Raw genomic sequence first — 286,537 nt, 5'->3', positions numbered from 1 at the left:
CTGGGAACAGGGAGGCGTGTGTCTGGGACGCCGTCCCGGGGCCCTGGGCGTAGGGGCAGGAGTGGGGTGGTGCCACCATCCTGAGGCCCCCCAGCCCTGGGGCACAGGGGAGCCGGGACCCAGGCCCACACCTGGAGCCCCCAGAGCCATCGCTACCCTCTCTGGCTTTTGGCCTCCAGGCCCAGGCTCTGCACTGGCTGAGTCCCCACCACGTGTTAGCTCTGTGCCAGGGGCTGCACGTCCCTCCCCTAGTCCTTACCGGTCACCGAGGGCTTTCACGGGGGAGGGAGATGTGCTCAGAGAGGTCCAGCCACCTGCCTAAGGGCACGTGGTGGCCACAGTGGCGGGCTGCCTGAGGGCCTACGTTCCCGACAGCATCCTCGGGATGGGGGGTGGGGAGGCTGGCGGCAGTAGCTAAGGACATGCCGGCCACTCCTCTCTGCAGGTACTTGCTCACGTGGGCACCCTCTCTGCTCGCCGAGGTCTGACTCCCTTGGCCTCCCCGGCCTGCAGAAAGCACCGTCAGGCTCTTCAGCTAGCCTCCACCCCAACCCGTGGTTCCCTGGCGCCTGCCCGGACACCCATCTCAGTGGGCACAATGCTGGGGCCGGGCCAGGCACGGGACAGGAACCCAGCAGGGCCGTATGGCTTTAGGACGGGAAGGGTCATCATCCACTGAACCTGAGTGTCAACTTTTGCTGGTGGGGAAACTGAGGCCCAGAGAGAGGGAGGGCTTGACTAGGCCCAGGATGGGCCGGACACAAAGTTGGAGTGGGATCAGAGCCAGAATCCAGGGGTTCCCATCACCGGTCCCACGTCTGTGGCACTGAGTCCCAGGGGGAACAGCAGGGACAGAGGCCAGGTGGGGTCTCCCAAGTCCCTCCACCCCCGTCTCCCCGAGTTTCCCACAGGAAAGGAGAGAAGGAACGGCACCATTGTGCCTGCGTGACTGGTGATGGGCGGGTGTGAGGCTTGGCCGGGCCCCAGCGGGGGCAGGGAGGGGAGGCCGTGGGCACACCCTGTCTCCTGCTGCCTCCCGGGCACTCGCCGGGGACCCAGCCTCGGAGGTGAGCGCCGCAGAGCCTCGTGGGGCGGCCAGTCTTGTTATGACCCCCACTGTCATTTTGTGTGCGCCCCCCGCGGCCCCCACTCTTCCGGGAGACTGGCCTCTGAATGAACAGACCTTTGGGAGGCGGGCGTGTCACTTCCGCTGGTCCACTGGGGGCCAGGACCCCGATGGAACGATCTGACGGAAGGTGGGGAGAATGCTTACATAATCCAGGGGAGGCCATCTTGCTGTCCCGTGACCTACGCCTTCAGGCCAAGCAGAGGTAACAAGGCCCGAGGGAGTCGTGTCACAAACACGCCCAGGGCCGGCCCGTGTGCCCAGCCGCTGGTCCTGTGGCAGCTCACCCGTGGGTCCTCGGGTAGGACGCAGGGTGTTCGGGCCAGGCTGCCCAGCTCCTTCCAGGTCCCTGCCTATCTGGCTGTGTGTCACTGGGCAGCTCACTCAACCTCTCTGTGCCGTGCTGGGTGATGACAGTGCTCGCCTCACAAGGCGCACAGAAGACGCTGCGGCGCCTGGCGCAAGAGAAACACTGAACGGATCTTAGGTAGCGCTGTTGATGTGATGGATCAAGGCCAGGGATTTGGAGGGGAACCAGAGGTGGCCCTGCCCTTGGGGTCTCCAAGTCTAGAGGCAGAAACTTGGCTGATGTCACCCTCCGGGCAGCCTGGGGCAGGAGAGAGTGACTCATTCCCTGGGACATGGGGCTTGGTAAGGAGGGTGGGGAGGGACCCACCTGGCCCTGAAGAGGTGTGCTGTATCACAGGCAGGGGGGCTGGGGTCAGGGGTGCAGGAGGCGGGGGGGGGGTGCAGGGCGCGGTCTGTGCTAGGCAGGCAGGTTCTAGAAGGTCTGAGTTTGTGCCGTGAGTGGCCCTAGAGCCAGTAGCTGGAAAAGCCATGCATTCGTCCCCGTGGCAATGGCCACGAGGCCCCTGTGCGGAAGGCTGAGGTGAGCGCTGTCTCCACGGGGCCTGGGCAGAGCGGAGGTGCCTGGCCCCCATCACCCCTGTGTCCTGGAGTCTCCGTCTCGGGGCCAGGCTGGGGCTCTTGGAGGGGGGCAGGGGCTGCGTGAGGCCTGCATGAGGCCCTGCACAGCTGGATGCAATTAGGAAAGCTGAGACGTTATTGTTTTGGGGTTAAATCGAAACTAATCTCCCCAAGGTGACGGCCAGACACCTCAAGGGTGCGTTCTCACGATGTAGCCCCTTGGGCTCCGGAAGCGGGGTCCCTGGGTTCCAGGGATGCGTGGAAAGAGGACGGCGAGGGCGCTGCTGCCCCGCAGGCCTGGTCCAGCCGGAACAGGGTGGCGTGGGCTCCTCCCACCCCACCCCGTAAATCCCAGCTCCGCCCACCTCCCACTGAGCCCGCCCCCTCCCACCCCGGCCCAGCTGCCCTATTGGCCCAGCCGTGCCCCGCCTCCGCTGGCTCGCCGCGCACCTTTCCCCTCCACCTCCATTCGTTCACCACCTGGGCGGGTTTTCTTAAACTTCCAGGTGGCCCAGTCCTGGCTCCCCACCCTTGGGGAGACCTCACTGCACCCCTCAAGGCATCCCCACCCTGCAGCCCAATTCCCATGGCTTTTGACACCCACTACCTTGTTTGTCCCACGACACTGGGGGGCATTTCAGTGAGATGGAGACATCGAGGCCAGGGAGCGGAAGGGACGTCGTCCAGAAGGTCCCGGGGTGAAAGCAGCAAAGCCAGGTCTGGGAGGCCGGGTCTCAACTCCCTCCCCCTGACCACCAGACAGAGGGTGTGGGACCCAGGAGCTGGGAAACGGGGGCGGGGGGCTGCCGCCATCTCCACCGAGGGACACAGCCCCACTCTTGGCCTCCAGTGGCCTCCGGCGCGGGGCAGCCAGGCTGCAAGGGGCTTGGAAACACGACCGCGGCTGTTTATTCAGCTGTCTGTGTTGGCGTCGGCTCCGCCTCTGGGGCCTGGTCTTTCTGGAGTTAAAACACCCATCCCTGTCCCCACCCCCGGGCAGTGACCTGCTCAGAGCAAGAGTTCTCTGCAGGAGGCTGGTGGGGAAAGCCATGGAGTGGAGGCCCGGGCCTCGCCCCGAGCCGCGTGGAGACGGTGGGACCCAGGGACCACCCTCTCTGAGCAGGAGCGCACATCTTCTCTTCCCAAGGTTTCTGTCGGGCAAGGGCCCTGTGAAAGGAAGCGGAGAGCGCCCTGGGTTTGGGTCATTTGCGGAGCATTTCATGAAGGGACACGGCCGTGTGCAGAGCTGGGGACACGCTGCCGGGGATGGGCCGTTCTCCGGGGCTGGTGGCAGAGGGTCGAGGGCGGGCTTGGGCCCCAAGCCTGGAGCCGGCCTTTGGTAGAGGCCCCCGTCCTCCTGTCAGGGCCTCCTACTGGCTGAGCCCAAGTGGACGTCAGCGCTCAGGAAGCCTGTGCACGCGTCCCTCCGTCCAGGTCAGCCTCCGGGCGGCTGGAGCTGGCAGAGAGCGGGTCTGCAGATGCAAAGGGAAAGGGGCGGCAAAGCCCCCCAAGAAAGGAGACTGCGGCTATAGAAAGCTCCTCGTCAGGTGTAGGGGTGGGAGCAGCCACCGTACTTTCTTGCTACAGAAACGCAGAGAAACACAGCCTGGAGCCAAACAAAACGACGGAACTCTGTGGCCTTTCTTTAGACCCTTACTGATGCCGCCGTCCAGGGGCGGCATCTAACTTCCCTCCCCCTGGGTTTGGATGGGCCCGTGACGGCCTGGTTGAGTAGAAGGTGTGGAAGGGCGCTGGGTGGGTTCGGGGGCTGGGCTGTGGCAGCTGGCACCTCCACCTGGCCTTCTCGGGCACTGGCTCTTAGGAACCCAGCGGGGTGAGGCGCAGCCACGTTGAGGGGTCACAGCTGACAGCCGGTACTGCCCGACGTGTGAGCGAGGCTCCTGCAGTGATTCCAGACCCCGGACCCTGAGCCACCTCCGGCGAGGCCCCCGACCTGGTGCAGCAGAGGTGAGGCGTTCCCGCTGCGCGCGGTTCAAATTCTGGACCCAGGGAGTCCGTGAGGGTAATAAAACGGCTGCGACAAGCCTCTGTCTCTAGGGCTGATCTGTTAGCAGCTAACGCAGCAACGGGGACAAACATCACGACACAGCTTGGCCCCGGCCTCTCTGTGCAGTCTCTCTGGAGAGTGTCGAACCACCACCTTCTCTCTCTTTACTCCGAATGACACCTCCCGACCTTCGTGGGCTGGTCCCCTGCTGGTCTGCAGAGAGGCAGGGAGAGGGCCATGGCCTGGGCAGTGGCTGGGGAAGGGGGAGGACAGAGGTGGCAGTGCCCAGGAGTCAGGCAGAGGCAAGTCCTGCAGCACAGACCCAGCATCCAGAGGCACCTGGCTGGGAGGTCGGGGTGAACGGGACATGCCCGGGGTTCAGTGTTGCCATCACAGGGTCACGGGGTCAGTCAAGGAGGAGAGAGCACACCAGGCTGTGGAGTGAAATCACTGCACAAAGCTCAGGGATTGCAGCCCGAGGACACACAGACCCACCGGATCATGAAGACCGCTTGCATCTTCCCTTCGTCTCCTGATTTGTGCAGTGGGCGGAGTGACAGGCACCTGGGCTGGGCCGTTGTCAGGTGGAATCGAGCAGCAGGATGGGCGTGTGCTGAGGGCCGGGCAGGTGGCGACCCCGTGCCCGGCAGCCCGACTTGGGTTGAGACCTGACACCTTCCGACCCTAACCGCAGAGGAATCACTTGTGGAAACCGCCACTTTCCCTTTTTGCCTTGGCTGCTGGGAAGATTCGAACAAAAGCTGGGAGCTCACCTCTGGCTCCACTTAGACCTACCTTCTTGCCCTTGCTTTCCCTTCATCTTTTACCTCTACTTTTCATCCCACGTCCTGTGACATCTTGGTGGCACCCCCAGATCCCTTCTGGGCGAGGTGACCCCTGACTCCTTCCTTCAGGCTCCTCGGCCCCGACCCCCGAATGACATGGAATTCTGCCCTCGGGAAAGATGCCAGCGGGGCACGGGGCGCTCACACCCTCAGCTTGGGCTCAAATCCTTGCTCCTGGTCTCACGGCCGTGTCAAGGCCGCCCCTCCACCCGCACCTCTGCTTCCTCGGGGTCAGGGCCTCTTGTGAGGCTGCAGGATGGATGGACCGGCACCTGGCACACGTGGCAGCTGCCAGCGTCACTTTCTCCTCCTGTTTTGATTCTTGGCTGATCTCCTTCAGCCTGGACCCCAGGCTCCTGGGTACAGGAGGCAGGAAGTACTCCCCACTCCCCACCCCTGAGCTGTCCCCTGTCTTCGGAGAGAATGCCCTGCAGATGGCATCCCACGCCTCTGTCCCAAGGAACTCAGTCTAGCCAAGAGGCGGGGGTGATGGAGAAAGTTCCGGGGCTGTGAGAGCCTGGCGTTGGGGGTGTGGTGGCAGAGGGCTATCTGGAGAGGCTGCCTGGAGGAGGGGGCCTCACAGGTGAGAGCTGAAGCTGAATAGGGTCAATCAAGAGAAGGTGGTATAGGGGAGAGCAGGTGGGAAGGAGGCCGTGAGGAGCGGGTAGGACAGTGGGTCCCTTCTGAAGCCAAGGAGTTGAGACGGTCGTTTGAAGCTGGCCCTGTGAATTTGTGTTGACGGGGCTCTGGGGCCTGCGTCAGCAGAGGCAGGGCTCCCGGGTGCCTGGGGAGGAGGGAGCAGGTGGGAGGCTTGGAGGGCAATGAGGAGCCATGGAAGGTTATGGGAGGAGCACGTGCCAGGCTCTCAGATGCTCACTCAGAGCACAGTTCTGACCTGATCATTCAGTCGGACCTGAAGACTTCTCTGACAAATGAGCCTGGCCCTACTTGCCTGGTGGGGGTGTGTTTCTCCCCAGCTTTGGCACTCCAACCCCCCCAGACCCTGCCAGGCAGCGGCAGAGAGAAGGGAGGTCTCTCAGGGAAGGATAACGGGTTCTGTCCAGCTTTTGACACTAAAATAGACTTTGAAAAGCATGGCTGAGACCACATTTTTGAAAGGAAAACAACAAAAGGAGCTTCTAGAAGCCGGAGCCCCAGCCAACATGAGTTCACGTCCCAAACAATGGCCCTGGGGAGATGACGAGCCAGTGACCCTGACCAGGCACGGCGGCGGGCCTCCAGTGGGGTTGGACCTAAAGGGCTTGCAGACCCTCAGGACAGGGCCGGGCTGGGCTCTGGGGGTTTGGCGAGGCTGGCCTGTGCCCGCTGCCCTGGGATCGCAGCGGGTGGGGCCATATGCTGTCCCGGCTTTGGTGAAGGTGAGGTGGGGCGGTCCTGCAGTGGCCACGAGAGCAGGTCCACTCTTCCAGATGCCCCAAGAGGGACGTGCAGTGATCGAGACATGGGTGGCCCAGGGGGACCTGGCTGGAAGGAGGGCCCTGGAGGCTGCCTGCCTGGACAGAGGGTGTCCGAGGCTGGGCGCTGCTGACGGTGACGTTGAAGGAGAGAGATGCCACTGGAGAAAGAGGACTCTGAGTGGACTCAGGTTACCCTGTCGACCAAGATCACGGGTCTGCCGGAGCCGGAGCACTAGATACAAATTCAACCATGAACAAGTGGATTCCATTTTGCCCGCTGGACGTAGCCATCTATCCTCAAGGATGCTCCGTGAGGCGGGGTGTCTCGGCGCCTGAAACCCCAGCCCAGGGTGGGCGCCACGGGGTCCAGGGGACGCTATGGCTTCCCAGGTTAGACTTCTGCCTGGAGTCTAAGGTCCAGTTCCCTTGGGGCCAGAGACTGAAGCCTCTGAGGCTATAGGGGCTTGGTGGGAACCGAAGAGCAGGATTACTTTCCTTTGGGGGAGGAGGCTGTGGCCTGGAGTCGTTTCACTTGTAAATTAGGTCTTGGCTTTTCTCCCCTCTGGCTTTCTCCCCTTTGCCTCGGCTCAGAGGTGACCATCTGCAGCACCGCCGATAATGGGGTGGCCACCCCCCAGCTGGGTGACTAGATGGTCTCGGGGAGAGTTGGGGGGGATGCAGGGACAGGGAGGGGGCCCCAGGCTGGGAGGCCGTGCTGGAGGCAGGGCCCCCCGCCCGCCAGCCACGTCCAGCCTCCTCCCTTTAGTTGGAGGCGGCCCTGGGTGGGAGCCGGGGTGGGTTGCCCTCCCCCAGCCCCGCTCTCCAGGCCAGTGAGCAGAGGCTGATGGGGGCCAGGGCGGCCTCTGCGCAGACGCGGAGCCGGGTTCACAGTCCCCAAGCCCCCGCCTGCCCTGGGCAGGAGCCGCTTCCGGCCGCAGGGCGGACAATGCACTGGCCGGGGGAGGGGTGGCCCCGGGCCAGACCCCCCCCCACCCTGTCCCTGCCACACAGGAAGCTGGAACTCAGAAGACAGCGTGTCCTGGAGTGAACCCTCCACCAGGCGCTGGGATTCAGGGCGCCACATTCCCAGAGGAGGTGCCTCCAGTTGAATCCCATTGATTCCTTTCAGCCTGAAAATGACAAGGGGCCCTGGGACCCTGCCTCGGGGGTGAGCTGGGGGGACTTTAGAAAATCTCAGCCTCACATCTGCGCCTCTCTCGCAGCCTTGCCCTTGGGCTGTGCTGAGCTGCTTTGACCGCAGGGCCTTTATGCTGGCTGTGAGTTCACCTACAGGTCCCTTCAAGGCCGCCTCCCCTTGGTCTCAGCTGCCGGGGCCTCCCGTGGGCTATGCCCCTCTCCCTCCTGTCGGGGCGTTCCTGTGCCAGCCGCCCCTCTACGGCCACCCCACCCACACAGGCTCAGAGCCACCCCACCCATGCAGGCTCAGAGCCACCCCACCCACGCAGGCTTAGAGCCCTGCTGTGGGACTGTGTGGGTCCTCCCCGCCCACCCCTCCAGGCATCCCCTCCCTGCAGGCGCAGCTCTCGTGTCCCCCAGCCCCTGTGCACTTCCTTTAGAGCACACACCACACCCAGTGGGCTCATCTGCTGCTCTCTATCCGGCCCAGAGGCTGGGGCGAGGGTCCTGGCAGCTGGAGGCTGGGTACTCCAGCCAACGATCCCCTCTGTCTATGATCCCCTCCCTCTGCAACCCCAGGGCTTGCTCTAGGAGACAGGACACGGCCCCGCCTCCAGGCCTGTGGACCAGGAGGCCAGCCCCCTGAACCGGATGCAAGGAGCTGAGAGCAAAAGTCTCAAGAGCGGAACCGCCCTTCCCTGAGCCCTGCTCACTGGGGAGACCGTCCCACCCTCCCCGCCCCCTGGCCGGGGACCAGCTCCCTCCCAGGCCTCGGGGCCTGCCCGGTGGCTGCCGTGCTCACCGCCCTCAGCCCTCACCCAGGACCCCAGCCACACAGCCTCCTTTAGGCTGAGAGTCACCCCAGGGTCTCGCATGCCCCGTCCCCTGCGCCGGCAGCGTTGCCGGCCGACCCCTCAGCCTCACTCGGCCAGCGATGCTGCCTCAGGAAGTCCTCCGGGATCTGCCCGCCGAGCTCTCTGGTGTCCGAGCCCTTCCCAGCGCTGAGAAGGGAGGTTTGTGCAGCTCCAACTGGGTCTTATATTTCCTGCCAGACTTGGCTCCATTTTTTTTTTCAAGGGGAAGGAGTTAAATTTTTGCTTATTTCTGTACCCCCCAAAACTTTTGGCACAAAACCTGGTACATAGTAGGCCTCAAAAAGATCCCTGTTGGTTGACATATAGCTGAGTGAGTGAGCTGTGATGACAGCACAGACCTCAGAGGGTGAGGGTGTGTGTCTGTGTGTGTCTCTGTGAGTACTTGTGTGTCTGGGTGTGTGTCTGCGTGTGTGCGAGTGTGTGTGTCTGTGCGTGTGGGCGTGTCCGCGTGTCAGTCTGCGTGTGTGTGTGTGTCTCCGTGAGTGCGTGTCTGTGTGCGTGCGTGTGCACGTCTGCGTGTGTGTGGTCCACCTCGGCCTGGAGCACACTAGACTCCACACTTGCCCTGCCGGTCAGCTCACCTTGTCCCTCTGGACGCTTCCTGGAAGTGCGGATTCCTCCCCAACCCGCTGCCTCTGTGGCCGCCCTTGACGCCAGGGGTGTCGGTTGGCTTTAGGGTGTCTCCCTCCTGACCCTGAGCTCCTGAGGGAAGAGCACAGGCTGTTATACAGCCATAAAAGTGCATGAAGCCCCATGAATGAGATACCCCTTCACATCACTAGGGGGCTAAAAATAACAACAACAATAAAACAGGAGGGAGATAACAAGGAGGAGAAACGGGAACACGCCTGGGGAGGGTAGCCAGGGCCATCGCTGTGGACAACAGTTTGGTGGTTCCTCGAAAATGAGACATCGTAAATGACCCGATAATCCCAGTCCTGGGTGTGTCCCAGGGACCTGAGGGCTGGGCCTCCCTCGGACGCCCGCACGCAGCACCGGTCACGGCGGCCAGACCGTGGGAACACGCCGGTGCCCACCAGCAATGAATGGCCGCACAGAACGCAATCCATCCTTCCCACGCTCACCCAGACCCTCGGCCGCGCTGGCCTCTGCTGTGTCCCATTCAGGGTCCTCGGCCCCCCAAGAGGGCAATTCTGGGGCCTTATGGAGCCCCTCAGCCCCACGGGGACCCTACATTCAAATGCTTTTCCCACCACTTCTCGCGGCCGTCTCGGCCTCAGTCTCCCCGCCTGGGGGGTGGTTGTGCCGGAGCCCTTTCCAGACCCTCAAATGTCCTCCTCGCGGCCCCCCAGGCAGCACCGCCAGGGAGGGGGCTGCAGGGGTCACAGCTCTGGGGTGCCTGTCCCCCCAGCGCCCTTCCTTAAGCACTGCCAGCTCCACGGGCCCATCTTTTCCCGGCTGCAAAGCGCCCTCTGGTGGGAACACGGGGGTGTTGTCGGGGACTCTGGAGGAAAAGCCAGAACTGGGCGGACCCCCAAGGTCAAGGGCGGGAGGCCAGGGGCTGTCTGGGGACAAAGAGCTGTCCACGTGAGTCCTGGGGGACGAGGGCGGGAAGCACACTGGGCGGGATGGGGGAGGGGACAGCGACCTCCGACTTCGCAGGAGCCAGTGTTGTTAACTGTCCCCTTGTTGCAGATGAGGCCCCGCTTCCTCCCACCCGCCTCTGCCCCCAGGCCGGGGCCGCCCTTTCAGGCCGGGCACGCTGGGGTCGCAGGCTCGGGCAGCCCTCCGTGCATAGGGGGTGCCAGGCCTCCCAACCCCCTGCCTGGCCCAGCGGCCGTCACCCAGCCCTGATCCTGACTCTACCCGTGGAGGACAGCAAAGAGGGCCCGGCAGCCCAGAGCTGAGGGGTGGATCTGGGAAGGCTGATACTGAGATTTACTGTAAGAAATCTATGTTTGGTCTTTGTCGCGTCCCCGCTTCTGGCACGGAGCTCTTAAAACTTTTGGAATTTCCTGAGTGCAGAGAGTGAGCAAGGTGTCTTTTGTTATATTGATGAGGCGACTCCCAGAAAGCACCAAAGAGTGGGGGCTGGTCACCCGAAGAACCAACCAGATGATTAAAGGGTTGGAGCTTTGAGTCCCGTCTCCCCATCCCCCACCTCGGGGGAGGGGAGAGAGGCTGGAGCTTGACTCGATCGCCGATGGCCGAGAACTTAATCGATCGTGCCAAAGTAATAAAGCCGCCATAGAAACTCAGAGAGGACGGGCTTCTGAGAGCTTCTGGGTTGACCAAGCCACGGAGGTGCTGGGCGGGTGGCGAGGCTGAGGAGGGCGCAGAAGCTCTGTGCCTCTCGCCATACCTCGCGCCGCGCGTCTCTTCCTACTGGGTGTTCCTGAGTTTTATCCTTTTATGATAAACCAGTAATCTAGTCAATGAAATGTTTCTCTGAGTCCTGGGAGCCGCACTAGCAAATTAATCCAACCTGAGGAGGGGGTTGTCGGAACCTCCAATTTATAACCGGCAGGTCAGAAGCACAGGTGACAGCCTGCACTTACAGCTGGCCTCTGAAGGGTGGGAAGCAGTCTTGTGGGACTGAGCCCTTAACCCGGGGGCTCTGACACCATCTGTGGGTAGATAGTGTCAGAACTGAGTTGAACTGTGGGACCCCCAGCCTGTGTCTGAGTAACTGAGACACCTAATACCCCACCATGGAAAACTGAGGCTGAAGCGGGCAGGTCTTGTCCAGCAACTGTAACACGTAAGGGCAAATCCAGGTTCACAACTGGACCCAGTGGGGGGAGAAGACACTTCCCCTCTTCTTAGTCTCTAAAATACCACCGTCACCTCCACCATCGTCACCATCACCATCACCACCTCCACCTCCACCTGCCAAAGAAGGCTTCTCAGCGGTCGCCACTGGGCAGCCCACAGCAGTCACGGCCCAGGCACCACTCTGGACTTGACAAGTGCGGTGGATATAGACAAATCGTCATCCCAGATCTGCCCAGAGGCTTCTCCTGGGGAAACAGAGACAGACAGCACAGCGGGATCCAGCTTGAGATGGGAGAGCCAAGGAAGGGGCTGTGGGGGGCCAAGGGGAGGGAGCATCTAAAGGCTACCTGGGACAACCAGGAGGGCTCCCTGGAGGAGGTGCCAGCCCCTTCACGGGCTGAAGAGGAGTTTCAGGAGTCTTCTGGTGAAGGTCGGGGGCAGGAGATCTAGGCAGTGTGCTTAAAATAGAGCATGAGGGGTCCCTGAGGACCATCTGTGTGGCTGGAGGGGGTGGTGGGAGCTGGGGCTGGGGGCTCAGTGCAAGTGGGTTTGCCGAGGGTGGGTTGCAGGACTGTGCTCCTGGGAACCTCAGGGAGGTGCCTGCAGGGTCTGTCGGGTGCAGGCAGGCATTGTCACCCCATTTTACAGATCAGAACCCTGAAGCTTCTGAAAGGAAGCCACGCGCCCAGCACTGGAGTGGAGCCAAGGCCTTTGGTCCCCACGCTCCACCGAGCAGGCTCGTTCTTGCTCGTCTCTGTGCCTTCACTCAGGCTGGTCCCTCGCCCCAGAAGATTCTTTCTTGGACTGTCTGCCCGCTCATCTTTCAAGGCTCGGCAGGGACTCCGTGCTTCCACTGCAGGGGGCACGGGCTCGATCCCTGGTCGGGGAACTAAGATGGAGGGCAGAGCCACCTGATTTCTTTCTGGACCCCCGGGCTCTGGACAGCATGGCCTGCCCGTGCAACACAGCTGGTGGCCCCCTTTCTCCTGCTGCTGTCACCAGCGCCTGTGAACGTGCCTCTGGCCCAAATGAGTGAGGACGCCGTGTCCAGAGAGTCTGGAAACTCACCCACGGTCTCCCTGCTAGGATGGAACAGCTCGCGCCCCCATCTCTGGCCTCCTCCACACGTGCCTGGGGCACAGGCAACGGGGCGGGGGGATGATGGGAGCTTCAGGGCCTCATAAAGTCTGGGCTCTCAGAAGCTCGACCCGAAAAGCCCCTTTCCCTGGCCAGAGAAAGATGCGTCTGCCAGGTGGACCCCATCAACCACAGCATTGCAGGAATTTATTTGCTGTAATAACCCAGCGGCCCACAGGGCCCCAGCTGTCCTCATGGGCAGGACCGAAGATCCAGTATAATTCAACTACAGGCCCACCCAGCGTCCGCTGTGAGCTTTCAGTACTTTTCTCTCCTGGGTCAGGCTCTAGTTCCTCCCGGCGCGGCTGTGAGAGAAGACCACATTCAGACACCTGAACTGGCCAGGAAATCAGTGAGACGTGTGTGTTTGAGGCATGTCCGTTCGCATCACGCTGATACCCGCGCCCTAAAATCTTTCCCATGTTTTCTCCAGTTTCTGGGGAGAATGTCCTAAAAGTCCCAGCCCCCCAGGAAGAAATCAGGTAGCTCTGCCCTCCAGGGGAGATGCTACACAAACAGACAGGAGCCTAGGGAGCCATGGGAGCCCCAAGGAAGCCAGCCTCAGATGGAGATGTTCAGGGAAGGCTTCCTGGAGGAGGGCAGCCATTGCTGAGCGCTGAAGGATGAGCCAGGCAGACAGTCCAAGAAACAGCCTTCCAAGCAGAAGGACCAGCACCAGAGAAGGTGAGGAGAGGACTTCCCTGGTGGTCTAGTGGTTAAGACTCTGCACTTGTACTGCAGGGGGCACGGGTTTGATAACTGGTCAGGGAACTAAGATCCCGCCTGCCCTGTGGCGCGGCCAAAAAAATTGAGAAAAAAACCCGAAAAGCACACACAGAGAAGACGTGGAGGTGTACAGAGGGGAGGAGGAGGGAGACTGAGAGTGGTCCCCAAGCCCAGGTGCTTTGGCATCCGTTTAACGTCCACTGCCCACCTGGCAGGGAGGGCAGAGGTACTCGGAGCGCTAAGGTGGCTCGAGAGGCTCGAAAATCGTGGGAAGGGAAATGCAGTGAGATGCAGGAGCTGCCGTCCCCCGTGTTCTGGGTGGTGGTACGACAGCAGGACCCACTTTCCCAGAGGCCGGGCTCTGTCCTGGGCCCTGGCCTGGATCTGCCCTGTCCCTCCACAGGGGTCCCAGCTGCCCACCTGGAGGAGGAGGATGTGGGCAGGTCTGCCATCCCCATGTGCCCACCTGCTCCCTCTCCTGGGCACAGTTCCTCCAAAGAGGAGGGGTCACGGAGCAGAGCAGTTTCCACGTTAGAAGCACCCTGGAGATGTCCTAGTGTTTGCAATCAGTGCCGTTCCCAGGCAAGAAGCCTTCTGTTTACGGGGGCACTTAGCATGTGCCGGGCGCCACACAGGATGACAAGCGAGGAGGCAGCGAGCGTTTCATGGATGGGGAAACTGAGGCTCGGGGTCACAGAGCCTGGCGCCCGCAGCCTCCATCTGTCCCCTACCCCCCCCCCCACTTTCTGCTTGCTCACCATGAACCTAGGAGCCAGCTGTGAGGGGCCCCTCCGAGGACCCCCCCACCCCCACTGCGCCAGGGTGGGGTGGGGCGAGCGGGTTGGGAGGTGACCCGGCTGGGGGGGCAACGTGGCAGGTGCTGAGGAGAGAAGCAGGGCTTGGCAGGCCGAGGCGGGCCCATCACCCCTTGCATTTGTTCATTCACCCAGCCACTCATTCATTCATGCACCATTATGGGGACACCACCGGTGATAAGGGGTCGCAGGGCATCCATGCTGGGCAAGGCCTCAGCATTGGTGACAACCTCTCGTTTCACAGCTGAGCAAAATGAGGGCCGGAGCTTTTCAGATCCCAAGGCGTTTTCTGGGGCAGGACTGGAGACCGCTCCGACGCCCGGGGTGCTGCCTCTGGTGGCCTGTGTGCATCTCAGGCCGAGGAGAGGGGCCTCCATGGAGGCTGGATCTGTGTGCCCACCTCCCCAGGGCCCTGCATAGCAGGATGGCTGCAGGCAAGGAAGTCCATGTGGCCAGGCCAGGGACCCCAGCCCCAGGGCTCGATGCTGGCCCTGCCGGCTGCAGCTACGGGAGCGGGGGCAGTGCAAGAAGCCCCGGGCACCCCTTACCATGGGAGCTCGGAGTACTGGGTGCTGGGGCAGTGCACTCGGGCTCCAATCGTTGCTTGGCCACTGGGTGGCCCTGGCGGTCCTTTCCCTCCCTGAGTCTCAGGCTTCCCACCCTTAAAGCGAGGGGCTCCATCCAAATACTTCGGCCATGAGTCAAAGTCTTTGTTGTTCATGAGTCACATGGGGTGCGGGGTAAGAATGCAGGTTCCCAGGCATCGTTGCGGTCAGTGGTTGGCCCTGGTGCCCTGGCTCTTGGTGCCCGAGACAAAGAACAGACACCTCATTGCTTTTAGGAGATCAACCTGGCAAATAGGATTATGGCTATAGATGCAATTACATTTCAGACAGTTAATCCAGCTTCTTAAGGATGAGCCTCTGGTTCAGAAATGAGCTTCCCCCTCTCCCAAATGATTGGCCAGTCATTCTCTGAGAGGCTGGGAAAGTGAGTGACTCAGCCCTGTTTTCTAAAGAATACACTTGGCTTAAGAGGCATGAAAAATGCATGACTTAAATGCAGTGGCAAAGTGACGACCAGGAGACATGAAAGTGTTTAGACAATGAGGCCTCGCCTGCCCCTCCCGGCCCTGTGTCAGCGGCTTTGTCCAGATCAGCCCGGGGTGGGTCTGACTCACCCCTCTTCTCATGAACAGGGGTGACTGGGGGTGGGGAGGTGGGGGTGTCCACTTGCTCCTTTATTCCCTCAGCACAGACCTTCTGGATCTGGCTGCAGGCTGGGGTCCAGCTGAGTCCTGAGAGAGGAATGTCTGCACCATTGGTTGCCCACAGGCTGGGTGGATCCAGGAAGGGGACATCTGAGTAGCTCATGGGGTGGGGAGAAGTTGGTGATGGTGTGCTCCAATATCCATCTCCCCATCTGCCTTAGTAACAGAGCTCCAATTTTACCTGGGCCACTAGGCTGAAAGATTACATTTCCCACCTCCCTTGCAGTTAGGTGTGACCATGTGACCAAGTTCTGGCCAATGAGAAGTAAGAGGGAGTGTCCAGGAACGGGAAGAGGCATGCCCTCCTTTGTCTCTTTTTCCATCCCGCAACCTGGAAAGCAGATGTGATGGCAGAGCTCAAGCAGCCATCTTGGAGTCTGAGGTGAAGGAACACATGCTCAGGAAGGCAGAGCAATGAGCTGGCAGGACCCTGAGTCCATGATGACATGTATGGCCTTTATACCAGCCTTAGTTTGCCTACATCTGGACTTCTTTTATGGGAAAGAAAAAACACACATTTATCTTGTTTAAGCACTGCAGTTTTGATTTTGGCTGTAATAGGCAGTCAAACCTAATCAGAACTGGTATAGTGGGGAAGAGCTCGTGAAGAAGAGAGAACAACATGAAAACCAGAGGACTGATCAGGCTGTAGGACTTCCTGGTGCTTTGAGTGGCTCACATAGGATCAGCGGATGACTGGTCAGGTCAGGTCTCCTGCACTAAGCTAAGGGGCTCGGGCTGCACCCTCTAGACCAAAGGCCTAGAAGGGTCCATAGTAATCTGATAAGTAGCATGGGAGCAGGTCAGGCAATGGGTACGGAGAGGACCTCGGTGGGGACCGGAGTGTCAGGGGGTGTGAGGGACTGCCGTTTGGGCGCTGGCCCCGGACAGCAGCCCAGCCCACGACCAGGGTTCCCTGCCCCTTGTAGCTGAGTGTGGCCAGAGACAGGCCAGCATCAGTGGAATGTGGGCAGAGAGGGAATGCAGATGCTGTGTCACTGGCTTAAAAGGAAATTGCTTATTTGGACTTTTCTGCCAGGCGGGAGCTCAAATGTGCCCATGCCCATTTGAGCCTGGCTGACTCAGCCATGCCCTGGGGATGGACAGAGCCGGCCATCCGAGCAACACGGTGGACAGAACCTGCATTGTCCATACCCCCAAGTCCATACCTTGTAGCTTAGACCCCCGCTTCTCATTAGAATGTCTGGAAACACTTTGGGTTGTCACAACGGGGTAGGAGTGCTATAAGCTTCTAGTGGGTGGAGGCCAGGGATGCTGCTAAACGTTCTACAGTGCCCAGCACAGCAAACCCCCCGCCAGCCTCGAATGTCCATTGTGCCACCATTGAGAAACCCCAGCTTACTCAGGCACCCGAGTGCAGAGTGTTTGGTCATTGCCTGGGACAAGGTCCAAGGTCTTGGTCTGGCTTTCGGTGCCCTTTCTGGCCTGACCCAGCCTAAGGGCTCAGGAGGTCAATGGTCAGAGTCAGGCCGTAAATAGTCGTGGAGAGGAGAGGGAAAGGAATTCCAGGTGGGGAACAGCGTGGAAAAGGCACAGAGTTAGGATCAAACTGTGGACCATAGACTCTTTCCTGGACTCCAGGCTGAATGGCTTTAGGGGCACAAGTCAAGAGGCCAGAATATGAAGGGTTTAAAAAGCTGGCCTTGGGGAGAGAGCAACGGAGAGATGGTGAAGCCTGTCATGCTAAGGAAGCAGCCTCTGGTCCAAGTTTTCTAGGAGTTTCTGTTTGCTAGATGCTTGTTTTTTCAAACCAGGAAGGAGTCTTCGATTTTTCTCAATGCCTCTTTGGCATCCTTGGAGATGAGCCTGTGGCCTTTCTTCTTTGACTTACAGATGGAACATGCTATAGTAATTTTCCAATATTGGATCACCCTCAAGTCCCTGAGCAGGGCCTCTCTATGCCTCAGTTTCCTCCTCTGTAAAGGCTGCAGTGAAGAGTAAATGAGGGCTTCCCTGGTGGTGCAGTGGTTAAGAATCAGCCTGCCAATGCAGGGGACAGGGGTTCGAGCCCTGGTCCGGGAAGATCCCACATGCCTCAGAGCAACTAAGCCCGTGTGCTACAACTACTGAGCCTGAGCTCTAGAGCCTGCGAGCCACAACTACTGAGCCCGCATGCCACAACTACTGAAGCCTGCGTGCCTAGAGCCTGTGCTCCGCAACAAGAGAAGCCACCGCCATGAGAAGCCCGCGCACCACAACAAAGAGTAGCCCCCGCTCTCCCGCGGGCAGCAACAAAGACCCAATGCAGCCAAAAAAACAAAGAAATAAATAAATTTACTAAAAAAAAAAAAAAAAAAAAAAGTAAATGAGTTAATGACAGAGGCTGTGCTATATAAGTGTTTGTTAAACACAGAGCTTTAAGTGTGCGGTGGACACTGGTTATTTTTCCTGCCCAGCATTTATTCCCTTCTTCCATTTTTCTCATGGAGCCACTGCTGCTCTTTCCTGTCTATGTAATCAGGATGGCAAAGACCGCAACCGGGGCTCCAAAATCCTAGGCCGGTTCTTCCCTCCCCCCACACAGTGGCTAAAGGATAGTCATGTGACCCAAGCCAGGCCTGTCAAAGGCAATGACAGTCAATCTTGGAATTTTGTTGGAACCTGGGAGAGAGAAGCTCTCTTTTTCTGTGGTTGTCAACCTGCAAGGCGGAACCCTGGAGCAGTGAGGGGCCACTGCATGGAGACGGCCTGGCTGGGAATAAGGGTAATTTCTAGGTAAGCACAATTGACAGAGAGACAAAAACCACGGGTAATTTTGTTTGAGCCCTGGCTCCAGCTATGCCTGAAGTCACACTGCCTGCCCTTAGGCTCTTCAGTTATGTGAATCAATAGTTTCCCATTTTTATTGCTTACAGCTTGGCTTCTGTCATTTGCAATGGAAAAAGTCCTGACTAATACAGGGGTCAGCAAGCTATGGCAGGGGGCCAAATCCCCAAGCTAAGAATGGATGTTATATTTTTAAAGAGTTGTAAAGAAATTAATAAAATCAAAGAAGACTATGTGATAGAGACTGCATGTGGCCTGGTAAAGCCTAAAATATTTACTATCTGGCCCTTTTCAGAAAAAGTTTGCTGAATCCTGAACTAATACATTACTTATAAAAATTCTTAATCTCAAAACTTGGTTCACGTATTTTCATCTTTCTTTTTAGTGATGAAAGCAATGCATTTGCCTCTGAGTATGGCTTTGACTGCCTTCTGCAAGTTGTGGCATGTAATACAATGGAGGTTATTTTCCCAGCTGTCTGCTCCCACCCAAGTACTGATATGGGGAATGACATGGGGACTTTTCTTTCCATACTCATTGTCCATCACTGCCCCCACCCTCTGACCTGTGGGGCTTCTGAGTATTCTGAGGAGAAGGTGTTTGCGCAGGGAAAGTTGGATAGGGAGTGAAAAGTCCTGGGCCCTAGGCAGACACCCTTCCACTAGAAAATTCATGGATTATGTCCTGGCAGCTGCTGATGGAAGGTTCTTACTCCACAGCAATGAGAAAAAGAGCTGCTCAAGCTAGGGTCACCCACTTGGCCATTAGGGATGCTGTCTACCACACCTCCCTTCCTTCTCAGGCCCTCCTCACCTACCTCGCTTCCTCTGGGTTTTTCCCCATCAGTACCTTCCTTCCTCACGGCCTCCTGTCCTCTTGCCACACTGTGTCCCCCCATTGGACTGGGGCTCCCAGCAGCAGGAAGTGAACAGTTAACCCTCTACACACTCCACTCCACGAGGCCCAGGCTCTGCCTCCCTAGATGCTGAGACATGCTGAGCTCTGAGCCCGATGGGCCTGGGTTCGCATCCCAGCTTGACCAACTGTGTGACTTTGGCCAAGCACTTCTTTCTCTACCTCAGTGTCCTCATCTGTGCAATGAGTCTAGTAGCACCATTTCACTAGGCTGTGCGAAGCCCAGTAGATGAGCACTTGCTGCTTATCTAGACAGCGCCCAACACACGTTCAGGGTCTCCTCAGTAGGTCTTGCTGGGGTTCAGGAAACACTTAACAGTGAAGCCAACAAAAGATGCAAGAATGAGGCAGGAGAAAGTGTGCGAGAATGGCGTGTGGTTGATGTGGGAGATGGTGTTTGAGCCCAAACTCAAGGTTCAAAGGAGTTGATGTCAGGTCCATGCTCTCCACAGCTTACAGCGCTGCAGTCACGACTGTAGCTGCCTCCTGGAAAATCTTTTATGCCATAATTGGCTATTGAGCCCTCACGATATGCCAGGTTCTCTCTTATCTTGGGAATAGAGCAGGAACCAAAGCAGATGTAGAGATGGTCCCCATGGAGCTTATAGGCTGGTGGTACCCAAGAAACAAATAATGACATTTTGTCCCCATGGTCACAAAGGGAACCGCAATGTTATGATAGAGAACACTAGTGAGTATGCTTGGGGGGGACGAATGTGAGTGACCCTCTGATGTAGGACATTTATGCTGAGGCCACATAGAACCAGAGGAAAAGCACTGACTGTGCCAGAAGGGGCAGCATGTGCAAAGCCCCTGGGGCAGAACTAGCTTGATGTGTTAAGTAACAGAAGGAAAGACAAGGGAGAGGAGGATAAGGGTGCTCACGTGTGTGATGAGGTTGAGGGGGCAGGTAGGGGCCAGAAGATGCCAGGCTGAGCCTGCACTCACTGAGCGCCTGCCATGTGCCGGGCACCGTCCAAGCACCTCCACATGGGTTAACTCATACAAGCGTCAGAAACCCACGGGGTGTACGTGCTACTGTTGTCCCCATGTAGCGATGAGGAAACCCAGGTTGCAGAGCTTGAGAGCTTTGCCTGAGGTCACCCAGGGAAGAGTGGCTGAGGTCACTGAACCCCACTGAGCCTAACGGTGGCCTAAGACTCATCCGGGGTCCCCAGGGCACCCTGACTCTGGAGACTTCTGCTCCTGGGCATTGGCAGGTCGCCATAGTCACTGAATACCAGAACCCCATTCCCAGCAGAGCTACGCCCTCTACTTCCGCCCAGTGGTTCCCCCACCCAAACAGATGTGGGACCCCCCTGTTCAGGACGACGGGAGCTGCAATTCCATTTGGGAGGGGGGACAGGGCTGGGTGTAGGGGTAACTCTGTCAGTTGACCTCAGAGCCCTGGAATCAGCCCTGGGGAGTAGGAACCTCAGGCCTGCTGCCTGCCTCTGTGTGTGCGCGCGTTTGCACATGTGCGTGTGCGTGTGCGTGTGTGTGTGCCCCTGCACATATGCATGCGCACACACACGGGAAGGGGATTCGTAGAGCTCTTCCACCCCAGATTTCCCCTAACTTTGGAACCATTCAGGGACCCCCTCGGAGACGGACCCGGCGGGGAGCGACTCGCTGGGGGTCTCGCGGGCGGTCCTCAGACCTGGCCCAGCGGTACCTGCTCCGCCGACATTTCTCCCGCGGCCGGCAGGGGGCAGCACGACGCTGCGCCGCTGTCCCCAGTGTCCGGAGAGGTGCGGCTCTGCATCCTGTTCTCCCGGGGAAACTGAGGCACGGAGCGGCACGCTGAGTGAGCGGACTAACGTCAGCGTCCCACCCGCTAGCCGTTAACCCTCTCCTCTCCTGCACCCACTACACCGGGCCGGCTGGTTCGGGAGCCTGCCGGGCCTCGAACCGGGAGCGGATTGCGGGGGGTGGTCCGCGAGGCGCGAGGTCGGGGGCGGTCGCCGAGGCCCCGGGACGGGAGGAAGCAGCCGCTGCGGGCCTTCTACTTAAGTCCCGCCACACCCCTCAGCTCCCGAGGATCCGCCTCATTAGCGGAGGCGGAGACTGAGGCTGGTGGCGCTGGGGGGCAGGTGGCCCCCGGAGCCTGTGCCAGGTGGGGCACCCCGTCCGCCTCGCAGTCCCCGGCCCCGGCGCGGCCCCGGCGGCCCGAGACGCTCCCCTCCCGCCCGGGTCTTGGCGCGCCCGCAGCCTCGCGGCCTCCGCGTCGCCGCCAGGTGGCAGCATCGGCTTGCGCTCCCCAGCCCGCCCGGCTCCAGCCGGCAGCCTCCCGTTTCCCGGGCTCAGCTTCCCGTTCCGTGAAATGGGGTGACATCTGGGGCTCTGGGACGCAGGGGACACTTGGGGGTGAGGCTGCTCTTGTCGTTTCACTTCTGTCCGTGCCTCAGTTTCCCTGCCTGCGCTTATCTCCAGCGTGCCTTTCATCTGTGAACGCTCCCTGTCTGCCCCGCTCTGCACCGCTGCCCCCCGCCAAACCTGGCATCCAGGGGCCGAGGAATGGCCCGAGCCCGGGTCGTGGCAAAGGTTCGGGGGATTTGGAAGGATTAAGAGGGGATCAGGAACAGGGGGTCGAGAGGGACGGTGGGGCGCGGGGGGGCAGGCAGACTCTGAGGTAAAGCCCCCGCGGGGGCTTGGCTAGGTGGGACCAAGGGTGGCTGGAAGCAACACCCCTCCCCCACCTCTGGCGCTCTTTCCCCAGCAAGTCTCGGATCTCGGCTGGTCCTCAGGGACTAAGTGCTTCCCAGTTCCATCCACTCGCCCAAGAGGTGTCCAGGTCCCTAGACAGTCGGAGCGGGACAGGAGCCTGGCCAGGACAGCGCTTAGGCAGAGGGTCACCGGCCTGCCCTCTCGGGACAGACAGGGCTTCGGCCAGCAGCAGGGTCTGCCCGCCCGGGTGCCCACTGCCCGGGACGGAACCAAGTCAGACCACTCCCGTACGCGAGGCACCTCGCGCTCTGGCCACCGAACGTGACTCCTGAGCCTGGCACTGCAGAGGAGGTGGTGCGGACTGAGGGGGCCGGGGGCGGTGGGGAGGGCCGTCAGGGGGTCCTTGGGGTGGGAGCCTGCCACACAGCCAGGGAAGCCCCCGTAACCTCCTCCTATCCCTCGTCGTCATGGTGCTGAGCCAAACAGCTTCTGTAGGAGGTCGTCCGAGCCACCGCCCTGCATCTGTCTCTCCCTTCCCTGTCCCTGCTTTGAGTAAGCGCCACTGGCAGCGGTAGTGACAGGTGTGGGGGATCCCTGGGCGCTGGAGGAGGGTCTGATCGAGGCCTGCGTGCGGCCTTGGCAGAGGTGTCTGGGCTAAGGGTGTGGCCCTGGTGGACCCCGTGTGGATAATTGCTGGGAGTAGGGTAAGCGTGCCCAGAACGGCGACGGGGGCGGGTGGGTGGTCTCTCCCTCCCCCGCTAGAAACTGGAAGCCGAGTGGCTACCACAGCCTGAATCGGCCATTCCCCCCGGCCCCCCACCCTTGCGGGCGCAGGGGAGCAACCGGCCCCTCCGCAGGTGTCCCTTCGGTGCCGCACCCTCCCCCGCGCGCCCCCCCTCCCCGCGCACCCAACCCCCTTCCTCCCTCCCAGTCCCGGCCGGGCGATCGGAAGAGAGCCGGCCTGGGGAGGGGGTTCCGGGGGATAGATGCGTTTGTGTGTCACGGGGGAGGGAGGAGAAAAGGGAGGGGAGAGCCCGCGAGCGAGGGCGAGAGAGCGCGCGGCGAGCGAGGAGGGCGGGCGGGAGGCGGATCCTCCTACCTGGGGCGCGCTCGCACGCTCGCAGCTCGCTTGCCGGGGCCGCGAGTCACCTGCGGAGGCCGACAAGTGCGGACACATTGGCCGCCGCAGCCCTCGGCGAGGCGCGCACGGCCCCAGGCGCCTGCGCCCAGTGGAGGCAGCGCCCGCCCGCCGCGCTCGGGCCTCGGCCCCGCCGGCCCTCGTGGGGCCCCGCGGTCACACAGTCCGGCTCCGAAGTTGCGGCCCCCGGCCCAGGTCACTCCCCCAGGCGCACGCGGCGGCGGCGGCCCGGGCTCACCATGGTGGCAGCGCGCTCCGAGTGCCCGCGCGTCGCCGGCCGCCGGAGCCGCAACGCCGGCTGAGAGCTGTCCACCGAAGCCCCCACCTCCTGCCCGTTCCTCGCCCGGCCCGCGCGTCCCCTCCGCCCGCCGCTGTCTATGGCGCAGCCCCCCTCCCTGGATCATGCACAGAAACTTTCGCAAGTGGATTTTCTACGTGTTTCTCTGCTTTGGCGTTCTCTACGTGAAGCTCGGGTGAGTAGCCCCGTGGTCGCGGCCGGTGCCCGGGATCGGAGCAGCCAGAAGGAGCCGCTTCCAGGGTGTCCCCCAGAGGACGTGGGGACCGGAAGGGGGCACGGGCAGCTCTCGGGGATCCGGGGCCGGCCTGCGCGTTGGACGCCGCCCCCCCCCCCCACCGGCCCTGCAGAGACGCAGCCAAGCCCTTTGAGCTGCGGGTATGCCCGAGGGGCGCCCAGCCCAGGGTTGGAGGAGGGAGAGGAGGACGCGCGGGCGGCCAGGCTCGCTGGTAGCGGCGAGCGTGCCCGGCGCGTACTTTCACCTGTTTGGGCTCCAGGCCCCGGGGGTGGGACGCGCCTTCCCTCCCCCGGGCTGCGCTGGGCGCCGAGCCCGGGCCGAGCGCTCGCCGCCTGGAGGGCGCGCCGGGGCGGGGGGCGGGGGGCTTCGGGCGGCCGAGGGCTCCGGGCGGCCGGGCGGGGGGGCGCGCACCCCGGCAGCGGGTGCGCCGGCCTGGGCACCCGCCACGGCCCTTCGTCTCTATCCATCACCCGGACGTGTTGAAATCACCTTGACAACTCGTCCGGCTGGCTCGGGAGGGGCCGCGCGGGCGGCCCGGCCGCCTCGGGCTCGGTCCGGGCCCCGCGCCCCCGCCCGCCCGGGCCCCCTCTCGCCGCGCTCCCCCTCGCGCGGCCCGGCGGGCGGGCGGGCGGGCTCCCGGCGGGCCGCTCTCGCTGCTTTGCTGCAGTAGCTGCTCCGAGTCGTATTTCCACATTCCTGAACCCAGCCGAGTCCTTACCTGTTGAGCTGCGATCTCCTTTAGACAGACTCTGTCTCGGCCTCGCTCGAAGCGGGGGTGGGCGGGCAGTGTGACCACGAGGGGGGGCGTCCGCCAAGCCCGGGGGGCCCGCGGCTCCGCACCCCGACGCGCTCTGCTCGCCTACTGTGCGCTGCCAAGGGCGGGGAAGGCGGGCCTGGTCCCGGCCGCGGGCGAAGCCGCCGAACAGCCCCGAGGGAGGGCCGGCGCCGGTGCCGCAGGCCGAGCCGCGGCCTCCCAGGCTGAGAGGTAGAAGCAGACCCGAGGGTAATTTCATCCGTTGCCTCTCCATCCATCGCCTCCTCCGCCATTTTACAGATGGAGAAACTGAGGCCCAGGGCCGGCAGGGACTGAGGCCGGCGGCCGCACAGGCAGGGCTGGAGGCTCCCTGTCCTAGCCTCCGCTCTGCAGGCTCGGGCGGGCATGTCTGCGGCTGCCGGTGGCACTGTTCATTGTGGGTCTGTTGTAGGCTGTGTCCCTGGGTGTGTTTTTATGGGAGGTAAGGGTGCAGTGTGTTGAGTCTGGGGAGGGGGGAGGGAGGCACTGCTTTCCGGACCCTCCGGGAGCCCCTGCAGTTACCCCCCCCCCGTCCCCCTGATGTAATAGGCAACCCCTAATGAGGCTTGCCTTGTGCTGCCTGGTCCTCAGCACCGAGGCCTCATTGCCTTCTCGCAACCGTGGAGGTGAGTGCTTTTCCTGTTCCCGCTTTAAGGACTAGGAAGCGATGGAACAAGGGACGTCAAGTCACTGTCCACAAGAGTAAGCGGCCGAGCTGGCACGTCCACCTCTGACTGCTCTTCCTACCACCAGCTCCTCAACGGGAGTCGTCTGAAAGCACCCCTTCCCCGGGCTGCAGGAAGAACGCTGTGGACCCATCCCCACCTCCCCAGCCCGGGACTGTGGAAGGAGCTGAAGGCAGTGCCCGGCCTGGGCTCCCAGGACTGGGGCCAGGGCTCGAGGCTGATGCGCCCTTGGGCAGGTCCCCCCTCGCCCATCCTTCCTGAGGCTCCTCGATCCCCTCTGTAAATGGGACCGCAGCTCTGGCCATTCTGAACGGGATGGCGGCCAGCGTCTGAGTAGAGAGAACCCAGTGAGGGAGACCCAGCCCGTGTACCCATGCACCTGTGCCAGCCTCTCTGGGAGCTCATGAGACAGCGAACCAGAGCTCGCTGAGCCTCTCTGTCCTCTGCCCCATCAAGGAGCCCTGGAGGGGGGGACTCCTCCCCCCGGCGTAGCCCCCTAAAACATATATATATTCTCCCACTCCTAGGGGGAGAGAAGATGTGGCCTCCAAACGCCCCTGTGGAACTACAGCCAGGAAAGCCAGAGAGTCATCCTGAGACCTGCCAAAGGGAGGGAAGGGGAGGGGAGGGGAGGGGACTCAGCCCCTGTCACCACCACATTGGGGGTGCCCGTACTGGAGTGAAGGGGCCTGCTTTCTTTGCAAGCCATCTTGGCTACACAAGGTGGGAAGGAGGGGCAGCTGGGCCAGATGTGACGTAAGGGGTTAAATGACTTGGAAGCCCAGTGCATAAGGACAAGGCTTAGGGATCCATCCTCTCCCTCACTCCTCACTGGGTGGCTTTGGGTGAGCTCCTTAACTTCCCAGCCCACCTTCCCTCGTCTGAAAAATGGGGTAAGAGTAGCACCTCCTTCACTGGGTGCTGGGAAGGTTAGTCCTGAGGGCCTTTGATCTGGGGGTGGAGGGCGTCCCAATAAAGTCGACCTTTTCTTATTGGTAATGATATCACAGCCTCTGCGGCACCTGGGGACTCCTCCAGATAGGGTATTCCAGGGCCATGACGAATCCCAGGAGATGGGATTTTAGGATCATAAAAGTTCCAAGGAAATATCTTGAGATTGTATGTATTGGGGGACTATTCTGTGATCACAGCCCCCTCCCCCTGCCCATAACCCCATGATGATGAATGTTCAGGAGCAGCTTCCCTCACCCCCACCTCTACACGTGCAGCCACCATACACACATGCCCCTCAGCCCGGGTGCCAGTGCAGATGTGCAGCCTCTGGAGGAGCCCCTGGGCCGGCAGGAACAGAGAACTCAGCCCTTGAGACCCTCTTGCGGATTCGGGGCTTCAAGAGCACATGCACCTTGGATCGGGGCAGTTTCAAAACACATGGCTTTGAGGAGGCACAGTTCCTCACTTTGGAACTGAGCAGCCTCCAAGCTGCAGCCCTGGAGGAGGCCGAGCCGGGGCCGGGAGGAACCCTCTGGAGTCTGGGTACCCTCTGCCCACTGGAACTGGGGTCATGAAGCCCCAGGATGAGCCTTGCACCATGAGTGTCTCCTGCTCTTGGGGTTCAGGAGAGGCAGAAGGGCCCAGAGGGGTGAAGGTAGGGGAGGCGGCCCCCTCCTCCTGGATGCTGGGGACAAGTCTCCATGCCAGGTCTAGAAGCCAGGAAATCCACTCCCTCTGGGGCCACTGGCCATATTGCACAGACCTCTCCTGTCTTGTCACCTTCCCTTTTTAGCCGGCCTAAGCCGCCAAAGTTGAGCAGCTGGGGGGCGGCTGAGGCAGTGAGAAGTTCTGGCTTTGAGGTCAAGGAAAGGGTGGCCCGCTAGAGGCCTGACGGCGCCGGTAGACCTGGCTGCTGCGCACAGAGCGTGAGGGCCGGAGGGTGCGCGAGGGCCGGAGGGCATGCGAGCGCGCGGGTAAGCGCGGAGATACTCCTGCTTAAGGGATCTACACTGCATCTAGGGAGACATTCCTATGTAGCCTGGCTTGGCAGACAATAGGAAGTGGGACTCAAAACCTTGTGCTTTGGGCTTTAAAAGAATCACTGGAAGGAGGATAGTTCAGAAAAGTGTGTTCTTGTGGGTGTGCTCCGCCCCGCACCTATCCCAGCCAACCCCTCAGAGGAGAGTAGAAGAAGTGAGGTGGGGGAAGCCAGAGTTGGGGGCCTCTACGCACTTGTTGGGGGGTCTCCAACAAGTGCACAGCCTCTCCAAAGTGACTCAGAGGCAGGACCCTGCAGAGACGCCGCCGGCGCGCTGGTGCACTGCCGAGCCCTACCACGCTGGACCTGGTTGGCCATGGCAGTGAGTGCATGCGACCCACAGCCAGTCTCACCAAACCCAGGGGCGCACGCAGGCAGAGGCGCAGCGAACACAGTGCATTTGGGCGCACACACCTGCGCGCGCACAGACGCGCCCACTCTCCCGCAGTCACGCGCAGGCACACGCAGGCACGTGCACGCACACAGGAGCACACATCGCCGAGCACAACACCCAGGAGAAGCGCACGCCCCCGCGCGGTTATCCCGCGGTGCCTCCCCCCAGGTGCGCCCTCCAGAGCGGGCCAGAGCGGTGTGGCTGGCTGAAGTTGGTGGTTGGGGGGATTGTCCGAGCCAAGGCGGTTTGGGCAAGCGCTGGAGGCGGCTCCCGCCGCACGCTTCGGTCAGCCTCCCCTTTAAAAAACCCGCCCGCGGAGGAGGCGGATGTAGGGGTGGCCCGTCCAATGGCAGCCGCGCGCCTCAGGAGACTTGAAGACGTGAGCCAGAGCGAGCGACAGAGCTGGTTCCGACCGATCGACGGGCGGAGGGCCGGACGGCGGCCGAGGCGCACTCGCTGCCCACTGCCCGCTCGCCTCCCGGCACTCCAGCCCCAGCGCCCGCCGCAGCCCCAGCCCCCAGCGAGATGCGCGGCCCTGGAGGCGGGGCACGGGCGACCACTGCGCCGGGGCCCGCGCGCTCGGGTCCCTAGCGCCGCGTTCCGCCGCCCTGCCTTGGGAGGGCCGCGGAGACCCCGGCCCCAGCTGGCCCACGCGCTCTGCCCGCGGGGCCTGCGCAGCCCCGCCAGCAGCGCCGGCCCGTCATGCTCCTGCTGTCGCCGCGCAGCGCGCTCCTCTCCGTCTATTGCCCGCAGATCTTTCTCATCCTGTCCAGCGGCAGCTACCTGTGAGTGCCGCGGGTCACACGCGGGGTGGGCGGGTGGGCGCCCCCTCCCTGGGCTCCAGCCCTGGAACTGGGCGAGCAGGGAACGCGGCAGTGAGGTCCCTGGGCGGGGCGCCCGGTGCCCGGCGCGCGCGCGGGAGCGGGGGTACTATGGGTCTTCCAGCCGGCCTAAGCCGCCAAAGTTGAGCAGCTGGGGGGCGGCTGAGGCAGTGAGAAGTTCTGGCTTTGAGGTCAAGGAAAGGGTGGCCCGCTAGAGGCCTGACGGCGCCGGTAGACCTGGCTGCTGCGCACAGAGCGCGAGGGCCGGAGGGCGCGCGGGTGGCGCGGAGACACCCTGCGCCTCCCAGCCGAATCCTGGACCAACGGGATCCCCCTCCCTGTATAAACACACGCGGCCCGCACGGCCGTGCCACACTCGAGAGAGCCGGACGCACACATCCGCTCCCCCGCGTACACACTGGCACACACGTGCACGCCGCGTCCCACCAGACAGCACGCGAGCTGTCCTCCGAGGCTGCCGTGGTTTCGCGCGGCTTCCCGCCGCGCCGAGCGGCCCGACCCTCGCCGCGGCCGACTCCTCGTCCGGGGCGCGGGGGCCGCGCCGTGAGCGCGTGCGGCCGGCCAGGGCAGCGCGAGGAGCGTGGGGCGCGGGTGCGTCGGGCCGGGCAGCACCCGCCGGGCTCCGAGAAGCTCCCGGCAGGGCCCGTCCGGGCCCAGGGAGCCGAGGGGCGCGTCGGCGCAGCGGTGGCTTCGCCGGATTCCTAATGGGACGCATATGCTCTGGCCTCCGATTTAAAAAGACGTTTGATTTATGGAACCGCCGTTTGGGGGAATTTAAGCTGGATGCTACTGATTAAACCTCAGAGCCAGTTCTCCCCCCCTTCTCTCCTCCCCTCCCCCTCCCCCTCCTTTACACGCGGGCCACGTCCGGGGTCGCCTAACGCGGCCAGAGGGGGCAGCCGCTGCCTTCCCGCTCCCTGCGACACCCCCTCCCCCGCGCGGCCGCAGTCCTAATAAATCGCCGCGCCCCCGCCCCCTTTTAATAGAGACGCAGCCAATTTCTCCTCCAGCTCCTAGGAAATTACTATCCTACCAGTTTTCCTTCTATAAATAGTCGCGCATCTTGAAACAAAAGTTCGCAACCGCAGCCAGATGCTGCGAGGCCCGCGGTTTCCCGGGCTGTGGGACATAATTACAAGGTCCGGGCGCAGAGAGCGCTCCAGGCCCGGCGGGCAGCCCCGGCTGCGGAGGCATCGCCTGGAGTTGGGGTGAGGGGGGGCAGGCCGCCCAGGGCAGGGCTCGGAGCCGGGTGGGGAACGCCTGATCATCGGGGACTCAGGCTAGGAAAGTGCCAGGCCAGAAAGTCCTGCTGTGGCGTCCCTCCTGGGATCTGGATCGACTCAGGAGGTCTCGAAATCTCAAGCCTCTGGTTCTCAGAGGTTGGAGGTGGAGATCCAGAAGTCTCCCCCTCCCCAGAATCCCCAGCATGTCAATCTTAAGCCTTGCTAGGGAATCGGTAGCTACTCTGCTTAAGAAATCACTTTTGGAGCCAGCTGGCTGAGGTCTGGCGTTAACGGGGAGGTGTCCAGGGGTGGGAAACCAGGAGTCCTCCCCGGGTGGTTTGGAGTAAGAATCTGGGATGAGGAGGTGGGCTCGGGGCGCAGGAGCTGGTGAGAGTGGGATGCCAGGGCAGCAGCTGAGGGGCTCTGGGGCAGGTGGTGGCCAGTACACCTCCACAGACCCTAAGTTTTCCTTTGGGGGTTGGCACCCCAAATACAGGCCTGCCGTGACTACCATCTGTGCCCACAGAGGCTCTCTCCTCGAGTGTGCACTGCCAGCTTTGTTGGCAGAAATTCTCCTAAGGCAACAGCTTTCCCGAACGTTCCTGGACCAGTGCTGGGGTCTGGAGTGGGTGTGTGTGTGTGTGGGGGGGGGGAGGGCCGTAAGGCAGACTCTGCCCCCTGCCCTGCCTTCAGCAACCCCTGCCCCAGTGTCAGTCCAGCCTGACCTTCGGCCCCGGGGGGAAGAAAGCGCTGATGCCGGCCTTTCCTGAGCAGAAACTAACTCCAGCATTCCCGAGAGGGAGCAAGGGAGGCGCCGGCGTCTCTGGGGTTCCCCCCACTGTTGGTGGGCGTAGGGCTGACTAGGGTGAGGGTTAGGGATGTAAGATGCCACGGGTGGAAGCAGGTCCTCAGTGATGCAAATGACTGTGACTGTGGAGAGAAGACCTTGTGGACCGTCTATGAGCCGAGGCCTGAATGCAGGTGAGGCAGCCTCGCAAAGTGCTTCTGTCACAGTTGGGGGTCAGTGGTAAAGCCCATCTCCGTAGCCTTCTCAGAATGCTCCCAAAGGTTGGCCCTGGGCACCTGAGGATGTCAGGGGCAGGAGGGGGCCCTGGGCAGAGGCTTCTTTCTGCTCCAGAGAACTTTCCAGAAGGCATCCATTGCTGGGATCACAAACACTGGCGGACAATTGATCCTGCCCCTTTCATCTGGGCTGCTCTCCCGGCTCCGCATCCCGGGCTGTGGTCCGTGCACAGCGAATCCCAGATGCATGCCTGGGCCGCTGCCACTGATCTGGTCGGACGGGTGTGCTGGCCTGGAAGAGCCCCGAGCCCCTGCCGGACTCCGAGCTTGGCCCGGCTGGCCATCCGAGGCAGCTCCGGCCAGCGCCGCTCTCCACTGTGGTCAGAGCCGGCGCTCTCAGGGCCGGCGAGGGTCAACAAGGGCCTAAGGGAGGGCAGGTGGGGGCCTGCAGGCCGAGGGGAGGGGCTGAGGTGCCGGGTCTGGGGGCCAGGCTAAGGCCTCGTGCCAGGACAAGGCTGACCTACTGTCCTGGGCAGGTCCCTTCCGCTTTCGGCCTCCCTCTCCCAGATGTGGGGTTGGCTGCAGTGACCCCCCCAGGTCTTCCGGTACGAGTTTCTCATGGTGGCCGCCGCTCTGGGTAGCAGAGTGAGTCATGGTGACGGGGCGGTTACTCACCGACCACCTGGCCGTGGGGGTGAGGGCGCTGGCCACTGCCCTGCCAAGGCTGGGCCTCTTCCCGGCTCTGCCGCTGTGGCTTCGTTGGTGGTGCCGACCGCAGTTCCAGAAGCCCTGTGGACATGACCCTGGAAGGGGGCTGCTGAATCAGGCCCACTCCCATGGTATCGCAGCCTACGTGGGGGCAGAATAGGGCCACCGGCTCAGGCGGGGACAGGTTGCCCTGGGGAGGAGCTGCTCCTAGCCTAGGAGACTGTGCGTGTCCCGGTACGGGAGGAACTCTGCTGTGTGGCCTTGAGCAGGTCCATGGGCCTCTCTGGGCCTCAGTATGCTTGTCGTTGGTCACTTGGAAATGAAGATCCTTCCAGCACAGGCTCAGGTCAGGCCCATACGCCTCTGGGATTCAAAAGCACGTGTGGCTCTGTGGAGGGGTGTGCACACGGGTGAGCCAAGCTGGGGAACCTGACAAAATCTCAACCCCCAAGGGACCCCCCCCCGCCCAGCTCAAGATATACGAATAGAACTGCTCCGATCACAGAGAACTTCGAGACATCATTGACGTGTGAGTGAGGCCACTAGTTAAAGGGGGAAGTGGTGCATTTGGGACATGACTCCTTCGACCTTCTGTGTGTGGGGCGGGAGGGGAAGGTGGGTCCCCCCATGCTTCCTCCCAGGGCTGCGTTAGGCCCCGCAGCTACGTATTGCGGCCCGCAGGAGAAGGGCCCATTTTCTAACCGGGTTTCCCTTTGGTCCTTGTGAAGCCAAGGGGCCTGATGGTGAGGCAGACACCAGGTTCACATCACCGTTCCTCCTCTTACCGCCTGGGTGCGTCCCGTAACCTCAGCTGCGTCCTCCGTACAGTGGGGGCCATGGGAACAGTAACCTAGAGGGGGTGTGAGACTTCAACAAGCAAATGCTGAGATGAGCTCTGCTGGTTGCCTGGTATACAGTAAGTGCTCAGAAGACGGGGTCGTTCTCAGCTATTAGGAGCAGGGAGGCTGGCCACCTGTGACAGAGGGACGCCCTGTGTCGGTGCTTGTTCAGTAGAGAGAGATGAACTCTCTAGGGGATCTCGGAGGGCTTCCCGGAGGAGGTGACACTTAGACAGGGTTTTGAAGGATGGCTAGGAGTTGCCCAGAGTAAACAGGAGCACAACAGAGACTCTTAGAAGAAGGAACAATACTCACCGGTAAACACATCCACCCAGGGTTCCTCTCCACGGAGCCTCTTGGCATCTTGTTGAGGTGGGCAGACAAGAATGTCAGGGTCCAGGAGAGAGGCCCTTTCCTGAGGTCACCTCTGGGTAACAGCCCTCCCGGCTCTGGTCCAATAGCGAGAGGAGTCCTGGGATCTCTGGGGCCTCCGGGGTGGTACAGGCAGCTGTTGGAGGTGCCCTGGAGCGGGTAGGTCACCACGAAGGGGGGTGATTTTTGATTTTTGACGCCCTGACTGCACGTCGTTTCATTGGGCTTCTCTGGGGACACCATGGACACAGGTCTGGCAAGTTGCACTCCTTGCCTCTGCCCTCCCCACACACTCGTGTCCCCCGGAGCCTCATGCCAGCCTTGGGGAGCAGGGGGCCAGGGCTGCTCAGCCTGCGGGGAGCCCAGAACTGGGCTGGGGACCTGGACCAATGCCATGGTCCGACTGCCCTGGAAGGACCCTGTGGGTGGTGGCAGGCGAGGGGGTGAGGTGGGGTGGAGGTCTTGGGTGTCGGGGTGCGGGCCCTCTGTCAGCTCAGGATTTGGGGTACCCAGAACAGGCCCCTCCATGTGGCCTGTGGCCAGCCCCCTAACCTCCTGGGGCCTCGCTCCTCCTGGGGCTGATGGAGGGGCTTCAGCCGGCTCCCTGAGGCCTCCATGTTGCATGGTCCTGGGTCCAGCTCAGACACAGCTCACCTCCCCCCCCCGCCCCAACTCCCCCAGCAAGGGGACAGGAGGCCGGCGCCCTCCCTTGTCAGATGAAACCCCGGCCCAGGGCTCCCTGAGCCTGATGAAAGGGTCATTGTGTGGTGCGGGCCGCCGGCTGGCCAAGGACAAAACCACCATTTGTCCTCCTCCCCCTGGCTCAGGGCAGGGGCCTCCCCTCGGGCCAGCCGGCGGGGTGGGGGTGGGCACAGGTGCACTCCTCTTCCCTTTCTCCGTCCTCCTGGTCTCCATCACAGAGCGGCCCCGCTTGCCCAGGCCCCCTCCCGGTCCTGCTTCCCTCCCAGGGCATCCTTATCCTCTGGGCCAGCCCCTCTATTGGCAGGGAGGCAGTGAGCTCTCCAGCCCTGGAGGCATCCAAGCAGATGCAGGAGTGAGGGCTCGGGATGATGGGGAAAGGCCTTGCCTGGAAGGAAGCCAGAACTCCTGGTCCTCTGGGCAAGGCGGCCATGTGGTGTGGCTGGCCTGCTCCATGGGCGGGGACGCTGAGGCCCTGGGCAGGTCATCACACAGCCGCAGCAGCACACAGAGCAGGGCTTGGACCCCTGCCCACTGATGCCTCTCCCAGTTTCGGACCGGAGCAGGTGGCCCCTGAGGCACTGGGGGTGCCCGAAGGGCTCGATCTGAGGCTGTGAGTAGAAGACGCTAAAATTCTGCAGCCCCCAGGTAGACGCTGTGGCCGCAGACCCTAAAGCCTGCCGGCTGCCTGGAGCGGGACTGAGGGGGTACTGCACCGTGCCCAGCAAGCAGCTCCCTGGCATCAGCTGTGGTCTGGAAGAGCCCGAGTCAGCAGCCCCTGGCGGTCCCACCCCAGTGACACCCGTGGGCCTCCATCCCTTTCTGGAGCCACCACCCGCCCCCCATGGCCATCCCTGCTCCCGACCTTTCTCCACGTGCCTCCCAGGCCAGAGGTCTTCCTTGTGCTAGAAAGCCCTGGTGCCATGTCCAGCTGGAGCTATGAAGGAGCAGGCCCCTGGCAGGAGCCTTTGGAAGGGTTGGTGGGGGCTGGGTTCACCCTCCCCGTGGCATGTGGCAGTGCTGGCAGGGTGCCAAGGGCCAGGGTGTCGAGGGATCCGGAGCCGAGACTTAGGCCCTCGCTGTCCCAAAAGCTGCAAAACCCTTTCGCATAGGAATTCCAGAGCATACTACCTGTCCCCTGGGCCCCTGCCTGGGGACACGGGGCTTTGCATGCCGCGTCTGTGGGACCAGTTCTCCCCGGAAAGGCTTCCTCTCGTGGGGTGGATGTGTGCAGACATCTGGGGCCTGCTGTGAACCTGCTCCCTCCCAGGCTGCCTGCAAAGGGGAGCTGGGCAAGGGCCTCCCACTCGGGAGGGGCACCGAATAACCCTCTAGGTCATGTGCTCGACAGGGCTGAGCCCAGACTCGAGCCTGGATCTGCCTGACGCTTGGGTCTGTGCTGCCTCTCACGGCGTCTCCTGCTGATGCAGGTTTCCTGCCTTCAGCAAACTCCTCTGCCTTCTAATTCGCTGCCTGTCACCTCCCATGGGCGGAGAAACCAACTAACCCAGCCGGTTAGAACTGTCCGTTGACCAGGAGTCATGAGGCTCCGAGGGAGGACTTTCTCAAGCTCAGGGGCTGCCTCCACATTTGGATTTGGGGCCAGAGGGACAGCTTTCCTGGTAGGTGCAGGGGAGCCGAGAAGCCCTCAGATTCCTGTGCTGGGTCCCTCCCTGCCACGGGCCCTGACCTTTCTCCTCTGAGACCGGCTTGAGCAGAGAGGAGGTGGCCCCAGCTGGCCAGCTTGTGACCTCTGCCGGGTCAGCATGTGTATGGTGCCTTGTGCCATGGACTTGAGCCGACCTTGTGGGCAACCCTCCCCTCTTCTGGACCTCAGTTTCTTCACCCGGGTGATGGGCCTGTGTGCTCAGGGGCCCCCCTCTCCCCTCCTGCCCTCCCGCCCGTCCTCCCCAGCAGTCCGAGCTTGCTCTCCACACCAGCAGCACCCACTGCAGCCCCTGTGCCAGGGGAACGAGCCTGGCCATGTGTGCAGCTGTAGTTGGGAAGCCCCCTTCCTTCCCCACGATTATGCAAAGCCCTGTGGTACCCACGGCAGGAACACTAGTCCATGTGCAGTGAGGGTAGACCGGGGAAAACCGCTCACAGAAGGTGACCCCTGAACTGGGCCCTAAAGAATGTGCCGGAGAGAAGGAGGATGGCGTTGCTGGCGGGCGGGAGGACGGGGATGGTGGGGTGGGGGCTGGGGGGGAGGGGGAGGGGTGGCAGCTGGTTAGAGTGGGGTGGGTAGTCGAAGGTGGGGTGGGTAGTAGAAGGTGAGGTCGGAGTGCGGGCAGGGCAGCTGCCCCAGGCCTGGGGCGCTGCAGGACAGGGATCAGCAGCTTCATCCAGAGCTAAGGAAAAGCCCTGGGCTCAGGGTGGACGACAGGGGAGAGGGGAGGAGGCTGGTCCCTCCGGCCTCAGACGCAGGGGATGCTGAGGGGAGGGGGCAGATTTCCCCGGCAGCGGGATCTGCAGGGCTGATGGGAGGCCGAGTGTGGGAGGGGAGCCCTGTCAGCACCCCGGCTAGGAGAGGCCAGGCCTGCGGTTGTGGGATTGACCGCCGCCCCCTCCCCCAGCGCCCAGCACAGCATTGGGCTCTCAGTTGGTTCCCAGTAAACACATGTTGGATGGTCAGATGGCTGCTTGTGTGTCTGGGGCTCAGCGAGGCCCACTGACCTGGTCAGGGCCCCAGCCCAGTGGTGGCAGAGGCCTCCAGGTCCCAGGTGTGTTGGCACAGGTGGACCCGGGGTGGTCTGGGTGCCTGGATGAATGCCAGCCTCCCCAGAATCCCGTCTTTCCAGGGTGACTGGCTGGGAGTGCTGGGAATTTCCAGGTGCTGCTGTCCTGCCCCCTCCAGCAGCAGCCAGATCCATCACCTTGCTGTCCCCATCTTCCCGGGCCTGTCCTGTGTCCTCTGTGCCCCGTCTGCCTGGGTTGGGCCCTGCAGCAGGCTAAAGTGCCGGCTTGGTGGCCCCAATGGACCAAGCCCCTGGCAGTGCCCTGGCGGCGGCGTCACCCCTCATGGTGGCACTGCCCTGTCGGTGGAGCATGGTTGGTGTCCAGCATGCCCAGGTTCCCAGGCTGACCCTCCTGAGCCTCAGGTCCATGAGATAGGCTGGGGTGCCAGGCGCCGGGCCGTCGGGGTGCTCAAGGAGTGTGCACGGGCTGAGGGGGCGGGAGCCCAGGGCTGGCCGTGAGGCTGGTGCCGTGGCGCTCCGGGCAGGGAATCAGCAGCCTCGGGCTCTGGCCACTCACCCTGTCCCCGGTAGTTCGGAGCACACAGGGACTCTGGGTTCATCACCCAGGGCACGGGGGACCCTGGAGACACTGGCCTGGAAATGCCACATCGGGGCTGTGTGGTCAGGCAGGGCTGCACTCCAGGCCGCAGCTCCTTGAGCTGTGTAGGGAGTGGAATCTTCCCCCCGCCCCCCGGGCCCTTCTCCTTTATTTCCTTTTGCGCAGCTCCGGGAGTGAGGCAGGGTCCGAGCGCCCATGACTCCATGGCCCAGAGAAGTCCTCGATGTCTAGCTTCTGCCTGAGGGGTGGGCATCGGAGGGGAGCCTCTGGCTGACCCCCTGGACCGCATGCCTGTCTCCCATCCTGTCCCAGAGAGGAGTGGAGAGCAAGGGTTTGCAGTCAAGTTGAGTGTAACCCGGAGCCCACCCCGACCTTCCTTCTGCGGTGGGTCGGGACTCCTGGGGGGGGTTGGGGGGAGGGGGAAAAGGGGAGGAAGCGGGGGGGCGCAGGAGGATGGCAGGGCAGCCGAGGGATGCTGAGGAGGCAGACAGGGCCTGGGGGAGGAGCCAGAGGTGGGAAGAAAGGCTGCAGAGCCCTGTCCTCCTCTTGGCTCTGATACCGACTCCCTGCCAGGTGGCCGGGGACGAGGTTCCGCCCCTCTCCTTTAACCGGGGGCTGGCAGTGGAAGGCAAGGGTGGTGCTCAGGACCCTGGCCCCCCCCCTGGCTCAAGCCCTGGGGCCCCCTGAGCTCGGGGAGGTGTCCTAGCCCCAGGAGGCGCTCACCGATCGTTCAGGTCATCACAGCAGGCTGAAGGGTGTGTGTGGAGCAGGATCCTTCTGGGGAGGGTGGGCACCCATCCCCAGCGGCATCCAAGCTGAGGCACTTGGCTGGGGAGGCCCTGGTGGCCCAGGAATTCTTGGAGGGAGCAGCCCAGAGCAGTGGGCTGCTTAAAAAGAGAGGTGGGTGGGGCGGGCACTGTGCCGGGGGGTTCTGGCCCAGAGGGGGTCTCCGGCTTCGGTGAGGGCAGAGGCCAGGGCTGTGGAATGGGGGAGAGCCTGGAGGGGGCTGGGCTCGCTCACGCTCACACTAAGCTCTGAGGTGCCGAGTGGCCCAGGCAGGGTCCCACCCGCATCGGTTCCTGGGAGAGGGACCCTCCAGGATGCCTGCCTGAGGCTTCGTGCCGGGGCAGGGACTCAGCCCTGCGGTCTGCACAGAGGGGATGGCTCGCGGCCCACTGTCCACAGGGGCTTGGCCCCCAGACCCGCTGTTCAGTCCATGTCTGGGGTGGTCGGGAAGGCCGAAGTGCTGGCCAAGCCACTAGGCGCCGAGACTCCCAGCCTGGCCGTGGGCCAGTGGGGCCTGCCAGCTTCCTCCCACCTGTTCCGCCCGCCTGTCCACCCATCCGTCTGTCTGTCCTGAGGTTTCAGACTGGCATCCTGGTCATCCAGGCCCGCAGGCGCCCCCGCGTCCGACAGATCTGCGGAATCGGGGCCGAGGCCGAGGCCGAGGCCAGGGGTCTCTTCCCTGCTCGGGCCTCAGTTCACTGTGGGACCTCAGGTGCTCTGGCACCTCTGGGTGTTAGTATCCCCACCTGTACCTGAAGCGAGGCGAAAGGTCGGGGGTAAGGCCTAGGGAAGGTCTAGGGCACAGCAGAGGATGCAGGAAGTGTGGCCGTGGCCTGGCCAGGAGGGTATTGCTGAATCTCAGCCCCTAAAGGCCTCCTCAGGAGGCTGGCCTAGATGTAACCATGCTGGGCAGGAGGAAGGGAGAACAGAGGAGAGACCTGGGTGGGCTTCCTGGAGGAGGGGGTCCCAAGCTGGGCCTTGAATTCTGCCTGGCTGCTGGAGGGGGGCAGGGTGGCCCTGGCGGGGGAATTGATGGTCCAGTGTGGTCGGAACTCAGGAGTGTCATGATGGGCCTCAATGCCCAGCAGAGGTCTGGAAGTTTCTGAGGTCAGAGGTCAACGTCCTGAAGTTTAGGGTCACAATGACTAGGTGAGGTTGCGACTTCACAGATTTGGCAGATGGGGGCGTGGATGGTGGTGGCCGCAGCCCTGCCCAAGACCCCCTGCCTGCCACCCGCTTTCCCCTAGGCTGCCTGGTTTCTCACCAGGGTGGGGTCCCAGGATGCCAGGCCAGGAATGCCAGCTATGTGGGGAGGGCGGGCTGGCAGCCGCCCGCCGGGGGCGCGAGGGAGCAGGCGGGCGCTCTGCTCTCTTCCCCGGGGACGCTGCGGGCAGCGAGCTGAGCAGAGCAGTGGCCTGGAAAGATTGCAGCAGGCAGACCCGGGCGCAGGGAGCCAGCCCGCAGGAGGCCCTGCCCACGAGCATTGGACGGATGGGTAAACTGAGGCTCCCAGAGGCCAGTGAGAGTCAGTGGCTGAGCGGAATTCAAACACAGGACCCCAACCCAGAGAACCTTCTTTAGGACACAGCTGCAGGTACCAAGATCGCCACTTCAGCCCCTCACTCCGCAGATGGGAAACTGAGGCCAGGGCGGGCAGGGGGGCCAGCTGGGCCCCTTCCTGCCTCCAGGCCTCTCTCCAGGCTGCTTGGGACACCCTCCTCCCTGCCCAGCAGCACGGAGCTCCCTGCTGGGTGTCCTCTTGAAGGCTTAGTTTCCTCATCTGTAAAGGGGGCTGGCAAGGCCCACCCTGAAGAGACCCCATGGGGATGAAGTAGGACAGGGTGGGGGACACTGCTCAGGAAGGGTGGTCTTTTTGTTTTGTTGGATTTTTTTTTTTTTTCCACAAGGGTGTTGTTTTGTCTTGTCACCCCCATAGGTGCAGGCCCTGTGACTGGGCAGGTTAGGTGACAGGTCAGATGGTCAGGCAGGCTGCGATCACGCCTGCCCTCTGCACGTGCTCCACTGCCCTGCACCGCCTCCGGCCACGTCCCAGGGGGTTCAGGTACCTCCTGACCCAGTAGAGGGAGAAGCCATTTGCCAACAGAGGATTGATTGTGTCCGATTTTCAGATGAGAAAACTGAGTCTCAGAACAGCCTTGGAGTGGCCTTCCTGAGGTCTGGGGATGTCCCCAAGCCCCATGCTTCCCCCAAGCTGGCCTAGAACCCCGGCTGAGGAAGGAGATGAGCAGATTCAAGGCAGATCAGAGCAGGGGCAGGTGGCCTGCGTGCCACTGGGCCCTTGCACTGGCTGCACCAGCCTCCAGCCTTCTGTTCCATTCTATCCTGACCCGTCTGACAGGGGAAGGCTGTCAGGACCCTGTGGCGCCAGCTCTGGGACTGTGATGGCGGCCCAGGGGGTCTGCAGTGTGACCCCAGACTTGGAAGACGTTCTTGTCTCCATTTGACAAGCAGGAGTACTGAGGCCAGCATGCACCCCTGCCCTCCACTCTGCCCACGGGGCCCTGCTGGGCTCCAGAGCCGGTGAAGAGCCTCTTCCAGGCCATCTGTGGCTGTAAAGTTCTGGGCCAACTTCTGCCCACCTGAGGGAGAGGCTGGCAGGGACGCAGCCCTTGGGTGGGCGTGGGGGCCAGGTGCCGCCCTCCCAGGTATTTGCTGAGTTACTTCCTGGACAAGTGGACCCCGGCTAGCCTCCCTGGCTGATCGCAGATAATTAGAACATTCTTCAAATATTTTGCTGGAGGATGCCTGAGGAGGAAGAACTACAAAGCACCCGGGCCAGGAGCGTGGGCTGGAGGAGCCCTGGGCAGCTGGGCAGCCGGGGCCAGGCCAGGGATGGGGGCCTGGAGGGAGGCTGGGGTTCTGGCCACCTCAGCCCGCCTGTCCCCACCTCCCTGGGGGTGGAGGTGCTTACGTCCAAGGCCAGCTCGGAGCCTGGCTGGGTGCTGGGCAATGTTGGGGGTCCCCCAGCTGGCGGGTGGTGGCCAGACCCTGCCCCAAATGGCATCAGGAGAAGCCTGAGGGGGTCAAGCACAGAGTCCTGGCTCCTTGGGGGTCCGGCAGGTGGGAAGGCCTCTCAGAGGAGGGTCTCTGCGGCGGTGAGATCAGCAGGTCTGGGAAGAGGACCTGGAGGGTGAAGATGCAGAGGCAGAAAGCCGAGGGTTGGAGGGTAAGAGTGAGTGGTAGGGGCGTGCCTGGGGCCAGCCTCATGACTGACAGCACCCAGGGCCAATGAGAGGCAGCCCAGGGCCTGGCCGGGAGGCCTGGCTCAGGCCCTGAAGCCAGGTCTGCTGGTGCCTGGGCAGGGCTGGAGGGCAGACTGGGGGTGGGGTGGGCCTCCCCAGAGGGCAGAGAGAGCCGTGGGCTGCCGGCGGAAGCCCTCTCTCATCACTGCTCACCTTCCCAAAGGTGGTACAAGCTTCCTCCCCAGGAGGACAGCGGGATGTCCCCCAGCGACCCCCTCCTGGCTCCCGGGGCTCCGGGAGGGGTCTGGGGTATTGAGGCCCGGTGGGCTCGGTCATGAGGTCTGGGTTCCGGGAAGTACTTAGATCCTATCTATCCCATGGAGTGCTGCCCCAGTCCTGGCCTCGGAAACATGCCCAGGATTCTGTGGTTGGTTGGGGGCAGGGGCTGCTCCAACCCAGAGCCCTGGGGAAGGGTGGGCTGCATTAGAGCTGGTGTTCTGTCCAGTGAGAGGGTGCTGAGTGGGAGGGAGCTGGGGGTCCATGCTGCGGTAGGCCGTTCACCCTCTGCGGGGGCATCTCTATCCTGGGCTGTGGTTTGTGGGGTCGCTTGTAGGGGAATTTGTAGGAGAAACGATGCGGAAGTGGAGGTGCCTGGCTCCTGCGGCCACATCCGTGGCCATCGTTTGAAGGCCCCGTGGACAGATCAGATGGCGTGAGGCTTCCTCTGGGCCCGAGAGGCTGTTCTGTCACATGGACCCAGGCTGGCAATGACGCCGCTTCTCTCTGGCTCTTTAAGTAGGAAGACAGACAGAAGCCAGCGGATCAGTGCCCTGTCGAGGGCACTTGGAGGTGGCTTCACCCCCACAATCCTGGCACGCTGCCCACATCCTGGGACTCGAAGTGCTGGGCCCTCCTCCGGAGGCTGACATCTTCTCAACAATGTGTAAAGTGGGAATAAAATCTGCTCTTTATCGACCTGTAACCGTCAAAGAGAAAGTGGGGTGCACCTGGGTCCCCCGCCCCGCTGAGAACGTGCCAGCCGCAGCGTCCTGCCCTCCGTGCGAGTGGGGTCGTTGTCCCTGGGAGGCCCCGGCGCTGTGTGCGAGCTGTCCTCACGAGTGCCACTGGCTGATGCGTCCGTGCGTCACCCATTCGGCAGCTCCACGTGACCACTGAGGCCCAGCTGGGCCTGGCGCGGGCCAGGCAGGCCGCACGGCGGGGAATGAGATGGGCCACCACCCTGGAGCAGGACGCGGCCTGCGTGGGGGGGGGGCCTGGCACAGGTTCGGGGGCCTCCTTCAGCAGCCCCCCTGGGAGGTTCCCCCCAGTGAGGCTGGGCCCCAGTGCAGCCTCCTGCCCCCAGGGACCGACGGGGGAGGATGGTTCTCCAGGTGGACAGGTGACCCCTCCAACTGTCTTTGAGGGTCAGGGAGGGGGTGAGGAGACACTGACCGGTCTGGGGCCAGGATGTATGGGTCCTGGTCCTGGCTTCCTCCCTCCCTCCCTCCCTGAGCTACTCGGCAGGCGGCTGGACCTTCTGGACCTTTCAGTCCTTATTCTGAGGAATAATAATAATTATTATCACAATATTTGCCCCCCGTCCCGCCACTGAGGGGACCCCTGAGCCCAGAGTCCAGCACACAGTAGGTGCTCACGCCACCTTGAGGCCAACAGCATGAGGGGTTTAGGTTAGACTCCTAGCTGCCGGGGCAGGTTTAGAGGGCGTTAGCTCCTGAACGAAGCAGGGGTGTCCTACACAGAGACAGGGAAGGACAGGATGGCTCTAGTCCCGAGCATCGGTGAGACACTGGCTCCCCCACTTGACCTCTCTTGGGTCCTCGGGGTCCCTGCTGTTGTTTCCCAAGGAAGAGCCCTAAGGCTGGGCCGTGGCAGGACTGGGGCTTGGCCTAGACAGGGGTCTTAGCTGGGCAGCACTGGGAGGAGGCTGCCCGTCAGGATATGGCCCCACTGGTGGGCCCAGCTCCTCTGGGCAGAGGACAGCTAGCAGGCGGGCAGCTCTGACCCCTGGCCCCGAATGCTGCCCGGGGGCAGGCTAAGAGCAGGAGGGCACCGCCTGGTACAGTCCCACGGTCCTCAGGGTCTCCCGTGCCCACGCTTCTTATTGCCCCGGGAACTGCTGAGGCAGCCTGCCTCTCTATTCAGGGTTCCCAGAGGATCAGGGACCAGTGGGGACAGGCTGGCAACATCTGTGGACAGAGTCCAGGCGGAGGCAGAGGGCAGCAGGCAGGCAGGGGGCAGCCCTCAGCAGAGCCAGGCTGGGGATGCCCTTTGATCCCCGGGCCTCTGAGCCTGGGTTTGGGCTGTGCTCTGGCCTAACCCAGCTCTGCCTGCAGGGGGCGGGGGCCCAGCCCCAGCAGCCCCCAGGAGCATGTGCTGCAGGAGGGGTTAGCGCTCCTCAAGGCCGGGCACGCAAAGCATATCCAGGAATGATTTTTTTTTTTTTTTGGCGGTACGCGGGCCTCTCACTGTTGCGGCCTCTCCCGTTGCGGAGCACAGGCTCCGGACGCGCAGGCTCAGCGGCCACGGCTCACGGGCGCAGCCGCCCCGCGGCACGTGGGATCCTCCCAGACCGGGGCACGAACCCGCGTCCCCTGCATCGGCAGGCGGACTCTCGACCGCTGCGCCACCAGCGAAGCCCCAGGAATGATTTTTAATGTTCACATTTTATTTCTTAATTGTGCTTTCTTTATTTTGGTAAAAAAACTTGGAGTTTGTGCTCTTGCCTTGTTCTGCTAGCCCTGTAAACTTCCGTATGGCAACAGTTTACTTTTTTGTCGAGGTATAACTTACACGAAGTGCAGAAATCTCTAGTGGGCATTTTGATGCCTTTTCCCCTACATGGGCGCCTGTGTAACCCCTGCCCAGCTCGAGAGAGACAGAACATTCGCGCCCCCAGCAGAGCAGGCTCCCCCCGGCCCCTCCCCATCAGCGCCTCCCACCTCAGGGTGACTCTCTTCTGACTTCTGCCTGGCCTGGGGCTTCTTACACGTGGTAGCATCGGCATTCTCCCGTCTTTCACTCCACGTGCTGTCTGGGGGAGTCATCCGTGTAAGCGGTTTGCATCTGGCTGGGCGAAGGTACTGCAGCTTATCTGTCCTTCTCCCGGTGATGGACACCCGGGTTGCTGTTCCCAGTCTGAACTGGAGACCCGTGTTCATGTCCTTTGGCAGATGTAAGTGCTTCCTTTTCTTGGGTGTATAGACCCTAGTGTGAAATTGCTGGGTCAGAGGGAAGAGCTGGTCCAGGAATGAACCCCTTGGTGGCTGATAGGAGCACCCACTGGCTTCAGAGTTGCCGGTTTAAGCATAGGTCCCCCTGAGAGAAACAGCCCCCCCACAAGGGAGCTGGATGCTGGGGGCTCAATGAATGAGGGCCAGTAATGGGGCTCCAGTCTCAGGCTGTGAGGGTTAGTTAATAATGGCCAGGGCTTCCCTGGTGGCGCAGTGGTTGAGAGTCCACCTGCCGATGCAGGGGACGCGGGTTCGTGCCCCGGTCCGGGAGGATCCCACGTGCCGTGGAGCGGCTGGGCCCGTGAGCCGTGGCCGCTGAGCCTGCACGTCCGGAGCCTGTGCTCCGCGACGGGAGAGGCCGCAACGGTGAGAGGCCCGCGTCCCACAAAAAAAAAAAAAATAATAATAATAATGGCCAACGTCTATGACCTCTCACCACAGGCCAGCTACGAAGTGCCATGTACTTCGACTCAAGTACCCCTCCCGGCAGCTCGGTGATGTATCACGGTTATTATTACTCCCACTTTACAGATGTGGAAACTGAGGCACAGAGAGGCCAAGAAACTTGCCTGAGGTCTCAGAGCTAGGAAAAGGCAGAGCCAGGGTTCCAAACAAGCTGGCCCGCACCAGCGTTCATGTTCCTAACCCCTCCCCACAGAGCTGCCAGGTGGGCATCCTGGTACCCAGCTAATGATACGGCAAAGGCCCCCACCCGCCCTTGACCACTGCTCTGTCCATCTGTCACCTGGCAGTGGTCACCTGCCCCCCAGCCCCACTGGAACCCCCTCGTCCTTGGGGCAGCCCCGTCCACTTGGACCGCTCTGGCAGAAGAAAGATCTACTTATTGTTTAGTGGCAGCCCCCTCCTTGCACAATGCCGGGCTCCACCCCAGCACCCAATGGTCTGAGATCAGAGAGCCCTGCCCACAGCCCCCGGGGATGGGGACGAGGTGGAGACTTCTTGTCGGCGGGGCCTGAAACCCTCCTCCTCTGAGCTCCCTTCAGGAGACTGGCCCAGGCCAGGAGTGAGGAAAGTTCCAGACTTTCAGCTTTGCCCACTCCCCCTGGCATCTTGCCTGTGTCCCGAGGCCCCTCCCTGAATAACGCGGGGAGATGAGCCCAGAGCAGAATTTTCCATGGAAAAAGTCAGCAACTGAAACACGAGCGGCCCGCCCGGCTTCTCTGTGCTCAGGGCCCTGCCAGCCTCTCCTGGGGCACCTGGGTGGGCAGCTGAGGGCGGGCAGCCTCCCAGAGGGTGAGAGCCGGGCCCACCCGGCGGGGCACCTTGCTGAGAGTGCCCACAGCATGTCCTCACCCCAAACTGCAGTTACCCCAGAATTCTGCCCGCGCCCGCCTTCCTGTCTCCTGCAGGGCATCAGTCCTGTAGCGACCGTGTACCTTTACCCCTTTCCCACTCTGACGGTTTCCTGACGCGCCGCTCACACCTGCAGCCCCCTCCCCTCCGGGTGGAAGGAACGGTGCGGGCAGGTCTTCAGGTGTAGTGAGGCCAGGTCCTGGGGCGAGGCGGGCCAGGCCTGTTCAGGGAGGCCAGCGGTCAGACTGTGGGAGAGGGGGTGGATGGGGCACCGGACCGGTTGCCAGAGCTCAACCACTGGCACCGGCAGCTGTCCAGAAACCTGCACGAATTAACGAGTGACTTGGAGGATTTTAAACGCGGGGAGGACGTCAGCTGTGTTTTGAGAACGAAGAGCGGGTGTGGTTTCCCACTCCAGGTCGTCTTCTATATGATGGTCCTACTGTGTGCTGTGCTGTGAGCCACCGTGCCGTCTCCACCTGAGTTCTGGAAGCAGAGACCTGGCTGTGTGGCCTTGGGCAGGCCCCTTAGCCTCTCTGGGCGCCAGTCCGCACTCCTGTAACATGGGGATGGCAAGGCTCATCTTGCAAAGAGAGGATTGAGACACAGCGGAGGCCTGTGTTACCCAAGGAGGGCGCCCAGAATGGGAATATTTAGTATCCTTAGGGGAAAAAAATCTCCACATTCTAAGGGAGACAATGTTGAAATCATTTCTGAATTACCAACCATATCTGGCTATTTTTGCTCCTGGTGTACAGGGCGACTGTCTGAAGCTTTTGTTTTGCCTCTAATCCACACACTGACATCTGGAGGTTGGCTGGGGGCTCCCATCCCCCTGCTGCATCAGCCCCAGTCTCCTGGGAGAAGCATACAGGGTACCAGCCGGGCAAGGCCCCTCTGGTCCCCTTCCACAGATCCCACCTATGGCCGGCCGTGTGGAAGTCCTGTGTACGGAGAGCACTTTTTAAAAATTAACTAATTAATTTTATTTTTGGCTGCGTTGGGTCTTTGTTGCTTCGCTCGGGCTTCTTCTAGTTGCGGCGAGCCGGGGCTGCTCTTGGTTGCGGTGCGCGGGCTTCTCGTTGCTGTGGCTTCTCTTGTTGCGGAGCACGGGCTCTAGGCGCTCGGGCTCCAGTAGCTGTGGCGCACGGGCTTAGTTGCTCCGCGGCATGTGGGATCTTCCCGGACTAGGGCTCGAACCCGTGTCCCCTGCATCGGCAGGAGGATTCGTAACCACTGCGCCACCCGGGAAGCCCAGAGGGCATTTTTAAAAATTGTGTTCAAAGTTCATTGAACATAAAATTTGCCACTTCACTTTCACCGTGTTAAAGTGTACAATCCCGTGGCATTTCATACATCCACAATGTTGTGTGACCGTCACCTCTATCTAGTTCCGTAACTTTTCCATCACCCCAGGTGGAAATTCCACACCTGGGAAGCAGGGACTTCTCATTGCCCCTCCCCCAGCCCCTGGCCTACCCTGCTTCTGTCTCTGTGGATCTACCTTTGCTGGACATTTCCTAGAAAAGGAATCATACAATATGTGGCCTTTTGTGTCTGGCTTCTTTCACTGAGTATAACGTCTTTGAGGTTCATCCATGTAGCATGTGTCTGTACTCCATTCCTTTTTTATGGCCAAACAATATTCCATTGTCTGGGTAGACCACATTCTGTTTACCCATTCATCCAGTGATGGACATTTGGGTTATTTCCTCCTTTTGGCTATCGTGACTAGCGCTGCTATGAACATTTGCGTACAGGTTTGTTTGTTTGTTTGTTTGTTTGTTTGTTTCAGGTTTTTGTTTGAGCGCCTGCCTTCATTCTTTTGAACATACACCTAGGAGTGGAATTGCTGGGTTCTGTGGTCATTCCTTTTTGAGGAACTTCCCAGCTGCTGTCTACAGCGGCTGCACCATTTTACATTCTCTCCGGCAATGCAGAAGGGTCCCAGTTTTCCCGCATCCTCGCCAATGCGTGCTATTTTCTGTTGTTTTGAGCAGAGCCATCTTGGTGGGTGTGAGGTATTTCCTCTCTGTGGTTCTGATTTGCATTACCCTAATGATGATGGATGTTTAGAATCTTTTCCCGTGCTTGTTGGCCATTTGTCTCTCCTTGGAGAAAGGTTTAAGTCCTTCACTCATTTTTTTTTTTTTTTTTTGCAGTACGCGGGCCTCTCACTGCTGTGGCCTCTCCCGTCGCGGAGCACAGGCTCCGGACGCGCAGGCTCAGCGGCCATGGCTCACGGGCCCAGCCACCCCGCGGTACGTGGGATCCTCCCGGACCGGGGCACGAACCCGCGTCCCCTGCATTGGCAGGCGGACTCTCAACCACTGCGCCACCAGGGAAGCCCCCCTTCACCCATTTTTTACATGTGGTTGTCTTCTTGTTATTGACTTGCAGGGGCTCTTTCTGACATAATCCCTGAGTATCCTTTCATTCGTTCATTCATTCATCCACACTCCACACTCATGGTCGGCTACATGGGGCAGTCCCCGAGGCTCCAGGGCCAGACCTGGCACTGCTCTCCACGTGTTGGCGGGCTGGTGGGGGAGCCAGGGGTGGAAACAACGACCATGAGACCAGGGGTGAGGTTGGTACTCAAGGGACAAGTGTCCACAATGCATGTCCTTGGTGCCCGGGGAGGAGGGGTTTGAGCCCAGTGGGGCTTTGCGCTCGGGCCTGGAAGGGCAGGAGAGTTTGAGAGGCAGAGGAAAGGGAGGGAGAGCAGCGTGCCAGGCAGAGGGCCGTGCCCAAGCAGGGGTGGCACGGTCGTCAGAGGCCAGATCCTAGGAGGCCTCCGATTCTGATCAAAGGAACCCAGGGGGCTGTAGGTGGGCTCTCAGGGACACCATCAGGGTGGGGTGGGGGGAGGTAGGTGCTCGGGGTGGCCTGCCTGGAGGAGGGAGACCAGGGCTGCAGTGATCTGTTTCTGCCCCCAGGCGCATCCAGTTAGACCCCGTTTGTCTGAACTTCTGCCCCCAGGAGCAGGGGTTCTTACCCTGGGCAGCAGGGCCGTGGCGGCCCAGAGCCTGCTGGAGGAATCTGGGGATGGGGAATGTGCTTTGAGCATCCAGGCTCCGACCCGACCCAAGGCCTGGAGGCTGGTGCCCGGCAGGGTTCCCGTCCATCTCATTTCCCCGGGTTGGTTTTCTGGGCATCTACAATTACTTTGGGCTGAATTCCCCAGATTCCAGCCCGCTCCCCGCCCCGCCTGCCCAGATGCTCTTCCTCCACGCCAGCCTCAGGCGTTTCTGCCCACCGTGCCCGTGGGAGACCCAGGGGGGTCTTGGCCAGATTAGTGGGTGGGGCTGGCGGGCCACGGGGATTGAGTGTCGCTGGGCCGGCCTGGTCGCAGCACGTGCTGTGGGCTCAGGCCACACGGGGACTTTCCCAGCTGGCTGTGGGGGCTCGGCTGCCCTGGAAAAACATTGACTCGTTTCTCTCAAGAAAGGGGCTGACAGGCTGTGGGTAGAAGGAGGGAACTCGCCGTGCTAGGAGGCCAGGGCCTGCGCAGAGGCTTTGGGGAGCCCCTCGTGGCCTCCCCGCTCCCACCTTTTGCCCCCCGGTCTGTTGTTTGGAAGCCAGACTCTGTCTTGACACCCAGCTGTTGCTGTGGGTCTGCGGAACCCAGCCCGCCTCCTTTCGGCTTGCTGTCCCTTCCCTGGGTGCTTAAAACCAGACAGTTGATGCAGCTTCTGTGGGAAGCAGCCTGCCGGTTCCTCAGAAAGCAAAACCAACTACCTCGTGACCCAGCAATTCCACTCCTAGGTACATGCCCCAAAGAATGGAAAATAGGGACTCAAAGAAAACTTGTGTGCACGTGTTCAGAGCAGCGTTATTCACAACAGCCAAAAGGTGGAAACAACCCAAATGTCCATCAGTGAGGAAGGGATAAACAGAACGTGATCTTGCCATGCAATGGAATATTACTTGGCCATGAAAAAGAAGGAAGCTCGTGATTCATTGAGGATGAACTTTGAGGAGGTTATACTAAGTGAAAGAAGCCGGGCACAAAAGGTCACATGGATGATTCCATCCGTATGAAATGTCCAGAGCCAGCAAATCCACAGGCGTGGAAAGCAGATGAGTGGCTGCCAGGGGCCAGGGGAGTGACTGCTAAGGGGTAGGGGGTTGCCTTCTGGGGTGGTGGCAGTGCCTTGGAACTGGATAGAGGTGGTGGTTGACCAACATTGGGAATGCACTCGATGCCACAGAACTTTAAAACGGTGAACTCTCTGCAATGTGAATTTCACCTCCTTAAACAAATAAACAATCACACCCAGCCGAGCAAGTGCCCCCAGTTCCTGCAGGGTGCTGGGAGATTAATTACAAGGCGCCCTCGGGGGACCACTCTGAGGATACAATGTTGCAATAAAGCACCCTGCCGAGTCCCGCACACAGTAGGTGCTCAACTCACATCACCTCCTGTTTCCTCCTCTGAGCCCACCCAGCCTTCCAGAAACAATAACAACAGTCATCCCCACGCGTGCGGCCTTTCTCCCCTCGGAGAGGGGGAGAAAGGTGTTTTATAGCCCACGTCATGGGTGTGAAGACTGGGTCTCAGAGAGGCAGAGTGTCTCCCCAAGGCCACACACGGGCCGTGGCTGCAGTCGGGACCTGGTGGGCTTGGCTCCCGGCCTGCCCGGCCTACTCAGCAGCCTGCCTGGTCCAGGCACCCTGGGGTGGAGGGAGCCGGGGGTCTACAAGTGACGGGAAAGCCTTTTTTCGGTTGTCCGGGAGTTGGGGTTGGGGTCTGCTGCTTGGGGGCAGCTGTGGACAGTCCCAAGTTGGCGGCTGTCAAATCCGCGGAGGGTCTGTGTGTCTGATTCTGAGGCACGGAGGGGCGTGGCTCTCGTATTCCGCGGGACTGTTGATCCGCGGAACTTGTGATCCTGTGGTTCCCGCGATCCCGCTCCTGCAGGTTCGAGGCTGAGCGGGCACGGGTGTGCGTGCCTTTTCAAGCTGGAAGCCTGTGTGCAGGTCAGTGGCACGTGGCCCCTGAGGGCAGGGCTCTGTGTGCTTCGTCCCCTGGCGGGCAGAGCTTGGCGCGAGGTGGGCTCCTGGGACACGCCCGCTGGTCGAGGGACTGAGTGGGGGGAGCTGCAGGCGCGGGGTGGCGGGAGCCTGCCAGGGTGTCTCACGTCCTCGGCGTCCTCTCCCCCCTGCAGGGCGCTGTCATCCGTCGTGGCCCTGGGAGCCAACATCATCTGCAACAAGATCCCTGGCTTGGCCCCGCGGCAGCGCGCCATCTGCCAGAGCCGGCCCGATGCCATCATCGTGATTGGGGAGGGGGCGCAGATGGGCATCAACGAGTGCCAATACCAGTTCCGCTTCGGACGCTGGAACTGCTCCGCCCTCGGCGAGAAGACTGTCTTCGGGCAAGAGCTCCGAGTAGGTAAGGGCACCTCTGGGCTCGCGGGGACCCCGCCTTCGGGGCTTTGGGTGCCTGGGGGCCAGGCCACCCGCCCACCCACTGCAGGCCAGGCCAGGCGGCCCACGCTCGCTTCTCTACACCCGCTGGCTGATTTCTTTGCTGTAACAGCGCTTCTCTGGGTCTGGCCTGCTGGAGGCCCAGGACACCAGGGGGACCCGGACCCGGACCTGGCCTGGCCCTCTGGGACACTGCCGCGTCTGGAACGAGGGAGGTGTCGACAGGAGCCCGCCGTGTGAATGGACGAGGGCCCTTGCTCTGGCTTGTCAGGCTGGGGGACACCGTCCCGTGTGGCCGTGAGCGGGCAGGCCGGTGGCGCGGCGGTTAGAGGCACGCCGTGCTGATGCGTAGCAGCTGGGTGGCCCTAGGCACGAGGCTTTGTCTCTCCATGTCTCTGCGTCTGTGTCTGGAAATGGAGTAACAGTAGTGGTTCCTGCAGGGGGTGGTCGGGGGGCTTGATGCAAAAGGTGCCCGGCCCACGGGAAGCGCTGTATGATTGTAGCTGAGATTCCGAGAGTGGAAGGGACTCTGGCCAGAGGGAACAGCAGGGCGCAGCCGTGTGACAGGTGGGGGCGGCGAAGAGTCCGGCTGGAGGGAGGGCAGGGTTGGGGGGTCGTGCAGGGCGAGTTGGGACCGGGGAGAGGGGTGGCCTCCCATTCCGTGGGCCGTGGCACATCCAGATTTCTGCGGGCCGAGCCCCGCTGCGCTTTGCACAGTCCCTGGGCCGCATGCCCCGCTCCCTGTCCTCGCAACCCCGGGGGAGGCACCCGTGTGCCCATTTTACAGGGAAGGAGACTGAGGAGTGAAAGGGAGAAGTGGCACGTGCGGAGCCTGACCTGATTTGGAGCCACTGCGTGACCTTGGGCCTGGCCCTCGGGGCTTCGGGGCCTCAGTTTCCTCGTTTGTAACCTGAGCTCTGAGCGAGCAGGCCCTTTTCTGGGTCCCCAGCACCTCTCCCAGTGCCTGTGTGCAGTAGCTACTTAATAAACAGCTCTTGAACGAGTGAGGGTGGGGGTGGTGAGACGACCCGCCCCAACCCCAGGCCATCGTGAGGGACAGAGGGCAGAGAGTGATGAGGGGACACAGTGCCGGGCACGCAGGGCTGCCCTGTTATCCCAGACCCCAACCTGCGGGCACAGGAGAACCTCCAGACGTGTGATTACAACAGGTCCTTCTGTTCCCAGAGGGCCAAGGAGCCTAGGCCTTTCCAGCGGAGTCACAGCTGGCGGGACTGAGGCCAGAGCTGAGCTCTGCAGGGCTTGGGACGCCTGCGTGGAGCTGGGGGAGGCACAGGGGCAAGCCCCCAGGGGCTCCCTTGCGGTGAGCAGCCTGTGGGTGGCACCTGGCACGGAGGGTGGCACCGCCCCCTCCCGAGGGCCCCGCCACCCAGGCGCGGCTTCCTCCCTCCAGGTGCCAGAGGAGAGGGTGGGACTGCCTGCCCCGTCCCCCGCAGTTGGGAGGGCATGGGCACCGGTGCCCACTTCATGCCAGGTGCCCACCTGCCTGCCTGGCACTCCCCGCCCCCTTCCCCCGCCCCCCCCAGGACCCTGGGCTCCGAGGCAGCTGTGACCATCCCCACTGCACAGCTGAGGACACTGAGGCCAGGGGAGTTGTGCTGTGGCCACACGGGCCAGCTGGCTTCAGATCCCCTTTCTGGTATAGCCACCCCCCCCCCGCCTCCCTGTGCAAAGGGGGATGGGCAGGGGCACGGTCCTGCGGCCTGAGGACAGGTGGGGACTTGCCCTTCATTTAGGACCTCAAGACACAGGTGGTGAGGGAGACCTGGCCACTCGGATCCTCTCCTCAGTGTCAGGCCCCAGGCGGGGAGTTCGCCAACAGTACGAGTAGTAAATGCCGGGCTCCTAGGCACCCTCCGAAGCCCAGAGGAGTGGCGTTGGCCCCCCTGCCAGCGACCGGCCCCCGCCTAGGGAACCCACATCACTTTCCCTGAGAGCAGCCCCTGGTGCTGTAAGGATCTCGGCTCGCAGCTGTTCCTTCTTGGAGTCTGGCCCTCTGCCCACAGAGAGGGGTGCCTACAGCCAAGGACGGGCTGGTGCAGAGGGTATAAAGTCCCCTTGTGCAGGTGGGGCTGCTCTGTGACATTCTTCACGCCCTGAGCTCCCCTCGGGATCAGGCATCTCAGGCTCTGCTTCGAGGGAGCCCACCTAGGACACCCCCCCCCCCCACCTTTCACAAGCATTTCAGAGGCAGAGCTTTTGGCAGAGATGTCCACACCACTGTCCCCGTCCCTCATTTACTCACTCCAGTCCCCCCTGTCCCGGCCATTAGTGACCTTGGTGTGGCCGACGGACCCTCTTCCTTGGCTGGACCCCGGCTCACCTGGGCTTCCTCTAGCCTCTGCTGGCGCCTTCCCAGCCCCACCCCAATCAGCTCTCCCCCGGCGTCAAGACCAGCACGGCGGCCCCCTGTGGACCACTCGGTGCGGCTGACCCCTGGGAGCCTCTGGTCCACACGCTCAGCATCCTTTGCTGCTGAAATCTCCATCCTCAGCCTCCCCTGCTGGCCTGACCACCCGGTCGTCCAGCAGAAACCTGGGGTCGTCCCCTCTGTCCGTGCCCCCGCTCTGCCCCGTGGCCACTGCGGGCCTGCCTCTCTGGCCCTCCTCTGCCTCCTTCCCCGCCCCGCCCATGCCATGTCACTCCCTCCCTCCAAAGCCCACGCTAGCTCCCTATTGCCCAGGATAAAGTTAGCTTCCCAGCTTGGAGTCTGAGTAGCCCCTGCCTCCCTCCATCCCTTCTCGAAACTAGAGCTTTAGCCGTCGCTGACTTCCTTCTCTTCCCCGAGCCTGCTGGGCCCCTTCCCTCCTCTGGGACTTTGCCCCTGCAGCTTCTCACCCCCGGAGGCCCGTCCCCTCTGCCTGCTTATTCACATCTGATTTCCCCGCTGGCCCGGCAACGCCTTTTTTCACCCCTCCTGGCTCTTCCTCACCCACAGCGGGGCTGAAGCCGCACCCTGGTGCTTCGTCCTCCCGGGTCTGTCAGCCCCCCGGACCCGCTCAGCACCTGCCTGAGGCTCGCTCTGGTCTCTGCCCCCGGTGGGTGGGCTTCCTAACACCCAGACTGTCTCCCGACCAGCCGGAAGCCCTCCCTGGCCCCTCGCCGCCCTCCGAGGAAGGCCCAGCTCTCAGCCCGGAGGGCCCTGGCTGCAGGCTGAGCTGGGCTGAGCCCCGCGGGCAGCAGGAGGCCCTCTGCGTGCTGTCATGGTGGTCTGAGCAGGCCCCTTGCTCCGCCCAGGCCTCAGCTCCTGGGACTCACAAGCAGGAAGTGGGGCTGAGCGGTGAGGCCAGCCCGTGTAGGAGGCATGCAGGTGCCCCGGGCACGGGATCGGAGCCGGGCCATGGGCTGGCAGGCAGCCACTCGAGCGGTGCCAATTAATGATTGGCCCTGAGAGGGGGGATGGCCTGGGTGGGTGGGACAGGCCCCCTTCAGGCCCTGCCTGTGACCTTGGGCCACACCTGAATCTTGAGAGCTGAAGGCAAACCCTTTAAAGGCGCAAATCAGTCCTGTGCAAAGTTCCAACTCCTTGCTGTTGCTTGTATGCTTCCAGGGATGGGGAGCTTACTACTCCACATAAGATAGACCTTTCTTGTGATGACCCTGTGCTGGCTTTGCCCTGGGGCCCTCTGGGTGCCGGTTGCTGTGCTTCCTCTGGGGAGTTGAGGCCCGCCCTAATCCTCCCTCCACCCGACGCGGTCTCCCCTCACGCCTGGCGGCCTCCACCCTCTGGCCACCCGAGCCCACCCAAGCCTATTTCCTCCCCTACAGAGCGAGGCTGGGCCACCCTGGCCCCTCCTACCCGTGTCTCGCGTTACCTGGAAATGAGCTTGTGGGGGTGGGGGGTGCGTGACTGAGTCCCCGACTTGGCTGTCTTCTCCCATGGGGTGCGGGAGGAGGACGGGAAAAACATGAGAGTCACGGGTGAGCCTCGTGTTCCAGGGACACCCGTTAGGAGCTCAGGGCCCCCAGGGATCCCGAGCAAGGCAGGGCCTTTCTAACAGGCGCCATAACGGAGTGAGGACCGCCGTCGAGGGCTTCCTTGACGGGGTGACGTGTCCGTTGAGACCCGAGGGAGGATCAGAGTGACCCAGACCAGCCGGAAGGTGGGAGCAGGTGGAGGGAACAGCACATGCCAAAGCCCAGAGGCCAGAGAGCGGGTGGTACTTTCCGGGAGCCGTGGGAGCGTCCGGAGCAAAAACGGGAAGGTGGGGAGACCGGAGGCGGCAGGAGGGGTCGCGGCTGGAGGGCTGTGGGCTGAGGTGGGAGCGCCGTGGGGGCCCGGAAGGCACGGATGGGTCTGAGCAGAGAGGGGCTTCTGCCGCCCACTGCCCCGTCTCTGCCCGAGCCCAGCCCCTTGGGACCCGCTGGCACGGGGCGTGGGGGCTGCAGCTGCGCGCACTCGGGGCCCCGCCCGCCCCGAGCCGCCATGGAACACTGAGTCCCGCCCATCACGTGCTGCTCGGACATGACCGGGCATAGGGGCCACCCCTAATCCTGCCTCACGTGGCGCCCGTTTGCTTTGTGGGTGAGATTTGCGCTGGGAGCAAGCCCCGAGCCTCCTGGCTGCCTGCAGCAGGGGCTCGGCCAAGGCCACCAGTTTCTGGACAATCTGAGGGAACAGAGCGACGTACCTGTGAGTGTCTGAAGGGCGGGGGTCCGGGGGCTTCCCAGTCGGCCACCGGCCGGGGCCTTGGAGGAGAAAGGGCAGCTCCCAGGCCCTGTGCGCCTACCGCACGCCCGGCCCCCTGCCCGGGGCTCGCAGGCCAGGCTCAGGGAGGTCCGACGTGAGTCCCCAGGAGGGACGAAGGCTGCACCGTCCACTCTGGGGGCACAGGCCACCGCGGGCGGGACAGCACTGCAATGTGGTGCGTGCGGACTGCGGCGTGGCCTTGAGTGTCAGACACGTGACAGATTTCAAAGACTTGGGGAGGAAAGAAGCAAGTAAGATAGCTCTTTAAGGATCTTTTTCCATTAAGATGTAGAAATGGTAATATTCGGATATATTGGCTAAATAAAATATGTTACCAAACTTAAGTTCACCTAATCATCTTCACTTTCCTGTATGTGGCAACCAGAGAAGTTAAAATGACCTGCGTGGCCTGTGTGAGACTTCTGTTGGTGGCACTGCCCTCAGAGGGGTCAGGAGTTGCCTGGAGTCACCTGGTCAGGGGCAGAGCAGACATTTGAACCCAGGTCCGACTGTCTTCTCCCAGGACGCCGTCCTCCAGCTCGGCTGAGGGCAGAGGGTCACTGACCATCTGCTTCCGGGGCAGTGCAGGGGCGTGAGGGTGGCTCCCTTTGGCAGCCCCTCTAGCTGCTCGGCACTGGTGCCTTCTGTCTGTCAGGCCAGGGGCAGGGCGCTGGCAGTGGAGTGAAGGCCACCCAGCCCTGCCCTCGGAGCCTTGCACCCAGGATGCCCTGGGTGAGCCGACGGGGCTGGACTGGGAGGCCTGCCCGGGCTCCGGCCTTGCACCGGGCACGTCCTCTCGGCCCACAGGCCCCACAGCTCTGAGGGACACACAGCTTCGTCCTGTTGGTCCTGGTCACTCCCTACCCCCAGCCCCATCCCGGGGGCCCAGCCTGAGGCAGCAGAACAGACGTTGTCCAGGCTCGAGGCGCGGGGTCCAGGCGGCCAGGACACTAGGAAGAATTGGGGCCTCGAATGTCAGAATCAGAAAGACTTTCCTGGAGGCAGGGCTCCCCAAGCCCACTCCTGGTTCAGGGTGTGAGGAGCCTTGGTCGCTCCAGGGGGCCCTGGCTCTGGCCCCCTGCACCGGAAGCAGGGGTTCCTGAGACGACCAGGCTCTGGACCTGCAGCTGGGGGCTGAGGCTGGGCGGTGGTTGGTCCCTCCACATGACTCCTCTCGGTCCGCCTGGAACTCATCCAGGATGGGGATTTTCCACCGTCCCTGGCAGGGCCCGGACAGACAGGACAGGCTGTGGGGGGCGGATGGGGTCTGGGAGGGGAGAGGGCGCTGCCGCGGTCCCACCTTGTGACCCTGGGCACGGCCTCCCATTCTCCAGGCCCCCCCCCCGTCTACCCACCCACACCAGGGCTGAGGCTGGGGCCCCGATGCCACCAGGACTTGGGGGGCGCCCCTCCTCAGAATAGGGGCAGGAAGGCCCTCTGCTTCCTTGGCACGCACATCTGCCCAGGGCTCCACGGACAAGGGCCGCCGGGCTCCAGGACGCCAGGCTCTGGTCCACCGAGCAAGACACAGATCCCAGGTGGGCGGGCCTCCACCCCCAGCCTCCAAGGGCAAGGCCTGGCCCAGACCTCAGTCCGTCTCCACCTGTGGGAGCCTCTGTGGGAGCACCATTCGTCCCAAGGCCGCTGCGGCCGGGCCCCTCGCACAAACATCACTCGCTCCTGGGTCCCCTGTCTGCACAGCACAGATGCGGAGACTGAGGCCCACGGAAGCCTGTCTTGGCCAAGGTCACGCGCCGGTGAGAACTAGAGATCTGCACCCACGGTTCAACCCTGTGCCCCGGCGGGGGTCCGGGTACCGGCTGGTGGGGACAGGGGGCAGCTGCAGGGGGGCGGGGAAGGGGCTCTGGATCCGTCACGCCCCCCCCCCCACAGGCAGCGGCTGATTCTGCTGCAGACCCGACCGAGGAGGGGGGGGTCTGAGGCAGGCTGCCCGGGGCTGACCTCCCTAAGTAGAGAGGCCGCGGAAGAGGCCTTGCCGGCCTCCCCAGAGCCACGGGGCAGGGGTGGAAGCTCCTGGAAGGCCAGCGCAGCTGGGGACGCAGACCCCCCGGGCCCTGGCTGCCCCTCGCCGCGTGGCCCTGGGCCAGGCCCCCCGGGCCCGGCCGGAGCACGACCCCCCGGGAGGGCCCCGCTGGGTCAGAACAAAGGCCGCGGGCGCGGGCGTGCCGGCGTGTTCGGACCTGGCACGACTGTTTCCAGTGCTGTGTTTATGACAATGGCAGGGAAGGAGGAGCTCAGCGTGGAGACACTGACTCAGCCGGGGACGAGCCGAGCCGGGGCGGCGGCTGGGACGGGGCCGGAGGGAGCCGGGGGGACAGAGGACGCAGGCAGAGAGGCCGAAACTGAGAGGGAAGGACAGACGGAAACCTGCAGCGAGAGGGCCACAGGGAGGGCCACACACACACACACACACACACACACACAGGCACGCGCACGTGCACACATGTGGCGCCGGCGCAGGCCTTCGCCCAGGCCTAGGGTCCAGGCCGCTCTGAGATGGGTGATAAAAGCAGCTCCCGCGCCCTGAGCACTTCTTCACCCACGCGGCGCTGGACCCCGCGAGGTGGCTGACGTTATCACCTCCCTTTGGCAGGTACGGAAACAGGCAACGGGGCTGCAAGGCAGCCTCTCCAGCAGGCACTCAGCAGAGCGTGGACCGCACCCCGGTGGTGGGCCAGGCCAGGCCCCCACACCGCCAGAATCCTAGGCCAGGATGGCGGGGGGCCTGGTGGGGCGGGGCCTCTGGGCTTCTGACCCTTCAAGTGCACAAATGGGGATTTGGGGCCCGGTGGGCCTCGAGGCAGCTCTGGGCTCCCCTGCCTCCCCGCTCCCCCGGCCTCTCCACCTCGCCCCGTGTGTGCTGGGATGCAGCTCGGGCGGTCAAGGCTGGGACACGGGCACTGCACTGCCCCACTGGGGGACCCCAGGAGCTGCTGGTGTGGCCTAGGGTGTCTCCTGGCCTCCCTGGCCTCCATCTCTCCACCTGTAAGCTGTGGGCAGGTGGAGGTATTCTCCCACCCCTTCTAAGCTCCTGGGAGCCTGAGGGCTGAATGGGGTGGTGGTGGTGGGGGAATCAGAGGAGCGGGGGAGCTCACCAGCTGGCAGCGTCCCACGGGCCGGGCCAAGGACTCGGGAGGCCCACCCTGTCCCATGTCCAATGTCGGTCACAGCAGCACCCTCTAGGGGCTTTTCATGTTTGTAGAATAAAATCTAATGTCGTCCCCATGGGCTCCCAAAGTCACCATGGAGTGGCTGTCTCTCCTGCATCAAACCACACACGCATGGCTCATTCCCTCCCCGTGACCTAGCATTGCGGTTCCCTCTGCCTGGACACTGTTCCCTGCACCTTTGCACGGCTCATTCCTCTTGTCATTTAGGACTCGCCTTCGGCACCTTGAGAGGGGCCTGCACTGGTCATCCTCCACCCAAGTCCCTCCCTACCGCCACCCGTCCTGCTGTCCCCTCCGTGGTTCTGACCGAGGCCCTCTGCCTGCACTCCTGTGAACCCCCTCCCGAGTCCACCAGTCCCCTGGGCTCTGATGTGTTAGTCTTGTCCTGCTGTGTGCTTGGCCGTGGGCTTGGGGATGGGTAGGGGCTGAGGGTCTCATCCCTAGGGCCCTTGGGCTGGCCAGGAGGGCAGGCCATGCTTGGTGCTGGGGTGGTAGCAGAGGAGGGAGGGAGGGAAGGGTGAGAGATGGAGTAGGGTGCCCGGGCGTGACACGTGCAAGCCTGGGTCTCAGGCCCGGTCAGTGAGGGGGGAGACAGACTGTATGGTTTCCCTGTTCTCGTGGGTGCCGGGGGAGCGGTCTGAGCACGGACTCTGGGGTCCTGGGTCCGATCCCAGCTCTGTGGTCAGCCTGCAGTGAGACCTTGGGCCAGTCACCCGCCTCCTTTGAGCCAAGCGTCCTCACTGTGAGGTGGGGCCCCTGTGAGGGTTTAAGTCGAGTAGGACAGGTTGTATGCAATATTCCCTAAAACCATCAGATGCTGTATGTTTTTATAACAGCTTTATTGAGCTATAAATCATATACAGTACAATTCAAGCATTTTGTTTTGTTTTGTTTTGTTTTGTTTTGTTGTTTTGCAATTCAAGCATTTAAAGTGTACTATTCACTGGTTTTAGTCATAGGTTGTGCAACCATCAGCACATAGTCAATTTTAGAACATTTTCATCACTCCAGAAAGAAGCCCTTAGCGATCATCCTCCAATCCCCCTCGCCCTTGGCGACACTCATCTGCTTTCTATCTCTGTGGATTTACCTGTTCTGGACGTTTCATGTCGGCGGAATCACACACCATGTGGCTTTTGTGTCTGGCTTCTCTCACTGTGCATCGTGTTTTCAAGGTTCATCCATGTCGTAGCCTGTGTCAGTACTTCGTTCCTTTATATGGCTGAATAGTGTTTCGTTGTGTGGAGAGACCACGATTTCTTTACCCCTTCCTCCGCTGATGGACATTTGGGTTGTTCCCTCCTTCTGGCTGTCGTGAATCACGCCGCTATGAGTTCGCAGACAAGTTGTCGTGTGGACACGTGTTCATTTCTCTTGGGTGCGTAGCTAGGAGAGGAATTGCTGGGTTAAATATTAATAGTAACTCTGTATTTAACATTTTGAGGAACCTCCAAATGGTTTCCACAGCGGCTGCACCATTTTCCATTCCCGCCAGCAGTGCACGAAGGTTCTGATTTCTCCACGTCCTCGTCAGCACTTGTTAGTGTCTCTCTTTTTATTTTAACCATCTAGTGGGTGTGAAGTGCTGTCTCATTGTGGCTTTGATCTGCATTTCCTTGATGGCTAATGACATTGAGCATCTTTTTTTGTGCTTAACGGACAGTTTTATACCTTCTTTGGAGAAATGTCTCTTCGGACCCTTTGCCCATTTTAAACTGGGTTGTTTGCCTTTTTATGACTGAATTGTAGAAAATGCTGTGTTTTTTCAAAGAGGGGCAAGTACAGGTTGGCAGAGAGGCAGAGTTTGACAGATCTGAGCTGTGTTGGCCACGAGCACAGGAACACACACAGGAGCACACACTTGCTTACACTTATAGGAACTGCATTTGTGCAACCGTAAGTCCAGGCATATGCCCAGGGACACGGGCACGGGGACACAAGCAGAGGTACACACGCGTGGACGCCTAAACCTGTGTGCACCCACGGAGAGCCCATGTGTGGTGTGTCCCACACGTGTGGGCAAGAAGCTCAGGTCAGCGACCCTCTGTGTGCTGCGGCCAGGCCCGCCCTCCCGGGACCACGTATGGGTCCTCTGGCATGGTGACTTGGCCATCTCAGAGCAGTTATCCTTATTTTGCAAAGTGGGGACATCGAGACATAGAAAGGCCCCTTCATTGGTCCAAGGTCACCCAACTGGCCAATTTTAGGGTCTGGACTTGAACTCGAGGTCTCAGACGCTGAGCCCCTTCTCTGGGGCTTTGACCTCACCTTAGTCATTCCGGAATGTCAGGTCTGGGCTCCCCCACTTCCTGAGCCACTGTGCGACCTTGGGCGGCATGCTGCCCCTCTCTGGGCCTCCGACTCCTTGTAGAGTAGCACTGGGTGGTCCCCGAGGCCCTCCCAGCCTCTAGGTTCCGGATCCCCAGCTCCCCTTCTCAGAGGGGTCCAGGTGTCTTTCTCACCTTGCCGCCCCAGGCCTGCAGTGAATCAGCTCATTACGAGCTCAGTTAGGGCTTTCTGTGGCTTTCTAAAGATAGTGTGCCGGGCCCCTAGGGATGCTGGGAAGTGGCAGGTGGCTTTGAGGGGACACTGAGGAGGGTGTATGTGCCTGGGGCCTGGGGAGGGCGGGCACAGCCCCCAGCTCTGCCCTGGGAGGGTGAGGGGACCTCTGTTCTGCCCAGGCCCCCGCATGACCCAGGAGCCACATTTGTCCCCTCCAGTAACTGCTCACAAAGATCTGCCTGGTCCCCGGCGTCCTCTCCGGGGTCAGGGTGAGGGGACAGCTGGGTGCGCTAGGCCCTACTGACCCAGGAAGACCCTCTTTCCCTGGGAGTCAGGTCTGGCAGGCACGGAGCGGGGCAGTGGGGGGTGGTTAAGTTTGAATACCCAAGAGCAAAGCGAGAGCAGAGCTGGATGGCCCCTGAGTGGCCAGCGCCTCGGTTTACCCATGGGGCAGTGGTCTCTGAGGGCCTGGCTGTTCTGGATTCATCCAGAATAGGTGTGGAGGGGGCAGCTTGGCAGGCGGACTGGGAGGAGGCTGTGGACAGCACAGAGGCCTGGGCCTGTCCTGGGAGCCCTGCACTGTACCTGGGCTTCCCTGGCCCGCTCAGTCTTCGGTGATGCTGAGGGCGATGCCCATGTGTCCTGTTTGCTCTTAGGCCTGCTCCTGGGGCCAAAGGGCGAATGGGGACACAGGCTCAGAGAGGGTTTGTGACTTGCCTGGGGCCGCACAGCACGTGTGAGGATGCAAGTCCAAGGCTTTCTTGCCTGCTCCTCCCCGAGTCTCCCCGTACCTCCCTTTCCGCTCTCCCGAAACCTCGGGCCGGGGGCCCCGCATGGCTAAGGGAGCCCACCTTGACCTGTCAGGTGCCAGACGCAGACTGCAGGACCCTGTTGCTGGCTCTGGTGTCTGAGGGTACAGATGCACGCTGGGGTGGCTCTGGATCCCAAGAGGGGCCCGCGGGCCCCCCAAGTCCGAAGCGCACCCCCAGGACAGCTGCTGGCCCCAAACAGACCAGCCTCGCCGCCTTCACCCAACTCCTCACCCTCATCGCCAGACGGATCTGGAGCAGCCGCTGTGCTCAGGTGGCCATTACTGCTGCTGCCTGGGGCAAATCACTTCCCGCCTTGGAGGCTCAGCGTTCCCACCTGCGAGAGGGGTCCCATCAGGAGGATCGATTCCGTGCGTGGTCGTGGAGATAAAAGGAGGTGATGATGTAGTGCGTCCAGCCCCAGCCCTGCTCACGTGAAGACTCAGGGAGTAATGCTGCAGGGTGGGCGTACCTGGAAGGATCAGACACGGATCCTACCCACCACCCCTGCAGCCCGCGGGCACCTGGCAGGAGCCCAGAGGAGGGCCCTCACCCAGTGGGGCTTCCGGGAGCAGGGGGCCTCCCAGCTGCGCCCAGAGCCTGGGTGAGCTGCAGACACAGGGGCACGCGGGCAGGGTTCCCAGCAAAGAGGGGGCCAGCGTCCCCCAGGGCAGGCAGCAGGGAACCAGGCTGCTCCTATTCCAGAACAGTGGTGTGGACCAGCTGTTGGACTTGGCCAAGTGGGGCTTGATGGCGCGGTGGGTGGGACGGCTGGGGTCAGGCTTCCAGGGCTTGAGGGCATCCCTGAGGCTTGGGGAGCCATCGTTGTTCGCTGGCCAAGGCACAGGGATTCAAGGGGCTTCTTTCTAAGTCTACGTACTGGCTCCTTCTCACCCTGGAGGACGTGCAGGCGACACGCCAGGGATTCCAAGCCGGCCCCTGTGGTGATCTGGGGAGGGGCCCGTCTCCTCCCTCCATGTCAGGCACAGTGTGACCTGGGGCAGGTGACGAAGCCCTCTGAGTCTGCATCCAGGTCTGCGACATGGGGCCACGGGGCTGTCGTGAGCATTAAATAAGACGCATGTGCAGAATGTGGGCGCGTGGGAACCCCTCCATCCAGGACCCCACCCCATCCTCCTCGGTTCTCCCTAGACTACAGCTCTCTCAGTGCTCGCCTCCCCCTTGTCTCCATGGTGAGATGAGAGGGTTTGGCTCATTAAAAGCAAATAAAAAAGGAATTAGTGGGAGCAGCAGCCCGGTGAGTAACTGATGAGTAACTGGGTCTGAGCTGAGCAGGGCAGAAACCAGGCGGGAGCAGGAAGCCTGGGTGGGAGGGTTCTGTGAAATGCCCTCCAAACACACAGGCCTGGCCTGGGTGCCTGCTGGTCTGCTCGGGGGGGCTTTAGGATGGAGGACGTGGGAGTCCCCCATCTGGCTGCTGATGGGGAGGGAGAGCGTTTGGGGAAGAAGAGGGTCACGGGCAGGGCTTCCGAGGGCACGCCACACCGTGCTCGCTTAGGCAGGGCTTGGTTGTGGCACTTTTAATGCCGTTGGCCTGGCCTCTTGGTGTGATTACACAACTGGTGGAGATTTCTAACCCCTTGCTGGGCGCCTAGCTTGTGACACGCCCACTCTGAGGCTAGCTCTACCTCCCCAGAGCTCCCAGCCAGCGCTCCCCTGCCGCTAGCGCCCCGCGGCCACCGTGCACCTGGGGTCCACAGATGGTCTGGTCCAAGTGCAGCATCTCCTCTGCAAGGGGGCTGTGCACACCTCTTCTCCTGCCTCCTCCTGCCCAAGGTCACTGAGCTGCACAGGGGCCACGCTGGGGGCAGGATAGCCTCCGGGGACCTGCGCCCCAGGCCCCGAGCCCCTCCGTCTGCCTCGCTGGGCTTTGATTCCACTGCCTGGGTTCGAGTCCTGCTTCAGCCCCTGACACCTAGTCTCATAACTTCCGTGTGCCTCAGCGCCCTCCCCTGTGAGATGGGGATAAGGATGAAACCTGCCTTGCAAGATTGTCGGGACGGTTCGATGAGAACACGTGTTAAGGGTTAGAAGGGTGCCGGTGCCGTGACAGCAGGTGAGTGATGGCGTGAGGAGGAGAGAAGCGCAGCTCTGCTGACCCACGGTCTAAACAGTTCCAGGACCCCACCCCTCGTGTAGCCAGAGTGAGCTCCAAGGTCCAAATCCTACAGCGTCTTGCCCCAGCACCTGCACAGAAAGTGCCCTCTGCTTCATGGGACATCACTGGCCACCCACAAGCTGGCTCCCTGGGACCTCGGCCACCTCTTTTCTTTTTTTTTTTTTTTTTTGCCACCTCTTTTCTTATTGCTCTTGATCTCAGACTCGCACCAGCAACTGAAAGCCGTTTCGCACCTCTGCATGCACCTCTGCTGCTCTGTGTGCACCAGGAGTGCACACCTACCACCTACGCACCACACAACTATACACTCACACGCTCACATACTCAGACACCATGTACTCAGTCACACACATCACGTACACACACTCTCACGCACTCACGGGGAGTTAACTCATACTTCTTGGTAAGATTTATTTTAAGATGTCACCTCCTGCAGGAAGCCTTCCCTGACTCCACGCCCCGACCCCCCTTAGAGAGGCAGGTCAGGGCATTCTTGGAGGTTCCATGGTTCCCTGTACCCCTCCTCGCAGAGCACTGTGGTCCCCTCCTCTCCTGGAATCCCCCCCACGAGTTCACCGCTGCTCCCCCCTCCATGCACAAGCTTGTCGCAGGCCCTGCCGGGCTCGGGTGACACCAAACCAACAGCGAGGAGTTCAGTAACCCACTTCGCACCACCCTCTCCCTGTCCCTGTGTCTGTCTCGTGCTTCCGGCTGGTGGCCTGGACGGTGCAGGGACCAGGGCCCCTCGGAGATCCTCCAGGAGCCACTCACTGTGCCGAGAGAGGCTTCTTACAGAGCGGTGGCAGCAGAGCTGTCCCCACGCGGGAGGTGGGAGGTGTGGGCAGGAAGGGCCCACCCGGGAGGAGGGGGTGGGTGTCCGGCAAGGGCCTGGCAGGGCAGTGCCACCCGGTGCCCTTTGCAGACCCTGATCTTTCTGGGGAGGAAAGGATGCCCGACACCACCTTCCCATCAGCTCTTCTCAGAGGATGGAAGTTTCCAGGAAGCTATGGCCCCCTCCGAGACAGCAGAGGCCAACCAAAGCCTCCTCTGCCCTGGGCCCCTGAGATCAGAAGGTCTCACCCTGGTCCTCATCCTGAATGGGAGAAACCCTGGGAACAGGGACCCCAGATAAGTGAGCCCCCCAGGGAACAGGGACCCCACCGAGGGTGAGACCCCCAGGGTAGAGGAACTCACTGAGGATGGAGACCACCCCGGGGACAGGGACCCCACCAAGGGTGGGCCCCCCCCACCCTGGGGACAGGGACCTCCCTGAGGGTAAGCCCCCAGGGGAACAGGGACCCCATCTAGGTGAGCCCCCCTCAGCTGGTTGGTGGGTGAGGAGGTGGACCCCAGAGCACATAGCGCCCAGCACAGGGCTGGGCATACAGTTGGTGCTCAATGGATGTTTATGGAATGGGCCTAACTTGACCCTCCACCCTCTCTCAGTCTGGGGGGATGACGCCACAGCCCCCAACAACAGGGAGAGCACCAAGCACACAGAGGGGAACGCTGGCGCCCGCGGGGCACAAACACAGGGCCTGTGCAAGGATGGGGTCCTGGGTTTCCAGTGGCCACACCCCGCTATTGCTGAGGGCAGTGCGATTCCTGCCCAGCAGAGCTTGGCTTTGGTCCAGTCGACGTCACTGAGCTCGGTACCCATAGTGGCAGGTGCTGGGGACCACACAGACCCGGCCGTGGCCCGCAGGGAGCCTCTATGCTTGTGGGCAAGGTGAGAGGGGCTCAAGAGCTGGGGCCAGGATGGCGATGCACAGGCTGGGGGTTGTGGAAAATAAAGAAGGAGAGCTGGACCCGCTCAACTGAGGGGGCTTTGACCCGTGTGGAGCTGGCAAGTCCCAGTGGTAGGGCTAACCAGGTGGACAGTGTCTAGAGCAATGAGAGCGTCACACCTGCCACTGAGGGAAATCAGGCAGCCAGGGCTCCCTTCTGGCTGGTGGTCTGGGAAGGCTACCTGGAGGAGGAGGCATTGGAACTGGTCTTGGAAACTTGTTAAAATTTGGGCATGAAGGGGAAGGAAATTACACCGAAAAGACCAGGAGCCCTCCAGGAGCATGTGAGCAGCACCGGATTTGAGTTGTTCTGGCTGGCGGATGGGGAGAGGGGGCTGGGGGGTCCAGCTGGACATGGACTTCAGGTTTGAACGGCAGGCCTTCCCTTCTCAACTCAGGCAGAGGAGAGGGAGGGAAAGTGTGTGTGTGTGTGTGTGTGTGTGTGTGTGTGTATGTGTGTGTGTGTGTGTGTCGGGGGTGGGGTGGGGGGGTGCGGAGCTGCACTTTGCACCTGCCTGGAGGGTGGCTGGCGGGTGAGGGAGCTCAGGAGGACCGGCACCCGAGTGTGGCAGTTCAGAAGCCCCTGAAGCAGGCAGGGGTGTTGGGGGAGAAGGGAGATTCAGGAGGCCAGGGCCTGGTGATGGGGTGACAGTGGGTGGTTAGAGAGAGAGAGAGACAGACAGACAGACAGACGGCAACGAAGGGCCCTGGCGCCGCTCTGAGCTGGGGCGATTCTGTCTGGCTCCTGGCTGGTGGGGAGGGTGCCCCCCAAAGGGACCAGCACAAGTGGCTGGTTCATGAAGAGCAGCGCGGGAGGCTGACAGAGGCACAGACCCCAAACATCCCCTCCCAGGCCCCCCCTCCCTCTGCTGTCTCCCAGGAGGAAATTGGGCGCCTCCAGCCCAGGCTTTCGGGACAGGAAGAGAAGTGTCTTACATGCTGGTGGCAGGGCCGTGGCAGGCATCCAGTGCCCACTGTATACCGTCCTCACCACAGCCCTGAAAGGTGGGTTCTATCGGTCCCACTTTGCTGAGTGAGAAGCTCGGAGAGGCTAAGGGCTGAGCCCAGGGTCACACAGCCGGCCGGCAGCAGGACCAGGGCCCAGCACTGGGTCCCCTGAGCCCACCGGGCCGGGACCTGCGGGGCTTCACCGTCCGCACCCGTCCCCTCCCCGCAGGGAGCCGTGAGGCCGCCTTCACATACGCCATCACCGCAGCCGGCGTGGCTCACGCCGTCACCGCCGCCTGCAGCCAGGGCAACCTGAGCAACTGCGGGTGCGACCGCGAGAAGCAGGGCTACTACAACCAGGCCGAGGGCTGGAAGTGGGGCGGCTGCTCCGCCGACGTGCGCTACGGCATCGACTTCTCCCGGCGCTTCGTGGACGCCCGCGAGATCAAGAAAAACGCGAGGCGCCTCATGAACCTGCACAACAACGAGGCGGGCAGGAAGGTAGGGCGGGCACTGGGCGGGGCGGCGCGGGGAGGGGCGGGGCGAGCAGCGGGCGCGGCGGCGCGGCGGCGCGGCGGCGCGGGGCGGGCAGGCCTGGGTCTGGTGTGACACAGGCACGGTGTGGACCTCTCTGAGCTTTGGGCTCCTCTCCTAGCGGAGGGAGTTGGTGAACTGAGCCCTGAAAGTGCGGGGTGGGTAGTGCTGAGCACAAGCCGTCACTTCCATCCGTCCCAGCGGCCCGAAGAGGTGGGCCTTACTGTTCCCATGACAGAGGTTTGAAAACTGAGGCTGAGAGTGAAGTGATGTCCGCGGCCCCCAGCTGGTGGGCGGGAGGGGTGAGACAGGGATCCTGTTTGCACACAAGGTGGGAGCCGGGCCTGGCCTGGGACCCAAGGGTGAGGGGAGGCCCCTGGGCCACAGGCCATGTCCCTGCCCAGCTCCTAGAGGGGTCATGTCAATATACCGGGAAAGGCTTCCCGGAGGAGGCGGCCTCTGGCTCTAATTGCTGTGAGAGACTGGAGGAAGGGGTGTTCCCAGGAAGCAGGAACGGAAGGGCGGAAACTGAGCTGGGGGCTCTTGGGCAGCCAGCTTCATGCGTGGCGCGGGACGCAGAGTGGTGGGTGATAATAACCGCGGACATTCAAGCCTGGTCGCACTGGGGAAGAAGTCAGGGTGAGTCCGGCCCCGCCCCTGGGAGATGAGGGCCCCAGATACTGGGCTGGGAGGAGCGGCCGCCATGGCGGCAAGATGGCCCGAGATAGGGTAGCCAGCCAAGTGGAACGCCTCTGGGTCTGGCTCTCCAGCCCGGGGGGCTGCACCCAGGGCGCCAGGGCCTGAGGGGCTCTGCAGGCTAGGGACGACTTGCCTTTCCAGGCAGAGTTGAAGATGCCCTCTGCCCCAGGGCCCAGAGCTGAGCTCATTCACTCTCGCTGCCCCTTCTGTGTGCCAGGCGCTATGCTGGGTGCAGGGACAGGGAGGAGTGAGACATAGCCTTGGCCGTGGGAGCTCCCACAGCTCCAACTGCGTCCACATGAGGGGAGCAGGGGCTGCACCCAGAAACAGTGAGAGCCCAGGGACCTGAGGGAGGGGTAGCAGTAGCTTCTGAGAGGCAGTGGTGCCCACGTGAGGCCTTGAAGGACGTACCGGAGCTGAGAAGGGCAGAGGCAGAAGGAGCTGGCACTTGTGGGGTGTGGGAGTGGGGGAGGGGTGTGGGCGTGGGGGGGAGGGGTGTGGGCGTGGGGGGGAGGGGTGTGGGAGTGGGGGAGGGGTGTGGGCGTGGGGGGGAGGGATGTGGGAGTGGGGGAGGGGTGGTGACACAGGGCCTGAGAAGTAAGCAGGGACCGGCCCAGAATGGGCCTTGAACGCCAGGCCCAGGGTTTGACTTCATCCTGTGGATGCGGGGGTTGCCATGCAGCAGGTGGTTATTAAATTATTGTCAGATGAACAGATGAATGAAGAAATGAGTGGCAGCCTTTGTCTCCAAGGAGCTCACAGACAGCACGTCGGCCCCATTCTCTAGGCACAGGCAAACAGTGATCTGGGTCCGGGGGGGCAGAGGAAGGAGAGATTCACTTACACGGAGGCACCAGGAGGGCTCCCTGGAGGAGGAGGTGTGTCTGAACTCTCAACTGAACCAGCCCCCCCACCCCCCGCTTTGAGCCTCTGCAGTGGCTTAGGTCTTGAGCAGGGGCTTTCGTACACTCCTGGGAGGACGGTTTCACTGTCCCCATTTTACACATGGGGACCCGGTGGCAGCAGGGGGTGGGCGGGAGGGGGTCCTGCCAATTGACGGGTGATGAAAAGGCATCAGGGAGATGGAGGCTAGCAGGATTGGGCCCCTGGGAGAGAGGAGGCGTGACAACAAGGAGGCTGGTGCAGGGGCCTGGGCCTGTCCGGGGGGTGAGGATGGAGGCGGCTGAGCATGTTGGGGGTTTTGGAGTCGGGTGAAGCCATGAACTGAGGCGAAGGAGATCGTCAGGGGCGGGGAGAGCAGACGGGCAGTGCGAGGGCCCGTCAGGGTCAGGGCCGCCCCGGGAAAGGCCTCTGAAGTGGTCAGCAGCCGGGATTCTCCTGCCAGCGCCGTCTCCAGCTGTCTGTGAGGCCCTGGCTGGCCCGGTCCTTCTGCTGACTCAGTCTTCCCGACCGCACAGTGGGTGCAATGCACCTTGTGCCCCTCCCCCACTGCCTCTCCAACAACCTATCGACCCTGTGGGGCTGTGCGGCGTGTGTGTGGTCTGAGCCCTTGGAAGAGGCCAACGGTGGTGGCCACACAGCGTCCCCGGGGGCTGATCACGGCGGTAGAGGTGGGGTGGGGGTGGCTTTTGAGGCTTCCTAGAGAACTGAGTCCAGACCTTCACGGGTCATCCCAGTGCTGGGGCACCCTGGCCCCATTATAGAGCGGCCAGGCCCACCCCCCCCCCCCGGCCCCTCAGGGCCACGGAGTTCCGCAAGTCACGTGGAGAAGAAGCTGATGACGCCACAGCGAAGTCCCCCAAACTGCGTGGCTTAGAGCAAGAGAAGTTTATTCTCTCATAGAGGCAGAGGGCCTAAATCAAGGTGTCGGCAGGGCCGAGCCCCCACCAAGGCTCCAGGGAAAGACCCTCCCTGCCTCTTCTAGCTCTTGTGGCCGCAGGCGCTCCTTGACTTGTGGCCACATCATCCAGTCTCGGCCTCTGTCTTCACGTGGCCCCTCCTCTGTGTCTGTGTCCCCTCCTCTTCTGTCTCCTATAAGGACGTGTGTCCTTGGACTTAGGGCCCACCCTGAATCAGGATGATCTCATCTCGTGTCTTACTTACATCTGCAAAGTTCCTCTCTCCTAATAAGGTCACCTTCTGAGGTTCTGAGTGGACATGAATTTGGGGGGGACACTCCTTGTAGCCCACCCCAGACCGGCACATGGCCCGCCGCCTCCCTGGTAGGCCAGGGCTGGGCAAGCTGAGTGTGGAGACCTGCTCAACTCCGGGCTCCCTCGGGACTGCGGTCCATCAGCCCTGTGACTCCCCCTGACTTGACAGTAACCAGCACTGTCCCAGAGTGTGGGCCACCCCTTATTCTGTAAGGAATCCCGCTCAGCCCTTTTCTGGAGCTCCCCCATCCAGCCCCTCCACTACCTAGGGTGCTGGGGCAGGGGTGAGGCCCGGGGGAGGGGCCCTGCTCAGCCGCCGGCTCCTCCAGGCAGGGTGGGTCTCTCTGCACCCTCGCAGGTGGTCTCCTGGGGCAGCAGGACTGGCGCCACCGTCCCTGTCGCTCTTATCGTGAGGGCACCGGAGACTGAAACAGCACATTCTTGAATCCTGTGATCACTTCCCAGGAGAGGCTCAGGCCCATGGGACCCAGCCAAGCGAGGCTTCAGCCCCTCGCTCTGCAAACAGCTGCCCGAGCGGCTTCACCTGCTGACCGCCACGCAGGACCTGAACGTGGAGGGAAGGGGCTCGGGCAGATGGCAGAGCGAGGTGGGGGGCAGCTGCTCAGCAGCCAGGGTGGGCACACCGATGGACTTAAGCCTGGACCGCCTGGCCCGCGCAAATGCCGGCCTGCACACTCCTGCCGGGTCTCTGGCCATCACCACCGGTCTGAGGAGGCACCTCCTGGGCCAGCAGCCTGGGGTGGGGTGAACTGCTTCCCGGGCTGGGGGCTCTGAGAGGGCTGTGAATCTGGTCAGCTCCTGGCCCGGGGGCATCACGGCAGGCAGTGTGGCCAGGGCAGGGGAAGCTTCCCAGCCTCGAAGGGGCGATTAATGGAGGGAGGGGCTTTTGGGGGAAAGGGATGGTACAAGCAAAGATGAACATGGGGTGGGGTTGAAGGAGGGAAGGGAGAGGTCTGACTGGGGTGAAGGGGAGACGGGGGAGGGGCAGGGGGCAGAGAAGAGGTCCAGATAGATGTACTTTTCCGGGGTGGAGGCCCCACCCTTCACCCAGACCCCCAGGCCCCCGGACCCGACTTCTGGCCAGTGCCTTCCACCCAAACACCCCGCGGCACAGTCACCAAGCCCTGCAGTTCCAGGTCTGAATACTCCCCAAACCTGGCCCCTTCCCCTCCTCTGGATATTGGGGCCCGCCGCACCTCGGCCCTCCCGTGGTGGAGCATGACCCTTCCCTCTGCCTCCTCCTCCCTTTTCCCCAGCTTCTCCTGTCTCCACCCCGGGACACCATCCACACAGGAGCAGAGAGCCTCACCTCGCAAACTCCAGGCCACCAGCTTCCCATCACGTTCATCTGGGCCGAATCTTCCCTTCCTTGCTTGCTCTGTACCCCTCCTGGCTCACCCCTCCTCTTTGTCTGATGAGCTCCTACTCCTCCATCAACACCCAGTACAGGCACCACCTACTCCAGGAAGCCCCCTACTAGGCAGCCTTCCCCTCTCACAGCCCCTGCACTTTGCTGCTTTGTGTGTCCGTCTCCTCCTGTTTCCCACCCGGACTGTAGGCTCCGGGGTTCCTCGCCTTGGTCCGGGGCCCCGTGTGGTCAGGGCTGGGAAAGTGAGCGGGCAGTAGCCAACACCGTGGATGTTTCTCTCTTTTACTTGTTCATTCATTCATTCATTCATTCACTGAGAGTCAGGGCTGGGGTTCTGGACCAGGGGGCAGAGGGTGGCCAAGACCCTGTAGGGCTGGGCTGTCACCGTGAGGCCAGCGGGAGCCCGGACAGCTGACAAATGGCCCTTGTGCAGTCGTGGGGCGGCAGCTAATGATTCCCCATCTTTAATCAGGCCTGGCTGGCAGGGCCTTTTCGATCCGGGTAAATGAGTGCCTGGGGTCAGGGCTGGCTCTGGGAATTGGCTTTCCAGGGCCAAGGAGGGAGGCCCAAGGAAAACACGGCTGCACCCATCGCGGGCCCTCGGGGAGCGGGAGAGAAAGAACAACACTGGTCGGAGGGCGGCTTCCCGGCGGACGGCACGCCCGGGCCTCACTGATCCATGCACTCACCTCCCGCCCGCCCCCACTCTGTCCTTCAGCAAAGGTGTACAGAGCTCCGCGTGCGTGCCAGGCTTTCACTGAACAGCCACTTATTAAGCGCCGACTGCGTGCCAGGGCCTCCACCAGGCGCGAGGCTGCGTAGTGGAAGAGACAGGGGTGGGGGATCCACACTGATTGAGCACCTGCTGTTGCTGGACCTGGTACCAATGAGAGGTGCCCCCTCCAGCCTGGATGGGTGCGTGCGCCAACTTCTCCACCTCTGCCCCTCTGTGACTGGCGGGGGGTCCCACGGCCCCCTGAGCCTCAGTCTCCTCATCAGTGCATTGACCTGCAGCTCCCGCGAGAATTTAGTGAAACACGTTTGATAAGTGTGCGCCACGCTCTGCCGAGTTCTGAATATCCTCACTGGACCCTCCCAAGGCCCTGTGCGGTAGGGACCTATGGTCAGTAGCCCCATTTAATGGATGAGGAGACGGAGGCTCTGGGAGGAGGAAACACTGAACCGTGTGGTCACACGGCGGGAGGTGGGGAGCCGGGTCCGGGTCTGGAGGAGGCCGGGGCGGGAGGGAGCGGGGAGGCCCCGACCCTGCACCCACACTGAGCCTGCCCCGCGGCCCGCAGGTCCTGGAGGAGCGCATGAAGCTGGAGTGCAAGTGCCACGGCGTGTCGGGCTCGTGCACCACCAAGACGTGCTGGACCACGCTGCCCAAGTTCCGCGAGGTGGGCCACCTGCTCAAGGAGAAGTACAACGTGGCCGTGCAGGTGGAGGTGGTGCGGGCCAGCCGCCTGCGGCAGCCCACCTTCCTGCGCATCAAGCAGCTGCGCAGCTACCAGAAGCCCATGGAGACGGACCTGGTGTACATCGAGAAGTCGCCCAACTACTGCGAGGAGGACGCGGCGACGGGCAGCGTGGGTACCCAGGGCCGCCTGTGCAACCGCACCTCGCCCGGCGCCGACGGCTGCGACACCATGTGCTGCGGCCGCGGCTACAACACCCACCAGTACACCAAGGTCTGGCAGTGCAACTGCAAATTCCACTGGTGCTGCTTCGTCAAGTGCAACACGTGCAGCGAGCGCACCGAGGTCTTCACCTGCAAGTGAGCGGCTCCTCCCCGCCCCGCGGCCCCGCCCCCCCGCCCCGCGGCCCCGCCCCGCGGCGTTTCGCACTTCTGCTCCCGGGCCCGCGGGCAGAGGTGGGTGGGTGGGTGCAGAAGGTGGGAGCTCCGCGGGCGGGCGCGGCGGAGCTCCCCGGGGGCCCGTCACCCTCTCCCTGCCCCCCAGGGGCTCCCCCCTGCCATTCCTGTCCCCTCCCGTGGCAGAACAGTGCCCATCACCTGGCCCAGAAGGCGAGGCCAATGGCACGCGTGTCCCCGAGGGGCCCAGTGAATTTCTTTTCTTTTCTCCGGGAGAGTGAACCCCAAGGACACCCACATACCCCGGAAAGCAAAGCGACAAGACTCTGAGTGTCCTCCCCCAGCCTGGTGGTATGGACGCGGAAAGACTGTCCCAGGCCGCCTCAGTCACTGGGCTCCAGGGCGGTTCGGGCAAATGCTGACAAAAATTATTTATGTTTTCTTAGTATCAGAAGAGGATTTTAGCACTAAGGCATAGCCGGCCCTAACTCCATACTCTGTGTTAGCTCATCCCCTTGCTGCCCTCTGCTTCCTCTTCTGGCCCCTGGGTACCCTCCGGAGCGTCCCTGTGTGTGGCCCTGTCCCTGGGGAGGTGGCGGTGCGTGTGGTCCCCATGTGAGCTGGGCAGGGGCTTGGTGGCTGACGTGGCCAAGACGGCCTCTGAGGAGAGCCACGGACAGGGACCTCTGGCCCTTTCTTTCCTTCTTTTGAAAATCAGCTCTAGCAAATCGAAGCGTCACCCATGTCAGGTTCCAGGAGTGCTGCATCCCCTCCCTAATGCTGTTGCCCTCCCAGCCCCCCACCAGCCTGACACCCCCTAGTTTACAGAGCCCCCTCCCACCCTGGAACCAGCCGGAGCCCCAGGACAGCGCCGTGCCGGGGCAAGCTGGTGGGAAGGGGGGTAGTTCAGGGGTGTTTGCCTTATTTGACAGATGGGGACACTGCGGCCCAGAATGGCTCAAGCACTGGCCGGAGACCCCAAGGCCGTGAGTGGAGGCCCCCGCCTTGGCTCAGGCCTCCTGACCCTGAAGCACGTGTTCTGGGGACGCCCGGGGTGAGGGGCATTCCCCCACGCCTTGACAGTCTGGCCGCGCTCTCCCCCTGCTGCCAGCCTCACCGGGGCCCACGCCCGCCTCGAGGTGCCTTTGAGAGTTTCTCCTGTGGTCTTCTTGCCCAGTCCTGGGCCTTTCGCCCCGGCCCCGATGCTGAGAAAACTCGGATAGGGCGTTGCTCCGCTGGGTTCCCACCTGCTGTGCCAGCAGATGCCTGCCCTCCAGACGCTCCCCCGCGGTCCTCATACCACGCAGACCCTCCCTTGAGGTCCGAATCACCCCGGAACCTGGCAGACGGGAATGGAAAGGGGTCCTGCTCGGTTTTAAACTGTGTGCGGGGTAGGGAGAGATTGGGGGCCGGGGACTTGGCACTGGACGTGTCCTCTGACAATATTCCCACCCGCCTAGGGGAAACTGAGGAACAGCTTGTCCGGGCCCAGAAAGGCTGGTGTGCGCCTGCTTCTGGCGCACCACTGCCCGTGCACCTGTCCCCGCTCTGAATTTAGGGTGTTTTCTCGCAGAAACCCGTGGAAATGTGTCTTCAGGCTACTGACCAGCCACGTGGGCCGGACATTAGCCTGGGGTGAGTGACCCTGGGCCCTGGCCCTGGCGTCCACCCCGCCTGCCCCGATGATGCCAGGACGCTCCACCAACAGCGGCTGTCCTGGGAGCTTCCGGGCCACTGTGAATGCCCCCCAGTCCCCGTCCCCCCCGATCCCGGCTCCCAGGACACCCCCGAGTCCACAGGCCTAGCGTCTTCTGCCAAGGAACCTGATTAACTTATATTGTTATATAGCGTCGAAATGTCTATAGTGTCTTTTAAATTATTGTGACCTACACTGGGTACTGGGGGGCAGGGGGGATGGCCGCGCTGTCCCCGAGCCAGGCTCCTCCTTCTGCTTGAAACAGACCCTTGGACCCTTGGGGCCCCTGGTGCCACCAAGTCACGCGCACTGTCCCTCGGCTACGAGGTGCCGCCGCCGAGACCCCGCCGTCCCCTAACCGTCTGTCAGCAGCAGCCCTTCCCTTGGGTGGGTGTGGGGGGGTCAGCGTGGCCCAGGCAGGGACGGTGGTGGCCGAGGCGCTGCGTGTGTGTGTCCGCGGCGCCCTCACTTCAGGAGAGCTGCTGGGGTTCTGATGGGCTGTGTCTGGCCAGCTCCCCGAGAGGGGAGCGCTCGGCTCCAATAAAGCTGGAATCAGAGAAGTGAGTGTGCTGAGTCTCTGCAGCTCTGCTGGGCGGACGCCAGAGCTGCCCACCGAGGATGAGGACGAGCCCAGCCCCGCCGCCCCTCAGCCCGCGTGCGCCCGCCCTTCTGGCTTCCTCGCCCCTCTGTGTGGGCTGGGCTGGCGCTGTGCGAGGGGAGGGGCTTGTCACGCCGAACCCTCCAGGAACCTTTAGCCTGTCCCCGTCTGGCCAGGGCCCCTGGTGGGAGCTGGACGCAGACTCCGAGGCCTCCCTAGACAGCCTGGGTCAGGCCGCAGGGACGGGAGGGCCGTGGCCCGGTGCCCAGCCGACTCGGGCTGGGGGGCTGGGTGCTGCTCTCGGGACAAGTGGGAGCCCGAGGGTGGGTGACCCGCAGCCAGGAGGCCCTGGGCCCATCCGACACCCTCTGTGCCTCCTTCCCCTTCGGACCCCAGCAGGGGTCTGTCCCCAGGGTCCCTGCGGGTCGGTCCAGTTGTACACGGTGGGTTTTGACTCCAGTGCCCGCCTGGGGCGCTCCTTGCCCTCTCCAGGTGTGGGCAGGCAGTCCAAGGTCCCTGGGAGCTCGGCGGCCCCTGGCTGGCCACCAGGCCTGGCTGCTTCTCCCCAGAGGCCCGGCCTCCGCCCGCCCGCGGTACCTCACCGTGTGAGCTGATGAATGGCATTCCTGCTGCGGGCCGGAAGGCATGCGGTGGGGCCGGTTTGGCCACTGCCCGCTGTCCCGGCAGCCTGGCATCAGGCAGAACCGCTGATCAAACAGCCCCCGTCTGCCTGGGTACCCACAGAGCCTGGCCCCAGACCCAGATCCCTGCGGAGGGGCCACCAGGTGGGCTTTGGGAGGAGGACGCGCCCCTCCAGGGGTAGGCAAGAGAGAGCCCTGGATCTGGAGTCCAAGTCCTGTCCCTCCCGCCCCCCCAGCCCGGGGTACGGCAGCCTGTGGTGTGCACCCTCCCCCCCAGAAGGCCTCAGTTTCCCCATGTGGCAGCCGGAGGTGGCCGGGGCCAGGACTCGGGGGTCAACAGGCTTTGTGGGGCCCGAGCCAGGCCTGGGCCGGGGGGTTGGGGGGCGGTTGGCAGGAGGCCCCTCCTCCCCACGAGACGGTAAGCAAATCCGCGGTGGCGGCTGCAGCGGAACGCCGGGGTCCGGCTACTCCCACAGGGCCAGGAATGAGGAAAGATCTCCGAGAATGCCACGGCCCCGGTGCCCAGACTGTACTTATTTCTTGGCTACGGTTCAACCCCAGCCCCGGCCTCCCAGGGCCGCCCAGCACATCCTCCAAGGGGCCCTGCCCGAGTCTTCGAGGCCACGCTGCCTGGCCCAGCCCGGGGCCCCCCGGACCCGCAGCCCCAGGCTCCACCTCGGAGGCTCTACTGTTTCAGAAGTATTTCCCCAGGCGGCCCTGCACCCCCAGCACGGTGACCTATTGCCCCCAGGGTGACACCTGCGCCCCCGTGGCTCCGGCCCCGGGCATGCCAGGTGCCATCCTGCCTCTGAATTTGCCCGGGATGCACCTTCCCCGGGCTTGCCTTCCCTTCTGTGCCGGAGAGAGCGCAGAATCACCGAGGCAGGAGCGATCGTGTGGGCTTCGCCGAGTAGGATTTGGGGACGCTATAGCAGGGGGAGCCTGGAGTTTTGAGCGCAAGTCTCCATCACCCATTCATTTATTCATTCACTTGTTCATTCACTCATTCAGGCTTGCCGGAGGCCAGGCCCTGGTCTGGCCCCGGGAGGAGGGGTGGTTCAAGCCTGGCCTTGACCTCCAGGGGCTCCAGGTCTTCGTTCCACCCCTGCCTTAAGCAGGCAGCCCATTCTGGGGGTGCAACGGTGGACTGACGCAGCCCGGGAGACGGAAAGCGCTTTGGACTGGCTCTCCCACACCTCTGAGCCTCAATGTCCCACTCTGTAGGATGCACACAGAGGAGCGAGCCAGCTCTGTGCAGCCAGGCTGGGGTTCCCTCTTCCTCTGTCTGGAGGACACTCCTGCCCACACTTTGCTCTCAGGCCGAGCTTTTGCACTGAGCTCTCTCACGCTGTTCCCCCTACAGGCTGTCCACTCAGCTGCTGTCTAGTGGCCAGAGCTCACACGGGGCCCTGTGGCCACGGTGGGCAAGGCTGTCTCCTTGCTGTGGCCTTTGAAGTCCTTGCCGACCCTCTGTCTCATCTCCTACAGCCCGAGGCCCCCCGCACAAAGCCCCCGGCCCTGCCAGCAAGCTTCCCCTCCCCAGAGCTGCCCCCGGCCCCTGCCCAGCCTTTGCTCGAGCCGTGCCTCCTGCGAGGGATGCTCTTTCTTCCACCATCCGTTGCCCGCACCCTCTTCGCTGTAACGCCCCCCCTCCCCCAACAGGCTCGCTGGGGCTTCTGTCCTCCCTCCCCTTCCATCTCGGCTCCTGTCCTCATGGGCAGAGGTCTCACTGCGGGGACCACCCCCCTCCCCCCGCAGGCTGAGGGCCCTTGGAGGTGAGCAGGCCTGTGGAGTACTGAATAGCGCCCTCCACCACGCCGGCCGCTGGGTCTGGTCCACGGTTACCCATGACCTTCGCGACGCCCCTCTCCCAGATAGGTCAGTGCTAGCTCTATTTCATAGATAGGAAAACTGAGGCACAGAGAACACAGTGTTCTGTCCGAGGTCGTCCAGCTGGTGAGAGGCAGAACCGAGATTTGAACTCGGGTGTCTTCTGGCATCTTCCTTCCACCCAATTCATATGCCAACTCCCACGAGGGGAGACTGAGGCCCCGGGGCCTTGTGCAAGGCCTCACAGAGGTGCGTGGGAAGAGAAGCGCTGAGGCAGGTCTCAGGCAGGAGACGACAGCAGCTCGCTCTCCACCGCGCACAGATCAGGGAAGACAGGGCTAAAACGCAGCAGGCAGGACCTGGGTTAGACACCTGAGTGAACTTCATAACTCCTAGAGCTGGGAGGTGGGAGGGGTCAGGAGGGCCGGTTGTGGGCCTGGTGAAGGGAAAAGGGGCGAGTGACCTTGGTTGGGTGGGCCTGGGGCGGCAGAGCTGTGGTCTCGGGGGCCTGAGGGGCCCAGGAGGGGGACGAGAGGTGAGTGGGGACTGAAGCTGCTGACACCCAGGCAAAGGGGAGGTCGTGAGGCCCCCTGAGCAGAGCACGTCCCCCGGGAGGCATGGCGCTGGGGCAGGGCCCCCGGGGGCCAGGGGGTTCAGCTGAACATGACCTTGGACCTCACCTGCTGCCGTCCCTGCCCTGCCCTCCTCTTGGTCGGAGCCTGAGCCCACCTTCCTTCTCTGACGCCCCCGCCTGCTCATCAGGTCCTTGGTCTTGTAGGACCTGGGGACTCAGCTGCGTGACCTGGGCGTCCCAGGACTCTTGGGGATCAGAACTTGTGGGTCTCAGAGCGCCCAGGGAGTCGCAGGCCTGGCACCCACAGCAGTGCCCAGCAGTGGTCTGGGAGGTGGGCAGGTGGTCCACCAAATGCACTGGGGAAGGGGGTTCAGGGCCCACCTGCAGCCTCCCCTGGGCAGGCACTGCTCCTAGGGCGCCAGGGGTGAGCAGAGCCCGGCCCAGAGCCGCCTGGCCAGCCCCCCTGGCTGACCTGTCCTCTTGTGGGCTGCATGCGTCTCTGAGCACAGCTAGAATCCTGCAGCCTCGCAAGGAAGCAGCCCAGATGCAGGCAGTGTAGGCCCAGGATCAGGAGGCCTCTTACTCCCCCTGCAGGCGGAGGCCAGTGGCTGGCAGGGCAGCCAGGGCTGAGACGCCCTCCAGGTGCTGGACACAGGTGGCCTCGCTCGCCCCCCGTGGGTGGCCAGCCCACACACCCTGAGGCCCAGCGGTGGCCTCTAGGACTCCGCTCCTTCCACACTAGCCCAGTGTGGGGTCTCGCTGGTAGCGCTGGGCAGGGCTCCCGTGGAGGCCCCTCCAGGGGTCTGCAGCTCGGGAGGCTGCCTGCCTGAGCTGCCGGAGCCGGGCCGCAGCTGGGGCCACTCTGCTACTCCACGGGGTACCGCGTCACCTCAGCCCCAGGGTGGGCTGGGGGGCTTTGCCCAAGTCCCTCCCCTGGTTTCTGGCTCAAACCCTCACTTCTGGTTCCCGAGCCCCCCTTTTTCCACCAGGCAGGACGGGACGGTGCATCCACCCCTCCCCACATTCCTTTGTCCCCTCATCCATCACGGCTCATCTCCTCGGGCCGGAGCTTGGCTGGGCACGGCGGGGTCCCAGAAAGGAGTCTGAAACGACGTCCTCCCTTAAAAGCCCCAGGCCAGGATGGGGGACAGAGGATGAACAACAGGTGCTTTCAGTGCCCCGCCCGCCCCCCACCCCACCCCCGCCCCCACCCCGGCAGAGGGAGGAGGGGCTGGGAGTGCAGAGGGGCAGGGTACCGACCTGGGGCCGGGTGGGGGGGCGGGACGCGGGGCTGTCGGCAAAGCTTCCGGGAGGAGCGGCCTCTAGGCTGAGGCCTCACAGGAAAGGGAGGGGTCGGGAGGCAGGCAGGAGGAAAAGAGATGCTTCAGGGTCAGCAACAGAGGTGAGTGAGGGCCTAGGGTGGGACCCGGAGCATGGAGTGTACGGGGGCTGGGCAGTGGGGAGAGTGGAGCTTGGAGAGCTGCCCCACCACTGATAAGGTTCCGGAAGTTTCTGGAAGGACAGAAGGGAACGTTGCCCTTGAGTCTCATGGTTTCCAGCATCTGGCAGGAACTCTCACTCCTCCTTGCCCCGGGGCCAGTGTGGTCCCCCGCCTTCTGGGCAAAGCCAGCTGGCTTCCCTGACACCCAGGCTGCAATCTACAGCGCCCCCATTCCATAAAGAAGTCTCTCAAACAAGAGTCATCGGGCTGGGCGCTGGGGACCTTCCCGAAGCCACTCTGCCCGCCTCCCCGCCTTGGCTGGGCCTGGAGGCCAGGCTGTCCGTTGCCTTCTTTGGCTGTGGCTGTTCATCAGATCCAGGAGGGGCCCAGCTGCTCGAGTCCCCCTTGCCTCCCGCTTTGAGCTACCACGGCTGAGGCCAGGACTTTGAGCTTCTCCTTGTCAGCCAGAGTGGGGAGGGGGCACCCTGCCCGCTGAGGAAGTGGGGATGGCCTTGTGGATGGGTCCTGACACAGAAGGGGCGACTAACGCTGGCTTCCCCTCCTGGGTTCCCGGGGAAGGAGGATCGATTACATCTCAACGGCAAACACTCTAGGAGAGGGAGGGCGGCTGGTGGCAACAGAGCTGAGTCACCATGGCTGTCTCCAGGAGCTGGGGGCGTGCACGTGGCCGGGGGCGGGCCCTCAGCAGCCCCTCTCTAGTGGAAAGGGCCTGCCAGCGCCGCTCACTGAGGAGACTTTGGGGCAAGCCTAGGAGGTCTGGTGGGGGGCAGGCCTCAGGCCACATTAGGAGGAATTTCTCACCGCCTGAGCTACTGGAAGCAAGGAGTTCCCTGTCACTGCAGGAATTCAAGCACGGTTTGATCTCCACATGATGGAGAGGGAGGTGTGCAGCCTCCACGGTGTTCTGACTTCATTGATTCTCAGATGCTGAGACTTTCTGTCTAGGGTTCCAGGAGTCTCGGTGCTGTGGCTGGAAGAGGTCACAGGTCTGGGCCGGGGCCCGGGCGGGGTGCGGATGGATGGTGGCGGGCTCTGGGAAGGCTGCCTTGCCCGGGTCCTCTTCTCCTGTGCCTCACCTGAAGTTTCCTCTGGAGGCAAGAAGCGCTTCGTTTCACCCTTATTCATTTGCTTGACAAATATTATTGTGCCTCTCTTGTGTGTCGGGCACTGGCGATGCAGCAGAAGTCCTGCCCGTGGGGAGCTGAGAGTCTGCAGGGGGCACAAGACAGCGAGCACCTATTAGCCATGTAGTAAACGTCATACACCATAAAGGGCTCTTTGTAGAAGAAGGTAATCAGGGCTTAGGAAAAGCCAAGGCCGGTTATATAAGATGGGTGGGTGGTCAGAGCTCGTCACACGGAGGAGCTACTGCTTGACGGAGACAAGGAGGGAAGACGTAGAAGACGTCCCAGGCCGAGGGAGCAGCCAGGCCAGAGGCCGGGAGGAGAGGGAACGGTTGGCGGACTGGGGGAGCTGAGCACCCAGGTGCCCCTCCGCAGGGAGCAGGGACTCGCCCCAGGGCCTGCAGGCCTGCCTCCTGCTCAGAGGGCCTGGCCCCTCTTCACCCCGGTGGCCTGCGGATGGAGGGGGCGGCTGGCTGGGCCGGGGAGCAGGCTGACAGCAGGGGCTCTGGGTCTGATCCTTTCCTGTCTTTGTGACCTCGGCCAGCCGTGCCTCAGTTTCCCCTCTGTGAGACAGGACGAGAATGCCCGTCCAGGGGCTGTGAGGAGGGTCCAGCCAAGCACTCAGAAGAAGTCATCGGCCTTTCCCTCCTCCTCCTCCTCACCATCCGGTCCCACTGAGGGACAGAGGGCAGACGTGCCCCCCAGGCCGGCCGCCAAGCAAAGACACTGGCAAGCCCCTCTGCAGCCCGCCCTGCTCAGTGCCCCCTGCCCCCTGGGCAGGCTCGTGGGCGGGGTGGGGGGCTGTGGAGTAGACGGCCCCTCCCACCCTCCCCTGGGGAAAGCAGGGCCGTCTCCCTGGGGACCTCTGCCTGTGCAGAGAGGCCCTGCCAGCCCCGGCCAGCCCTGACCGGGTGGGCACCACAGGCTCTGGGGGCATGCCAAGAGCCCTGCCCCGGTGCGCCCTCGGCTCTTTGTCGTTTACGGATTTCCCTCGTGCCCGTGGTCTACCGCAGCCTCAGGGCCTGGGGGCCCCGGGTCCCGACCTCTCCCCGGTCCTCGGGGTCTCCCTCAGCCGGTGCCCTTCCCCCTCACCGGTTCCTTCCTGGGGGGCTTCTCACCCTTTGCTGGCCCCCGACTGGGCTGGGACTCAGGGGCCCAGGGGCCCGTCCCGTCCCCTCGCGGGTTCTCAGGGCCACAAGGCCGTCTGTGGTTCTGAATCACTGCGTCCCAGGCCAGGGTGGCCGTCGACCGCTTGAGCCCCTGCAGAGGCCCCCGCAGGTGGCACCCAGCTGTACCCGGGAGCGCAGCGCAGCCGGGCACCGCGGCCCACGGAGTGAACACGGCACCTGGCGGCAGCCCCCTTGCGCCGTCTGCAGCCCCCGCTTGGGCCCTTCTCTGGGGCCCCTTCTCCCTCTGGCTGATACTCCCCGTCCCCTGGTGGCTCCTGGTCACCCTTCAGCTGGGACGTGGCTTCTGCCAGGACACCCCGCCTGTGCCACCCCTGCCCCGGCTGTGTCAGCGTTGTGTCTCTTTCCTTGTCAGTCGGGGGGCGTATTATCGTCACCACCGGGTGAAGGCGGGGCCGGGACGGCATCCAAGCCCCTCCTGGCTGCCCCCCACCCCGATGTGGGCCCTGGCCTGGCCGGCCCGGCGCTGGCAGGCCTCCTGCAGGGCTGTGATGGCCCCCTTGACCCCATGATCGTCTTCCGACACCTTCGGGCTCCTGTCCCCGGCAGTTAAGTCACCACTTGGCACGAGAGCGCCAGGCCAGGCCCCACCGGCGGGCGGGGCAGGAATCCCTGCAGGGACACGAGATGCGCCTATTTTTAGCCTGGAGAAGAAAACTAAACCCCAACACACACAACATGCAACACAAATATTTGTTCTTATTCTTAAAAGGGCTCGGGTGGCGGGCTTGGGGCCTGCAGCACACGCTTGGCTGCGCCGCGCTGGCTCAGGGGAAGGCTGGCCTGTCCCCGCACGCCCTCCTGCGGCCCCCGCCCCGTGCTCCGGAGCCGCCCGGGGCCCCACCCGCCAGCGCTGTCCCCAGGCACCGGGCCCCCTCCCCTCAGCAGCACGGAAACCCCGGCCTCCCGCCAAGTGTCCCCCTGCTCCGGACGCCCAGTTGCTCTAGGACCGGCCTCCATCAGCCGCGGGGAGAGGCAGACGTGCCCTATTTGGGGGTGCCCCTCGGGCTGCCCCTGGTGGCCCCTGCGCTGCGTCCCGGCCGTGGGGAAGACACCCCGAGGCGCTCCCCGCGCAGGGGAGACACGGGAGCGCTTCCGCTGCAGTGAGCGGGGATGCGGCCCGGGCTCCCCTTCCCTGGGCGCCGAGGAGGAGGCCGGGCGCTCTTCCTACGGCCGCTCTGACCAACCTCCACAGCTGGGCGGCTTGACTTCCGAGGCCAGAAGTCCGAAGTCGAGGTGTGGGCAGGGCCGCCTCCCCGGGAGGTTCTCGGGGAGAACTCTTCCAGCCCCTGGTGGCCGCCGGCAGCCTTGGCTTGTGGCCGCGTCGCGCCAGCCTTCAAGGCCAGCATCTTCCCGCCTCTCTCTGCCCCGTCTTCCCGCTCCCCTGTGTGTGTCAGAGCCCCCCACGCCCTCTCGGGACACTTGTGATCGCGTTCAGGGCCCACGGATAATCCAGGATAATCTCCCATCTCAAGATCCCGACCTTAATCACGTGGACCACGTAAGGCAACGCGTACAAGCGCGGCGTGAGGACCCGGATGCTTGAGGCCACTCTTCAGCCCTCTACAGACAGCCTGGGCTGGCGGACTCCCCAGACCCCGCCCGCCGGAGGCAGCTCCTTCTAAGCAGAGGGCAGAGTTGGTGGGGAGTCCACACGGCAGAGGGCAGCTGTTACTGCCCGATCGGGTTTGCGGGAGAAACGCAGAGCTCCTGGCTGCATCCCAGCCCGCTGGGCCTGCTGGCTGGCTGCGCTGTGAGGGCCTCTCTGGGGTGGAGCGGGCCTGGGCTGGCCTCGGCTCACACTTGCGGGCCGCGGGCCTGCGAAGAAGCACGTGCCCCGGGCTGGTCGGGGTCACACGGTCCACGCCTCCGAGGGCTCTCCCTCGCGAGGACCACGTTGGTGAGGAGTGAGCGTCCAATAAACGGCGGCCCCTGATACTCTCCTGACGCTGCTCCGTCCCCACCCAGCCCCTCCTGCCCAGGACCGTCTGGTTCCCCTCAACTTGGCCGGGCTCTGCCCACCACCCCTGGTATCCCTCCTGGCCCCCGATCTGCCGGTGGGGCAGATGAGGTGCCTTCTGCCTGGAACTGTCCCCACAAGACCTCCGTGTGGCTGTCCTCCTGCTCTGGGTCTCAGCTTGGTGGCCACCAGCTCAGAGAGACCCTCCCAGGCTCCGTACTGCAGAAGCCACGTCTCTGTCTGCCCCGTCCCCGGAGCTGGCTCTCACCGAGCTTGTCCCCCAGACTTCTGGTTGGTTCCACTGGCATGTACAACCGTTGCTGGCTTGTCACCAGCGAGGCCCGGTGACAGGGCCCAGGGCAAAGCAGGAATACAGCAATGTTTTGTGGACCCAGTCAATGGGTGGAGATTTTCCAGACATTGGTTCAATGAGAAAATGCCGTAAATACCAGAAAACAACAATACATAAAAACAAAACCAAACTGTTTAGCAATGCTAAGCAGACCCGTCCAGCAGCCCCAGGAACAGAGAAGCTCCGGGCCCGAGGTCCTCAGGGGGAGCTTTCGCTCAGGGAGTGCATCTGCTCTATGCCAAGGCCGCCCTGAGAACAGAGGGCTAAGTGCCAGATCCAGGGCCACTCTCAGCTGGAGGAACCATGCTGGGGCCCTAAGCCCATTCTCAGAGCCCAGGAGATCTTTCCAGAGAAGAACGAGAGGCTGGACATCTTTGCGTCGTGTCCTGGAGCCAAGCACACCGTAGGGCTCAGTGATGACTCTCGAACCAAATCAAGCAGAAGGTTGAGGGGAGGCCCTGCCATCCCCGTGCACACAGCCAGGCGGAGGTCCAAGGAGCATTCTCGGTGCTTTAAATCCGAAACCCTCTCGCCCCTCACAGCCAGTGTGTGTGCAGGGAGAAGGGCCTGGGGCCTCAATCGGCGGCGTGGCCGGCCTCGGCGGCGGCCGCAGAGCCAGCAGTCCTTTCCCGCTCAGACCTTGTTTCCAGGTGGGGGGGCCGCGAGGGGCAGGGGCCACTGGGGCGTGTTCCCTGTGGCCCCGGGCGCAGAGCTGGGGTCCAGGCTCTGCTCGGGGCAAGGCTCCGGGCCCTGCGCCCCGCCCCTGCAGAGCAGCTGGGCCGCGACCGCTTTTACAAGCTGGGGTTCCACCGAAGGCTTAGTTTAACAAAAGGTCTCTGCTACTAAAAATCTCTGACAACCACGGAGGACGTGCTGCCCCGCAGTTTCACGGAAGGTGCGCAAGGCTTGGAGAGGGACGCCCCCTGCCCTGGGCCAGAGAGGCCGCGCTGGTCCCCCGGCCCCCGCCTGCCAACCCAGGGGCTCCCCTCGGACAAAGGCTCCCTGAAACTGGGCTCTCAGCTTCTGCAAACTGGGGCTGGCCTGGGACAGAGCAGCCCAGCACCGGTCCCGTCACCCCCGACTCAGCCGGGGACACAAAGTCCCGGCAGAAAGCCAAAGTCGAGGTTCTGTGCTCGAATGTCCCTGAGTGAAAGTGTCACATGAAAGACAAGTTCCAGAAATGCTCTGAGAGCTTTTAGGCATGCTAATTAGCCATGGAGGTCGTGGGTCAGAGCGGGTACAAGGACGCCTTGTTACCGGGTACCGGCTGGCTTACCTAGGGTTACGGTGGGAGACCCGCGTGCCATTTCCCGGGAGGTCTGGCTGTTGCCGTCCACTGCTGGCTGTCGCCCCATGGAGAGGGGAGGTCCCGACAGAGCCAGGCCCCCTGTGCCCCGTGGACAGGCGGGGCCCTCACTGCTGATTGATCTCGTGAGGCAACGGTGCAGCCCACCTGCCCGTACCACCACCGCCCTAGGCCTCCTGGTTGGAAGTGAGAAAGGCTTGGTCCTGCCGGATGGAGCTGCCCAGCAAAGAGACCAGACAAGGAGCCAGGGCCCAGAGGGAAGCATCTGGTGGGAAGCAGGGCTGTGTGACTCAGAGGACCACCCCCCAGCTTCCTAAGGCCAAGTTCAACTTTCCAGATCTGGCTGGCGGAGATGGGGGAGGGACTTCCGGAGCCCAGGGTGAGGGCAGGAAAGCCCAGGTGGGCATGTTGGTGCCCTCCGGGAGCACGCAGAGCTCCGGGAGGCCAGCGAGGGCTGGGTCCAGAGTGTGCAGGGCTTGACTGCCGAGCCTGGACCTCCCCAAAAGCACGGTCCCCCCCCCCGGCATGGCCCGGTGACGCCTGGGGTCAGATCCGATGGACGCTCTCAGGCCCCTGGCCCTGGCCACTCCCGGCTGAACGCTTTGTCAGGAAGGTCCCTCCTCCGTGGCTGCACAGCCAGCACCTGCCCCAGCCCCCCCAAGGTAGCGGGGGGAAGAATGCACCATGGGATGGGTGAACAGGAGGACGAGTGAGTGAATGAATGAAGGAGAACGTGAGGCGTCAACGGGGGACGGAATGAATGAACATGTGAACGGAAGCACTCTCCCCACAGAGCAGCCCCCGAGCGGGGCAGAGGAGCCCCTCGCCACGCCCAAGTAGTACCGTGCGGGGGGCCAGAGAGGGGTTGGCCCGGGCCCCCGGCCTCAGCGCCTCGACGGCCGCCGGGTCTTTGAACGCCCCAGTGGCTCCCCGGGCTCCCACAGGACACGAACGTGGCCGGAGTGGCCCGCTCTCAAGCCCACGGTACCGCAGGCCCCCCCTTCCCCGGTGCCACGGCTCCCCCGGCCCCGCCGGTTTGCTTTCCCTTTCCCAGGGTGACCCTCCAATCCTCTCTGCTGGGTAAACTCCTGCACATCCCTTAAGAGCGGTTCCCGAGTCACCTCCTCCGGGAAGCCCCAGGTGCCGCACAGACAAGGGCAGGAGCAGGGGCCCCCAGGGGCCGAGCCACAGCCGACTCGTCCAGCGGCTGTGAGGGGCTGTGCCGTCCTCCTGTCGGCACCCAGGGGCTCGCGGCGCCATGGGCCCGGAGCAGAGTCGAGGGGAGAGAGGCTCCTGCGCGCAGTGCTCCGCAGGGCAGGCGGGCTGAGGCCTCCGACTGCCTGCTGGTGGCCGCCGTGGGGGTGGCATCAGCAGAACGGGGGAGGCGGGGGGGGGGGCGGGAGGCTGTCTGGTCTCCACGGCCCGCGCTCTCCTCCCTGAGCCGTGAACACTCTCTGACCCTTCCGGGTGTCCAGTAGTGCTGGGGAGGGGGTGTGGGACGGCTCCCGGGCTGGACCCGACCCCTGCTCTACACCCATCAGGGAGCGGCCCTGTTGTCCCGGGCCGGGGAACGTCCCTGGGTCCCCTCTGTGGGACAGTCGCCGCCGCATCACAGCCACGACCCCACGCCTGTGAGCTGCCGGGGCTCCCGCCTTTCACCGGGGACGCCTTGGAGCTTGGAGGGGCCCGAGAGCCAGCGCCGGTGGGCCTCAGCACAGGAGCTCCCCTCCGGGGCCCCAGCATCCTCGCCTGTGATAATCCCACGCCCTGGGAAGATGCCCCAGACCCTCTGCTGGGACCCAGGAGGGGCACCCCTGGGGTTTTCACCGGTTGCCCCACCCTTGGGGTAATTGAGAAAGCGGCTTCCTTTTAATTAAAGCTCTGGGAAGGGCCTGAGCTCCCCAGGAAAGGAAAAGTGGAGATGCGGAATAATTAGCCAGACAAAAGGCAAATCCTCTTAGCATCTCCCCGGGCGATCGCAGGTTAATTGGCTGATGTTCCTGCCGCCCGCCCGCCAGGCCAGACAGACACCCGGCTTTCCCCAGCCTCCCGCCGCCGCCGCCGCCGCTGCTCGCTGACCCCGAGGCCACACCTGCCCTGCTGTCCAGCGTGGGAACCCAGCGGGGACTCCAGTTGCCCTCTGATCCTCCCTGCCCCGCCAGGCCCTCTGCTCGGCCCCCGGCGCCCCACCCCCCGTCACCCCCCAGGGCCTGGGCGAGCCTTCGGAGCAGCCCTGGCTGGTCTCTCTGGAGCTCCTGCCCCCGGGACAAGCGACCCCACGCTGCCCCAAAGGCACGCTTTCCTGCGGCCACGTTCCGGCCACGGCACCCCTCTGAACCTTTGCCCAGGACCCACGCCTCTGCCTGGGAAGCGTACACCGGCCCACCCCCCAGGACCCCCGACCCCGGGATGCCTCCTCCTGCAGGGGCAGGGCTGGTCCAGCCTCTCCTGAGACCAGCCTCTAGGCGGGGAGTCGCCGCGTGGCCCTCGCAGCAGGTAGCCTCGCTGGCTCCAAAGCCCGGCCCTCCACCCGGGCCCTGTCCTAATCTGTCCCCAGGCAGGGCTGGGGTTCCCCCCAAGGACTCAGGGCCAGCGCAGGCCCGGCACACAGCAGGCACTTAAGGATGGCCGGGTGCCTGGCAAAGCTTGATGCAGGTCGGGATAAGGAGGGAGCTGGCTTGGAGAAACTGGGGAGTTGTCAGTGGACGAGAAGGAGGGAAGGGGAGAGGATGGGAGGGAAAGAAGGAGGGAGGGAGGGGGCCTCGGAGCCTGGGGACCTGACCATGGCACCTTGAGGACTGGCCAAGGCCCACCGGGAGGCCCATTCCATGTCCACCTTCGTTAAAAGCCATCCTGAAATGACCATTTTCCTGTCCTGCTACGGCGAGGCCTTTCGCTGGCTGCGGCCTCCGGTGGGATCGCAGAGCCACAGGCACCGTTGCCATCGTCCACAACCTCGGACGGAGCCAGAGCGCAGCGCCTGCCTCTGGTTCAGGCGGCGAGGCCACCGAGGCGGGGGCTGGGGGGCTGGGGGGCGGGGGATGCGGGGGCCGAGGGTCACGAGCAGAGCCCTGGAAGAGCAGGGGCTGCAGTGGGAGGGGCCCGGGGCGAGTGCGGGCTGCAGAGAGGGCCGGGCCTGGCCTGAGGTCACGGCAGGGCTCCTCGGGGCCGCCCCGGGGCCCCTGCCCGTCGCCCGCACCTGGGTGGACGGTGACTCAGCCCCTCGGCTCGGTCTGAGGCCGCGGGCCACGGCGGGGTTTCCAGTTGTGCAGAAAGGCAGACGGCTGTTTATTTTCCTTGCAGGGAAGGGGGGCGGCGGGGGCGGCAGGAGCCGGCCCCGCCTGTTCTCACACTGGCGCAGGCTCCCCAGGAAGGGGGCCCCGGGGACAGGCCGCCGGGGGCTTGCGGGGCTGGGGGCCTCCCTGCCGCACTGCCGGGGCGGCCGGCCAAAGCCAATTCCACAGGCCAGTTCCTGGAGAGGGATGCTGGGGTTTCCGAGGTCGGGAAGGACCTGGCAAAACTCGATTCATGATGTCACCCGCCCAGCCCCAGCCCTGGCCCGGGCCCCGGCCCGGCCACCGCCTTTCGAGGACGAGGGGCACCCCGGGGTCTGCGCAGAGCCGCTGCGGTGGGGTGCCCGGGGAGGGCTCAGGTGCCTATCCCAGAGCGGCCCCGGCCCGCCCCTGCCCCTCGACGCCCAGATCCTGACCGCTGGAGCCACCCAGCTGGGGAGCCCCTGGGAGGTGGGGACCGAGTCCCCTGTCCCCGGGCCCGGCCTCAGTGGCATCGAGTGGGTGTTTCCCGAACAAAGAGAACATCCTTCCAAGAGGCAGTGATTCACCCATCCTGGGAGGCCCTCCCAGGGACGGCTGACCTCCTGCCGGCAGCCCCGGAGCTCGGGCCCCAGGGGACACAGGGCCCCGGGGGGACGTAGACCCCTGCCCGGCCCAGGGCCCGAGCCTCCCAAGTCGAGGACCCCCCCCCCCCACGGTGGGCAGAGGATGGACAACAGCTACCGTCTTCCTTCTCCTTTTCTGGGATTTCCCGTTTTCTGCCGCAAGCACTATTTTTTCTGGAACTTTTTAATGACGTATAACCCACAGGAAAGTGGACACAGAAGTGTACAGCTCGACGAATTTTCACAAACCAAACCCTGCACGTAAGCGGCACCAGATCAGAAACAGAACGTGGCCGGTTCCCAGAGGCCCCGGAGCCCCTCCTGGCTGTGGTCCCACCCGGGCCGCCTTTTGCACTTCCCTCCGGCTTTATCCCTCACAGGGATGGTCACACGGCCTGTCCCCTCGGCTGTCTGGATTCCGTGCTCGGCGGCTCTGTGTTTGTGATGGAAAATGACCATGGCGGGGCGGGATATGTGAGTTATAGCTGCATCAGGGGTAATCACAACGCGAAGTGTACGTTATCGAAACTTCACACTGTGTATCTTAAATAGTACACTTTTAGGGTAAGTGGTATCTCAGTGAAGCTGGAAACAAAAGAATGCATCAACAAACAGAAATGGTGTTTACGAGTTTCACCCACACTCTTGTGTGTGGTTGTAACTCATGTAATGCCCCCCCCTTTTTTAAAAAATAGACTTTTTTCTTAGAGCAGTTTTGGTTTGCAAAACAACCGAGGACAAAGTACAGAGTTCCCATATACCCCACTCCCCACGCCCCTACACTTTCCCCTATCATTAACATCTCCCATTCGTGTGGTGCCTTTACTATCATTGATGAGCCAGTATTGATACATTATTATTCATAAAGTCCATAGTTTACTTTAGGGCTCACTCAGTGTTATACATTCTATAGGTTTTGACAAATGTATAATGACATGGGTCCACCAGTACAGTATCATAGGGAGTGTTTTCACTGCCCTAAAAACCCTCTGTGCTCCCCTAGTCATCCTACCTCTTCCTGCCCCCAATCCTTGGCAACCACTGGTCTTCCTGTCTCCATAGTTTTGCCTCTTTCAGAATGTCCTGGAGTTGGAATCGTACATTATGTAGCCTTTTTAGATTGTCTTCTTTAACTCCGCGATATGCATTTAAGTTTCTTGCATATATTTTCATGGCTTGATAGCTCATTTCTTTTTAGCACTGAATAACATTCCGGGGCTTCCCCGGTGGCGCAGTGGTTGGGAGTCCGCCTGCCGATGCAGGGGACGCGGGTTCGTGCCCCGGTCCGGGAGGATCCCACGTGCCGCGGAGCGGCTGGGCCCGTGAGCCGTGGCCGCTGAGCCTGCGCGTCCGGGGCCTGTGCTCCGCAACGGGAGAGGCCACAACAGTGAGAGGCCCGCGTACAGCAAAAAAATAATAATAATAATAAAATAATAACATTCCGTTGTCTGGATGGACCACAGTTTGTTTATCCGTTCACATGCTAAAGGACATCTTGGTTGCCTCCACATTTGGGCAGTTATGAGTAAAGCTGCTGGAGACATCCAGGTGCAGGTTTTTATGTAGACACATTTTCTACTTCTCTGGGCAAATACCAAGGAGAGTGGATGCTGGAACATATGGTAAAAGTATGTTTCATTTTGTAAGAAACTGCCAAGCTGTCTTCCAAAGTGGCTGCACCGTCCTGCGTTCCCACCTGCCCTGAGCAAGAGTTCCGGTTGCTCCACATCCTCGCCAGCACTTGGTGTTGTCGGTCATCTGGATTTTGGCCCTTCTAATAGGTGTGTATTGGTGTCTCACTGTTATTTTAATTTGCATTTCCCTGATTATATATGATGATGAGCATCTTTTCATATGCTTATTTATCATCTTTGGTGGGGGTATCTTTTCAGAAGTTTTGTCCATTTAAAAAGTTGAGCTGTTTGCTTTCTTCTCATTGAGTTTTAAGAGTTCTTCATATATTTAGGATACCAGGCCTTTATCAGATGTGTTTTGCAAATATTTTCTCCCAGGCTGTGGCTCGTCTTCTTCTCTTAACATTGTTTCTCACAGAGCAGGAGTGTTTAATTTTAATGAAGTCCGGCTAATGGATTATGTCCTTCAGGGATCACATCTTTGGTTTGATGTCTAAAACGTCATTGCCATTATCAAGATCACCTAGGGTCCCTCCCGTGTTATTTTCTAGGAGTCTTATAGTTTTACACTTTACATTGAGGCCTATGATTTTGAGTTGCTTTTTGTGAAGGTTGTAAGGTCGGTGTCTAGGTTCTCTTTTTGCATGTGGCTGTCCAGTAGTTCCAGCACCATTTGCTGAAAAGACTTTTCTTTGCTCCGTTGCGTCGCCTGTGCTCCTTTATCGAAGGTCAGCTGAGTATATTTATGCAGGTCTACTTCTGGGCTCGCTGTTCTGTTCCACTGATCTATTTGTCTGGTCTTTCATTGACACCACACGCTGTCTTGATTATTGTAGCTTTACAGCCTTGTGTACTGTGCATTACTGTAGCTTTCTGGTAAGTCTTGTGTAATGAATACTCTTTTTAATTAAGAAAATCGGCCAGGGCTTCCGTGGTGGCACAGCGGTCGAGAGTCCGCCTGCCGATGCAGGGGACACGGGTTCGTGCCCCGGTCCGGGAGGATCCCACACGCCGCAGAGCGGCTGGGCCCGTGAGCCGTGGCCGCTGCGCCTGCGCGTCCGGAGCCTGTGCTCCGCAACGGGAGAGGCCACAACAGCGAGAAGCCCGCGTACCGCAAAAAAAAAAAGAAAGAAAGAAAATGGGCCAATATTATTTTTAAGAGATGCCGCGGTAGGAATGGCTCTGCCTGCAGCTGGCCCACTGCTCCGCTCCCCCCCTGGTACCTGGCAGTGACTTCCAGGCCCCTGTGGGCCCCTGGGTGGCAGGTCAGGGGGGGAGGGGGACCCCCTCTTCATCTCCCCAATGTTGGTGAGTCTGGTTTTGTTTCTCAGGCTTGTGGTGAGTGTGTGTACATGGGGGGAGTGGGGAGAGGGGAATTCCTTGATGTGGTTTGAACATTAAGCGTTTCATCAGCCAGACCGGGCCTCGTGGCAGCCGAGGTGGACATCTCCCACTGCTGGCTTCCTGTGGCCACTCTGGAGAGGAGACCCAATCCATGCTATGGCAGTCTCGGTGGGGTGGGGGGCTGAGGAGGGGAGTCGAGTCCCTGTGGCACCTTGGGCAGGCCGCTCCTTCTCTGAGCCTCCATTTCCTCACCGGCAAATTGGGTCCCAGCCCTGCCCAGAGGGGGGGTGAGGCCAGGTCAGTCAGTGGGCGGAAAGCCCTTTGCCACCTGTAGAGCGCCAGGCAGACCTGTGGATGCTAAGGTCAGCTGGAGCGTGAGCGCGGGCCAGGCAGCCCACGGAGGTGGCGGAGATGGGCCGGGAGGAGAGCTTTCGGGCGCCTCTGTACTAGTTCACCGCTGGCGCCCTGTCCCCTGAGGGACGAGGGATGTAACTTGCCAGGCACTCAGGGTGCAGGAGGTAACGGGGGTCCCTGACCCCGGTTCTTCCTGCCTCCCGGCCCCGGCTTTCTCCCAGGCCGGGCCGTCGACCTGGTGAACAGCTGGTGTTGAGCAGACTGAAACATCCAGAAAGGCTGGTGCTTCGTGAAAGAAATAAGATTGGAGAAGGAGGAAGGGGTGCATCCTGACACCCCCGGAACTCGAGGCCTGGGAGTTGAGGCTCTGTTCTTTGGTCAGTGGGGAGCCATGGAAGGTTCCTGGGCTTGGAGGAACTAGCGGTTGGAGGGAGATCGCCCTGGTGGGCCCTTCTCGATCTCCGCAACGTATAAGCCCCTCTCAGGTTATCTGTGCCCTCGACTAAGAGACAGCCCATCCGAGGCTGCAGCGAGGCTTCGCCAAGCCAAGGACACGAGGCCCCCGGTGGGTGCCGGCTACGCGGTAGGTGGCTGCTCTCCAGCACTAGGTGTGCTCCTGGGTGGGGGCCACCGGGCTCCCCGTGACTGTGGACAGCTCCTCGTCTTACAGACCTGGAGACGAGCCCAGGCCAGCCCAGGGCGGAGCCCCTTCCCCACTCAGGGCGGGAGAGCACGCAGCAGGCCTGGCAGAATCACTTGTTACGTCCAGTGAGTCCACCCAGGCTCCCCAGGAGGACGTTAGAAACTGCCCAAACCAGTCACAGGTGTGGGTTTACCGGCCAGCAGCTGCTCCTTCATTTTCTACCAGAAGCTGCACCTTCCGTGCCTCTGAGGCCAGGCGGCCAGGCACAGCCCCTCGGTGGTCTGCTCAGACACGGGCCTCCTTCTGCCAGAGCCCCGGCCTCCCTTCCTGTCCTTCCTCCAGTCTCCCAGCCCCACCCTCCAGCAGCCCCCTCTGACCTCAGACTCCACCTGAGTCCTCGGCTCCCTCCTCTGCCAGGCTGACTCCCGCTCACCTTCTGAGACAAAGCGCCAGCTCCTCCCCTCCTCCAGGAAGCCCTCCCTGCTTCCTCTCTGGCAGGGCCCTGATGAGGGACACCCAGGGGCCCAGGGAGCCCTTCCTGAAGGTCAGGAGGGCTTCCTGGAGGAGGTGATAATGGAGCAGAGGTTTAAGTCAAGAGGAGACGAAAGGGAGTTACTGACGAAGGACTGTCAGGTGGGCCTAACACTGGCCACTCACATCTCTATGGAAACGGGTAGGGTAGCGTAGTGGTCGAGAAAGTGAGTTCTGGGGCCCCTGCTGTGACCGTGACCCCTCTGTGCTTTGCAAGAGGACAGTAAGCCATGGCCGCGCTGGGCTGTGGGACTGAACAGTCCACACATGGAAAGCAGTGGGATCGGGCCCGGCAGCAAACACTGGGAACATGGTGCCCAGGGGTCATCAAGTCACAGAAGCTCCCGACGGGAGGTTATTGAGCTCCATGACCGGGGGCTGCGAGACCCCAGGTACCTGTTCTGGGGAGACGCCAGGAAGAGACCCAGACAGTCCAGCCCTAGATGAAGCCTCCAAGCCCCTCAGGCCCGGGCACTGCCCCAGGGGGTGGGACAGAGACCCCGGGGGGAGGGATAGAGATCCCTGGGGAGGGACAGAGAGCCCAGGAGTGTGTCAGAGATCCCAGGGGAGGGACAGAGGTCACCAGCATCCCATGGAGCAAGCAGGACGAGGGACTGTCCAGGCCCAGGGAGGGGCGGAGGGGCCAGCTAACGGCAGGGTGGGAAGTGGGGCTGGGCCCCTGGGCAGGCCAAAGTTGGGGAACAAATAATTTCCTCGTCCGAACAAGGACACATTCTGAAAGGATGGGAGACACTAAAGATCATTTCAATGATCAGTTGTTTGAACCAACAAAATCGTTTTATGATAATGATGGTTCTATAAAACAGTTATATTCAAAAAAATTTTTTTAACAATTACTTCTGAAATAATTTAAATAAATTGTATCAGTGTACATTAAGGCCAATTAAAAAAATAAGCCTCTCCCAAATATTATTAAAAAAAATTACACATGTAGAATGTCGATTCTTGGTCACACTCACATCTTTGAGCTCCATCTGTTTGTTCCTGGAATTTCTTGCCACAGTGCATTTTAAAAAATATGGTCTTATTATTTGTAAGGTTGATTTCCATCAATTTTCCAATCATCTTCAAAGCTGCTTATGATGTGAATGTATTGGTACCTTTGCTCAATGCTTCCCTGAAGGTCACAATGTTTTAGTTGAGAAGATTCTGTGTCTGCGGGGCTGGGGGACCTGGTAAGCTCAGAAGAAATTCTATAAACAAAGGAAGTTCTAAATTCTCATCTTTTTGCATTGAAATGTGTAAACATTTCGACCCAAACGTTCTCACAGACGCTGCCTTTTGGCCTCCATTCGGGGTGCAAATATCCAAGAGCTAAAGACAAACCGTAAGAGACAATTCATGTCAAATAAGTTGTCTACTACTTAGGATTCTTTTCAATGATTCTTCAAATTCAGATGCTGCAGCACTGTGGGTCAGCCCATTTCAATCCAGACTATAAATGTACCCAATTAGGGAGACTGGGATTGACACATATACACTGATATGTATAAAGTAGATAACCAATAAGAACCTGCCGTCTAAAAAATAAATAAAATTAAATTAAAAAAAAATGTACCCAGTTAACAATAGGAACCCCATCCCCAGATGCTTCTCACATGTCAAGCTGCGCCAACGGGCAACTGTACAATTAGAGAAGGAAGCCTCGTCACCTTTTGCTTTCTCACCGGCGAATGGGATCGACTCAGAGCCGCCTCCAGTCAGGGGCACGGGGCTGGGATTTAGAGAGGGCTGGGGAAACTGAGGCTCAGAGCCAGAGAGGGCCTGGGGTCTGGCCGCACCTGTCTCCTGGGGTGACGGCAAGGACACGGCCAGGATCGCTGCCCGTGAGGAAGGGGGCCGGCCAGCAGGGCTCTGCCAGGAAGCAGTGGCTCCCTGGCGATGTCCCACCTCCTAAGCCACTCCTCCCACAGCCTGGCCTGCCGTCGTGGCTCCGCACCCACGGCTCCGCGCTCTGGCTGGTGTTTCCCGCGCCCGTCCGTGGTCCAGCCCTCGTGCCCCTCGGGGTTCCACACACCACACTTCGGGACTCACTGGCCAATGACCACGTTCTTCACCGTCGCAGCGAGAGCACCGAGAGGAGCCGGAGGCCTGGCCCAGCAGAGGGAGCCGGGCCCACGGGACAGCTTCCGGGCTTCTCACCCGTGGAGGGTCCCTGCCCCCCTGTTGGGCCTCCAGCTGCTCCCTTCCCCCTGCCTCAGTTTCCCCACTTGTACAATGAGGCCACTGACCCTTCATGCCGTCGGGAGCTGCTTCCCTGGGGCCTTGGAAGGGACAGGGTCCCGGAACGGTCTGCTGAGCCCGGGCGCTGCTCGCACAGCTTCAGCCCCAGTCTTGCTCCCTGCAGCCCCCAAGTCGCAGCTGCCCAGGGCCAGGCCTGGACGGGGAGGCCCTGGAGGGGGTGGGAGAACCCACCCCCACGTTGCTTAGAGAGGCTGCTCCCGGCACAGGCAGCTGTGCCAATAGGCAGAAGCCTCCCCAGAGGGCCACTGCGTGCAGAGGGGCCCCCAGAGGGCCAGCCGGGGCTCTCTCGGGAGGCTGCTTTGAGTGACTGAGGGTCACTGGGTCCAGGCCTTGGGGCCCCGGGTCAGCCCTTCCCTCCTCTGGGCCTCAGTCTCTCCATCCAGAAACATCGAGATGGCCACACGGGTACAGTGACAAGGTTTCCAGGTGCCCAGGGTCCAGGGTGTGGCTGAGGAGGTGGAGGGGTCTGTGCCCATTTCACAGATGGGGAAACCGTGGTCAAGAGAGCGAGGGAGGGCCCTGGGGCCAGAGCAGGCCTGGAGGCCCTCAGGGGTCCAAAGCGCCCCCACTGGGACAGGCACACACTGCCCACCCCCGTCGGCTACGTGGCCGGCCTGCCGGTGCTGGGGACACAGCCGCGAGCAGGACAGACCACCGAGCGGGTGCCGCCTGGACCCACCCCTCCATCGCAGCCACGGGAAGGAACCACAGAGGCACGGAGCCTCTGAGGAGGTGTGCTCGGGGGCCCGCAGGGTAGAGGAGGCTGGAGGGACGGGTGGCCATTCTAGCACAAGGGGGGCCGTGTGGAGGTCGTGAGCATCGCCTGCTGGCAGGGGCCTGAGGGGCCTGAGAGGAAGCAAGGAGCGGGGTCGGCCGTGGCCCCCTGGAGAGGGAGGGCAGAGGCTGGGGCCAGCTGGTGGGGTGTGAGGGTGGCAGCGCTTACTTCTGGACACCTCTGGAAGGTGGAGCCCAGAGGATATGCTGACGGATGGACTGCAGGGCGAGAGAAAGAGGTGGCAGGGAGGTCCGAGGTTTTGGTCTGAGCCTTGGAAAGAAGGGGGGCTGGGCTCAGAGCAGGGGGTGGAGGAGTTCAGGGATGACAGCCTCACTGGAGAAACACACGAGGTCTTGGGCTGACGGGCGGACTTGGGTCTGGCGGGACCGCGGGGGAGGGCGTGCAGGATGCAACCCTCGGGGGCTGGAGCCGTCTTCCGTTTCCCCTCCGGCAGCCTGACCACTGCACGGGTCCCAGCGCCTCCCCTCTGCTCCCGTGGGCCCAAGCCCCGCACTCTCATGCTGTCTGCTGGGCCCAGAGAGCCCTGAGGGCCGGGGAGGCACGACTGGGCTCCCGAGACTCAGCCCTGCTGTTTGCAGAGCTGAGGCCGGGGAGGTGGGAGGGCACGGCTGGCCCGGAGCCCGACCGTGGCCGCGGGGGGGGGCGGGCACCCACCCCTGCCCTGCCGACCCCTGTCTGGGCTGGGAGGTGCTCAGCCCGTTTTGCCAGGTGGGGGATCGGAGCTGGCAGCGGCGGTCACGCGCCCCGGGCCTCGGGGCCAGCGCTGGGATTTGGACGGGGGGTGTCGGAGGCCGAAGCTGCTGTTTTTCCAGGGCTCGCGCCTGCCTCTGGGGCCTGTGGGAATTTTCTCTCCGGAGAGCCCTGAAAGGCCAGAGGGGACGGGGTGCCGAGTCCAGCTGATGGAGGCGAAAGGGCCACATGCTTTTTGTGGTTGAATTATCCAAACACTGAATCCCTCTATCCGCCCGGGCGGCTGTGAACCGGCCGGCTTTGTCCAGCCTGAGAACAGCGGGGCGCGCGGGGCCAGACAAAGGCGGGCGCTGATGCGGCCTTTTCCATGGTCCGGCAGAGAAAGAAAGGCCTGGTGGACAAAGCCCGGCAGAGCCGACGGGGCGGGGGCGGGGGTCAGGCTTTAGTCACGGTGGGGCTGGCGGGAGGGGAGAGGGGCGCCCGCCAGAGCTTCCCACCAGCGGGCCCCGCCGAGAGTGGGCAGATGAGAAGATCACGGCAGGAGCCGACCTGCCAGCGGCCCTCTCCATCCCGGGGATGGGAGGCCCCCCCCAGAGGAGGCCTGACAGGGACCCCAGGAGAACCCCCAGCCCCCCAGGTCGCCACTGCCATCAGCGCCCCCCCAGTCTGGGCCCAGGGCCTGGCCGTGCATCCTGGACAGACTAGGGCTGGTCTCACCACACCTGGCTGGGCACCCCCCCCCACTCCACAGCCAGCGGCCCCTCGGAGGAGGCCAGCCAGCGATGCGCCCACACTGACTTCGGAGAAAGAGCGCTGGGGCGGTGGGGCAGGGTGGGTGACGGCGGCAGGGGCCAGGCACACGGAGCTGGGCTGAGGGCCCCCTCGGGGACCCAGCTCTGCTCCAGGTACGGGTGTCCGAGCAGTGACCACAGGCTGAACGCCAGGCCTGCGGGGCTTAGAGGGAGGCCTGAGCCGCAGGGAAGGGCCGGGGGGACGGGGCGCCCCAAAGAAGAGGAGACCCAGCGGGGAGCATGGGCAGAGCCAGCTCGGGCCCCTCTGGCCTCGGCCTCCCGGGGTCTGTCTGAGGCTCCAAGGCCGCGGCCTGGGCCCACAGCGAGCAGCCAGGCCCCGCGTCTGTGCCCAAGGCCCCGACGGACGGCAGGAAGCAGCAGGGCAGGGACGCTGCTTCGCCCCTCAGGCTGGGGAAGGAGGAGCGACAGGGACACAGTGAGGAGGGGGTTCTGGAAGGTGCGGGAGCTCGGCAAGCACTGAGGTCACAGCAAGGGGCACACGGCTGCATTTTACAGCTCCCTCGAGGCTGCCTTGCGAGGGAGCGGGAGCGGGGAGGCCGCCGCGGACCGTTCAGGACCGCGTGGAGTCGAGGTGAGGGCTGGCGGTGGTGGCGGGTAGCCAGGGTCCCCTGGGGGAGCACCGGAGCCAGTGGGGCCTGGGGCCAGCAGGGGGAAGTCCCGCTCTAGGGGCGTCCGGACGCCAGAAGAGCAAGCCCTGGAAACACGGGCCTGACCCGCCAGGCGTGGGACGGCGCCTCCACGCACCTCGGTTACATCGTTGAATCCTCAGGACGGCCCGGAGGGTGCTGTCTCGTTTACAGCCATGGCAGCCAAGGCTCGGGGGACCGGGGGCGCCAGGGCCAGCCTGAGGACCTCAGGGGCCTCTCCTCACCATGCCGGCGGCTGCCTCGACTAACCCAAGCCCCAGCCGACCTCAAGAGCCTCGTGCGCTCCCGCGGGGGTGCTTGCACGGCCCCCGCAGGTGTCCGGCTCACCCCTACACCGAGCCCACCCGGGGCCCCGGGGGCACCCCGGACACCCGCGCGCGGCCCTCCGGGACGACTCGCGGGCCTGGCCAGGCTCGCCGTCACCCTCTCCCAGGGGGAGCAGGGCCCCTAGGCCGGGAGGTGGAGCCCCCAGCCTCGCCCCCGGCGCACTGCCCTCTGAGGCCCGTGCCAGCTCCCATCTGGGTCCCATCAGCTCGGCCAAGAGCGTGTGACGTCCGTAGCAGGAGGAAAAACAGCCGCAGGGGCCCGGCCTGCTGCCGACGGGCCTGGCTTCCCCCCAGCTGGGAGGGCGCATTGCTGGTGAGGAAGCAACGCGGCTGATCCATCCCCCATCAGGTGGTGCCGGGGAGGCCGCCCCGGCCGCCACCCGGCCCTGGCCGCCAGGCTCCGGCCACGGCCTTCCGCCAGGATGTGACTAAAGGCCTGACCGAGGTCTGCGGGCCGCGGGGAGGGCAGCAGCAGAGCCCGGCGGGCGCTCAGAGGGTCGGGAGCGGCTGTGTGCGTGTGTGCATGTGCGTGTGCGTGCGTGCGCGCGCGTGCTTGCGTGCGTGTGCGTGCGTGCGTGTGCGTGCGTGTGTGCGTGCGTGCGTGTGCTTGCGTGCGTGTGCGTGCGTGTGTGTGGCTCTGCCCTCAGGTCCTGGCACCAGGAGAAGGGGGCCCCACCGAGACCCTGGCGGCCCACATCAGACCGCCAGGGGTTCAGGTCCCTCTGCCTCTGCAGAGTTTCTGCCTCGGCCGGCAACTGAGCCTCCCGTCTGGGCCTCCGCTTTCCCAGCTGGAACGTGACAGCGGTGCTTCTCACTCCACAGGCCTGTTGTGAATGGCAGGGAAAGAGGTCATTTCTCCAAACCCCCAGAGTAGCCCTCGGTCTGAAGCAGGTGCTCAGTAAGTGGTCACGTGCCCTCTGAAGAGTCCAGAACCTTCAGGGACTTGGCCAAGGGTATCAGTGAGACCTTCTATGAGGAGGCAGGGAGGAGGCCTCGGCATGCATCATGGCCTCCTTACAGCCTCTGGATATCCCACCGGACTCAGCAAACCTTTCCCAAAGTCCTACGACAGACGAGGCTTTGGGTCCAGGGTCAAGGGCTAAGGATCCCAAGATGATTAGAACCTGGTGCTTGCTCTTGAAGTCTGACGGGGCGCCAGCACCTGCTTCACGGGACTGGGGTGCAGTCAAGGGGGGCTTCATGGAGGAGGGAGCATTTGAGCTAAATGTATAGAATGTGCACACACTGGCCAGTCTGATGAAGAGAGGGAGGAGCAAGCCCGAGAGGGAGCAGCGCGGGCAAAGGCCTGGGAGACAGGCTGCACGTCGCGTCCACATGTGGGATTGAGTGACGTGTGGGGAGGAAGCAGGAAGGAGGGTGGAGGTGTGTCAGGTGGGGCCGGGGCACACATCACCTGAGGCCCATGTAGAAGGTGGGCTCGGTGCCCACTCCCTCCCTTCCGACCCCGGGCGCCTGACGCAGCACCCTGGCCCGACACGGGGTGTCCCAGGGCCGTCTCTGTGTGTGGCGTGGGCAGGTGTGTGGGTCCACACACGCTGGGGATGGGCGGGCAAAGCCGCCCTGGACGAGGAGGTGGCCGGGCCCGCTCTGGACCCTGTAGCTGGCCGCGCGGGCTCCCAGGGCGCTGGGGCCGCAGTGGGCGCTCAGCGGATCCTGCCGGCCCAGAGCCGCCTGGGAATGGCATTTGCGTTGTGGATAATGAGGGCGGAGGGCGCGTAAATTCCAAAAAGCTAATGTGTTTGGAGAGAGCAAGTGAGCCGCCCGGAATGCTCGGTCACCGCTGGTCATCGCCGGGCCTGGCCTTTGTTTGCCGGCCTCTGGGAGCTGGAGTCCGGGGCTCAGGGGGCCTCATCACGGTCAGCAGAGCTGGGCAGGTCCTGATCAGACTGCGGGTGGGGGTTCCCCCCAGGCTCCCCTCCCCCACCCCCGGCCAGGCCTCCCTGAGCACGGGGAGGGCGCCCACCCCGGCCCCCCAGGTTCATGTCAGGTGTGGGTAGCCGCGGAGACCTCGAGGCAGGAGGTGGTGGCAGCGGGGACGGTCAGGGACAGAGGGGACACCGTGAAGGGTGAGGCAGCCAGGCGGCCGAGGCGTGCCCGACCCCCTGCCTGACGTCGCCCTCAGCTGCGTCCCAGGGCCCTGCTCAGCCTCCTCGCGGGAGGGGCTCCACGGGGGGTCGTCAGGAGACGTGCAGCCCAAGCTGACTTCCCGCGGCAGCGCTCAGACCGCAAGACCCGGCGGGGCCTGCTGCGGGCTTCCCTGGGGCTCCAGGACCCACCGAGCAGACGCGCCGGCGCAGGATCCTGGGGTGAAGAGGCTGCCCGACGGGTCCAAGAAGGTGGCGGGGGGCGGGGGGTGCTTGGACCCAACCTTGAAGGAAGCCTGGGATTGCAGAGCCCGGGGAAACCGAGGCTGGGCGCTCCAGGGAGCGGGGCTTCCACGACACCACGGCTGGAGCTGGGTCAGGACTGAGGATCCAGTCCAGACTCCCAAGCAGGGCCTCTTGGCACTAAATCACTTTTGCAGAAATTGCTAAGCACCCACTGGCCTGCTTGTAGTCGGGCCGTGCTCTCCAGGGTGTCAATGACAGGGGCAGTGACAGCCACCTCCCGGTGGCCTCTCGGGAGGGCCCTATGCCGGGGACGTGGCCCAGGCCTCTGTCCTCCTGGCCCCGAGCGTCCATCCTTCCCCCGTCAGGAGCATCTCACCGAGGTCGCCCCATCGTACGGTGAACACATGTGAGGCAATCGTGGTCCCGTGGTTTTCCCGGGGTCTTCTGGGTGAGGGGCAGTCCGGCTCAGGAGCCGTGCCCTTGACCTCCACGCCATGAGATAAGGGTAGGAGCAACCTTGTAACCTGCTAAGGTGTATGGGTTGTTTGCACTTTTCCTAAAACACGTTCTGCTCCCTCCAACACCTCCCATGGCTCCCCGTTGCCCACAGAACGCGGTGGACAGGAGCCCAGTGTCAGTTTCCTCACACTCTTCCTGAACGTGGCATAGCCACGCCTCTCCCTGCCGTTCCTGCTGCGAGGGCCTTGCACCGTGTCCCCCCCGCGGCGTCAGGACCCCGCGCTCTCTCTAGGGCTTAGTCCGGGGCCAAGGCAGCCATACCCGCCAGCCCCCTCCGCAGCCCCGGCTCCGAGGTGCGCTCGTTTGAGCCTCTGACGGCAGAGGCCGCTGGGCATCGCGCTCCTCCGGGCTCGTTGAGGATGGAGGCCGCCCTTCACTTGTGTCCGGCGTCTGGCCGCAGAGACCCAGTGACCAGGCACTGGTGGGGGAGCCGCGTTCTGGGCGTCCCGCCGGAGCCTGCTGTAAAGCGGTGTGGGCCGGACCTCGGGCTGGACAGGTGCCGGTCTCAGGAATTCCCTCCTGACGGACACAGATGTCGCCAAACCCGAGGACACCGGAGGACCCGGTCAGCGGTCATGACGCCACGCTCCCCGTCGGCCTCAAGCGACGCCTCCAAGCTTGGAATTATGGTTCCCAAGTATGTACTTACTTGGGCTCGCTTTTGAAAAGGTTAGGATTTAAGTATCACCCGATAACACACACATGCCCAGCTACACCCGAAATTACAGAGCAGCTGGGCCCAGGGTCTGGCGGGTGCCCACGGCTTGGTGAGCAAGTGTCCCCAGGCTGCGGGCCACTCTGCGCAGGGAGGGGCCGGTCTGAGCGGTGCCACGTACCTGGGCCGTCGCAGGGGGGCTCGGGGTGCTGCTCCGCAGGGGAAGGAGGGTTTTCAGGGCGCCCCGAGGACAGAGGGAGGCTCGGGCTGGCTGCATACACACAACACTTCGGCCGGTCCCTGGTAGCTGAGAACAGACATCGGCCTATGGCCCCATCCTGGCGCCTGGCACAGAGCGGCGGCTCCCGAGACCTGTCAGGAGTCTGGATGTCTGACACTTGCCAGCACGGGGGCCCTGGGCACGTTTCTTACCCTCTCTGCGCCTCAGTTTATCATCTGCAAAACAGGGCTAAGGCTGCCGCAGGCAGACAACAGGTGTGCAAAGACCGACCCCAGGCCTCACTTGAGGCAACGCCGGGCGATCTGGGGGCGCGAACGGCCCGGAGCGGGCAGACGGCAGCGAGCCCGGGCGCGCACCTCCCCGCACAGGGCCTGGCGTGTCGCACGCGCCCAGTCGCGGCGGTGGTGATGATTATTCCCAACAACGCTGTTGCTCTCGGCCGCGTGAAGACCACCGGCAGGAGGGAGGGAGGCCCGGCGGCGCGGCTGATGCCGGGGGCCTCTCCGCAGGCTGTAAAAGTCAAGCCTGCAGGCGGGAGGTGGAGGCTCTGGGGAGGAGGCCAGGGGGGTGAGGCCCAGTGCCTGGGACCCGTGGAGGTGCCACCCCTTCCCTCCCCTCTGACTACAGAACGGGACCGACGCGCCGCAGCTGCACAGCCAGGCTGCCCAGTCGAGGGCCCGGCCCCCGGCATGGGCACCCACACCCACACGAACCAGCCGCCTCCCGCCAGCCGCCGTTCCTGGGCCCCCCTCCCCGCCCCCGAGCCCTGGCGGTCCTTTCCCTCTCCATCCGCCTTCTGCAGGGAGCCTGGCAGGTGTCGGGCGGAGCCTGCTCGTTCCCTTAGAGATGGGGGACTTTGGGAATGTTGCTTAACCTCTCTGTTCCCGGCTTCTTCTCTGTTAGTAACGGTAGCGCCCTCTCCCCCAGGGCGGGGTGGACGCGGCTCAATGGACATCACAGGTGCTCAGCCTAGTGCCAAAAAACACTAGTCGGGCTGGCACTGGGGAAGGTGCCGGAAGCCCCAGGCCAGAGCTGGGGCCCCTGACCCACCGTCCAGGCTCCCAGGGCCTCCCTGGCCACTTGGGCCAACTTGGGTGACACAAGGTACATAGTGGCCAGCCTGTCGGCCGCCGGACTGCAAGCGCGCCAGTGCAGGGCTGTGGACTAGGGGTCGCCGGGACTGCTGCGGGGCTGCCCCTCACCCATCCTCGGCGGTCAGAGCGGGGGGCCCCTCCCGGGGTCGGGAGTGCGGGCTGCGTGTGGAGGGGTGTCTGCCGGCCCCCCCAGCGGGACGTCGCCTCGGGTCAGTTCAGCCTGCGGGAGCAGCCTGCCTGGCGGGCAGTGAGATACGGGCATGGGGAGAAGTCGGAGGCCAGCGGCACGGCGTGGGCAGACGTCTGGCCCTGGCCTCGTCGTGGCAGTGAGTTGGGGTGCTGGTGACAGTCGTTCGCCCATCTTGAGCACTTCTGGACACCGTCTACCACGGACATATCCCCGTGCGATGTGACAGCCACCAGGGAGGTCTGGCCCGGAGGTGGGAGGCGTCCACGGCACAGGCCCTGGGAGGATGGGGCTAGCCTGAGCCCAGGCAGCTGGGCGGTCCAGGCCCCCCACCCCGAGGGACGTACCAGCGTGAGGCTGGGACCAGGGACACGCACGAGCCAGGCACAAAGCCAGGGCAGCGGGGAGGCCTGGGTTCAAGTCCCGGCTGGGACTCCTCGGGGCCGTGCCGACCTGCAGGCCGGTGGCTCAGCCTCCCTGGGCCTCGGCTTCCTCGTCTCCACGGGAAGGGAGCAGAGGGGCCCCGGCAGAGCCGCCGTGAGGAGGAGGCCCGGTCTCCATCACCGTCGTTCCCGCGCCTCGCCTGTCACCGTCGCCGGGTCCCCAGGGAGTGCGGCGCTCGGAACGCCAGCTGGGGACAGAGCAGCAGTCTGGGAGCCGCCAGGCAGTCAAGTTTAAGCAGAGGCCTCCCTCGCTTCACTGGCTTCAGCACGAGAAACCCAAACCCAAACAAAACGCGGCACCAGCCCTCACCAGTGCCTTTGTGCCTGCAGAGGCTTCCACCCACTGGGACATACGTGGCTGCCACGCTCTGAAGAGGGTCCCGGGGGGGCCGTCTGCATTCAGCGGGGGTCCCCTGGGCCCGGGGTGGGGGCGGGCGGAGCTTCCTCTGGGCCCCGCCCCCCAGGACCCTGGGCCACCTCCAGCATTCTCTCCCTGGGGTGGTCCCCAGCACCACGCCCCCATCCTCAGCGCCTGCCGTCACCCCTGAGGGATGCCCAGGGGCCTGTGGGTATTGTCCCCTGGCCACCTGTCCTGTCCCGGGCGGGCACCGGGGTCACAACTGCTCTGGCTCATTCACAGGGGCCTGAAAGGAGGCCCCTCCAGGCAATTGCCCTCCTCGGCTTCATCTGAACTGCGCAGGGGGAGGGGCAGGGCAGAGTCAAACAGTATTTTTTCTGTTCTCTCCTGCACAAATGGAATTCAATTAGGAAAGAAGAAACCCAAATCCAGCCAAATAGTGCTTTAAAAAAAAATCCTGCAGGAGACAAACATCTTCCCAGATCCTTAGCAAATCAATGAGATCAATGGGTCCTGTGCATTTTCCTCCCCAAATGCATAGGGTGCAGGCAGAAAGTTCTCTCCCGCACCCAGCGGAGGCCAGCGGAGGCCAGGCGGTAGGGGAATCTGATGAATACAGATGGAGCTCACTGCAGCCCCTGACCCCCTTCCTGCCCCACAAACCGTGGTGTGAAAGCAAGACTGTCCCCAAGAAGAGGGGTGGCCAGCAAACCAGGCCAGCTCTGAGCCTCCCTGTGCCAGACCCGGGCGGGTCACGGGTGTCGCCGGGCTTTGAGTGAAGAAAGCATCTCCCCGCTGCCCGGCCGCCTCCTCTGCGCTTCCTCTGGGGTTTGGCCACTGCCCAGAGCTGCCAAAGGCAGGCAGGCAGGGGTGCTCTGGGGCCTGGGCACAGGAAGTCACGGCAGGTGGCTGGACCCATGGGGCCCGCTTCCCGCAATGGCCTCCGTCACCAGGTCCCTTCCAGGCTGTTCCCAGGGCCTCAGGAAGCCATCGCTCCTACCTAAACGGTTTCCGTAGAGTCGGGAGGTGGCCCCACCTGCCCCCCCCCCCCGCGTCACGAGGAGGAGCCCCGTCCCAAGGAATCCACCCCAGCCTTCCCAGAGCGTCCTGATGGCCAAGCCCCCCTCCTGGCCTGCAAGCGGCCTTCTTTGGAGGAGGACCGGGGGCTCGCCCGCCCAAGTGTCCTGTCTTTTCTCTAGACGCGTCTCCGGAGACTCACCCTGCCTACAGGGCCAACTGTTTTCAGAACATCAATATGCGACCCAAGAGAAATCGATCAGGCTTTTTAGAAAAGAGCCCCCTGGGTGGGGGCCAAGTCCATCCGTGACCTCAAGTCGTGGGGGCACCACGGAGCCGAAGTCCCGGGGTCTGGGCTCTGGTCAAGCCCCTCCCTGCCCGCCGCCCACCCCACACTCCCCGCCAGGCTCAGTGCAGCTCAGCAGACGCTTGTTACCCCGCCTGGGAAGTGGGTGGGTTGGGCCCAGGACCCAGAGCACGTGGGGAAGACGGGGCGGGGCGGCGCCTCAGCGCGGCCCCTCTCTGAGCTGGGGGTCGGCTGGTGGTCCGCACGCTGGCTGCCCCGGGCCTCTGCTCCGTCTCCCTTCCCCTCCCCGTGGGGAGCCACTTGCCCACCTCCCCAGCCCCCCGCCCCAGCTCCTCTGCCGTCTCTTCTTCCAGAAGGGGCCCGTTTTGCCTCAAGACCCCGGGCATCCTGACCTCCCCCAGGCCGAGGGCCCCCCGAGGGTGGCAGCCCCTCTCCCGTAGCGCCGGTGGGCCCCCAGCCCCAGCTCGGAACTGGCCCATGGAAGGGGCGCGGTGAACCGCCCTGACGGCAGCCGTGTCTTCCCAGCCGTGCGGCGAGCTTCCTCAAGAAGGCACCGCTGGTCTGCCCTGCGTTTGCCTCCGCGTCCTGCCTGGTGGGCGCCCCTGCCTTGCACGCACGTGGAGGTGGCGTCCCCTCGGGAAGAGCAGGGGGCAGGGACCCAGCCACCGAGAGACCCACCTCCCGCCATCCTCCCCACAGTCCGTCCTGCAGATGCCACCGGTCCGAGGTCGCCCAGCCGGAAGGGGCAGAAAACACCCGTGCGTTCCAGCAGAGCGTCAGCTTATGTTCAATTCCCTTTGATGTTCGGAACTAGAGGGTGACTTGGCTACCGGTGACTTGTCTCCCAGATTGCCGCGGCGCTAATTAGCGCTAATTAGAACCTGATCGACTGGGCAAAGCAATCTGTCCTGCTGGGGCAGGCGGGATCCCAGAAGCACGTCTGAGCTTGCAGGGAGTTTGGAGCCTTTTCTGCAAAAAGACCCTGTGGGTAGCTCTTGGGGGGTGGGGCGGGGAGTCTTTGTGCATCAGTGCTGGCTTTGAGGACGTCACTATTGGAAGCGATTCTGTTCAAACGTGTCCGACGTATTCCGAGGGGAGGCAGGACCACTGCGTGCCTTTGAGAGATGGGTGAGGAAGAGCCAGCAGGAAGGCTGGCCAAGTGTCGTCTTCAGTGTTTAGTGCAGAAGCACCCATGGGGCTTCACAGGCCGGGGTTGCCATGGGAACAGTCTCTGAATGGAAGGGGAAGGTGGCCTCCTGAATCTTCCCCCCCTCCCTCCCTCCCCCTGGGACCCCCTCCAGAGCAGGGGGGGCCACAGGCTCTTGCAAGGCCTGGAGAGAGAACTGCAGCTGGTAGAAAGAGGTCCCCTGAAGCCTGGTCCTGGCAGAGGGCACACAGCCAGGCGTGGCTTAAAAGTCGTGCCGGCCTCTGTGACGCGCAGTTGACGGGCACGGTCCCACCCGCCCTTCACGGTGGCTCCTGGAGGTCAGTGCTATTGTTGGCATCTGACAGGTGGGCTAGGAAGAGGCGGGGCCGGTGACAAACCAGTGGCCAGAGCTGCATCCGATCACCGTGCGGAGCGGTGGCGAACACCCGAGTCACGCTGTGAACCGGGCGATAATGGCTACACTCGCAGCCTCTGCCCCAGGGGCTGGACTTCCTGGAGTCCAAAGCTCAGCCCCATCTTATAGGTGGGGGACTGAGGGTCAGCAGGGGTGTGGGCTTGCCCGGGGTAAGACTGACTGAGCAATGCGTTTCCCCCGTGCTACCTCTTCTGTGGTTGAGCCTGTGCGTTTGCATGCTGATGCTTCGATAGAAAATACCCACCTGCACATACGTCCCATTTTTCTCCACCAGCAGGTGGGTGAGAGCCTTGGCCACGGACACGTAGCCTCAGGATGGCCGGTCCGGTGTGGAGGGCAGAGCCTCGAGGGCCCCAGGGCCCCCAGATCGGCAGAAGCACAGCTCCCGAGCGGCTCCTCTGGGGACAATGTTTAGCTTCTCCCCCTGGGCCCAGGGGCTCCGAGTGTGCACGTGGGGTGGGGATGGGGGTTCTGACCGGGCTGGCCTTGCCAGCCACAGGCAGACCCTCCTGGGGTCGGGGGATTCCGCCTGAGAAATTCCTGAGTGAAGCCAATTTGCAGAAGGGAAGGGGGCGAGCGAAAGGTCAGAACCTCTGGGTTTCTGATGAGCCCCAGGACGGTGATTCAGATTCTGGGTCAGCTCTCCATTATCAAATACCTTCGAGGTGTGGCCACGGGGAGGAAGGGGCCTCACTTCTGGAACATTCCTCTTGTTCTTTTCTTAAAAGCAGCTTTACTGAGGTCTAATTGTTGGACAATTAACTGCGCGTGTTTAAAGTGTACAATTTGATGAGTCTGACACGTGTGTGCATCCTTGAAATCACCATCACAAAATCAAGGTAATGAACAAATCAGGTATCCCCAAAAGTGTCTCTTTGTAATCAACCCTTCCCTCCTGCTCCCCACCCTGTCCCCAGGCAACCACCGATCTGCTTTCTGCCACTATCAATTAGCTTGTGTTTCCTGGGATGTTAGGTAAATAGAATTACAGTATGTTCCCTTTTTGTCTGGGTGTGTACACCCCGTATAAGGATTTGGAGATTCATCTGTGTTGCATGGCACGTTGATAGTGAGTTTCTTTTTATTGTTCAGTGTCTATACCATCGTTTGTTTTCCCATTCACGGGTTGATAGACATTTAGGTTGGGTCCAGTTTGGGGTGACAAATAAAGCTGCTGTGAATATTCATATACAAGTCTCTGTATGGAGCTGTGTTTTCATTTCCCTTGGATAAACACAAGAGTGGAATGACTGGATCCTAGGGTAGGTGTATGTTTAACTTTTTACGAAATTGCCACACTGTTTCCCAAAGTGCTTGTACCATTTTATATTCGTTGCTACCGGGAGTGGGCGAGAGTTCTAGTTTCTCCACATTCTCATCAACACTTGCTATTGTCAGTCTTCCTAATTTTAGCCATTCAACTAGATGTATGGGGTACCTCACTGAGATTTTACTTTGCATTTCCCTAATGAATAATAATATTGAGCAACTTTCCATGTGCTTATTTGCTCTTCATATATCTTCTTCGGAGAAATGTTGTTCAAATATTTTGTCCACTCAGAAAATGGGGTTGTTTGTTTTCTTATTACGGGTTTTGAGAATTCTTTGTGTCTTCTGGATACAAGACCTTCATCAGATATATGCTTTGAAATGATTTTCTCCCAGTTGGTGGCTTATCTTTTTATTCTCACAACAATGTCTTTCGAAGATCAAAAAAGCTTAATTTTTATAAAGTCAAATTTATCAATTTGTTTCAGTGAATCACACTTTTGGTGTCGTATCTAAGAAATCTTTGTCTAACCCAAGATCACAAAGGTCTTCTTCTAAAGTTTTATAGTTTTAGCCTTTTCAATGATCTTCTAAAGAGATTCAAATTTTTAAAAAGTGTTACATACTTATCTATGTAGATACCATTTTCAGTGTTCTTAATTCCTTTGTTAGACCCATGTTTCCAGCTGGCATTATTTCTCCTCTGCCTGAAGGACTTTAACATCTCTTGTGGGGCAAGTGTCCCGCTGATGTAGCTTTTCCTTTTGTGTGTTTGATAGTGTCATTATTTCACTTTTGCTTTTGAAAGGTATTTTTGTTTTAGAGATAGGTATAGGTTGATAGTTTTCTTCTCGTAGTTTAAAGGTGTTGCTTCACTGTCTTCTCACTTGCATTGTTTCTGACAAGAAATCTGCTATCATTCTTATTTTCTTCCTCTCTGTGTAATATATTTGCCCCCCTCTGGCTGCTTTTAAGATTTTTATCCTTATTACTGTTTTTGAGCAATTTGGTTATGATGTGTCTTGTTTTTTTTTCATGCTTATTGCGCTTGGAGTTTGTTGAGCTCTTGGATCTGTGGGTTTATAGCTTTAATCGTTTTGGAAAATTTTTGGTCATTATTTCTTCAAATATTTTTTCTGTTCCCTGCCTCCTCACTTTCAGGGACTCTAATTACTCATATATTAGGCTGCTTGAAATTGATCCAAGCTCATTGATGCTCGTTTCATTGGGGGATTCTTTTTTCTCTGTGTGTTTCATTGTGGATAGTTTCTATTGCTATGTCTTCAAGTTCATTCATCTTTTCTGTGATATCTTAATTTTCCGTTCATTCCATCTGCTGTATTTTCTATCTCATGCATTGTTGTTTTTGATGAAGTTTGATTTGGGTCTTTTTTTAATCCTCCATATCTCTACTCTATCATTTGATCTCGCAGAGAATACAGTTAGGATGTCCTTCTCCGCTAATTCTAACATGTGTGTCTATTCTGATCAATTAGTTATTTCCTCATTATGGATCATGCTGCATGCTTCTTTGCATGCCTCATAATCTTTGGTTGAATGCTTGACATTTGTAAAAGTTTACAAATGTAAATTTGGGGGGGCACTGGATAGTATTGTATCTCAGTAAACATTCTAGAACTGTGATCTGGGATGCAGCTAAGTTACTTGGACTCAGTTTGATCCTTTGGGTCTTGCTTTTCACCATATATTAGGTAAGTCTGGGTAAGGACTCAGCCTAGGGATAATTATTCTCCACTACCTTTCTGAGTCCTCTACCTCCTTCCCCCAAATGTCTCCCTCACCAGAATTATGATTTTTCTTCCAGTCTACCTGGTGGGAAGAGGCATTGTTCCCAGCCTTACGAGAGCACTGGGTACTGTTTCCTTTAATCCGTTAGGATAATTCCTCACACACGTGCAGGGGTCTGTCCTCTGGGGAGTACTTGAGGGGGACCCTGTGCACGTCTCCGGGGCTGTCTCTCTGTGCAGCTCTCTCTTCTCTGATACTAAGCCCTGTCAACTCCAGCCACCTTGGTTCTCCTGGACTCTCAGCTCCATTTTTGGAACTCAGGCCGATTCCTGGTATCTGCCTGGGTTCCCCTTCCCTGTACTGTGGCCTGGGAACTCTCTCAAGGCAGAAAAGTGGGCATATTGTAGAGCTCACCTTGTTTCCTGTCTCTCAGGGATCACTTCATTTCATTTCATTGCCCGATGTCCAGTGTCTTGAAAACTGCTAGTTAATGTTTTCTGTCTGGTTCTTCTGGTTGTTTCATGTGGTGGTAAAAATAGCCCATTACTTCATCTTGGCCAGGAGCAGAGCACTCCTTCTTTTTAAACCAAGTCTTGGCCGCCTCCTTCTTGCTGGGTGTGGGACCCCATGCAAAGCTGGGCAAAACGCCAGCCCTCTCCCGACGACAAGTCCTCCCCACACCTCCCAAGGGGTAACAAGTTACAGCCAGAGGTTTCAGCAGAAAGAGAGTGAAATGTGACTTGACACAGGCTGTTTCGCACCCGGGCTGGTCAGGGGAGGACACATTACCTGGACGGAGGCAAGCCAGCCAGAGACAGCTTCCTGGTAAGGACGATAGGGGGCTTCGTTCACACAGACAGCAAGAGGCTGCTGTTCACCGAGAGAGCCGGGAACCCCAAGTTCTGGTTCTGGTTGGTGAGCAGACAGCAGTTTTCCCCTAAGTTGGAAAAACAGACCGATGACCCAGCAAGAAAGGTCCGAGGTGCGACAGGCCAGGGAGAAGCGTGAGAGCCAGTCTACCCAGGTGAGGGCAAAGCGAAATAACAGCCGGTTGAGGGGTTTAAAGTAGTTCACGGTGCATCAGGCTGAGCCCAGAATTATGGGAACAACAGCCACGGCCATCACCACTCCTGTTCCCGAGAAGCCACTGTGCTTCGGGCACTTCCCATTGGCCATCTGGTTTGGTCCACACAGTGACCGCCGGGTCCCTTTTATCCATGCCCACTGTGGGGAGGTAGTCACCGAGGCTGCTGCTTGGCCTGGCAAGTGGCACTCTCCCTGAGCACGTCTAAACGTGGCACGGTACAGCAACACTGCCCTTGGATGCTGGAGTGAAAGGTGATGCAAACCACATCCTCTCTCTGGGCAAGGTCCGCGCTTGTGACGTAAGACGCTAGGCACGATTGTCTTGACAGGAAGGGCCGGCCAGCGCTGACTCTCTGGGCTCCAGTCCGATGCCAGGGCCACGAGGAGTTATTAGCAGAGTTGAGGCCACCTGGCTCCCTAAACAGCGTGCGCGTGTGTGCACATGCGTGTGCGTGTGTGTCATAGCGGGGACGCCCAGAGATCTGAGTCCGAACCTGAGGCTGGGGCCGCTGGATCTCCCCGGCCTATAACTGTCACAAGAATGTGGCAGCCAGGGTTGAACTGCAAGCTAATCGGGCTCTGATGCTGACCCCCTGAGCACGCAGGGCACAAGGGTCAAGGCCACCTGCTCCAGCCCTGGATGAAACACCGAGGGCGACTCTAGCCCAGCCTGACTTGAAGCCACTTGAAGGCTGAAGGGTTGTGGGGTGGGGCTGGGCTTCCCTGGCACCTTCCTGTTGGGATGCCTGGTTCTGAGCAAGGGGCAAAGGGCCTTCCTGGTGCTATATTCCCTTGGTGGACACGTCATGGGCACCTGCCGTGTGCCAGTGCTGTTCTGGGCACGGGGTATGGAGCAGTGAGGAGAGAGGGAGAAATCCTTGCCCTCGTGAACCCAAGAATCCACGGAACCGACGCCGGGCCGGCTGGATGGCTGTAAGTGGAGACAAGCATAAAGCAGGGAAGGAGGGGGGCTGCTGCGGAGAGGAGGCCAAGTTGCAGTGTCACCGAGAAGGTGACATTGTAGCAAAGACTAGGAGGAGGTGAGGCAGTGAGCTGGGCGGACAGCTGAGGGAGGAGTGTCTAGGCAAAGGGGATGTCAGGTGCAAAGGCCCTGAGGCAGGAGAGAGTGGGCTTGTGGAAGGAGCACCTGGGAGCCTGCGGGGCTGGAGGGGAGCTGGAGGAACGGAAGTCAGTGCAGGGCAGCCCTGTCGACCCCCGTAACGCTCGGCTGTGCCCTGAGCGAGACGGAAGTCTTAGGGGACTGCTGGTGGACGAATGACACGAGCAGGCAATCCCAACCAGCCCGAAGAACAACGGCGCTCCGTGGTGGCTTAGACTAGGAGGTGGTGAGACGTGCAACACCAAGTAGGGATCTGGGGGCAGGGTCTGGAGCTTGGGGGGCGGGCTGGGCTGGACATATTTGGAGGTTGTCAGAGCATAACTGGTATTTAAAGCTTTGAAACTGGATAGATTTCCAAGGACTGAGTAGACGCATAAGAGAGAAATGCCACCATCTACACCCTGGAGAGCTCCCGGCTTTATGGGCTGGGAGATGGGAACAAGCCAGCAAAGGAGGTGGCCAGCAGCAGTGATGAGGGAGGAGGAGACAGGGCGAGGGAACCGGCCGGAGCCGTGGGCACGAGGAGGTCTGAGCGCCCATCCCCGTCTGAGGGGCGCGAAGGTTTTCGGTGGCCTTAACAGGTGTCTTCCAGTTGCTGCTGTTTCCGGAGCTGGGAAAGAAGACCCCGAGCTGAGCCCAGGGTGGCGCACGGGGCAGAGTCTGGGACGAGGGGCGCGGGCGGCAGGGGTGTGGCCCGTGGCTAGAGACGCTAAGGCGTCAGGGACAGGGTCACGCCTGCGCTACCCGGCTGCAGGGCAAGTTCCTCCCCCAGGGAGGCTGTAGCCACGGAGTAGGAAGGAGGTCGGATTTAGCCAGGGTTGGCATTATGCCAGGAAAGACCTCCCCGTGGGAGAGGGGCAGGGCTTGAGGGCGTGCGGAAACGCGATGGAAATGAAGAGCGCGGACAAGGGTGTGGAGGCGGGGCCGCAGAGGGCTCTGGGCGCCGGAGGAGCGCGGGAGGCAGTGAGCTTCGGGGCACCTGGAACACGATGCGCTTTGTTGTCAGTGACAAGCTCCAGGCTGTGCCCCTGCGAGGGAAAGGCCGAGCGGGTCTCTGGAGTCGCTCTCGGAGCCTCAGTTTCCTCACCTGTAAAATGGGAATAATAAAGGCGCCACCTGAGAGACTGCTGAGGGTCAAACGTGGGGTGTGATCGCGTTCTCAGGATGATGCCTGGTGAACCAGAAGCGCCGGGCGAGCGCCAGCTCTTGTCCTCACCCTCAGCCCCGGACGAGGGGCCGTGGAGGCCGAGCCAGGGCTGCCAGGGCCGTCTCCTGGCCGGAAGGTGTGCAGGCACTCCTGAGCAGGTAGCAGGAGCGTGTGGTGAGCCGGGGCTGCGGGGAAGGAGGGAGGGGCCGCGGCGACCCCCGTGGGGAGCGCCGGGGTGACGGGGGGGGCGGGGGGGGGCCCGGGTGCCGGGCTCCTGTGGCCCAGCGGCCACATCGGCCTCCCTCCTGCGGGGGCGACCCCCAGAGGGCAGTGCAGGATCACCTCTCGGCCGTACTTGGTCTTCCCCGGCTGGGAAGCCGGCTCTTTCTGGAATCCCTCCACCTGCCTCGATTGGGTTCTACTCTGAAAGCTCCCGTTTTGCTTCTTTCCTGGCCCACGGCCCTGGACCGGAAGCATTACGGGCCCAGCGCTGCCCTGAGCTGCTGTGTGCGTGTCCTCTCACTGAGCCTTCGGAGCAGCCCCAAGAAGCCGCTTCTATGAGCAGCTCTGTTTTATAGAGAAGGAAACGGAAGCCCCGAGGGGTCGACCAAGTCGCCCAAGGCCGCACAGCCAGGAAGGCGGGGGCTGAGGTTCACAGCGTGAGGATTTGGTGCCAGGACCGGGGCTCTGATCCGTCCACGGCACCGGGAGGGGGACCCGCTCCCCGAGGCCGCACACAGGGCGCCAGTCCTCCCTCCCTCTCGGCCCCTGTCACCATCTGCTGTCTTGTAACTTACGGGTGCTGGGCTCCACCCCCTGGACCTCCGCTCCAGGAGGGCAGGGGCCGGGCCGCTCTGCACAGGGCACTTGGTGACCACCGCTGAGTGGGGACCCGCTGACTGCACGTGGTCCCGGGGGGAGAGAGCCCCACGCCGGGCACCCGCAGGGCACGCTTGTCCTTGGAGCTGCTCCTCCTGCCACGTGGCACTGGGGGGTCGGAGGCTGGAGCCGGGGGGCGCTCCACAGGAGAGTGCAGTCCGCACCCCTTCTGGAGCCAAACCACGTGCTCCTTGGGGCTCGGCCCCTGGCGAGCGGTGACAGGGCCATGGGTGGCTTGGGACGCCTGGGGTGCCCTGTATCCCGCGCCATGTCTCCGTGCTCCCCCGAGGACCTGCCCCTCCTCTGGGTCGGGGCTTGTCCCCTCCACACTGTCCAGCACCAGCCGGGGTCTGCGCCCTGCGGGGGGCAGGGGGGCCGAGAAGTGAGTGCGTCCAGCACCGAGGCCCAGAGCTGGAGAAGTGGGGGGGGGGGCGGAGATGGGCGGGGACCCCAGAAAGCAGCAGATGAAACCAGAGAGGAAGCGAGGGAAGGAGGGGCAGGGGGAGGGGGAGCAGCTGGAAGGACCAAGAGCGCGGGAAGAGGAGGGGCCTGAGGAGGGGCTGAGGGTCCTGAGCAGGTTTATGACCTCCGGGATATTAATGGCTGGGAAACCCTCTAAGCGCCAGCTAAACGCCTCAGAGAAAACCCTACGTGTGCAGGACTCTGGGAACAGAGGCCCCACGTAAACATCTCCCGAGGTGCGGAATCTCCGGGTGACTCAAGGACCTCACGTTCAGACACCGAAGTTGTGAAACCTGAACCCCTGTGGGGCTGCTGAAGTGTCTCCTGGGTCGGACGACGGTGGAACGTCGACTTACGGAGCGTGAGTCGCCAGCAGTGCCTCGGAAAAATACCCAGGTCACCCCAACTATAGCGCTATCGATCGCTGCCATCGCTCTGGAGCCCGACCCAATGAAACTGGAGAGGACGCCAGCTGGGCCTGGCCGGGAGGAAGCCAGCCCTTGGCGAAGGCTGCCTGCCTGGCAGCAGCCGCTGCGGTCACGCCAAGCCGCAAGCCCCGTGTGGTCGAAGCGCGCAGAGGTGTCGGCCCCGTTTCATAGCTACAGAAACTGAGGCCGCCGGGGCCAAGGCCCCTCCTGCAGCTCAAACCCGCAGCAGAGAACCCTGGAAGAGAAAGGCTGCCTGGAGGAGGCAGTGGCCTCAGGTGGCTGAGGGGGGGAGGGGTGTCCCCCGAGCCACCACCTCGGCACTGGGAGGGTGCCCGCTCGCGGGGCATCTGTTCTGTGCGGGCAGCTGCCGATGGCGGCCCCTGCGTTATCTCATCAACCTCAGCAAAGCAGGCGCCACGATCTCCGATTTACAGATGGTGAGACTAGGGCATAAGGAGTTTGTCACTTGCCCCGGGTCACTCAGCTAAAATGAGCAGCAGCCCTGGGTTAGACCCGCCCTAGGTGACTCCAAGTCCACGCTCCTTCCAGGGTGACCTGCTGCCTTTCCGTCCCCCTGATGTAAAGCTAAACAAACTGAGTGAAGGAACTTGCCTCGTCTTAGCGGGTCCGTTTTAACGCCCTGTGCGCGCACGCGCGGCCGTCCCATCAGCAAAGCTGTGCGCGGGGGGCGAGCCGGGCCTGGCCCTGGAGAGCGGGGAGGCCAACGACGGCTGGCCACCCACGAGCCGGGAGCTCTCCATGCTCTTAATCAGTAAGATATGTTTCTGGAATAAAAACCACATCAGCATTTTCATTTTCAAGTTCAGACAAGGATTTTTTTTTTTTTTTTCCTTCCCAATTTTCCCTTCACATGGGTGAGGCTAATCCTCTTGCCTTGACTGACAGGTCTTTAGACTTCGCCATATACATAAAGAAGCGAAGAATCAATGAGAAGAGCACGGGGTGGGGGGACTTCTCTTCTTCCTTACTTTTTCAGGTTTCATTAAGACCACGACCTGTAATTACAACGCAAAACGTTTAAAAACGTGATAGCGGACCTGCAGCGGGGCCAGCTCCGCCGTGCGTCCCCGCCAACACACAGGGCATGTGCGGAAGGCGGCGCTTGCCCTTCCCGTTTAACCTACAGATTGTTACCTCCCTTCCCGAGGATCTGCCCTGTGGGGTGGGGACGGGTGGTCCGCAGGTAGATGGGCCCCCCACTGGGAGAGGGGAGGGGGAAAGCTCGACAGAAGCTTGACCTTGGGAGAAAGATGAACTAGGATAATAAAAAGCAGGGATTAACGGGGACCGGGAAGGGGGAGCTGGGACGGAGAGGAGACCGGGGCACCCCTGGAGGGCCCAGACGTGCGCCAGAGCTCCCAGAGAAACCACTCACAATCCAAGAAAAGGAAGATCTGGAAAAAGCCTCTCTTTCAAGAGTAGGGGAGCCTGACCGTGGTTACAGAGTAAATATTAAGAGTTTCCTCGCTCCCCCCCGACCCCTTAGTGCTTTTAGTGCTTAGAGTATATCCAGACTAAAAGTCTTTGCTCCTGGACTTGAACCAGACTTATATTTAATTAAAAGGGGTGCAGGTGGAGGGAGGCAAACTCAACGCAGTGAATTTGTTGGGCGTATGTTTGGAGGCAGAGCCCCGAAGGCCGAGTCAGGATGAGGCAGGTAAAGACGCGGTAAAGGGGCTGCAGGCAAAGCTAACGGCGTGTCTAACTCCCAGCGGTGAAGCCGAGGGAAAATTCAGTCCGGCAACACTCAGTGGGGTTCTTGTGGCATTCTCAGCAGCGTGATTCTCACTGTGGGGCCTGTTCCAGGCATTGCTGGATGTCTGACACCCCTGCCCACTCAATGTCAAGTGACAGCCCTTAGTGGTCGTGACAACGCACGCTCCCACACCTTCCCAGATGCCCCCTGGTGCGGGGGGCGGGTTCTGCCAGCAGAGAACTAGCGGGGTGGAAACCAGGCGCGTGCGCACTGCAGCGTGTGTGCGCGTGCGCGGGTGTGCGCGTGCACGGAGCGGGGAAGGATGGCGGTCAGAGATGAGGGTGTGAAGAGGCAGGCGGCATCGGGATCAAACTGCCTCGAAAGTCCTATTGCGGAGTAAGCCACACTTTGCAGTAGGGGAATGACAGGGCAGATGTGTGCTCTCAAAAGGTCACTCTAGCTGCCATGTGCGTAATGCTTTAGAGGCGTTAAGATCAAAGATAGAGGCTTGGGATGTTCTTTGTGGAAAGATCGATCGCAAATTCAGTTTCTTTAACAGACATAGGGCTATTTGGATTTTCTACTTCTTTTTGTGTCCATTTTGGTAAGTCATGTCTTTAATAGAAATAATTTAAGTGTTCAATTGTTTTTGGCATAAAGTTGTTCATGTTTCCCTCATATTCCCTCATTTTCCTTTTAATGTCTGTAGGATCTGTAGTGATGTCCCATCTTTCTTGCTGATCTTCGTGGGTGTTTTTTTCCTTGACCATGCTCACTGGAGATCTGTCAACTTTATTAATCTTTTTAAAGAACCAGCTTTTGGTTTCACTGATTTTCTCTGTTTGCCCATTTCTTATTTTATTGATTTCTGCTTTCATCAGTATTGCTTCCTTCCTTCTATTTTCTTTCTGTTTCATTAGCTCTTCTCTTTCTGGCTTTTTTTTTTTTTTTTTTTTTTTTTTGCGGTACGCAAAAAAAAGAAGGAAGCCCTCTTTCTGGGTTTTTATAGTGAAAACTGAGATCATCAATTTTAAATCTCTCCTCTTTTCTAACAAAGCATTTTAAAGCTCCAAATTTCCCTTAACCACTGTTTTAGCTGCATTTCTAGAATTTTCATATACAGTTGACCCTTGAACAACACAGGTTTGAACTGTGCAGGTCCGCTTATACTCGGATTTTTTTCCAATCCTACAGTACTACACGAACCTCGGATATGGAGGCTGACAGTAGGACTTGAGCATCCATAGACTTTGGTATCTGAGGTGGGTCCTGAAGCCAACCCCCCTCTGATACCAAGGGATGATTGTATTGTGTTTTCCTTATCATTTAAACGTTTTAAGTTTGTTTTATAATTTCTTCTTTTACCCACAGGTTATTTAGTGGTGTGCTTTTTAATTTCCAAATATTCTGATATTTTCCAGGTATCTTTCTGTCATGGATTTTAGTTTAGTTCTGTTATGGCCAGAATTTAATTCTGTACATATTTTGTATGATTTCAAGCATAAAAATACTACAATGGGATAAAATTCTGTGAGTAAAATAAGATGGAAATGCAGACTCCAGAAGAAAAAGTAAAAATATTATTTCCAAACATTAAAAGAAAGCACATTCACTTTTAAGATGGATTATGTTGGGAACCACGTTTTTCTATGTTTCAATTCTATTAAAATCATTTAAAGCGGTGATGTAATAGTTCTCTTTAAAGCATCTCTACTATTTGTTGCAAATTATGTTTGTAACCATAAAGACTTAAGATAAAAAAAGATATCAACTTGAAATGTTGGTGTGGATTTTTTCAAAGTTCTCTTAGTGAAATGTGAACAAAAAGTTTGAAGGCAACTGAGCTAAATAATGAAAGGGCATCTGGAATCTTTTTTTAAAGACCGTTGAAACTTGAGCCTGTTGGAAAGGAAGCAAGAAGGAGGGAGAGGCTGATGATACGAGAGATGCTGCCTGATGCTGAGATCCCTGTGGGAACGGAACGGATGTCACCACTGCACGTGTGGAGAGACCTGCCTTGAAAGAAGGCGGGGCTCCTTCACGTGACAGGAGGGATGGGGGAACAGGTGGGTGCAGAGGAGGAAGGCTTGACGGTCTGGTGGTGAGACATGTTGGGAGTTCCTGTTCAAGGGCCCTGGTGAGGTGGAAGGTGAGGGGAGACAGCGGGGCCAGACGCTGGGCGAGAAGGAAGGTGTTGCCGAGTGGCTGTGGAGCTCCAGGGGTGCTGATGGTGCGATGCGCACGGGTACGATGGGGCACCGCTCTGCGCTCAACAGGCCCGTGTGTCCCTCTGGGCACTTACCACGGCCGTAAGCGCACTTTTGTGATGACCTGATAAATGTCTATCTCCCTCTGAGAACCGGCAGCGGCACGGAGACCACTGACCACTTAGTCCCGGCACCCAGCACCGTACACGGCACCTGCTATTTGTTCAAGGGAGGGACAGCTGGCCAAGCGTCGGGGTCATCAGAGCAGAGCTCTGTGCGAGTCATTTCCGAGATTCCAGCGACCTGCGGTGTCAGGGAAGCAGCCTTGCCTCCCTCCCGCAGCGCCTCTCCTCAGCCAGTGGTCCTGATGCAGGAAATGAACTAGGCAGTGGCTGCAAAGCCCAGCCAGTGGTGGGAGGTGCAGATTAAGGAGAACCTAAGTCTTTGCAAACCTCCTGGAGGAGGAGGGTGTTAACGGTGGCTCAGAAAACCGAGCAGGGCTAAGGAGCACGGAGGGAGGAAGGCCCGGCCCGGAGCCAGTGGACGGGGGCAGGGGGGGCTGGAGCCAGCCTGCCTCTGCCCTCTGTGGGCGGGAGGGAGATTCCCGCTCTGCTCCTGACACCCCACCCCGTGGGAGCCCCAGGAAGAGCTGCCATTCGCTGAGGCTGAGCATCTTCCAAGAGCGAGGCCCCTTACGTAAACCGTCAGGTTAATCCTCACCTTGATTCTGGCTTGACGGCTACGAGGGAGACGCCGAGGCCCCGAGATGCCAGGTAACTTGCCGAGCTCAGACTCGGGAACGGGACCTCAGGCCGAGGCTTTCTGCGCCACCAGGCTGCCTCTCGCCTGGCCCGTGTGCCAACAGCTCTGCTTCATCCAACACATCTGCAGCTGCCAGAGTGAGAGTCTCCTGCCGGGGGGCGGAGAGCCCCACACCGTCCCAGGCCGCAGCCCCAGCTCCTTAGGGAGGCTCGAGGTCTCCCCAGCAGGCACCCCTTCAGCGGTGGCGAGGATGCTCCCAGAGGCACTGTCCTTTCCCGGTTCCCCGCTTAGAGCGCCTTTCCAGCCCACACCCACCGCGAGCTGCCGCCAGAAGCCTCCCTCCAGGAAGCCTCTTCTGAACACCCTCCGTTCCTCTGGTCGCCTCGGGGGGGCTGGCACTGTAGCTTCTTTGTTTACACGTCTGTCTCCCGACATTACAAAGGGGGCTCGTGGAGGACAAGGGTAAAAGCGTCTTATTGCTTCAACGTTCAGCAGATGCCGAGCCCTGTGCCCCGTGTTAATTTCCTAGGGCTGCTGCAGCGAGATGACCGGTGACTTACACGGCAGACACCCCTCCTCTCTGGAGGCCAGAGTCTGAGATCAAGGTGTCGGCAGGGTTGGCTCCCTTTGAGGCCTCTCTCCTGGGCTTGCTGCCTCTGTATGTGACTGGCCCTCTGGGCACGCAGGGCCCTGGGGTCCGTGTGTCCAAACTTCCTCTTCTTACATGGAGACGCCAGCTAGACTGGACTAGGGTCCGCCCTGACATTTTAATGAAATCACCTCTTTAAAGGCCTGTCTCCAAATACAGCCACGTTCTGAGGTGCTGGGGTAGGGTTTCAACCCATGAATACGGGGTGCGGGGAGGTGATTCAGCCCCAAACGGTGCTAACGACGCAAAGGGACATCAGACACTGGCCCCACTCTGACTGTCCTGCTAGCCCAGGGGGATGCAGGCGGCCCAGCAAGCAGTTAACGTGGGCCCGGGCGGGCAGCGGCGCCATCGAAGGGTCCCTCCCCCGGTGGCCACCGCGACAAGGCACGTGCACGTCCCCCGCCTCATGGACCCTCACAGGACCCTTAGAAGGCGTGACGGTCCGTTCCGTGTCAAGCTGACCGGGCCACGGCGTGTGCAGACGAGGGGTCCAACATGACTCGGCGTGCCTGGGAGGGCGATCCACCCCAGAATCGGAGCAGGTGGGGGCAGACGGCCCTCCCCGGTGAGGCCCGAACAGAACAAAGAGGCTGACGCTCCCCTGGGAAAGGGCTTCTCCTCCTGCCTGACTGCTTGGAGCTGGGACATTGGCTTTTCTCCTGCCTTTGGACTTGAAGTGACACTGGCTCTTTCTGGGGATGCAGCTTGCAGGCCTTCACGCTGGAACGTACGCCGCGGGTTCTCCTGGACTTGCTGCTAGTCACAGGCTGCAGCTCCTTCAATCAACCTCTCAGGATGTGTGTGGACCTCCCGTAGGTTCCACGTCCCTGGGAACCTGACACAGAGGTGCCGCGGCATCCTCGCCGTTTTACCGACAAGGAAGCCAAGGCTCCCGGGGCCTTCCTCCAGGGCACGGGGGCTCCCGCCACCTTTCCTCAGCCCCGGGGCCTGTACCTGCTGCTCCCTCCTGGCCCCCCCCGCCCCCCGACAGGGAGCCACTCACGGCATGAGTCAGTCCCCCAGGCCCTGACCTGGCCACGGCACCTGCGCATTTCCAGCAAGGACCCCCAAAGCTCCCTGCCGTGGGGGCCTCCTACTGAAGGGAAGGCACCCTGGGCTTCACACCCCCTCGCCCCCCTCGCCATCCCCTGCTCTCTGCCCGTGGCCTGGCTTCTCTTTCTTTCTTGAATCGCCCTGGCTCCTGCCCGGCCTTCGTGCTGGGCTCTGGGATCCGGACACGGCTGGCTCCTAAGGCCCGATCCCGACACTCCCTCCGGGCGGTGTGGAGCGTATCCTCAGGCTGCCTTATCCTCCAGGACACCGCAGCCAAATACACAGCCCTGGGCCGCACAAGAGGGGGGCTGGGGACACTAGAAAGAAGGGCCGGGAGATGAAGCCCCTCCCACGCCGGGCTCGACATCACAACTCTGGGTGCTGTGCCAGACGCCGCCAACGGTGCCCACCACCCACCCCGCCTCTTCCCTGCGGTCAGGGTCCAGCAGCGCCCTGAGGGGCACGCGGCCACCCAACTAGACCCGGCCCGGCCCAGCTTCGCTCAGGACCAAGTGTGGCCGTGGGGCTGAACGCGCACCAACAGGAGAGCGTAAGGCGTCTGCCGGCCCTTCCCTCTCCTTCCTTCTTCCCCACGGCAGGACACAGGCACGCGGTAGTGACCCAACCTCAGCCGTGCGGAGCTGGCGCCCCAGGGGACGGCAGAGCCGCCAGACACAGAGGAACTGGGCTCCTGCCGACCCCAAGGGCTCCGAGCCCCCAGCCCGCCTGCCTCGAGGGACAGCCCAGCGGCCGCTCATCACACGACGAGAAGGAAGCATCAGCCTGGTGGGGCCACGGTATTGCGGGGTCTCTGTACAGCAGCTCAGCCTGCACCCAGCGGAGCAGGGGAGCGCTTTTGTTAGTGTGGAGTACAGAACACGCAGAGGAGGACACGACACCACGTGCAGAGCTCAGAGAAGGATCACCAAGTGACCACGCCTGTGAGTGCTCTCCTTGCTTCTACGGTCCTATCTGTTGATGAACTTTAAAGGAACAGTCCTACGGTAATCATCTGTGTGTGGCGTCTTCCACTCGACACTGGGAACCCACCCCTGCTGAGGGTGGCTGTAGGGTCTCACACTCCGTGTGTCACTGCTGAGGACACTTGGGTTGTTCCCATGTCCCGGCCGTCACAAATAACGAACGTGTGCATCTCGTCTGTGCCTCTGGTTCACCGACGCACATATTTTTGTCAAGCATGATCCTTGCAGTGGAATCGCCGGTCACACTCTACGCTTATCTTCAAACTTGGCAGACAGTGAACGCCGGGTTGTTTCGCAAAGAGGTCACAGGGTCGTGCCAGTCTACACCCGCCAGCAGCGTTCTGGAGTCCCGCGTGCCTCACATCCTCACCAATGCGCCATGGCATCGCTGGTCTTAGCTATTCTGGCGGGGAGCAGTGGTACTGCACTGTGGTGGTTCTGTTTGTTTGTTTGTTTTTTGCGGTACGCGGGCCTCTCACTGCTGTGGCCTCTCCCGTTGCGGAGCACAGGCTCCGGACGCGCAGGCGCAGCGGCCGCGGCTCACGGGCCCAGCCGCTCCGCGGCACGTGGGATCTTCCCGGACCGGGGCACCAACCCGTGTCCCCTGCGTCGGCAGGCGGACTCTCAACCGCTGCGCCACCAGGGAAGCCCTGCACTGTGGTTTTAATTATTTCCTTGATTACTAATGAGGTTAAGTACCTTTTTGTGTGTCTGTTGGTGAAATGGGTATCTTCTGTGTCTAGTGCCTGTTCAGGTCTTGTCCCCGTTTTTTTTCTAAGTTTTTAACGGATACATATACTTTCTTTACATATTTGGGATATGAACCCTTTGTCAACTACGTATGTTTCAAATCACTCCTCCCACTGCTTTTTCAGTCTCTTAAAGGTGATTCTTCAGTTTTTAATAAAGCCCATTTTAATCGCTTTTGTAACACAGTTAAGAACTCTTACCCTATCTAAGGTCGTGAGACTTATTTTCTAGAATTTCTAGCATTTTGCTTTTCCTATTCAGATTTACAGTCCAACTAGGGACTGATATGTTCATATGGTACTAGGTAGGTAGGGGTCAATTTCCTTTACCCTCTATAGATATTCAACGGTCTCAGCAGGATTTTTTGGAAAGATCACCCTTTCCCCATGCTCTGTAATGCCACTTTAAACATATACCCAGTCTCCATTTGTGAGCGTCTGTTTCTGGACTCTGCTCTGCTTCCTTGGTCCATTTACTTATCCTTGTGCCAATAAAATACTGTTCTCAGGAATCTCGCTTTGAATAGTTTCAACCATCGCGTTCTTCTTTCAGAGTATCTTGGCTACTCTTGGCTTTTTGCATTTCCTTCAGAATTTATTTAAAATTTTTACTTTCTAAATATTTGTTGCTAGTCTGTAGAAATTCAATGCATCTTTGTATACTAACTTTGTATTCAGTAACCTGGCTATACTCATCGATTCATCCTAACATTTTATGCACAGACTTCTGCATTAGCTATATAAACAATCCTGAGTTCTTTTCCGATTACTACCCTTCCACCTCCTTTTTGGGATGTTTTTCAGCGGCTATGTCACCTTTCCAACATAAGTGGTGAATTGTGACTAACCTTGCCTTATTAAATGTCAAGAAGACAATTTTCAACATTTCTTCATCAAGTTCGGTATGTGCTGAGGGAGTTTTTGTAGATGATTCTTTATCAGAATAAGGAACTTCCCTCCTGTTCCTAATTTGCTAAGGTGTTTTAGTAATATGTTGGATGTTGAACTTTTTTCTGCATGAATTATGATTTTGTCTTAATTTGTTAACGCAGTTTACTACTTAAAAAAAATGTCATCCCAATCTTGCATCTCTAAAATATAGTTTGTTAAGAACGTGTTTAGGATCTTTGGATCTATGTTCACATGTGAGATTGGCCGTTGCTTTTTTTCCAATAAACTTTTCAGATTTTGATATCAGGATCATGCTGGCCTTATAAAGAGTTCTGAAATGTTCTCTTTTTCTGGAAGAGTTTGTGTGTGGTTAGCAGTATTTCTAAAATTTGGTAGAATCTGTTGCTGAAGCCGAGCCTGGAGTTTTCTCTGTGGAATTTTTAAAGATTCGGTATTTTAAATGTTATAAGATTTTATTTCATTTTTTTAAAAGGAATTTGTCCATGTCATCTAAAAGTTCAAATTTACTAATGTAAAATATTCACAATATTCTTTTATGGACTTTTAATGTCCACGAGATCTGTAGTGATGATGATTTTCTAGGTGCTCTTTTTCTTTATTGGTCTTACCACAGTTTTCTCAATCGAATGTATTTTTTCAAAGAACCAATTTTTGGCTTTATCTTGTGTGTGTGTGTGTGTGTGTGTGTGTGCTTTTAAAAATATTACTATTGTGGTTATTCCCTGTTTAATTATTTTCTGCTCTCATATTTATTAACTGTGGTTTTAAGTTCTTTTTAAAAACCCTCAACTGTGGTTTTAAGTGCTTTTCATAACTATTTAAGATAACGCTTAGGTTACTGGTTTTCTGTCTTCTCTTCTCACATACGCATTTAAGCTAATAAATCTCCATCTAAGAAAAGCTTTAGCTGCAGCCCACAATCTTTGATATGTAGCATTTTCATTAACATCCAGTTAAAAATATTTCTTGGGCTTCCCTGGTGGCGCAGTGGTTGAGAATCCGCCTGCCGATGCAGGGGACGCGGGTTCGTGCCCCGGTCCGGGAAGATCCCACGTGCCGCGGAGCAACTAAGCCCGTGAGCCGTGGCCGCTGCGCCTGCGCGTCCGGAGCCTGTGCTCCGCAACGGGAGAGGCCACAGCGGTGAGAGGCCCGCGTACCGCAAAAACAAACAAACAAACAAACAAAAATATTTCTTAATTTCCACTTCTTCATCTGACCCTTAGGTATTTGAGAAATGTTATTTAATTTCTAAAATTGTGGGGATTTTCGAGTTACCTTCCTAGTATTGATATGTAGCTTAGTTGTACTGGGGTCGGAATATACCCTGTGTGATGTCAGTCCTTCGAAATCTGTTGAGATTCGTCTTGTGGCGCGGCCAAAGGACCCCTGTTGGTAAGTGGTTCCGTATATACTTTAAAAGAACGTGTATTCTGCAGCTGTTGGGTGTACTGCTCCACATATCAAATAGAGGCAACCCTCCAACAGCACTGATCAAGTGTTTACTATCCTTCCTGATTACTTCTGTCTGCTTATTTCACCACTCACTAAGAGGACAGACCACTGCATGCTGACCTTACGACAGCTCCAACCGCTGTGCAGATCAGGGCAAGAACGTCCACCAGCGCTCTCTAGATGGCTGGCTGGGGGCGAGGGACGGCGAGGGACGGCGAGGCAGGGAGGGAGGGAGGGAGGGAGGGAGGGAAACGGACAGAACGGTCCCTGGAAACACAGCCCCTGCCCCTCCGTTGCTCACAATTGCTACCTAGCTTACTTAAAGGATTAAGAAAAGAGTCATCTGTCTAAGCTGAGTGCATTTTCTCTCGCTGTTGCCTTCTTGGTCACCTGAAAGTCAAAAAACTAAACCTATATCCTCACCTTATCCGTCTTCTTTATGGCATTTACTACGTGACGCGCTTGCTTTTATCTGTTTGCTTTGTCACTTTCATCAGAATGTAAGCTTCACAAGAGCACGGACTGTGTCCTGTTTACCGCTGTATCCCCAGGACCTGCCTGGTACACTGCTCGAGGAGGAAACCCAGGCTCAGAGTGGCGAAGCGCCCTGCTCAAGGCCACGCAGCTAGCAAGAAGTGGAGGTGAGATTTGAGCTTGGATTGTTCTAACTACAAAGGCCGCGCTCTCCCCGTGAAGCTCCCCTGGCCCTCCCCCGTCTGCAGCCACAGTTTAGGCATTTCTGCTACATTTACTCTCTATGCTTCTGGGGGAAAGAAGCCATATTTTTTCCCTCATTCATTCCCTTCTAATTAACCACAGCAATTAATCATTAAGCATTTACTGCTGTGGGACCCCGGGCATTAACCTCTGCAACTCAACTTCCTCACCCATGTTAACGGGATTAATACTGGAACAGACTGTGTAATTGCGAGACGAGGACTGAGTGATGGATATTTTTAAGGTGCTCAGAACGTCCTGTGGTACCCAGAGAGCACCATACAGGCACCTGCTAAAGACATGAAACACACTCAGTGAGCACCTACCGTATGCCCAGCACTGTGGCGAGAGGGGGAGCGAGAGGCCGGGCGCAGTTCCCACGCACGTCCGTCAGCTGGGCTCACGCCGGAGGCGCCGGAGGCTGAGAAGCGCGTGTCGCCGCAGCGAGAACACAGCCAGCGTCAGCGAGTCCCCACGAGCCAGGCACTGTCCCGAGCGCCCCACGCTCCTTTACGTTCATCCTCCTACACACTCCTGGACGCGGCGGGTGTGACAAGCGCCACGTTAATGACAGCATCGGCCCGCAGCTGCGCAGCGCACTCAGTTTATGCTCTCGGCCACCGTGCTACACACAGAGGCGGTGAGAACCAGATCCAGCCGGTAAAACATGACGCAAGCTCTGGCCTAACTGAAGTAAAAGCAGCGTAACACAATTTCCCATACAGGTAAAGAGTGTACGTTACACTGTTTAAACAACAAGAAGCATTTAACTTAGTGTTCCTAATTTATTGTGATGAGGAAAGTCTGACGGATGAGATAATAACCACTACATTTACAGAAAAAGCTTTCCTTTAAAATTCATATATACTGTAGACGGTAAATCAAATTTATATTGTAAAATGCCATCTAGATAACACTTGACCTGAAAAATCCAAATAAATATATTCAAGTGTGCAGGGAAGAAGAAAACAGATATTCTATCATATAAATACAAGGGAAAAAAATCTGAACTTTTTTTTAAAAAAAGTTTTTAAATTGATTTTCCATATTCAGGCCACTGTAGCTGAAATTATCAGAACCTTGGACAGCACTGAGAGGGCTGTTCCCTCCAAAGGACTGGTTTTGTGGTAGACTTTAAATGTTAAGGTACTTCCTTCCCTTCTCTGCATTTAAAAATTCTGTCTTAATTTTACTGCCTCTCACACAAAAATTGACTGCTTTATGTGCAGAACTTATTGATGGCGAAACATATACATATATTTACGTCTTCCTCTTGCAAACAAAAACTGGCATTTTTGCCCCAACACCTTTGTTTCCTTATTCATCTTATCATTATTCACATAATTCAAAGATAGTGAAAAATCACTTAAGTAACATTTAAATCCCAGCTGTTGCTGGAAGAGCAGATCAGTGCCTTCGGAAGTTAACGGACACAAGATACACCTATGTAAAATCTAAATCTTTTGATTTAAGATTTACTAATTGGTAGCCCAAATGACCTCAGTCATTCCTCTACCTCCCATTTTGCAAAATGGACATCTTCCAACAGTTTCCAAAGCGTGGTGGTTAGCTTCAGAAGTTACTGAACAAAAACGCATCTGGCATTAGCTTCCAAAAAAGCCAAACCCATGAGATGTATTCATATATATGGACACGTGGACAAATTCTAATGGTTTATTACTAAAATTGTGAAAATAAATATTTCTGAAATATTAACACCCACTATTAAGGCATTCAAGAAGTCATTCTGCAAATACCTGGACTCGATGTCAAGCAGGAAAGCCTTTCTCTGCTACCTTTTCGACTAAAGCAGGCTAAACAATGGAACTGCTTTGCCAGTTTGCTCTTAAAAGCAATAACACGGTCACAAAACTGGCTGTGACCGTTCTGTCTCTTTGCAAATTTTGCAAGGCTGGCCTGCCTTTTTTCTTCCCCTTCGAAATGACTGATTGAGGTGGTGCTTTAATCCTCTGTAGCATGTAAAACAAGGTTCTTCAGAAGCTCTAAGCCCGCTGGCAGAGGACAGGGAAGCTGTTGTGCTCAGGAATTAATCTGTCCAAAGGCATCAAAAGCAGCCACAATGCAGCCATCGGCATGTTTTCACTATGCAAGCCCTACGTTTCCTATTTAGAAAACACATAACCATCACCCCACTCTGTATTCTCACAGGCCCCCTTTTGTTTATTTGTGTTTGTTATTATATGGCTTATACCGACATGTTCGTGTGATGCCACTGGTGTGTATACATCCATTGAGAGAGGAAAAGAGAAGTGTCTATTGCAAACTTGTTAAAAGGAAAAAGGGACCCCCACTGCTTTTTCCCTTTGGCCAGACTTCTATTTAGAGAGTAAGGTTTTAACTCTTTGTGTCCCAGAAGAGAATGACTTCTTCGTGCATTTTGAATTTTGCAAAGGATTCTTTACTGCCGGAATGTCACAAACGAGAGAAAAAAAAATGTTATTCATAGATTATCACAGTCCTAGAAGCTGGTATTTCTTCAGTTATATAGAGGGCATTAGATCGCACATGGGAAAACTTTTATTTTGTTCTTAACATGCTTAAAGCTGTTTTTTACAAAGTAATTTAAGTATGGCTACAGAAACTTAGGAGCACTTTACTTTGGAACAGTCGGTATTTCTGCAGAACTTCTGGTTGGGTCTTTGTTGTTTTCATTTTGGAAGGTTCAACAGGAATTGTGCAAAAATCTCACTAGATATTTTAGTTTAGTAACATGGCTGCTCAAGAAGATAACATGTTCTAAGCATCTGCAACAGGACCTCCCGTGAGAGTTTTTGTTGATTATACTAATGATCTGGGTGGTTACAAAGACTGCAGTGCTCACTTAATCCAGTTCTACCTCTGAGTGTCTGTATATACAGAGAGAGATACAGACAGACAGACAAACACAGGTCAATGAACCTCCCACCTCTTCAAAGCTACTTTTGCAATTCCAGTGAAGCCTTGGCCAAAACTGAGTGGTGTGCCTTTCTAGGACCGGTGCTTTTTAAACTGAGGAAGACACGGATGAACGTTTAATACTGTGGCCCCGCACACAGAGACGACCATGAACTATTCCTGCCCACTTACAGCCTTGACAGTGGGTAAGATGCAGGCACTGGCTGGTCAACATCACGCGTCTGGAGAAGTCCAAGTCTACGGTGATCTGGAACGGGAAGAGTTAATGGCCCCCATATTCCCTCACCCGCTCACTCCCGCCACATTCCAAAGGGACGGGGCTCAGTGACAACACAGCCCAGGACCTAAAGTGAAGAGGGACAGCCCTCTATTCTTCAGCATCTCTCGAATTAATTAACTGGAAATGAGTCTTGTCAATGTTTTGGAAAGGCAGAAGGGGTGAAAAGAGATTGCTAGAATTAATCACAGTGAGAAACTACTTCAACTGCCTGCCAGAGCCCAGAAAACCCCACGAGAAGAGACAATGAAGGGAAGGAGGCCGACTTGCCGTCTCAAGGAGCAAGTGGACCCGAGCAAACTTCCAAGTCTTTGCCAAGGAAGGGACATGCGCTCAACAAGAGGAATTTATTACCTGCGGCCACAGTAAGTACAATATATCACTTAAACGCACGTTGTATCCACGGGGACAAAAGTAAACCAGACAATTACGTTTTTAAAGCAAAGAAACCACAGAATACTCATGTACTTTCACTTTTAAGCTTATACGCATTTAACTCTATTGTCTAAAAGATTCACGGGTTCTTGAATTTGTACTTAATAAATCTTCAAACACTCGCAATTTCACATACTGCGGAAGATGAAAAATCCATGAAACAGATTCCAAAAATTCAGTTTGGGATGGAGAGTTCATTCACTAAGAAGAAAAAAGAAACAAAACTGCAGATGTAACGGAGCTATTTACAAGAACAGTCAAATGAAAAAAAATACAGAGAATTTTGGTCAACGATAGAAGCAATGGAAAGAAGCCTGAAACAACTCATTCAATGTCAAGGAGTTTTCTGTTCTTTTCACTGCTCAACGTTAGCTATCTTTTTTTTTTTTTTTTTTTTTTTTTTTTTTGCGGTATGCGGGCCTCTCACTGTTGTGGCCTCTCCCGTTGCGGAGCACAGGCTCCGGACGCGCAGGCTCAGTGGTTGTGGCTCACGGGCTTAGTTGCTCCGCGGCATGTGGGATCTTCCCGGACCAGGACACGAACCCGTGTCTCCTGCATCGGCAGGCGGATTCTCAACCACTGCGCCACCAGGGAAGCCCCGTTAGCTATCTTTTAAAGAAAGTCTAACTACTGCCAAAAACTTTTAGACCACCTGGAAATTTTGATACGATTTTCTATTTTTCCCCTAGAATGAGTTTGAAATTTCAACTCTCTTAAGAAAATGGCAGCATAAAGCCTGAACGAAAAATTATTTGCAATTAAATTTAGGGCTTTCTTTGCCGTCTCAGAAGGCAGAATTCCTCCCACCCACGTTCTTATGAAGGAACTGTGTCACACCCAAGGTGATGGGGGAGCGGGGACCGTTTTCTACAAGCTGAAAGGGAGTTACTGCTCCTTCCGGCATACTTACCAGCTGAGCTGTGTCACTAGTAGACTTCAGAATCAGCTTGTCACCCCTCTTCTCAACTTCAAAACCCATTTTCTTAAGTAGGGACGCGTCCGCCAGCCCCTGTTCCTCCATCTTTGCAATCAAATCTTGGTTCTGGCTATTGTCCTCCGTGAGGTTTCGGATGGCATACACCACCCACTGGGTTAGAACTGGAACGAGAGTGAAGGAATCTGCCAACGTACGTTCCTGTTTTAGAAGAACTTCACACGAGCATTACTGGAAAAGGAGGAGAGGAGCAAGCAACCCTAAAGACCCAGAATCAGCACGTTTTTTCTTGAGGATGTGCTATGAATACGCACGCAGAGCGAGAAATAATTAAAAGGTATAAGACACGCGTATACACACGTATGTCCAGTGTGCGTGTGTGTGTGTGTGAGGTGCCCAGCAGCCGGCCCACAGGATACGTGCTGAGTGAACGAACGCGGAAGCGAAGGCTTAGAGCAGCCTCTAAGTGTGCGAACACAGCCTGTACGTAGGGCCGCACACGCGTGCGCGTGCGCACACACACGGACACTGGATGAGTATGTTACTGAGTCACCGGGCAAGGACTGAGAGCGTTACAGACTGAGTCACGAAGATGCCAGGCTAGAATCAGACAAGAAAATCATCTTGTTTAAAGGAAGCCCAGTTACACATAAGAATTGTTTCCTGGGAGTCACCATGGAATTTCCCTCGTTCCATATTTTAAAGGTGAAGGAAGACTTCGAAGGATTTACCGTCCCGTCTGAACCCTTGCGCCCTTGAGAAAGCGTCTCATGCTCGTGCCTTACTGCGCCCTGGCCCTGATTTTAAATGTCGCGCGCAGCGTCCTTCACAGCGGACAGAAGACACCTTACGAAGAATATAGAACCGCTGCACCGTTTTCTGAAGTCTTTAATTTAGTTACCAAGAGCTGTATAAACCTCACAAAGGCATTAAGGTGCGGCTAGATATCCTTCTCTAAAGGCTGTATAAAAACCACTGTAGTCTTGGATCCAGGGACACAGAGAGATACCAAGAACAGTGGGCCTGGCACCCTCTGTTGGTTCAGAAGAAACAAAGTGCCAAGCGTGGAACAGACACTTTTTCCAATGGAAAGAGGCCTCCCCGCCCAAGACCAGATGGAAGGTAGCAGGAAAAAAAGCCCTTTCTCCTTATTACCAGACGTTTCCCATGCAGGCGTTTCTGATGCTAGCATTGGGGCCTCTGTGCCCCCAAAAGGTACCAGAGGCGGGTCCTTCAGCTGAAGAGTCAGCACTCCTGATCTCGTCCCGCGTCCCAGCACAGCGGTGAGGCTGGGGCCGAGACACTTCTGGCTCCTCGTCTGGACACAGGAAGCCACAGAGAAAGGCCACCATATGCACAAAGAAGGTGAATCGAACTCTTTCCCTAGTGCAATAACCTCAAAGGAAACTAAAAAGTGAGCCCGAAACTGAAGTGAGGCAAATGAAACACAGGAAATGCACCAGGTTCGCGTTCAGGAAGCCTTCCGTGGCTGCTCCCTTCGTCCCTCCAACACGGCCCCCACCGGCCGGCAGTCCTGGGCACACTCGGACCTCCCACAGGAACCAGCTGCCGGCCGGCCCGCCTCTCCAGCTCCTCCAGGATGGGCCCCGGGGCTGCACGAGGAAGAGGACCAGCAAACGCCGTGGAGTAAACGACCCATTGGTCTTAAGAGGTTTATCATCAAAACCACTCGGGGGTATAAATGGCTAGCCTGTCCCAAAGGGCAGAGCACGGGAATCGCCGCGCCCCGCTGACGTGGTTCTATAGTCAGCCGCCCCCTTTGGTGGGGGACACGTTCTCATCGCGCTATTACCTGTCGTCCTCTCATGATGAAGCCCAGGTCCTTCAGAAGACTGTCCTCCTTTCCTGGAGATGAATCCACACAAATACTCAAACGCATAAAACCTCAATCTCCGTTTCTCCTTCCTTGCCACATCACCAAACCCCCACTTTGTGACAGGAAAGAGAATAAAAAGAATGATCCCAGGCGACAGAAACTTCCAACACATGAGTAAATTTCTCAACAATGAATCATTCGCTACAACTGATTTCTCACGCAGGACGACATCATCATTACTCAAATCCATTTCCTCACTTGTTGTAGGAAAAGGGGGAGGCAGTGATCGTGAGGACCGACTGGTGAAGCGAACATCTGAGGGTAAATTTAGGCAAGAAAGCATGTAAGCCTAGAGAATTCTAGTTCATAGGCGTAATAACTCTCTAACGCTAAACAACAGATGCAAAACGCTGCTTCCTGAAGCTTCCTGGTTATTCACTTAAATATAATTGAAAGAAAAGGGAAATTCCCAGAAATGCATCACAAGCACCTCAAAACTGGAGGGTTGGCTGGCTCTGTAATCGAGGAATGTGACGCCAGCCTTGTCACTGCCAGCTGCCAATGCCGAGCGTCTCTGGGGGACGGAACCACCATCCAGAGCTTGAACTGCCAAATGGTTTCAGTTACAGGGCAAATGAGACCCCTGCAGAGGGTCCCCACAGCCCTCTCTGCCCGGTGCCCTTCACACCCCAGGCTCGGTGAACATCACCTCGGGAGGCCCCACCTCTGTCTGTCCACACACGAGGCCCTGACCCGGGACACGCCTCCCCTCACCTGCCCCTTCCCCACAGGGCGCACAGCCGAGCTCACGCTCCTGGAAGCCCACCCTCGGTCCCTGCCACCCCTCGTCACCAGCGTAAGCTAGGCGCGCCCGCTCTGTATTTCCAAAACACTCCCCCCCCCGCCTTTTTTAACCAGTTCTCATCACATTGCACTCACTCATCTGCTTACGTGTCCGTGAGCCTCTCAAGGCCAGGAGCCACACAGAACCCGCCTCTAGATCCCCAGCACACAGCTAGGTCCTGACGCAGAGTGCATTCCCAATGCGTTTGCTGACGTCATGTGAGCTATGATTATCTGTTTATGTCTCTGTCCGCCCGAACACCCTGTGAACTCCTCATAAGCAAGTCTGACGTCTTATTTACCCTTCTCTTCTCTGTTCCAAGAACGGTGCTGGGAGATGTTTGCTTGACGTCCAAGTGAGCAAACGCTATCTCCCACTCAGTGTGTGTGTGTGTGTGTGTGTGTGTGTGTGTGTGTGTGTGTGCAAGCACGCGCACGCGCGTAGGAAGGCATCATGGCAGTGTAGTGGCCCACACAGGCTGTGCTTTTCCTTCTACAGCAGTTCTTGGTGTGGTTTCCTGACTCAGGGCTTTGCAGGGTTGAGAGACTAGATGAAAGTAAATGTAAGTTGGGCAAGGAAGCTGGACCGTGTAAATAAAACGTCCATGACGACAAAACACAGGAGAATTCCCATGTGGACAGATGCAAGGGTGGATTTCAGTCATGTTCATCTGCAGGGGTAACTAGCACATTTTGTGGAAGTCCCATGACGGTGTTCTAAGAAGTGTTTAGTGTCTCATTTCCATAGAAAAACTTACACAATCCCCGTTTGATATGCAGGAAAAGAGGAGCACAGAAGAGGATGAGATTAATGACGGTTTTCCTGACGGCCAGACCCGACGGGCCGCACGGCTTCAAGAACGAACGTGACTCACCGCCCCCAGTCTCACGAGGAGCTCCCGGTTCAGCCACCATATCAACAACCTAGCAGAAGCAGCACTGGAGCCCAAGGCAGCAAAGGCAGTTCATTCTTCTTCCGAAACTGGTATTCAAAGGGCAAAGAGACGTTAAGTGGAGGGCATGGGAGGGGTGGGGGGAGGAAGGCCATACAGCCACGGTGGGGTCAATGCCCTTACAGCACCGTGAATATCAGAGACAACACACGGACAACAGTGCAACCCCCAACACTTTCACTTAAATGTATATACTTCGTATTCATTGTAAGTGAAACTGATCTTATTTCCTCTTTAAGGAGGATTTCTCACTTTCACTTAAATGTATATAGTTCGTATTCATTGTAAGTGAAACTGATCTTATTTCCTCTTTAAGGAGGATTTCTCGACGTGCTGCTTTGCGCTCTTCTTGGGCAGATACCAAAGGTGTGTGCTACATCTCTACGCTAAGCAAGCCCAGCATTTGGGGGTTTGTACTGTCCGCCTATAAATTAAATACCACACAAAGGTCCTCTAATTTGTCCCTATTTCCAGTGGGAACATTTTGGCACTACTGTCTAGGGTCTCCGACTTAATAATAATTAAAAAACCAAATTTTAATTAGTCGCTGCTTTCATAATGTTTGCGTTGAAAAGAGAAGCACGGGGAGCTCCCTGCCGCCCGTGAGCTGTGTCTGATGCCCAAGCCCGGCTTATGAATATGCACGACTCCCCTCGTTAGCGCAGGAAAGGCCGAGCCTCCAGGGTCACAGGGAGATGAAAGCGTGCCCCGGTTAATATTCACATCGCCCTCTTGTTCCCTCTCTACAGAGACAGAAAGCAAGCAAGAGTGGGGGAGAAAATTAAACATCTTCTAGAGCCTCTAATCCTTAACACTCGAAGTGCTTTATTGTCTGCTTGGCTTTAGAAAGACGGCTTCTAACGTTTCCATGGCGACTCCAAATAGAAGGCGTGAGCCTGTTTGTTACAAAACTGCCTTCAAAGAACCCTGCGATCAGCACTAGGGTGAGGACTCACAGCCCAGCCAGCTCTTTGTCAGAACACGTGGTGTCCTGAAGGAGCCACAGAGATGAGCGTGGGACTGAGCACCTGGAAACCACAGGGCCTGGTGAGTCCAAGCGAGAAGTGGTCCCTGCCGCCCCGCTCCCCGCCCCCCACAACCAGCACTCGTGTGGCGGGATTGGGAGGACGCGGGCTCCACGCTGAGCCCTGCAGCCTTGCACCAGGTAGGTGAGGAGACAGGGCAGGGCAGAAGGGTGTAGGCTGGGGGACTAACTGAGACAGAAAAAGAGTCCACGACCTGCAGATTTATGTGCCAAATCCACTTTTAAAGTCAAGTTAGGTGAGTTAAAACATTAAATCTGGAACTGTCTGATGAGAAAGACGCCACCTAACTTTCAGTTATCGAAATCAGTGCTACTTAAAGTCCTGCAGGTGCCCGGGACGCAGGCCCCGCTATGACAGGGACTCTGCTCTGGTCACTGCTGTGTCTAGAAGGCTGCTGAGAACAGGGGGTGGTAAATTATGGCCCGTGTTTTTGCATGGCTGCAAGTTAAAAGTAGTTTTCTTATTTATTTATTTATTTATTTATTTTTTTGCGGTACGCGGGCCTCTCACCGTTGCGGCCTCTCCCGTTGCAGAGCGCAGGCTCCGGACGCGTAGGCTCAGCGGCCACGGCTCACGGGCCCAGCCGCTCCGCGGCACGTGGGATCCTCCCGGACCGGGGCACGAACCCGCGTCCCCTGCATCGGCAGGCGGACTCTCAACCACTGCGCCGCCAGGGAAGCCCCAGTTTTCATATTTTTAAATGGCTGGGGAAAAGATCAAAAGAAGAATACTAATTTGTGACACACAAAAATTATCTGCAGTTCAAACTTCAGTATCCATAATAAAGTTTTACTGGCACGCAGCCATGCTCATTCATTTATGAATTGTTTACGGCGGCTTTCACGCTGCAACGGCTGAGCTGGCGAGTTACGATGGAGATAGTATGGCTAGCAAAGCCAAAACTACTGACTAAATGTAGCCCTTTACAGAAAAGGTTTGCAAAACTCTGGCCTAGAACATGGAAGGAACCAATAAATATTTGTTGAATGAAAAAATAAGCTTTTAAAAGAACTGGCATTGAAAAACTTAAACTATTTAAATTAAAACAATTTAAATGATAAAAGATTTTACTGACTTTTCAGGATATATATGTGTGTACAGAGAAAACTATATGTGTAATATCTATAAATGGTGTTTTAGATATTAATATACCTGTAGATGTATAATATATATTATCTGTATTTAATATAAAATGTATAATATACATATAACAAATATGTCTACGATACATAGTATCTACATTTAATTTTGCTTCCAGGATATTTTTAAAAATTATTTTTAGGGGCTTCCCTGGTGGCGCAGCGGTTGAGAGTCCGCCTGCCGATGCAGGGGACGCGGGTTCGTGCCCCGGTCCGGGAGGATCCCACGTGCCGCGGAGCGGCTGGGCCCGTGAGCCGTGGCTGCTGAGCCTGCGCGTCCGGAGCCTGTGCTCCGCAACGGGAGAGGCAACGACAGCGAGAGGCCCGCATACCGCAAAAAAGAAAAAAAATAATAATAATAATTTTTAGACAACAAACCCATTTATGGCAAGGAATTTATGTACTGGCAAACTTTGCAAAGCATACTACTCAGTAGGCCACAGAACACACATCAGAAACCTTTGATGAAGCTGGTCTGAGAACAGGACGCCCCATACCAGGCAAGTCTATGTCATTACGCTTCCACAAAACCATGTCCTCTCCTGCCACATCATGACAAGATTTCCCTCAAGGTGAGGATGCCTAATAAACACCTTCCACATCTAAACTACCTTCTCAGACTCTGGTAAAACTGCATAATTTTTCAGACTGCCAAGTAGCAGTTCGGTTTTAAAACTGTTCTGAAAATGCTTTATGTTGCTGAAAACCAAACACTTCAAAATACGGCAATTTCTGTCCGCCGAAGGAAAAGGGGGCCCGGACCGTGACACCGACAGGATGACCTCTCCCCCCGCCGAGATCACCAGTGCCCCTTCCCTCCCAGCCGCGCGAGCCCGAGAGACCGTGCGCCTCAGGGGCCGCGTCCCCGGTGCGCCCAGGTCTCCGGCCCCGAGCCCGTCTGCGGGGGTCCTGACCAACCTCTGCCCTGCTCTTCAAGGATTCACTTTCTGAGGAGAGGAGGAAAAAAGCAAAGGCATTTCCCAAGCGGTTGCCCAGGGAACCCTAGGCTCCCATGCAATGAGGCTCCGGCTGCTGCAGGAGGAACCTGTCCAAACACGCCACAGGGGGCGCGTGAGTGGGGCGAGGCGGGGGCAGAGGAGGGAGGGCAGCTTGCCTATGACACGGGGCACAGACGACAGAGGGTCCTCGCGGAGGGGATAAAGCTGACAAACACCGTTAGCGCTCCTGTGTGAAGCGCCACCCACTTCCGCAGAGGCGAGCGCTACCTCCAAGCGTTAAGAGAAGCCTCAGCGCGCCGTAAAGTGCACTGTAGCCCCGCCTTCATCTGTACCCGTTCCCTCCCAGCTCCCATGTCAGTCACTCAGTTAAACTCCGCACTCTCCGCACTCAGAAAACTAGAGCGCAGGTCTTCATCGTGCAGACTGTGCACCCGGCCTCCAGCGCGTGTTCAGCAACCAGCACAAACCAGCCGTGGGGCTCTCCCCCTTCCTTCTCCAAATTGTCGCTCTTTCTGATGTCGAATTTCCCTCTGCCTTTCTGCATTTTAATACGAGGGCGCATCTGTGGTCCGAGTGTCCCAGTGCCGTGCCGACGTGGGCTGTTCTAGGCTCTGTAGTGCATCCTAACAGCATCTATAAATCGACGTAACGTGTACGCTCCCACTTGCCAATCAACGGCCAGTCGTTAATACTGAACCCAGTAAAATAAACCCCAACTAACAGAAGAGGGCGGGGGAACAAATAATTGCCAGCTTTGTAAACTGTAGGTCACAGTCTGAGGAACATAAAATAATACTTGTGTTTAGTAGGTCCTACAAGAGGGAGGAGAGAGTTTCAGTCTTTATCGAGGGAAAAAAAAAGCCATCTCAGAAACAGCACTGCTTTGAAAGCTGAGGCTGCTTTTCGGTCTCTTAAATCTCTAGGGAACTAGAACATCGAAGAAGTGGTGCCAAGGCCAATAAAACGCCGCTGAATGTTGGCAGAGATGCCCTCACATACAAGGGTCAACTAGAGAAATGTTGTCCCTGTGCATATAACCCGCTTCTTAACGATTCTGCAACAAGGGCTACGTTCGCCACCCTCAGTATGCACGACTTGCTCCCCGTCAACCGAGCGTCTGAGGGGCGAGCTTAGCTGGCCCCAGCCTGGAGGCCCCTCTTGGGAGCCTGAGCCGTCTTTCCATCTCACCAGGCTCCTCGGTGCCACCACGAGGGCGAAGAAGCGCGGAACCGCGGTCCCCGGCCCGGCCCCTGGCCGGGAGGAGCCCTCGGTCCCGCACGGACCCCAGATGCCGAAAGCGCAGGCACCCAAGGTTGGCTGCTGTCGCCCCGCCCAGCCAGCCTGTCAGCGTGGCAGTGAAGTAACGGGACGACGATACCCGCTCGGGTCCACAGTCACCACGCGCTCCCCACTCCAAAGCGCCTGTGGCCGAGCGCGGGCTGGGCCTGCAGGTACCTCACACGCACAGGGTTTTGTGGTAAAGGCTCCTACGGCAGCGAAACTAATTTTGTCCACTGCGCATTCTGGAGTCATCTTACTCACCACCTCGAGGCCGGGCGTGGTGAGAGGCAGTCGGTCTGGCGTCTGCCACACGACAGGTCTCAGATCAGAACCAACCAAGGCCACTTCTAACTTAAACCACAGGGCCTGGGGCCACCAAGCGGTGCCACGTGTATTGGGGGCAGGGCTCTAATGTCACTTCTGAGACTCTACAGGAGCCACTGCGCGTGACGTGTTCAGCAGAGCCTGGCACATGCTGGGCGTGTAGCTGAGGCTCACGACACGGAGCAGGGCCTGTCACATGTGGGGCCCCCCTCTCCCTCTCCTGGGCCCCCGCACACTATACTGCCACCGTGTCATCCTGAGCCCTTCTATGGAACGTGCTCACCTGTGTGCAGGGACTCCGGGCTGGGCCGCTGCAGCTCCTGGCACACACAGGAGGAGGGACGTTTTAAATACCTCGGGATGAACGCTCCCTGGTGCCTGGCCTCCATCTCTAACAAGGGCAGGCGCCCCAGTTCTCCCGTCAGTTCTGAGCTGTACGTGAGGCATCAGTGACCACATGCGCACAGACCCCACCCCGCGCTACACAACCTCAGCCTTCGGGCTGCAGGGGAGACCTCCTCAGGGAGAGGCTTTCTGGACAAGATAAACTTCTCAAGCAAAGCTACTGCCCCAGCGTCTCAACTCACATCCAGGGGTACTGCCTTGCCGGCAGTGAGCTTCACTTTGGCGATGGCACACAAGGGTGTGATGTAACCTGAGACCACTGGGCTCTGATGAGAAACTTAGGAAGAGAAGCCAGTGAGAGCCCAGAAGAGACAGAGCCCACTCAAGGCCCTGGCAGCCAGGTAGGAGGGTATTTCTGTAGTGCTCTGTGCTCTTTGGAATAAAGGAATTGCTGGCTTGAATGAACTTCTACCTTCCATGTAAGCAAAGCTTTGCCAGAGGAATTAACTTAAGAGTCTCTCATATAAGCCAAGACTGCCAGTTTATCTGCAGAAAATAATAACAGTAATAATAATAAAAGGGCGGGCAGCAGCGGGCGTCACCACCTGCAGAATATACAACATGTGCCAGCGGCTGTTACAGCACTCACGGAAAGTACGCAACCTTCACAAACACACCACCTGCGGGAGGTGTTAAGAACCCACTCTACTGATGAGAAAACTCAGACACAGGAGGCTGAGGTCCTGTCCGAGGTCGCACACCTGAAGCGGGCGGGCCCGGCTTGGACGCAGGCTCCAGCACCCACCCCACTGCTCCTAAGCCCTCCTCAGGGGCCACAGCCGATGGGAGGACACGTGGGGGAGGCCCAGTGCAGTCCTTCCTCTGGCCAGTCTGACCGCAAGCTTCTGAGCTCTGCCTACACAGCAGCGGAAGGAGCAGCAGGTTTTATAACACTTGAAATAGAGTCCCTTTCTCTTCAAAGAAATCTCAAAAGATAAGATAAGCTCTCAGATACCGGTTAGAGTGACTACCTCTGCAAAATGCCTTTGGAAGTAAGAACAAACAGCTCAAAATGAAATTAAAATTTCGAGTAGAGAACGTTGTAAGTAACCCCATCTAAATTATGGAAGATAATTGTTGGTCTAGTACTAATGGCGTTTGACGTTAATAAAGCATAGCCAAGGGTCAAAGATATTTCTAAGACACAAAGGCTTAAATGAAACACAAACAGTGTGGAGCTTCTGGAGGACTTTGGACTAGACGAGACCCAGCAGGTACCGAAGCAGCAGCATCCTGCGTGTGCCTAAGCACCCGTCGTCACTGTCCTCGGTCCAAATGTCACTCGTCTCCGGGGATGATGAACCCTGTGGGTCACCCAGGCCATGCTGGTGGTCTCTCCACCCCTCCTCCCCTCCCAGCAGCTCCCAGAGAGTCCCCAGTCAAGAGTGGGTGGGCCCACAGGTTGGAACAGGCACAGAGCCGCGGATATTTCACGCTGTCTGCTTCCATTTCTATTAGTAATAGGTGAGCTGAAAGCTGGGTGCACACCTATGATTCTGTTCACCCTCACTAAGGCAGGAGCACTGCTGCGTCCATTTAAAAGTCAAGACAACTCTCAGCAGAGACTGATAACATGCAAATAACTCCAACACTGACTGGAAATAAATACCAGTAACACCTGAGACTCTACGCAAACGCCAGACTGGCTGTTGTGATGACACTACGTTCTAAACTCTTCCTTGACAAGTCTCTTTTAAAGCTTCTCAAGTGGGCTTCCCTGGTGGCGCAGTGGTTGAGAATCCGCCTGCCGATGCAGGGGATGCGGGTTCGTGCCCCGGTCCGGGAAGATCCCACGTGCCGCGGAGCAACTAAGCCCGTGAGCCGTGGCCGCTGCGCCTGCGTGTCCGGAGCCTGTGCTCCGCAACGGGAGAGGCCACAGCAGTGAGAGGCCCGCGTACCGCAAAAAAAAAAAAAAAAAAAAAAAAAAAAGCTTCTCAAGTACTGGATATCCCACTTTTGGGGGAAAAAAACCTCATTCAATTACAGAAATCTATCACTTTTGGGTGTTTTCCCCCTCCTCTATGAAGAACACACTTCTTCACTCTCAGGCTGGAATTAGAGCAAGGGGTGCAGCTGTACATGCAGACTCACCGTTAACCACACAGCCAGCCTCTCAGGGTCGGATCACGACCTGTGCGCTCACTGGACATCAATCAAGCAAACCGTGAAGGCCCTGTGCTCGACGCTGGGGATACGCTGACTAGGGGGACAGGCAGGTCCCCGGCCCTGGGGCGCTGACCTCCTGGGCAGGAGGCAGGCATCAGCCCCAGACAGACCTCTGGTAACGCCTGACTGCCGGACACAGGGCACTGGCCAGGCCGGGCAGAGACGGCTGCGCTGAGGACGGGACGGAGCTGAGACCACAGATAGAAAGACGCCGGTCATCTGGGGAGCTGCGGGGCGGGGGAGATAGGAGCCACAGGCCGGGCCCCACTGGAGGAGGGGTGAGTGCGGGAGAGCCAGGTTGAGGCTGGAGCCCCGAGGGACTTCAGGCTGAAGGGAGGAGTCCGCATTTTATTCTAATACGATGAGAAGCCACTGGAAGGGCTGAAGTAGAAAACTCAAGCAGCTCTCTTTGGCGGCCGTGTGGAGGATGGTCTGGAGGGAGGCCAGAGCGGGGACGGGGACCAGCCAGGTATCCGTAACAGCAGGGCTAAGACAGTGGACTGGGGTGCCCTGGGCTGGAAGCCCAACTCTGCCATTTACAAGCTCTATGACTCTGGGCACTCGACCTGGACAGGTCGCACGTGAGGGGGACAGGCGGGGAACGCCCATCGAGGTGCGCCCAGCCCCGGCGCACACGTGCAGCTCACCTGTGGGCCAGAGGCACTTGGCCCCCACGCCTGGCTCCCCTGCCAGGCGCGTGGCTTCACTTTCCTTTGCCTCAGTTTCAATGAGGGAAAGACAAAACAACTTCCCGATATGGCAAATGACAGCCCAGGACGGAGAAGATGACACCCAGAGGAAACACGTGAACAAGAGCTGTGCTCGTTTCTGAAGGTGCTTTAGGACAGAAAGACAGCAGAGTAGCTTTGATTCTGATATATTTTGGTTTCTCTCCAAAACTGGGAAAATGTTTTGACTTTTTAGAGGTTTTTCCTATCCTTAAGCAGAAAGTGCAGATCTCTCTCTGCGTCTGACACTGTCTTCATTCTGTGAGCTTCTATGAGAATGTAAAATTAGGCCATTAGAAGACAAGAATCTCTTGTAAAAGTTGGCTCATCACAGTCACGTGAAAACTATCAAGCACAAGGTTGGGTCTGTGCTGTAAACTGCGATCCACCTCCTAGTTTTGCTCTTGCCTGGCTTTTGTCCAGCAGTGAGGCTTTTGCACAGCATGGGGCCTGTTTTCCCCTGCACTCAGTTAACCCTGAAGAAGAGGTCTGTCCGTTGCCCACACGGCCTTTCCTGGCAGCTCAGAGGCCAGCTGCCGGCCTGGGCAGGGGGCCGGCCAGGGCTCACAGGCCACACGGCCATGCCCCACTCTGGCGGCCCCAGGGGCAAAGGCACCTTGTCTCTACCTCCGAGGAGACGTCCAGACCTGAGGACGGTAAGAATGGAAAAGGCGAGTATGTCTGAAAGTTAGCTTTATTTTGGTATGTTCTGAGTTTGCGACTGTTATCCACATGAAGGGGGGTAACGTGGATCCACAGAGCCGCGAGGACGAGAGAAGCCAGAGCACCCGGAGGCCTCCCTGTCCCTGTCACCCCCATGAGGCCGTCAGCTCCAGGCAGAAAGCAGGCCCCTGCCTTCCCTTCGAGCCGCTCAGATCCACGAACAAACGTGGGACAGCTGCCACCAGGGTTAGCACTGGGACAGAGCCAGCCCCACCGCTCTCCCCCATCACAGCCCACGAGCAGGGGTGCCGGCCTCCTGCCCCGGCGGCTCCAGGGCCCGGCCCTCGGCCCCCTTGTCCAACCTCATCCCTTCACAGGCTCCCTCGCCCAGTAAGGGCTTGTTTTTAAATCTTCCGGTTCTAGACAAATAAGTGGTACGGAGAATCCAACACTTCCTGCTAAGGATGATGATCACAAAACGGCCGGCCGGCCAGTTACTATTTAGCGGTGCTTGAAATGGCTGTGGCACGCCGACGTTTTGACCAGGCCCTTCTCTGTCACTGCTAAATTTGACTAAGGTCATTTCAGGCAAAAATACGGACATCAGTCAGGGTACCTAGAACACGTTTCTCTGCGCCAAACTTCAGCAACCCGACCTCTCCAGTGTCTTACAAACTACGGATTCTGTGTGGCAGTGTTATGTAAGTACAGTGATTTAAAAAAAATTATTACCATCCTAAACACATGCAAAGTCACTGCTCATTTTAATAAAGAAAGCAAATGTAAAAAGAAAAACTGGCCATTAATTCGCTGTGTAAGAAAACAGACACATCTAAGTAACAACGGCGACCCTGTGAAAGCGCGAGCCACGTGCCGGGAGCCGCTCTGGGCACCGTGTGTGCAGGCGGTCACCCTTCTGCTCCACATCCAGCGGCTCTTCCGCAGGCAGATCTTCACCCTCGGGGACCACGCTGAGCGCGCCAGCCGGAGGAGTCTACCTCAACTACGGCAGGCCCAGTGAGACAGCTCGGTGATGCCAGCGGGGAAAGAGGTGAGGTGAGATTACCAAGCACTGAAGCTTCGGATGTCCCTGTGCTGGTAAACTGTGTGCTGAATGTACTTTCAAAAGGCGTCCGGCACATTCTGTGCAGAGACAGTCTCCCTGGAATCTGAGTTCAGCCCCCCGGGAGGCAGTGTCTGAAGGAAACTGTCATGCAGGTGAATTTTCGGCTGATATTTCAGACTTACTACTTTACGGTCCAATCTATACGTCAGATATACAACTTCTGAAATACAAAGTCAAGACTTAGAAAAGTTCTTCTGAACGACACTTTGTACCGTAGAGAGACTGGGGAGGCGTGCAGAATGATTATGAGGCAAACACAGTGTTAGAGCAAAGACTTCTGGAACACGAGTCCTTGGTACACCCAGACAATGGAACAGTCTTCAGCACTAAAGAAAGAAACGAGCCAGCAGGCCATGACAAGACATGGAGGAGGCTTACGTGCACTTTACCAAGTGAAAGAAGCCAATCTGAAGGCTACGTGCTGTATGATTCCAACTCTGTGACGGTCTGGAAAAGGCAGAATTATGGAGACAGGAAAAGATCAGTGGTTGCCAGGGTCAGGGGAGGGGCAATGCAGAGGTGGAGTGCAGAGGAGTTTTAGGACAGTGAAAATACTCTGTGTGATACTACACTGATGGACACATGTCATCACGTGTTTGTCCAAACCCACAGAACGTACATCATCAAGAGTGGACCCTTAAACTATGGACTCTGGGTAATAACGATGTGTCAACATAGGTTCAGTATCTGTTAAACAAACAAAAGTGCCCCTCTGGTGGGTTACGGATGAGGGCGGCTCTGCATGTGCGAGGGCTGTGGGAAAATGGGAAGTCCCCGTACTGTCCTCCCAACTTTGTTGTAAGCCTGAAACTGCTCTTAAAAAATAAAGTCTTCAAAAGTTGTTAAAAGAAAACCAAAAGTAATACAACAATAAACAAATATTTCATATAGTTTCTTTTAGTTTCAAAATTCAAAATACTTAGGCTAGCAAACTCACAACTGCCACGGAAGACTATTAACGCAAAATCGTTTAAGTGAGTTATTTCTAACGTGGTTTCCCAGCGACGTTCTTTCCCTAAAGTTACACTCATCAGACAGCATTTGTTAAATCAATCAGCCACAGGAGCGGATCCTTAAGAACAAAAGTTAATGGCAACAAATGTTCGCGAAAGCTTTGTTTCTGGTTTGAGATTAATTTTATATGGCGGCACTTCAAACACTGATAGTAATGGCTGATAAGTAAAATTAAGAAAACACGGTGTCACCTCAAAGCCAGGTGGCTGAAGTGGCAGCCAGGGAGTCGAAGGGAGCAGCTTCCGAGGACCCTGTCTCACTACTTCTGGTGTGAGGGCGCCTTGCCCCGTCCCCACCCAGGCTGAGTGGGAGCCAGGGTGACGCGGTTCACGCCAGGCACCTCACCTTGCAAAAGGACAGACTCCCATTTTCTACCTTACGTGACAATAAAACTCAAGCAATCGTGCTTTTCGTGCAAGTAAACAAGACAGAGCAGGACCGGATGCGTTCTGACCTCCGAGAGGCAGGGGGCCGGCTGAGCGAGGCCGGCTTGGCAAGACCAAGCCAGAGCCCAGGCGAGCGTGCAGGCCCGAGGTCAGCGGGCAGGTGCGCACACCACGCACTCTGGCCTCTCCGTGTGCGTAGGAGACACGCGGCTCGGCAGCCTTCACATGCGCACGTTTCAGTGCGCTGACAGTGGTTTTCATTTCTAGCCGCTATGATCTTAGGGATGTAAGAAAACGAGAAGCACACAACTAAGAGCTAAGTAGACACCATCTGAAGGAGTACAACTGAAGTATTTTAGTCCCATTTTAAAATAGTTGGGACTATTTGCCAAAACACCTGAACAAGGAAACAGAGTCCACTTTCGTGAGAGCTTCATGCAAGATATGACATCCCACTCCTCCAACTTTTGGTTTTGAGCCGTGGGGAACAAGTTGCTACGATACCATAGAAGCTACATAAAACAGGTCTTCTTCCTTCTTTCATTCTGAACAGGTTTATTTATTTATACAGTCAAATCCATCAGGTTTGTGCTCTTTTGAGTCTTTTTAAAAAAATTTTTGGCTGGGGCTTCCCTGGTGGCGCAGTGGTTGAGAGCCCGCCCGCCGATGCAGGGGACACGGGTTTGTGCCCCGGTCCGGGAGGATCCCACATGCCGCAGAGCGGCTGGGCCCGTGAGCCATGGCTGCTGAGCCTGCGTGTCCGGAGCCTGTGCTCCGCAACGGGAGAGGCCGCAACAGTGAGAGGCCCGTGTACGGCAAAAAAAAAAAAAAAAAAAATGTTGGGCTGTGTTGGGTCTTCGTTGCTGTGCGCTGGCTTTCTGTAGTTGCGGCGATTGCTCTGCGGCATGTGGGATCTTCCACGGCTCGAACCCGTGTCCCCTGCATTGGCAGGCGGATTTTTAACCACTGCACCACCAGGGAAGCCCCTGAACGGGTCTATTTAGATGATGCCTTGGCCTGCATCTGGTGAGTGTGTGTGGGGTGCAGGGTGGCAGCGTGTTACACTCTCATCAGCCTGGGAGTGGCACCTGAGCATCGCCCACCCACAGCCCCTCACTGACTTGCTTCACACAGGGTCCCAGGGAGGCCTCCGCTAACCTGCGAAGTCGTGTGCGCACTTGTTTGCTTTGGAGGGGGAGAAAGATTTGGTCTGCACATCTTCAATCACACTAGGTGAGGGGTAAGAGAATCAATGAGAGGCTTTAAAAAACCAAATTAAATCACTGGGAAGCCAAACCCAAAGTTTACCTTTTGAAAGCCAAACAGCATTAAGAGGTTTTCTAGTTTTAATTAATGTCAGCTCAACAACTGAACAAATGTTCACTGCAGGTTCACCAGCTGTTTAACGCTGGGGACACAGAAGTCAATAGAAGATAGTCCTTCCCCTCCGGAGGAGGAAAGACTGATTTCAGCAGAAAGATTTCTGCTTTGAACATTAGGATGGGCACAGTAAGGTATTAAAAGCAGAAGCGTATCATTTTGTGCATACCGCGTAAGTACTTCTCCGGTGTGGAAATTCACTGATGCCTTTTATAAACAACATCAAGTTTAGCCAGCTGTGCCATTCTGAAACGTTTAAGGCATTTCCCTGAACGCCTCCCTCTGGCGGCTGCTTGGCAGGCACAGTCACAAGCTAGACTCCTCATGAAGAAAAAGTACAGAATGGAACGTGTCTCCATGTTCACACTAAATTCCTGCATTCCCCAAGATGTGGCACTGTAGTCCAGAGTTTCCCAAATGCACATGAGAACGGTAAAGATTCCGTGCTGCCCTGCAAGAGAGACACCTGCTTAACACAGGTCCTACGTATATGTATTATTTAGAAGCCTTCCCTCATATAATGGCTATTTAAGCCACTGCAGAAGAAAATATGCTTTGGAAGACACTGTGGTAACACACAGGGTCCAGCGTGGGGTGTGCAATATGACACAGGTCCCGCCAAGGACAGGCTTCTCTAGAGGGAAAGAGTTCCGTATCCAGGTGCTTCCATGAGCTATGTTCACAGAGTGGCAGGGCAACACGACGGATCCGCAGAAGACCAAGACGGGGGACTCAGGTCCAGTGACGGGGGACTGTGGAAAAATTCCAGGAGGAAGACACGCACGCTCAAGTCTTAGAAGAGGAAGGAGCTGGCCGTGGCAGAGGTACCTGTTTTCCAAGGCGGCTACCATCTCAGGGCTTAGGTATCTACCTAGATTCTTACCTGAGGCCAAAGCAGTGAGTGGGTACCACGTGCTAGACGCAACAGGATTAATGAACTCAAGACTGCATCCAACCCATCTGAAAGCCCACGCGTCCCCCAAGAAAGGGAGACTGGAAGAAACGCTGTGAGGGAGTGAAGGAAGCACCCGCAAGGGAGTCTAGACACGTGAACGAGGCAACCCTGGGCTCGCACCTTGGTCCTGCCACTCACGAGCTGGGAGAGCCCCGACCAGCTGCAGCCGGGGAACCAACTCTCTGAGCTTTACTTTCTTCTCATCTGTAAAATGATAGTTCCCAACAAAGAGGCTTGTTAAAAAAAAAACGTGCAAGATAATGTATGTAAAGGGTATAGCATAGGGTTTGGCACCTAGAAATAACTCAATGATTTTTAAAATTTTAACGTGAGGAGTAACAGAACGCCCGCGCCCTACGTGTACAACACCCTGACGGGTCTTCTCACACACACACACATCGCACAGCCCCGCCCAGACCAAGAGGCAGAGTGCGCCCAGCACCCCGGAAGGCTCCAAGTACCCCTTCCCTATCAACAGCCGCCCTCCTGCCCCTCAAGGTAAACACTATTCTGACTGCTACCGCCACAGATTAATTCTGCCCCTTCTTAAACTTCGTGGAAATGGAACCATACAGTGTATATTCTTTTTGAATCTGGCTTCCTTAGCTGAAAACTATGTTAGTGAGATTAATCCATTTGTTACACAGAGCCGTTCGTTCTTTACCGCTCTGTATTGTTCCATGGAACGAACATTCCACAACTCCTATTCTACTACTGATGACTATTTCGGATGTTTCCACTTTGGGGCTAGGAAGGCTCCTACACGCCTCTTCTGACAGATGTGTATATGCATTTCTCCTGGGGGCACAGCTAGGGGTGCCACTGCTGGCTCACAGGGCTGGCGGACACATGGTGTTGGCAGACACTGACAAAGTCCTCCAAGGGGATGTTTCCAGCTGACACATCTCCACCATCAGTTCATTAAAGTTCAGGCCGCTCCCCATCCTTGCTGTCACGTGCTGCTGTCAGTCCTCTGATTAGCCATTCTGGCGGGCTCCTTATTGTGGGTTAAATTTGCACCTCCCCGATGAATGATGATGTTGAGCTCTTTTCATACATTTACTGGCCATCTGCATTTCCTCTTTTGTGAAATGCCATGGGTATTTTGTCCATTCTTAAAAACGGAATTACCTTTTCTCTATTATTTTGCAGGAGTCCTTTATATATTATGGGTATGAGTCCTTTGTCAGATATCTACAATGCAAAAACCTTTTCAAAGTCTTTCTCTTATAGTTAGCGCTTTTCGGTTATAATTTTGATGTCTTGTTTATGAAATCTTTGCCTCTTCTAAGACAATAACCATATTCTCTTATGATTCCTTCTAGAAGCTCTGTGTTCTCCCTTTCACATTAAGGTCTATGATTCATCTTGAATTAATGTTCGTGAACGGGACGAGGCGGGGGCGGTAGGTAGGCTTTTCTTCCCCTACGGATATTAAGTTGGTCTATGGCACCATTTATGGAAAGAGACCATCCTTCTCTGCTCAGCTACAGGGGCGCCTTTGTTGTGCGTGTGTCAGTCTGTTTGAGGACTCTCTCTTCTGTCCTGTGATACTATTATCGTTATTATTTCAGTTTGACCACTGACTCACAGTGCAATCACAGATGGAAATATCCCTTTTGCCTCGGCATTAACAGCTGTAACAGGATATTTGTACAAGAACATCTACTTGTTGAGAAACGACAGGCTGAGCACTTTGCAAACATGAGGACATTTCACATAACCCTGCGGGGATAGGTCCCATTTTAGATAAATAAGCTAAAACTCACAACTGAGGTTAAGAGAAGTGTTTAGAGGTTAAGAAGTGGCAGAACCTGCATCCGTGTAGCCTCAGAACTGATGGTTTTGCCACTGTGCCATACTTCCCGAACACGACGTTACTGGGGAAATGCTGTTTGGTTACTATTCCTATAAACAGTTACATTTCTGTACACAAGTAAAACTTACAAATGAGGCCTTTCAATAAGAAAAGAAGGAAAGAGAAAGGAAGGAAGAAAAAGAAAGAACAGAAAAAAACCCCAACCCTGTTTAGACTCTCATCCTATCCCTGTCCCCTCCCCCTCCAATAAAAACAATATAAAAGAAAAACCACATCAAGGACAACTGATCAAAACATAGATCAAAAAAGAATCAAGGGAAAACATTTCAAATAAAGTTCAGCTGTTTCTATTTGGAAACAACAACAATAAAAAATCCCACTTGCCACAATAAATGACAAATAAGAAATGGACCCTGTGGTAGCGGAGCTGGAATTTTCCGATGGCATATGCTACTGTGTCATTACTGCGGGTCTCCGCAAGGGAGCCGGCAAGTGAACAGCTGGTCTTGTGTCCCTGACGCAGCAGCCGTCGTGGAGCGCCGTCCTCTGCGGTTAAGTACCCCTTTGAGATGTTGTCTTTTCCCTGGAACCAGAAATCCCAGTCGGTCTCTAGAAGCCACCTCCAAGAAATGGGACAGTAAGCCTTCTAGCCCTGTTCTTAGCCTGGGAGTTTTCAGCTTAGTTTGCCCTGATATGCCACCTTGAAATTCCTAATCCCCGAGTAAAGAGGAAGTCTTTCATAGGGTCCAAACCACAGATCGCCCATGGGGAACAAGGACTGCTACCCTAAGGTAACATGAGCCCTCACCCCCACCCGGCCCGCCCCGTGGAGGAGGCGTGAGTACACCGACACAGCCAGTCGATCCAGGGTGACCAGAGAACGGAGGTATTTTTGTTAACTGACGTTTACTATCTGCACTGATTCCTAGTCTAGGCATATCCAAAACATCTATTGCTTTTTAACACAAAATACCAAAATTAAAGTTCAATGAAAGCTTGATTGGTGTAAGTTATTAGAAGAAGGGGTTAAACCAAACCAAGCTGAAATAGTTATCACTGCCAAACCAAGCTTATTCAATTCACAAGAGAATCATCAAACCTGTGGGAGAAATTTCTCCTGTGCTTTGAACCACCCCTCACCCATCACACACACACACACACACACACACACACAAACACACACACACACCCCTTCCTCAAGCTGCTGTTTTTTCATTCATTTGCTCACTGTTTTACTCAGTCACCTACCCATCTAAGAAATATTTATTGGACATTTACTATGCACCTGACAGCGGCATATTATACTTAGGTGAAAAAGAGAAAAAACGGTCCCAGCCATTATGGGCCTTGGTCTAGAGGGTAATTAAGACATAAATGCACAAATATTCATTCAATTACAGACTGTGATAAGCTGAAGGAACAGAGCAGATTCTAGGAGGGGTCAACCGGCAAGGGTTCCCTGAGGAAGAGATGAGGAAGGTGGACATGGAGACGAGGAGGACTGCGCCAGGGGAGAGAGTCCAGGCTGAGAGATGAGCATAACGTCTGCCTTGAGGTGAGAAGTTAAGACAGATCTGAGACACAGAAAACAAAGAGTCTCTGGGGAATGCTAAAAAAGGGAGACCAGGAGGAGCTTCAAGATGGCGGAAGAGTAAGACGCGGAGATCACCTTCCTCCCCACAGATACATCAGAAATACATCTACACGTGGAACAACTCCTACGGAACACGTACTGAACGCTGGCAGAAGACCTCAGACCTCCCACAAGGCAAGAAACTCCCCACGTACCTGGGAAGGGCAAAAGAAAAAATAAAAAAGGAAGACCAGTCTGGAGGTGAATGAAGAGGCAGGTGGGGCAAGACCACACAGGACCTCTCAGGATGTGCTGGAGCCTGTGGATTTACTCTAAGAACAAGGGACAGGCTTGGAGGTTCTGTAAATGGGCATGTCTATGAGGGATGGTGTGGGGCAGGGAGAGTCAAGAGGCAGAGAGGAATGACCCTATTTTGGTTTTAAAGACTGCACTGAATGGATGGGGAATAAATATCACTGCAACACAACAAAACCAGAAACTGAAAGATCAGTTAGGAAGCGACTGCTGCCATCCAGGCCAGGGGTGAGGACAGTATGGACTGGATGGTAGCAATGATCGAGATGAAGGGAAATGGGTGGATTTGAGACGTATTCTGGAGGGAGAATCAACAAGACTTGGTGACACTTTAGGGGCAGGAGAATAAACAACAGCAACATGAGTGACTCCCAGGTTTCTGACCTGAGCAACTAGATGGATGGAGATATTCCCACATTTATTGAAAAAGACAGGGGAGAATTTTGCAGAGATATTAATAGCTTAACTTTGGACATCCTAGGTTTGGGATGTCAGTAAGATATTCAAGCAAGATGTTAAGCAGGGTGTCAGAGACACACGCCTGAGACTCAGAAGAGACGTCTGTCTAGAGGTTAAACCTGGTAGACAAAGGTGAACAGATGACGTTTAAAGCCTTAAGAATACCCAGAATACAGCTTCATCTCCCATCTCCACGGCTACCAGCCTGGCCCAGGCCACTGTCATCTCCTGCCCAGATGATGCCGATAGCCTCCCTACAGGATTCCCTGTCATTCCACGGGCCCAGAACAGTGTCTGGGACATAAAAGGTGTTCAATAAACATTGAATGAATAAACGAATAAAGGAATAAATGGGAGAGATTCTTTAGAGAGAAAATGTAGAGTGAGAAGAGAGAGCCTGAGCTCTGCAATGTCCGGGAGAACTCCAACGTTTAAAAGTTGTATAGAAGAGGGAGTAACAACAGAGAATAAGGAGCAGGAGCCAGGAGGACGTGAAAAAAAACCAAGAGGAGGTACTATCATGAAAGAAAAAAGTGTTATGGTAAGGAGGAAGTGATGAGATCTGTTGAACTGAGTTTCAATATGCTGAGAACTGCAAAGCATCCATTGACTCTGACAATTCAGAGGTGACTGGTGACAACAGGCAAGTGATGAAGCTTATGAACACATTCATCTGACTATATTCTCCTTTGAAATTATTCCCTTTCTCAGTAAATGTGGGAATATCTCCATCCATCTAGTTGCTCAGGTCAGAAACCTGGGAGTCACCTGTGATGCTGCTTCTTTTTTATTCTCCCGCCTCTGAAGTGTCACCAAGTCTTGTTGATTCTCCTTCCAGATTATGTCCCAAATCCATCCAACAAAAAGGGTAAAGTAGGGACACTCTGGCATGGAGGATACCAGATGCAGAAGGTGCAGATACCATGCTGGAAATACTAGAATTAAGTCAAAGTATACATATTAAAACAATGAGATCCTGTAGCTATCACAACCAAATGCTGGAATCAGGCATACATTTTCAAACAAACTCAGATGGTTCCTCACCCATGAACCCACTTTAAAGGAAATTCTAAAAGAAGGACTTCAGGCCGAAGGAAAATGATCCCAGGTGGACAGACAAAGCTATAAGAAGGGGTGAAAGGCAGGAAAGTAGTAAATATGTGGATAGATCTAAATGAACACTGACGTTATAGAACTATGATAATAACATCTTACAGAGTTGTAAAAATATATAACAACAGCATATAAATTGTGGGGTGCTGAGTGGTCCTGTATTATCTGGGAAGGGGGTAAAGGTCTGAAAAACATTAGATTTTCCTCAGTCTAGGATGCATGTTGTAATTTCCCAGGGCACTATTAACAGAATAGAAAAAAAGAATTAAAAAATTTTAAACTAGAAAAAGATAAACATTGAACTATATAAAACAATCAATCCAAAAGAAAGAGAGAAAAATAGAATAAAATAGAAAGCAAACCAGAGTAGCTTAAATACAAACACATCAGTAATTATAGTAAATATAAATGGGCTAAATGCAATAGCTAAAAGGCAAAGAAACTAAGATTAAGAAAAAATCAACTATGCTGTTTACAACAAATACCTCTGATACAGAAAGACTGAAAATAAAAGGATTGTACAGGTTATACCATGTAAATACCAACCAAAAGTGAGATAAAGTAGCTGTATTAGTACCAGGCAAAAAGCATTTTTAGAGATACAGAGGGTCACTTTACAGTGACAACAGGGATATTTTTCAAGACCTATTATACATCTCAGTCTAACAATGTTGTTTCAAAATATATAAAGAAAAATATTATATAACTAAAAGGATAAATTTAGAGAAATCTATAATCATAGGCTGATACTTTAAAACATTTCTCTCCACAACCAATAAACCAAAGTAGACAAAAATATCACTAAAAATGTAAAAATTTTACAAACTTGACCTAAAAATACTGTACTCCACTACTAGAGAATAGATGTGATTTTCAAGCACACACACAACAGTTGCAGAAACTGACCACATGCTGGGTTCATAAAGCAAGTCTTAATGAATTTCATAGGACAAAGAACATCAAGTATGTGCTCTTTGATCATAATGAATTTATGTTAGAAATCAGTCTCCAAAAGATAATTCTTATTTGTTCAGAATTTAAGAAATACATTTCTAAATAATCCATGGGTCAAAAAAAAAAAAATACAGATTAGAAAACACTTGAAATGCACGATAACCAAAATAATACATACTAAAATCCACGCAAAGAAGCTATGAAAATACACAGAGAGGAATAAAAGCTGAAAAGTAATAATCCTACATAAATGGACAGATATACCATGTTCATGGGTTAGACGACTCAGATGTCAATTCTCATTACATTGATTTTAGCCAAAGCAATCTCAATGAGTAATTCAACATGTGGGGACTTTACATTGTTTTTGTTGGTGGTGACTTCATGTGTGTACATGTGTGTATGCACATGTGCACAAAAACACACAAGTGTGAATGTGTAGAATTTGACTAGCTGGTTTTGAAATTTTTATGGGCAAATACAAATGCCCCAAAATAGCCATAATACTCTTAAAAAAGAAGAAACAAGTTGGAAGGACTCACTTGACTGATATCAAGATACTTTAGGGGCTTCCCTGGTGGCGCAGTGGTTGAGGGTCCGCCTGCCGATGCAGGGGACACGGGTTCGTGCCCCGGTCCGGGAGGATCCCACATGCCGCGGAGCTGCTGGGCCCGTGAGCCGTGGCCGCTGGGCCTGCGCGTCCGGAGCCTGTGCTCCGCAACGGGAGAGGCCACAGCAGTGAGAGGCCCGCGTACCGCAAAAAAAAAAAAAAAAAAAAAAAAAAGATACTTTAGGAAGTGACAGTACTTAACACCATAGTACTGGTACAGGGATAGAACACAGAGATCAATGGAAAAGAAAAGAGAGTCCAGACCCACACATATATGGACACCTGACTTACGATACAACTGGCACTACAGTAGACAATGTGTGTTCTTTTCAATAACTGGACTGGGACAATTGCATGTCCGTATGGAAAAACATAGAAATAGACCCCTAACTCACACCATACACAAAAATCAATTCCAAGTGAATTATAGACCTAAATATAAAAGGTATCAATGCTCTGTGGTGACCTAAATGGGAAAGAAATCCAAAAAAGAGGGGATACATGTATACGTATAGCTGATTCACTTTGCTGTACAGTAGAAACTAACACAACATTGTAAAGCAACTATACTCCAATAAAATTTTAAAAAATAAATATAAAAGATAAAAATATGAAGTATTCAGAAGATAATATAGATTATCATCATGACCTGAGGGTATGAAAATATTTCTTTAACAAGATACACACCTAAAAAACTAACCATAAAGAAAAAGTGATAAATTTGACTAAAAGTTAAGAACTTCTGTTAATTAAAAAAAAAAAAAAGCTATAAAGGGAATGACAAGATAAGTCATAGAACAAGGGAAAGGAAATATTAGCAACACATGTAGCTGACAAAGAACGTCTATCTAGAATACATAAAGATCTATTACAAACAGATTATAAAAAGATAACCCAATGAAAAAATGGGCAAAAGGTTCTGATCAAGCACATTTTACACACACACACACACAATCCAAATGGTAAATAAACATTTTAGAAGATGCTCAGCCTCACCAGTCATGCAGGCAACAGAGCAAATGGGATCTTAACTATAGCGGGAGCACGAGGGAAGGAGGAGAGGAGGTGGGATACAAGAGCTAAATCCTAGTGTCATAACAAAGTAAACAGGTAACATCAAGATGCGATATATCAAGAAACAGCAGCAAAGCATATTACTTAGTTACAGAAAAGCAACTACTAGAAGAAAGAGCTGAGAGAGTGAATTGCAAATTGTGGAGGGTGGAGCCAGAGAACTCACTCCCCCATTCTACACCTTTTGGCATTAAAAAAAAAAAATACAGATTTATTATTTTGATGAATAAAAAATATAGGAAAGAGAAAAAAAACATATGACTGGGGGTGGGAGAGTGAACGAGAGGTAAGGAGGCAAGGTCAGGGAAATTAAATAATTGTTGGGAAAACCTGCCTGAGAGCAGGAGCAGAGAAACAGTGTGGAGGAGGGGCGTGGGGTGGATTTACCCTGTGATCTGTACTGTGGCCTTATTTGCTCTGGCTACTAGGGAGGCCAGGTTTTAATTTATGGCTCACATCTAAACATTGAATCGCTAGGGCTATAACACTTCTTCATTTCTGACCATTCTACCATCATTCCCCCTTTGCTCTCGTATTTTTGGTACGTATCTCATATCTTGTTAAGTGTATTTTGTATGTCTTGAAAATCTAGTAGGTGTTTATAAACAAAAGTCCAAGGAGTTACTAGATGTACATAACACGAAACATGTAACATTTTGCCTCTTCTTGACAATTTAAAGGAGATTCTGGAAGCTTGCAATGCTTCATTAATTATCATTTAAAAAACCATTTATCTATATAGACTGTCCATCTACATTTTTTTCAATTTATAATTCTGAGTAATTTCTCCACTCCGTGACTATGTTACTGTGCTTTCTCTGTACGTGTTCTGTTCCCTCCCAGTGACTTACAAGGAGGCAGTTTAGGAAAGCAGCTAAGAATCAGGTACACACCAAGCTTAAATTTGGGGTCTGCCCTTCAGGACAAGTCACCAAGGCTCTCTCAGTCTATTTTCTCACCTACAAATCGGGCGGATAATGATAACAGTATCTGCTTCACAGTGTTGTCAGTAACTGCTTCACAGTGTTGTAATGTTATGTAAATCCATAGTAAGGACTCAGTAAATGTTGCCCGAAAGAAGCGAATGAATGAATGAATGAATGAATATCCAGCAAGGAGGATGCCAACATAAAAGACTTTGCAAGCCTGAGCCACATGCAGCATATCTGCAGAACTATGATGTGCTGTGTGCAACAAACAGCCTTTTAATTTTTTGGTCTTTGCTAAAGGCCGAAGATGATTAGCAATAAAAACCTTTTCTCACTAGAAGGTCAATTCAGGGAATATAAAAGTAAAACTGGGTGAATTTCTTTGTTTGCAATAAATCATCCTTTTCACCAGGAAATGCAACACCTGCAGTTACACCTGAATGTTCTTTTACTGCTTTCCTGTGAGAGAAAGCTTTCTTCTTTTTCCTTTCCTTTTTTGGGGCTAAAATATTTCAAAACTCTCTAATGAGCACAGCCTGTGCTGCCTGATCATAATGCAATGCAGTGAACCCACTCTGTGTTACCTTGAACAAAAAAGTCTTCTGAGGCTGTTTATTTGTCTTTCCCTGACTGAGCTTATAAGCTATCATGCTCTTTAAAATAGGAGATTTTCTTCTATTGCTAATCAGACAAATGACAGTATCTTTAGCACAAATAATAAGCATTTCTCAATCTACTTACTTTGAAACACATGATTTTCATCAGCTCCTTTTCTCTTCTTGACAGAAACCGCAGTGAGCATTTTAAAAATACAATTCCCCTCCTCCTCGGTCTCCCACAGGGTTACAATCTCAAAGTCCTTGCAATGGCCTTATTCACCCCTGCCCCCCACCTGCAGTAAGCACAAGGCCACACGATAGCCAGGGCAAGGGACCAGGCTGAGTCTGATTCTCACCAGGGAAGGTCTTGAAGTTAAACAGACTCTCTCTCAAACTTAACAGGCTGTACCCAGTCCCTAGCTCCTCATCACTGTACTGGATCAGTTTCTGACAGGGCAAGACCTTGGCTGGTGGAGTGGCGGGGGGAAGAAGCAAGTTCCCTGCAGAACACCTTCCAGAAGGGTGGTCAAACCAGGTAAGGGCAAGAGCCAGAGCCCCCAGCATCACTAACAGGGGGTCGCAAGACCGTACCCAACCAAAACCAGAATTGGGGGCCACTGAAACGTTTCTCCCCATTCCTGAGGTCTCAGAGGCCTCCAAACTAGTGTTTAAATGGTTCTTCCAGAGGACTGGGTACCTCGAATCTCTATAGAAAAAAACATAAGCGTCTTCACATTGACTCCAAGGGACACACAGTGTTTGGAAAGGTGACATCGGTGACATGCAGCGAACACAGGGGCCACGGATGAGCTTTTGCCTCAGAGTCTTAAGGCACTCTGTAGTAGAAGGTTGGTTTAGAATGTCCTAGCCACCTTGAAAACTTGAGCTCACTACGCTGCACAGACCGCAGGAGTGACACTCCAGCCCTGAACCTTGAGAGAGTGGCTTAGTTCTTAGGAACGAGCCACCGAGAAAGCCACCCAGCTGCCTCCCGAATGAATACCAGGCAAGGGCCTTGTTCCGCAAAGGCCCCCGAGGGTGAACTAACGCTCGTGAGTCACATCAAGGATACAGGGGTTGCTGTCATCGATGCTACAGCTGTCCAGGATCAGGGGAATGCCATCCAGCTCGTTCACCTACAAAGAACAGAGAAGACAAATTGACACACTGCTACGGCCTGGGAAGGGCTGGAGATTATAGGTGATCTGTTGCTCCTCTTTGATTTCCTTACTCCCTGCTATAATAATACTGTTTGTGCAATTACCTGAAACACCTGTATTAATCCAGAAATATTTAAAAACAGACGTAAACAAAAAGTGATACTTTTTCTCTTCACCCTTCCTCAAAAATGTTGGGCAACTGGACAGTCACATAAAAAAGTATAATTGGGGTGAATTGGAAGATAAGCTTTGACATAAATACACTGCCATGTGTAAAATAGATAGCTCGTGCGAACCTGCAGTACAGCACAGGGAGCTCAGCTCCGTGCTCTGTGACGACCTAGAGGGGTAGGATGGGGGTGGGGTGGGAGGGAGGTCCAAGAGGGAGGGGATGTATGCATATGGCTGAAAAAGTTAGATCAAAAATAAAGAAAAAAAATTTAGAAGTATAATTAAACAACACTGCAGGGCTTCCCTGGTGGTGCAGTGCTTAAGAATCCGCCTGCCAATGCAGGGGACATGGGTTCGAGCCCTGGTCCGGGAAGATCCCACATGCCGCAGAGCAACAAAGCCCGTGCGCCACAACTACGGAGCCTGCGCTCTAGGGCCTGTGAGTCACAACTACTGAGCCCGCGCGCCACGGCTACTGAAGCCCACGTGCCTAGAGCCTGTGCTCTGCAACAAGAGAAACCACCGCAATGAGAAGCCCGCGCACCTCAACGAAGAATAGCCCCCGCTTACCGCAACTAGAGAAAGCCCGCGTGCGGCAACGAAGACCCAACGCAGCCAATAAATAAATAAATTAATTAAATAAATGTATTTAAACCCCCCCCCAACACTGCAAACCAACTCTACTGCAGTAAAATTTCTTTAGAGCATATAAAAGTGGATCTCTTCCCAGTGTTATTCACCAGGATAAACTACAAGTGAATCTCAGTTTATTAGTAAGTGAATTCTTTTTCTAAGCCAGAAGCAGGGAAAACATTTCTAACTATGGCTCAAAACCCAGAAGCAATAGAGAAAGGTTTTAAAATTTGACTACATTTTTAAAAAAGGCAAATTGAATGCTGTAAAAATTATCTGAAAGATATCATAGGCAAAGGGTTAATATTTTAATATATACAGAGCTTGTAGAAACTGAGAAAAGACCAACAATCCAAAAGAAAAATGGATAAAATACGTGAACATAAATGGCACAGAAAAAAAGAAATGCGGATGGACTGCAGAGATATCACCATCTGCTCAGCTGTGCTCCTAGTAAGATGCAGGCAAATTATGATACCATTTCTCAGCTGCCGGAAGGGCAGATCATCACATGTGACAACACAAGCTGCTGGGAAGGTGACAGGAAACGGCACCCTCAGACACTGCCGGAGCGAATGCAAAGCGGCACGACCCCTACGGTGGGGAACTGGACAATACGTAGCAAAATCACAGGCGTTATTCACTCTTTGACCCAGTAATCCCATTTCTGGGATCAAAAATACAGCGTCACGTGGAATTATGTTCGTACAAGGTTATTTACTTCAGCACAGCTTATATCTTTATAAGACTTCTATTGAGGTATAATTCACATACCATAAAACTCAGCCATTTATATACAATTCAGTGGATTTTAGCATATTCCCAAAGCTGTCTATCACCACTATCTTAGAACATTTTCATTACCCCCAACAGAGTTTTTAAACTCCATTCCCATCAGCAGTCAGTCCTATTTCTTCCTCTCTCCAACCCTTGGCAACTACTAACCCACTTTCTGTATCTATGGGTTTGCCTATTCTGGGCGTTTCATACACATGGACTCATTCAGTACGTGACTGGCTTCTTTCACTTATCGTAATGCTTCCAAGGTTCATCTATGTTGAAGCATGTATCAGCACACTGAATAATAATATTCTAATGTCTGCATATGTATTTTAGTTTCCATTCATCCACTGACACACATTTGAATTGTTTCAAACTTTTGGCTATTATGATAATGCTGTTACAGTCATTCATGGACCCATTTTTGAATGGATATATGTATTCAATTCTCTGGCTATATACCGAGGAGTGGAATTGTTTAGTCACATGGTAACTCTATATTTAACACTTTGAGGAACTGCTTGACTGTTTTTCAAAGTGGCTGTACCATCTTACATTCCACCAGCAATGTATGGGGGTTCCAATTTCTTTACGTCCCTGATAACACTGTCTCTTATTTTGGCCACCCTAGTGGACGTGAAGTGGTACGTCATTGTGGTTTTGATTTGCATTGCTCTGATGAGTAATGATGCTGAATGTAGCACAATTTATAAGAAAAATTCTGTAAACAACTCAAGCATCCACCGATACAGGCTCGTTGAATAAACCATGATCACTAATGTACTACTATGGAGAGATCAGGATAGAATGGTAAGTGAAAAAAGCAGAGTGCAGAACAGGATTATGTGTGAACCTTTTGTGTAATGAACGAGGAGAAACAGATGATTTTTTATATTAAAAAAAATGAAGGGTTAAATAAAAAACTAATAATGGTTATTTACAGAGCAAAGCAGAGACTGAAGTGGACGTAACAGGAACAGAGGTGGGACCTCTGTGAATGCACCCAGTTGTACAATTCTGACTTTGGGATCCTGTGTATGTTTTATGAAATTTTTGAAATTAAGTTTGTAGTACATGTTAACCAGACTTATTGTGGTGATTATCTCCCCATATATACAAACACTGAACCATTAGGTTGTACACCTGAAATTAACATACTGTTATATGTCGATTACAGCTCAATTTTGAAGAAATGAATTTATAAAGTTATAAAAACAGAAAATGGAAACAAATTAATCCGACAACATGTGAAACAAAGACAATTATTTCACAGAACTGAAACAGTATTTTGATGGGCTGTCCCTAGGGAGCTGTGTCCTGAGCTCCGACGGAACTGCAGTCCCACAGCTGCATGAGGCCGTCTCAGCACCGTTAACACTGCGACTGGCATTCTGAACCCTTGTTCCTAGATCTAGTTTAAAGAAAATGGGTAATTTATGTCACTAGGAACCAAGATTTTTAGCATAAAAAATAAGTATCAAATCAAAGTAGTTTACATTTAAATTAGAAATACTAGCATGAACTCACGATACATTTTTCTCTTTTCTTTCTAAAAAATGTTTCCTTCCTAGCTGTTTACTGAAAAGGCACAGAAGCAAAGACAAGCCAGTAGCAGTGAACATTCCCAGCATGACTTAAGGATTCTAAACACCACAGTCCAACCGAAAGAAACCAGATCTCCAGTTGGCTGTGATACACAGACTTCCTGAAGGCAGGAAAGAAGAGAAGAAATCTAATTCCTATAAATTTCCCAAGGCACTGGAAGGTGCTTAATGAGCTGCTATTTAACAGACATCCAGCATCTACCAGGCAATGACAGACACTTAAATGATTTCCCTTAATTCTGACAATGCCAGGGTAAGTATTACTGGTTCCATTTTACAGATAAAGAAACTGAGGCTCAAAAGTTAGGTACCCTCCCCATGGTCATTTAACTAATAAGTGCTTTTCAAAGTGCGGTCTGGAGAACACTGTCAGTCTGCAAGAAAGTGTGTGAAAGAGTGAGAAACTGTGCCAGCAATTTAACATACTTATGCTATGTTTGCTGAATCTTATAATTTTGGGCTTGAATTTTCTATGTCTTAAAAACTTTTTTTGTTTTCTAGTAATTCATTTATATTACCTTGTATAAACATATTGGTCCAGGATGGTTTGGGGGAAAGACAGCTAGTTCTTCATCACAGATAGTATGAGAAGCTCTGGCATGGAGGGTTAGCCCACGGCTGAGGGTGGAGCTCATGTGTTTGAGTGGCACAGAGGGAAATTTTATGGCCAAACTGGTAGTGGCCCCACCCGAGACTGTATCCAAAGCTTCTCCATGCAACCCTCACACCCCCACTTGTCCAATAATCGGCCCTGCCCCCACCCGCAGGATGAGGGTGCTAACGATGAAGGCTGCAAACGGGAGAGGAGGGCTCCTGCCACACGCACTCGTCTCGGGGTGAAGCGGACAGACCCCGGAGAGGAGCCATGCCCGCTGCCCGGCACAGAGCAAGAACAGCCATGGACTCTCACCAGCTCCTTGTGAACGTGTGATCTAGACCCTTCTGGAACGTGGGTGCATCTCCACGCCCGAGGAGCTGGGTGTTTGATGTAGCGAGGGGACCACACAGCATGGGGCTCCCAGGGGAGGCCTCCCTGCAGAGGTGACCTTTAGCTCGCGGTGAGAAGAACGAACAGGAATTAGACACAGAAATAAAGGGGCTGCGGAGAACGCTCTGGGCAGGGGGAGAGCACACGCGAGAGCCGGGGGATCCGGCGGAACACGTGGTGCTCCAGGAACCCGGAGGCGGTGGCGCAGGGATGAAGAGCGAGGGCTGCACAGCAGCGCTTCTGAGCTGGTGGCTTGGGGCAAGTCGTTTACCCTCTAAGACTTAGTTTTCTCCCCTGTCAAATGGGGATGACAGGACCTACTTCACAGGGTGACTGTGAGGATGGCATGGATTACTGTGCTGACTAGCACTCAGTGAAGACTCAGTACAGGGCCACAGGGGTGGCGGCGGAGCTGGCAATGTCGTGTGTGAACTGGAAGTAGCTCAGTTGGCTGGGGCAAGGAGCTCCGGGCTGTGGCTCCTGAGAAAAGCACGAGGACAACTGGAGGACAACTTCCACAAAGCCGAGTCACAATTCGACTGTGTATGAGGCAAAATCGTAAATTTATTTTCAAAAACCACTTTTTTGGTAAGTGAGGAAGTATTAGAGATCTCTTAATTCAGTGCAAGAAAAACATCTCGTTTTCGGTGTGGGGAGTAGACTTCTCAGGTATGTTAAATGGGTAAGGGAATAAAATCACAGGCTAAAAACTGACATTTTAAAGCAGGCAGTAAGGGTGAATTACAGAGCTCTTGAAAATCATGGTTACACTAGAGCCATGCCTGAACTGAGGGTCTGCTTTCCTAGATAAATATTTCTCATTCACACCCCTGCGTTATGAAATGACACTAGATAATTTTTTGTAGAAATTCATTACATGTTGACACCGTAAGGGAACTACTCTAGACAAGGACAGCAGTGGCATCATGGCAAACGCAATACACGCTGCAGAGTGAACACAGGTCGCGATCACTGGGAAAAGGATCCCAGGATGCAACACCTCCAGGAGGAGTGGCTGATGCGCTGTGTCATCACCAAGCTCAAGTTGTACAAGTTCCTGCTGCCGCTGGCGGGCGGCATGTAGCTCCTGTCAGGAAGGGGGGGCGGGGGAACAATTAGGAAATTAACAAGTTTTCTTCTGTTCACATGTCATAAAACAAGGAAGTTGTTTGTTTCTTTACCTAACATGTTGGGAACTGATTCTAGACCGATACATAATAAATGAGTCACAAGTCGGGGTTCCTAACAAGGAGCCAAGCTCAGTCAACGCTTTCACGATGTAACTATCTCAACAAGACAGTAAGTCTGGCTTAAACAAACTAACATTTAGCCTCTGGAAACAAGAGTTGTAAACAGCAGGACAACTCACTGATTTGCTAACTGTTCTCTCCCACTGAAGCCAATACTAATCTCAGAGAATGCACCCTGCAAAGTGTGTGGGCCCAACCTGAATGAGTATCTAAGCTTCTTTAGGAAAATGTATTAGGTTGACCAAAAAAACAGAGCCTCGGTTATTGTCTGCTCTCACACTGAACGCTAAACACAAAAATTTAAAAAAACCTGAAGAAAGACAAGAGCATAATACCAATGCAGGACTGAATCCTATTTTTCTTTTAAACGTTTATTTTATTTCTTTATTTTTTGGCTACATATTTTATTTATTTATCTTTGGCTGTGTTGGGTCTTCGTTTCTGTGCGAGGGCTTTCTCTAGCTGCGGCGAGCCGGGGCCACTCTTCATCGCGGTGCGCGGGCCTCTCACTGTCACGGCCTCTTGTTGCAAAGCACAGGTTCCAGACACGCAGGCTCAGTAGTTGTGGCTCACGGGCCCAGCCGCTCCGCGGCACGTGGGATCTTCCCGGACCGGGGCACGAACCCGCGTCCCCTGCATTGGCAGGCGGACTCTCAACCACTGCGCCACCAGGGAAGCCCTGAATCTCCTATTTAAACACCCCACGAATCAACGTAACTACCATTTGGTGAAAATGTGTTCAAAACATAGCACCTCAAAACAAACGCACACACACAAAGATCAGCAGAGTCGTGTGCTGAAGTGAGCACACAACCAACATGGGTGTGGCAATGCTCGGACAAGGCTCTGATCTACAGATGAAGCCATTTTCAGAGGCGCGACGGCAACTCAGGAGGCTCGAAGCCCGAGGGATGCAGGCGGATGCTGGATGAGGTGCACCACCTTGTATGAGATGTGGCTGTGCCCGCCCACAGGCTGAGACCAGTTACCATCCCAAGCACACAGAGGAAAGAGGGATACTTTTGGAGGCAGACAGACCTTCAAGAGAATCGAGCTCAGCCCTCTCGCTGTGTAACCTGTGAAGGGTTCTGAGCTTCATGAAGTCTAGATTCTCTTATGTGTAACAAGAGAGTGGTGCCCACCTCACAGGGTTAAAGTGAGAATTACCCAAGAAAGCATTCAGCACAGCACCCAGCACACAGTAAGGACACAGGAAATGTCACAGCAGTTTGCAATACTGTTTTCACTTGGTTTTGAGGTTCTATAGGATTCCTCACCATACTTGAAAAGAGCTGGACATGGTAATCCTTCACAGGGCACAAGCTATTGTTCAGCAAAGTTTGAATATATAAACATACATTTCTGCAATCATAGGAAATTTGGTAGGTATGGGTTGCTCTAAGTTAGTACTATGCTTTCCTTGACTGTCTCATGAACTGGATACACCTCTGGTTACTAATTTCCATCCATACTCCTCTGCTGGCTTTTTGCCTTACACAATCAACTCTAAGTCTCACAAAAATAAGTATTGTTTATCTCTGTGTTGCATTTATTTCCACGGTGTTCTGTGCAGCTTACTACTAGGCATTTCATGATTGAGCTGCTATGCCAGAGGAACAATTCAGGATGTTACTCAAGAAGCAACAAGAAAGCACACGACCTGCATTTCACAGACAATCTTTCTCTAAGACTCGGAGCAAAAGCCTAGGCCAGAGGTTCACAACCTTTTAGACGTGAGGCATATCAGAGATTTAGTATCGGGGTTCATGAAACCCCAGGACACCAACCCAGGCTGCAGCTGTTAAAAGAATCCTGACCCCATGCAGGCGTTAAGAGCCCCTCCAGCTGGGATTAAGCAGAATAAGAAACTGGGAGGATACATTTTGGACTTTAACTTCTTTGAATTTTAACTCACATGGGCAGAGAATTTGACTTTAATGTCTTTGGACTTTAATTTAAAATGAAATGTAATCTTTGGATTTTAGTATCTCCCTGGGAATCTGATAATGAGATAGAATTAATATTCAAATATAGAGTATCTCCTGTGGGCATTTTATTATTACAGTGAATTTAGGCCTTTCACTGGAGTCCCTGAATATGGAATGAATTTTCTGCCTTGAGGTCAAAGTGATCTTGGAGTTAATTTGATTCATGTATTGGTCTGACCCACTTAAGAGTCTTCTGGGGGCAAAATCTCTACTCCCTACCAGGAGTCCAGGAGAAAAAAAGGAGTATGGCTGGAAATAGGCAAGAGTGGCCTTACGGAGGTGGGAGCAGAAAGGTCCTAGCAAACGTAAGCTTCTCTCCAAAGACACGCCTCTGGCCCAATACATTAGCAGAACAACAACAAAAGCAAACAAGAATGCTGAGCGGTGCGGTGCGGGAGAGTCTCCTCTCTTTACGCTGTGACGTGATGTTCCCTGGCTTCTCGAGGCCCGTGACTGGCTCCTCCCCGGGGTAGTGACAATCAGATTACGGAGTCCGGGTGTGTCAAGTCCACAGTATAGACAACAGCTACCCGTCCAACAAATTTATTTATTTATTTATTTATTTTTAACAGCTACTTATTTGATGGTCTGGTTCATCAGACACTGGGGTTTTCAACTGCATCAAGCAGCTTTCATTCATTCTTGCATCCCTTGCCTTATCCTTAGATGTCAATTTGCTGAAAAAGTACATGTGTGTGAAGGAGGCAAAACAGCTCTTCTGCCTGACCCCGTCCACACGTCCATTAGTATACAGGTGATCAGGGCCCCTGTGCTCAAGAGACTTAACAGACAGAGGCAGACAGAGGGACAGCTGAATGAGAGGGAGAGAGTGCGCGGGTAAGAAATAAGTAAACAAATTAAAACATATGTTTACAGATTATGATAATTCCTAATGATCAACCAGAGAGGGGCAGAGGCGGCAGCATTTCAGAAAGGGGGACTTTTCTACAAGACGGTGACATGTGAACTGAGACCTGTGCCATAAATATGGGGCAGATGCTCCAAGATTTCGAGGGAACCAGAAGTACACCGGCTCACTGGTGAGTAGAGTTGAGCATAACTGACTTATGGAAAGGAAGCTGGCATGGCTGTGTGCAGGGAGATGGTAAAATGGTAGGAGATGAGGATGGAGAGGAAGGAGTAAGATCCTATGGAGTGGTGGCTCCTCTGCAGTCCCTGGAGCAGTAGTATAAATGTCATCTGCGCCCTTGTTCTTTTTTTTTTTTTTAACATCTTTATTGGAGTATAATTGCTTTACAATGGTGTGTTAGTTTCTGCTTTATAACAAATAAATCAGTGATACGTATACACATGTTCCCATATCTCTTCCCTCTTGCGTCTCCCTCCCTCCCCCCCTCCCTATCCCACCCCTCTAGGTAGTCACAAAGCACCGAGCTCATCTCCCTGTGCTATGAGACTGCTTCCCACTGGCTATCTATTTTACGTTTGGTAGCGTATATATGTCCATGCCACTCTCTCATTTCATCCCAGCTTACCCTTCCCCCTCCTCATATCCTCAAGTCCATTCTCTAGTAGGTCTGTCTTTATTCCCGTGTTACCCCTAGGTTCTCCATGACCTTTTTTTTTTTTTTCTTAGATTCCATATATATGTGTTAGGATACGGTTTTTGTTTTTCTCTTTCTGACTTACTTCACTCTGTATGACAGACTCTAGGCCCTTGTTCTTTAGAAATGCAAATCATCGGGTCCCACCCCAGACCTACAGAATGGGAAACTCTGCGGTTAGGGCTCAGCAGACAGTGTTTTTGTTTGCTTTTGTTTTACAACTGAAGTATAACTGACCTACAGTACTGTGATCGTTCTGGGCGCACAACACAGTGATTCGCTATTTCTCTACATTATAAAATGATCACCACGACAAGTCTAGTTCCTGTCTGCCACCATACAAAGCCATTATAATATTGCTGACTGTACTCCCACGCTGTACATTTCATCCCCGTGCGCCATTTATTTTGTAACTGGAAGCTCGTACCTCTTGGTCTCCCTCACCCGTCTCACTCATCCCCCGTCTCCCTCCCCTCTGGCAGCCACCTGTTTGTTCTCTGTATCTACGATCCTGTTTTTGTTTTATGACATTTGTTCATTTGTTTTTTTAGATTCCACATCTAAGTGAAATCGTACAATATTTGTCTTTCTCATACTTACTTCACTTAGTATACTACCTTCTAGGTCCATCCATCTCGTTGCAATGGCAAGATTTCATCTTTTTTTATGGCTGAGTAATATTTTTCTCTCTCCCCCACCCCGTGTGTGTGTGTGTGTGTGTGTGTGTGTGTGTGTGTGTGTGTGTGTGTGTGTGTGTGTGTGTGTGTGTGTATGACACCGTCTTTACCCATTCATCTATCAACAGACACAGACTGCAGACAAGGTTGCAGACATTGTTTTAACCAGCCTTTCAGACGATACGATGTACACTAAACTTTAAGAATCATTGGTACAGAGCAGTGGTTCTCAATCCCTGCTGTGGATCTGAAATCACTTGGGGAACTTTTAAATCTAGCAATGCCTTGGTCCCTCCTCACGTCAACTTAATCTGAAACTTGGGGGTGAAGGTCCAGGCATATCTACATCTATGTATGTGTGTACTTTTAAGTTCCCAAGGCGATTCAGCAGGGTAAAATATAGTCCTGAAGGTCAGGAAAATAATTTAATTTTTTCCTAAGTGTAAAATGAGCCACTGAAGATTTTATGCAGGTGAATGAAACAATCCAATTTGGATTTTAAAAAAGATGACCCCTGACTGCCATATAAAGAACTGTGGGGAAAAGAGCAAGAGTGGCGCCAGGGCGGCCCGGGAGGAAGTGCCGCGGTGGACGAATCAAAAGGTGATGTAGGCTAGGGCTTCCGTGGGGGCAGCAGGGACCGGAAGACCCAGGCTGATGGGAGATATATTTTAAAGGTAAACCGGACAGAAATCGCTTTCTAGAATGGTGGCTGGTAAGAGAAAGATGACTCAAAGATTCTAAGTTTCTGGTGAGCAGGATGGGGGTGGTGTCACTCACTGAGACAGAGGAGACAAGACGTGGGGAGGAGCTGGGGGACTGCGGGCACCATGTGGGACAGGTTAGGGGTGAGGTGCTTGGAGCGTCCAAGTGAACGCCAGCAGTTACATCCTCTAGGTTTCATACACAGAGAATGTGAGCCGTTCTGTATCCTACTGTGGAGCCTGGGGGCGGGTCTGGGCTTGAGGGGTACTTTGGGGTCATCTGCACATAGATGGTCTTTGAGGCCTGGGAACTGGGTCTCCCAGGGGGGTGGGTGCAGACAGCTAAGGGCAAATGTAAACACTCATTCCCAATGGATTAATTTGTAAGCAATATGAACTTTTTTTTTCCTGGAAGGAGATAACCAATAACTGAAAATGCACAGTGGTAAGATTTCCTTTAAAAGTTAAAGTGATCATCAGATTATCCGCCCACTGATAATTTTTCAGGGTAACTTCTTTTTTTTTTTTTTAAATGATTCATTATCCTGTCACTGACAAATGGGATTTCCACTAGTATGTTTATTTCAATAATGACTCGATCCAGTAAGACTTTTTTGTGTGTGTGTGTGTGCTAGGCGGGCCTCTCACTGTTGTGGCCTCTCCCGTTGCGGGGCACAGGCTCCGGACGCGCAGGCTCAGCGGCCATGGCTCACGGGCCCAGCCGCTCCGCGGCATGCGGGACCCTCCCAGACCGGGGCACGAACCCGCGTCTCCTACATCGGCAGGCGGACTCTCAACCACTGCGCCACCAGGGAAGCCCGGGGTAACTTCTTTTAGAAGCTTATTTCCACGGGGGGTGGGGTGGGATGAACTGGGAGATTGGGATTGACAGCTATACACTACTATGTATAAAACAGGTAACTAATAAGAACCTGCTGCATAAAAAAAATTTTAAAAGATTTCATTATATTGCTATAAACAAAAATATAATAAAACATGCTGCAATTATCTTTAAAAAAAAGAAAGCTCACTTCCAAAACAAATTATACTGCTGACTGTGAAATATACAAATTTCTTATCTTGTTCCGTTAAAATTACATAGTATTCAAAGATATACATACATATAAATATACATACACTAAAATATTTTAATCCCAGCCTACTCATTTTGTCCCAGTCTGAGCCACGAGAAGACTAAAGACGAATGTGATGAGAAGTTCAACTTCAAGAAGACTGATGGACAGCATCCCCATGAAGTGAGTCTACTGAGTGCCCACGGTAAGAAGCTGTCAGTGCCCGGCCTGGAAGCTGGGAGGTGGGAGGGGAAGCACCGGTGAAGGGCTGAGAGGGCCATGGCAGGGAGGCCGCGAGGGCCGAGGTGCCCACACTTGTTCAGAGACTGCAGCCCACAGCTAACCCTGCCCGGCCCCAGACACTGCAAGGCGGAACACTCTAGAAAAGAAGAGCACATGAAAAAGCAAAGCATGTAACAGCTGTTACAGCAGGTATACTCGGAAAAGGGCTCAGAGAGAACAGTGACACTGCAGGTCCACAGTGAAGCCCAACGGGGTACAGCAGCGGTGCTCTGAAAGCATTTATGGAAAAACAAAGAAACTGCGCGAGAACAGTAATACTGAGACTCTTAAAACGTCCAGAAGTACAAAGAACAATGTGATTAATAAAAATATTTTTTAAGTTCACCCACCAAATTCCAGGAAGATTAACAACTCACTTTTCTTCGGCAAACATCTGCATCTGAATTCAGTGCAATTTTCTCATGAATTCTTCACCCAGCAGATAAAATCTTTGTTTAAATAATGAATGAAATTAACTGCTTCTCCAGAAGCTTACTGTATCCTGCTTACAAGACTGAAAGAAGAGCAACCGTTTTAAGTGAGCAGGAAGAGCCGCACACATGGTGCAAACTCGGTAACTATGCAGTGAACGAATGCTAAAGCACAAGAAGCGTCTGCTTCCACGCTGACCAGTTACGAAGCAACCAGGAACCGTAGGGCTGGAAGTGAGAAAGGTGTTTTCAACTGATTTGGAGCGTAAGACATTTCCAAGTGTCTGGCCCAGGAGAATGAGGGTCAGAGGCTGACAAGGAGGCCCCCCAGCAGGACGGCGCCCCCCCCTTGGCACAGCACTGCCCCGACTCCCAGCCCCTGTGACCTGACAGGGGCGATGGCAGGAGAGTGGGAGCAGGACCCAAGCACTGCCACCCTCTCCGCTAAGTGAACTTGGATGAGTCGCCCTGGCCTCATGTGGAAGACAGGCAAAAGGCTCTCCTACAAAGTGTCATCAAGTAGGTGGTGAGAAAAGAGTGTCTTGCACAACACCTGGCTTCTAGGAAGTGTTCAAGAAAATGCTAGATATGAACATCACCTTCTTTATTTATCTTCCTACTTACGGCATTTTTGTTGGCATTCTTTGTAAAGAACTTCAGACTAGCTGAAGAATGAGGAAAAAAAAGTATAAGCACAGTGTTATTTTTCCATTATTGGAGTTTAAGCAAAACGTCAAAAGCTGACCAGAGAAATATGTGAAGAGCTAGATGAAAGACCTCTGTTTTTAAGCAGAAGCAGGGGAAAATATGAATCAAGAAATGCATTTCTCTCTAATATACTTGCGTGCACGTGACTTCAAGCTCCACTCCATTTAGCAGCCTCCTTACAAGTACACAAGACATGACTCGAGAAAGCAGTCATACTAGAAAGGGATCGGGAAACCGTGTCAGTGGCAGAGAAAACAAAGCAGTTCAGCAAAGTTGTTTTGGCACATGTGCGCTAACACGCACAGCTACGTTTGGAACAAAAATAACCCATAGAGCAAGTTTTTTAATATATGCATTCCACCTCTGCTACTTGGGGTATAATTCCTACCCATAACGCATCGTCTACCATGTCACACTTCAGTGCCTGAACAAACAGAATTCTGTCCTGAACACATTCAGTTTTTAATTTTTAACCCAGAGACAGAATCTCAGCTGCTCCTTGTATTAGGATGAGCTCCTTGCCACTAATAAATATAGCCTCAGAAACTGTTTATCAACTGGCCAATTGTGTTTAAAAAAAAAAAAAAAAAAGACTCGCTGGGAGCCTGGGAGTCACGGTACACACTGGCACAGATCCGCCCTTGGAAGGAGTATCATGAATGAGTAAGAACAGCTCTGAGAACAGAGCGGGGGGCCCCTGCTCTGAGGTGCTCGGCCTCTGGGCACAGGCAGGAATGAAGCCACAGGTGAACTGGAGGGCAAGGGGGGTGGCCAACATCCTGCCCTTCTCTCCCCTGCCTGCCAACCATGAATCCTGACTGACTGGCTGACACTGTCACAGCCTGTGAAGGCGTCACGTGGAAGGCCCACTGTCACCTTTCAGAAGCAGACTTCCAGGAGGGGATGTGTCTATGAATAAAGATGCCTCATTTCAGAAACACGCCTATCGTCAGAAACATTGCTCGCTCTGCTAGAGAACGGGAGTGGAAAAGAGGAAGGAAACCTATACCAAATATCTCCTTACATGCCAACATTTTACATGCAAAAATGTGGTGCTCCTAAGAGCTCTGCAAGGTAGGAATCAGACAGATAAGGAAAATAAGATTTGTAAGGGTGAATCAACTTGTTCACAGTCACAGAGTGAGTGGCAAACCCCAGGTTTGTTAAACTTTAAAATCCATGCTTTTTTCAATTGCACCCTACAAATTGCAGGAGGATATATACTTCAGGTCTTCAGCAAAGAGATAATGACTGAAATAACATTAAATATGCTGGAAAGATCCCAAGAATACAGTTGAGAGCGCTCCGGATCGAGAAAGGGGGAGGAAGGGGCCAACGAGGCTGGCCCCTTCCTGCCCGGAAGCAGCCAGGAACGACGGGACTGGCACGTTGCCAGCCTCAGGAGGCCCAGGAAGAGGCCTCTGGTGCCAAACCTGAACCACCCGAGCAGCAGGGAAAGGACTCTGGCCATTCCTCCAGTCGCCCAGGAATCTCACCACTAGCCTGAACACGAGAGCCACACTTCATTTTCAGGTCCCTTCCCCACGACCGACTTCCCTGTTCGTTAATACTCGAGCACTTGAAAACCTTTTAATCTGCAACTACTTACTCATTTGACAAAAATTTAAAAGACAGCTACTTTCTGACAGATCCCGTGTTGGGGACTAAGGGGTGAATGAGACACATTCGCTGCCCTGACTAAATTCCGGGTGGGGGTGGGGAGAAGGGAGAGAGAAACGGCCCCAGAGACTAGCAAACCCCGCCATTAATATCCAGAGCTGGAGGAGACATGAGGTGCCATGGGCACGCAGAAGAGGGGCATACCTAAGCCTGCCAGGGCAGGCCCAGCACTGAAGGCCCTGAAGGCCAAGCTCATGAGCTTCCATTTCATCCTGAAGGCAATACCAAGATTTTACAGAGATCTGTGTTTCAGAACACGAACACATTTTATTTTAAAATTTAACTTACTACAATGAACTGCACAATTCCTAAGTGTGACAGCTTTTAGAAGCTCTACATATGTCTGCACATGTGCAACCACTACCCAGATCAAGACAGAGAACGTCCCAGCACTACCAGTTGATAAGCCCTCACAGTAACTGGTATTCTAGTCTCTATCACCTTAGATGATTATTTCTGCCTCTTCTGGAATCTGGGGTAAATGGAGTCATACGGTACGCATTCTCCCGTGTCTGGTTTCCTTTACAAAACCTACCTCTGCACCTCACAGTGGCTTGCCACCTTCATTGCTGTGTATTATTCCACTGGATTAACGTACCACGCTGTATTACCCATTCTATTAGTGAGAGACCCTTGGGCTCTCTCCAGTTTTTGGCTTTTACGAGTAAAGCTGCTGTGAACATTCATGTACACGGCTTTTGGTAAACACAGCACTCATTTCTACTGGGGATATTACCCAGGTCACTGCTAGCTTAGGAAAACGTAAGATATTTAGCAAAAGGACTATCTTGTTATGCCCCTACTGAAAATGCTGGTTGATGTGTCCCGGACTAAGGTAAGGCAAGCGGATTTCGGTCATTAAGACTAGAAGACTGAGAACAAGACCCCTTAGGAGGGCCGGCGGGCGACTGGGGTCATAAGCACTCCAGAGAGCCGGGACGGTCACTGTCCATAAGCGGATCGGAGGAGACATGACCCCAGTCTTGACTCTCCTGAATCTGTAGGTTTGGTTTGTCAAATTTGGGAAACTGTTTCTTTGAACACTTTTTCAGCCCTACCTCCTTTCCCCTCTCCTCCTGGGACTGTGATGACAGGATGGCAGAGCGTTATCCGAGGCCACCCGGCCCTGACAAGTTTCTTCCCGTCTATTTTCTTTCTGTGGGTCAGGCTGCACACTTTATAGTCTATCCTCAGGTTCACTGAATTTTTTCCTCTGTCCTTTCCGTTGTGCTACCGAACCAGTCCAATGAGTTTTTTCACTTTATTTTGGGTTGTTACATTTTTCAGTCCTAAAATTTCCATTTGGATTTTCTTTATATCTTCTCTTTCTCTGCTGAGATTTTCTATTTCTTCATTTGCGTCAATTGTTCGTAACTGCTCATTGAAGCACTTTCACGAACGCTGCTTGAAAACCCTCGTTAGACAACTCTAACGTCTGTGTCATCGAGGTGCTGGCATCTGCTGACTGCCTTTTCTCATTCAAGTTGAGGTTTTCCTGGTGCTTAGTGTAATGCATGATTTTTAATTGTACCCTAACATTTAGGGTATACTGCCCAGACTGTGGGTCTTAAGTGAATCTCCTCTTTTAGCTGGTCTCCTCTTAACACCACGACATTGAGGGCTGTGGGAGCGGCCTCCTGCTACTGCTATGTGAGGGCAAAGGGCCAGGTCCCCCCTCAGCCTCCTTCCTGCGGGGCAGAAGGAAACCACAGTTTTATACCTGCGGCCCCTGAGTAGGTGGGAGCTCCAGTTCCCCACGTGGCCTCCACTGACAGCACGCTTGGGCAGGTGAGGGCGGGTGCCTTGTTACATGGAGCAGGGATGGAAGTCCATCTTCTCTGACCCCAGCCAGCGCGGGGACGGGGGAACCTCATTACATTTGGGTGAAGGTTTAAGTCCAGACTCCCCACTTGGCCTTTTCCGATGGGGGGTCGGCGGGGGGGGGGGGGGCTACGTTTTTTTCCCGTGGTGCTTGTCAGAAGTAGGGCGGTTACCGTCTAAAAGTTTGTCTTGCTAAACTGCCCCTTTCTCATCCTTTGGCTAGAAAGAGCACGCTTCTCTCCTGGGGGCTTTTTTGGTCTGCACCTGTGTTTCTGGATCGACAGCTTCTCTCACATCCAGTCTGAGAAACATGGGGCAAAAAGAGAACCCAGAGAATGTACCACAGGGCTGTCCCTGGAGTCCTGAGGCCCCTATAGGCAGGCCGTCCTCGTCTCCACCTTCCGAGTCTCTCTATGCTTGCTTTACATATAATGCCCGGGGTTTCTAGCCCGACTTAGGAGAAGAAATACAGAGACGCGCACCGACACCATCCTGACCCAGAACCGAAAGTCCAGTTCCCAACACACTGCCCTTAGGTGCCAAAGGACTTCCATTAGGAGATAAAAGAAGGAAGCCACTGACCAAGGTTTAGATTTTAGAAGAAAGATCGGGATCGCTCGTGCAAACAAAAATAACTGCAGTTAATATCTACTAGGTGTCTGCCCAGCACTGTTCATGTTACATCAACTATCTGTCCTAATCCTCCCAAAAGCCTGAGGTAGGACTTCCTGTTGTCCCTTCTTTCTGAGAGAAACAGGCTCCTACAGGGTCACTCCCCGGTCCACACCATGGCCAGGGTTTGGACCTGAATCCAGCTGCTCTAGAACCAGAGCTCCTAACCACCACACTACTTACCGGAACACGTTTCACCACGAGAAACCCCCTAAAATAGGCAGGAAGGAGGCCTTCGCTCACACTCTGCTCTCTGCCTTCAAAACGTACGATGCAAAAACAGGCTAAAAAATCAGCAGTTTAAAATTATACTGTCTTTTTACGTAGATAAGACTTATTAGTTGGAATTTCATAAATCTGGAATACTGCAGATACTATAAGTCACTGATACTATTAACCGTGTGTGTGTGTGTGTGCGTATACATTTTTTTAAACCTTATATTTTTAAGGGCAATGACTCCTGATTGGTGAAATCACTGGAGTATACTCTTCCATTTTACTTCAAGTAATTTTTCCAAAACATATTACTAATTACTCTAAAAATGCAAGTTCCAGAGAAATGGCATGTTTTCAAATAGAGTATAGATGATTTTCTCTCTGTATTTTCAAAAAGTGTACATGAATTTTATTTGATCTCTGCCAAATCACACACCACAAACTACAGATTTCAAGTCTTAGTCTGTGCATCTGTACTTCTACAAGGCAATCTTGAATTGGTCGCCTCCCATCACATATGCTTTTAGGTATAAACATCTCCTACAGAGTTATCTGCAAAAGGTAGAACTTCATAGGAAAAAGGATCTGCATAAACATCACAGAAAAACAACAGAGCTGCCTACTAAGAACCTGCACTCACTATCGGGGATCCCAGCCACCTCCCTATAGCAAGTCTAGTTTGGGAAAGCTCCCGGCTGTGGAGGTTTTCTTCTTTTCCACCTTAAAAGAACAAAACCAAGTAACACAGCTTTCTGCCTTCCAGTCCATCTCTAGTCTTCTGAATTTTACTCTGGAATCATAAATTGTGGGAACTGGCAAGTGACTTAGGCAATTATGTGGCCCATCAAAATTATACCCCACCTACAGATGAGGATTATGAAAGGAAATCATCTTGATTAAGAAGATGAGGAAACTGACAACTTCTCAAGAAGGGCAGGGCCCTTCTTACTCCAATATTATGTGTTCTGTACTTAGAACATGAAGAACCGAAGGTGTCACGTCATTACGTGAAGGAACAAGTAGCAGTTTCTAGCAGGAGAGAAAAACAATACAAAGCTTTCTACTTTGGGGAATCCGGTTAAAGAGAGAATTCACAAATCACATAATTAAAGCTGAAAAGGACCTGGAAAAATCTGGTCCAATCTTCCTACTTTACAAATGAGAAAATTAGCAAAATTAAGTTATTTTCCCCAAGTCACACAATCAGGGGCTTTCAGGTCCTCTGCCACTATGTGTTCATTCCACTCACCAATTATCTCTATCCCACCCCCCCCCATACATGCCCGAGAACTAAGATGTAAAACACTCAGGACCAAGGACCTTGTGTGCAAACACCAATCTGATTAGATTACCAATATTTAAGTATATAAAGAAAAGAATCGATTTCATATTTTTAAATATTAATCTTCACTCTTAAAACATAATCACCGCTTCAAAGAATATTAGCCTGTGCTTATCCTTACATTCCCGAGTGCTTCTCCTTACTCCTAGATTCGAAGAACTTCAGAAGTCCAAAGGATCTTATGTCTAATGAGAACTTAAAATATGGAATGAGCATAAAATTCCAGGAGTTAATTCTAAGTTCCATAAATAAATAGTAAGAGACCGGAGGTATCAGATATGTTGCTTTCCCTGCTCTCATCTTCTCCATCTGCACAGTCCTCTGTACCACGAACAACCGGGGAACTGCACATGGCTCTGAATTGGGGCCTCAGTGACACTACTTTACTGACTTAGTGGAGATTACACACAGTTTCTTATGAGCTATTCTCTCTCTATATGGGGTAATGAATGGTATACTCCTATTTACTTTTACTTATTCACTCTTTCCATAAACACATTAGGGACAGTAAACATGGAATTCCAAGGGTTCCAACCCTGAGCTGAGGTTCTACTTTGTTTTAACATTAACAATCCTACACTTAGCATAACAGTAACGGCGAAACCGGGCACGTGCCAAGGAACGTTCTAAAAGTGCTTTTACAAGGCTTAATTCATTTAATCCTCCCTGTGAGGTATTATTATCCTCACTGAGTAGGTGTCACTGGAACGTAAGCTCCATGAGGGCAGGTATATGGGTCTACTGTGTTCACTGCTGCATTTCCTGAGCCTAGAGCAATGCTTGACTCATAGCAAGCACATAATAGTCACTGAATGGATGGATAAATAATATTTATAGAGGAAAACCAGAAGGTATGAAGAGGTTACAGAACATGATTATGGTCATGGGTATTGAGTAGCATGGCTGAGACTCAAACCATGATTTTTTGATTGCATTACATCAGGGGCCAGCAAACTTTTCTGGTAAACAGCCAGAAAATAAACAGTTTAGGCTTTGCAAGCCATACTGTGGTCTCTGTCACAACTACCCAACTGTGCTGGTGTAGCATGTGAGCAGCCAAGACAACACTAAAGGAAGGAACATGGCTGGTGTCTCAATAAAACTTTATTGACAAAAACAGACCCACAGGCTGTAGTCTGCCAGCCCCAGCGTTAAATCCTCACAATAATCAAGCAAGGTACATTAATCAGAACCAGAGACTCAGCTACTAAGGGCTTCGTCCAAGGTCACCAGTGGATCTGAAAGTTCACGCTCTTTCTATTAAGCCTCATGGTCTCCATGCAGACCTACCGTGTATTCAGAACTTGCTTCGGCACTTTCATGCTACAAAGCAGAACATCCACTCTCTTTTGCATCTTGATATTAGACCCATGACCATAGCAGGTTGCTGGAGCTTAAGCAGCACAGGCAGGTGTGGAGGGGTGTGCGCAAGTGCACACACACAGTTAATCCAAAATCTGTTTTCACAAGAAAATCTGACCTTACATTAAGTACCGTGATGTGGAAACAATGCAAAAACTCCATCTGGAAGACAGGCAGGGCACAGGATAGGCTATTTTTGTTCTCACAAGGAAAACAGCCTAACCAAAACTAAACACTAACCTGGTTACACGTGAGGCTGAACATAGCTGAATGCATTAATCATCAGACAGGATAATAAAGGGAAATATGCAAGCTCTCTCCCAACTGTTTACCACTTATATTTTTCTTGGAACAGAAATGCATTTTATATATTATATGAACCTGTAAAAAACACATACCTGGTAAAATATTTAAACACATACTCTGTACGAAGAGTATTAAAACATGAAATGTTCCATCATCATAAAAGAATTTTGAGTTCACGAAGGTTTAAACACCCACCCAACTCCAGCTATGGTAACAAGTATGTAATAGAAACTAAACTGCACTTTATGCTAACTGGATAATCTTGATCATTATAGGCTACTCAGTATGTAGCAAAGTATGACAAACAACTCCTTAAAGCTGGCTGATCTCAGTAAGTAAGGTACTACTTAGGAGCAACACAGTAAAATTTCAAGAGAAAAATCCAAATCAATTATTTTTCAAAATATAAAAGTAGCGTTTTGGTTTATTTAAGATTATTGCTCATATACATAAAATCATTCAAGTTCAACGTTGCCCACTATTTGACTGACATAAATACTACTTGGTTCAGTAAGTCCAACTCGATACGTTTACTAAGAAATTACGTGCTAAATGATAGGTGAAAATAAAAAGCTGAGAAAAACACAGCCCCTCCCATCAATAAACCTTTAAAAAAACTTACATCTGTCTCAGACTCTCTGGCACAAAAACTAATTTAATTGGACAATAAATGCTTAAAAACAGTAGCAGCAGTAGTTAGTATTTTGGGGTGACTGTCAAATACCAGGCGCCACTTGATGTACTTCACAGATATTATCTAATGCTTATAGCAACCCTGGCAAGATATAATGCATGCATTATTTTTCTCCTTTTTCTCTACTGAGAAAACTGGGGCTCAATTATTCCTGCCCCAAATCACACAGCTACTAAGCATCTGAGCACCTATATGATTTAGAATCAGACCTGCCTAGGCTTTACGTCCAGATTTTTCTTCCATATCACAGTTTAATTCCCTTAAAGCAGGGTTCTAACTATGAGGTCCAGAAACAGGTCCCAGGGAGTTCATGGATCTCTGCAAACTGTATGAAAAACTGCATGGCTGTGGTACGTGAACTTTCCTGAAAGGAGAAGTTTTTAAAGGCGAAAAAAAGAGAAGCATGGTCAGATGAAATATACTTATCATGTATCATACCTGCAAAGTATAATCACTGTCCTATAGAGCCCTTTCAAAACCTACTGCTCCAGCTGTTTATGCAATTCTGAAAAGAAGAGCGACTTACCCTCTCTTCTTTGGCTGGAAAGAACAGAAGGGCTATGATACAACCTAACCCTGGAGATGCTCAACTCTCCACCAGAATGGCAGGAACTGTCTACTCTCACTTTCACCTTGCAAAACACGCAAAACACACAAAACACAGGCACGAGTTCCAAGTCCCAAGACAAACATCACTGTAGAATATTCAACTGACTGGAAGCCATTTTTGCTTCTCTCGAAACAGGAAGGTTTATGCCACAGTTCTCTGTAGGAGTTTATCCGGAGGGGCTGTGATCAGCCACCGACTTCTTTCCACACACACCATGGCTCTCGAGAGTGTTCTAAGCAAAGCCGACTATTTTGCAAACCTCCGTCAATGATGTGCATGTGAAAGTGCTTTGTAAGATGCAAAAAGATTAGTTACTGTTAACAAACAAATTTAAGATTCAGGTAAAATACGGTCCACATTTCTTAGGTTTTAGATGGAAAAAAATAGAAACGTCACTTGCAGCCTTTACACAGTGGGTGTTTTTTATCTCTACAGAATATTCCCTCTGTTACAGAGTCTATTACCATCTTGGTTTTAAGGACATGAAAACTCAAGTTCAGAACATCCCAAGACATGCTCCAGGGCGATGATACACAGCCTGGGGGCTCTCTGATCAGGCCACCCTCCAGCAGACGGCTGATGTGTAGGCCGGGCACGGAACCAAAGGCTGTGGGGTGGCCGGGTGTCGGTGCCCACCGCAGCTCCATGGAATCTCCCAAGCTCCAGGTTTCCAATCAACAGCAAAGGGCTACTAATTCCACCTCACAGCCTCTGTTGTCAGGGGCCGAGTGATAGCCCCTAAGCACCTATTGCTGGTATTACTATGTTAACTCAGTTGGAGATCCATGCTCACCACATAAGGCACTAAAGAGACAAAACCTTTAAGCATGCAAACTACTCAGATTCTGTGTTTCATGAAACTTCCATTAACAAAACTCCAAGTTGTATTTGTATTGTAAACAGTCACACTAAGGAGAAAAGGTGTTATTGCACAGACTAAAATCTCCCAAAGCCATCTCTGGCATTCACCTAATTCTAGCCACATTTTCCAGTGTTAATTGTACTTTAATAAAATAGAAACACTATAGAATAATTATTTCTGAATGATTCAACAAGCAAAGTGCACGTTTGAACAAGTTAAAAAGAGTGAAATGTGGGCTAACTATAAACTTTCAGCAAGGGCACGCCCCTGCTATAAACCCTCACGATGTTTTCATTTTCTAACTTTAGTCTTAATTTCTTTTTTCCTTTTTTTTTTTGGTGTTACGCGGGCCTCTCACTGTTGTGGCCTCTCCTGTTGCGGAGCAGAGGCTCCAGACGCACAGGCTCAGCGGCCATGGCTCACGGGCCCAGCCGCTCCGCGGCATGTGGGATCCTCCCGGACCGAGGCACGAACCCGCGTCCCCTGCATCGGCAGGCGGACTGTCAACCACTGCGCCACCAGGGAAGCCCTAGTCTTAATTTCTTATACAATCTCAGCTAAGCCACTTACAGAGGGAGCACACAGTCCTACGCTGAGGCCCAGAACACGAGCACAGGGTCACGGACACGGAGCCCCATCTCAGAACCAGTGAGCTACGCGTTTCGCTGCCAGGTAGAAATAAAGAGTGATGTGTCGCAGACCCCAACGCTCTTTCGTGGGCGCACAGCCACCTCTGCTCCGCTGCCCACCCCACCCCTCCTTTTCTGAGGATGGTAAGGACTGAGTGGCAGTGTTTCTCAAAGGTGGCTCCAGGCTGCAATTAGAACCTCTGGAAAACGGCGGACTCTGAAGATCTGCACGGTCGACAAGTGCTAGTGACAGGTTACTAACAATTTGTAATGGTCAAGAGTGGGGAGCAGAGAAGGAAAAAAAGCAGGAAATACACTTTAGTGTAATGTTACTCACTCACCACCCCCATTTGGTAAAAACCATTTAAAATTTCCTTTTCCTTTCCAGGAACTTGACTCGGACGATTCCCTGGACTGGCTTCTCCGCTGTACCGCTCCAGTCAGGACTAGGAGACGCAGATACGGCAGGAGGACAGCTGGAGTCTGACCGGACTGGCCTCGTTCAACAAAACAGTTGCGCTTCTTTTCCTCCAAGGCAGCTTTGGTTTCCACCAGGAAGGGCTGGGAGACCCCGAGAGTTCTCCCCCAAGCTGCCTGCTCTCCCTCACTGTCCCTAGACTATCTCAACTCTAAGACTGTGACACACTGGAGAGACAGCGTAGCATCTGCTCACTAGCTCTCTCTCTCTCTCTCTCCACAAGACAAACGGCCATGAGAACCAGGAACAGAGTTACGGCGACAACTTGACAGATGTCAATAGGTGGTTTCCATGTTTCCAAGGCAATGCGCTGGGCCAGACCCACGCCCTATGTTAGAGGACTGTCACAGGGCTTCCCAGAGGGTCTGCGACACACACGTGCATTGGGATGGTGGCGGCTGGAACACATGGTATAGAACGGTCCTTTCTGTCCAAAAGGCCAGAAGATGGTCTGCAGGTACGGTTTTGCACTTCTTTACAACTCAGTTCTACTGGCTCTTCTTTCTACCCAGAAAGGACTGGCGTAAGAATGCTCCAGAGTTAATTCCAGAAGAGGATATGTTTACATACAAATATGTCTGAGTATAAACACAACTATTTTTCTCTTGTTCTTCCAATAGGTGGGTCATATATATTTTTTAAACATTAGGCCATTTTCTTTCTTTTTCTTTTGGTTTTGCTTTTCTTGTGATTATTTTTTTCTCTTCAGTTTTAATAATTCTCCATTCAGTGAAAAGTGACTTCTGTCTCCATTCAGTACCCCCAGAGAAGAGGGAAGAGAGACATCACAGCATAATCAGAAAAGGCTTAGCAGTGCAAGAAAACAAGAAATGGCAACAAAAGCAAACAGATTGGAAAGGAAGAAACACAACTTCATCCTTATTCAAAGAGGATATGCTTATCTATGTACAAAATCTCAGGGAATCTATTTTTAAAAACCCCCAGAATAAGTGAGTTTAGCAAGGCCACAGAAGACAAGGTCAGCACTCAAAACTCAATAGTATTTCCATATACAAGCAATGCATAACTAGGAACTGAATCTTAAAAAAAAAAAAAACCATTTATAATAGCTCCCTTCCAAAAGCGAAATATTTACATACAAATCTAACAAAGCATATACAGGATCTGTATGCTGAAAACTACGAAACACTAATGAATGAAATCAAAAGATATCTAAATAAGGAGAAGAACTTTTGTTGTTCGCGGACTGCAAGACTCAATGTAGTAAAGATATCAATTCTCCAAAGTGAGATGCAGATTTAACGTAATTCCAATCACAATCACACCAGGGTTCTGTATAGTTACAGATAAGCTACTCTAAAATTTACATGGAAGGGCAAAGAAGGTAGAACTGTTTAGGCTAAAACAAAGTTGGAGGAATCACACTAACCAATTTTAAGACTTCATATAAATCTACTGTAATCAAGACAACGCAGTATTTGTAAAGACTTAGACACAGAGATCGACCCATACGAATAGGGCCATGTGACTTTGGACAAAGGTACAAACGCACTTCAACAGACAAAGGATAGGGACTTCCCTGGTGGCGCAGTGGTTAAGAATCTGCCTGCCAATGCAGGGGACACGGGTTCGAGCCCTGGTCTGGAAAGATCCCACAGGCCGTGGAGCAACTAAGCCCGTGTGCCACAACTACTGAGCCTGCGCCCTAGAGCCCATCAGCCACGATGGCTGAGGCCTGCATGCCTAGAGCCCATGCTCTGTGACAAGAGAAAGCCCACGGGCACAGCAACAAAGACCCAGTGCAGCCAAAAATAAATAAATAAACTATAAACAAATTTTTAAAAAATAGAGGATAGTATTTCTAACAAATGGTGCTGGAATAACTGGTCATCCTTGTGGAAAAAAAAAAAAAAAAAAAAGAAATTTGACCTAAACTTCACATTTTACACAAGAATGACTCAAATGGAACATAGAACTAAATGTAAAACATAAACTATAAAACTTTTAGGAGAAAACATATGAGAAAATCTCTGTGATCTTGAATTAGGCACAGTGTTCTTAGAATGACCCTGAAGGCAAGATCTATAAAAGAAAAGTCTGATAAACCGAACTTCATCAAAATTATAAAACTCTTGCTATGACAAAAACACTGCCAAGAAAATGAAAAAACAAACTACAGACTGAGGGGAAATATTGTGGATCACATAGGCAACAAAGAAACTATCTAGAACACACAGAGAACTCTCAAAACTCAACAATAAAACAACTCAATTTAAAAATAGGCCAGGACTGCACAGACACCTGACCAGGGAAGATATAAGGATGACAAATTAAGCACATAAAAAAAAAAAAATTCAACATTATTAGCCACTAGGGAAATACAAACTACAACAAAATGCAATACCACGACATGCCTATTAGAATGGTTAAAATAGAAAATACTGATAATACCAGGTGTAAGTGAGGGTGTGGAGCACCTGGAATTCTGATTTATCGCCGGTGGAAATGTAAACTGGAACAAACTACTCTGGAAAATGGTTTTGTATCTTCTTATAAAACTAAATATATACTATCATACAATCCAGCAGTCCCAATCCTGGGTACTGACCCTGGAGAAATGAAAACTTAACGCTGTATACAGATGTTCACAGCGCCTGTGTTTGTGATAGCACCAAAAAGCTGGAGACAGAGACGTTCTTCAGAGGGCGAATGGATAAAGAAACTGTGGTACATCCCTACAATGGAGTACTCCACAGCAGTGGAAAGGAACTCACTTTCGTTAACCTGGATGACTCTCAAAGACACTATGATGAGTGAGAGAAGTCAGCCCTAAATCGTTACATACTGCGTGATTCCATTTATGCGAAACCTTCAAAAGAGACAAAACCACCATGGCAGAAAAGAGATTACTGGTTGCCAGGGGTTATGGGTGGGGAAAGGGTGTAACTATAGAGATGGGACGAGAGAGCTTTCTGGGTCGATGCAACTGTTCTGTATCCTGACTGTGGTACCAGTGGTTACATGAATCTACACAGATATTTTAAAAATTCAAAGAACTGTATGCTCTCCCAAGAAGTCAACTTTACTGTACAAGAATTGAAAAGAAAAAAGAGGCCCAGAAGAAAGAAGCAGCGCTCAGGGGGAGATGGAGAAAGAAGGCTTCTCTGCTCTCCTTGCTCTGGGAGCACAGTGAGAGGGGAGAGCCCGCTGCAGGAGCACGTCAGCGCCGGGTCCCCGGGAACACTCCCGGGCTGGGTTCTCTGCCCGCAGCAGAGCCTCACCACTGGGAGAAGACTCACGTCACTCTCGCAGAGGACGCAGACCGCACAGCACATGCCTGTGCTCCAGAACTTCTCTAACTCTGCTGCGAACAAAGAGAGGAAAAAAGAGAGCAGCCCTGGGAAGACTCTAGAGAAGATGGGAACAGTCTGTGGTCCCCTGCGCTCTGATGCCCCTCTTGGGAGAGCTGCCGGAGTGGCTGGAATGGCCCACGGGCCTTTCAGGGATCCGGTGTCCAAGCTGGAGCCCTGCTGGGATGCTGCTACGACTGCCCTGAAGAGAGGGGTGCCTAAGAGACCATGATCCCCTACAGGTGGGCAAACTCTGTGCAATGCCAAACAGCTGACCTATCGTTTTCCCAAGCAATGAAAGTTCTTCTGTATGGGAAGGTGGGCTCCTTTTTCCAAGTGAGCAGTTTCTGAAAGGCCATACCAGGAGCAGCGAGGGAAGCAGCAGGGCATTCCCGGGTCATGTGATCAAAGGAACCGCTGGCTTAAGAGCAAGGCAAGGGAGAGTGTGAGGTTGCTGGGCCTGGCAGCAACGAGCCCTCAAGTTCACATGCCTGCCATCCCATGACAGGATGAGCTTCTTCGGGCGTGTCCCTCCCAGGCTGGCCACGTGCTCTGGGGGGAGCCCTTATATCGGGTCCATTCGAGGACACCTTAGAGCCCAGCCTGGCTACCCTCCAGCTCAGTCAGACAGCCCCCTGCAATGTTATGTAAGTACTTCTGGACTTTAAGAAATAGTTAAGAAATACATTTTCTATGGACCCTAATGTACATACACAAACTCACGCAGAAACACACGTGTGTGGGTACGCCTGTCAATGCACGCATTCATCACATACCCTCCCCCCATCTTTCTCACATAATTTGTCCCAATTGGCCACAATATTTATTACAATGTGTAGTTCTTGCTAAATACTCAGGTGATACATGAAACATTTTCTATTCCACCTTATCCCGCTTCATTAAAAAAAAATTCTGGCTATGACCAATTAAACTGGTTTCATATTCCATTAATGGGTTGCAATCTACATTTTTAAAAAGCTTTGCTTAGGATGGAATTCAAGCACATCTAGGTTCAAATCACACTTGCTACAACTGGTTTGGGTGAATTACTTTTACGACCTTGGTTCTTCATCTGTGAAACAGGGGTGATACCTCCCGCAGGTAAAAGACAGGTATAAAGCACAGACCTGACACACAGTAAGCTCTCAAGAAGTCACAGCATTATTAGTACAGAAACCCTAAAATCCACTTCACTGGCCGTTAGTCTCACCATGTGGGACACAGCCTGCTCTGAGAAACTGCATCTGGGCACCCTCATTGAGAAATGCATTTATAGAGTGGCAAAATACTGCTGGCAAAGTTTATTACTCTTTATGCAACCAACGTATCTATACCTTGTGCTCCATCGGAAAAGTTTTTATGTTTTTTAAACTTCTCGACGCTCTTACAGGTTTTTATTCAGGTCGGTTTCCCTCACTGTATACAGAGTAAATTCGTTCAACAAGAATTTTCTGAGTACCAAGCGGGCACTATAGCAGGCTACCCAGGGAGACAAAATAAAAGAGGCGTGGCTTCCGGCCAGGAGCTGCTCTAAGCCGGCTCCAGGGCCCTGTGGAGTCTGGCCCCATCCACTTTTCTTGACCAAGTCTATTCAAGATTCATTCTCCCCGGCTTCAGCCAAGCGGCTTACTCCGCTCCCTCTTTGCTTTTCTTCCTCTCTACCTTTGCTGGCGTCATTCATCCCTTTTGAATATTCTCTTCATTGCCACATAGCTAAAGTTTACCCACGCTTCCTCAAGGCCCAGTCCAAGTGCCTCCTTTCCCGGGCAATCTCCACTTTCCCTACACTGTGCTGGCGGCGGCCTTCCCTCCTTCTCACAGGCCACGATTCTAACCGTTTCCTCCTTTATCCCCCTATGAACCTAGCACACGGCACTGCACCAACCAGATAACGTGGCAACTGCTGTCTATGAACACAACAATTAAAGCGCGTATCTGTGTGTGCGAGGACCGGCTCCACACGCGCTACAGATACTATTCTACCGACGAAGCTGTTGCTCAGATTCCACGGCGATCCCCGCCCCCCACTAACGGTTTCAATCTCAGGTCAACAATAGGAATTAAAAGGGGTTTTTTTAACCCTTTTTTAGTGGAACTTTCCTAACATACCACAAAGTAGAGAGACAGGTGTAATAAATACCACATACCCATTATCCAGCTTCAAGTTACCATGCTGTCAATCTTGTTTCTCTATCCTCTTTCCACACTTTCCACCCCTGGAGTATTTAAAACCTCAGACATCACATCATTTCACTGGCTAATCCTTCAGTATTTCTAACAGATATCGCCTTGACAAAAATAACCAGAATGTCGTTATTTTGCTGAAAAGCTTAACTGTAACTCCTGAATAACATCTAACAGCCAGTCCACGTTCAAATATCCATGAACACCTCAAAAATGTCCTTTTACAACTGGTTTCTTGAAAGCAGCACTTAAAGTCTCCAGCCAACATGGGGATGACAGGCTTCCTGTGTCTTCTTAAGTCTGTAAGATACTCTCCCCTCCTCCTCCACATCACCCATCAGTGAAGGAGCTGGTTGTTTGTCTTGTACAAAGACTGGTTGACTTTGTACTGGACTCTGGACTGGCTGACTGTGTTTCAATGATGTCTTGATCACGCCTCTCTATCCCTTATATTTTATCTAAACTGGTAGTTAGATCTAGAGGTTTGATTTAATTCCGATTAATTCAGTTCAGCAAGAAAACTTCATAAGGGATGCTGCACTCCTTATGCATAACACCAAGAAGTACATAACGTCCGGTTTCTCATTTGAGTGACTCATCAGTGGGTTCCGGTGTTGGGGGCCAGATATACCCGTTACACAGCTCTGTATCAGCTTTTTACCCTAATGGCCTTTAGCAGTTATTGATGTTAGCTACCTAAATCCAATATCTCTTTAAGGGGTGCAAAAGTAAAACGGTGATTTTCTTATTATACTATTCCTTCTTTACTTATTAGCGGGAATCCTATAAAGAAGTGTCTCTCATCAACTCTTTGATGGCCCTGACACAGAGCTCAAACTTGAAAGGCAGGGTAAATGCTGTGTTCTTACTCTTTATTTATCAGTTTTCAGAATAATGAATTAGTGCCTTAGTAATCTTCAAAAGAACTCTTACATTTTTAGCATTACATCTGACATTGTGATGGAGTTTTACATACTCGATGTGTTTCAACCCATTGCAGTCACTTTTCTTTTTCATCCTAAAACCATCCCACCTTTGGCCAGCGGTCAACCCTTCAAGTGGGGGCTTATGTCCTTGTGACACAGCCCCATGCAGTCTCTGACATCTTTCTTGTGCACCTGTATGTCCAAGGTACATCTTCCCTATTTTCTGCTCCACCCAGAACCCGCCATTTGTCTAAGGAGCCCTGGTTCCTTTTTGGAAGAAATGGTATGAAGAAAGCACAATTTGGATGCTACAGCGGCTCGCTGTTTTTAGCCCTTTTCAGTGAACAAAGCTAGAAAATATACACTTTCTAGAAGGAATAATTACTAATCATGAATTCATACAGTTATTTCCAACTCAAACTTTAAGGGTTTTTAACTTCTTTGCTTTTATATTTGTCTCTTTTATGCTGAAAATCTTGCTTCCTAACCACATAAACACAACTGCTTATTCTCTTTACCCTAAATGTGAAGTATGTGGTATGTACAGGGAACATAAGTAAACATATACACGTGTAAATAAATATACAGAATAACAATACCCATATTACCCAGAATGCAGTTTATAATTTCTCTGTGTCTCCTTTGTTCCTAGGATATATCCCAGTAGAGTGACAGTCAAAATGTCATGTTTTAAAGAGAAGCCACCACAATGAGAAGCCCACGCACCACAACGAAGAGTAGCCCTCACTTGCTGCAACTAGAAAAAGCCCACATGCAGCAACAAAGACCCAACGCAGCCAATAAATAAATAATTTTTTAAAAGCAAAAAAAAAAATAAAGTCATGTTTTAAAATCACTTCAAATAATTTTCTCTGTGTGATAGATTCCTTCCTCCCTCCCTTCCTTTTTTCTTTCCTTTATTTGAAGAACTGCTTTTGTTTTTTTTTTCTGTTGTAACTTTTTAATTAAGTAAAACATACACATGATTTTGAAGTAAATACTATAAAACAGGTACCTCTAGAGAATTCTAATTTCCACCCCTGTCTATTCCACACTGTCCCTTTCTCTTAAAGTTACAATTTTAAAAAATTCGTTCACAGTTTATTCTTCCATGGTTTCTCTTTGAAAATATACGGAATTCATATTTCTCCCCCTGTATAACACGGAAGACAGCATACTCTAAAAATCTTTTGTGGTTGCTGTTTTCACACTCTGCAGAATGTTTAGAATACCTAGAAGGCCACCTCACGTATGTTTCCAATGCATTATAGTTCACTGTATGGATAAACCACAACTCCCTACCGAGGGACACTGGGTTGCTTCTAACATCTTAGAATTGTAAATAAAGCTGCAATTAACGGTCTTAAGCTAGTCTCTGGGAAAGTTTCCTAAGAGCAAGACTGCTGAGTCGGAGAGCAGATATGTATGAATTTTGCTGGACACGGTTCCAGTTTGCATTTTCCCACCATATGAGAATGTCTACTGCCCCCCAGTCTTGCCAATCATGTTTATTCTCAAATAGGTGAGAAACGGTATCTCAGTGGATAGGTTAGTGTGCATTTGTCTTTTTATGAGCAAGATTGAGCATTGTTTCATTAGTTTGATGGCTACTTGCATTTATTTCTCTGTAAAGTATTCATCTTTTATAAACTTTTAATACGGCTTTTGGTCTTTTTCTTAATTTCAGAAACTACGTATTATGGATATTAGCTTTCTGTTTGTGAATTAAGTTGTAAATATTTTCCTCCACTTTGTCATTTATCCTTTTACTTTGCTTATTTGTTGTGCTGTGCAAAGGCTTTTTTTAAAGTATATTTAAATTTATCAAGCTTTTCTGTTATTGCTTTGAGAATGAGGTATATAGGAAGCTTTTCTCTACTCTGTTTGTAATGTAAACAAACTCATTCATGTTTTCTCCCAATGCTTGTAGGTTTCAGGTGTTTTTACATGTATATATCTGGGCTATTACTGCTCATTTATCCATCTAAATAAACCTGATAATAAACTTATCTAGCTCCAGAACAAGACCTGAGAATACTGTTGAGATCATATTAAAGTGATAAATTAACATAAGGGGAAATGCCACCTGCACGTAACAGTCTTCCTGGCCAAGCACGCTGTATGCACAGGGACCACTTTCATGTAGAATGCCTCCCTTTTAGTCGCGCCTTTGTGAGAACAACCAATATTTCTGAACAGCAAGATCTGCAATTTGCTAGGAAATAATTTATGTCTGAGGAGCGATTTATAACATAGGGGCTTGTGAAACATTTGCACGGAAGACTTAACTAACCAAGCGGGGAGAACCTGGGCAGCGCCAAGGTGCAAGTGGAAACGGGGGGCAAAGCCGGCAGCATTCATACCACTCATCCCAGGGCAAGCCTCTAGACCAGCAGTCCCCAACCTTTTTGGTACCAGGGACCGGTTCTCTGGAACTCAATTCTTCCACGGACCAGGGGGTGGGGTGGGGGGTTCAGGCGGCGACTGGGGGGCCACGGGGAGCGGCAGACGAAGCTTCGCTGGCTCACCCGCCGCTCACCTCCTGCTGTGCAGCCTGGTTCCTAGCAGGCCGTGGACCTGTACCGGTCTGTGGACCGGGGCTTGGGGATCCCTGCTCTAGAGCAACTTCTTGTAATGAAACTGGGGTTAAGGAGTTAAATGCTCCCCAAATCCTCCAAGATAAACCCACGCACGGGTGAATTATCCTCCCTCTGTAGCCGCTGATGAAGTCAGCTTTACTGAGAAGCCTGCCAGGCCGCCCCAGCTCTCAGTCCCCTCCCGCTGGCTCCCAGACCCGCCTGCCTCCTATCCGCATCTTTATCTATTAACTGAGCAACCTGCTGCTTTTTCTCATCCCTGCACTAAGTCCAATATTTCCTTTTGCCACTGCTCTGGGAAGGGGTGGGCTCCAGGACCAACCCAGCCTTCAGAGGGAATCTCCTCTGATCCGCTGGTGTTTCTACAGGCAGCCGTACTTTCCTTTACATCGCTCTCCTATCAGCATGGCTCTTGGAAATCTCTGAAAGGGAACTTTATCATTTACAAAACAGAAGAATTATCATAAGATCAGTTACACTGTAAAGAACAGGATTACTGGAAACAATGGTTGTTGAGAATTAACCAAACGATAAACGAACAGCATATACTAAGGATGTGAGGCTGTTCGCAATCAAAATCCAATGAAGTTTAAAATGGACAAGAATTTCTATGGTCACTGGTGTGCTAGCACATGGGGGTGACATTCTCGCTGTTTGACGTGGAGAACTCAGCAGCATGTGTGAGGACCAGAAGTGTCTGTGAACTTCAAGTAAGTACACAGCTTACTAAATATATGTGTGGTTTTGGAATTCTGTTATTTGTTCCATCCAGACAGTCTCATTTTAACACAGTTTTGAATAAATTCCTTGGTTGCTTAAAAGCTTGTTTGGTTCCTCTTCAGCAAAGCACGCAAGGGTTTGATACCGAAAAAAGAGAAAACCCTATCTTCACTTAAATCTGCCCACAAAGGATGTTTGGAGAGGGAAACGTCAACAGAACTGTCACTGGCGAAAGACAAAGGATAATAAACAGCAGGTCAGACTGTGAAGCCTGCAGACAAGGCCAAACAAACCTGGATGAGCCTGATGCAGAGGAGAGTCTTCTGAGCTCAGACTTAAAGTCTGAGAATACACGATGGGGGAGAGTAGTTGCAAACATTTTGTATGAACAAGTCTTGCTGGCAGAAACCCTTCCACCAAACCTTAACCTGGGCTCTGCCCCTGCGAGGATGAGCTGCGGGGGGCTGGGGGAGGGGGAGAACCCATGTGAGAGGAGGCTGGGGACAAAGGGGATGGTGGTGGATCTGTTCCTGAAGAAAAGGAACTCCTCCCACGGCAGGGAAAGGGCAAGATGACTCGATGCAGAGAATTCAGACTTAGGAAACGAGCAGGCGTCTGAAGTTCAGTTCAGGGAGCTACAGTAGACAGTGGAAGTGGTCTGGATCCCTTGTGGAACTTGAGGGAAAGATTTCAAGCCAGCACTGCGGGATTCATGATGAGTAGAAAGGCCCCTGGAAAGGCCCAGGGAAAACTGGCTGGCATGATTTTGGAATGGAGCTCATTAGTCAGGTACTGCAATTTTCTCCAAGAAGGCTTAGCAGCCTGAGGAAGGAAACAAGGGTAGCCTAGAAGACACTGGGGTAGGAAAAGGTGGTAGAGGACCCAACGTGGCTGACACCACGTCTGCAATGAAAACCTACTCTGTGCCTGGTGCCAATCTAGACACTGGAACAGTATCAGCACGGACGGGGAGCAGACAAGACCCAAAACATCACATAAACACATCGTACGACAGACTAGGACAGACTGGCAGTGAGTGTGACAGAGAAGGGGAGACGGCGCCAAAGGAGTGGGCGGGCGGTGGGGGCGGGGAAGGTGGACAACTTCAAAGGGAGGAGAGGCAGGAAAGGCCGCTGACAAGATGAGCAAAAACCCCAAGGAAATGAGGGAGAGAGCCATGCAACTCCCTGGGAACCAGGCCGAGAGGAGGGTAAATGCAAAAGCCTAGAAGGCGAAGGACAGCAGGACTGCCCAGGTGCCAAAGCAAAGTGACGAGAGAGGGATGAACTCCAAACTCCTTGCTTGATAGTTATTCAAAGGCTTTCCATGACCCTGACCAAACCTTTATTCCAAACACAAAATCTCCTTTCTGCAGCCAGCTGCCTCCTCCAATCAGAGCAGGCCCACCCTCCCCCTCACACCTCCGCGCCCTTCTGCCATCTTCCTGCACCCCACCCCCGTGCCCCCATGCCCCCGTGCCAGGGTGGGAAAGCGAGGGAGGGCTGGCCACAGGTCAGGTCACTTCCACACTGAATGGCCGCAGTCACGACCTCCTCCTCCTCCAGGAAACAGTGTCACGCGGCTCTGTGCAGGAGTGGCCATGGCGACACGCGTGCTTCTTAATAAACTCTGCTGTGCATTCAAACCACCTGGGCATCTTGTCAACGTGCAGGTTCTGATTCAGTAGGCGTGAGATGGAGCCTCAGATTCTGCATTTCAAAGCCCCAGGGGATGCCTCTGTGCTTGGTCCAGGGTCCACACCTAGTAGTGAGGGAGCTACAACAAGGGTGGAAACTGACCCAAGAGAAGCCACACAGCTCTTCTTAAGATTTGGAACCAAGACACAGAGGGACGTGACCTGTCAGAGGTAGGCTCCAGAGCAGTGAGGTAAGGATGCACCAAGAGTCAGGCTGGTGGTCGCTCGGGGCCGTAAGGAAAAAAGAAGGAAGTCTGAAGAGCTAGGACACTGGGCTGGACGCACAGGCAGAGGGCAGAGTGTGAGGCGGGGCAGCCTCTGGGTGACAGTGGGAGCGGCTCTGGCTCCTGATGGTTTCAGAGTCCCCGAGGCCCTGGAGGCCCTTCAGTTCCTGGAGTCCAGGTACCCAGTGGATCCTTAAATACACACTCAGGCCCAGCTTCTCACGAGCCAGCTTGAGAGAAACTGGAAGGAAGAGCCTGGCCCCAACCAAGTCTAGGCATTATATAGGAGGGCCTAACAAGTTCACCCTCTCATTAGGACTGAGCCAATCAGGGTGAGAATACTATTTTATTTAAAGAACAAGTTTAGTGCAGAGACACATTCAAAGATGTTACTTTCAAAGTGTGTGTGTGTGTTGCATGTGTGTGTGTGTGTGTGTGTGTGTGTGTGTAATTAGCAATATTAAGCAAAGAAAATACAACAGTCAAAAGGACTCTACTGCATTTACTTCTGAGTGAAATAATCGATTTTACCTGTTATATCATTACTACAAAGGTAAGTAAAAAACGGTCATCCCTCCTGTCTAGAAAGGGTAAGTGTCCATGAATATCTGAGTACCTACTGGGGGTCAGGCCCTCGGTCACGTAATGTACACACAGAGAACAGGAAGCTAAGAAAGGTACCTGGTCCTAAAGAAAGAAATACAGACCAGACAAGGGAGACACACAAGAAGAAAATAATTACAAAAACAGCTTCAGGAATGCCACGACAAAAGCTAGTATAGACAGAGAAAATTATTTTACTTTTTTACCTGTAACTTCAAGCATTTCACTTTTTCTGTAATTGTTATGAGTATAATATTATCTTTTATGATTAATTTTTGTTGTTCAGCTCACTTAAACCATAAAGTGAAGTGATAGGAAATTTTTTAAAAATCAGAAAAACCCGGGAGTCAGAAGACTCTTAAAGGCTTATGTGGTCCATTCACCTGCTTAAAATTAGGACCCCACCTACCCACATCCCAGACAGATGCGGTTTTTTAAAAAGCCAGATTATACTTTAATCCATTTAAATACAGTTTACAGCTGACTGCACTTAAATCAGCCTCTTCTGTTTTAGGCAGCATTTAAAAAGTATCTGCATCACAATGGCCTAATTTTTTTCAACTTTAATTAAAGACCATGTAGACAAGCAGCCAGCTTTTATTGTTCCCTGGGGTGTAGCTTAAAACAGATTCTTACATAATTACTAATAATGCCTAGGCAAAAAGCAGGGAAGAGGTGTATGATAAAAAAGTAAAGAGCAAAGGATTATGTAAAATGTTCTAGCCACTGGATTTAGAAGTTTCAAAAACAGGAAAATAGATACTTTCTAGCACCAACTGTATTGTGATGTGACATTACGTTTCACTTTCACCCCTTTAAAAGAGTTTATGCCTGCTATGCTACATTACAAATTTATCAATTACCATGTTCACACCTGATCTCCTTAGAAGGGTTAGAGGAAAAGGAAAAAGCAGCAAATGTAGCTTAAATAAGAGCTTAAAGAAGTTTAAGTGTTAAAAAAAAAGAAAACATATTTAAGAATATTCATTTGTTCATCCCTAAAAATTTACAGAGCACTTGCCCTGGGCAAGGTACAGTGCTAGGAGCTGAGGAACTGAGGGAAACAGCAGGGAGTTTACAGGCTCCTAGTATTTTAGATGGTATTTTAATCTCTGCTCAAAATCACCAACAGAAATACCAAAAACAGTCCTTGAACTGGTAGGGCAACAACGAACAGCTAACTTCTCTCCCAAAAGGACAGCAACAGTCAAGTATCATCATCTCACCAAAGGAAAAACATCCTCTTGCATTCCTATCTTTCTCAGATTCCTTCCTCTCCAATCTGTCCTCCTATTTCCACCTTATCATCACGCCCCTGATCAGGCCTCCCTGTCCTCCCACTCCAGACACCCGGAGCCAGCTTCTCAGTGGTTCCCCACCCCCAGGAGTGGCTCTTGTCCAAGCCCTTCCAGGATGCTCTTATCAAGTTAGGATAGGCTAGTTTATGCTGCAGTAACAACCCGAAAAATCCAAGTGGTTAGAAATAATAAAGCTTGGGCTTCCCTGGTGGCGCAGTGGTTGAGAGTCTGCCTGCCGATGCAGGGGACACGGGTTCGTGCCCCAGTCCGGGAAGATTCCACATGCTGCGGAGCGGCTGGCCCCCTGAGCCATGGCCGCTGAGCCTGCGCGTCCGGAGTCTGTGCTCCGCAACAGCGAGAGGCCCGCAAAAAAAAAAAAAAGAAGAAATAACAAAGCTTATTTCTTGTTCGTGTCATTGAACAGCGGTGTGGTGGTGGGCACATTAGTTAACCTCTCTGGCCCTCAGTTTCCTCATCTGCAAAATGGGGAAAATAACATCAAGAGGGTGAAATGAGTTAAGAGGTCAGCACTGAGAACCATGCCTAGTGCTGAGCAGGCAGGCGCTCAGTAAGTTAACTACTGTTGTCGCTGCCGCTGCTGCGTACAGCCAAGCCTCGGGCTTTTACTCCCTCCCAAGCTCTGACCACACCGCTGTGGGAACTCTGTCTATCGTCTGCGGTGCACACTAGGTCAGAAGCCACCTGAGAAGGACTGCATCTGACTCAGTTTGCGAAACTGAGAGCTTAATACAGACTCTCGGCACATGGCAGGCCCTCAGTAAACGCTTGGTAATAAGCCAAAGGCAGTAACGTGGAGCAATTACCCCGGTGCGTGAATAAAGCCCTACGGGCTGTGCACACACACGGAGGGCCATGGTAACGAAGCCACACTCACAGAGGCACCCGGCCTGCAAGACACGGACTAAAAGCACAGGAGGAGGATCAAAACCGTCGTCTAAAGATGGAAAGACTGAGCGCTTTCAGGCCACACATGAGCCAGGACCTCCAGGACACGGGCTGCCGCTCCCAGGAAGTTTAAGCTAAGGCACAGGTACTGGATGTTATCAGCACAGGTCCATCTCCACCACAGGAAGCGAGCAATGCAGGATCCCGCCCCGGGCCTTGGTTCTTACTCAGGGCCCTGATTCCTGCGCAGGAGGCTGTACCCCAGCCCCTAAAAGCCAGCCTCCACACAGTGGGGTGCTCTGAGGTGGTGCAAATGTTCTATATATTCAGTTGGGGTGACTGTTACACCGATGTATAGATTTGCCCAAACTCACCAAACCATTCATTTAAAATCTGTGCATTCTGTCTGTACGTATATTGGGGGTGGCGGGGGGGGGGGGGGTAGGCACGGGCAGGCTCTGGACCCGACCGCTGGTGCTCTCCCCTCCCCAGCTCCCGACTCCCTCCCAAACTAGAGCCTGAGGAGGGGAGGGAAGGAGAGAGGGAGGGGATTCGAGAACACTTAGGTGAGCGTGGCCTCTGCTGACACACCAGAGGCCACACCGCTGCCTACTCCTCATCTCGAGAGGCTGAAGCCCTTGCCCCTGCTCCAGAGCCCCATGCAAAGTGGGCACACTCTGCCCTACCATCCGTCCCGCCTTCTCTCCTCTGCTCTGCTGGGGCGGGGGTGTGTGTGTCGGACTGCCCAGACGGCAACCATCATCTTTTACCTCTTAGCACCTTCCTCTGGGCTCCGAGCTACTGAAGGGCTGGGGCCATTTCTTCCACTTGCTTCTCTGCCGCACTTGGCAGAGTGCTTGGCACACAGGGTGCTCTGAATAAATATTTGTTTCTCTGGCAATACGTTTTTAGAGTTACCTTCAAAGATCTGAAATATACTGCCTTTAGATAAGAATGTTACTTCTAAGTAAGAATAATGGCTAAACTACATTAAATCTTGGTAACTTGGTAAAGATTTAAATCTCTTCTTTTTTTGGATACGTATGAATCTTACTGTCATGATTTATAAGTCCATAAAAGCCATATATTTACTGGGCAGAACAGACAGTAAGCCTGGAATGCCTAAGAGCATGAGAATTCTTGCTACAAAGATTACCGATGCCTCCGGCTTTTAAAAAACGAGATGTCACACGAAGCTGTACGTCAGGAGCTTGCCCTAAATATAAACCATTACCTACTGCTCTATCAATTCCACTTGAAATCACAGCTCCCGGCGCGGTGGCGGGAGTGTGCAGGCACGCGTGCACGCGCACGCACACAGGCTGGTGTGTGTTTAAGATAACACCTGGCAACGTAAAAACAACATCTTAAAGGCAATTGTCAGAGCATGAAACACGGCACTAACCAAGCATGTACAAGGCTGTGAACAAGCACAGTAACACATCCAAAGCAACCTTGAAGTTTGGTGTGATGGTCTGTAAGAAACTTCAGTTTTTCAAGATCAATACTTGGAATGTTTTGAACCAGACATCATGATTGTACAGCACCGGAGGGCGTTTATCTCAAGCCATGAGTACGTAATTCCATAAAACTAAAACTGGTTTTTCTGAGCTGGTACACAAATTTGAAACGGCTAGAAAGCCTGTGATACTACATGTAGATACTGATGGTCCACGTATGCCTGTGCTCCACACACCGTGGCTCAGGTCAGCTCTCCAACAACCCTACTAGGGAGACTGCAGACCTACTTTGCACATGAGGCGGGGGAGCGGCGTGCACAACTCTGAGCCCAAGGTCAGGCAGGAGCCCTGGAAGCTCAGGATGGCGGGGGCAGGGCAGGGGCGAAGGGCTGACTCTGGCTGGGGTCCCCTAACCCCTGCGTGGGGCCTTTCTGGCGGCACTGTTCTGGTAACAGACAGCTAAGTCACTCTCTGCTGTATAAACTTTGAAGTATCAACTACAGTTGGAATTTTTTGCCTCTCATCACAAAGGCAGAACTTGTGTTTTCTTCCGTTTTTACAAAGGTAAGTAAAACTAATAGACAGTGTACACAGAAGTCCAATAAATGCCAATTTAATAAATGTGGCCTAAATGAGTACAACCGATTGGAGAAAGTGTATCAGTACTTAATTTTCTAATAAGGCCAAGCTGAACTGTTTATAAAAACTATAAAAGAGAATAACACTTTTACTTTGCATGCGAATTCTAGTCACAATTCTGACATTAGCTAAAATTTCAAAACACTTTCACATACAGTACACTAAAAACTCCTTGAAAAAGGTTTTATGCTATCTGTATTTACCGGTGCTATAAGAATATCCTTCTTCTAAAACTGCTAGAAATGATTTTCTGAGATTAAAAACAAATCCATCTTAAAGATAAAACAGAAAGGACTGACTTCTCCCTCTCTTCAAAATGCTCAATGAAACATCCCTCCCTCCCTTGGAACACATTCTCCAGGGCCCCTGGAGGGGAAAGAGCAAAATTCTCAATCTGACTAAATCTGGCTCTGGCCAGGCTTCCCCACCCGGGGCCTCTACTAGCCCCTGCTGCTGGCATGGCCGGAAAGAGGGCTCCTCAGCCCCGGGCGAGGGCATGGGGTGCGGCTGCCCACCTGTGTTATAGCAATCAGCTGGTACCGCCCCCCTCTGCACGGAAGGTTGGATCAGGGGGGAGAGAGAGAGAGACAGAGAGAGAGAGAGAGAGAGGGAGAGAGAGAGAGACAGAGAGAGAGGGAGAGAGAGAGAGAGAGAGAGAGAGAGAAAGAGAGAGAGAGACACGGTTGAGCTGAGAGCTGCCAGGACTGAAATTCCAGCAGGCGAGGGACACGCCTTCCCCCTCCCCACTCCCAGGGGCCTGCCAGTTGGATTTTTCTGTCAACGACCCCCGCCCCCCCCCCCCGCCCCTGCCAGCTCAGACTCCCCCTGCCGGCCGGCCTCCTCCACACCCCCAGGCCCAGGGTGTCCGTTCCAGGGCTGCAGGTGCGGACCAAAGTCACTCCGTGCCACCAAAAGGAGGAGGGTGTGATCTGTTTCAGAAAACACGTGACACTGTATTTCTCATCTCATCTCACCTCTGATCCTCAAGTCTCCTCTCGCTCCCTCCTCCTGCACTGACTGTACAGGCCTCTTCCATGGAAATAACTTATTTTTAAAGTTTCCTGTTGGAGTTTTCCAGTGCGTAAATTCAACACTGTCACTAAATCATACCAAGTGAACAGTGATGAGTCATTCTCAGAAATCAGTCTCCCGTTAAACCAACTATGCAAACGTCTGAGAGTAACGTGAGCTAAGTGCAGCTTGGGGAAGGGTCTGTAACATACGACGTACAGTAATACACACAGTCCACCTGGAAAAGGACAATCACACCCCACCCACCCACCTAACAAGCAAACTTCTGATCAGCTGTCTCGGCTCACAAGAGGGAACAAGGTTTCCTGCAATTCTCAGCAGAGGGGGCTGAAATGATACCTACGGGCCTTCTCAGAAAATTTTAGTCAAACAAAAACTGGAAATATTTTTTAAGCTCATCATAGCTGTTTAGCTATTTTCTTTTAATGCCAATAGTTTACTGTCTCTAAATGATTAAAGAACATATATTCTCTCTGCTTACGTATGTATGTATGTGTGTCTGTACATATAATAGTATATATTAGCAGACAGAACTTCGTTTAATAAAGGTATCTTTTGGGGAAATGTCAGTCTTTCAAGACTGGACTCAGAAAATTAATTACTTAAAAGTTGTCCGGATAAGCAAAGAGAATCATTTTTATTTAGTCCTGGACCTGAAAGGTTGATATTGGATACTCTGCATGCATTTATTTACAAACAGAACTAGAATCTGTGACCACAAGGAGAAAACCGGAAGCACTGTGTCTTTGGCTAATGATGTCCTCAGCAGACAACCACCACAGAGGTGTGGCCAACACTGAGCCTGCGCCGAACGCAGCAGGAGGAGCAGGCAGCTGGGGAACGCAGGGCCAGGCCGCCCGGGTTTTCATGTGGCTCCACCACCGACCGGCAAGCACTTTAACCGGGACAGGTCTCAGTTTACAAATCTGTAAGATGGGGATAATAACATCGCCTACTCTAGGAAGTACTTGAGGATAAATGCACTGGCTTACGTAAAGGGCTTGGCAGGTGTCTGTCCCAGTCAGCAGTATGCAATGCTTGCTTCTATTATTGTGACTGCTTTGTTACTATTCATTTTAGAAGCAATTTACTTTTCCATGGCCTTGAATAAGGTTTAAAATTTTATTCTTCCCATCTAAATAAGTGGCCAAGGTAACTAACTAATGCCTTTTCTCCAAAAGAAAACTGTAGGTACTTCCGAATGTGGACAAGTTGTTACCACCAGGAGCATAAAGACTACAGGCGGTGGCTGACCACAGGCTTAGGCTTGGTCAGGAGGAGAGGCTTGGTGACTCCTAACCATAGTATCGAGTTCGCCCTCAGGAAAGACAGAAATACGTCACACAAATGTGTGAAAGCCTGACGAGGGCTTAAACTGTTTCCTGTCCAAGGTGTACGAGCATTGTTAACGTAGGTCTGAGCTGAAGGAACCGCAGGCCGGGAATGGAATTGTCGCGGAGAGTCGGGCCGCCCCTGCCCACCTCCGGGCAGCACCACACAGACACCCTAAGCACCGCGCAGGCGTGCGCATCCCTGAGGCAGACTTGGGAGGCTATCGGCCTCAAGAGCGAGCGTGGCCGGCAAGGGACCACGTGCGGTCTTCCCGTCCAGGGCCCGGCCTCCAGCATTCCCGGGCGCCAGGAAGCTGCCTGGCGAGAGAAAGCCAGCCCGTCCTTATGCGGAGGGAGGGCAGCTCCCAGGCAGCAAGGAACTGGCAGGGCCCCATCCTTCTCCCCGCCTTGGCTCCTGCTCAGGCTGCTGCCCCCCAGGGGCCCGACTCAGAGAGGCTGAGGCCCTGCTCCCAGAGGCGCCGGCAGAGGGGAGGATGGCTGTTCTGTGAGCCAGGCCCCGGGCCAGGACCTTCCTGCAGGCCGTGGCCCGAGAGGCAGAGTGAGCGGTGGCACACGGGCTTGGGGACTGGATGGGATCAATGAAACCCCCTGCAGAACCCGCCACTCGGGAACACCTGGGGGCACTCGTGAAGGGCAGTCACTCGCATTATCACGAAAAATAATTTCATCCTCAGGACAAATGCATGAGGCCAGTAATGTTAGCTCATTAGAGATGAAGGAGCTGAGACCCTGAGAAGTAAAGTGTACCGAGGCTGTCTTCTTAGCAAGTAAAAAAAATGGAATTTAAACTTTCTTTTTTCCCCAAATCAAAATTTTCCCCTACACTGTGCTGAAGGTAAGAGTGTGAGAACGCCAGAAGCAGGGAGTCGGGGGGAAGCTCGCGCAGTTAACACCCGCCTGGGCTACCTCCCACCTGCTCTGCTTGGCTGACAAGACTCACTTTCGTGACGAACCTCTGGATGGCCCAGGGGACCTGGGTGACAGCCACTGGGCAGCCTTTGTACCACCCGTGATACCAAAAATGAAAAGCCAGAGCAGGAGACAAGAGTGGAGGGATCCGGGACCCGACCAGGACGAAGTCCCTGGAGGCTGGGGTACACAATGAGGGAATAAATGGATCTGAAACAGAATAGACCATTTTCAGAAACAGAAGATATTTTAATGAATCTACCAAGACTGAAACTGTCCTAAGACTCAAGACTCCCCCTGTGGAGTTCAGAGCCCGTCAGTATGGCAAACAAAGGCCCACACGGCCTAGCAGGCCAGCCCTCCGCTCTGGCCCCACCGCAGGTCCCCCGCCACCCCGCCACCCCACCTCCCACCCCCTCGGTCCTGGTTAAGTCCGGCACACAGCATGTGGTCCCACACACCTGCTCATAGGTGCTAATCTGCCTGCAAGGCCAACCCTCTTCTCTGCCTGCCTCTTTCTCAGTCACCCTTGAAGGCCTAGATCCCAGGGCTCTTCCTGAAGCTCAGAGGTGAGCCAGTTACATCGACCATTTAGAATGTTTCCACTACTCATTCTGAATACTTCTCATACACCACTCACTCGACTCTATTTTCACAACTGTCTCCCTGTTCACAGTGTGAATTCCTTGAGAGTAAAGCACGGGGCCAGATCCAGGTCTTCCTTCCCAGTGCCTGGAGTGCTGGCTGCTACACAGCGTACGGCAGATACAGATTTGCTGAACTGAACTAAAAGCCGACACCACGCCGCCAAATAGCACATTCGTTCATATTTGGAGTCAAAATTATTCCTGCTTTTACTCTTAACTGCAACACAGCAGTAGGTTTGAATTAAAACTAAATTCCACAGCTTGAGACTAAATATCACTCTTGGTCCATTAGAATGTGATGGGTCTGAAATTAAATTCTATCAGAATGAGACGAGCAACAGGCTTTTAAGGGGGGCGGGGGGAGCAACCTCACAGTGCCTTCAAGTGTCAATGAAAACAAGGCTTTTTATAGGAACGCGACTTTGATCCTCTTAATTTTCAGTTGCTGCCAGGAAAAAAAACAAAAAACCACGAAATATGCTAAAGATCAAAACTGTTTTAGATGCGTGACAGACAGTTCGATTATATTTTTTTAGAAAAGGAGAATTGTCTCTAACATTTGAAATAAGAGCACTTTTCTCATTTAACCAGAGAAATGAAGCCTGGGGAGATATAAAGAAATTTCACAACGTCAAAAGCACTCAGAGTTTATTAAGTTGAGATATGTAACAGAAATCTTGGACACTCACGCACTCGGCTAATATACCCAAATCAGAACACCTGACGGTAAAGGGTGAATTAGAACTCCTATTCCCTCAATGTTCCACACATTGGCAAAATAACCTTTATTATTTCTCCCCTCTCTCTCTGTCTCTTACACATACACACCACCTACCACTTCCATCCCAGATATTACTTGTTGGCAAAATCATCCAGATCCTATGCTCACGTTTTACTTTTTCAAATCCTTCCACTAAAAATATGATTGAAACTGTAAATGTTAAAGCCCCCAGGCCTTGGCCGGGTAGGGTCAGGATGGTGTCCTACTCTGAAAGTAGAACAAAGAAAGAATTACCTTGGTCACTAATGAACTTGGCATATGCTCTTCTTATCACAGAGGAAAATCAGAATTCGGCATTCATGTCCCTTTCCTTTCTTAATAGTATTTTCTTATTATTAAAGTGATTCACATTCACTGTAAATACTACAAAAAAATACATGGGAAAAAGAAACCAATCCTTAATTTTACCAGCCAGAGATAACTGCTATTAATGTTGTAGTGTACTTCTTTGGGGTCATTTTGTCATGCACATCTGTATCTGTGTAAATATACATATAAGATAGATACAAAAATATAAAAGTAGGGGTTTATGAGATAAAATGTTGTGTCCTGCTTCGAATTCCCACTGACCATAATGTCACGAGCACTGGGCCAATATGGCGCGTGCTCTTTGAAAACATGGTTTTACTGGTTACGTATCGTACCACCATAATTCACTGAAACATTCCCAACGGATGGAAAAGTGGATTGTTTCTAATATTATCAACAATGCTGGCGTCGGCATAAGTATAAATGCAGCTGACCATGACGGAGTGCTTATCTGACATCGTCCGTGGACGATCTCATCTGCTCCTCACAGCCGCTCTTTGCCATAAAAGCTGACATGATCCTCTTTCTGGCTGAGCAAACTGAGTTGCAAAGAGGCTGAATACCTTGCTCAGGGCCACCCAACTATTACTGAGCAGAACCCCAGGAGTGAACCTATTTAGGGTGGCTTGAGCCCGAGTTTCTCATTTATTTGTAGCGAAGTCTATGACAATCTTCACTATTTCTAATCCATAAAATATCCTTGGTTATTCTGAAAAATCAACTACATACTATCTAGACTTCTATGGTTCCATCTTTAACCCTGTACTCCTCTTTTTCTTTTAATATTTTATTTATTTATTTGGTTGGTTCGCTGCACCAGCTCCTAAGTGCAGTAGGCTGGCGGGCTCCTCAGTGGTGGCACGCATGTGGGATCTAGTTCCCTGACCAGGGATCGAACCCGGGCCCCTACATTTCGAGTGCAGAGTCTTAACCGCTGTGCCAAGATTTATTGTGGTGTTCGTTACAGGTGAGGTTAGATTATTTTCCAACCAGTTAGCCAATTACCCCTGGTTCACTTTTATAACAAACTTTCCTTTTCTTTCTGGGTTTCTGGGCTTTACTTCTCACAAGTTAACTTTTTATAACTTCTCAGGTGTCTGCTTCTAAAGGATGCTCTCTTCCACTAACCTACGGATTTCTGTACATTGTTGATTATTTTAACTTTAGGGTATATTTTCTTTTCTTTTTTTTTGGGGGGGAGGGTAAGCTGTGACGAAATGAGTAGGGTATATTTTAATACTGTTGAGATAATTCCTCAATTATTTTCATTTTTTGTCAAAATTCTGGGTTCCCCCCTCAGGGGACTGTAACTGGCCTAGCAATTAACAATGAGTCTAAAACCAACGCGTATCTTTACAATATTCCATATTCCCATCCAGGAACAAGGTACATCTCTCAGTTTATGTGGCTGGTTTTCCCCTCACCTAAGTCTCTCAGATACCTCTTGCTATGGATACTGCGAAATAATGGTTTTTACTATTAAACACAAATCCGTTTAAAAGCCCTATAGTCTAGAAACTGAGCACATAGCCTAGCAAAGGAAACCGGGTTCCAGGCTTTTACAAACTGCTGAGTGGCCCCGGGGAAATGACTTTCCCACTGTCTTCCTTTGGGTATCTAGCATATGTGGAAGTGATGCTTCCGAGAAATACGCACGTCCCTGAAATGCAGTTTTCTACACCCATCTCCAGGAAGTCATGGACTACTGAAAACAGTTCAACAGGAACTAAGGAGTGCGATCACTGCCGAGAACAAAGTCAGTCCCACGTGCACTGTTTTACAAAAGGTGCCCCCTTCTTAAGGACTCACACACGTTGGTCCAGGATTTCAAATGTCTCTTTCTCCAGCAAATGTGGATGCACTGGAGCACAGCAGAGAATCTGGGTCTGGAGGTCAGCCGTCAGCCTGCTGCTCCAAGCAAGTAACTCAACTACCCAAGCTCTGACTAACGAGGAAAGCTGGATACTCGTCCACTGCCCACTAATTCCGCACACTGCACACCAGGTACAGTGGCAGGTGTTACACCCGACACGTGTGCCCCGCCTGCAAGGAGCTTACAGTCTCCTGGGGAAGAGTGCAGTGGTGACCACGGAAGAGCCTGGCACAGGCAGGGGCCTGGCTAGTGTGCAAAAGTAACAGACTACGGTATATTGTTGTATTTGGTTTCTACATTTAGCATGAAGACTACGGTATATTGTTGTATTTGGTTTCTACATTTAGCATGATTCTTCCTTTTAAACAACATGAAGCCTTTTCTGCAAAAGAACAAGCTGATCACTCTACAGGATACAAAAAAGGGCTTATGGGTCTTTCAAAAGAAAACATTTACACTACACTCAACCATGACATGTGTCCTCAAGATTAGGAATTTTAATTTCATTTACTGTAACAGGAACTATAAGTTCAGGAAACTAATGGTGATGGTTTGATTTATGAATTTTGACATATTTCTTGAACTGGGATTACATTACAAAGAAGTGGAATTCTAAGCAAGCCAGCTCTTGCCTATACATTCAGTCTTCAAATCAATAAGCTGGGATTCTGTGCAACGTGATTCTGACACACGGAAAAGAGAGTCTAACTGAGATGGGCCATACACCTGTAATTTAAAAGTTCCTTAACACACTCTCGGGATTGAGCTAGAACAGATTTTGGTATCCACACAGAAAACACTTCAGCTCTCTATTCAATAATAACGAAAGAGAAATTCAACTCAGGAAGTATTTGTGGTCAAACTGAAGAGAAAAAAAAAAAACAACATTCTCATCCTAAAGAAAGTTCTCATATTTGCTTTCACTCTGCTTCCTCCCGAAAGTCCCATCTATTAGAAAAGTAATAAACAGAGAATGCGGAATATGAGGGTTTCTGTAAACACCTGTGAAATGTGTACAAATTTCCATTTAAATACGTACAACGGGGACACACTGAAATGAACTAGACCTGCTCATTTACAGTGAGGTTGGTGCGGGAGGGGCGAGCAGGAGGTGGTAAGCAACACCAGACACCAAGACGCGCTATTCGAATGCTTTCTGTAAGTGATCACATTTCATCCTTCCAACCCAGTGAGGGAGGTGCAACACTTTCCACTTTACACATGAAGAAGGTGAGATTCAGAGGTTAAGTCACATGTCCCAATTTATACTGTATACAGCTAAAAAGCAGTGAAATTAAGAGGCAAATGCGGGCTTCTCTAAGTCTTGTCTGCATTCTCTGCACTATCCCAAGCCTCCTGTCTGTTGTAAGGCTCCCCCATAAGTATCACTCATATTTATGGATCCAAATGTTACAAGCCGAGGGAAGACAGAGGAGCCAGTGCCAGGAGAGCCCAGCGTCAGGACATTTTCAATCGCCTGTCTGGAATTCCCCAGTTAGTCAGGCACAGAGTTGTGGTATTGAAGCTTCCTGTAAAAATGGACGAACGTGTCTGGGAAAGACGGCAGATTAGCCATTATCACCCACGGAGATCTGGGCAAAGGGGTTTCACAGAAGACTAATCCTCAAGGGAGAAGCAAGGAAAAGTGGTGGTGGTGGAGGACGATTAGGGAGGTACTGCTTTTACTCACTAAAGTAAAACTGAGTGACACTAAAGTCAAATTTTGTGTACGTCATGGTTTTGCCAGGGGTCAGTTTATGGATGCGTATCACACTAAAGTCTTAAGTAAAAACAACAGCACACATATGCTGCAATATGTACCAGAATTAACAATTGATAATGTATTTACATACAGAAACTGAGGGCGGGGGGAGTTTAAAGCAGGGGAGTAAGGAGTAGATTGACAGGGTAGAAAGGGGACCGGGGGCGAGAAAGCTTCCCTGCATGGACCTCAGAAGGTCTTGAGGAGGAGGCACCTTATGACCTTCAGTTCTAAAGGCCAAGTTAAGGCCCCTGGGTAAAGAATGCAGGCTGGGAAGCCCACACAGGGCAGGCACGGGCCAAGAAGGCAGGTGCTGGCCTTGTGGGAGGACAGAGCACCAAGGGCCCTGCCACCTCAACCCACTCTACAGCAGCACACAGGAAACACCAGCACACACTTGGCAAGCACTCATTTCTCTGCAGAACACGCACTCAGTCAGCTCTCTGGGTAACTGCTGAGTCAGCCAGTACCGACGCAGAAGACAAGGACTGACCCCTGCTAAGAGCAATAACCTTAAGAAAATAATTAGGAAATAGATAGAGATTTTTTTAAGTTTCATGATTTAATAGGTGAATATGCTGCTTAAGAACATTTCAAATAGAAAGAAACCATTTTTAAAAAGGATTTAATAGTTTGCCTGCTCATGGCTTCTCCCATCTGGATGTGAAAGGTACCCCTCCCCTCAAAAAAAATCGTGTTACGAATGCTTAACAATCATAAATTTAGTCTAAAACTTTAAGGTTAGTGAAAAAGTGCAATCAGATCTACAAAGCCTAAACTTCAGATTAAAAATTTTTTTAATTATTTGCAAATATTATGCTATATAGATACCCTAACAGTCTAAAATAGAGATATGGATAAATCAAATAAAAATAAGGCAAATTACAATAAGTTAGAATATATTCAAATATATCCTAAACATAAAAGACTTTCAAAAATAATTACAGAACCCAGAATTTAGAAGAATATTAATTTTTGTTTAAAAAAGTTATTTTATTTTTACTACATGTCTTTGTTTGCAAGTATAGTCAGGAAATTTTATAGTAAAATTGAGACTCCTTGAAGAGGAGGGCTGTGTCTTATCTGCTTTATATTTTCAGCATCTAAAACTGTGCTCAGTATGTAGTGGACAGTTGACAAATATTTTAAAATAAATTCTCATTCAAGAAGAATTTACTGGGCTTCCCTGGTGGCGCAGTGGTTGAGAGTCCGCCTGCCGATGCAGGGGACGCAGGTTCGTGCCCCGGTCCGGGAAGATCCCACATGCCGCGGAGCGGCTGGGCCCGTGAGCCATGGCCGCTGAGCCTGCGCGTCCGGAGCCTGTGCTCCGCAACGGGAGAGGCCACAGCAGTGAGAGGCCCGCGTAGCACCAAAAAAAAAAAAAAGAAAAGAAAAGAAAAGAAAAATTTACTGAATGCTTACTATGTAGCAGGTACAGTTTAGATGTTCCGAATCACACAATGGGTAAAACATGTTAATGAAAAATGTATCACAAAGATTTCAAATATATGTATATATAAAAATGAGGGGCTTCCCTGGTGGCGCAGTGGTTGAGAGTCCGCCTGCTGATGCAGGGGACACAGGTTCGTACCCCGGTCCGGGAAGACCCCACATGCCGCGGAGCGGCTGGGCCCGTGAGCCATGGCCACTGAGCCTGTGCATCCGGAGCCTGTGCTCCGCCGCAGCGGGAGAGGCCACAACAGTGAGAGGTCCGCGTACCACAAAAACCAAAAAAAAAAAAAAAAAAAAAAAAAGAAACCTACCTTCAAAACAGACTTCCAAATTGGGGTGGTCGAACAGTTTATTGTCTTTACACTTTGAACTTTTCCATATAGGACAGGCTTATTTTTAAAATGAAGTTATGCCTTTAATGAAAGCTTCATGCGTGCATATGTTTGAACACACGTGATCAAACATGTGTGAATGCTAGCAATCTCTTCTATCAGGAGGAGGAGGAAGAGAAGAAACTGAACAGCACTTCCACAAAACCTTTGGCAGAATGGATTCAGTAGCCAAAACAGTGAATGGCCCACCTTAGTCAATATGATTTCTTTGGGGGAAAAAGAAGGTAGAGAAACTAGATCACCTGCTCATCCATTTTTGAAAATGCATTTAGCTTTATGGAAAAACAAAACCAAAAACCATGCTTGGTTTTTCTTCTAATAAAGCATTCAGTTAAAGAATTCATGACAATAGCAAAGAAAAGAAGAACGGGGAAGAACAAAAGTAAACCATACGCTCCTTATTCTAACAAAGAAGAAGCTGGAGAATGCTTTCTTCATGTTTATAGCGTTAATACCCACGTGCTTCTCACAATAGAAACCAAAGTAAAATCTCCATTTCAGGCCCACAAAGGTTTTAAAAGTAAACTAACCACTACAGATGAAGCAAGAAAATACCACGTAAGTCGAGCACAAAACACAAGGTAAGAAGTTGCTAAGCAGTTAAGCACATCTCCCTACCATGACTTGGTAAAGGGAAGTCTAGAAATTCCTTTACAATTCAGGAAATACTATAATCCATCATGTGTACAGACCTAAGAGTTCAAAATTCAGGGAAGACTGGGTGAGACAGATTTCTGAGCAGATTTTCAGTCTGAAACCAGGCAACCTGACCCTCTTAAACACTGCCCAAAGACACAAATGGAAAGGAAGATTACTGCCCTTCCTGCTACTGTGGTGCAGGCCAGCTCCCGTCCTGGCTGAGAGAGGGCTACTCCAGGCACTGGCACAGCCAGACCGGAGGACCACGTCACTCACCTGCTCCTCTCCGACAGCCCTCCCCACAGGGACTTTGGTTAGAGCTGCTAGTGCCCGTGTGGATCTCCCTACTCAGGTGACTCTGTCTTCCCCAGAGCGTGCAGCACGTAGCAGCTTCCAGTCAATAAATGCTAGCTGAATTAAATCACACTTAGTCTCTCTGAGCCTTGGTCTCTCCATTTAGAGAGTGATGATCGTTTCTTTTCGGCCTCTTCCACAGAGGTGTCAGAAGGCTCCAGAGAACTAATGCAGAGGAAAAGAGCTTTGTAACAGGGAACGGGCCGCAGAGCTATAACTACAGGAGGAGCCATCCAGCAGGTGGGCGCGCTCTGCAGGCAACGAACAAAGTTACACAGACAAGCACAGAGACTGGGCTGGGCTTCAATGGCTTCTGATCAAACCGCAGAGCAGTCAGGTAGTACACAAAGATTCCAGGAAGTGTGTGTCAGTAACTCTGGGATTCCAGTTCAATGAGGCAAGGATGGTCCCTCGGTGCTCCTAGAGGGGAAGACACATAGGAGGACACACCTGTCTGTCTTATCCATCTGAGGGTCCAAGGCTGGGACCATCCACATTTGATGCATGGATGAATCAGAGACAGGGATGTGAGCAGCAAACGGGTGGCAGACTTGAACCAAGAGCAGGCCCAAGGGGGCTGGTTAGCCTGGGAGAGCAGGGTTCACCAGCCTCCAGCATCTTTGGTCTCAAGTCATTCAGGAAGTCTATTTTAAACTCCTTCTCCAAGCCCCTGGAGAGCTCCCAAATGAGAAGCTCTATGGTACAGGAGAGAGAGCACAGGCTCAGGAGCTCACAGACAAATCTAAATTTTACTCTGGACTCTGCAAATCACTGACTGATTGGCCTCTCCCTACAGTGCGGTCGGCAGAACCGGATTTGCAGGGCTGATGCAGAGGTTAAAGTGGATAATACATTTAGTTCACTAAGCACAACACTGGACATAGTAGACACTATACAAATCATGAGTCCCTTTTTCCCTCTGGGTGAGGGATGAACTAAATTAAGCTCAATGATACAAAATCCCCCTAACTCATACTTTTAGTCTTAGAGTAGAGAAAGAGCCAAACATCCCTTTAGGCCCCAATTCGCACAGAAGTGGGACAATCCATCCAGACAATATAATGAAAATTAATGGCACGGTGATAAAGACCTGCTACATAGCCATCCATTTCTCCAAAATTATAACTAAAGTCGTCAAGTGCTAGTGAACTCCATCCTTTGAGGCGTCAATGAGCAAGGCTAATGTCTCTAAGGCTCAGACTGAATCAGGATTTGGTTGCAAGATTGTTATGCTGTGGTAGATTCTTTGGAAAGAGAAAAAAAAAATCCCACAAGTAATGCTTTCAGGTTAAGCTTTTTGTTGGCATAGATAAAAAAAAGTAGGAGAAACAGAGGCATTCTCACACTCAAAGAATGAACTCCTTCATACCTTCAAGAGTGTTTGCTCAGAAGTGAGCAGTGCTATTAGCAACTGCACATGTGAAGGACACACTATAGGCTTCCTGCGAGCCCCGCGACCTCTCCAGAGCAGCACTCGGGCACACTCCGTATTTACTTACGGCGCAATCGGATCCTGACTTCAGGGAGCTATTTCATAAGCCTTTTAAGGGTTACTACATTCTGTTCCTTTAAGAAGCCAATCCAAATCAGCAACAAAAGGATAGGTAAACACAGGAAAACCACTTCTTTTGTGCTCCTGGAGAAAGGCAGTCTTGGCCATTAAAAAGAGGCAAAGTGCTTTATCCTCCATCGACTTTCTCTTACCAAACCAGCCCAGTAAGTTTCCAAGGGTGGAGCAGTAGCCTTCCACTCACACCTGCTTGAAGATGAGGAGCCGTCAGAACGGTGTATACACACACACACGTAATAAAAGAGCAAATTATCCAGTGTTCAGTTCTGTGCCGTGTCCTGTAGGAATTATTCTAGTTATCAAATGCTGCAAAACATACTACCTCAAGACTTAGCATCTTAGGATGACCATTCCATTTTCAACCTTTTCTCTCCTCTGTTATTTAGACCGGATGGTTTCTATTGATCTACCTCCAAGTACACTGACTCTTTGTCATCTCAAGTTGTTCAGCTCATTCAGTAAAATTTTAATATTTTATTTGGATACTGCATTTTTCAGTTCTAGAACTTCCACTTGGTTCTTTTTTATAGTTTCCATTTCTCTGCTGAGATAAGCTATCTTTTCATTCATTCAAAGCATGTTTTTTTTAACATCCTTGAGCATAGTTACAACTGCTTTAAAATCCTTGTCTGATAAACCCAACATGTGTGTCACCACACAGTCTAACTCCGTTACCTTTTCTGTCTGAGTAACAGGTCATATTTTTCTGTGTTTCAAGTAAGTTTGGATTGTAAGTTCTCTTAGACATTGTGAATGTTATGCTGTGGAAAATTCTACATTCTATTATATTCCTCTAAAGAATATCGATATTTTTGTTTTAGCAGGTAATTACCTTCGTTGGACTTAAACTGTAAACTCCAGGGTGGCAGCTCAAATCTCGGCGTGATTATCTCGACCTCAGCGTAGCTGCCTGGAGCCCGCCCCACGCCTCTCTGATTCAGGCATCGGCGGGGATTTAGGGGCTGGTACACAGAACGTGGGGCTTAACGCTCTCCTTTCCGGGATCCCCCCTTTCACCTTCTAAAGGCTGTGACTGCTCCGAACTGTCCTTTGACTCTTCAAGCTAAAAGCACTGTAGATTCTCTATGGGAGTTTTAACTGCCCTGCGTGGCGCACTCTCCGCTGTGCCATTCTTCCAACTGTCACTTCGATTCCAAAACCCATCGGTTCGTGTCAAATTTGAGTGTCTTCACATAGCTGTCTTTTGTCCAGAGTTTATAATTATTATTTGCAAGAAGATCAGTCCAACGTTAGCTTACAGGGGCATTAACAGAAGCAGAGCCTACAAATTTTTTTTCCCCCAACTTTTTACTTTTTCTCACAGTGTTGTGAGTCATTAATTCAGAAAGGGCTTTGCCAGGCAGGCAGTCCCTGATTCGTGTGGCATCAACTGGGCAGCTGAGGAACGGAGCTTGGAACGAAGGAACTGAGCAACTACTTAAAAAGTTCCAAGATGGTTTCTCGCTTACATGCCTGGTTCCTTGGTGTTCCTTGACTAGTCCCTTTCTCTCTCCTCACTGCATCTCATCCTCCAGGACTTCTCCACGTGGACTTGGTAATCTCAGGGAATCTGCACTTCTTACATGGTGACTGGCTTCTAAGAAGCCAGATACAGAATCTGCCAGACCTGTCAAGGGATACACCAGAAGTGGCACACGATCACTCCCACCATATTTTATTATTCAAAGCAGTCACAGGGCCTTGGTCATCTAGATTCAAGAGGATGGAGAAATCAATCCGGCCCCTGACGGGGGAGCAGCAGAGCCGCACGCACTGCAGGGACACGTGCAGAATGACGAGGCACTCCCGCAGCCGCGTCCTGGAAGCTCTTCGGCACAAAAGAGGTTTCTAATGGCAGAGTCTACTGAGTTTTCAGAGATTTAATACTTAAACATCATGCCCATTTCAAGATATTGGGAAGAAATGCTTATGATGCTATCATCCATAAATGTAGGGCACAGATGTTAAGGTTTGTTTGTTAAGGTTTGTTTGAGTATAATTGCTTTACAATGTTCTGTTAGTTTCTCCTGTACAACAAAGTGAATCAGCCATATGTACACACATGTCCCCATATCCCATCCCTCTTGCGTCTCCCTTCCACCCTCCCTATCCCACCCCTCTAGGTGGTCACAAAGCACCGAGCTGATCTCCCTGTGCTATGCGGCTGCTTCCCACTAGCTAGCTATTTCACGTTTGGTGTCTATATATGTCCATGCCACTCTCACTACGTCCCAGCCTCCCCTTCCCCCCTCCCTGTCCTCAGGTCTGTTCTCTACATCTGCGTCTTTATTCCTGCCCTGCCCCTAGGTTCATCAGTACCATTTTTTTAGATTCCATATATATGTGTTAGCATACGGTATTTGTTTTTCTCTTTCTGACTTACTTCATTCCGTATGACAGACTCTAGGTCCATCGGTTTGTTTGTTTCAGATAACAGTCAATAAAAACTACTGTTTATGAAACGTCTACTAGGTGTTTGAAAATTTCTAGGTTCTATTTTTCATTCACTGTTCTCTATATAAACAAATCGTGTGTTTAAATGCACAGACTTAGGACAGCATTGACTATTTAAAAGTAAGGAGATTGGCTCAAACACACTATGGACAAACACAACACAAAATTACAAAAATACAAACCTTAATACAAACAAATACGACACATTATGTTTAGCTGTGGTAATATATGCATACAGATATACCTGAGGCTACTTCCTAAGCACCTCAAGCTTCATTCCCCAAAAGTGAACAGATTCTAAATCCTAAATATTATATTCTAAATAAAGCCATATATGTATGAAACATACTAAGAAAGAACCGTACCTTGTCTTGGTTATCTTTATTCTTGTAACACAGATTTCCAATCAGACGAATGAGATGAGACTTGAAGCCCTCAGCCATATTTGAGATGTCACCTTCTGCTTTTATGCAAGCACAGGTGCTGAAGATGTTCACGGTGTCACGGCCAGCTACACGAATCACTCGTAAAAGCTCTATGACAAAATCAATAAACTTCATTTTCCATAGAAAAATTTTTATTTTTATGTTTTGTACTAGATTCCTATAAATAAATCTAATTTATTTTAATGGATTAAAATAAAATACAGGTAGAGTACTGAAAGCTTTCTTTAAAATAACAATTAGAAGGCTCTTCTGCTTTTGCTTTAGAATTTTTCATGACTCTAGTTTTGCAGATAAGCCAAAATAATTACCCCCACCTGGACTTTCTATTTATTCACAAAGAAAAGTTAGCTAAAAATTTTCTACCATCTTTCCTAGTAAAAGGTTTCCAATTCCAACTTCTTTATGCAGGAACTCATGCAACAACTACAGTCAGCAAAGTCTAACCTGCAACATCTATCTGTAATGAGCCGTATGACAAAAACCAAGAAGCATGTTGATTTTTGTCCCTCATTGTCCAGATAATCAGAGGGCAGCAGGGGTTCCCCATTAATCTACTCTGGCTGCACCCTCAGAAGAAGTAACTTAACATTGTTATACTCTAAGAAATGCTTATAGGCGGCCTATGAAAGTAGACAATCTTCCAGAAGCTTTATTAAATAAATGTTTTCACATGATCTCATTTAACACTCTCAATAAAGTTTCTAAAGGCAGGTCACTTTCCCAATTTTATAATGAAGAAATCGGGCTCAGAGAAGTTAGTAATAGGGCAGAGTTGGGCTGACAACCCATGTTTGCCCTTGCTCCAAACACATGCTCTTCCCACAATGATTCCGTTTCTCAGGTTTGTGACGTCTTATTTTAATTATCACCGGAAGCACCGCATTCAAAATAAAACACTGATATGCGATTCTAAATATCTCTTAAAGCTCACTGCTAACTCATCTACCCATCTAGACACCAATTCATCTTTCTTAGCATGTGGGTCTCCAGAATAAGTATAATCCTTTTTTTTTTAAGAAAAAAATAGCAAACACTGAAGAGCAACCATAAGCATGGCTAAGCACAAGGAAAAGGTTGTAGATGAATTATTTTGCAAGCAGCTTTTTAGCAGAGATGGGAATATTTCAAGCAATGGCTTCTTGTTTAAAACAGTTCTCTTACAAGAACAGAAATCATAATTATCAGTACTATGGGTAAAGCAATATTATTCATGTTCCATAAGTGTAACTGGAAAAATTTACTAACAAATCTGGTAAAACTATAGGAGCATGAAAATTGCCAACACTGTCGAAACCCCATCACTGTCGTAACTGCCCCCTCCATCGTCACCATCACAACCACAGAGGACGGAACACCCCCTACGGGCACCCTGTGTGACAGGATTACTATCCTCATCGACTGATTGGGCATCACAAACAGCAGGTAAGTGGCAAAAGCCTGAGCTGTTAACAAAACACTGTGATTCCTTTCAAGAAAAAAATATTCCCCCCAAAATCTCAAAAATATACTAATACACTGAAAATTAAGGATCTGTGTTTGAACTGATACTACAGTATGACAAGTCAAAGATTTTTTACTTAAAAATAATATGGGGACTTCCATGGTGGTCCAGCGGTTAAGACTCCACGCTCCCAATGCAGGGGGCCCAGGTTCAATCCCTGGTCAAGGAACTAGATCCCGCATGCATGCCACAATTAAAGATCCCTCATGCTGCAACCAAAGATCCCGCATGCCGCAACTAAAGACCCGGCGCAGCCAAACAAATAAATAATACATATATAAATAAAGAAATAAAATAATATGTGCAATGTTTCACTCACCAATCACTCTTTCCAGCAAGCCAGGAAAAACCTGTAGATAGCCGAGCAGGTCAGTATTAGCAGTCATTTCACAAAGGACATCAAGAAGCCTAATTGTAGCCAGTGCCTCCTAAAAGGAAAAGAAAATATGACTTTTACGGCAAGCTAAATGATTTGACTATTATTAAATAACTGTAGGAGAATGAAATATTACAAAAATATTCAAGAGACAGTGCCTGTAACATCTAAACAGAGAACCAGAACTATCAAGAACAAAACAGAAGTATTAAACATGTACAGGAATAATCATTTTCGCCAACAGCAGACATCTGCTATCAAGAACGCAAGATTATGAGTCATTATGTGTCTTCTTGGAGCAAAGAGTAAGGAAAGCTCTTATTCAAGCAAAAATACCTTCCAACAGTGGAATAAATGTTCAAAATTACTAGCTATGTACATAACATTTATGCAAATACTTTCTTTTTAAAGCATTCCCAGCAAGCAAGTTCTACTTTAAAGATACAAATATCCCATGAAATACATTAATTTCTTGTCCACAGGAATCCTGTAAAATGCTGTGGTTGAAAGAACTTCAGCTGCAATAACTTGGATTATTTCTGGGTGAATATAAACCTATATGCAATATCTTGGTAGCTTAGAAAAGATACTTGAAAATGTTAGTTCACGTAACTACTAAATAACTTATTATCAAACAGAGTACATGAGCAAGAAACTACCAGCTACCAACTGCATGGCATTAGGTAGTCTAAATATAATTTTAAAATGTAATTTTTGCACAGATTTTTTTACTTCATTTTTACAGTGCACATTATTTGACAAAATGTGGTAAATAATATAAATTTAACCGTTTATTATCTCACATAATGTTCTTCAAAAGAAAAACAAGTTATTCCCTTTTTAAAATTCTAAATGTGTATTTATTATTCTCCAATTAGGAGACAGTATTTTTTTTTAACATCTTTATTGGAGTACAATTGCTTTACAATGGTGTGTTAGTTTCTGCTTTATAGCAAAGTGAATCAGTTATACATGTACATATGTTCCCGTATCTCTTCCCTCTTGCATCTCCCTCCCTCCCACCCTCCCTATCCCACCCCTCTAGGCGGTCACAAAGCACCGAGCTGATCTCCCTGTGCTATGCGGCTGCTTCCCACTAGCTATCCACCCTACGTTTGGTAGTGTATATATGTCCATGCCACTCTCTCACCTCGTCCCAGTTTACCCTTCCCCCTCCCCATATCCTCAAGTCCATGCTCTAGTAGGTCTGTGTTTTATTCCCGTCTTACCCTTAGTCTCTTCATGACATTTTTTTTCTTAGATTCCATATATATGTTAGCATACGGTATTTGTTTTTCTCCTTCTGACTTACTTCACTCTGTATGACAGACTCCAGGTCTATCCACTTCACTACAAATAACTCAGTTTCATTTGTTTTTATGGCTGAGTAATATTCCATTCATGACATTTTTTTTCTTAGATTCCATATATATGTTAGCATACGGTATTTGTTTTTCTCCTTCTGACTTACTTCACTCTGTATGACAGACTCCAGGTCTATCCACTTCACTACAAATAACTCAGTTTCATTTGTTTTTATGGCTGAGTAATATTCCATTGTATATATGTGCCACATCTTCTTTATCCATTCATCCGATGATGGACACTTAGGTTGCTTCCATGTCCTGGCTATTGTAAATAGGGCTGCCATTAACATTTTGGTACATGGCTCTTTTTGAATTATGGTTTTCTCAGGGTATATGCCCAGTAGTGGGATTGCTGGGTCGTATGGTAGTTCTTTTTGTAGTTTTTAAAGGAACCTCCATGGGGCTTCCCTGGTGGCACAGTGGTTGAGAGTCCGCCTGCCGATGCGGGGGACACGGGTTCATGCCCCGGTCTGGGAACATCCCACATGCCGCGGAGCGGCTGGGCCCGTGAGCCATGGCCACTGAGCCTGCGTGTCCGGAGCCTGTGCTCTGCAACTCTGCAACAGGAGAGGCCACAACAGGGAGAGGCCCGCGCACCGCAAAAAAAAAAAAAAAGAAAAAAAAAAAAAAGAAAGGAACCTCCATACTGTTCTAGGAGACAGTATTTTTTTTTAAAGACTTCTTTGATGTGGACCACTTTTAAAGTCTTTCTTGAATTTGTTACAACATGCTCTATGTTTTGGTTTTTTGGCCACGACGCACATGGGATCTTAGCTCCCCGACCAGGGATCGAATCCACACCTCCTGCACTGGAATGCAAAGTCTTAACCACTGGACCACCAGGTAAGTCCCCAGGAGATAATATTTTAATATGGTGTTCTGAAATCTCAAATAGCATGAAACACACTTTTGTGTGTCTTTAATTTTGTTTTAATAGCTTTCGCTTGCTAGTTTAAAAGTCAGGAGGAAATATCTAGATTAGAAGTCTGTTTAGAAGACTGGAGCAAATCCAGTAACTCATTTAGCACAGCGTCTGCATCCTCTTTTATTAAACGAGTAGTTGCCCAGACGGTCATCTTTGGATACCGCTTCTCCTTCAAGAAATGGCTGATTGGCTACAGGTCTGGGGCAGAGCACACACGAAATGACCCTGGACACCTTGTCATGCCAGAGAGCAAGGCAGCTATCAGAGTCTCCTCGGATCACGTCAGAAGGAATCAGAAGCAACTTGAAGAGGCTCCCCTGGCCAGCAACGGCACGTGAAACCATTAGAAAGAATTACTGCTAAAATGGACTGAAAACAAATCCAGTGGTTTACAAGCCATGACTTCATAATAATGATTAAAGTAAAACTAAACAACTCACTCATCAACTTTGTATGATGCCATAAAACCAGCTCAATACTCTGAAGACTGGTCATCAAAGGCGGGGAGGGGGTCAACGATTTATTCTGTTTTTCTTAATCAAAATGAACCTAATAGTTTATTAGAAGTTTCTCTTTATAAAATATTCCAGCTCAAAAATGAATGATAGAGTCCAAATACCACCATTTCACAACCTGCAAAGAATTAACGGATCTAGGCAATACCCATTAACAACTGCTAACATTACAAAAAGAGACAACCAGACATTATATGACTCTTGATGAAAGTACTTATCACCAACAATGAAATATACTAGAAAGAGAAAAAAGATGAAAAAAAAAAAAAAAGACCTCACCCAAATCTGAATAAGCCTCTGGAAGGAATTATCATTCACAGGAAATGCAAGGAAAAGAGGGGGTATGTTAAACCCCACCATGGAGATATCCTCATCGAAAAGGAAACTGTACAGGTGAAACAACCCAGTTCAACAGAAAATGAGCAAAGGTGGAAAAAAAAGAGAGGAGGAGGAAGAGGAAAGGGGAACCTAGTTAAAGGAGATTTAAGATACAGCAGCCAATTGCAACGTATGCCCTTATATCCTGATTCAAAGAAATAAACTTGAAAAAGAATATTAGACAATGGGGAACATTTGAATACTGTTCATTTGATACTAAAATTTTATTAAGTTTTCAGATGTGCTAACTGTATTTGACTTATGTATGAAGACGCCTTACCTTTTAGAGACACACGTAAACTACTAACTGATGAACTACGTGGGAGCCCTCTTTGAATCCAGGGCCGCTGGCGTAAGAGCGGGTGGGGCTGTTGATGAAACAAGAACGGGGATGAACTGATAAGCGCTGAAGCTGGGCGATGGGGTTTCAAGACACTTTTTCTCTTAGTCTATGTTTGAAATTTTTCTTGATAAAAAGACAAAAATAAAATGAGGGGAAGAGATGATCTGAAGTTTCCTTCCAGCTCCTAAATTCTACGATATTACCTGAAATAAACCCCAAAGAAAATTAATCTATCCTCACCTAACACAGCTCCAGTTTTAATCATTAGAATCCTTTTACTAATGATGTGTTTCTAATGAGCATTTGGAAACTAGTAATGAAATAACAGCCAAAAGAAATTATTCTTTTAAAAAAATAAGAGGAATAAGTGAGATACCCTTCCATTATTTGTAAGTATGAAAAAGATGTAGGCAAGTCAAAGGAACAGATTTTGAAGTTGTTAAAAGAGAAAAACAGAGACCAGTCTACCATCTAGATCATCTGCCTGGGCTCACTTTACCATTCAGTGTCTCTGAGCTATTTTACACTGTCAGATGCATAAAACTGACAATAATGCCAATGATTCTTGTCTACAGAAATGGAGATTACTTCAGTCTGGCTAGAATGCAATTAATTATTGCCTTGTGCATAGACTAGTTTCTGCACCTCTCTGTAAGTTCACTTCAGCATTACTTTATCGCATATAAACATATGAATTCATTTGAATTCTTTACCAGTTGTTAATATCTTACTAATTTCCACCGTAAAAGGTCAGAAATCCAGAAATGGATCCAAAATCATATTAAAAATTTAACATATGATTTGGGTAGCACTAAAATTAGTAAAAAGGATGATATTATTCACTAAATGGTATTGATAAAATAATTAACAGATAACTTTTAGGGAACAGTAGCTAGGTACCAGTCAGTATACTAAGTGCTTATATTAAAATACAATTCATTTTACAGGCAAAAGAAACTGGAGCACAAAGAGGGTAAGTAACTTCCAAGATCACACACCAATAATAAGAAATCTAGGTTCAAACCTAAGCAGTCTTCTACCAAAGATTATATAGTCTTGTAGTGTTAAAAGACACAAGCAATTCATTTGGATCTATACTACACTTCTTACTCAAAAATAAAATCTAGGTTAATTAAAAACTCAGACAAAGTACTGAAAGAACTAGAATATATAGGTGTATATTTCCACAATCTAAGTGGAGATGATTTTACTAAATCTGTAAAAAAAAAAAAAAAAAAAAAAAAAAAAAAAAAAAAAAAAAAAAATTGGGCTTCCCTGGTGGCGCAGTGGTTGAGAGTCCACCTGCCGATGCAGGGGACACGGGTTCGTGCCCCGGTCCGGGAGGATCCCACATGCCGCGAAGCAGCTGGGCCCGTGAGCCGTGGCCGCTGAGCCTGTGCGTCCGGAGCCTGTGCTCCGCAACAGGAGAGGCCACAACAGTGAGAGGCCCGCATACCAGAAAAAGGAAAAAAAAAAAAAAAGATTAAAAAAAAAAAATTCAGAAGTCAGAAGGATAAAATTGATAAGCCTAACTAGATTAAAAACACAACAAATTCCTAAAAGGCTAAGACTACCATAAATAAATTCAAACAAAAAATTAACTATGGACAAAAAAATGTTTCTTATATGTGTGACAAAAGATTAGCTTTCTGAAAATGCTCATTAATAAATGTATTTTAAAAGGTAACCTAACATGAAAAACAAACTAACATACCGATCACTGAAAAACGAGAGAAATGATAATTAGATTAGTAAAGGGGTGCAGACCCACACACTCTTGTACTCTTAGGTGTGTCATTTAGAAATTTCTCTTACAAATTTTAAATAAACATACTCTCTCTACTCAGCAATTCAACTTCCAGGAATTTAAAATCCCAGACGTACTTGTCCAAAATTGCAAAGATATTTTTACAAGGATGTCCACTGTAGTATTATTTGTGAAGGTTTTTTAAAAAACAAATGTGTAAGCAACTCATATGTACATCTATGAAGAACAGAAGAAAAAACTTGTGATGCATCTATAAAGTGAAATACTATTCAACTACTAAAAAGGGTGAGATGAATACGCACACGTGTTGAGTGTATGAAATATCAGGGTAAGCGAAAAGGAAGTTGCAGGATAGAATATATAGTATACTGTGTCTCAAAAAAGCAACAAAATGTATAGGTGTGTATATACAAAAAACTTTCAGAAGGAAAAAAGTATATGCTGATATATCTGTAGAAAATAGATGGGGGATGGGTGAAAAAGAGGAGTTCTTAGCCTTCTGTTTCACAGCATTTGGCTTGAATTATTTTTTCTTACAACAAAGAAAATATTTCATAAGAAAGGCAAGTTTCACTACAGCAAGTGACAAGACTGAGATTCAAGATAAAGCTAAACTGACTCTTCAATCTTAAAAAATAAGCATACTACAACTGACAAAAACACACCAAAAACTGGAAACGAGTAGTAAACCAAAACTTACCAAAGGACAGAAACAGGTATGTTAATATGAAAACCTAAGACTATTTGTATAAAGGAACACACAAATAAGACCTCAGAATTTTAAAGCCAAACAATTAAATAAATTTAAAAACTGATGCTATTAAAAACATCTATTTTCATTCTGATTTTTAGGTCATAGCATCATGAGAACTTTATTGGACGTCTTGTCCTAAAAATATCACAAATGGGTAAATGCAGTGGTTTGCTGGTAAACCGGCAGTGGATTCAGCAGTGAATGGCATAAACACTTCCACCGTGGCTGACTTCAAACTACCAAGCTCACAAATTTCTGCATATTTAATAACTGACTCTCAGAGGTTGGTACAGGCCAGCTCCGATACACTACCAGGTTTATGGTATATTTAATATTGAGGTACAGGTCCTTCTTAAACACTACTATGGCTTTTTTTTAAACTTCAGCCTTAAAGGATACCGTATATACATTAACAAGTACAAGTCATAAGTATATAGATCAATGAATTTTCAAAAAGTGAACTATTTGGGCTTTTCAAAAAAAAAAACTATCTACAATTTTCTATCTATTAATACATAATAATTCCTCCCACCTTTAAAGAAAAAAGTGTGAAAAATACAACTTTTCCAAAACATAAAAAGTTACATCAGGTAACTTCTTAGTACAATACTGAAATCATCTATACTTTAAATATAAGTGCCTTGAAAAAGTTCAAAGCTGTGATTTAACAAGTACTAAGTGTACTTCATTTTCTGTCTCCTGGAAAATTCCTTTTTGAAACTTCCTTGAAGCACAGCTCGCTGCTCCTCCTGCTGGAAACAGAGGCAACTCTACCTCCAGAAAGGGAAGCAGTCTACGAGAATAGCTTTCTGCTACCACAGAAAGGAGAGTTAAAACACTGACCTTACCGCGAGACCTGACATGGCCTCTCTGAACCAGCACAGAAAATCAACAGCAAAGCAACCTTGAAGAAAGTATTTTCACAATGAAGGAGATACACTTATTTGGCAGAACAAGCATAATCACGGCCTACGCTTACCGCGGGAGTTAACAGGTCCGCAGCGTCACACACAGCCCTCCAGGAAATGCTCTACGTCAGGGTCCACCTTCCCTACCTTCCCATCTGGAGACAGCAAGTGGACGGGCCTGTCAAAGGGCAGCCTGCTCACCTATGCCCGCCTCTGGGCCCAAGTGATTACCTCTCTACTCACCATTCCTATCAGCATGGAAATAACCTCTGTGATGTTTTCGAACACGTTGACATTGACGCTTGAGGTATAATTCATATGCAATGAAATATGGCCATCTGAAGAGTAGGGTTGTGTCACTGTACACAGCTACGTATAACACTTCTATTACCCAAAACGTTCCTTCATGTCCCTCGACAATGAATTCCACCCCTCCACTTGCAGCCCGGGGGACAGCTGATCTGCTTTGCTATAATTGGTAAGTTTGGCCCACTGTAGAATTTCACAGAGATGTACGCATGCAGCGTATTCTCTAGTCTATTTCCACTCTATGTTTGAGATTCATCTCTGTTGTTATATCAGAAGTGCATTTCTTTTTACTGCTGAGTAGTATTCCAGAGAAAGAACAATGCTAACTTTAAGACAGAAGGGAAGGAAGGAGCAGACAAAAATAAAGAGAATTCCTGAAGTAAAGAGGAGGGAAACAGAATTACTGTAAGCTAGTGTCCATCTCCTTAGTAAAGAAAAGACCTAAATGAACTAGGGTAGGCTCGAGAATTTTAAAATGTATGAAGACATAACTAAAAAGACACAGACTACAGCACTAATTATAACAAACAGAAATAAGAACTCAAGTGTCCAACTACAGACAAATAATTATGGTAAATTCTTTACACAGAATGCTACACCGGCATTTCAAAAAGACATTCACTACGTATTGCTTGTTTGTGCGCTCAGCAAATATTCACTAAAGTGCCTACTATGTACATAGTTCTATGAACATAACAGTCAAAACTTCCGTCCTCACGCAACTTACATACATTCAGGACAAGAAGAAACAGGAACTTACAAACAGGTGGTACAGAATGATTTCATTTTTAAATTTAATTAATTTATTTATTTTTGGCTGCACTGGGTCCCCGTGGCTGCATGCGGGCTTTCTCTAGGTGCGGCGAGCAGGGGCTACCCTTTGTTGTGGTGCGCGGGCTTCTCATTGTGGTGGCTTCTCTTGTTGAGCACGGGCTCTAGGGGCTCTAGTAGTTGTGGCACATGGGCTCAGCTGCTCCGTGGCATGTGGGATCTTCCCGGACCAGGGATCGAACCTGCGTCCCCTGCACTGGCAGGCGGATTCTTAACTACTGTGCCACCAGGGAAGCCCAGAATGATTTCATTTTATATATATATATATATATATATATGTTTGTGTATGTGTGTATGTATGCATGCATGTATTTGATGTTATTTGCCTAGAAAAATATATTAACTATTATTTTGTTAAGTCATTAACTCTGGATGGTAAGATAACGGCACTGTTCTCCCTTTTCTGTATTTTCATAACTGTTCTAAAATAAGGATACTGTCTTAGTCAGGCTCCTATGACAAAATACAATAGACAGGGTGGCTTATAAACAACAAACATTTATTTCTCACAGTTCTGGAGGCTGGAAGCCCAAGATCAGGGTGCCAGCGTGGTTGGGTTCTGGGGAGGGGCCTCTTCTAGGCTTCAGATGGCCAACTTCTCGCTGTGCCCTTACATGGTGGAAGGGGTAAGGAATTTTTCTGGGGTGTCTTTTATAAGAGCACTAATTACATTCATGAGGGCCCTCATGACCTAATCACATCCCAAAGGCCCCTACATAGGAATTTTAGGGAGGGAGTGCACCCACCAACATTCAGCAGATACGGTACTTATATAATCGTATGTATGTATGTATGCATGTATTTATGGCTGCGTCGGGTCTTTGTTGCTGCGCGCAGGCTTTCTCTAATTGCGTTAAGCGGGGGCTACTCTTCGCTGCAGTGCGCAGGCTTCTTATTGCGGTGGCTTCTCTTGTTGCGGAGCACAGGCTCTAGGCACACGGGCTTCAGTAGTTGTGGCACGTGGGCTTCAGTAGTTGTGGCTCGCGGGCTCTAGAGCGCAGGCTCAGCAGTTGTGGCGCACGGGTTTAGTTGCTCCGCGGCACGTGGGATCTTCCCGGACCAGGGCTCAAACCCGTGTCCCCTGCACTGGCAGGTGGATTCTTAACCACTGTGCCACCAGGAAAGTCCCTATAATAGTTTTTGAAGCTTTTGTCTGAGGACCTAGCTGAGTTAGAAAATCTGTCTGTTCTCTTACCTCATCGTCAGTATGCTGCTCAGAGGTCAATTTCAGCACACTCTTGCACTGGTCCACAAAAGTGTTCGCAATCAGCTCGGCATGGCTCAAAAACCCAGGGATCTCATCCTTGCTCAGTGGCTCATCACCCATTATTCTGGCTATCATAAGGTCTAACAACGTAACCCTATAAAACATAAAAGATTTTTACATGACTATGTAATACTGAAACTGTATAATGCTAAAAACATTTATAGAGTCCATTTTAAGAGAAAATTTTTTAATTCCTTACTTGTTTATAATGTCTAGCCAGGGAAAACATATTTTTTGTGAATACAATTAATCTTCATCAACTGCCTGTTTTTTAAAATCTTGATTTCTTTGATGTGACTTGGTTACAGAAACAAGCACCTTTTTATAGCCATTACTTTCAGCACTGGAATAATTCCACATTTCAGAAATGTTGTCAAATTAAGTTTTATAGTATTTACATCTACTATAACAATAGCGAAGTTAAGTGGGCTAACATTTATTCACTATTTACTACAGAGCTAAACATTTTGCATACATTTCCTCATTCAATCTACACAAAGCCTTCCTGAGGCAGATACCGTCAACAGCCCCAAGAGCAAAGGGGGAAATAAGGCCTAGTGAGGCTAATCAATTGACCTGTCAGTGTCACACATACTGAGCTGCCGGCAGGGTTCAAACACAGGGTTCAATCCCTGCCTCCTGGGCCAAACGCTTGACCCGCTCACTCCACTATCTTCCTTGTGAGGTTTGGGTTTTTTGTTTGTTTCATTATTTTACTTTACAAAAAACACAAAGCTGAAGACCAAACCTATGCCATTTTTACTTCAATATTTAAATTATCACTTAAATATTTCTATTCAATAATCCTTTTCCTTCTCCCAGGAAAAACAAATCATACACAGAACAATCTACCCAGCATAAATCAAGTAGGATGGTTCTCCAAATCACATTCTGATTGGGATTTTTTTCTGATATGCATAATTCTCACGTATTTCTATATCAGAAGTGATACAAATATCTAAAATGCTTAGCAAATGGGGGAAAATATACTTGTATTAGGCAGGGAGCATGTCTCACTAAGAGAAAAATAAGAATTGGTTACTGCTTCAAGTAGAAAATAAAACGTGCTGAACTCTTCCTGTATTTTAGCCAAAGGCTGGCAAAGATCATCAGTCTGTTAGTATCACCCACAGACCTTAGTGATTTTCAAAACTCCTAAAACTTCAGATTTCTTATAGAAATTATTAATCCAAAACAAAACAAATAATCCCCTCGACTGAGCACAAAAGAACAACAAGTAGTTGAGTAATGGGGTGTGTTTGTTTTCTCGAATTCACATATGATCTCTGAAGATGAACGGGGTGCTCTGGCCCAGAGCCAGGCCCTGCACCTTCCCTGAGCAGGACGATCCTCCGGGAATGCTAAGGAAGAGGTCACCTAGAACGTAAGACTCAAAAGGAACCCAAACGTCTGCTCTAAAAATAGTCTTTGTAATCTGGCAGTTATTTCGAGGTCTAAGAAGCCGTGATGCCTGGCTTTAGGGAGTTCAGCGCCCAGTGGACTACTCCCCCAAACAGGGTGAAGAGGAATGAGGGACAAGACAGGTCATAACTGGGGGAAAGGCCCAAACGCCAGGCAGACCGTGAACGAGGAAGGAGCAGACCCTGAAGGAGGCAGGTGGGGTCCGGACAAAAGCTGGGCCACGGGGTGGCGGTAACCCAGGCTGTCCAGCAGCCACAGGAAGGCCCTGGGGTCCAAGGAGACCGGCTGACAGGGGGAGACATGAGAGGTGGCCCCAAGAGGTAAGGTAAATGCAGATTTCCTGCCTGATTTACACAGTCACCCAGGGGCAGTGCTTCCCTCAGACTTCTCCCTGGCTGAGGAGATGCATCTCTACACTCTGTTAAGTGATTACAAGATGGGAGATCTAAGGAGATGGGGAATGAGTATCTGGAAGGAAAAAAGGGGGAAAATATCAGAAATGAATCTTTAAAATATAAAAATATAAACCAAGCTTGAATATTACCTGAGAATAAATTATACTTCATTAAACGATCGTACTTATATTAAGTCATCTGCCAGTAAAAACTTTTAAAGGCTCCCACTGTTAAGGAGTGTGTCCAAAAACTTTAGTCTGATATATGGGGCTCTCCCACCCAGAATCCCCACGTAACTCTCCAACTCCCTCTACTTCTAGCCACCATCAAAAACTATCCTTTTCGGGAATTCCCTGGAAGTCCAGTGGTTAGGACTCCGCGCTTTCACTGCCGAGGGGCCGGGTTCAATCCCTGGTTGGGGAACTAAGATCCCACAAGCCACATGGAGCGGCCAAGAAAAAGAAAAACAAAACAAAAAATCCTTCTCATAAAATAAAGGAATCACACATAGGACATATAATTCAAGTAGTAAATTTTCTCTCATAAGCATTTATTTTGATTGTGCATTTCATTTGCTATCCCCACTTCTATGCCAGAAAACGTATGTGTACTGAAAAGTACGGCAGTCAGGGAAAATGGGACATAATATGGAATGTCTTACTTCTTCCAGTCTCGGGGGAACCACACGAAATACTTCCTTGAAAATATAACAGAACACAAGTGGTCTAACAAATCCATTCACTCAGGAGTGAAGGATGCAAAAGTAGAAAGACCCAGTCAGGGACTTCCCTGGTGGTCCAGTGGTAAAGAATCCACCTTCCAATGCAGGGGACGTGGGTTTGATCCCCGGTCAGGGAACTAAGATCCCACATGCTGCGGGGCATCTAAGCCCGCGCGCCACAACTACTAAGCCCGAGCCTCAACTAGAGAGCCCACATGTTGCAACTACTGAGCCCACGTGCTCTGAAGCCCACATGCCACAACAAAAGATCCCATGCCGCAACTAAGACCTGACGCAGCCAAAACTAGATAAATAATTTAACCGGGGGGGGGGGGGGGAATACCCAAAGAGGTCAGAGACTAGCTGTCTAAAATTATTACACCTCAGTCTTACTTCCTTTAAACCAGAAATCATCACTTGAGCTGCCTCAGGCTCACCAGACAAACCACTCAACTCAGAGTCACTCTATAATTTTCTCTCTCAATCACTGGCTGTCATTAGCATTCTAATTCACTTCTGATTGAACAGTTACATACCCTGTCCTCAAAATGATGACTCCTGTTTCATAAAAAAACTGACAGCAATGTACACGTGAAGGATTTTAGGAGAAAATTCTATAGCAAGATTCATATTTTAAAGTTATGCTTAAATCTGATGCAGTCTACAATTTCAAAAGCCATGTTTGCACCATCTTGAAACAGGTACGTTTTTTATGAGAGTGAAGGGCAAAGGCGGAGGGCGTTTCAGGAGCGTTCCAGGGCAGGAAATAATACCCTGTAATTCTGGAAATAAAATATCAGTAATTCAAAGACTGACATCTCTAACAAATTCTGAATAACTACTCCACCTGTATAATTTGTAGAATGGCATGCCGCAAAGGCCAAAACTTTTATTAACCTGGAAAACAGGCTAACCAAGATACAGGCAGACAGCTGTTGCTGAATTAATCTCATTAGTCCCTTCACAAATTACAGATATAAGAAGTTGGTGCGTTACAGGGGAAATGATCGGCGATTTGGCATCAGACAGAAAGAGTTCAAATACCACCTCTGCTACCTCTGTAACCCAGGGAAAATGCCTACATGGCAAGAATCGCATCTATTTCACTAGGTCTCTTTGAGGATTCAATGACAACGGCTGTGTATGGCCTTCATACATAACAGTGATGCTACCTGGAGGAGAAAAGTCAAGATCATCAGAGAAGTAGTAATTACAGCAAGAACATGGAAGCAGAAATGGCCACTCACAGTTACTGAGTGACAATTACACGCCAGCACAATTACACGCCAGCACTGAGAGCGTTATATACATGTCAGTTAGTAACCACGACAATTTCAGGGGGTGCCTACCATTATGATCCTCACTGCACAGATGAAACAGAGTTCCGAAGAGTAACTTACCCAAGTAGTGAGTGGCACATCTAGCCTCTGCTCTTAACTACGATGCTACACTAACTGTAAACCTGAAAACTACAACAGTCGGTTTCCAAGAGCAGCTAGTTTAATTCAATACTACTCCAATTCGCTGGGAAGGGGGACAAGAAAATTGTATAACCACAGGCTCTCATTTCTGCTGAATCACGCCATGTGAATTGATTTTGACCCTGTATCCAAAATATCTTCACCAAGTAATCTGCCCAAATAAACTACCAGGGTGAAGGAGTCAACTAACTGCGACAACGAAAAGAACCAGAACAAGAAAAGAGCTTCCGAACTCACACGGCGCTTCCCCTCCCTGCGTGCCCACACTAAGGGCGGGTTGGGACTGTGCACCCTGGGGCCCCGAGGACCGCCAGCAGGTGCTTAATGAATACAGTGCTTATTTTGCTGACTGAGCCCCAAGCGTTTTAAATCTAACAGCCCCAACCCAACCAGATACTCTAATTCAGCAGGTTGGGGCCACAGCCTGGGCTTGCCTCTGGAGCCTCTGGTGTGTGTTCCCAGCTGAGACACCACAAAGGCCCCCCAGAAATCTCCAGTGCAGTCCCTCATCTGAACCACAGAACACAGAAAATGTCCTGACTGTCTTCTCGGTACTCACAGGATGGTGTGCAGCACCATTCCAGGTGCAAGGGGAGAAGTTAATTTGTTATACATCCCTGTTGAGAAAAGCATATCTTTTCAATCCTATTATTCAGTCGACGTTCCACTCTGAACAAAGAATTATCTGTCATTGCCCCAAACGAGTCAACAGGGAACCCAGCAGCCTCTACTTTGCCGCAGAACTCTGAACACTCCTGCCAAGACCCCATCCCCTCCTCCCACCCCTGAGCAAAGACAAGTAGCAGACTCAGCAGTTCCCACAGTGAGCTCCACCGGAACCGGCCAAGACCCACGAAGTCCATGGCAGCACACCACCTCCTCTTGGCTGACAGAGCCATCTGCTGTCTACAGTATCAACAGAGACGGCATCTTACAGACAGGCTCCAGTAAGTGTTTGGTATTAGTAGAGTTTTCCATTCCAATACTGTTCCAGCACTGATTCTGGTGGGTGTTAAGAATAGAGAACTCACAAGATTCAGTTTTTATCCTTGAAGAATACATAGTCTAGCAGAAAAGGAAATTATCATGATAAACGTGCAGATGAGGACGCAAAGAACTTTGCCTGGGAAAGTCTGGAGAGCCAACAGAAGGCAGGCAGTATCTGAAAAGGGCCAACAGAGCATGAGTGTGTATTCACCAGAAGGAGAGGGGCTAGCCAGGACATTTCGGGCAGAGAAAAGGACACACACAGAAGTATGAAGCCAAAGGGAAAGCCTGGAAAACTGAGAGGAGTTCTGTGTGGCTACAGTGTGGTGACTGGGGGAGAGAACGAGAAGGAGCTGGAAATGAAGCTACGTTTAAAAAGGGCCTTGAACACCACACCACGGAATCTAGCTGCATCCTGTAACAAGTTATATACGCCACTAAATGACAGGGCAAGACCCATGCAGGCAGTTCAGTAGATGACAGAGGAGAAGGGAAAAACAAAAATTAGAACAATCAGTATTGTTCACAGCAGTATTATTCACAGTAGCCGAAAGGTGGAAGCGACCCAGTTGTCCATCAATGGACGACTAGATAAGCAAAATGTGACATATGTCAGTACATACGGTGGAATATTATTCAGCCTTGGGAAGGAAGGAAATTGCGACACATGCTATAACATGGACTAACTTTGTGAAATAAGCCAGTCGTGAAAGGACAAATACTGTGTGACTCCACTCATGTGAGGTACCGTTGACCCTTGAACAACATGGATTTGAACTGTGTGGGTCCACGTGTATGTGGAATTTTTTCAATAAACAGGCACTACAGTAGTACACGATCTGCCGTTGGCTGAATCCAAGGGCACAGAGGACCCTCGGATGCAGAGGTCGACTGTAAGTTACACTCGGGTTTCTGACGCTGGTGTTCGGTGCCTCTGAGCCCTGCATTGTTCAAGGATCAACTGTACTTAGGGGAGCCAAGTTCATCGAGACAGAAAGTAGAATGGTGGTTGCCAGGGGCTGGGGGAGGGGGAAATGGGGGTAGTTGTTTAATGGGTATAGTTTCCATTTTACAAGATGAAAAAGTTCTGGAGATTGGTTGCACAACAATGTGAATACACTTAAACTACTGAACTGTACGTTTTAAAAAGGGTACGATGGTAAATTCTATATTATGTGTATTTTATCACAGTTTTTAAACAGGCTGTAGCCAAAGTCCAGTCAAAGGTGACATGTAAACCAGAGCTGTGACAAGCGAGTGAATTCACAACATACTAAGGTGATATACTCGGTAAGGCTTACCGACCAGTGGAAAGCGGAGGAGGAGGTGGGGATAACTCCGAGGTTTCCAATCCAGTAGGTGGTGTTACACTAATGAATATACTAGATGAAACTTTTCATGAGCAAGAAAAATTCATTCGTCTACACAAGCTTTCATTCAAAAACTTTTTTTAGCGCTTGTTACGTGCCACGCACTGGCTAGGAAATGTGGACACCACAGAATAAAAAGGACCAAATCTTGGCCCTCACAGAGCTAACAATCTAGCACTAGTGTCATACAACGGCAAGCGGGCGTGTGACGTGATACAATGCGTAACAGACGATGTGATGAAACAAAAGCACTTCTCCTGTGGAAGAAAAATAGAGGACGGGGAAGAGGTGGCAGCTGAGTAAGGAATTTGTATGAAGTAGGAAAGCCATGGCTACAAGTTCTGTATAAATAAAAATGGACAATGTTTAGTCTCTCATCCTCATTTGGTTAGGAAATGGATCGGTTAACAATAGATCATTTGATAGGAATATGGAAAATATAAACTTGAATATTAAGCTGTGTATTCTCTCGCATTCGGACGTTCCTTACTGCAAAGCAATTTACTAATTTATAGCACTACTCTTCGTATTACTTATTTTAATTCTTTTTCTGCAAGAGAAGTATGCATATGACAGTGGTGGCAGGGGGTACTGGATTTATAAATATGGCATTTAAACTGACTTTAAAAGCACAAACTTTTCCTTTTTGTTAAAGATATTAAAGAAGAAAAAAACACTACTTACCAAGACTACAAAGGAGTGCATAAAGATTAACTGTTGGAACCCAAGTGTACAGAAAGAATTTCAAAACCACAGCAATTATCAAAATTGTGACTACAATCAAAAGATTAACATTTTTTACGGTTTTTGATCATTAGATCCGTGCCTTCTGAGTAAGTTTTATTTTCCTAAGGCAACATTTCCAATCAGGTTAGGAAAAACATACACTCTTGGAATGGACCAAGTACTAGGAATCATTTTATTCAATCCTCTAATTTTACATGTCAAGAAACTGAATCCAAACAAGGTGAAAGACCTGGCTAAGGTCACATAAAGAGTTACCATGACAACAAAGCACAGAGCCAAGGTACTAAGGTCTCTGGGCTCAGAGGGCACTGCTCTTCCCCTACACGGCCAGTGAAGGTCACAGAGGGGTACTGATTTTCTTTCAGTCTAAAATATCTACTGGAAAACTAGAAACCTAGCAGAATGTATCCCAAATCATGACAGCAGAGATGTGAACAAATGAGCACATTTCACCTATACAGCTGTAATACACAGCTGCATGATTTACTTTTATAAAATCGAGGGACAAGCATAACATTTTGTTCTTAACATTTTTTAATATGGTTTTACTGAATAATGGCGCCAACCTGGATTCTGCAACCCTACGTAAATCACTGCCTGTTGTGGCTGAGCTGTAATGTTAACCAACCAATTTAAAACCATTACTGACACAGAAACATGTATTTAGAGATTTTGTGCCAACTAAGAAACCACACAGTTTTTCAGTCATGTGTACAGAATACTCTATATGGAATGCTAAATACTCAAAACCACACTGGTTTTTGGGGTTACCTTTCTTGATTGCTCATTTTGGCATACATGACTTTAACCAATTCCGGGCTTTTCAGAAAATGGTCTGTAATAATCAAGAACCTAAGAAAAAAGGAGGGAAAGGTTTGGTTACTACAAACATAGTAAAATAGATATGGTCTTATCTACTTTATAGGCATATCTTATACATAAAAGTACTCCTGTTTATTGAATTTTTGATTAGCTGTAATCTTCAAATGTTTTAGAGGTTCACATACTATTTTTCTATTAGCAGCTAAAAGAAAATGAAAACCCTCAAAATATTTTTCTCCGATTTTATTTCTGAAAAATGTACTGAAATGATTCAAATTTATTCAACTGGAGGAAAGGGCCTACTATAGTTTTTATCTAAGTTGAGAAAGGAAAACACTATAGTTTAAACAATAATATGAAATTTAGCTACAAGTTCAGGTATAATAAAACATATTAAATTGTTTTAGTCAGAAACTTAGTGCTAAAATTAACCAGAGAAATAGACATGTCATACTTTTTATTTAAACATATGCCAACAACACAGTAATGAATACTGGCTTGATTATCTACTCCTTAAGAGCTCTCAAGTTACCAAGAAAACATCCTCACTGTCAAGCAATGCACTCATCGAAACTTAGAGATCAACTTGGGGAAACCCTTGAGGCAAAGATTACAAGCATATTTCTTCAAAGTACCACTGTGACACCTAAAAAGATTGAATAGTACTATTAATTAATTCTGAATCATATTTACCAGAGGGCATCTGAAGACTTAAGAACTAAAGAATATACTATCCATAACCAAGGTTATGAATAAGTATGACAGTAAAGCATTTATATTGACAAACACGGTTTATTTAATCACTTCTTAACAAACAACAGAATAAAAGTATGCCTTTTAAGTATGGTAGCCAAATGAAGCATATTAACTACCACGACACAGTGTCACTTCATATAAACACAAAACCTAAACACATATTCTGTTTCTTCCACAACCTTTCAAATAAGTCACCAACACTGATGTAAAATATTTCTAACAATACTGGGTAATATTCAAAATTCTCAATTTTCACGTCAATTTAGGGAGGTCATCAAACAGTGACAACAGAAATTCATGCATATCAAGCCAGGTATACAAAATTGTGACCCTAAAGCTCATCCATAATTCACCTATTTGGAGCTCAAAACATTTTCCCACAAGCATATCCATTCAAAAACACAATGTTCCAAATACTGTGTGCGAGGGGCTAGGTCCCAAGCCGTAATTCCAAACTCTAACAGTGGAGAGACACACGCATAAAGAGACAATTAGAGAAAAATGTCTTAGGTGCAGCACACAGGCACACATCATGGATTACAGAAACAACAAAGTTTATCTAACTAGAGGGCTGCAGGGAAGAGGGGCGATGGATGGGACAGGAGAATCAGGAGTCTGGTGAACCCCTAGTTGCAGAGGGAAGGGAGAACATTTCAATTAGAGGTGACACAAAAGGACTTGAAAAGACTGCCTGAAGGAAAGAAGAGCCGTGCACTAAGGGAATTATAAACAATAAAATACTACCAGGGTTTAAAGAGGGACTCAGGACCTAACTTAACACTTATGTCCTTGAATGCCACTGTAAACAGCCCTCAGCCTGAAGAACTGCCAGTTGAAGGGAGCCTCACCAGGCTTTGAGTTTATTACGACTGAGGTGACAACCAAGCCTTCTTTCCTGCTACTGGTCATTAGTGCTCTCTTTCTTTTTTCTTAATCAATTTTGTTGATCTTTTTAAAGAGTCAACTTTGCCTTTGTTAATCCTTTCTATTGTTTTTCTGTTTTCCATGTTACTGACTTGTGTCCTTTTATTTTCTTCTTTCTACTGAGGATTTACTGTACTCTTCTCTTTCTATCTTCTTAAAGTAGAACCTTAAGGCACTGATTTCAGACCTACTTTTCTGACATAAACACTTAAAGCTATAAATTTCCCTCTTAACCCTGCTTTAGCTTTATCCCACAAATTTTATGCTTTCATTATCCTTCAGTTCAAAAGATTTTCTAATTTGCCTTGTGATTTCATTTTGACAAATCAATTATTTAGATATGCTAATTTCCAAAACTTTAGAATTTTTCTAGATCATCTTGCTATGGTTTTCTAGGCTAACTGTGGTCAGGGAACATATTCCGTATGTTTTCAATCCTTTTCATATATTCATTGAGACTTTTTATAGCCCAGACTATGGTCTATCTTAGTGAACATAATGCAGACAGTTGAAAAGAAAGTAAATTTTCCAAGTGTTGAGACAATGTTCTATAAACCAGACTCATGTGAGGGTGGCTACCTATCTCAGTACTACTGAGATCATCTACATCTATACTGATGCTTGTCTACTTCTATCAGTGGCTAAAAAGTGAGTGTTAAAATCTCCAACTATCACTTCCAATTCCAGGCATAACAGATGAACGACTGACCTCCTACCTTAAACAACTACCAAAGCAGACAAAATATATGGAACAGTTTTCAGACAAGAAACAACAAACCCAACTCAATCAGGTTGTGCAAATAAAAGGCACTTTGGAGAATTTCCTCCTAAACAAACAAAATACCCTAAAAAATGCACGGTAAGTGTATTCTGATCAATATTTTTATAAAATCCTTATGGACTAATTAGCAGACTGAGACACACTCAGTGAAGGAAAGAGTTATTCTACATGCTGGAATGTGTGGTCAAGAAGTGGAACTTGAATTGAAAATGTTTTCCACACATAGGGGTGGTCAAGGGTGCAGGGAATGGGGCAAAGACAAAGGAAAGATGGGTCCACTACAGTGCTGTTGCTGTGACCACCAGCATTACCTGGAGCTAAGATGAAAGGAGGTCCACACTGGGACCTTTATACCAAGATAAATTCCAAGCAGATCAAACACTTAAACATCAAAACTGAAATGATACAATACTGGAAGAAAACCTAAGTAGAGAAAAGGCCTTTATAGCTATTACCAAAAATCTTAAGACATTAAAAAAAGACCGGCAATTTCATCTACTAAAATAGCAAAAAACTTTACATGAAGAAAAGTGCCACAAGCGAAGTCAAAAGACAAAAAAGTGAGAAAAAAAATCTGGATTTTATTTCATACAAAGGACTAATATCCCTAATTTAAAAAATATTCCTACATATATGGAAAGACTGCCATCCTAAAACAAAAATGGGTGAAGAAAATGAGAATGTACATAAAAGAAAATTAGAATCTTCAATATATAAAAAGATGCTCAACCTCGTAACAAGAAAAATACAAAATAAAACTATACAATGATACTATTTTAAACCTTGGCAGAACTGGCAAATCCAAAACTTTGATAGCACACTCTGTTACAGTGATAAAGGAAACCAGGTACTACTCTCAAAATTTGCCAAGGGAAGTATATACTGGTATAACATCTATGAAGGACAACTTGGAAGTGTCTGTCAAAATTATAAAAGCACATTCTGTAGTAACTGCGAATTGTGAATTTATCCTACAATCATACCTGCCCATATGCAGGATGACATGTGTCAACAAGGCCACAGGACAGCTCCACTCAGATGCAGAGAAGGCACCTCAAACTTAACGCAGTCAAAACAAACTCCTGATGTCCCCTAGCCCCACCCCAAACTGTTCCACCCACCTCATTCACTCAAACAAGCCAAAAACCCAGCTCCCACCCTTGCCTTCCTCTCTCCCACCTCACCCCTAAAATCGAATCCATAATAAGCCCCACCAGCTCCGCCCGCAGAGCACACGCAGTCTATTCACCTCTCTTCATCCCACTGCGGCGACCCTCATCTAAGCCACCCTGGCCTCCTGACAGCTACAACTGCCTCCTAACAGGCAGCCCAGCCTCCATTCCTCCCTCTCCCCTCCCCACAGCTCAGCCTCAGTCCAGCAACCAGAGGGAGCCTTCGAAACACAGACCAGGGACTTCCCTGGTGGTTCAGTGGTTAAGAATCCGTCTGCCAGCGCAGGGGACACGGGTTCGAGCCCTGGTCAGGAAAGAGCCCACATGCCGCGGAGCAACTAAGCCCATGCGCCACAAATACCGAGCCTGCGCTCTAGAGCCCACGTGCCACAACTACTGAAGCCCACGCGCCTACAGCCCGTGCTCCGTAGCAAGAGAAGCCACCGCAATGAGACACCTGTGCACCACAACGAAGACCCAACGCAGCGAAAGATAAATATGTATAACTAACTAACTAACTAACACAGACCAGGTCGTTCCATACACTGCTTAAAACTTCCCCAATCGCCTCTCATGGCAAAGAGTAAATCGATCACCTTTTCCTGGTTCACAAAGCCCCACATCACTGGCCTCCAGGTACCCCTTCACTCACTATGCTGTCCAAACCCTGGGCTCCCTAGTCCTGCGACAGAGGCCTCTGCCTTGGGGTCTTTGCACCCTGTGTATTCACTGCTGGGACTGTTCTTCCCAATCTGTCTCCACCTTTACCCACAGATCTTCCAATGATTGGCTACCCAGTTCTCGGTTCAAATGTCACCAACTCAGGAAAGGTTTCCTTGACCTCCAAATTTTAAAGTAGCACAAAGTTACTCTGCATCACCTCACCTCACCAGAGTACTTAATCAAGATTCAACATGGGAATTCCCTGGCGGTCTAGTGGTTAGGACTCCGCGCCTCCACTGCAGGGGTCCCACATGCCATGGCCAAAAAAAAAAAAAAAGATCCAACATTGATTCTTGTTTTTTCCACTGTCTGTCTTCTGTACCAATCATGTTTGTATTACTACTAATAAAATACTAGCTAATACTAGACAGCGTTTACTATGAGTCAAGTACCATTCTAAGGGACAGGACAGCTCAGTACACATTCTGTGTATTTTTATTCCAATTTATCTGACGTTTGTTATACATTTATTTGGGGTTTTAGGTTCATTATCTGTCTCTCACTAAAACGTAACATCTTATTAATTTTGAATCTCCAGTGCCATGAACAGTACCTGGTATACTTCAAGCACTCCATCAATAATTACTGAATTAATTAATTAATGTTTGAAGCAAGCATCTGCATGTTTTCTGAATTTCCTAGAAGCCTGCACAAAGCAGGAATAGTTTCTAATCCACGGGTTTTCCAAGGTAAAAGCAAATCAGATCCCTCATGAAAAGGGCAATCAGTCTTTGCAGAGAAACCAGAGCCCCTTCTCTCGTGACACAGCGGGCAGCGCTCTCAGCAATGTCTCGCGGTGAGCCCTCAATAAGACAGAGCAAAGCCACTTGGGCACTACCCCTTAGTGTAAGTCAGGCTTCAAACCAGGGACGTACAGACAGGCAGCTCCCGGATGTGGAGGACCAACCCAGGAAAAACTCTGAGAACCCAGAGGTGCAGATGGACTACTCATTTTCCAGCTAAATCTCCTGAGCACTGCTTTGCACTTTGGAGTTACTCAGGTAAGTACTGAGTGGCAATGACGTCAAGCTTGTGCTCACCAGGTAACCAGCCAAATGCAAAACCATATGCTTTAAAAGTCACCAGAACTGAATACTGGCTCCTTCGCTTTCACCAAATATAATTATAAAGGTAAAGTCATCAGAGCAAAAGGGGCAAGAATGACATCTTAAGGTACTGCCATTCAAGCTCTGACAGGTAGACAGCAAGACAGGCAGTGTCGCTACCCAACAGTCCTTGTGCCAAACCAACCATTCCAGTGAGTTTGTAACCACGTCCACATGCCTTTAAAACAACATATGGGACACGAAATTCAAGTCTGGAAACTTCTAACCTAAATCACTTCTTTCATTCTAGAAGTAAGGAAGAAGAGGCCCACAGAAGTTCGGTGCCTTAGTTACGGTTCCTCATTTACCTAAAAATCAAAACAAGCGCTCAGTTTCCTGACTTCTGTGCCCCCTGGGATGTTCCCCAGGTACTTCTGCTCTGGTAGCCTCTCTGGAAAGAAGTTCAGGTGAACTTAAACCTTGTGCTAGGGTCTGGTTCTCCATGCTGCTTTCAGGTCAAAACAATGAGGAGTAAAATCCATTTATTCTTTCGTTCATTCAACAAATAGTAAACATCTACTAGTGAGTAAAGAAAGCAGCATTTTTACTTTGGCACTATCTAAAGGATAAGAACTGTCTCTCACAGTTTACAATACAGGCAGAAAAAAAGCATTCTGTCTGGACATCCATACAGACAACTGGAATTCTTTGCTACACCACCTTATGGCATAACATTGAGTGTATAATCCTGGGGGCAAATAATATTAGATACACAAAGCAATGATGATGGAATGCCAGTGACAGGCAGATTTTTTCTTGCAACTCAAAAATGGTCATTTAAATGGCTGTCAATTATGCATGAGTTTTTATAAGTTAGTTGCTGGGACTGTTTTCCTAAATATAATATACTTTCCATTCCAGGGGCTGCACAAAGTTACAAGCAAATTCTCAACTTTCACTCAGAATTCATTGTGTTGACTTTCTTACCCTGTATCTGCTCAAGGGAAGAACCAAAGATAAAGACCTTTACAACAAGAAGAGTCTCAATCACGTTTAATATTTTCTAAGCTATAAACTGTAAATTTGTAATTAAATTCTTTTGCAGAATTACTATTTCTGTAAATGCATAATTTGTGTGGTAATATTTTATGAGGGAGGTGGGGTCCCACTAATCAGAAACATAAAATGCCACAAAGACATTTAGGGCCTGAAAGTAATACTCCAGCTTTATGGAAAATAGAACAAATTATCTTGGGAAAGGATCAAAAATATATTCCATCCCAAGCAGAAGTCAAAATAGAAAGGATATCAGAGAAACACATATTTATTTACAAACAAGAAAGGCTAGAAATGGGATCTTTTCCTAGTTTTTCAACATATGTTAAGCTTTAACTTATTGTTCAATTGTTATAATTCAAACTTTTACTTAAAACCTCTACCAGGAAAGTGATGTCAGGATGTTTAAGCAGCCACATTTCTAACAAGATACTCACGGCCATTCCGATTCAGGCTGCTTCTGGTGAGCTTCTATGACATCAATCGCAATATTGAGGTTTTCTTCCAGCTCCTTCATTCTTTCAGAATTAAGGGATGTGAACAAAATCATTGATGAGTAGGCAACAATTTTTTTGTCTGGATGATTTAAGCAAGACCTTCCAAATAAAGAAATCAGGGTGTTAGCCCAACTTAGCAGCATGATAAAACATGATTATAACTCATAAATAATAATAATCCCATTAACAAGTTCAGTATATACTGATATTTTTAAGGATTTAATGAAGAATTACAACACTTTTAAACAAGCACATAATTTATGGCAAAAATAGCAAATTGAAAGTTAGTCACAGAGTACCCAATACAAAAGCTGCAGTCCACTTATGAGTCAGAGGCAAAAAGCAAATAACATCTGATTAAAGAAAAAGATAAAATGATTCCATTTATAAAGCATTAAAATGTTCACTCTTGTTAGAAAGAAAACCAAAAGGCATAAAATGATACTTCAACGACTACAGACATTTCTTTAACAGTTTGAGGGACAGAATGTTTAAGGGAAAGATGATCTATTGGCAAGAAATAAAATTTGGAGTCAAAAGCCTCCGTACTAACTCCCGGTTCATCCACCTATCAGCTATGTGATCTTAGAAAGGTCACTAATTTATCAATTTTCGATTCTATTATAGGTTATGCACTACGGCAGGATTTTTTTCTTTCATTTAAACTTCACAATACTCTTCTGGAGGAGGTATTGTCCTTCTATTATAGATGAAGAATGTGTTGACTTTACTTGCCCAAAGGCACAGAGCCAAGCCAGTACCTGCCAAAGCGGAATTCAAATTTGGTTGTATCTGTCTCACAAACACATATAGAGTGAAGTCACATAACCTCTTTCGGTGTGTTTTCTGACATAAAAATGGAATATAATAAGACCTCCTTAGCCTGTCTCAGAGGGCTTCTGTGAGGACCAGATTTGATAACGAATGTAAAACCACCATGTAATTGCCAAGTAAACTCCTCTGATGGCCTTGTTCAGGGTCTCTCCTCTGTGTCCCTATGACACCTGGATTCACCTGTGTTATTAATACATCAGTTCTTACACTACAACATGCTTACAGCACGGGCTTTGGGGAGTGGTGAATATATCTAAGTTACCCTTATTCCCCTCCTCTAGCTCAGAACCTGGCAGAGATGAGGTATTCAAAATGTTTGAAAGGAATGAATCCTCAAAAATAAGTAATTTTTATTTCTACAGCTTGAATTCCACAATTCTTTCCTTCCAACCTAAGCTCAATTATTATTAACCATAAAGATTTTATGCCTTCAACTCTAATTACCTGCAGGAATCTGAGAACCGGTTTACAGGCTCAGTGAGCTAGAGATAACATTAGCGTTTATCTGATCCTTACACCATACAGATGAGCCCAGAAAACCTATACAACCAGGGAAGGCAGCACAGAACTTAGGCAGCTGGTATTTACAGAGCGTAGGCTTTGGATCCAGAGGGCAGCATGGGGTTCCTGTTCCAGCTACGTACGCCATTTACCAGTGCTAAGTGTCAGTTCCCTGATTTGTCCAAACGGGGACAGTACCGCTTGCCCCACGGGGCAAAGGGTAAAGGACGGGAAATATACAGCAAAGACCCAGCTCTGGGCATTCAAACGATAGCTGCTCTGCTGCTTATATTGTTGCCACCACCAAAGATACCCCATTGGTTGGCAACAGAACCTGGATTAGAAGCCAGGCCTCCTGCCCCAGGACGGGGCCTTTCCTATTACCTATCCTTCCTCCATCACCTGCCCACATTTCATCTCCATGCTCCATTTCTTATGAACACAGCTGGTCAAAACACAGTAGCGGGGGCTTCCCTGGTGGCGCAGTGGTTGAGAGTCCGCCTGCCGATGCAGGGGACACGGGTTCGTGCCCCGGTCCGGGAGGATCCCACATGCCGCGGAGCGGCTGGGCCCGTGAGCCATGGCCGCTGAGCCTGCGCGTCCGGAGCCTGTGCTCCGCAACGGGAGAGGCCACAACAGTGAGAGGCCCGTGTACAGCAAAAAAAAAACAAAAAAAAACACAGTAGCAAATCACCAGGGAAAGTACACCATGAATCAGTCTACATCAACAGATTGGTTACCCACATCTTATACTTCTCCATATCTACCAAAACATAGAGCAGGCACTGTGCCGAGCATATAAGAAATGCTCAATTAATAAATACATGATTAATTCATTGCCCAGACTTCAATATTTTATGGCTTTTTTCTTATAAAAAACGTGTCCTTAACAGCATTCCTTACTTTAACCAAAACTTCTATTTACTTAAAGTAAAAACTGACATACAATGAAGGGCATAAACCTTACGTGTACAGTCCAATGAGATGTGTATATACCTATGTGACCACCACACAGATCAAGACACAGAACATTCCCAGGAACCCACGAGTCTACCTCGTGCCCTCTCCCAGCCAGTACGAAACCCGCCACCACGCACCAAGAGCCACCGCTGTCCTGAGTTCTGTTACCAAAGGGTAGTTTCTCCTGTTTGGGAGCTGATATAAGCACAGTCTTTTCAGAAGTCAGAAAAGCTCTTATCAGTGTACTCACAAAAAGAGTTCCGGGAAAGCGTGCGTCCAAACAATACACTGGGAGTCTTCATTCCGGGAGGCGATATTGCCCAAGAACTGCAGACCACAGCGAAACGCTGAGGATTTATAAAGGCAAAAAAGATACGTGATTAAAAGTATGTTTCAAAACACCAAATAAATACATCTTAGTTAGAAATACTCCACATGTTATTAAACAGGAAGTTTCTGTTTGCTTCTTTTAACTATAGAAGTCTCTCACCACAGTGAAACTTTGGCTATGATGTTAATATTAAAATGCCTTACCAAAACAATGTACTCTATACAAAATTAATTAACTTCTTTAAAACATTGTAACTGTAGACACAAATATACCTGTAATCACATTAAATATCATTGGAATATGTGTTCCAGTTGAAAGACAGTTGCTCTTAGACTGGATCTTTTAAAATCTAACAAGAGACAATTTAAAAGAAGACATGTAAAATATAAGGCTATTGAAGCACTGAAAGTTAAAATGGTGAAAAGATATACGAGGCAAATACCAGCCTACAAAGGTACTCATACAACCACTTAAAATCAGACATAATAAACTTTAAGGCAAAAAGTATTATTGGAAATCTTTTTAAAAGTCATTTCAGAATTACTTAATTCCCAGAAAGGTGTAATTTTAAACTGGAATCACCTAATAACATGGTCTCAAATATATATTAAAGAAAAACTGACAAAAGTATAGAGGAAAGAGAAAAACCCAAAATTAAATTCGGGAGTAATAATATACCTTTCCAGTAAATTATAAAATAAGCAGACAAAACAATCAGCATATTTAGAAGATTTAAGTAAGACTTAATAACAACCTAGTTGACACATTTAGACTATTTCACCAAATAAAACTGCAGAATACTGGACAAAATCCAGAGTGCTGACAACAAATGCAGGCAAGGATGTAGAGCAGCAGGAACTCTCATCCATTGCAGGTGGGAACGCAGAATGGTGCAGCCACTTTGGGAGACAGTTGGGTGGTTCTTACAAAACTAAACACACTCTTAGCATACAATCAAACAATCACACTCCTTGGTATGTACCCAAAGTAACTGAAAACTTATGTCCACACAAAACCCTGCACATGAATGTTTATAGCATCTTTATTCATAACTGCCAAAACTTGGAAGCAACCAAGATGTCCTTCGTTAGGTGAATAGATAAACTGTGGTCCATCCAGACAGTGGAATATTACTCAGCACTAAAAAGAAATGAGTTATCAAGCCATGAAAAGGAACATTAAATGCATATTACCAAATGAAAAGCCAATGTGAAAAGGCTACAAAACTATATGATTCCAACTCTATGACATTCTGGAAAAGGCAAAACTATGGAGGCAGTAAAAAGATTGCTGGTTGCCAGGGGGAGGGCACAGGAGGCGGTGTGAACAGGTGGAGCACAGAGGAGTTTTAGGGCAGTGAAACTTCTCTGTATGATATTACAACAATGGATACATGTCCTTGTACATCTGTCCAAGTCGCCACAGAATATATATATATATATATATATATATATGTATTGGGTTGGCCAAAAAGTGCCTTCGGTTTTTAAGTAAAAGTAAAAGACACATTTTTCATTTTCACCAAGAATTTTATTGAACAACATATTCACCCTTTTGTTCCACTACCTTCTGCCATTTTTCAGGCAACTTCATAATTCCATCTTCCCAAAACTTTAGCTTTTTGAGCCAGGAACTGTTCCAGGTGCCTTTTACAGTCTTCCAGGGAATTGAAATTTTTTCCATTAAGAGAAGTTTGTAAAGACCTACATAAGTGGAAATCTGAAGGTGCAGTGCCTGGTGAATATGGCAGATGAATCAGAACTTCCCAGCCAAGCTGTAACAGTTTTTCCTGATCATCAATGAAACATGCGGTCTTGCATTATCCTGATGGAAGATTATGCATTTTCTGTTGACTAATTACAGATACTTTTTGCTGAGTGCTGCTTTCAGTTGGTCTAATTGGGAGCAGTACTTGTTGGAATTAAACATTTGGTTTTCCAGAAGGAGCTTATAACAGAGGACTCCCTTCCAGTGCCACCATATATACACATCACCTTCTCTGGATGAAGAGCAGCCTTTGGTGTGGTTGGTGGTGGTTCATTTCGCTTGCCCCACGAGCTCTTCCGTTCCACATTATTGTACAGTATCCACTTTTCATCGCCCGTCACAATTTGTTTTAAAAATGGAACGTTTGAACATCCCTGGTGGTCCGGCGGTTGAGACTCCACGCTTCCAATGCAGAGGGCACAGGTTCGACCTCTGGTTGGGAAAGTTCTGCATGCCACGCAATGTGGCAAAAAAACCCTGAAACGTTTCCATTACGTTTAAGTAGAGAATCGCACGAGGAAATACGGTCAAGAAGGTTTTTTCCCCCGCTTAAACTGATGTGGAACCCAAACATCAAAGCAATTACATAACCAAGCTGGTGCAACTGACTTTCAATGCGCGATTTGGATACTCCGAGTCTGTCGGCTCTCTCCCGCATGGTATGTAACTTTCACTGCTCTCGATCAATGTCTCCATCTGATCGCCATCCACTTCAACTGGTCTACCCGACCGTGGAGCATCGTCCAGTGAGAAATCTCCAGCATGAAACTTCGCAAACCACTTTTGACACATTCGATCAGTCACAGCACCTTCTCCACACACTGCGCAAAATCTTTTTTTGCGTTTCGGTTGCGTTTTTACCTTTCTTGAAATAGTAAAGCATAATATGCTAAAAATGTTGCTTTTTTTCTTCCATCTTCGATGTTAAAATGGCTACACAAAAATTCACCCATTTTGATAAGTCTTTTTTTAAATGCACGCTGATATGACAGCTGTCACCTACAATTTAACAAAATTGTTTTGAATGAAGTTAAAGACAACTGAGTGCCACTACCACCATCGTACGGAAAACACTAAACCACACACACACACACACACACACACACACACACACACACGAAAAAGCACTCAAACCCACGGGAAAACCACAAGACTGTACTACACATCCACCCCACTGGCAAAAATTAGAAAATAACAAAGTGTCTGTGAGAACGTAATGCATTAGGAACTAAAGGTTCTCTAAAGCTCTTTGCATCTGTGAACAGACGGCATTTACATTATTTTTGACTGAGCACCAGTGATCAGTCACTGCCTCTCAGCTTCGCTGCCTGCTCTGCAAACATAAAGGTGGGCCCTTTGGAGGTCTCCTTTGTCAGCTGGCACGTACGGCCTCGTGGGCAGGGGCGCTGGAGGGAGCGGAGTTTTTCTCTTCCTGGTTCTGGGTAGTCCTCTGGCCATGCTTCTCCTGTTTCCCTGGCATTCATCTCCTGCAGCTTCTCCAGTGAGGAGCTCTCGCACAGCAGGACCAACCAGCAGTGTCCAGGAGCCAGGAACTTCCTCAGGATGCTTCAAAGCCAGTTTCAAGTCATGAAAGCTCTCTGTGGACGACTCCCCCCTGCACCCCAGAGGGTGGATTTCCATCAAGTTCCACCAACACCACCCTTCGGCGACTTCACCACCACCCAGTGAGCCACAGCCGTGCCCTCTCCAAGCAGGCCTGCATCTCAGGCCTAGGGGGAGGGGCGCCTCTTCCTTGGACACTCATCTTAGCCCTGGGGGCCCTGGCTGCTCCTTATATCTGTAATTCCTGTGTTCTTTGGCATTCTCTTTACTTCTTAGTAGTCAATCCCCTGTTATTTCAAGCCTTGTTATAGTTAGTAATTCTTTATTTTAAATTTTCCCTATTCAAATTGCAGTGCGGTTTGTGTCTCCTGGTTGTACCCGAGCTGGCGGAGCAGATGGAGAGAAGGGAGGAAGGGAGGGAGGGAGGGAGGGCCCCAGGGGAAGCAAGAGAAGATGACATCAAGCACAAGCCTTAGAAAATAAGAAGAGTTCTATCAGTCGGGACCAAGTCAGACAGACAGAAACCAAACTGTTTTTTAACAAAGAAAATTTAACATATGGAATTAGTTCAACTAAAAAGGCAACACTGAGGTAACACAGAGATTAAGGCTACAGGAAACCACCACCTACCACCCTTCGAACTGGAGGCACAAGGGAAGAGCGTACGGCTGTGAGAACCCAGAAGCCTGGAGGGGCTCTGCGGAGCTGGAAGCCGGGCCTCTGTGGAAGGGGCTGACCAGGCTGCCGCTGGCACCTCTGGCGCGTGGACGAAGGGCCCAGGCCAGCTAGCAGTGGTGTCTCTAGGAAACACTAGGAGGCTTTCCGAGTGGGAAGGAAGCTGGAAAGGGAACCATCCAGGGGAAACCCGAGTAGGGGGCCAGTCACCCTTTCCCCTCCTGCCTTCTGGTCCCCACTAGATCCTTCATTGGCTGAACCTCACTGAAAGCGGAGGAGAAATGTGTTTCTGGACTCCCAGCCCCTGCACCACGAAACAGAGCACAGAGGGGTAAGCTCAAAGCCGAGTAACTACAGCCCCGTAACCAGAACAACACCCAACATTAGACAATCACTAACGCGACACGTACCGTTCCAAGTGCTTTATTTTATACAAGTTCTTATTTAATTGTCACAGGAAAGCAGATATCTTTATCGTGTCACCCAAGTCAGCAGCAGGTGAGGGCCCCAGACCCCGCACACCAAGAGAAGAGTGCGAACAGTCAGCCAGTTCTCACGGGTATGCGACGCTGGTAAGTAAATCCTGAAAATACTCGTGCACTTTGCAGTGAACAGACACTCCCGTGAATCCTTGCACGCCCACCCCTGCCCCAGCCCCCTCCTCAGGTCACACAACTAAAAGCCAGTGCCTGACAAGCCTCAGCCTCAGCCCTCCGTGCCAGGCCCCAGCTACCCCTGCCTGGCACCCATGCTGAGGGATCAGCGCCTGCACCCGACTGTTTGCTGTTTTCAAAGTGGTTCCTTTGGGGCCAGAACAGTCCATACAGACAGAGTGGCACGTGATGAGACCCTGCGTGGAGAGAGAGCGAGACGCTTCTGAGGCACTAAAGACCAGCATGAATAAAGCATCAAGAACCAAGGAATGAGGTAACAATAACAGTGATAACTAGCACATGGTGAGTGTTTACTAGGTGCCAGACACTGAGTTCTAACTGTAAGATGTCATCTCACCCCCCGCGACAACCGTATAGGCTCGGGGTTAATATTATGCCCCTCTTGCAAAGAGTAACCAAGGCTCAGAAGGTCAGGTAACTGGCCTGGGGCATGAAGCCTGCAAGTGGCAGAAGCAAGACAGGCAAAAACAAGTGGTGGCTCTTCCTCAGCAACAGGAAGCAGCTCATCAAGGAAGGAGCCACAGGAGAGTCTGAGATGGAATGAAAGATCCTGCTCTGTCAATGGAAATCCCGGCCAGGCAGCAACCAGGAAATGTTTTTAAGGGCAAGAGGACTTCCAAAGACCTTCAACCTCCTAGATCCCCGCTTTGCTAGGAGGGAGGGATGGGCCTACTGACCCAGGCCCGGAGCTTGGGTCCTCTGTCCTCAGACTTTTCCGGAACCCGGGCCTTCCCTTCAAAGCCTGTTGCTGCTGCTCCAATAGCTCAAAGGCAGAGCAGCTGTAAAGATGAAAAAGGCTGAGGCGTGTAATGTGCCTGTGCTATTCACTTATTCATAGTAACTCGACAACTGGCTGCACAAAGAAGAGTTGCGAGATTGTGGCCAAAAAGCAAAACACTGAGATAAAAAACTATGAAGACAAAATGCTGAACCAAGAACCTCAAAACTGAATTAACATTATAATCTAAAATAAAGCAGGATACAAAACTGCAAGTACACATTCATACCCATACATACAAATACTGAAGACTGACTTAAAAAAAATCAAGTGTTTGTCTAATGTAGCCAACATATACAATGATTATTTTTCTTTTCACTTTTAAAAATTACTCTATAATGAAATTATATAAAATGTTCATAATAAAAAATAATACCTTCATTTTCATCTTAAATTGTAGTGTAAAATGACATTGCTATTTCTGCTGAATATTTTAGAGTATTAACACTGAAATCCTTGTTAAGATTTAATTTAACACACAAAAAAAGCCAACAATATAAGTCAGTCTGAAAGCCAAACAACCCAACAATTCATCAGGCAACTAAAAATTGGCACTCTGAATCAGAACATAATTCTGGGAAGGAAAAGGTTTAAAGATGTCCTAGAAACAAGAAAAGAAAACTCCAGGGCTTCCCTGGTGGTGCAGTGGTTGGGAGTCCGCCTGCTGATGCAGGGGAAACGGGTTCGTGCCCTGGTCCGGGAGGATCCCACGTGCGGCAGAGCGGCTGGGCCTGTGAGCCATGGCCGCTGAGCCTGCGCGTCCGGGGCCTGTGCTCCGCAAAGGGAGAGACCACAGCGGTGAGAGGCCCGCGTAACACACACACACACACACACACACACACACACACACACACACACACACACACACAAAAAAAAAAAAAGAAAAAAAAAGAAAAGAAAACTCCAGACAAGTACAAATGACAGTTTACTTTTACCAAACAGCTTATCAAGTGATCTTTATGTAAATATTGCAAATGTTACAAAGCCCCTCAAAAAGCCCAACATTATTTTTACAGATTAGAAAAGAACAAAGGCCAAAAACAACACCAATAACTCAATTAAAATAACTCATGCTTATGTTTACATATAATTTGATGAGCATAATATATTCGTCACACCACTGCAATTATTCTCTGAAAATAATACTCTAAATATTATTTTGACAACGTAATTATAGTTCTTACCTCAAGAGCGGTAACAAAAAACTGGCACAGATACCCTGCTAAAAACCTACAAAGAGGAGTAAGGTTCTCACAGAGAAACAGTCAAAAGATAGTACAGGCACTGTATGAGGGAACAAGAACACATTTGAAAAGATCTGTATTAGGTTTGAACTAACATACTATAAAATTTGTTTAAGTTTCATTGTTGAAACAAAGTTGCACTCTTGAATTCCAAATAAAATTCAGTAATATCACTGGCTGCCTTTTCCAAGAAGGTAGTGAGAAGTATCACTTCCACTTTCCTTCTTGCCTCAGTGACGTCCTTCCAACTCTGTCAACAGACGCAAGCCATCTACTTGAAACTGATACAATTGAAAAATTAAAGAAGACCTAGATAAATGGAGAGATGTTCCCTATTCATGGACCGGAAGACTCAATATCATTAAGATGGCAATTCTCCCCAAGTGGATCTGCAGATTCAACATAATTCCTAGTATCCACAATACATAAATAACTTTTACAACTTGACAACAAAATTTAAAAGCCCAATTAAAAACTGGGCAAAGGGGACTTCCCTGGCGGTCCAGTGGTTAAGACTCCGCACTTCCAATGCAGGGGGTGCAGGTTTGATCCCTGGTCAGGGAGCTATATAAGATCCCACATGCCTCACGGCCAAGAAACCAAAACATAAAACAGAAGCAATATTGTAACAAATTCAATAAAGACTTTAAAAATGGTCCACATCAAAAAAATCTTTAAAAAAAAAAAAAAAAACTGGGCAAAGGATGTGAGTAGACATTTCCCCAAAGATTTACAAATAACCAAAAGGCACATGAGAAGATGTTCAACATCATTTGTCATTAGGGAAATGCAAATCAAAACCACAATGAGATACCACTTCACACCCACCAGGATTACTATACTCCAAAAAAAGGAAAACAAATGTCAACAAGGATGTGGAGAAACTGGAACCTTGTATACTGCTGGTGAAAATATAAAATAGTCAGCTGCTATGGAAAAGTTTGGCAGTTTCTTAAAAATTTAAATATAAAATTGACGCAGCAATTCCACTCCTAGGTATATACCCAAAAGAACTGAAAACAGGTACTCAAATAAATATATGTACACACATGTTCAGAGCTGCACTGTTCTAAATAGCCAAATAGTGGCACAGGAGCCAAATGGTGGAAACAACCCAAATGCCCATCAATGAATGAATGGATAAACAAAAAATGTATTCTATGCATAAAATGGAATATTATTCAGTCATAAAAAGAAATGAAGCACTGATACATGTACAGTGTGGATGAACCTCGACAAACATTATGTTAACTGAAAGAAGCTAGACAAAAAGGTCACAAAATTCTAGGATTCCATTTATATGAAAAATCCAGAACAGGCAAATCCATAGAGACAGAATGAAGAATGGTGGCTGCCAGAGGCTCAGGGAGCTGGGAAGTGGAAAGCAACTGCTCAATGGGTACAGGGTTTCCTTTTGGGGTGATGAGAATGTTTCCAGTTAGACAAAGGTGGTGTCTGTACAATACTGTGAATGCACTAAATGCTACTCGATTGTTCACTTTAAAGTGGTTAATTTTATGTGATGTGAATCTCATAACAATAAAAAATGTATTAACTGATATAACTGCAACTACATAAATTGTGAACAACTCTTAATATACCTAACATAAAACAGGTCTATGAAGATCTACACTCTCTGACTGGTGGATATCAATGAACAGCCAAGCCACCAACCAAACAACTGATTTATTCATCAATGACAAACCAGTTCATAAAAAGTTTCAGAAATGTGCTCCTTTGGTTTTTTTGTTAGTTCATCTATTCGCTTCAGAGAAGAGAAAATTAATCCTGAGAGGAAAGGATGAAATAATCTTTCATCGCATATTGTAAACACCAAGTAACCAATCTTCTGTAGCAGTCGCGGGATAGGGACAAGGGATAATGGACTGAGAGGGCCACAGAGTCAAGGGAAGACACTTTTAAGTGGAAAACAGGAGAGCACATTATACGCTGGAAATGACGACGGAGTAAAGAGAGGAAAGGGATGGTGCGGGAGAGAAAGGGGACACTTTCAGGGGAAGAGCTTCTGAGTGGGCGCGTGGAGGAGCGCTGGCCCTGCTCTGACAGCTGTTTACTCACAGCGTCTGTGCAGTGCTTCCTCCGGTGTCTTATTTAGGAATCCACCATTACCGGAGAGACCTACTCCTGCCCACCCTAGTTCCTCGGCTCTGTCAGTGCCACGCTACCCACCACACATCGGTGTTTTTTTCAGCAATTACAAAACATAGTACATTCTGAACTCTCTTTCTGAATTATCATACCACAGTCAGACTTCAAAAATAACTGCCTTTCCATACTAGAGAGTGAAACCTGTATTTTATTGCTGATTTTTAATCCCCCAATTTGAGCACTGAGGCTTCTGTTTTATCACAAAATGGAGCTACAAGAATACTTTTAAATATACAACATTTTAAAACACCTTACAACCTAATGCTACACCCTACCAAATTGAGAATACTCAAGAAATTATTGCTGTTCCAAAAAACTTAGAGCCAACACTTTGTGTGCCAATTCTTAGATAATTTAATTAGTTCAAAAAATAATTACAATGTCCCAGAGGAAGAATCCTAAATCAAATAGAAAGATGTAAGAATTTTAACAAATGAGTTTTAAATGAAAACACTAAGAAATCACAGAGTACAATGAGAACTAAACCAAGCTGGGTGGCACCTCTGACAGTTCAGTTAGCCTGTTTCACTGTGGGCCTCGGTCTCTATGCCTGTGAACAAAGACGATCAGCTCAAATTCTCTCTCTACCTTCTCACAGCAGCCTCCCCACTAACATTCAGTTAAGCATGCTTCACTTTATATAGTAAGCAGAGGCATTAAGAATTGTATATAAATCAACATATTTTAAATACAGCTGGAGAGCTCTCATTTGAAGTAACTATTCATTGAATTAGCACTAAAAAAAATTTTTTTAACCTCCAATCTAGTACATTTTATAAGCTGGATATTTACATTGAGATGTTCTATTAAATGACTTAGGTTTACCCACAAGTATTTCAATTCCTTGGATAAAGAGATCATCTGTTAAAATTCCATGTTTTTATTTTTAAATATAATGGTATGATAATAACCCCTGTCCAAAGGAGAAGTGTTGATGCAAGTAGTTCAAGAACCAAAAACATTCCAAAAAGTCTGGAAAAGCTTCCTGGTCTGCAAATTAAGGAGCTTGGTTTTTCTCTTAATCCCATACCAACAGCTATTAACAATCAGACCTAACTTTCCTCTGTCATGCTGTATATTTGCCTTATTTAATACAAGGCTCCCCTCACTGGAACATACACACCTGGGGACAGAGATTTTTGACTGCTTTGGTCCCTGTTCAGATCACATCCAACACCTAGAATAGGGCCTGCCACGTTGACACATATTAAAAGACACTGTATCACTTTGCTAGGGCTGCCATAACAAAGTACCACAGACTGGGTGCCGTAAACAAGAAAAATTTGTTTTCTGTTTTGGTGCTAGAAGTCTGAGGTCAAGGTGTCGGCAGGACTGGCTTCTTCTGAGGCCTCTCTCCCCTTGGTTTGCAGATGGGCATCTTCTCCCTGTGTCTTCACAGGGTCATCCCTCTGCACCTGTGTCCTCATCTCTCCTTCTTATAAGGACACCAGTGACACTCGATTAGGGCCCTACCCATATGACCTCATTTTACCTTAATTATCTCTTTAAAGGCCCTGTCTCCAAATATAATCACATTCTGAAGTACACTAGGGGTTAGGACTTCAACATATGAATTGGGGGAGGCGGGGTGGGTGGAACACACACAATTTAGCCCACAACATAGGGAGAAAATTGGAAGTCACTACAACTTTCTTCTATGATAATTCTTTAATATCACTAATGAAGTTTCTCTGTATCATGAAATACAGAACCATATGCTTTAATGAATGATGTAATACTCGGAGTACTGGTATTTAAATCCTTTTCAAAGATGTAAGCAATCCATGAATCATACTGCAAATTACCTGTCAACAGGGATTCCTGTTCCACTCGAAGTTCACGAAAAAGAAGAATCAAATCAACAGCAACACCAATTGTATCCAAGTTCCTGTATAAGGTTTTTAAAAAGGACAAAGTTAGACACATTCTTTTTCTTAAACCTGCACTTCAAATTATGATCCACAGTGAACGCGGAGACTACCAGTTAACAGTCCCTGCAGTGGGCAGAATAATGACCCTCCAAGGTATCCACATCTTAATACCCCAAACCTGTGAATACGTTACCTTACATGGCAAAGGGGACTTTTACGGTCGTGAATAAATTAAGGACCTTGAGATGAAAGGACTATCCTGGATCATTAACCAGGTGGGCCCAATGTATCACACGGGTCCTTGTAAGAGGACTACTAGAGGGTCAGGGAGTGGGGCCATGAGCCAAGGAATGCAGGCAGCCTCTACACGCTGGAAAAGGCCAGGAAATCGATTCTCCCCTAGAGTCTCCAAAAGGGGTTCAGCCATGTTGGCCCACTGTGAACTTCTGTATCTCAGAACTGTAAGATAATAAATGTGTTATTTTAAGCCACTAAGTTTTTAGTAATTTGTCAAGTAGCAACAGGAAACTAATGTGGGTAGCAGAAATAGGGTGCTGCTGTAACAAATAGATACGTGGAAGTGGCTTTGGGATCTGGCAGTGGGCAGAGGCTGGAAGAATTTTGAGAAGCGTGACAGAAAAGGCCTAGATGCCTTGAAGAGAAATGTGGACACTGAAGGCACTGCTGGTGAGATCTCAGAAGAAAATGATGAACTCGTTACTGGAAACTGGATGGAACAATCCTTTTTCTACGGTGGCAGAAGCTTAGCAAAACGATGAATTTGGAATATTTAGCTGAGCAGATTTCCAAGCAACACGCTGAAGGTGTGGCCTGGTTTCCTCTTGGTGCATATGGTAAAATGCGAGAGGGGAGAGACAGAGGAGACTAAAAGGGAACCAGGTATGATTTGGGAAATTCTCAGTCTATCCAGATTGTGAAAGACGCTAAAACTAGACCATTCACTGTGAGGAAACTGTGCTCTGGAGAGAAAGCCAAGGATGGGGCTGGACGACCTTTTGCTAATGCCTTGGAAGAACCAAAAGGTCGGTGTTCAGTTACACAGAGGGCTCTTTAAAGAGACTAGGAGTGTTACTCATTGCCCTCAGTCACCTCAGCAGGAATCAGGAATAGAGACGGGGTTATCTAAGAGAGCTCTATGGCAGACCCTAGTCTGCTTAATGGTATATAACTCCCCATGACATACATGTGAGACCCACAAGGTTTTTGAGAACGTTATAGCAGTAGAAACTCCGCCAACCTGGATGAAATGCACAGAGAAAGGATGAAATGAAAGAAGGCCGTTAAACTCCCGAAATCCTACAGGCAGGAAAGAGGCTGATAAAGTTACTCAGCTGAAAACAAGTATTACTCTTACCCTTCGAGAAAAAGGAAGGATGACTCTGAGGGTAGGACCAAGGGCAGAGCCTCAAGCCACAGAGGATCACTCCCAGGCCTCAAAACCTGAGTCTTCCCAACTGGATTTTGAAATTGCTTGGGACCAGTGACTCCTCTTTTCCCTCAATTTTCTCCTCTTTTAGAGGGTAATGTCTAAAACTGTTATCCTAGGCCTGTCCAACCATGGTATTTTGGGAGTAGACAACTTCGTGTCTAGTTTCACATGTCCAAAGATAAAAAGGAATTTTGCTTCAAGATGAATCATACCCAGAGTCTCACCCAAACGTAATTTAGATGGTAAGCTTTGGGACTTCTTAGCTAATGAGACTTAGATGAGATTTGGGGCTTGAGTTGATGCTGAATGGGTCAAGAATGTGGGGGACCTTGAGACGAGATGAATGTATTTTGGACATAGGACAGATGTGAATCTTTAGGGGCCAAAGGGTAGACTGTGCTAGGCAAAATAATAGCCCCCTAAAGATGTCCACATACTAAACTCTGGAAAGTGAATATATTACCTTACATGTCAAAGAGATGTGATATAATCAATTTATATTTGATCTTTGTCCCCAGTTCCTGGCACAGAGCACCTAAAACCCTTGGAAGTTCCTGTGTGAGAGGAAGGCCTTTTGTTATTCGTAACAAGTCCCTTTCAACCACACCTGAGTTTATGCTAAAGAGGGGACTCTTCCTGGGCCTGCAGGATGGAAGGTGGCTGCCAGAGGGACCAGCCCCAAGATCAGACAGCTGGAGCCTTCAACCCCAACCTCCTACCTCCGAGGAAGGGAAGGCAGTTCCATCACCGTGGCCGACGATTTAATCAATCACACCCATGTGATGGAACTTCCACAAGAAGTCCTAAACAATGCGTTTGGGAAGCTCCTGCACGGGCTGATGAGCGCATCACAGTGCTCCGAAGAGGGCGCGCCAGAAGAGGGCGCAGCAGCTCTGTGCCCGCTGCCCCATCCTATCTATCTCTTCCAGGTGGCTGTCCCTTTATGGTAAACTAGTAACAGAATGTAAAGTGCTACCCTGAGTTCTGTGAGTCGTTCTACTGAATTATCAAACCTGAGGGGTGTCCTGGGAACCCCTGAATTTGTAGTCAGCTGGGCAGAAATGGAGCCTGGGTAGCCCATTTGCAGCTGGCATGCAAGGTGGGGCAGTCTTGTGGGACTGAGTCATGAAGTTATGGGATCCGAAGCCACTAACTTGAGGTTGTTAGTGTCAGAATGGAACTGAATTGTTGGACTGCTGGCTGTTTTTGGAGAATGAGAACTGGTCAGAAAATACCACAAGAGACTTTCTAGGAGTGATTAAATTAATGGTTTGAGGATGGGAAGATTATCCTGAATCGCCTGGGAGGCCCTCATGTAACCATAATGGTCCTTATCAGAGGGAGGCCGTATGGTCAGAGCCGGAAAGAGACTGGAAGAGGTTACGCTGTTGCTCTGAAGTAAAGGAACGCAGGCAGCCTCAGAAAGCTACAACAGCCAAGGGAGTCAATTCTCTACTAGAGGCTCCTGAAGGAACCAGCCCTGCTGACACTAATTTTAGGTCAGGAATACTGATTTTGGACTTCTGACCTCCAGAACTGTCAGGTAATAAATTTCTGTTATTTTAAACTACTGAATTTGTAGTACTTTGTTACAGCAGCAAAGGAAACTCATACAGCTCCCTACCTTCTTCACTTCTTCTCAACATAAATCAGAATTAAGCCAAGACATTCACTGCTAAAGAAGAGGGTCAGTCTCGGTGTGCACAAGGCTAGAATCCTCTCTCCCCTCCCCAAGGCCAGGTGGGCAGACAGCCATTGCTCCTTTCTTCCCTCTTTATCTGAACACAAGACTGGTGGGAGAAGGGACTCAGGACCTGCCTCCGAAAAGAAGATGCTGTCCCACCTCTGTTCCTCCTCTTGCCTCTACACATACAAGTGGCTGCCAGGCACCTGCGGCCACTGCCTGCTTCTGTATGGCCAGATTTGGTGGGGGGAGAAAAATGTAACTTCACAACATGAAAATCCTATGAAATTTAAATTTCAATGTTCACAAATGAGGTTTTACTGGAACACAGCATGTGCATTTGTTCACGTACTACATATGGCTCCCTTCTACTACAATGGGAGAAGTGAGCCCCTCTGACAGAGATCACAAAGCCTGAACTATTTATCTGGCTCTCTGCAGTAAAAGTACAGAGACCCCAGCAATAGGGATTATATTTACATGCAGAGCTAACTGCTTTCAACAGTTTTCTTTGAGTACTTCCTGAAATTTCACATGACTCAGATTGTTTGCTTTGCTGTATTATACCCCATGTTCCATACATCCTTGGCAAAAAATAATTCCAGTCCATACAAAGTGCAATGTTCAGACAAAAGATGTAAAAAGGTCTAGGCCTTAATAGCACGCTACTTTTTAATTAACTCTTTAATAACTGAAAACATCAGAAAAATACATATTGGTTGAGATCTGAATCTTGACAGGCTCGGGAATATCAGCTTTAGTTAAGGTTGACCTCAAAGTCCCTACCAGAATCTTTGTTGTCCTTCTGACTACAAAAATGTTTTTCCGGGCTTCCCTGGTGGCGTAGTGGTTGAGAGTCCGCCTGCCGATGCAGGGGACATGGGTTCGTGCCCCAGTCCGGGAAGATCCCACGTGCCGCGGAGCAACTAAGCCCGTGAGCCATGGCCGCTGAGCCTGCGCGTCCGGAGCCTGTGCTCCGCAACGGGAGAGGCCACAACAGTGAGAAGCCCGTGTACCGCAAAAAAAAAAAAAAAAAAAAAAAGTTTTTCCCAGGAGCTGATGCCCTGAATGGTTAGAATTTCCATTCTAGGACTCTCCTTTCCGTCTCCCATCACACTAGAGGGCCTCCCTGCCTGGAAAGGGACAAAATAATCTAGCCTCTGGCCCGCTGCTTCTAGCATATAACTAGTTATACTTTTTCAATGTTAACTATTACTACCAAGACCATTACTGTGTCTATCCATTTATCTGTATATGGACACCATGTTCAATTTTGTGCTGAAGTTAAACAACTCTCTCTTTTGGTTCCCTCTCCTTTGATCTAAAAAAACCTCATTAATCATATCAAAGCCTCAGGTATAAGACCGTCTAGGCAGCACAGGGAGCCCCTCCATCGGCTTTTGGACCAGCCAGACTTCACTCATCATGGCAGTAACAGGGAGCCCGGGGGCTCTGTCTACATTCAAGTCCAGGAAATAAAAGTGAGCATGCTTTGTGGCTTCTGACTTCATCTCAAGTAAAAATTGTTAATAAAAAGTAGATTCCAGGGCTTCCCTGGTGGCGCAGTGGTTGAGAATCTGCCTGCCGATGCAGGGGACGCGAGTTCGTGCCCCGGTCCAGGAAGATCCCACATGCCGCGAATCGGCTGGGCCCATGAGCCATGGCCGCTGAGCCTGCGTGTCCGGAGCCTGCGCTCCGCAATGGGAGAGGCCACAACAGTGAGAGGCCCGCGTACCAGAAAAAAAAAAAAAAAAGTAGATTCCATAAAATCAGAGAGAAAGGGTGCTCAGTTCTGGGAGGAGAGTGTAACATGTGAAAGAACAAGAGCAGGACAGGACAATTCTCTTGCTCATCTCTGTAACTACATTTTAGTTGTATATCATAAATTAGGTGGCAGTAGCTGGCAACTTGACACAATCTTAAGGAACGCTTAAGACAAACTGTCTTAGAAATTCACATCGTGCTCCCTGTTTGAAGTAAACACAAGGGCAACTAATTAAAACACTAAAACTAATTAAAACACCTACAACTAAGAAAAGTGAAGTCGAGAACTGCAAATGCGTTTAGGAAGGCAGAATCTAGAATCAAAGGATCAAAATTAAGTTCAAATCATTGTGTTATATAAAAAACCAAATCCCTCAAAACATTATAAATACAGATGAGAAACTGAAATAACCCCTCATGTTAAACATGTTGTCCCATTATATACTCATCCAGGAGTCTCCCACAGCAAGTCCTGCAGAGCACTTGTCCCTGGAGACGTAGAGAGTCTCCTAATAAACACAGGTGACTGTGATGCCAAAACCATCTCTAACAGATAGGCCAACATGACAGAACCAGCATGCACGTACACAAAAAGATATTATCAAAGGCATATATGTAACTACAAAGAATAGTACCTGATTGAATTTTGGTTCACAGAACACTCAATACAAGCATTCCGGAGACACCGGAAGCACTCCGTTATTAACTGCAGACTGGAAGCCAGATGTTCCACTTGGGATGGGTCTCTGCAGGCCAGCTCAACGGCATGAGAAGATTTCTTTAAGATATCCAGGACTCTTTGGAAGATAGTCCTGGGTGCTGTTTCTCTGAAAAAGGATAAAATTGTTACAAACCAGAAAAAAAAGAAAAAGACATTTCCAAATGTTCTTTTCAGAACACTGCTGGTACTTAATTTTGTGGGGAGGCAAGCTAGGCCTATCTCAGTTCCAGCTCCTTAGTTTATGACACAAAAGAGCTACGTACACTGAGCACTTCGCCAAGGCACTGCTCTTATCAACCTGCCCCTGTATTATCTCATTTAATCTCTGCATTAACCTTATGAAGCCAATACTGTCCTCTCCATTTTAAAGACAAGACACCTGAGACAGAGAAGAGTCTATGTAACTTGCCCACATTTCTCAGCTAGCAACTTTTGGAGCCGCAATTCCAACTGAAACAGTCGGATTTCCACTCCCACGACAACCCGAACCCCCGTTTAAGGTGACTGTTTATGGTTATGGGTCTGCCCTTAGTCAAACCAGAATATCTGCATCTCACGTTCTAGAAAGAGAATCTAACCGTGTCCTCTGTCACCCAGTGTGTACCTGAAGTAAAGTTATGAGAAAGGATCCTCATGAAGGACCGCCTGGGGGACAGAGACACTACCCATTCTTAGACTGAGGAGCCAGAAGCAGTGCTCTGAACTTACACACTCAACCACAAAGATGGGGAGCCGGCGGAGCGGGAAGGAGGGAAGGAGACCGACAGAAGCAGAGGGAGACGGACAGAGAGACAGAGCGAGCGCGCTCCCAGGGAGTGTGCCCGGGGCGGGGGGTGAACCTGTGGCTGTTCACCCCGCCCTCCCCCAACCGGGCACCTCAGTTCCCACGGCCTCTCACAGCAGGAGCACTGCCCGCACTGGCTCTCATTCCACAGCTATGAAGAGAAGGTTTTCTGTGTGCAGCACGGCACCTAAATGCAAGCCCATTTCCTCATTCCGTGAATCCCCTAAAGAAACAAGAATCCGCTTTAATGTGAAAAGAAAAATTGCTGTTAGACAATTGAAGAGACTCTTACAGATTAGTCCTGACCATAGGAATTTTCTCCCTGTGCTTTCACTGTGGAATCCCAGCACCCTGCATTTCACCCCTGGATGAACTGAAGCCAGACCACCGGGGAGCGCGGCCACTGAAGCGCCCCAAGGGTCTGTGCTTGCTCGGGGGCCTGGGAGACGCTCCCTCCGCCAGCTTCAGGACCATAAATACTTGTACTCCAAGTGTCGCCTTTTTATCTTAAGGATAGATGATATAAATCACTTTATTTATCACGTTCTCCTGTCTTTGCCTTTAAGAAGCCTGGAGTCAAACCCACGACCCATCTTTAACACTATGCATCCCTCAGCATGACTTCTGAGTACTAACCTTATTTCTGGCTTTTCCCTCCCCTCCAATTTCCTCCCTTACCTTTATTTTATCTAACTGTATTTTTTGTTTGTTTGTTTGTTTTGTGGTACACGGGCCTCTCACTGCTGTGGCCTCTCCCGCCACGGAGCACAGGCTCCGGACGCACAGGCTCAGCAGCCACGGCTCACGGGCCCAGCCGCTCCGCAGCATGTGGGACCTTCCCAGACTGGGGCACAAACCCGCGTCCCCTGCATCGGCAGGCGGATTCTCAACCACTGCGCCACCAGGGAAGCCCTAACTGTATTTTTTAAGGCACGTCAGATTTGTTTTTGGAAAGAGGCAGAATATAAATTAATCAATTAAAAATTGGGAAATCGTGCATAAAATAATCTGCCCCACCTCCCCCCCATTGGCCCTCTCTAAATGGCGATCATGAAGCTTTGACTCAAGGTCGCAGCAATTAAGCAACCAAATAAAAAAGTGAAAGTTCAAAGGTGCAGCATTAGTCCTGCCTCAGAAACTGTATAAAACAATGGAGTGTGTTAAGCCACTTTCAGTGACAATGTTACAAAAAGAAGATTCACTAACACTCTCACGACAGCTTTAAGGAGAAGTGGATGCTGCTTGGGAGAAGGCAATTCCCACTCTACCCCTAGAGCTCTTGCCACTGGACTAATAAAAAAATTGACAGACACGCAGGACAAAATGAAATTTTAATTTGTGTTGCATGGAGGTCGGAGGTCTCATAGAAATGGGACCTAAAAAGTGGGCCACAGGGGCTTCCCTGGTGGCGCAGTGGTTGAGGGTCCGCCTGCCAATGCAGAGGACGCGGGTTCGTGCCCCGGTCCGGGAGGATCCCGCGTGCCACGGAGCGGCTGGGCCCGTGAGCCATGGCCGCTGGGCCTGCACGTCCGGGGCCTGTGCTCCGCGGTGGGAGAGGCCGCGGTGGTGGGAGGCCCGCGTACCGCAAAAAATAATAATAATAATAAAAATAGTAATAATAATTTAAAAAGTGGGCCACAGCAGGCGTCTTTTATACTTTTTAGACAAAGAAACACTAAATTTCTGAGGAATTGACAGAACAAAGAAACTTAGGCTTTGGGTGCTTAGTTAGTGAAGAATCTAAGGAGAGTCTGGACTTGGGGTAGTACGTTAAAGAGGAAACAAGGTTACTTTATATAGGCTTCTTGGCCTCAAATTCACCTCTGGGGATAAGGCTGTCCTTCTGACTCCAGATGCAGGGAGGGTACCTCTCGCACGGAGATTTACTGCCTGCTTTCAACAGAGAAGAGGGTCAGAGCGTCCCTCTTGCACTGGCTCTTTCTTAAGTAACTTTAGTTCAAGAAAAATCAATAGGCCACTGAGGCTTATTTGGGGGAGGCGTGCTCCGGGCGCGAACGATACTAAATATAGTGCCGGCACTATTAACACGCTAAGAAAGTACCCACGGGCTTAAAACGTTCTGAAGAATGCCAAGAGTGATCGTGATTTCCACAACAAAGAATAAACCTAATTACCTCTACCTGCCCCACCTGCATAAAGTTTTGATGACATTCATTACTTAATCTTATAGTCAAATAAAAGTAGAGCTCTAGAACTCGAATAATCTACAATAAAGCCTCTCTTTTTTTTTCTCCTACGATGACTAAGAAATGTGTTGTTTATACCTGGGGTAAAGAAGCCAGCATGATTTCTTTCAGCGGGTCCTTCACAAGCTCCCTCTCTCATGGGCACCACCTTCCTACTGTGAATGGTCTTCTCTGATGTCACTCTTTGAAATCTTAACCTCGGCTTCACTCAGAACTGATGTCTAGCACAGCAAAAGCTTTGAAATCAAACTATAATAGACAACACAAAATAACAGCACTGTTCTTAGGAAAACACGGTAACTGATATGCCAACCATAGAACAATTAGTAAGTTCATGAACCACCCTAAATAATTTCCAGTGTTACATGTTAATTTGTCACATATACACCATGCCTTTCTCCTTCATTACACTTTTAACCAAAAGAAAAATGTTTACCTGAACTATGGCCAACCAGAAGATTCCTGAAACACAAGTAACTATTAATAGCTACTAAAGAGTAATCACAGCAGCGTCTATCCAGCACACAACAGTTCACACGCACGGTACAAAGAGAAAATCAACTGGGACTGTGATCACTGTCATTTGTCCTCTCCATGGATTCCTGAAACCAGCAAGCACCGGCAATCCTCTGGGTCTGGTTCACATGTATGTCCTCCCCCAGAATCCCTCTCACATCACCCCCACCCAAGCCTCTGCCTGGAAGAAGCTGGGGGCTCCTCTCAGGCCTCTGAAAACTCCCAGCCCTGGTGAGACCCCTCTGCTACTCAGAGCACTCAGGGGAGCCGCATCCCATCTCTACGCGCCCCTGGAGCTCGGTCCACAGAACGGAACAGCACTTACCCACATCAGATTACCTTCACTGATGCAGTCTATCACCCCAGCTAGACTATAAATCCCAGAAAAATAGAGACTACCTTATTTTTTTCTGTATCTCTAGGGCCCAGACCCGCATTCACTAATTGCATTGGTTCAAGTTTAAAACAGTGATGAGACTATTCACATATTCAGAGCGGGATCTAACTGCTTCACAGACTTGTCATGTAACCCACTTACTGAGCATGTGCCCTGAGCCAGGCACCAGGCCTGACGGGAGCAGTGAAATCAGTGTACTTTGCAGCAGCAACTGGAAAAAGGGAAACACTGAGGAACTAGCTCAACTCGTCCATTCCCATTAAGAAATTCACACATCCTGGACCCAAAAATTCGAAAAAAAAAAAAAAGGTCATATCTTAAGATGTTGATATCTTATAATTGGTATTTAAGAAACATGTAATTTCTCCTTCCCCACTGAATGATAAGCTTACCCACTGACTGGGTAAGCTTAAAGGGGGAGGGAGAGGTGAGGGGTTGTAACTCAATTAACTACATTTTAAATTTCTTGAAAGCAGAGACTATTTCTTAGACGTCTGTACCCCTCTATAAAGGGTGAAAGGAAAGAAAAAATTTTCCTCTACAGCCATATAATAAATATATACAGATTTTATTCACCATATTTTAATACAATATAATAAATTAACAACTATCATCATATGAGGACAAAAAAAGCTTTTCAATAAAAGTAACTACTATGAAAACATTTAACTCTCTTCTGTACCTATTTACCTTCTCCACAGCCTTGAAAGAAAGCTATTTGGCATTACAGATCCAAAGGAGTCCTAATGTACTCTGTCTGCAAATTCCAGGTTCACTGTCAAGACAGCACAGCTAAGTATGTGTAATGATTAACAACAGTGAAATAAGCAGTAAAGATCAGTCAGTCAATCGTTTGTATATTACAAATGTTATTAATAATAAAAATTGCTGTCATTTCTGCTTTAACCAAACTAACACAAAATATTCACAAAGACTTTAAGAAGCTTAGCTACTCCATTCACAGAAGACCGAAAGTACTTAGAAGGACAATTAAAATTCAACCATTAGACATTCCTTTTACATAGGAATGAATGTATAACTTGAAGACAACTTATAAATGAAATGTTACATTACAGAACAAAAACAGCCTCTGAATTATACAAAAGGTAGAACTGCACACTTCCTTCAAGTTTGAACAGATCTGTAGGTTTAATCTTGACAAGTCCTGTTTGAATAAAATTAAAGAAAACTACCGGGATTACAGCACAGGTTAGATAGGCCTAACATACCATCCGTACTCACATCTTACAGTCAATTCACCAGGCGGGACCTCCTTCTGAAAAGGCGACTAACTGTTCGGCATTTAACACTACGACTAAGACTTAACATCCTGGTTGAAAGATTCATTCTAATACCCGACATTTAATTAAAAACTGGCACATGTGGTTTACAATCGTTTAACCACTGTCACTGAGAAAAACTATTAGAATACACACAAGTTCAGGGATTAAAATAACAATCATTGGTTGTTATTTAAAACCATAAACCCCTTACTGATTTGACTGCGTTAGACAAACAAAAACAGAAAATAAAAACATTTCTATCTCCTACCAGAAAGAGCCTAGGCAAAAGTTTGAAATTCATCTCTGCAGACCTCAAAACTCTCCTTTATATACTCTATTCCCCTCTTCTGTCACCTCCAGGACACTCAAGCTGAGACAACTCCCTGACACAGGGTTGCAGGGTTGGCAAACTTTTTCTGCAAAGAGCCAGAGAGTACATATTTCAGGCTTTGAGGACCTGACAACCTCTGTCACAACTTCTCTGCTGCTGCAGGGCAAAAGCAGCCATAGACAACATCCAAACGAACGAACACAGCTGTGTTCTACTAAACTCTTTGTATGGACACTGAAATTTAAAGTTCATGTAATTTTCATGTGCCATGAAATTTTGTTCATTTGTTTTCCCCTACCATTTAAAATGTAAAAATCATTCTTAACTCAAAGGCCATTTAAAAAAAAAACAACAGAAAAACAAACAAACAAAAAAGGTGGTAGGTCAGACTTGGCCCACAGATCACAGTCTGGCGATAGATACCAGCTTTAAAGAGTTCCAAATAGATCCGTCCTCCCCCCTCCGAAAAGTCACATGCTTCCCTCTTCCCCAGTGTCCTCACCACAGTCAAAATTCATCTCTCATCAGAACACAGAGAATCTCAAATGCATCACACCAAGCAAAGGAAGCGAAGGTGAAACGCACAGAAGTGGACAGTGTCCAGAAGAGAACTGTGCACACAGAGAAACCTGACAAATGACAGTGCTGACACTACAGATCCCAGGTGAAGGCCGGACTGTTCCAGAAGAGGTGCTGGAACAACTATCAATCATACGAGAAAAAACCAAATTGGAGCCTTATGTATAATCCTACTAAAAGTAACTCCAGATGGATTTAGGAATATACGTTAGGCAAAACTATGAAACTCTGGAAGAAAATATATGGAGAATGTCTTTATAGTCTTAGGTAGAGAAAGATTTTTGTACTAAGACCTTATTTAAAAAGTGGTATTTGAGCACAGGACTGAAGAAGGTGAGGAAGCAAACTATGCCCCTTCCTGTGAGAAGAGCTTGGAGGGCAGGCAAAGGCATCACAGGAACAGCAGGGGGCTTGGTGGAAGCATCCAGCGACTCAGGGGTAAGACACAGGCTCTGCAGGCCACTGAAAGAACTTCCGCTCCTGATGTGAACCCAGGGAGGGCTCTGAGCAGAGGAGTGAAAGGATCCCTCTGGCTATTCTGTAAAGAGCCGATCATAGCAGGAGAAAGAAAAGACAACAGGAGATCAGTCAGGACACTACTCTTGGAAAACAGTGGCAGAGGCAGACATAATAAGCACGGATCAGATTCTGAATATATTGTGAAGATGGAGCCAATAAGACTTGATGATAAATTATCATGAGGGGCATCTGAGAAGGGGGAGGCAAGGATGGCCCCAAACGTTGGCCTGAGCAATAAATGGACGGCCGTACCTGCTGTTTACTGAGTCGGAGGAGACTCTGCTGTACAGCTAGACGGACACGGGGGAATCGGGAGTTCAGATGGAGATCTGTTAACTTTGAGGTACTTATTAGAAATACAAGTGGAAATGTGGAGAAGGCAAATGAACATACAAGTTTGAAGATCAGGAGAAAAGTCCAGCTAAAGAAAACTGTTAGAGTTACCATCAAATGTAAAGTAGTAAAACCCCAAGGCTGGATGCAATTGCCGGGAGAGTATAGGTAGGTGGGGAGAAGAGGTCTGAGGACTGAGCTCTGGACCTCAGAGAGAAAAGCCAACAAGAGAAGAGAATCCGCAGGGGGTGGTGTTCTAGAAGCCAAATGAAGAAGGTGTTTCAAGGAGAAAGAAGAGATGAACTACATCAACTGCAGCTGATAAGGATTTATCCAGTGAGATTTAAGATTTTAAGATTTATCTTAAATCCAGTAAGATAAGGATTTAAGATGAAGCCCAACGGACTTGGCAGTGTGGAATGGGTTCCAGAGAAAAGAGAAACTGTGGGAGGTGAACATAAAACACTCTTTCGAGAAGCTTTGTTATAAATGGGAGCAGAGAAAAATCCGGGAAATGGGGGAGAGATTTTTCTTAGGATGGGAAAAATTACAGCAGATCTATAAACTGATGAGAACAATCTAACAGAAAAGGTAAAACTGATGATTTAAGAAAGAGAGGGGTGAAAAAGAGAATTGTTGGAGCAAGGTACGCAAAAGGGAGCGGAATTTAGTGCAGACCTGAGGGGGGCTGGCATTCGAAGCAAGACGGTTCACCGACAGTAACAGAGGGAAGGCAAATTATGGGGACAGATACAAGTAGGGGGTAGAGAGGGTAGTGGGAGTTCCTGGACATTATCTGCTGGTTGCCCCTATTTTTTCAGAAAAATAGGAAACAGAATGAGGATGAGGGAGAGGCAAGGGAGACTCAGGGAGAGCAAGAGGCATACAACAGCTGACTAGGAAAACAGAAGAATTAAATGGACTAGGGAAATAGAAGGATTGCCGGGTAGAACTAAATGCCTACCCAAGGTCAGTGATCATCCATTTCCAGAAAGACCAATGAGTATGGTTGTAGGTTTTCCTCCATCCTCGTTCAGTTATTTGGGTGCAGACACAAAGGAAACAGCAAGTTCGATTTATCTAGAGCTGAAGTTTTATGAACAAAGTATGACAAAGTTAGGAGAAGAGGCAAGGGAACTGAGAATGTATACAAGGCAATGCTTTATTAATGATCCTTAGATCTAAACTGGATTTAAGAAGGGAAATGTGAACATAAGGGACAAAAGGGACAGTGAATAGGAAGGAGTAGGACCAACAGACTGTGGGTCCTGGTGGGCTGAAGACTTGTTGGATTAGGGGACCCAGAGAGGCAGGATGCAACAGGCAGCCAGAGTGGGACTCTTGGAATTAAGATCGTGGGGGGAATGCAGCCATGGTTAATCATCAGGCCTGGGTAGCATGTGGCAATGTGTGGTCACATGGGAGGAAGGGGGTGTCCAAGTTCACTGAAGAAGAGAAAGTCAAGAAACAAAAGGCCAGGGTAATGAAAAACTAAAATATGTAAAAACTAAAATAACCAAGATTTAAGACAGCAGAAGTAATGCAGAGTTAACAGTGAACTAGAGCTAAATTCTTTAAGGAACAACATAGAGGGACCAACAGATCTTTTAATAGCAGAAGAGATTATCCATGAGGTATACTCTGATGGCATGAGATGAGAAATTGGAGGGGTTTTGAAGGAAAAAGTTCTGAAAGCAGCAATGACAATCACCTTCACACCTACACACCTTCAAGCCAAGCAGTACACTGGATATAGGAGAAAACCGCCCACTTTGAGAACCTTCTGGGAAAGGTTTGTCCTTAGAAGTGAGCCGTATCTCACCTAGATCAAGAAGATGAAAGGAATGTTCAGAGACGTTGAGGACACAGGGAATTTTGCACACGGGAAGGGTTTTAAAAGCTGAGGAGTCAGAAAAGGATCCATACAAACCCTTAAGGGAGTCAGAGAGTAACAGAAAACCTAGGAGTTTCCCATATTAATTAGAAAATCAGCTGTGAATGTCTAGCAAAAACGCTGTTGAGATTTTATTTTGAATGGCATTGAAACCACAGGTCAGCTTGGGGAGAACTGATGTGTCTTACATTATTGCAGTTTCCTATCATGTAATAGTATAACCATTTGTGTTTTCTTTAATGTTTCTTGATCAAGTTTTGTAATATTCTCAATGAGGATGATAGCCACTAACACTTAAGCTGTGCTTATTCTGTGCCCGGCACTTAACTAAGCACTATATATAAAATCTCCACGGCTACCATGAGCGTATCCCTAGCTTACAAATCGTCCTCTTACCTCTAATGTGACTTCTCTGGGCTTGTGGCCATCAGAGAGGTTGACTCAGCCTAGAGTGAGCCCCAGGGTTCCTGGGTCTTTGAATGAGTGTCCTTGCCCACCATCCAGTGACCACACCCTCGGGTCCAGGGACCACTACAAAAGACTGGAAGAAGCAAAGAGCTGAGAAACACTCCTCTGGGGGCACATGGTAGGTCACCATTCTAACCTTATTTATTTTGATTTGCTGGCTCAAACTTCTTCCTGTCTACTCTGTCCATGTAGGATAATTGGACGTGCAGGGTGGCTCACACTGACCACAGCGGTATTTTGAAGCTGAGTCAGAACACCTTACCGAGTAGTTCTGTGCGGTATTCTAGCTCATGGCACAGGTAAAAATAAAGGAAACTGTCACCACACTCTACGAGGTTCTTTTTATAGTGCAGCATAATTGATGTTCTCTCTCAACACAGCTGATCTGAATCATGGTTGAGTCAAGACAGCATATGGCGTCCTGTGCTAAGCTGACAAGTGGTGTGGGTTTCTTTTGAGGGGGGTTGTTTCGTTTCTTTTTTTTTTTAAATAATGACCTTCCTCTCCAACTCCTTATTTTTATTTATTTATTTTTGGCTGCATTGGGTCTTCGTTGCTGCGCGGGCTTCTCATTGCGGTGGCTTCTCTTGTTGGGAGCATGGGCTCTAGGTGCGCGGGCTTCAGTCGTTGCGGCACACGGGCTCAGTAGTTGTGGCTCGCAGGCTCTAGAGCCCAGGCTCAGTATCTGTGGCACATGGTCTTAGTTGCCCCGCGGCATGTGGGATCTTCCCGGACCAGGGCTCGAACCCGTGTCCCCTGCATTGGCAGGTGGATTCTTAACTGCTGCACCACCAGGGAAGCCCATTTTGTTTCATTTTTTGTTTTTGTTTTTGGTGCAGCCAAAGACTCTTGCTGGTCAGAGGTTCATTAACGTTTGGGGAAAAGCTATGTGAGTGTGTGTACATGCAGATGATAGGTTAATTTTGAGTTCTGCACTATGCTGACCTCTGAAGTGCTCAATATTCCCTTATGAAAGTTAGTCAACATACTTATGCGAGCAATGAGGAACACCAAAACATTTTCTACCTCTTGAAATAATCCTCATCTGTCATTATTTGATAATTTTTATACCTCTTACTAGAGTTGTTCCTCTGTGCTCTCACTTTATATCTAATGACCCCAGAAAATTAAATAATCTAAGGAAATAATAAAAATACAACCAAGTGCTCATTATGTGCTAGTAGGTACTGAAAATACAGAGGTAAGTAAGAAGAATCCTGCCCTCAGACTGTTCTCATTCTAGTGGGGCTGGTAGGTGATTAAGTGATCATAAGACTCTAGGGAAGTCCTCTGAAAGAGGGAAGGGGAACATAGGACAGAAGCACATGGGTCAAAAAGGCTTTCAGTAGGGGCTGAAATGGTCATTAAAACCTGAGGGAAAATGAGGAGTGTATGTATGAGGAAAGGAATGAAGTTACAAGTTTAATATTACAGCATTTGAGCTATTCCCCCTTTAGTGGTTTGAAGTGAGCTAGAAATAGGTACTTACACTGTACCAACTAGAGTTGCATCACTAAACACAGAGCGTGGTACATAGCATATGTGAGGTAATTAAGTAAGTAAATAACTAACACGGTGGACAGAATTAATAGGTTTTGAGCAATCAGAGCAGTCATTATTGACTGGCTGTCAGTGCTCAGAAGTGACTTTCTTCATTACAGCCATCGGCTCGTCACTGTTTATTCAGTTCAACATATATTAAGCACTCACAATGGACCGGGCACTATGCTAGCAGATACCATAAAGGAGACAGACCCTGCCCACAGCAAAGTCACAACCAAGTCAGGGGAAACACATATAAAAGTCTATTGCATTATGAAATGAAAGGGCAGTGAGAAAGGAGTTCACACTTTAAAAATCTCCCCTCCATTCCAGACACGGTAATCATATGTTTATTTCTAAAAATTATAAATATAGAGCCCAACTTTAAAACAAGGTGAATATCTCCACACACCAGAAACTGACTGGAAACACTTGGCTATAATCAGGGCTGAAACCAGAGTGGAACATGTCCAGAAGGGCCTAGGGTCACCTGCAATTCAACTCCGGCAGGATGACGAGAACCAAAAGCCACCTACACCTTGTGGTCATCAGAGTCACGACGCAAAAGTCAGTGCTAGGACAGGACCCCCCTGCATCTGAAGAGAGAGAAAAAGAGCTGGACTCAGTGCAGCCCTCTGTATGGGTTACCTGCAAAGCTGTGAGCCTCCAACGTCAGGACAAAGCCAAGAGAGCTTCAGAGATGGAACCCGGTCCAAGATGCTGGCTAGCTTAGTGACCAGATACACGATATCCCAATATCACTACGACACAAATCACCAATAGCAGGAAAACCTGATCTTAGGCTGGGGTCACTGGGGAAATAGGTGGAAGAAAACGCAACATCATCATACAAGGAGGAGTGAGCCCAGAAAGGGAGAAAATGTAACAAATTTCTCAAGGTGAGCCAGCAAACTAAAAGTTCAAAGAGAAAATCTAACCCTAAGAAAAACTGGCCCCTTTCCTCACCACTCCCAATGGCAAACCTGCAGAATTTGTGCTTCCCAACCCCGCGTCTCTAGACTGTGCTGGACTAAGCCCTAGGGCCAAGACAAAGAACGTCTCCATCAGGGAGCACAGAAAGGGATCTAGTGTATCTTAAACCAGATCCACAGAATGATCACTTTGAGATTCTCAAGCCGGTGAACCTGCAGGCAAAGAAGAGAGACTCCTCTGGCAGGAGAAACCCACCCTGATTATCAAGAAGAGTTGCTACTACAAGCTGGGCACCAGGAGGGGTAATCTGGAACTCAGGGATTCAATGGGCTGTCTCTTGGTACTTCCATGTCTAAGGATAGCCACAAACAGGCAGCTGCAGCAACCAGAGACTGACAGGAGAGAGGCAACCAAGGGCTCAGCCCCCTCGGTATCACAGCCCAGCTACAGTGCTGGGGGAAAGTCAGGGAAGTCTAGACTGGAAAAGCTGGAGCAGGGAGATGATTACGCAATTACAGCCTCAGGACAGTCTTCAGCAGTGGGGACTGAACTTACTGCACTAACACTCCTGTCCAGGTCTTTCCTTTTAGATTCCAAACAGCTATAGCCTCCAAGAGCCCGTGACTGAGTGAACAGTATGAGGCAAGAGGAGGTCTCAGAAGAGAGTGTACCGTAACAAATCTTCATGGTGTCCCTCACCGCACAGCCTTGGTCCATCTAGATGACAATTCCAGGGGCAATTCTCAACCAGTGGGCAACCGGTTAACAGATAAATCCCCCAGCCGTGTGCACAGATAACTTGGAGGTGCACCCCCCAGGGATACCCGGTGGGGCTAGGCTCCAGCTGCCTACAACAGTTACCACTCAGTACGGTGTCCCTACATTGGCTGTTCCCCCTTCCACACCCAGCTTCCCCCGTCCCACACTCCTGACTGCTGGGGGTCACCTAGGATTAAATTACTTCACCCAAGTCCCTACCTCAAATTCTGCTTTGGGGAAAAAAAAAATCCAAAGGCTTAGGTATACAAGGAGACATGTATAAAGATGGTCTCTGCAGTACTGTTTGAACTACCAAAACTTCAGGACAAAGCCAATACCCACCAGGAAGAAAAAAGGTAGGTAAATTATGATGTAAGCGTATGAAGGGACACTCTACAGCAGTTGAAGTTAACGATATAGCTCTCTATGTGTAAAAACTGGTAGCATTTGAAAACAGAGCAAAAATTAAAGATGCAAACTGCAGAGTGGACAGCATAAAACATACAGTATATCACGTACAAGGGAGGGAGGAATGAGACTGGAAAGTGAAACAAAGAGCCCTACCCACCACTCTCACCTGCAGGCATTATTCACGCCCTTCTGTGTGATCCTTAGAACACGCAGTAGGAAGGGTATGTCCTAAAGCCAAGATGATAAAGGCACCCCAGCTCCCATCTTGAGCGGGCTCTCCTGGATCACTCGCTTTCGAACAAGCCGGCTGCCGAGGCACAAGCAGCCCTGGGGAGGGGTCCACGTGGTGAGGAACTGGAGCTTTCTGCCCAGAGCCACTCGTGTGAGCGTGGAACCCGAACCTCCAACCCCAGTGAGGCCTTCAGGAGACCACAGACCTGGCCCACGGCTTGACTGCAGCCTCAAGACACAAGACCCCAAGCCAGATCCACCCAGCTAAGCAGCTCCCAGATTCCCGACCCTAATAAACTGTGTGAAACAATAAATGTCTGTGGCTTCAAGCTGCTAACTTGTGGGGTTATTTGTTCTAATACCCAGGACATTAACAATATCAGTAATGTTTTGGATTTTGAGAGAACAAAATTTTAACATTGTTGATTTTCCAAGTGAAATACATGGGTACTTGTTAGATTATCTGTTATATCATCCTCCATAAAGGCATTAACATTATTATATATTTGTGGGTTTTGACTTGACAAGAGTTTAAAAATAAGCAAACAAACCAACAAAAACACTAGAGTGAAAGTTAACGGAAAGCTTCAATTTCCTTTTTCCTTAGAGTACCCAAGTATGGTTTTCTAAAATGTCAGCTCCTAAAGCACAGTCACTCCATGCAAAATCATCTAAGTTCCTCTGCTCATGTCATAATGTAAGTTACCGTCAAGTACTCACTTTTTTATTGAAAATTCTAAAACTTTTAAAAATTATTTAATATTGCTAAAATACCTTTCAAGAAATTAAGATTTTGTAAGAAATTACTGCCTACATCTTTTGGATCTGAAAAACCAATTTTCTTCCACTGACTTGAGTTGTTAAATCTATTCCTTATTCTAAAGTTCCAGAGGCAGTTCCAAGGCCTATTAAAACAAGAACTTGAGGGCTTCCCTGCTGGCGCAGTGGTTGAGAGTCTGCCTGCCGGTGCAGGGGACATGGGTTCGTGCCCGGGTCCAGGAGGATCCCACATGCCGCGGAGCGGCTGGGCCCGTGAGCCGCGGCCGCTGAGCCCGCGCGTCCAGAGCCTGTGCTCCACAACGGGAGAGGCCACAACAGTGAGAGGCCCTCATACTGCAAAAAAAAAAACAACAACAAGAACTTGATCATGGAATTGAGATGAAATTAAAAATTGTACAAGTACTATTTTTAAATATGAAAAAATTTCAAGAATTACCACACTTTTCATTTCTTTTCACTCCTGATTCTGACTAGAGCCTGCAATAATAATAGTGGTGTTTGCGGGCATCAACTACGTGCCAGGCACCATTCCAGACTCGACATCCAGCACCCGCTAATACCCACATCAACCCTACAAGGTAGGCATTATTATAATACCCGTTCTACCAGGGTAGAACTGAGGCTCAGAAGTTAAAAATATTTGCAGTTCATGCAGCTAGTATGTTGCAGTACTTAGATTTGAAACTAGACCTATGTCTTACAAAAGCCTTTTTCCCCTGAAACCCAATGAGTCCAAAAAGATACCAATATTTCATACTGACACATTTCAACAGGGAGAGGAAGAAGCTCCCCAAACTCAAAACTGTTTAAAACACAAAAACAATTTCAGTCACTCTGCAAAACAGCCCCTGAATTATTCACAGGTCACAAAAAAAGCTGAGGCAAATCCCACTCCTACCCCAGAGGAAGGAGATCTCAGGTTCCACAGCAGTAGGATGATATCACACTACGGCTATCCCTGCAATGCAAGATTCCAAAAGCACCCTCACACTGCGATTTTCAGTGGACAAAGAGCTGAAATTTCCAGTGCCACATTACTGCCCTTATCCTTCCAGGATTACTTCCATTTCTTTCTACATCTGGTTTCAAGCATTTCATGCATTCACACATCAGTCACTTCAGCTCATCTCAGGCTCTGGAAAGAGAGAGCACTGTCTGGCATAGATGAAAATGTAGAACAAAGCCCGACTCACTCTAACTGTATGAAGAACATTAGATAAATCTTTCTTTTCTTAGAGCAAATTTTACAATTCACAAACATTGTTTTACCACAAAGTCTGAGATTTAGCTCAAGTAAGTTCTTCTGGGGGTGGCAAGGGGAAGGACAATAATTTTACACACAGAAAGCTGAGCTATAACTTACATACAGTGAATTACACAGATCATTAGTGTTTAATGAGTTGTGTCAAATCCAGGCAACCAATACCCATCTGGATAGAGCACATTTCCTTTACTCCAGAAAATTCCCTCATGCTCCTTCCCAGTCAACCCCCAACCTCCTTTGACAACCACTGTTCATGTCTGTATTGCCAATTACCAATACAGACAAGATTAGCTTTCCCAACTGTAGAACTTCGAAGAATCATACAGTATGTACTGTTTGTCTAGCTTCTTGCATTCTGTATGTTTTGAGATTCGTCCATGTTGCTGTGTACACTGGTGGTTCGTTCATTTCAATTACCGAGCAGTTTTAGCCATTCTCCCATTGACGGATATTCGAGTTGGTTCCAGTATTTGGCTATTACCAATAAATCTGCTAGAAACATTCTTTTACAAGCCTTCTGTGAATGTATGTTCTAGGGTAAATACTTAGGGTCATAGGCAAGTGTACGTTTAACCTTATAAAAAACTGCCAAAATGTTTCCCAAAGCGGTTGCACCATTTACACTCCCACCAGCAAATATACGAGAGTTCCAGCTGCTCCACATCCTTGCCAACATTTGGTGCTGTCAGTCATTCTAATCCTAGCAATTCTAATGAGTATGCAGAGGTATCTCATTATGGTTTTACTGGTTTATTACAGCTTTATTGAGATATAATTAACAAAGCATACAATTCACTCATTTAAACTACACAATTCGATGGATTTGGGTATATTACATTATTAACTTTTTTAATTGTGGTAAAACAAATATGTAACATAAAATTTGCCATTTTGATTATCTTTAAGTGTAGAATTCAGTGGCTTTAATTATATTCATAATGTTGTACAACCATCACCACTAATTCCAAAACTTTTCTAAGACCCCAAACAAACTCTTTAACCATTAAACGATAACTCCCCCCCCACCAACCCCTGGTAATCTCTAATCTCCTTTCTGTCTCCATGAATTCGCCAATTCTAAGTACTTCATAGAGGTGGAATCTTACAATATTTGTCCTTTTATGCCTGGCTTCTTTCACTTAGCATGTTTTCAAGGTTCACCCACATTATAGCATGTATCGGTACTTTATTCCTTTTTATGGCTAAATAATATTCCACTGTAGGTACATACCACATTTTGTTTATCCATTCATCTGCTGATGGACACTTAGGTTGTTTCCATCTCTTGGCTATTGTGAATAATATCTCAATGAACACTGGCACACAAGTATCTGAGTCCCTGCTTTCAACTCTCCTGGGTACGTACATACATAAAAGTGGAACTGCTGGATCATATTCTGTGTTTAACTTTTTGAGGTGCCACCAAACTGTTTTCCATAGTAGCTGAACCATTTCACATTCCCACCAGCAATGTACAAGGGTTCGAAATTCTCCACATCCTCACCAACACTTATCTTCCATTTTTTGGTAACAGCCATCCTAAAGAGTGTAGAGTGGTGTCTCATTGTTTTAATATGCATTTTCTTGATGATTAATGATGCTGAGTACTTTATCATGTGTTTGCTGGCCATTTATATAATCTTCCTGTGTGTAAAGCACAGATTTTTATGACCAATTTTTTAATTGGATTGTCTTTTTATTATTGAGTTACAGGAGCACTTTCATATATTCCAAAGCAAGTTCTTTGTCAGATATATGTATTGCAAATATTGTCAGTCTACGGCTTGCCTTTTTCATTTTCTTAATGGTGTCTTTTGATGAGCAGAAGTTTTTTTAATTTTGATAAAATCTAGCTTGATAATTAATTTTTTCTTGCAAGGTTAATGTTATCTCTGTCCTGGATAAGAAATGCCTGCCTACACACAAGATCACAAAGATATTCTCCCATCTTCTAAACATTTTATAGTTTTAGCTTTTATGTTTAGGTCTACAATCCATGTTGAAATATTTTTTGTGAATGGTCCAAAGTATGGGTCAAAGTTCATTTTATTCCAATTAGATATCAAGTTGTTCTACCACCACCATTTGTTGAAATAAATAATTTTTAGATTGACTTTGGTTTAGAGTTTGCAAATATTTTGGAAATGGGCTTAACACTCCTTACACAACATTCAATAAAAGATAGGACCAGGCTTCTCTGGTGGCGCAGTGGTTGAGAATCCACCTGCCGATGCAGGGGACACAGGTTCGTGCCCCAGTCTGGGAAGGTCCCACATGCCGCGGAGCAGCTGGGCCCGTGAGCCGTGGCCTCTGAGCCTGCGCGTCCGGAGCCTGTGCTCCGCAACGGGAGAGGCCACAACAGTGAGAGGCCCGCGTATATCAGGCACATTCTCTAAAAAAAACTATAATTAATATGCTTAAGAAGGTAAATGACAAAATGAATTTCAACAGGATAATCCATTTAAAAAAATCAAACAGAAATTCTGCAATACAATAACAAATAATACAAAAATACAATACCTGAAACTAAGAACACAATAGATGACAGCAGATTAGACATAGCAGAAAAGAGGAATAGAGAACTAGAAGGCAGATTAGCAGAAAAATTTCAAACCAAAGCTCAGAGAGAATGGGAAATACATAAAGGAGGCTTTGAGACATATAAAATACAGTGAAAGGTTTAACATACGTGTAATTAGAGTCCTTGAAGGAAAGGAAAGAACAGGAGAGAAGCATCATCTGAAGAAACTCTGGCTGACAATTTCCTAAACTGTTCAAAGACACCCAATTCAAGAAGCATTTATCCAAACAGGATGACTACAAACAAGCCAACCATCTCTGTCCTCACTATTAATAATTACATAGTAACTATCTTAGAATCTAATACATTCTTTCTTTAAAAAAGGGAAAATAGTCTATAAGGTAAAGGGGTCCCAAAGTACAGAATAAGTATCTGCACTATTATATAGGATATACAAGGCCGTGAAGGAAGTAATCAGAAAAATAATTTTGACTAAACATAGGTCAACAAGAAAAAAGTAGCCACACTGAGAGAAGCTTAAAAAAATTATTATGAACATGGAAGAAAAAAGACTACGCACGCACAGTGAGTAATCACTTATACAAATAGCAGCAATTTGTTAAGCACCTACAGTTATCAGACTGGATGCCAGATGCTAGGGATACAGGGACTGTGATACGTTCACTTTATTCAAGAAGCTTATCAGATTCTGGGAAGACCAATGAGGTATCAGTTGAAGCGTGAGAAGAATTTACAGAAAGCAGTACCCAAATGTTACACTGTTTCCTGAATACTCAAGAACCAGAACATAATCTTCCCTACAGAAAAAAACAGAGTAGCATTACTCAACAGAACACCACATACTGTGGTGATGGAAAAATTCTGTATCTGCACAGTCCAATAAGGTAACCACCAGCCACCCATGACTGCCTACCGAATACTTCAAATGTGGCTGGTATGAGGAATGGAGTTATTAATTTTACTTACTGCTAATTAACTTAAATAGCCACATGTCACGAGTGGCTGCACGGCCAGTGGAGGCATACAGCATGACAACCAACCTCACTTGGCCCTACACTTTAACAGAGGGGTCTGCATACACCATAAAGATAAATGATGAAGAACTACATCATAAGGGTAACTAAAGTGTTGGAAAATAGAATCTCCAGGAAAAGGCTGAAAACAGAATTCTTAATGTGTTTACATCTTACTCTGTTTCAGAAAGAATCTAGCATGACTTGTAAAGACTCAGAGCACAGCAAGAAAAATTACTTGTTAAATGTTAAAAATGCAAATACGTACATTAAAAAGGTATAAGACAAATTTAAAACAATTAATAAAAATAACTACCTTCCACAAAGAAGAAATAACTGAATAGCCTCTTAGTACTGATATTTTATGACCATAAGCAATTTCTTTTTACAGATTTTAGTGGTTAAGACACTATTCAAGGAGTGGGTTATAGAATATGGGTTTAATCTAGAGGACGAAAATTTTAGATTGGTATACTGATGATCTATATACCAATATATATAACAAATTACCCCCAAACTGCGCAGTTTAAAACAATCACATTTATGGTCTCACACAGGTCAGAGTCTCTCGTGAGCTTGCACACATGGCTGTGGGCTTGACTGGGACTGAGAGGATCCACTTCCCAGATGGTCATCACATGGCTGCTGGCAGGAGGCCTCAGTTCCTCACCACACAGATCTCCCTACTTGGACGCTTGAGTGTCCTCACAACATGGCAGCTGGCTTTGTCAGAGTGAGTGATCCAAGAGAGAAAGCAAAGGGGAAGCTGCACAGCCTTTTGTGTCTCAGAAGTCACACACTGTCATTTCCCCCATGTCTATTATTCACAAATAGGTCACTAAGTTCAGCCCACACTCAAGGGGAGAGGAATTCTTTTGTTCCATCAATTACTTTCTTACTTTCCTCAGTACGTTTTTGCTTTGTCCGGTGTTTTTCCATTTGCTACTCTGAGGCCTCATTCTGCTTCACTTTACATCCCATCCAACTCCTACCACCTCGGTCCATCCTCCTTCTAAGTCCATCGCCATTGGGTGGACCCTCCTCAGAGGAGCTGGACTCTGGAAACACCATGAGTTTCTGTGAGGGGTAACGAGGGATTTGCCCCAAAGACACACAAAGAAGTAGTGGCAGAATCAGGACCAGAAGCCGGATCTCACAAATTCTCATCAAGGGCTCTCTGATATGCCTCCCTATCCCAAGACCTGCACATCAGTTCACCTTTCCTGGTCTTCAAACTCCGCCTGGAATTAGGACAAACTTCCTGCCAGCCCCAGGAAAAACTCAAATCAAATGTGGGACGCATCTTCACTTCCTCATTCTTCCCCAACAATCCAACTGGTCACTGAGTCTTGTCTATTCAACCTTGTAGATATTTTTCAATATTTATCCTACCCACCCCCATAGATACTATCCTAAATTCAGGCACTTTTCTCTCTCACTTGGGCTTCTGCATCAACTTCTTAAAAGTCCCCTGCCTCTACCCTCACCCTAATGTATCCCCAACAATGACAGTCAGGTATCTACAGATCTTGCCATGCCATGCCCCTGAAAGAACCTTCAATGGTTCCCCTCACAAGGGACAGGGTCAAGAAAGGACTTGTAAACTGGCTCGGGGTCTCAGATTTTATCCTCCAGGTTATAAAGAGTGACCTGATGTTTGACCATCTCCTCTGTACCGTACACCTTACCAATGTTCTCTCATTTAAACCACTCAGAAACTGTGCAAAATCAGCACACAGTCCCTTTGCACACACTGTTCTTTCTAATTAGCCCTCTCATCTGTAAGCCATGAAGCCAAAGTAATCTAAAACCTTTCCTGGCCCACCAATCTATCCATGAGGTCCGCAGCTCCCCCTGTGCCACTACCTCTTCTTGTCTAGACCCCCCATTACAATCTGTTTACACAGTAATTACTTCAACATGCTTGAAAAAAGGGGGGGTATCACATTCATCTCTGCACCTTCAGCCTCTAGAAAAGAACCTGTTTCAGAGTAGGTGCTTAATAAAGGTAAATGACTGATTACTGACTAAAATGAGGGTCTGTCGTGGTATAGATATGCCCAAGCAGTAACTCATTCAACACATCTCCCAGAGTGTCATATCAATTAACATATCGCCCCAAAATCCCAAGGAGCAGTGCCCTGGGCTCTTAGCACTCTTTCAATTGCTCACACTTACTGTGATTTAAGGCAGAAGAAGTGCTCAGATCAACGGGACCTCTAGGACTTCTACGCTCCCTCTACTCTGCTATCTGCTGGCTCCCCAGAACAGGACTTTCCAGAAGACTTTTTATTTTTCAACTTCATCACCTAGCACAAAACCTGGCACATGGGGGGATCATCCATAAATGTGTTAAAGGATAATATCAGCTAGCATTTACTTAGTACTATGTGTCGGGTACGTGCTAAGGATTTAATATGCATGATCTCATTTAATCCTGACAAACAATGTCCCCAGAAAGGTACTGTCCAACATTATTCCTATTAAACAGATGTGGAAACTGAGGCCCAGAGACGACTAGAACAAAATCAAACAGGCAGTGACTCAAGGCATCACATACGTTATATTTTCACATGCTTTATTTCATTTATTCCTCTGTACAATTCAGAAATGAAGTCATGTATTATATTCCCATTTTTAGGCAAGAAATCTTAAGGCTTGGAAAAATTGCACAATAACGCACGCACAGCTTGTAGGGCCAGGAACCAAATCCAGGCCTGTCAGACTCCTGGGCACCTTTGACAATGGCCATCTGGCCCTTCAGTAGCAGAGTAAGGATTGAAGTGGCCTCTCCACAAAGCGCGCCCACCACTGGGATGCAAAGCCTGAGCTGACAGGCCGAATGGAGTGACGCCACCTCCCCCCTTGCACATCTGTAACGTGTCTCTCCCCCACCAGCACGTATGCTGACTCCGGCGGCCTGTCGGTCTGTCCCCGTTACAGGGGCGCCATCAACGCGACTCAACTAACCAAACAGGCAGCAAGCGGCCAAAGGCTCACTTGGCTCGGTCCCCCTTCCTGCACCCGGCTTCACACCTGTACTGACGGGCGGGGAGCAGGTGTCAGCCCCCCGGGGCACCTCGGGGACCGGGCGCGGGAGGACGCGGGCCTGGTATCGGCGGCCCGGGGCCCCTCGGGCGCGTCGCGGAGGCCGCCACCCCGCGGCCGTCCCGGGAGGAGGAGGAGGCCCACTCCCCAGCTGCCGCGCCCCCACCCCGCTCCCGCAGCCCCACCGGGCCGCCCCCGACGCTCGCGCCGCCCGGGCCGTTACCGATTCCGCTGCTCTTTGAAGAGCGCCGTCAGCGCGCGGAGAGCCTCCAGGTCCTGGATGGGCGCGGGCACCATGACGCCGGACAGCCTGCCGGGCGGCGGCCTGGGCGCCGCCATCTTGCCGCTCGCAGCTCGGGCCGAGCGGGCGACGACGAGGAGCAGCAAGAGGAGGAGCAGGAGGGAAGGCAGAAGGGGGAGGAGCGCGCCTCGCAGCCTCCGGACGCCGACGCCGCCGCCGCCCTCTGCGCCGCTGCAGCCTGTGGCCGGGGTGGGAGAGCGCGAGAGCACGCGCCCCGGATCGCCTCAGGCAGAAGAACGCAAAGGCTCGGCGAGGGGAGGGGGCGCGGGCGGAAGTCCCGCCTGTAGGGAGGGGGCGCCGGCCGGAAGTTCGGCCTGTGGGGAGGGGGCGCGGGCGGAAGTTGTGTTTGAGGGGGCGGGGAAGTCAGGAGGGTGGAGGATCCCGGAGAAGTCCGGATGGGGCACCGGGACAGGGGCGCCTGGAGGGGGGAGGTGCGGGCAGAGGGGGTCTCCACGGGAGGGGTATGAGGAAGGGTGGGGAGTCCTGCAGAGGCTCCCCCGGCGGAAAAGGCTGAAGACCTGGGTCCTGCGGTTGGGTGGGTTGATCCGTGCCCACACCGACCCACTCGGAACTGGAGCAGTCTGTCTCCAGCTTGCGAGTCTCAGGCCCTGGAAGCTCGCTTCCCAATTCGTACTGATCATTTACTGACGATAACAGTTCATTTACCAGGCCTGCTTGGGGTGAGAATACGTTGTTCCAGGTCATCGAGGGCTTTCTATACACTTAGATGTCAAGGAGCTAAATTCTACATAGGTAGGGTAAGAATTGTGTTTTTCTAAGGGAAATGAGTATATTTTATAGGGATCAGGCAAGGCTTCTCTGGGTTGTTGGTAACTCACATGTTTTCTTTCCACCACGCTTTATCATATCATGCATATGTCCTTTCAACAGGCATTGTTGCCAAGCCCCATGCTAGGTGCTGGGCAAACGGTGGTCCCTCGGTCTCTGTGTGGGATTGGTCCAGGATCCCCCACGGACACCAAAATTCGTGGATGCTCAAGTCCCATAGTTGGCCCTCTGTATCCACGGATGTGGAACTCATGGATACAGAGGGACGCCTGTGTAAATATCGATAAGAGACGATCCCAACCCTGAAGAAACTCATTGAATACAGTTGATTACCGCTGTGATAGAGGACTACACAAATTGCTATGGGACCACTTAAAATATGTAAATAGTACCCTCTATATTTTTATCTGAAGAGTAGGTGTGTGTTTATAACATAGCGCTTTTGATGTTCTTTGCTAAATAAAATTTAAAGACCCAGTAAACACCACTGGAGTATGCAGGAGAGCTGAAACATGAACAAGCAAGTCACCTGATATTGTAATTCAGCCATTTAACTGACTACATATTCATTCATTCCACAAGTATTTCTATGTACCTACTATGTGCCAGGCATTAGATCGCCTAGCAGTGCTCAAGACCATTCAAAATGTTTAACAATCCTTAAACTAGCAGGGCAAAATCTCCCAATTTTTCCCTGAAGAACAGGGAATAGTAAAACGTACTGTCACCTATCAAGACCTTACCCGTTGGACTTCCCTGGTGGTGCCGTGGTTGAGAATCAGCCTGCCAATGCAAGGGACCAGTGTTCGAGCCCTGGCCCAGGAAGATGCCACATGCTGTGGAGCAACTAAGCCCATGCGCCACAACTACTGAGCCCACGTGCCACAACTACTGAAGCCTGCACACCTAGAGCCTGTGCTCCGCAACAAGAGAAGCCACGACAATGAGAAGCCCGCGCACTGCAATGAAGAGTAGCCTCTGCTCACCACAACTAGAGAAAGCCCACACACGGCAACAAAGACCCGACATGGCCAAAAACTAATTAATTAAGGGGAAAAAAATCTTACCCCTTAGTTTTCTATTCTTAATTGTAAAACAAAAGTAACTACTCTGATTCTTCCAGAAAACATGTCCCATAATATTCAAATTCATTACCTGGAATATTGCAGTATGAACCTGACTGCTCTCTTTGCTTCTTCTCTTGACTCCCTACATTCTATCCTTTAAAAATATTACGAGTCAACATTTTACTTTGCTCCAAACCCTCTAAAGGATTTCCATTTCACTCAGAACAAGAACCAAAGTTCTTCCAATGGAACAGTCCCTAAATAGGGCACGTCCTTCCTCCTCCCCCCACTCTGATCACATCTACTAGCCTCTTCCTCATCCATTGAGCTTCAGCCCCCCTGCCCTCCTTGTACTGCACCTGGGGATGTACCCTCCTGCCTCAGGATTTTGCACATGCTGTTCCTTTTGCATGGAACACCTTCAGTTCTCTCCCAGCAGATACTTGTGGGGTTTACTTCCTTCATCTGCTCAAAAGACCTCTTAATGGGTTTCCCTTATCAATCTTTAAAACTGTGACACACCACCCAAATTCCTGATTCTCAGGACTTTTTCTCCATAGCCCTTAACAGTTTCCATATCATATCCTTTACTTACCTATTTATTATTGTTACTTTATTTCGTGTACTGCCAGAACGTTTAAGCTCCATGAGGACAAAGATTTTTGTCGTTTTTTTTTTTAACTTTTGTATCTCCAGTATCTAGAAAAGGGCAGTTTATGTGGTAATTGCTCAGTAAATGTCAGTTAAGTTAATGAACGAAAGATATTTTTAAAATATATTTTCAGAAAGGAGAAAAGAAATAACATGCCTCCAGAAGAAGGTCAACAATTCAAAAAGTACAGGAAAGAGGAAGGATGCAAGAGAGGAAGAAAAAACGTATAAAGAAGATTAAAAGAGAAATAGAGACATTAACAGGACAGACTAGAAGAATGGGGGAGTATAAGAAACAAAAAGATATTAAATTGGTCAAACAGTGGGGTGTCATTGACTGCCTGGAATTGACTAGAGGATTTCAACCTTGGCTGAAATGACAGAACTAAGTTAATATTTCACTCGGGCTAAATGGCTTTTTTTTTTTTTTTTTCGGTACGTGGGCCTCTCTCACTGTTGGGGCCTCTCCCGTTGCGGAGCACAGGCTCCGGCCGCGCAGGCTCTGCAGCCATTGCTCACGGGCCCAGCCGCTCCGCGGCATGTGGGATCTTCCCGGACCGGGGCACGAACCCGCGTCCCCTGCATCGGCAGGCGGACTGTCAACCACTGTGCCACCAGGGAAGCCCTAAATGGCATCTTTTAAATAAATAAATAAATAATCATGCCTTAGGATGAACGTGCCACCGCGCAGAAGTCCGTGAATTAAACTTCAGGTGAAATTTGTGATATGTTCTTGTATTCAGCCCACTGCAGAAGAGTTGCATCAGCAATGATTCAATAATCAAGAAGTGAAAATAAGTAAATAAAGAAAGAAAGGAAAAAGAAATGGGGAAAAAAGAAAAGCGAGGGAGAAAGTAGGTGAGGTTCAAGGCAAAAAGATTTGGACCAAAGTGCATATGGCTTTGGCAATGAAAGTGAATGCTGGTAAAGAGAACAAAAGATGAGCGACGGGGGAGAGAAACATTCTTGCTTGTGTTGGCTACTCTCTCTGAAACCTTCTCCTTACCATCTCTGCC

General features: G+C 51.8%; 2 protein-coding genes across 4 annotated transcripts; one reads left to right on the top strand and one right to left on the bottom strand.

The window, feature by feature from the left end:
• The first annotated feature begins 27,565 nt into the window (after positions 1–27,565).
• Positions 27,566–72,541, top strand: WNT7B (Wnt family member 7B). The gene is made up of 4 exons (XM_067008339.1): positions 27,566–27,711; positions 49,652–49,878; positions 66,228–66,499; positions 72,037–72,541. Exons 1-4 carry the CDS (start codon positions 27,629–27,631, stop codon positions 72,514–72,516), a joined length of 1,062 nt encoding a protein of 353 aa, XP_066864440.1. The 5' UTR covers positions 27,566–27,628; the 3' UTR covers positions 72,517–72,541.
• Positions 72,542–130,843: 58,302 nt separating this feature from the next.
• ATXN10 (ataxin 10) lies at positions 130,844–283,626 on the bottom strand. Of its 3 annotated transcripts, XM_059081679.2 has the most exons (12): positions 282,937–283,626; positions 260,794–260,985; positions 255,195–255,277; positions 244,439–244,535; positions 241,834–241,992; positions 234,888–234,968; positions 226,922–227,087; positions 217,572–217,680; positions 215,671–215,840; positions 159,602–159,665; positions 131,856–132,043; positions 130,844–131,146 (listed from the first exon to the last, which is right to left on the bottom strand). In XM_059081679.2, exons 1-12 carry the CDS (start codon positions 283,050–283,052, stop codon positions 131,144–131,146), a joined length of 1,428 nt encoding a protein of 475 aa, XP_058937662.1. In that variant the 5' UTR covers positions 283,053–283,626; the 3' UTR covers positions 130,844–131,143. The 3 variants fall into 3 exon arrangements, with proteins under 3 accessions (XP_058937662.1, XP_066866526.1, XP_066866525.1); XM_067010425.1 differs by lacking the exons at positions 130,844–131,146; positions 131,856–132,043 and adding an exon at positions 148,087–148,580 and having other exon boundaries at positions 159,533–159,665; positions 282,937–283,319; XM_067010424.1 differs by lacking the exons at positions 130,844–131,146; positions 131,856–132,043 and adding an exon at positions 151,238–151,486 and having other exon boundaries at positions 159,533–159,665; positions 282,937–283,319.
• Between the last annotated feature and the right edge of the window lie 2,911 nt (positions 283,627–286,537).

This window comes from Kogia breviceps, chromosome 12 (assembly GCF_026419965.1).
Source record: "Kogia breviceps isolate mKogBre1 chromosome 12, mKogBre1 haplotype 1, whole genome shotgun sequence".
NCBI lineage: Eukaryota > Metazoa > Chordata > Mammalia > Artiodactyla > Physeteridae > Kogia > Kogia breviceps.
Note: the sequence above shows the minus strand (reverse complement) of the source record. Positions and strands in the feature narration are given on the sequence as shown.

Bases quoted from the DNA above. Each gene is read 5' to 3' on its own strand.
- WNT7B (XM_067008339.1), top strand. From the start codon at position 27,629: ATGCTCCTGCTGTCGCCGCGCAGCGCGCTCCTCTCCGTCTATTGCCCG. The intron at 27,712-49,651 runs GTGAGTGCCGCG...TCCCCCCTGCAG, and splicing joins CTGTCCAGCGGCAGCTACCT to GGCGCTGTCATCCGTCGTGG. The intron at 66,500-72,036 runs GTAGGGCGGGCA...CGCGGCCCGCAG, and splicing joins ACAACGAGGCGGGCAGGAAG to GTCCTGGAGGAGCGCATGAA.
- ATXN10 (XM_059081679.2), bottom strand. From the start codon at position 283,052: ATGGCGGCGCCCAGGCCGCCGCCCGGCAGGCTGTCCGGCGTCATGGTG. The intron at 244,536-255,194 runs GTAATTTGCAGT...ATAAATCCTCAG, and splicing joins ACAGGAATCCCTGTTGACAG to CGTTTCGCTGTGGTCTGCAG. The intron at 215,841-217,571 runs GTGAGTGAAACA...ATTTTGTCATAG, and splicing joins CTTGCTGGAAAGAGTGATTG to AGCTTTTACGAGTGATTCGT.